Below are 288,358 nucleotides of genomic sequence, written 5' to 3' on the forward strand. Positions count from 1 at the left end.
TGATAAATTAACCACTGGAAAGATAAAACCTACCAAGAAATCATTTATCCTCACTGACCTCATGCTTAGGCACTGCTTGGAATGAAATCAGCTTTGGAAAAAGTTATCCATAATTGAAAACAAATGGTGGCCATGCACAAAAAAGATACACCAATAACTGACTTATAATTTCAAGAGTTTCCTAAGCTGCATGAAAGCCTGAACCTTTCCTAAGCATGCAGCCAGAATCTAGTAACACACTCACCAGCACTTGCCAGATTGCTGTCATGTGCACAGCACACACCAACCAGTGGATTTGTTTGTTAAAAGAAAAAAGTAATGGGAAAAACATGCTCCTCTTGGCTGTGCAAAGCACAGATTAGATCTCACTAGGAGGGGGCAGGACAGCCTAGCAAACACACAAAGGACCCTGAACACACATTGTCATGGCTCAAATCCCCTCACACCAGCTGACCTTTGGCTTTGTGGCACACAGCTGGGACTTGCTTTCTCTGTGTACCCACCTGCAGGTATTTCAGGGATGAATCTGAAACAGCAGCCCAAGTTACAGAACTCAAAACCCAAAGAGTATCAGGTGATGCCACTGCTGTTGGGGCAGGGAGGGGATCCACGAGGTGAGAAATCACCTTGCACTCAGACACAGGTGCTGATTAGACAGCTTGCAGATAAGGAAAAAACAACTTGCACTGTAGAGGACAAACAAGACAATCTGATTTCTTCTGCAACTTCTGATGAGCACCGTGCTAATACCAAAAACCCTCAAAACCACATGGATCACTTGAAAACAACTTATTTTGCACAAATGTGGGGAAAAAATGTATTATTGCAAAAAATTCCCCAGAACATCTCAGCCCAGTTTTCAACTGTGACTCATTTACTCCTATCCCATTATTATCTCTAGGTTCATAATCATCCCTTGCCTTTCCCAATAAATTCTGTATTGCTGCTTTGGCAGTGTTTTGCACCCATTCTGGATGACTGCTGAGTTGAACAACTGAACTTGGCCAACAAATTCTTACACAGCTGAGATGTTTGCCAACATCCCACCCCCCCCAAACACATTCCCCATCAAATGCAGAACTGGACCTGCAGGCAGAGAAAAGAGGCTGTGTAGGAAACCTCCCTCTCATCACCTTTGCCTTGCCACAGCAAGATGTAAGTCTAGATTGAAGGGTTGCCTTGGTATCACAAGAATGCATTTTCAGCCTTCATTGCTGCCTGGAAACTGGAAAGGATCACCCAACTGCACACACTGAGCTCTACCTGACAGTGCCAAGGGCCCAAGCCTAACCAGGAGTGCACCAGGAACCTGGCAATGGCATTACTGGAATCCCAGAGTCACAGAGGCTGGGGAGAAACTGGGCACTTCAGGGAACTGCTGAGTGATGGAATGGCAGCACCCAGCAAAGGGGTGGGATGAGAGAAGGCTCAGGGGCTGCAGCTCACCCACTGCTGAGTCCTTCCTCATGTAGAGAGAGTTGCAAGAGAGTTTTTTGGAGGTGTCAGCTGGAATTTCAGGCTTTAAGCACAGGGAAGGGAGACACGGCACAGGACAGAACCATGGAATAGGCAGGGTTGGAAAAGATCTCTAGGATCCAGCAATGCCTTGTTCATCACCCTCTCCCAGGTAATACATGCACGTTTCTGGAGCAGTTCCAGGGCTGTGACTCACCCCCTCCCTGGGCACATCACAGCTCTGTGCTCACTGCAGTATCCTGCACTATCCTGCAGCCATGCAAACCAACTCCCTTCCTCTCTGGGACAGAACCACGTCCCACCATCTCACTCACTGAAGGATAAAGGGTGTGTAGGTCCCTGCTACAAAACATGAGATGCACAGCAAAGTGCTGGGGCATCAAAAGCCATTGGAGACGTCACACCAGTCCAGAAATACAGCAGACAGCAAACCAAGGAGCACCACTTTTTGGAAAAAGGTTGGGTTTTTTGGTTTGTCTTTGTGTTTTTTCTTCCCCCCCAGAGTTCTACAAGTACTACTACACACTTCCAAGGGCAACTGCAGCTGGGAATTTTGTAAGTTTGCTTTAATCCTGCCTTGTACATGGCTACCAATCTTACAGACAATAAATTCATTTTCCTGTGAAAGGGTTACTCAGATACAGGAGAAACCATGGTTCTGATTCCAGCAGCATTTTTTGTGAAGTGGATAGTAATGTGAAAAGCTTTGCAATTTACAGGAACATAAAAGTTGTTTGGTTTGGGTCTGTTTGCTTTTAGCTCATGCTGAAATTGCCCAATTTTTCATTTCAGGAAGGAAAATGGCCCAAACACCAATAATCTGACTACCTAAACAATTTACATTTGATATGCACCCTACTTGACCAAAAGATAGAGAATTCCTGCCATGCCCTTTAGGAAAATGATCAGGTGGTCAAAAGTGCAATCTTGGGCATCACTAGCAAAGAAAAGGCATCAGAGGGGAAAGTGCCCAAGCACCAAAATTACCCAGACACACTTGACAAATGTGACCATGCTCAATCTTCTCAGCACTTGGGTAATAACATAACTTCAAGACTTTTCAGTCTTAGGGGTCAGTTTTGTTAAAAGGTAAGGCAGTTTCTCTTCCCTGCAACATCTGAGAGACACAGAGCAAGGAGAAAAGCAGAGAGGAGAGCTGGAGTGAATTAATGCACAACTGCATCCTGTATCAACAAACCAAAGTGCACACAGGGAGGCTGGTTCAGAAAAAGAACCAAACACTTCCAGCAGTCTCAGCACCAAGTGATACACTCACTTCTGCAGTTTAGTGTGGTAGGCTGCTGCCACCTCTTGGTTACAGACTCTTGTGAAATCAGATTTGATCCTACAACACACAGAGTGGAAATGTACTGTGATGTGTGGGATCTGAGCACCTGTGAGAACAGTGGGGTGGGACAGGAACATCATTTGTGCTTTCTGTGAACTGCACAGTGTGTGGCTGCATGTCCTGGTATTTACTTGGTATTTACTTTCTTCTAGCTTAAAATACCTTTGAATCTTCTACTGCTGAAATCAGCTCCCACTGGAATGCATGCAATAGCTACTCAATGATGAAATACTTTCTATGGTTAAAATTAACAAATATTTCAGCCAAGAAGAAAAAAAAAAAAGGGGTCCAAAGAGAGAAATACATCAGTAACTACAATGAGCAGTTTGCACAGATTGTAGTAATCACCCAGATGAGCATCAGCCAAGATAAGCTTTTGTTTGCACCTTTCCTCCACAGCAATTCCCTTCTGAACAAGAAATGCAGTTCAGTTTAAGGCAGAGGCCACCTTTTATCCACAAACCAGCTCTCTGAAATTTTTCAAACATACACAACAGTTATGTGCATCTGCCCATTTGAGAAGCTATTTGTAACTAGTCAGTGAGCTGTAAAACACACAAAGAACTACCAGAATCATGGATTTGACCTACAGAGCCTGTTACACCTCCAGCAGCAAATCCATCCAGCTCTGCCCATGAGCTCTGACTGTAACACAAACCTTCAGTCCCAAATCCATGACAAACTCCCAACAACTGCAGAAAGAACAGCTACAACAAAACTAAGAGATGAGCACAGGAGTATTAAAAACCCCTCAGATCTGTGATCCTCCTTTCCTAAGGCATACAACCCACCAAATGTTACCTGAGGCACACAGGTGCCTGGGGACTGGACACAGAATCCACGATGACTGCACAGCACAAGGGAAAGGCAGCAACACCACAGGATGGCTCAGAGGACAGAGCCAGAGGACAGAGCCAGAGGACAATTTCAATAAGTAATTACACCTGAACTTGCTCACTGGCAGCAGAATGTCTCCTGACATCCTCTTCTGCTTTCCTACCTCCTCACTTGTTTAAAAAGAAAGAATCCAGCTGCAGGCAACTGCTAATTAAATACTTGGGCTTTGAGCTATAGTTGTTATATGCTCACATCTGCTCTGCAATAAACAGTTTTAAGTGTAATTGACTTATTTTCCAGGATATACTCTAGGAAAGAATATTTTTGACATGAAAGAAAAAGCAAGCTGGGTCCAAGCCCCTGCCTCATATTTACTAGAAAGTAAAAGCTGCAGTGTTTAAAATTAGAACAGTTTAAAATGGTTTTATTGCTTAGGGGCAGTCTTGAATCTCACATTCCAAGGCTTTGCTCCCAAAACAACACATTTACTAATTTTTTGGCCTTGAAATTATGTAAATGCAAACATATATTTCAGTGCCTAGACACATTTAAGTGGCTCGTGTTGAGCATTTTGACTTAAAGGAATCAGGAGCAACATCATGTTCCATTGCCTGTGATTTCACAATGTGTCTGAGATTCAGATCTGAACAGAGACAAATATCCATAACACCCTCCTAAACCCAGCGAGGCATTGCTCAGAATCCATGTGTCTGCAAATCCCAGAGCCACAGGAGCTCAGACTCCATGTGTCTGCAAATCCCAGAGCCACAGGAGCTCAGACTCCATGTTCATGCACGAAACAAGGCAGAAACACGACTGAGCAATGACACTGAGCAGGGGGAGCTCACAGGCTGCATGGGGCATCCCACTTCTACTCCCAGGTCCTACCTTCAGCTGGGATGGAGCCCATCTTCTTCCCAGTGGCTGGGACAGTGCTGTTGTGGATTTAGGGTGACAAAGGGGCTGGTATCACATTGACCTGTTACTTTTTGCTGAGCAGAGCTTACACTCAGTCAAGGATTTGTCACTTCTCATGCTGCCCTGCCAGGGAGGGGGCTGGGGTGCCCAGACAGAACCAGGGCAGCTGACCCAAGTGACCAAAGGGACATCCTTTTATCATCACAAGGTCTCCAAGTTCATCTTCTCCTCCAAGTCTCACCCTTTGGCTAGTCAGAAGGGCTACTGTCTGTCTCAAATCAGAGGCAGTTCTTCACAGCAAATCTATGAGGGGATCTCTCATCCTCCATGAGGCTACAAACACAGGCAAAACACCAAGACAAAAGGATATTAAAATCTGACCATTCTTTTGAACAGCATCCAACAGACAGGACTCAAATCTCCTGTACACAAGCCAAGCCAAGGGGATGTTATCAGCAATTATCTCTCATTTGGGAAGAAATAAACAGATTTATCATATTACTTAGTATTTGCTGCTTTACTACTGAGGAGGATTTACAAAAGTTCAAAGGGCCAGTTTTAGAATTAGGAAAAACAAATAATGTAGCATTAATCACAGCACATTAATCTTCACAAATAACTGCAGGACTTGAATTTATCTGCAACTGGCTGACAACCAACAGCCCACTTCTTGTATGTAATCAACACAATTTTATTCCCTTTACTTTTTGAACCTACATCTCCTCACTCCACTGTACAGACATGTCCTGATTTTAACTCTTCTCTAGATAAGAGCTGGAGATAAGTGCATGGATTTGTGTGGGAGAGAAAGGGAAACAAGCCTTAGATCTCCAGACCACAGTTCCAGTCTAGAGCTGAGCTCTCAGCCTTGCAAGAGCCACCAAAGCCAGCAGAGCATCTCCTCCTTCCCTTCTGCAGCCCAGTAACACTGAGCCCTGGGCCCCACGAGCACAGCTCAGCACCAGGAGCCCTGGCAGCCACAACTCCAGCTCTGCCACCACCTCTGAAAGGGCAGGAGCTGCTGGAGAGCAAACTGCTCTCTGTAATTTGAGACATTTCAAATTCAACTACTTCGAGGCTGCAGTACAAGTTTTTGTGTTGCTCACAATAGTAGTGGAGGAGATGCTCATCTCCCCTTCTCCCAAAACATAACACAGAATTTTTAATAAAAGTTGACTCAACAAAGTTAATCAATATTCTTTGCCTGGAATAAATAAACACCAATGGCTGAAAGAAGCCATAGATTCAGCTGCTTTTTAAAAAGCCAACTTTCTATTATATGATTTCTTCTGTTGTACTTGTCATGCATTAATATGACAAGAACACTTAGAATACGTTCACTCACAAATTTAAAATGTCAAGGCAAGAAATCATTAAGTGAGACTAAATCATCAATTTCAGACTGAAGTATTAAACAAGACTAGTCTTCTGCACTAATTAATTCATACACAGTACTGAAAAGCTGAAGGGAACAGAAATCAACCACTTGAATTTTGATCATTAAAAACAATGCAGGTTTGAACACAATTCACCTGTTTTTTTCCAAATGATGCTAGTCTAGAATTAATGTGCAATTCAAGTTGAAATGGCTGATATAATTACTTCATGGACTAGAAGAAAAATAATAGTGCAACCTATTCCACATTTTGGCCAAAATCTGAAAGACACACAGTAATTTTAGAATTCATATTCAAAGTAAGAAGAAAATTATATTCAAAATAAGAAAAATACCAATTTGTTTCCGCTCTGTCTTTAATAAACAGATTATTAAGGTGCTTTAGCAGATCTAGTATCAAACAATCAGCTGTGTGCTATGCCCAAATGCCAGCTAGTTTTCCCAGACAATATTTCCACCCACTTAGCAACAGGCAGAGCAGGTCTTTAACCCCAAACACAATCCCTCACTCCAAAATCCTGTTAGTCCATTTTAGCAAACTGCACAGCTCAAGCCAACACATTCCAAAAGAATGGGATTTTGAACAGAGATACTGGTGTGCACTGCAACTCCCAAAAAGTGCAACTTTCAAGGAGCTGACATTTCTCTACAAAGAAAATAAACACTCGAGCTGGGAGGGAATGCAAGCTGTAGATGTCTGGAAAAACTAACATTAAAAAAATGTTCTTGAGAAAGAAAGGGAGAAACCTTGAAATGTTACATCCCAAACATCCCAAAACAAAGCACATGGAATTACTTAAAAGGGGAGAGGCCAATTATTTCAGAAACACTCTTCAAGAGTAAGAATAAGATGATTTTCAGAACAAAGTGACCAGCCCCCCCAGCACACTGTGGCAGTTCCACGTCCCTGGTACTGCAATGAAAGTGAAACCTGCCCAGGGGCATGAACAGGACTGGCATTTGAAACAAACCACCAGGAAATTCCAAAACTTCTAGAATGCAAATAACTTTCAAGCATAAAGTTTCAGCAATTCACTTCAATAACTACAAGGTAAAAACCAGCCAAATGTCCACTTACCTTTTGACTATTATGGAAAGTTTAATTAACTCCAATGTATCCATTTCTTCACAGATGTTTGCTATTTAAACCAGATAATAGTTTTTTCAAAACCAGGACAATTCACATTTTACATGAACACCACATTACTTGAATCCATGATCTCCCCCTTCTGCAAAGGTGTGTGTTACAACATGCAGAGGAAACAGTGTCACTTTTGGTTTGTTGTTGAAAACTCCATTGAAATTGTACAATTTTGAAGCTTAGGAGGTTTGTTTGCTTTGTTTTATTAGAAAAAATACTCAGGCAAGGTCTACAATCATCTGTCAATTATAAATGACTTACAAGAAACTCATGAAGCAATAAAATTAAAAAAATACAAATACAAACTATATCTGAAAACACTTCTATTTGGCAATTTTATAACAAATTCAAAAAAAAGAAAGAAAGATTACGGATTACTTTATAGGTACAGAGAAAGCAGTAGGTGAAGTGCTCAAGCAAAAAAAAATAAAAAACCAAAACACTGCATTTTTTCCAAAAATAAAGTCACGTCACTACAGATTTTATGAATAATACCCTTATTAAACAACCATTCCAGAACATCTTATATTAGTGGTGCTTTTAATCTGCACTTCAGATCATTGATAAGATTATTTTTTTGTGTATATATAACATTTTTAACCCACTGGAGCCAAGCAAGCCACGTGTCAGTACCAATGCAGAATGCATTTGTAGAACATTAGGATATGCTCACTTCTGCAACCAAAGGGTTACTTTAAGTTTTAAACTATTTAATAAAAATTTAGTGTAAAAACTGCTGGTTATTAGTTTCACTGTAGTAAATTCCTCCCCAATAAGGAGGATTAACTCTGCAGTTTGACTGCATATATCCATACAAATTTTACATATTAGTTCCTTCCGACAGCAAGGAAAAAACTAATTCTGTGTTCACTATTAGAAAGGAGTGCCATGAATTAATTATGGGTACTATTCATCCCTCTAAGATTTCTGGGAAGGATGTTCAATGTATTTTTGTTCTTACAACAGATACTAACAGTAGTATATAGTCCCTTAGGTATGTAAAAGAAGGTTTTTTTACTGTTAAGGAAGGTGCTTTTTTAAAACAATTCTTCTGGCAGCACTAGTGAATTACAATATCCTTCAATATTATTTCTACCGTAATATATACACTTTAACTTTCATGCCTCTAGAAAAACATCTACAGTACATTTCATAATATAAAAATATATTACAAATCTGCTGAAATATTTACAAGCAATGTCCTATTATCTATATGCAACATTTTTGTCTCCATACAAAGACTAACAGGTTAGACACATCTCTATTTGTCAGTTAAAAAACATCCACGGCTCCTTGCTTATTAAGCAAGAAAATGATTTTACTTTCCTTTTCAAAGCCAACTTTGGTGCATAAAGGATTGAATTTCTAGATTAATTTTCTTTAAAAAATACCATTTTCTTTACATCTAGAAAACATTAGACCAAATAAAGTATACTTTACAAGTGAATGGGGATCCTAGAGGGTCAAAAAAGCAAAATAAATCACCAGTAACACTGACTGCTCACACCGAGGTTTTCCAAACCTGTCCACTGATAGGAGCACATCAAGCAGATCTGATTAGCACACTACACTAGTCCTGCACAGGGGCAGGCAGACTGCAGCACTCTGAGCATCCTGCCACCAGCACGTGCTCAGAGCTGCCTGCAAAGCACAGTCCATCAACACGTCTCAGCACCACAATCCACCAGCTCTGGGCTGCAGAAGGACACGGGTTACAAATGACCAATGGTTACTCAGAGGGCACAGGGAGTCCCTTGGGAGCTGCTCTATTGTCTGGCATGTTAGATCTGGTGAGCACTGACAGCAGCCCAACAGCTTGTTAACAGTTCTCCTGGGAATCGGGAGGAAATGGTGATGGTTACTTTTTCTTCTCATCAAATACAGACTACTGCATTCACTAAAGAAAAAAGCAGCTTAAAGAAGCAAGCATGCAAAGCCTTTTAGCTGTTCCACTAAGTTGCCAGAAGAGTGTTTGCTCAGTCTCCCACTGTACCATTCCATGAAAATGTGGATATACAGTAATATATTAATATATTCCACAGAAGCATCAACTTCATTCACAGAATGTTTACACTAAGCATAAATATTTCTCTAACCATAAAAAAGAAGAAAAAAAAAAAAAAAGAAAAAAAAAGAAAAAAAAAAGAAAAAAAAAAGAAAAAAAAGAAAAAAAAAAGAAAAAAAAAAAAAGATGGGATTTGACTAATGTGCAACTTTATTTCTAAATCCATTGTCAGTGACTAAGACTGCAGGTGTCCCCACGTGCTTGGTTTTTACCTCTTCAACCTCTTCTGGGGCATTGTTCTGCAAGAGAAGATGGCACAGCTTTAGATTAAGACCCTGTGATGTATACATCAGTCAGCTGAATGCACTATGAAGTCATGACTATACAAAATCTACTTTCACTTGATTAAAACCAAGAGCCAGTTCAGATGATCTCATAAAAGTGAACATTTCAGATAATTATTTCAAACTTTCTATTAAAGCATGACATTTTAGCATGACATTAATAGCTGCCACTGAATTTCATTAACTACCTTTTCCTCCTGCAAAGTTTTGCTTTTTAAATTTGTATCATTAAGCTCCCTCAGCTGGTCCCAAAAGCCCATTTCAATCACAGACTGATCCATACTGCTAAAAATAGAGTACAACATTACATGTGGGGACCTTCATTTTCTTTGGGAGAGATAGAAATTTTTCTCCAAGGGCTTAATTCAGAGATCATTACATTTTTATTTTAAAAGGTTATTTTTTTCTTTTCAAAGCAAACTATTCTATCAAGCTCAGCAAAGGTAATCAATATAAAATTATTAACACCTCAATTAGATTATAAAAGTCACTGTGTTAAGCAGTTTTAAAACAAAAATCCAATTTTGCCATAACATTGTTATGATTTTACCATTAAGAGCAATGATTCATAGACTAAGGGAAGTATTTAAACCACATTTACAAAGATAGCAAATACAGTAGGATTGGTTTTCATATTGTAAAGCAAGTTTTCATTAATTTGATTAGTGAAATACACTGAATGTTAAAGGTGAACTGAAAGGCTTATGGCACTGAAAGGCCTCAGATCAGTGTTTGATTTACTCCTTCAGACTCTTGGTCACTGATGTTAAGGAAGAAACATAGGAACACTGAACTTCTGTTATGATAAACTTTCTTTCCACAACCCATTTTCATGGATTTTTAATATAGTCACATAAATGTCTCTATGGATGCTCAAAATTTCAGAAAGAATTAAGCATTTCAGATTACCTTTAAAAACTGTACACACAGAACTGTGGGTACTGACAATCATGGGAGAGCAGTAATAAAGGGGTGGGGGAGAATCAGGAAATGATTAGAAACCAGATGGATTAGAAGCCAATCTGAGGGCCTAAAATAGAAATGTGAAAGTAGCTTAAAGACAAGTAACATGGATTGTTCCCTTTTGTCCCCCTATAAAGAATCTTGTAATAAAAAAACAACAGTACTTGAATACAAGTACAAGTTTCAAGGTAATACTGCATGTATTACAGCTGAATATAATATGGAAAGATAAATTTGGACTTTAAAAAAATTGGTATACAAACCAGTATGTGATCTTAACAGAAGTGATCTTTCAGGATTCCACTGTATGTACCTCCTTTACTAGAATTTCTGTACACCAAGCACAAAAAAGTAAAATACACTTGGTAAATACACACATTGCCCGTTTCTCAGTCACTAGAGTTTAGTTCAAGAATTAATTCTGAAATAACTTAAGACCTCAGAACTTAACTCCTGGACGTTTCCAGTGCCAAGGCTCCCTGATCTGGTGTATAATTCATTAGCAATCCTGATTTTCCAACGTCAAAAAGTTAAGTGAGGCTTAAGATTACATTCAAGTAAAAGAAGTTTCAAAATTAAGATGTTACCTGTAAATGTTTGGGTCCAGAAGCAAGGCAGTATCTTTTGGTAGTTTTGATAAATGAACTACTTTAGTTTTTAACTGATGTCGCTCACTTTCATTTACCCACACATCAGGCAGACTATGAATAAATAAATAAAATAAAAATATTCAAAAAAGATCAACTGTTTTTCTTACCATAAAATTACGTGGTAAACTAGTACATATGAAGCAATTGTCACATTTCCCTGGTTAAAAAGCATCTTCACAGCAATGGGGAAAGGCAGCCAATCTTTACACCTTATACTCCCAAGGTTTTCAGGCTCTCAGTTTGAAAGGACACTGAACTTAGATTATTCCAGAAGGATATTCCAAGAGCTCAATGACAATGGTATTACATTCTCACTGTAACAATTTAATGTGAAAATGGGCAAGAGAAAAAACAACCAGACTGTTGAAAGTAATTTATTTCACTAGGTAGAGATTCTCTGATTCTGTTCAATTAAAGGACAGAATATATGCAGGCACTGAGCTCTGAGTTACACTAATTCCCTTGCTCCAAGCTCAAGGGTTTCAAAGGCAAAATGCTCCAGCTTGGCTGAAGTTAACTGATTACACTCTTCTTTGGGTTTCTGGTGGGTTTGAAACATTTTCTACATGTCCTAGAAGCCAAAGATGAGCTTCAGGTTGGGGGAGCAGTTTGTAATTAAGGTGTCTAAGTCTTTGAAACAGGTTTCAAAGTGAGAAGTCCAACACTTAAAACTAAATTTGCATGAAAGCCAGCTGCAACTCAAATCCAATTTTTTGGGCATGCTATTCAAAACATGAAATGAAACCCAGAAATCCTAACCCAGCAGGAAAAGGAGTTTCTCCAATTAAAACTTTCAGATGAAAGAGGAAGAAAAAAAGAAAAAAACAACAGGGCAGAGGAGGAGGAAGAAAACCCAGCAGGAAATCCACTTATTCATTAAGTCTTACTGATCATGAAAGGTGGAAAAACATCATAGAAGTTTTTAAAATAAAGCCAAAAATCAGTTTTTAGACAACCAACACTGGGAAGAGATTTTCAGTAGCAAATGTATGCTCAAGATACAAACAGCAAAAAGGAAAACTTGTCACATGCAGAGATTTGAAACACAAAGAAAGACAGTAACTCAATAAGCTGATTTATTGGCACCTAAAATAAATTCCTGCTCTTAACAAAAACCAAAACCAACAGAACAACCCCACCCTCCCAGCCCACTAGAAGTTATTTCCCTCTTGTGCCTGAAATACACACTCCACCTAACCTACCTAAGCCAACCAAAATGCAAACAAAACACATGAAACATGTTATCCCTCTGACCCAAACAACCAAGTCTAAGTTCCACTGGGAATGTCTTAACATTACTGAACAACCTGCCTTCTCCAATGCACAGATTCTAATACTGAATTATCTGCAGGAGCAAAAGACTCATTCAACTCTGAATTAAAACAAAAAAATACTCTTTAATTTATTTTTCACATTCTAGTGCTGCATACTTCTTAGTGCTGATCTTACAATAAAATTAACTGTCTTGATCTGTAACAGTTTTAAATGAATAATTTCAGAATGCTGTATAGTACTGCCATCTATCCTAAAAGGAATCAAAAAACTGCCTATTTTATAAGAATATTTTAGCTTTCTTCACTCAAGGTAAATTGAAACTTGTGACAAAATGCATTAAAAATACAGAAACAAGTTTAACTGAACTGGTATTAGAGCCCAAAGACTTGAAAGTGAAAATCAATAAACTTATTGCTTAATAATTTCTAAACTTCTAAATTACTTTTTGAAAAGCATTTTTAAAATATTAACTTCAACTCCAATATTCAAAGGTACAAAATAATTTAGTGACAGTTTATTGATCCCACAGTAAATCCTTCCCCATTTAAAACATATCAGCAGCAATATACTCACATGTCCTCTGGTGTCCAATGAAGCAAGAGTTTTATTTTGCCAGAGTCTTCTTTTCTTTTAGCTATTACCTATAATAATTACAAAATCATAATTAAAACCAAATTACAGCTTTTATAACTCAAAAATTGTTATTCTTCATGTCCTACTAGACATCCATAGAAAGCAAACTGTAAGTTGTGTGTCTGCAATAAATATGCTCTAAAGACTTACAACTGTTTTGCAAAGAACTTAAGTCCATTTAGGTTTTTAAGTTAAAACCACAGTTCAGCCAGAAGATGCACACTTAATACAGCTTTATTGGGAAATATTCTTACTATACTATCCACATTTCCTGCACTGTCCCAGAAACAAAATGGAAATTCAAAGGAAACTTGACTCAAACCAGACCTGGAGTTCTGCTGACCTCTTCTGGAAAAAGGAAACAATTTCACACTGTAAATTGGTAGGTATCTCACTGTATCAATTACTGTCTTACAAGGTTTCAATACACTGAAACAATGGAACTAGCTAAAATACATGTGGCCACTGAGCTGAAACACCTAAAAAAGCTAAAACCAGAGAACAGCTCAGTGTTCAAATGCTTTAGAGATATAATTCAGGCCACTTCAAAGGCTGGGGGTGGCATGACAGGATAACCTATAAGTTACATTTTTAAATCAGTCTAGTGTCTGCTCCTTAGTTTAACTAGATCTGCTTGGCTTTTTCCATCTAACAGTTCAGAGAACTAAAATACAAAGAATTTGACTCCATAAAAGCAAACAGAGAAAAAAATCACAATCAAGTCAAAGGTGTACTCTGAATGGCAAGCACATTTCTTCAAAAAGGTTTTATTAATGACTGCATTCTACATCTCTCCATATCTACAAAGAAAAGGTTGTGTTTAAAAAAGGATATATAAATGAAAGATGTGCCTTTTCAGAGAACATGCAAGGTATTTACATTGACTGCTTAGAAATTCTTTGTATTAGAATATCTGCCCTGAAATATACTGCATTGTGCTGACATTATTCTCAGGCTGCCTAAAGCAATAAAGCCACATCATCTGTCTGTTTTTAGACAGCTTGGCAATTTCATCTTCCTATTTTCCACCTTTCAAATTAGTGTCTCTGATAACTGCACATTTTTTCTTCATCTGAAGATAGACCACACAAACTTATCTTGCCATTTAGCCAGTCACCATTCCAATGCCATGTCCTAATGCCTTTAAGTAATGTAAAACAGTGTTTGCATCTGAGGTGTCATTATCTCATAACAGTGCACGTGCACACAACAGCTCCTAGCCCACCTTCTCTTTTCAAAGCTGATTTTAGGCTGAATCTCAACAAGCTGATGTCCATCACACCAACTACAGCAGCCAAGTGCAGTGTGGGGCTGCAGCCCTAGAGCAGCTCTGCCACAGCTGGGGTCTCACCAAGCTCCTTCCATGCCCAGTGACACCTGCACAGGGGAGCTAAAAGGATTTCACCACTCCCCTCATGTTCATGTGAAGCAGTTCCAGAGCAGATTCCTGCCTCTAGTTCCACCTCCTTATGAGTTATTCCAGCAGCCAGAGCTGCTCTTGCACTGCCTGGATAACCTTTCAGGTTAAAGCAAGCTGTGAACTGGAACAGAATCTGCTTTTCCCCCAGCACTGTGAAATCCACACTGGCCAGGGAAACTCAAATGAGATTTAAATACAACAGCAGCTGACCCACCTGCAATCCCCACCTGCAGCTGCTGCACAAGGTACAGCAACTACAGCAGAAGCCATTTGGGAAAGATTTCCTGTACAGGCCACAGGTATCTACAACAACCATCAGTCTTGCAGAGCAAGGTGAAATAAGCTTCAAGCATACAAAATCATCTTGGATTTATGGAAAGAGACTGACAGTTCAGGAGTCTGAATCCCATACTAAGATTAAGCTGTAGCTGAAGCCATGGCAGCCTTATGTGGACTATTCTACCAATTCTGCTCTATTCTATTCTACCAATCTGGACTATTCTACCAATTTAAAACCATCTCTCCCCATTTTGTCCCATCTCTTACTTCTTTTTCTTCAGCCAAGTCTCCACTTTTTACATGCCCTTATCTCCCAACATGCTTAAGAAAACCTGAGGTTATTCAACTTTTTAAACTTCTGATCCTTCTACCCCAATTCAGTACTTTATCCCTGAACTCTTCTAAATCAATGTTGATGTCTTTCCTATCCAAACACAAGTTTCCCACTTGGTTCTTGCCTCCTTTCAGCAATTCACCGATATTTTGGTGTTAAGTTTATTAAAAGAAAAAAATGGGGACAGGAATAAAATAAATTTATTCAGGATTATATCTTTTAAACTGGAGGAAAAAAGGAGAAAACGCATATTTCAGATCAGCATCTTTACATATTTAATTACATACCAAAAATATTTCTTGTGATAAATTAGCACTGCCACTCATGACCATGGAAATGCCATCTGAACCACATTCTTATTTACAAGACATAATGAATTTGCTTCTGCAACACAAAGTTGCTGTTAGATGTGCCCCAACTGGATCAGGAAATATTGCAATCCATTCTATCTGTGAGCTAGAACAACTACCACCAATACTTCTTAAAAGTTCATTTTACTAATAGCAGTGGACAAGTCAACCATAGAAAAGATCCACTATTACTTATTTCTGAAGAAGCACCTACAGCAGTAAGAGGAAAACAGAAATCTTGCTGGAAGATTAGATTTTTTAGACACACAGGTAAACAAACAAAATGCATCACATGTATACTTACAGTACTATGAAATACAACACTGTGGCCTTTTCCTAAACTTTCTATATGTGCTGAGAGATTAAAGCAGATGGCTCGATGTCTTATGGCATCCAGTGTTTGTGCATCAAAGAAGTCATGAGGTCTTGCTGGAAAAAAGGAGGAGAGATCCTTAGTGTGCAACACACTGAAGGCATTCAAACACATTCAAGCCTGTAAATAGGTCTGAAGTGGCATTAGTAAATCATTTATCATTATGTCAGCAGCATTACCTTGTCAGAGCTGCAAGCATTCATTTCACTGAGAGGGAGAAATTATTCCTAAAGAAGCACAACTCAAGTTTGGTCTAAACACACTCCCTGTGGCTGAAACAGCTATTTCCAAAAATGCAACCACATCCACTCATTTCAGTTTCAATAATGCTGAACAGCCAGCTGGAAAACTCCACACTATCACACATTTCTTTCTATGCACAAGTTGTCCAATCCATGTTCTTGGACTATCAGTAAACACTTTCTACCCAAGAAGCACCAACTGCATGCATCCCATTTTACCCTTTAATTCAGTAAAGCACAACTAACACCTGAGATTTTACAACCAGTATAAAACCAGCAGGCATTAGAAAGACTTCTCCTTTTAGAAAAGGATTTTTATAGTCAAATGTTTCTTGAACAGCAGAAAGATTATTGAATTTTAATTTAGGGTGTAAAAGAAAGTCCATCAATTCTACACTAAAAGTACTTAAACTGAAAAATAATTGCTGTTAAGAATCTATTTGCATGGTATTAGAAATATTTCACAGAAAAGTTTTTAAATATACCATATAAAACTGTAATAACAATACATTAGCAAAAACAATGAATGAAAACGTTTGCATTTTTAAGCCTTGCTTGAGAAGAGCAATTTATTAAATAATACACTGAAATGAAAATAAATAATAGGAACTCTGCATGAATGAAGGAACATGGAAAAGGCCAGCCAGAGGAGAAAGCAAGCCACAGACTCTAATCCTGAATCACTCTACATCAAAATTTCTAAGGCAAGTAAGATCTCTGTAGCACCATGAATGTAATCAGCTAAAAGGGTGCCACCAGTAAAACAAGCTTTTATCATAAAAGGCTGATCTTCAAACTTAGAAGAACATGCCTCATTTATGGACAGGACAAAAGAAAAGTAAACCTTTTAAAATGGCAAGATGTTACCAATTAAGTAACAGTCCAAATTCTCTTTATAATCCAAGTTAGAAGATGGGTATTCCCATCACACACACCCACAGTAAAGTCCTTGTACATTATGCATTCCCTCAGAGAAGGGTGCTCCCTTCAGATCTAAAACTGAGCAAGCAAATGGATAAATCTGCTGTACTTAAACTATTAGGAATTTATACATGAGGGTGCTTCAGTAGCAGCATATATTGGTTATTAATTGCCAAATATTTAGTAATGCACTTCCACCTTTAAAAAAATCAGGGACTAATAAAACTGTGAGGTAGAAAAACCACGCTGATAACATTTTTTTCCAGAGACAAATTGCTTTGTGCTGAAAAACTGCCAGCTTTTGTCTAATTATTATCTGCAAGAGATTGAAACAGATTTTCCACTATCAAATGGCATTTGGTTTCACATCCATGCCATTAAGTCCTTGCAATCCTACTTGCACAGGACCTGGTACATCTGTTAAACATCTCTCCTTTTGGGCACCTAAAAATATCTAATTATAAATCCAGGTTCTTAGCTTTATATAGTCTAGACTGAAAATGCTTAATGATGCTAACAGTGTTATTTTGGCTTCTTTGATAAGGGTCTGGACTTTCCCCATTCTTCTTGTAAAGACAAACCACACAAACTTGCAGACTTGATTCTTCAACTAAAACTAAGCTAAGAAACAGAAAGACAAGCCAAATTGTATCAGCCCTTTGTCAGGTTCACTCCACCAACAGTAACCTGCACAAAGTTGGAAAGGAGAGCTGCCAATAGTTAGCATTTTCAGAAAATGCCATCAACTTTGGATACATTTCTGGGTCACATACCCTCTGGAGAAATACATTACAGCAGTGAGTTCCCAATTCAGTTAGAGATGATTTCTGCCTTAAGGCAAAAGTCTACAGCCAGCATTGCATTTGTCTCAAGAGGCAAGAAGATAAGAAATTGCTCTAGCAGCTGTCATTTTTCTTCCTGTGCAACACTTGATCAAGACAGCAGACCATTCAAATACTGCAGTCTTCCCACAATATTTATTATTTACATTTTTGTCATAAATTAATTCATAACTTCTGCAGCAAATTCTTATTACAACTAAAGCATATTAACAGGTGATTTTAAGTTTTAATTATGAAACTCTGATTTGAAATTTGTAAGTCAAATAATATTATATGATGTTTATCAATTACTAATAAAATGACAACCTGAAAAACTACTTCTGCATATAGTTGGGATTAAAATTAAGATGCATTAAATCAGCCACCTAACAAACTCGACGTGGAGAAGCAAGCTAACATGCAATTCAAGAAATTCTGAAAACTGAAAATTGTGAAGGGACCAGTCTTAGACATTTATATTTTGAGTAACACAGTCAACAAACCACAATGATCCTTTAGAACCCTGCAATTATCTCAAGGTGTCTCTCTCATTACATCTAAGATGCAAAAGGACACTGCAAAGTGAGCCCACTAACCCTTTACTGATCAGCCTTCACTTCTGTGACCTCACTTACACAGACTTCCAGAGTGAAAGGGAAAACTCTCTGAAAATCCAATTCTGAAAAGAACAGAAACAGGTTTCTAATTCCTTTAAATGCTTGAATCAAAATTAGAGGAAATCCAATTGAAATTAGAAATCTCTACTTTTAAGATGCTGTTTCACAATACCATTTGCTCATGTATATTTTAAGAATACCCAGGCATTCCCAGAGGCCAAGGAAACTGCAGAATTCCAGAGGATAATGTAACTTCCCAGGATATGCTTGTCTGCATGCAAGGCAGAAACACGACCACTGCTTCATAAATTTCCAGAATTATGTTCCTTACAGAACAGGTGAGGCATTAAGAATAAATCATAAAAATGTGATAAGGAGTAATCACCTAAGACCACCACTATGTGAATTCATTGTTGCACTACCATATGAATAACTGGTAACTGTATTTCTTCATAGGAAGAGAAAGATGGATACAGTGAAATGTTCTGCTACAGAAGAGTTTTGGAGAAATAAAACTGCAGACAGCACAAGATTATTTAAAATGTCCGGTGGTTCATAAAAAGCAGTATCTTGTGCTACTTTTCAATACTGTAAGAAAGATTTTGAAGTAAAAATTCATGTCATCTTTTCTTCAGCTGTTGACATAACAGCAGAAAAAAATGGAAATGGATTTTTTCTTGTCTCCTCTAAAATGCACATGTCAGAATAACATTTCAGTACTAGCAAATGATCAGTTTGGCACTGGAGAGGTGCATCCAAAGCAATTATAACCCAAAGTGAAATGTTTTAACAATTGCCTCATCCTTCTAAACTATTCCTGTAGATTAGAATCTCTCTAGAAATTTGATGTTTTCTTAGTCTAATGCTAGGACATGAGAACATCAGGAACTACCAGATCCAAATGGAGGTAAGAAGAGGTAAGAAGAGGTAAGTGGTCATTTCTTGCTAGAGGAAACAGCTCTCACTTTAACTGACAAATCACACCTCTCAGCACACCGGATCATATAAAATGAGTGAACATCAGCTATGTGGAGACAGATTAAAAAAACATAGCAAGTCAATTCTGCCCAGAATTAAATCTTGGTTATGCTCATAAAACTGTCATTAGCATAATGAAATGTTGTGCTCAAAACCAGCTTATATAACATGCATTTATCTCTAATTTATATGAATCTGCAATCTCTGTCTGAACTTCAGACCTCATCAGCACTGAACAGAACACTTTCCAGCAGTAATACAGTCAGTAAACAGAAAATTACTCTGAAATGAAAAGTTTCTTTCAACTGGCAGCTCCATTTCTTGCTCACAGGAAACTGATATTTTTTCCTCTGCGTGTCCTTCTCTGACACACAGATATTTACCCTGAAAAGGAACACAAACAGGATCTGGAATTGCTTTCTTCCCATCACAAGCTATGCCAACTCTATCAGATTCAAATATGCAGAGCAACCAGCAGAGTGAGGAGGAACTTTCCCTCTAGGACAAACTTTCCAGGCATTTCCACTTACGTAGTGATCGCCGTCTCTTGTTCTTCAGTTTTCTTCTTTTATTCATTCCAGCTTTAGATGGAGATTCCTCTTTGGCCTTTGGCTGGCTGGCAACTTTAGAAGAGTTCTGCTGGCTGAAGTGTGTGGGCACATGACGGGCCAGTCCCCCCTGAGACGCAAAGCTGGCGTTGCAGCCACCGACGACACACTGGTGAGAGAGCACAACAGAGTCATGGCACAGCAGCTCCAGAGACCCTGCTCTGCCCTGGCTGCCCAGCTGCAACACACTCCAGCAAAACCATGCACTTCTCAAAGAAAAACATACTCTCAAATACATTTGTTGGAAGTTGTTAACTCTCAGTAATTATTGTTTCATGAAATAATTTTTTTATGCCATACTGTATTTTATAGTGTATAGCATAAAACTAATCTCAAACAATGCACTGGGAAACTTTAGGTTTCTGAAGAACTTCCCTCTCCTGTGCTGTTACTGTTTCTCAGCAGCTCTCCAATGGTCTCCCTTGATAACAGTAACACTCTCTAACATCCCCTTTCTTGTGACAAAGCAGAAGTAACAAACATCCTTACCCACATCAAATTTGTAACAGCTTAATGCTCTTTGTAAATGCTACAAAACGAACTGCTGTCTTCAGTTCCATCTAAAACTAACAGTAAAGTTGTGGTAACAATTATTTAAACATTCATTTTGGGATGCTGCTATTGCTTCAGGAGCATTTAAGGCAGTTCTCATTTAAAGGAAATGTCCTGTCTCAACAGAAAACTAAGATCCAACAATAAACAAGCATGAATACCAAGTGAATGATAGCAGCAACTAAGCTTGTACTGCCTACAATTACTGGCATTTATATGAGTATCTGATCCATATTTACAATTATTTAATTTACAAAATAAGCATTTAATTTATACCACTGGAGAGGGAAGCACAACCCTTTGCTATTGTGCTTTTCTATTGAGCTTGCATGAGTAATAGAAAAGTGATTTTAGAATATGCATTTCATCACTGGCTGCAATTAGCTGTGTATCCATATGATTGATTTTTCTCTGGATTCAGAGAACAGCAGTGGGACAAAGGAGTGGATCAGCCAGTAGCAAGAATCCTATCACCAGTTTAAACCACTGGAAAGTTCTCCAACAGGAGCTAGGGAATTAGTAATGCTGCTGCAACTATGGCCCCAGTGCTGTGTCATTTGGAAGGCTAAGGATGAATTTCCAAGCTCATGCCTGCACATTTAATTGGAAGACAAGAAAACAGCTTTAGAACTCCACATGCCCCACTTTTCACCCCTGAACCCCACCTGTGTTTTCTAATAGTGGTTGCAGAACTGAAAAGCCTATTTCTGCCCCAGACTCAGCATGACCAGTAGTAAAAGACAGTATCCACAAAGAGAAAAAAACTGTGCTGTCCCCTGTGTTATAAACTGTGTTAACAGCTTAATACTTGCCATAGGACTAAAAATACCTACATAGATTTAAAGGCAGTAAAAGGCAAAAAATGGAAAGATGTTTTTCAATTTTTTGGTGTGTTTGCTCTGTTTTTTTTAAAGGGAAGAATTCTTAAAGTTCTACAAGTACTGAACTAACTCAAAAATCCCTGACAAAAAGCTTGAGGAACCTTCACACTGTATCTGTTCCTCCCACTAATAAGCATCAAAGAATTGTGAAGATTTTTACCAAAATCCCCCCTACACATTTTTACCTTGCCCTAAGATTTCCCATATTCAAACAACAGCAATACTGTCTGCTTAGCTGGCAGTAACTTAAAATGCAAGAACTCCCAGCACACCCATGAATCCCAACACACTCTGGATGCTGATCTCATTTACACTATGGTAACTTCAACACAATTTCCATTACTTTCAGTTCTTACTGAACATTAGAATTTACACTTACAGAATCACAGGATGGTTTGGGTTGCAAGGGTCCTTTAAAAGTCACTCAGTGCCAAGCCCCCTGATGTGGGTAAGGCCAGCATCTACTAAATTAGACTGATAAGCCACTCAACCTGACCTTGAACCCAAACCACTTATTTTTATGAAAGATGACTTAACCCACAACCAAGATATGTGTAAAATGCATGTGTGCATTAGTTTAAACATTTTTTGTCCTTGAAATATCTGTCTTGCCCATAAAAGCAGATTCATGAAACTAAGCCACAAAATCTAAATTTAGGATTCACTCTTACTAATGTGCTCCTGACTTCAGATTCCAGCCCTTTCTGATCACACAAACACTGTCAAGAAAAAGCTTAGCTCAAGGAAAGCTCATATCCTGAAATTCAGTTACACTTGAGAAATTAAAACTTTAGTTTTACCAATGCCTGCTGGAGATCAAAAATAACCTAAAGCCTGGTACAGTGCATGCTTTACCATATTCCAAGTTAAGTATAGTATCAAAAAGACAACACCTTTGGGAAAAAAAGCACAAACTATGTGTCAGGTACTTTTCTAGAACTTTTCATACCATAACTGTGCTTCTTGTGAGATGGGAAACACAGTTTTATGACAAACTGCAGGTTGACTCACAATGTCACAGCTTAACTTTTTTGTCATGTACAGAGCAAACAATCACAAATATAATATATGGATTATCTAAACAAGCTACCACTAACTTTTTTTGCTCTACCCAAGTTTTACTTTCAAAATCCTCAAACCAGCATCCTTAGATCCTCAATATCTGCACCTTGCAACTAGAAATTGTCTTTTTCCACCAAGTGTATTAATAGTCTACAGCCACAGCACAAAATAATTGCAGAAATTATTACATTCAGATTTCATGTACTTTGAGACTACCTGATCATGCCTTCAAATAATCAACAGCTGACAGATCAAAGATGACAGAGAATGCCTTTGTAGCAGACAGGAAATAGCAGAAGAGGAGAATGAAAAAATCTTACCTGTTTGTTCTTTTTCTCTAAAATAATATATCCAGCAATCCGTTACTAATGGTAAAGTCTCTTCTCTCCAAAGATAAGGAGCAGTTCAGGCTGTCACTTCAGGATCTCTGGACGGTAAGTCATACCAAATCAGCTTCCCACCAGATCATCATATACCTCTAGAGGGCTTCTAATAAATCAAACTCAACTATTATGCACAACTTGAAACCAAGCTTTCCATTTCCCCCCCAAAACCTCCATCTCAAAATTTTGCATTGACTTTGCAATACAACAGACTGGGTCCGGATTGGTGGATATGTTACTTCAAGAGAAAGTAAGTAAACATGTAAGAAGTTTAATTTCTCCAGTGTACCCATACCCACCATTATTAATGGGCAGTAGTGACCAGTGACTTTTACAAACAGGATATAAAAGTTTCTGGCAATGCAGGTTTCTGTTCTAAATTCAAATTAACCGTATCTCCTACTTGGGTTATTCAACATGTAATTTTTTCTAGTAAATCTGACAGTAATGGTTTAGACATCTGGGTAAACTTTCTTATTGTCTCAACATGTGTTTGGGCAGAGGCCTTTATATTTTACATCTGCACCTGCAATGCTCTAATGGACAGAAAATATTCCCAATGAAGACTGTGTTTTCTATATTTCACCAAGCATTACTCTACTGAGAGTTGTATCAAAGGCAGTCACCCCTTCCTGAATTCTGGAAGTTACAGGGAGCATCAAACTCATTTTTAATCCTACTTTCTTCCCCCATTTTAAGGAGAAGCCTGCAATGAACCTGTGCACTACCATTCACTGTCACTAGAAACATCTACCCCATCTGACCATCAAGAGCATTTCCACTGGGACCCAGAGGTGAAAGCAGCTGCTAGCATTCCCACAGGCATCCTTATAGGATCATCTAGGCTGGAAAAGATCTTGAAGATCATCAACCCCAATCCTAATGCTATATGCAATTATTTGTTATTTTTATTTTATTATTACTTAATGCAATTTTTTTACATAAAATCTTCCACTATTTCCTGTGCATCTACCATTAATCCTTTCATTGTGCTCAACATCTAAGAGTTCATTTGATGTGTCTTCAAGTAACTTTCAGTGCCAAATAATACTTGATCAATTTATTTTTGCCCCTGCACACCAGAAACCATGCTGGAAAATGCAGGTTGTCACAACATTTAACTATTCCAATACTTATTCCTTGTAACAGTCAAGTTTAGGACAAGGAACATGGAATATTTTCTTTCATTTCTTTTCAACTTGCCAAGGACAGTTTGAAACCAGGATGTTTTCTAACTCAGCAGATCCTCCACATCCTGTATCTAAGGTCTGAAAACCAAGTTGCTGAACCCTCAAACAGGAGCACTGGTTTCTAAGAAGCTCCTAAAAAAGGTGAAATAAGAGATGTAAACAAGAATAATGTTGAGGGTTTTCTCTCTCAACTCTCTTTGCAAAATCATTCACAAAGATGAACTAAATGTCTTTGGAGAGAATATCTATATTCAATGACAAAAAAATATGAAAAGGACTGGCTAAATTCAGACTGTAAAGGAACCAACTCAGAGAGGAGCCGGATGTACACTACCAAGACACTGCCCCAAGAAAAAAGGAGCTAGCATAACAGTGGTCTCAAAAGCAGGCACCCATGAGCAAATTTACCTTTTCTGTGACACAGGTACTGCAGTAATCATGATGAGAAGGACACACTAAGCCACACAATCAGGAAAAAACAGGATAAACATGAATTTACTAGAACATGAACCATTTTGCCTTTGCAATTTAGAAGCAGGTTCATTTCTGTGACAAATGAACTGCACAGTCACATGGCTGGTAGGAATGAATGGAAAGGGCAGGTAAAACCCACAAAGACCTTTCAATGGGAAAGCAGAACAGCTCATTTAGAGCTGAATGGAGCCTTCAGTCAAAGGACAACTCCATGTGTATCACAAAAAGAGATAATTAAACCCAAAATGTGCAACTACATAAAATGAGTCCATTTGCAAGCAAACAGGAACTGAATAGGGACATTTCCTTCAATGCAGAAGAGAGTTATGTTTGGGACAGTCCCCAGGGCTTTTCAAAACAAGAAAATACATTTCTCTCCTCTTGCACTAGAAATGTAAGAATATATCAATCTGTGATATACTTATTACTCTCTTCTGGTCTTTGCATTACTGTAGTGTTCTTTTACCTTTACAAAGTAAGATTTCCATGCTCTTAGTTGCCATTTTCCTAGCTAAGATTGTTTTTCTTTACAACATCCAAAATAGCAGTACCTCAGACTACTGCACAGAGCTGTACTATTTCCATTACCACTTCTTACAGCTTTCCTCAAAAATCCCAACATTATTTTTTAACTACAACATTGAATGACTATTTTCTACAAGTTTCCTAAGATGACAGATTCCCTCCTTTGATGTTAGGATTCAAGTATATTCTCATAAGGCAACTGAAGTTTCATTTTCAATTTAGGTTTTGGGAGATATTTTGTCTGCAGTAATTATCAAGAACAGGTCTTTAAACCAACTCTGACTTCAAAAAATCTGGCTTTCCCTGAAAGGTGAGCAATTAAGATTTATGAGAGAAGGTAAATGCACTAAGTGGACACACTGGCTCCATTTTTGACTGACTGCCACAAAACAATTAATAAAAGGCTGCTCTTGGACTGGTCAAGACTAATATCCAACACTTCAAGTGTTTTTTGTCTCCAAGGGCAGATTTCTAAAGTTAGGATAAAAAAAAGCAGCAGCAAATGAAGGAAAGGAGCCAGTTAATTAATAGATTGCCATCCTCAGTCCTGACAGACACTCACATACTTGGCTACCTCATGTGAGCCCTGAAGCCTATTTCAGCAGAAATGACAGGGGAACAAAAGATGTTACAAAATTCTACTCAGACCACAATTATCCTCCATTCAAAGCTCCCAGGAATAGACTGAGAAATACAGGGATAAAAAACAAACAGAGGGACTGGAGACAGCAGTATGAAGAAATGCTGCAGTGACACACATTGAGCCAGGGTGATTAACTACTGCAACCCTCTAATGTTTTTTCTCTCCTCAGTAGGACCAGAAAGCACAGAAAATCAGCTGGTGCAGCAAAACAACAGGTACTGAACACAGGGTGATTATTATCTGAAACAATCACTGACATCTTTAGGGCTCTGGCTTGCCAAAAGAACCAGGGCACCAAGTGAAACTGCCTTGGCCAGGTAAGCCTGACAGACTCTGCTGCTTCTGAGCTAAGCCCATCTCCTCAAGCCAACTCTCTAAAACTGACTTGCTTTGAGCTACACCAAGTAAGAGCACAGATGAAGCTGTTAAAAGACTTTCATCCAAGAACAAAGCTTGCCATTATACTTTGAGGTAGACAAAGTATTTAACTCCACACTAGAGAAAACCTAGGGTACAAGCTTTCCCTGGTAAGTGGTGATCACTTTCTTTCCTACTACTGCTATTATTATTAATAATCAGAGATTAGGATTTCAGTTTAGATCAGTTCCTGAAACAACTGCATCTGCAAACTTACAGGGATCTAGGATCCTTAAGCTATCCCTTCAGGAGCATGCTAAACTCATTCCTTCAATGGCAGGGTATGAAAACCTTAAAACTCATTTTCCTGTGGTTATTTCCTGAGTCAGAAAACTTCAGTCTAAACTACAGATTTCGGAATGGAAAAAAATCTGTTTATTAAAAAAATCTGTTTCATATGCAATGCAGTATTTTTACTCTCTCGGTTCTGAGTTTAATTTAGTCTTGTTTTTTTTTATTATTAAAACCTATATAGAAAATGTAACTATGGAAAGACACCCCTGCAACAGAAAAGTATTTTTAGTAATAAAACTGCCTTAAAATAGAATTCTTTAAAAGTGGAATATATTAACCTGAGGATAAAGAGAAGAGAGGGAAGACAGAGACTTGGTGGGGTTGGGGGAGAAAGAGGCATAAAATGCTACCTAAACTAAAAAAAAGCAAACAAACCAAAACCCAAATCCTATTTCATTTTCATATCCTACATGGAAGAACTCAGTCTGAAGTAGTGTGGGTGGGACTTACCATCAAGTGATCCAGGACTGACAGCTATGAACTGCCCCAACTGTATCCAAAAGAGGATGAAGCAGCTCATTAATAACGGATTGGTGGGTGTGGGAATGATAAACTATACCTAGAACTGCAGCTACAGATTAAGGGGAGAGAGAAAGAGAAAGTTAAAAATACTGGGCAGGAAATACAGTCAGCTCAAGGGTCCTGCACTCCTGACTTCCTTATTCTTTTCAGAGATGTGAACCATAAACAGTCACTGCCAGTGCTTCTACTGAATTTAACAGAAGCAGCTTTTAGTCAAGCACCATTAGCCACAATCCAAAACTCAGTGTGGAAGTGCAAAGTATGACAGAAAAAATCTCACTGCTACAGTGTGAACACTGCACTGCAAGATGCACAAAGCCCCTGAACTCTGGCACTATTTAGTTTTGCACTCCCTGCCATTACAAGTTAAAAGAAACAGGGATAGAGCAGCAGTAACAGTTTCTTCAGCTGCTTTTGTAGAAGAACAGAGCTTTGGGCACTATTACTGCACAGAAGAAGGCTCAGCTCACTTTTTAAGAAATCCTCCAGTGATGGTATTTTTCAACTGACGTGTTAGGAAAAATAAAGAGAATTTTTCTAACAATAGGAGATAATGTATGTTAGAATGAGCCTTACCTTGAAAGGTTTGTCCCCACTGTGTGTCAGCATATGCCTCTGCAACCAGCTTTGACTTGTTGAAGGTGTATTATATACTTTGCAACCTTTCCACAAGCAAACAAACACCTAATAGAGTAAAAACATGGTAAGTTTACACAAGTCATAGAGAACAGTAAATTAAAAAAACACATTAAAAAGAAGGCTGTTTTTACAACATTTCCAACACTTCAAAGAATTCAGAACAAAAACCATTTATTTTGAAACACACTTCTCACATCTCACCAAGGAAAAAATAATTACAGCCCCAAGTATTCAATGAAAACAGGTCACTGGGAGAAAATACCAACAGCAGATGCTCCTGCAGATAACCACAATCCAGAACAACAGCATCTGCTGTATTTGTGTCTGCACTCAGTATCTGTATCCACCAGATATGGAGACAGAACACTTTTTATTGAAAAATCTGCATCTTCTGAGTAGTAGTTATAGAAATAAAATAATTTTATTCCTTGAGCATGAAAAAGTAAAAATTAGTGATTGCAGTGCAGTTTATATACTGGAGTTTTGTATTCTGGAATAGCAGATACCTCTAGTTAGGGCCTTACATCCAATTCCTGATGAAGGAACCTACCACTTCTCATGGGATTCAAAATCTATGGGTGTTTTGTGACTGCAGTGTACAGAACAATCACATGCACAATAGTGCATTAAGGGGAGCAGAACTCACTCATGCTGCTTTTCTCTCCTCTCTCATTGTGTTTATCTGTAACTGAGGGAATAAAAAAGCTCAATGAACTTGCCTTTCATTAGAATTTCCTCAACAGGTCTGTGGGTGAAGGGAGGCAAAGCCCTCATTTGTCACAGCAAAAGAAAGTTCCCAGGAACAGCACTGTTCATAACACAGTTTTTCAGAAATGCAGGAAACTAATTGGATTTCGGTTTCTTGTTCTCTTTTGGAGAGTAAAATGCCTCAACCTTCAAAAGATTGTATTTTCAAAATGAAAAAGCAGCCACAGGAGTTCTACATTCTTGCTGTATAATGGGCAGATCCATAACCCAGCTTTTCTCAGCCAAAGCTGGGAACCCCTCAGTGTCTGTGTGACTGATCCAGGCCCTCACCTTTGGGGTCTGCCACTGCCCAGTTCTGAGATCCCCTCAAAGGCACAGAATTGGCATTTCTGGGATTTCTGGCTCTCCATGAGTGCCCTGGCTTTGCCATCAGCAGCTGCAGGGCACGTGGCAAAGCTGTGTCACTGAGAACTTACAGATGGGGAGACACAAGCACTTGGGTGTGTAACCACATGCCACAAGCCCAGACAAGGCTTCTGGGGAATCCCTGTCAAAAGGCTGAACCCAAAATATTTCTGAAATAACATCTTTTGGAAGCAAAACTGTTTGTCAAAAAGTTTCCCAGGCTCTTCATGGATCTATCTGGTTTAGACTGGAGCCATGACCTCGGTATTAGCTGGAAAAAAACACATTTTACCATGCAAAGATGTTTATCCTATTCCTTGCCATTCTTAATAAGAAATAACTTAACCCTCACTTCTCTTCAAATTTAGAGCCATTCAGTTCAGTAAGACCTGAAACCCCATCAAAAGCAGAAGACAATTTCCAACATGCTGGAACACCTCACCGGCAGGTGGCAGACAAATCCTGAAACAAACCCAGGTCACATCCCCATCCCACAGCACTTCCCAAACAATAAACTCCAGCAGGGGTTCAAAAGTGTGAACTGAATGCAACAGTTATCAGGCACTTGGTGCTTCCAACAACATCCTCTTTTAAATATACAAATACAACATTTTCTAAACAAAAATACCCACAAATCATGTCACATGAAATGTAAGCAACAAGAAATAAAACATAGGAAAAACAAACAAAATCTGCAAAATCTTCCAGCCCCTTTTTAAGAATGTAAAGGAATCATGGATAGGATAATAAAGATCCAAACACACTGATTTTCTTGTTTCATCCAGGTTTCATGTAACACCTGTGGACAGAACTCAGAAATCATCTCATGGGTGGTTAAAAAGCCACTACATTGGATGGATCATTTTGCTTAGATACTGGACTGAAAAAAGCTATCAAATATGAACCTGAGAAGTTTATATTTGACAAAAAATATTATCTAAATACAGGCAGACTCACAGCTGTGTCAGTGACACATTTACATAATAAGTTATTTAAAGTAATGCAAATTAGCATTTTATTGAAGTTTCTTATTCACTGAAGATATAGAGCAACAGCCCAACGTTTTCCTTCAGAAGAAGTTATCTGCTGACTTTTTGTCCTGTCACAACTATTCTGCTTCAAGAACTGCTATTATCTCTCCCAGAAGTTGAAGAGCTGCAACACACAGTGCCAAAGCAGGCAGATTGCCTGTACTGGATGTAAAGATAGTTTACATGATATATTCCAGGCATCAGAGGTAATTTGGGAGCTTGAAGATGGGAGGTAGTTAAGTGCAAAGTTGAAATTACTCTACTAGAAGATGTTTTTAAACATTAAAATTGAGACCAATTATCATTTGACCAGGGATTAGACTGGAATTTACATGCTTATTTATGCAAGTCAATTTAAAAAAGAGAATTAGATGCAATTATAAAGAAGGAAAACTTGCCATCAGTATTACACACAGAGCTGTTTTGTTAAGACTCTGTACTATTGAGTCAGTCTTGCATCTTCCCTATTATACATTCTGGATGGATCTTACCTGTGGTGAGCTCCCTTTGGTAGCAGTAATTAAGATGTGACTTCACACAAGTTCACGTGCAGGAACACGTACACTCAGAGTTTTAAGAAAATGAATTCCAAGGGTAAGCACTTAAAGACACACCAGTAGCTTCAGGAGTTGAGAAGTCAACACAGCTACCGAAACCCTGGAAGTCTCCAATAATTTATTGAAAAGAACTGACTACTCCCTTAAAGGCAGGCTGCTGCCCTCGCAGCCACTAGCGACAGAAGCGGCTGTGACACCGACTCTGCCCCGTCCCCGGAGAACGGCGGCAGCGACACCCACCCCTCCTCGCTGGCCGTCCACGTGGATGGCGCGGATGTGCTCGGCCAGGTCGGGGCTGGAGCCGAAGCAGGCGTGGCACTGGTCCCAGCAGCACGTGTAGGCGATGCCCTTGGCGGCGGCGGCGGCCACGCCCTGCCCGTTCATCATCACCGGCGTGGAGCGCCCGCTCGAGATGGTGCTGTCCACGTCCATGATGGTGCTGCTGATGCTGCAAGGCAAGCACAGCTCTGCTCAGTCAGGCTGGATGGGGAGTTAACACAGCTCTGCTCGGTCAGGCTGGATGGGGAGTTAACACAGCTCTGCTCAGTCAGGCTGGATGGGGAGAGCAACACAGCTCTGCTCAGTCAGGCTGGATGGGGAGATCAACACAGCTCTGCTCGGTCAGGCTGGATGGGGAGTTAACACAGCTCTGCTCAGTCAGGCTGTATGGGGAGAGCAACACAGCTCAGGCTGTAATGGGGGAGATCAACACAGCTCAGTCAGGCTGTACTGGGGGAGTTAACACAGCTCAGTCAGGCTGTACTAGGGGAGATCAACACAGCTCAGTCAGGCTGTATGGGGAGATCAACACAGCTCAGTCAGGCTGTACTGGGGGAGTTCAAACACACCTCAGCTCAGTCAGGCTGTACTGGGGAGTTCAAACACACCTCTGCTCAGTCAGGCTGTACTGGGGGAGCTCAAACACACCTCAGCTCAGTCAGGCTGTACTGGGGGAGTTAACACAGCACATCAAAACTGCACCTTTCTGTTCCACATGTGTTTCAACAGGTTGAAAAGAAAACCTTGCACAAATCTATTATTTACTGTGGCACATCACTTCATTAATAAATGTACAGTTAGGAAACAGTTATAATTACTCAACACCGTAACTTCTTCTGGACACAAGGAACACAAGGCAGGAATGGAAAATCCTCAATAAATGGAGCCCAGCATTCCCTGCCAACACTAGAGCCTTAGAAAGAACACAGCACTGCAGTTCTACATGGGGCTCAGGGTGCACCCCAGCATGGTGTCCATCGTGTGCATGGCCTAAACTGATGCTGCTGGTTTTGGTTTAGCAGAAGGTTTCCAGAGAAGGCAGAACCAGCAGAGAAATCTGTAGCCAGCAGGGGTCACTTTCATCAGCCTTTCTACTCTGTACCTTGGCAAATACAGAGACAAGCACCAAAGGGATCAGAAGAAACGTGCCAAGAGTATGTGCTTTCCACAGATGAGCTACAAGTATGGAGATGGATGCTCTTCCTCCTTGAACAGCTACTCATACACCTTTTTTAACCTTGTCAATCTGCTCTGCTGTCATGAGGGCCTATTAGTTTTTCTCTTCCACAAAGCCACAGCATTACAGAATAGCTCATCTTTGACAGAACCTCAAAGACCAGATGGTCAAATTTGCTTAAACAGGAACGAGTGAGATCAGATTGCCCATGGTCTTGGTCCAGTGGAGTTGTTCATGGGTGTGTTCAAATGCTGGGATTGCTGCTACATTTCTGAACAATTTTCTCAATGGCTGACTAACCTTGTGGTGGAAGGGGGAAGTTTCCCAACATCTCATCAGAATTTCCAGTGCTGCAACTTCTGTCTCTTGTCTCTCATCCTTGGCAGCTGCAGCGTGGAGATGACTCTGCCTCCTCCATTGTTACAGCTCCCCATCAGATCACTGAACACAGGAAAGCCCTGCCTTCCTCCTCCCAAAACTCAAGGAACACTGGCACTCAGCCTCTCCATGCCCTGGATTGCTTCAGCAGCCTAACCACTTCTGAGAGCCTCCACCAGACCCTCTCCACACATGTATAACTGGGATATGCTAAAGCACTCTGCTTTTAAGGTACAGGTGCTGTTCCCTATTTTTACCATCACTGCTTACATGCCCAGTATTGTTCTACTACACACTGAGATGAACGAAAGAAAAAACACCATTAATCAAAATCTGAAGATACATTAGCATGTTTCTTCTGTTCTAAGTCTCTGCTAGTGATTTCTCACATTATCTGTGTCTTTCTGAATCACTACTATGCTAGCAGGTTTTCTCTCTGACAGATTTTGAAATAATCACAGATATTTGCTTTGCTTAGATTTCCCATTCTCACCCACCATGGAGATTCCACTGCATTTATGAATAAAAAGTGACTTGCCTTAGTCTAAATAACAGATTCCCTGTAGGAATGCTCCCAGTTATAAGTTTAGTTTTAACTACCCTGAGTAATTTGGTTTCATGAACAAACCCTTATCTCAAGAGATATCAGCAACATAACATATCCCAACCACAGAACCCTTACCATCTTCCAACTGATTTGCCTCCATTATTAAAAATGACCAACTGTTTTTAGGTTTTTGTCTTCCAAGTTAAAAGGAAAGTTTCCAATACCTTACAACATCTTTTTTCTTCAATGAAAGTATATCAAATACATAGTTCCAAATGCTACACAAAGACCCCATGCCTTTCTTCCACTCCCTCCCAATTTCAAACAAGATCTAACAATTTAGAAGGCACAGCTGCTATCCATGGAAGTCATACAGGATATTTGCTGCTACACAACAAATTTCCATGTGTCCATTATTTTTATTTTCTTCCCTTTTGTACACCCTGAATACACAGAGCTTTCCATGATCCCTGCCCATGTCTCCCTTTCCTCCCCAGTAATCTTGATTCCTTTTATGACATACAACCTCCCAATCTGTCACCAGCAAGTAAAAAAAGTATTCCACTGGCCCTGAGCTGAAGCTCCCAGCCCAACAGCATTAACAGCCACTAACTACATGTACTGTACCAGCATTTTAGGATCCCTGTAGGAAATTGTCAGAACCTTTACCTGCAAAACCTGTTGCAAGTAATCCTAATTTTTCCATGTGCCAGGCTCACAACAGATGCAATATTTTCTCCTTCCTCAACTGATGTCTAGACCAAAAACCATCTCCAAAAATAAAGTCTGCAAAACTGCAGTGTGAAAGCAAAATTTACTCACAATGATAAAAAATGGAGTAATTAATTACAGCTAATTGTGCAAGGCCCATCTCCCCTGAGGTGAAGCTGCCCACAGACACTGTCAGAAGGCCACTGTGCAGCTGGGCACAGGGTGGCACACAGCCCAGCCACTGGTGCCACAGCCACACATCAGTGCTGCTGCACACAGCAGGTGCCACCGAGGCTGGCAAAGCACTGCACACACAGCACCCAGCCAGGGATAACCTGCCTTCCCACTGCTCACAGCACCAAAGCCAACTCTGCCAAAGGCCTCCCAGGAGCAGCTCAAGCTCCAAAGCCATTTCAGTACGAGTTTCTACACCCCCAGGCAGCATGGGGTGCATTCTCTCACACCACAAACAGCTCACTTCTGACTGAGAGGATGGGAGGAGCACAGGGCACAGTGTGATGGGCATTAAACACAGCTCCCTGGGCTTACAGTCTGGTCTGAGGGGCAAAGGATAAGAAAACATCACCTTCAACATGTTCTGTCAAAGCATTTTGAGGCAGGGAAGAAGTGCACCCTCATGCAGGTGTGTGTGGTTTCTCTGCTCCACAGGCATGAAATCTGCTTAATTCCTCTAAGAAGAGAGAAAAAAAATCCCTGAAAATTATCAACCTAAAGCATGAGAGTTTAGTTCACACTGCCAGTGCAGTGCAACACACCTTGACACAAAATCACAGGTCTCTGATTTTACAGCCTAGGGAATGCAAATGCTTAGGTTTTGTGGTTTTTTACAAGCTATCCTCCCTTCTTCTGAAGAAAAGTATGTAAAAGTCAACTGATCCCAGCAAAAGCTATCAGGACAGTAGGGTTATTAATGACATAAGGAACCAGTAACACTTGGCAAGCTAATTTAGCTATTCTTGTTTAAATGTTTGCTGGGTTCTGGTTTAATAGCTTAAGTGTTTGCTAAGGGCTAACAGATTAACATGGTATCAAAATTTTGTATCAGAGGAAGCAGAATAAAAAAAGGCTGCCCACAGCACTTAAAGCAAGTAGTACCATACAGAATTCAGAAATTGAGAATGAACTGCTACCTTGGACTATGATTCTATAAGATATTCAAAATCCTGTCTAAAAATGGGAAAAAATAGAACTCAAATCCAGTTGAGCAATAACAGATTAATATTTAAGGCAAAATGCCCCCCTTCCTTCTAGTTCAAAGAACACTGAGTACAACATTAAAGAGCACAGACAAAGATTGCTGCAACAGAACAAACCACAGAAATAACCCAATGGTCTATAGAACAAAATGAGGAGTCCCACAGTAAGACATCACTATGTTTGGATGGACTTTCTTGATATATTCTTGGTAGACTGTAATGCAAGAAACTCACTGCCCCGGCCCATTCCTTCTCTAGTAACAATCTGTTACATAAAAATGCAATATACATTTTTTGTTCCCTCTTCTGTGCCTCCAGAACCCGTGCATTTCAGGTGATCAGGTACCTCCCAGTACTAAGAAATCTAGAACCAGTTTCTGTCTCACATAGCAAGTTCTGTTCCTCACTAGAGAGGTCAAGGCTGCAAAGAGAATCTGTGAGAGACCAGTGCCCAGTATAACTCAAGTGTGTGTAGTTTTCTCTGTCTTTCACACACTGAGAAAAATAGCAGGAAGCTTTTCAGAGAAGAGTCTGCAGTGTATGTAACATCAAAGACACTGACTTGGGCGGTCTCTGGACCTGCCCATTTCCAGATGAAGCAGGAAGAGAACTTTACAGTCAGAGCTGGGCTCCTACTAAGTCTGGGAAGATTTCACTGCAACACTGTCAGAGCTGCCAATTCAGGCACTTTTTTGTTTCTCAGAATTTCAGAAAGGGCTTGAGGACAGGACACAAGTGAGATGTGTGCACAAACACTCAGCCCGAGATGGGCTGGACTAAAGAAAAGGGGTGTGTATCTTTCAGGCTAGGAATGGGGCTTTCCAACCACACACAACTTCCTATCTGCTTGGGATGTTCTGAGAGAGGGAAAGGTTCCTTAACAAAGGGAAGGTACTAATGGAAATTACATCCTTCTGCTGTCTCACCCCAGATCCATAAAGCTTACAAGTGGGAAGGTAATGATGTGCATAAGAGGAGAAAACCAAGTAACAAAAGCACACATATCCTGCTAATAGAACAGAAACAGATTTTCAGCTGGCCAAGGTAAAGCTTTTCTGCCTCCTGCTAAGCCCTGTCTCCCAGGCAGGAGATGTGCTCAAAGCCTGCCTGCCACTATCAAACAGAATGACACGAGCAGAACCCAAGTGCTCGTGGCACTCCCCTCCTGCCAGCGACAGCCAGGTCTGGGTTTGCTCCCAGGCTGCAGGCAGGCTCCACTCCATTGTCATGGATCTACAGAGCATGGCCTGATGAAGAACATCAGACATTTGAGTTTCAGGGAGTTCAGCTCAGGGGTCATCCCAAACAATGGAGCATCAAAAACAGTCACTGCTGGAGAGAGCCTGCATACACAATAGCAGTTTTTAAGAAGCACCATTCAAAAGACTGACTAATTACTAAAATTTAGAACTGTTACAGCAAGCACAACGTGATCTTCTAGCTTATGTTGTCCCTATTTTCAACCTAATCAAGCACCTGAATCAACTTGATGTAAAAATCACAGGTCTAGAGGCAAGAACTGAACGTTCTTCTGAAATGCTTTACTAAACCCAGACCTCGTTTCACCAAGCCTGCAAACACTGGCAGTGTCTGCCAAATGCAGCAAGGCAGAACTGGAAACACACAATCTTCTCAGAGGGGTCAGACATTTTTCTCTCCTCCTACAAATTTCCCCTCTACCAAGAGATCAATAGCCTTGAAACGATCCTGACATTTAAAATGAGTTCATTAAGCAAAACCATGCAAGCTTAAATAGAGGAACCATTACCTCAAAGGCATTGTTTCAGGTCTTATTTTTACCTGTACTTATTTCACCTGTAGCTAGAAATAGTACAGTCTTCATTACCAAGAACATGAAGGTATTTTTAGCAGCACTTTCATGTTAAAGATTAGTGCTTGCACAATCAAATGCATCTAGCTGGTTAATTTAGTTCGAACTCTATTTAAAAACAATCCTGAAACAAAACATAATACCTAAAAACTTGTAAGAAGCTGTCAGTCATTTTCACTTCATAGAAAGCAAAAAGCATTTTTCAAGCACTTTAAATTCTGGATTATTCTCTTCCTCAAAAGATCTAAGCCAAATTAAGTAATTACTGGAGTTACATAAATATGGATATTTTCTATGGGGGAAAAAAAAAACAAAATCCAAATTATTCACAATTAAAAATGCACAAATTTTAAACTATATATTATACACCTGGGCCCTAACTTTTGTGCACATTTAAATGTGAATAAAACTATGATGAGACTATGATTTAATGCATTAAATAAAATGGTATACTGCACATCACTGCTGACACATACTTGGCTCTCCAAGGAGATTGTTTTCCTCCCTACTGCAAGTAATACCTTCTGTTGAATTTAACGAATGAAATCCACAGAATTTACTCTTTCCCTGATTTTGTTAATCTTTCAGAACAACGGGGAGTAAGAGTCGAGAGGGAATATCACCAAAAAAGCTGAAAGAACAGCAAAATAATTGCATTTTTAGTTTCCACCAAGTCCCATTAGCAACTGTCCACTTGAAGGGAGAGAAGGCAGGCACTGAACACACGCACAAAGGCCCAATCAATTTGCTATTATACCTTTAATGTCTGCTAAACACAGTCCCTGCAGACCTGAAGGAGTGCCCTTCCCCGAGGCACAGGCAGCCGAACAGATGGGCCCTGGGGCGAGCCCCAGGGGCAGAGCAGCCTGCAGCCCCAGCACAGAGCTCAGCTGGGCTCAGAGCCCCTGCCCTCCTGTGCCCAGATGTGCCAGCAGGGCAAGAACAGCACCCAGCCCCAGCACAGAGCTCAGCTGGGCTCAGAGCCCCGGCCCTCCTGTGCCCAGATGTGCCAGCAGGGCAAGAACAGCACCCAGCCCCAGCACAGAGCTCAGCTGGCTCAGAGCCCCTGCCTCCCAGTGCCCAGATGTGCCAGCAGGGCAAGAACAGCACCCAGCCCCAGCACAGAGCTCAGCTGGCTCAGAGCCCCTGCCTCCCAGTGCCCAGATGTGCCAGCAGGGCAAGAACAGCACCCAGCCCCAGCACAGAGCTCAGCTGGCTCAGAGCCCCTGCCCTCCTGTGCCCAGATGTGCCAGCAGGGCAAGAACAGCACCCAGCCCCAGCACAGAGCTCAGCTGGCTCAGAGCCCCTGCCTCCCAGTGCCCAGATGTGCCAGCAGGGCAAGAACAGCACCCAGCCCCAGCACAGAGCTCAGCTGGCTCAGAGCCCCTGCCCTCCTGTGCCCAGATGTGCCAGCAGGGCAAGAACAGCACCCAGCCCCAGCACAGAGCTCAGCTGGCTCAGCCCCTGCCCTCCTGTGCCCAGATGTGCCAGCAGGGCAAGAACAGCACCCAGCCCCAGCACAGAGCTCAGCTGGGCTCAGCCCCTGCCCTCCTGTGCCCAGATGTGCCAGCAGGGCAAGAACAGCACCCAGCCCCAGCACAGAGCTCAGCTGGCTCAGAGCCCCTGCCCTCCTGTGCCCAGATGTGCATCAGCTGGGCTCAGCCCCTGCCCTCCAGGGCAGCCACAGCACCCAGCTCGGTTACACCATCCCATGTGACACATCCCGGAGGAAAACCCCTCCTCCTGGGAAGCACCGAGCACACACTGCGGGGTCGCTGCCACCCACACTGCCGAGCTGCCATCAAGCTGCACTGCTCCAAGTGTTGGGAACAGTTTCTGAAATGCACACTGATAATCCAGCCATAAAACATCAAACCGGCAGACTGCCTCTGAAACCAAAGCTACAAACCTTACTGGAAGGGTTAAGGATTAAAAAACATATCAATACCCTGTGCTAGTTTTGCTTTTCCTAGTCAGTGAAATACTCATTTGGTGCCCCTTACAGCTGCTGCTACATTGGTCTAACCCAGGAGGGAAGCTTAAGGAAGAAAACTGAGCTGTTACAGTCAGAATAACAATAATGTCACAATAATGGGAACACTGTAAATGACAGTCAGTCACACCTCACAGCAACTTCAAGGGTTAATACCTAGAAATCAACAGACATGCTTCTGCCACCTGGAAGACTAAATCACAACTAGGTAGTAATCCCCAAAGAAAACAAACAGCACCAACTGCAATCATTCAATTACAAACACCAAGTCAAAACAGAAACATTCAAAGAAAATAATAATGACATGCTTAGTGACATCCCCCAGCACCTCATTATTTTCATTTCACTAAGAAAACTCGAGTGCAAACAAAAACTTCACTGTTTTCGCCACTACTCCTATTATTTTCCAAGATAAGAGGTGGAAAATTGTGGTGTGCAGCTCTGGCCAGTGGACAAGTTCCACAAAAACAACAGCTTTTCAACACCACCAAATCCAAAGCAATTTGTGCTCGCTATTTCCTAATGCAATCAAAGATCAGGGGAAGATAAATCCTCACAAAACTCCAAAATTATCCAATTACTAACCCTCAGCCCGCATCACTGAGAGGAGGATCTTACACCTGCCCTATTTTAAACTATCTCCATCAATTCCAAACAGAGAACCCATGGATACAGCAGATTAGTAACAGTAATTGTTCTACTGGCTCCTAAACAAAAGCAGAGAAGAATAAATTCCTATGTTTTTGTACTAAAGATCTAATTTGTGCTGACATTCCATGACTATTAAGCCAAATGTCTTTCTGCAGTTACTACCACAACATCTGCATGGGGGTACCAGAACACAACAAGACACAGGACTCAAGACAACTATACACAGGTGGCCAAGGAGATGTCAGTTCATCTTTTTGCTTTATGCTCTCCAAATGATCATGCCAATTTAAAAGCAGGATTAAAACAGGTCCTAAGAAAAACAGAGCTCCCAAAACATGAGCAATCACCATGAGCCAGCAACAGAGCAGAAAAGTTTGAGATTTGCCTGATCAGTTTTTGTTCCTCTGCCCATCTTTGGTAAATTTGGTATTTTATGATGCATCTAACAAACTCCTCCTACTAAATTTCAGTAATTTATCAATTTAATTCCCTAAAACAAACAATTATGTTCCACAAGCAAAACAGTTTGTCTTACTTTAATGCATGTAGTTCGACTGTGGCATGAAAATTCCATTATGCTTTAGAGCTCTTACAGCTCCTTTTCACTGCACCAGCAACCAGCCCAGAGAGAATCTTCAAAGGAGACAGAAAGCAGCTTGAGCTACCTGCATATCTAAGGGGTTTTTTGGCTGATTTTGCTGAGAAAACCATTTAAATTAAACCTTTAAATAGAAAGCATCCAAAATAATTTCACAATTGATAATGACTATTTTCTGAGTTCAGAAAAACCCACCACCACTAAGAAAAAAATAATATACATGGACAAACCACCAAAAAACAAAAAAAGAAACAACAAAAAACCCAAACAACAAAAAACCAGAGCAAAGAGAGAATGCAGAACACTAAACAGCTGCCAAAGAGAAGATTACTCACAGGGCAGCAAGAAATCAGAACACATGGATCAGAAAACAAGCCAGGACTACATGAACTGAAAGTCCACACCACGTTCCAAAGCAGCACCTTCTGCTCACCCCTGGCAGACAGACACACAGAACAACCACCCCACAGCTCTTCAGAGGCAAGGGAGGCAAAGCAGGATAGGCAAAAATAAATCAAAGCAACATTAAGGCAACACAGAGAAAAAAAGACCATCATTTCCAAGACTGAAGACAGCACCCACTCACTTGGAAGCACTTGTGCTTCTGAATCACCCCTAAGCATTTTTCTGGGAATCAAACCTATCAAATCTATGCTTTACAATGATTACATTATTCTAACAAAAACTTCTCTAAATGAGCAGACTCAAAAAGTGTTCATAAATCAATCTTAAAAACAAGACTGCCAAATTCTGTATTAAATATATGTATTGTTATATGACTACTAAGCAAGCAACACAGCAGAAAATAAAAGAGTCAAGAGAGAGAGTTTTATGTGGCATGGCAAGTGGTAACATTAAAAATCTGTTTTAAAATTCTTTTGGAAGCAGCAGCTTATTTTAAAGCTACATCCACATAAGGTATAAACACCTAGAGAAAAGAACAACACTGCAAACACTTCAGCCTGATAATATAAAACCAGGGAAGAGAGGAAAGCTCTTTGAGACAGAGAAATTGAAGGAACTTAAAATAACACACATGCACAGGAAACAAAACAAGACTGAGAAAGTGTGTTATGATTCACCACCTCTAGAGCTGTTTCCACTCTCCTGGATCACTTAATTTGATTATTTAGATTGCTAGCCCTAGAATATTTGGGCTCATAATATTGCATAACACAAACCCAGGTTATCACAGGATGTGTAGCACACAGAGCAACTGGAAACACAATGAAAAAATGTGAAATGCCAAAATATCTGAGGAGCAGTGCAAAAATAGAGCAGGTTAAACATATGTGCCTTGTGATATGACAGCACAAAGACGACATTCTGCAAAAGGATTACACAAATCAAGAAACTGTACTCGATTCTGCCTTAAAGATACAAATACAACTGCCTTCCAGTTCTGGGAACCATGTTATCTTCAACTTGATAATCTCCCTGAAAAGTTAGAGAACAGCAACAAGTGGTTCACAATTTCCAGCCTTTACTGATAAAGGAGTGTGTTTACTAGCACAGGTTAGGAGAAGCAGAGAAGGAGAACAGTCACTAAAAACTCTTTTTTGTAACAGTGCTGCCCACTTTGAGAACCATAATCACAGTGGAGGGTGGTAGTGCCAAGGAAATTTCATCTGCTGAAGGTATTGCCCTCCCATTCCCCCAGCCTCAGGATACCCCTCCTCACCCAGACACAAAACACAGAAAACAAGTGGAATGTAACAGGACCAAAGAAAGATGCCAACACATAGAGTAGATCTAAAAAACCCTTCCAGTCTCTGTTATCATCATGTCAAATGACAGAACAAATACACAGCTAGGATAGCACTGTATGAAGCAGCAGCCTTGCCTCTTCCCACCTCAGTGAGTACTTGCTCCTTCAACTACTAACCAGGCATCAAAAGCAAAGAAAGCAGCAAAGTACAGCTCCACTAACTGGTTTAATTCATAATAACAAGGTTGTAAGTGAAGGTTTGACTCCTGCTCTGTGGGACACTGAATTAACTCCTACTTGTACCAATTGTCTAAGCTGCAACTTAGCATTCAAGTCAACTCCTTAAAGACATGCCAAAAGGAGTTTTATTTCAAAGGAAAAAGAAATATTTACATTTCTCTGTCTGCATACATTGAAAATATTTTCTTTGGACTTGTATGATTTTTTTTCATTTGGAATCTAAGACATTACTACAGCACAATAAACTAAAATGATCAAAATAAGGACTTGACTGCAATTTTACAGGGGAGCTAGTAATTTACACAAAAGGCTACATGGAATAGACATCATAGTAAGTGGAAATTCTTCATGCTACATCCTTACTAAGGCATATTGAATAAATTATAATACCACTGTATGAGCCAACACTAAGTTTTTCACAAGTCTCAACTCAAACCACCAAGGTTTTCTCCCTCTGACATTACACAAGCTGTTTGAATTACAGCACTCCTCTATGGTCACCAGGATGACAACAGGACTTTCAAAATCATTACCAGTCTTTTGCTTTCCCCCATCAAATGTCTTGGCATATACCTTAAGTAACCTTTATCAATGAAAGAAAGTATCCATTAAACATCAGCAACAGAAGCCGAGCAAAATTTATTTAAGAATGTAAATTCTAGTATGGAGAAGAAAATTAGATATGGGAAAAGAAATCCCAGGTCTTTCTTGCTTTGCATTTTACCTTTGTTAAGGGGGGAAAAAGTACTTCAGCATCTCAAAAGGCTTCAGAATTTTTCCCCAGTTCTTTGTTGGTTTCAAATGCTGCAAAACCACAGTTGTAATCACTATCTTTGCCTATCACAAAACCAATGATAAACAGCAAGCACAACATAAAATATTTGTATGTCATTTACTAAAACAAATACTTCTGAACATGGTCATATTTAAATGAACCACCGACAGAAAGCAAGTCATAAAAAAGACTCAGTTACATGGATAGAGAACCAGAAAACTCTCTACCTCAGGGAATCCTACAGAATTACCACTTACAAGTCATGCCACTGTACCTTTTAAGAGCACAAAGAAGTTCCTTACTCTCTTCTGTCCCCTAACTGGAGGTTACACTCCCACCTGTTTCAAGGACTCCCTGCAACTACTTGGCTACTTCACAGCAGAGACCAATTTTCACTTTCTTTGGGTTAAGTTCTCCCTTCCCCCTCAGGCCATTAGACAGATCTCTCCCTGTGTCCCAGAAGTTTTGTGTGTGTCTCTCACACCATCCCCTTGGCAGAACCCTCAGCTCCATCTGCTCCATCTCCCCTTTCCCAGCCAGCAGCACTCTCCACAGCCACCCCAGCAAGGGCTGCAGCTGCATTTGCACACTGCTGAGCTCCACACCAGCTCTCCCTGCTGCCCATTCCCCCACCCATTTCTCCTCATGGACAGGGGCTGTAAAAAAGGATGGAAATACATGAAAGGGACTGGAAAGCTGTGGAGAGATCTGAGCAGCAGTGGTATGGTAGAACATTCCCACTGCATCATCCAAGAGCTGGTTTTATCTGTGAGCAGCTCCAGAAATGCCATGTCACATCTCTGCCAAATGGCTGTTCAGGCTGCATGCAGCACCCTGCTTAACTACACTAGAAAGTGAAACAGGGAAAGAAAGAAAAAAGGGGGAGGGAGGGGGGGAAGAAAAACCAAGGCAGTTTTTTTTTTTCCATTACTGCCTAGGAAATTCCCTGAAAAAACCCGCCCATTAAACCCTGTACTTAGAAGTTACCAGGCTGGATGATGTCACAAACATACACAAAACACACACAGACCAGTGTGGATGTTCAAATCCTACATAAAAGCAAAACTATTTCTGTCTTAGCCTGAATAGGAAAATGTTTTTCTCAAATTCTGTGAAATATATTTACATCTTACTACAATAACTATAACAGCTCATTATACCAAGCTCTTTCATCTAGTTCACAAAAAGACCTCATGTTAACCACTCAATTATACCAACCAACAGCTTTAGTAATAAAGATACTCACCATACAAAATATCTGGGCTGTTTTGTTTTCCCATCAAAAGCTATTTTCTCCCGTGCCAGAAAGGCCTGAACATAACCATTACTGAAACAAGGGGTTTATTTTGCAATTTGAAAGCAAATAACTACAGCAACAAGAAATGCAGTTAGAAATACTGCTAATACAATTTGCAGCAGAATTTCTGAAACTTGGGTAAACTCCCGTACAGCTCACTGTGACATGGCAATATTACACACACTTGAGAAAAATCTAATGACTTAACCACCCTGCCATAAGTGCTAATGAACAATTCTTCACTTCCTGCACAGGAACAAGTGAGACTATGCAGCACAGAGAGGCCTGAAGCACTTTGTAATCTGCTCACATGGATCCATGAAACACACCTATTAGTACCACATGTCCTCCATATTACATTTCAAATTCATTGTTCTGCCTTCATTAATTCTCTCATACAACTTACATGCCACTGCCAAGTCAATCTTGAAAGTCCTTCACTTCAAAGAGTTTAAAAGATAGACAAAATAAAGACTTATTATAATTAAAAGCCTTATTATAATTAAAACTCGTATTTTTAAATCAGCATACGTGTTCAAGGTTGACAAGGCCTTCACTTTACATGAGATTTAAAAAACTCAGACTAGAGCCCAGAATGTTCATGTCTAAACCTATCTTTCAACCCATTAGTTCCACACTGTCATTTCACTCAGTAAAACGAAAAGACTTCACAATGTGAAGCACAAAAAGTTTACTCCTGAAAAACTTATCTGAAATATGTTTTCAAAAGCATTCATCTATTAAATAGGAACAGAATAACAGAAACATTTCTAGAAGTATTTTGCAAGTCTTATGTGGTTAAGAAGACAAATTGTCATTGAGTATTCCTTGAGTCAGGGCCTCTCAATAACTGACTTGTTGGTGAGTAACAAAAAACATGAAAATGTTACCACCCCACCCCCCCCAAAAATACCCAAACGAAAAAACCAGAAAATAAAGTCTTTCAAGTTCTATGAAAGTTGCCTGTGAGTAGGATGGGCATTGTTCAGTGCCTTGCCTAAGGCAAGGATGACTGCATGGCTCCAGAGCCAACCTGTTACACCTGGCCTAGCAGCACATCACCAGCACCACAGGGCACTCAGCACAGTGAAATGCACCTTACATGCTCCCTGCCCAGCCAGCAGGAGGGAGCAAAGCATCAACTGCTAAGAGGGGTAAGGATAATGCAAGAACAGTAAACCAGGGGTAACTTCTAGGTGACAGTACAAAGACACAAGATAAATTCACAAGGATGAACAAAAAAAGCTCTTCATACAGATTTACTGCATGATTTTCTGCTCAACAACTTCTTAGAACTGCAAGACATATCACTGCTTTCTAAATCCAACAAAATATGATGATGGAACTATTTCAGATTTAAATATATTTCCATAATAAGTGTTCCAGTAAACAATATTTAAATTATTTCAGTAAACTAAGTGTTTGTAAGAAAATATCATAATTCAGCAATAACAACACCAGGGAGCTGCAGATGCATTTCCACTGCACTCAGCTCAGCTGGTTTATACCCAAATCCCTGCATTTGCCTAGGTCCAGCTTCAGTGTTTCTAGTTAACTGAAGCATTATTTTCTCTTTTCAAGTCCTGTCAAATGTTTCTCAGCACTGCAGCAAGACCAGCAGCTCCAGAGGACTCTGGAGGAACACATGCATCCCCTGAGCACAGGTCCTGAGTTAGGGAAAGCCACAGAAAATGAGCAGCATTCCTGTGCTGGTAACAGCCTTTGTTCCAACTGTAAATCCAGAGGATCACTAGGCTCCAATGCAGACCATTATTACTCAGCCAGCTGATCTGAGCCTGCTCACACAGTCACAAACTCCTCACAGCAGTGGGAACTTCTGGAACTATACAGATGAACGAGACAGCTGTCAGTCCTAGAGCTGCTGCACCCAACTCTGCTGTGAGCTGAAAATGGTTATTTATCCTAGGTATGGCTCTGGGGTCTGCTTTTTCCTTTCTGGGTTTCTTGGGAGGGAAGATAAGGATGCTGTAACTAAGTACAAAACCTATCAGTGTGCATGGAAATGGAAGGTTAAAATTCACCCTAAATTTCAGGGCACTGAGAGTCACCTCTATTTTTATTTCTCGTGTTATTATAAATACTGACAAATTTCCTCCAAATTTTTGCTGCCAGCAGATACTCTCAAAATACAATAAAAGGTTAAAAATAGAAGTTGCTGAACAGTTGCTCTACTTGGACCATTATGCAAGACTTTGCTCTTCATCTGCTTCATTTGTATTTGATATCACGAAAGGAAAAATCAGAGATAACACAACATGGAGAATGATAAAGAACATGCATAAGGAAATGGGAATTTGATCATTCATGGAATTCAGGCCCTCTTACACACCCTTTTATTAATTCAAATTTTCTAAAGAGGAAGCAAGAAAAAAAATCCCAAGCCCAGGGGCATGATCTGAATGTTACCAAACCTGCTGACAGCAGGAAAGCCTTTACCAGGTACACTCTGCTAGCAGCTTCCTCTGGCTAAACCCAAGCTCTGTAAAGTCAGGCCTGTTAGCTCCATCTCTTCCCTTTCCTCTCCATTCCCTCCCCAGGGAATCTTACTTTACAACACACTGAGAGTCAGACGCTGAGTTCCTCAGGACGTCTGAGACACAGGGAGTCAGCAAAGGTCATGAAGTCCTGTACAATGCACTGTCCATACAAAACAACACTCATAGACAAAATACTGTTCTCTAACAGTCACAGAACTTACATTTTAATTCAGATGTAACCCAATGCATGAATGATGAATTATTTCATGATTCCAATACATTATTATATACCTGTACCTCCACCCTTAAGTCTAAACTGTTTCCAGCTCTTCCTTGGTATGTCACTATTCCAATTTACACACTAACTTTTGCAACACTCTGCTTGTCTGTGAGATCATCTGAAAGGCACAGGACTATGCTGTGGCTGCCTTCCAAGCAGCAGCAATCACTTGGATCCCAATGTCAAGCAAGCAACACGCTGGACTAGGTGTGACAAAAATAACGAAGCACTCTAACACTCTACAGCAAAGAGTGCACACCAAACGAAATTTTCCAGCCCCAGGAATAACAAATGGCACTCTTGGCAGCACTGCTCTTCTCCCACACTCAACAAGCAGGCCTTAGAACTACAGCACAAAATGCACTCTCAACACCCCAAGTTTTCATCCTGGCAGGTCAAGCTAAAACTTTGCAAAGATGAAAACCAAGGCACGGTCCTTATTGAAACCACTGAAGACAGAGTCCCACCCTGCAACAGGGCCCGTGCTGGCGGTGCAGGGAAGGAGCCACACACGCGGATTTAACCTCGAACAGCCAGAGGACCACGAGAACAATGACACAGAAAGAAAGTAGCAACAGCTCCGGAGTGCACAGGGCAAGGCACAATGATGCTACTTCCAGAAAACCCCTGCAAGCTATTTCTGCTATTTCCTCCACCCAGACACGCACTGGGATAAGATCATGATTAGATTTAGACTTTCATTCTATGAAAAACAAGAAGCTGTTATCTTAAAGCTCCTTCATGTACCTGGTGTTTTTCCAGAAGGCTACTACCATACTTAGTCAATTGAACGTAAAATCTCAGCTTCTGAAACAAACAAAAAACAAACGAAACCTACAAACAAACCCCAACATCCACACCCCCTTTCCACTTGCCTAAGTTTAGAAGAAAGAAAATGTGACTTCTATGAGTCTCAAAAGTCTGATGGAAACCAAAGACCTGAATTTTTTTTCTGTTTTCTTAAGACTTTTATGCCAATTACATGGTTTTGGGGAACTACGACTCACGAGCAGTTTGCTGGGCTGGTTTTAATCTTCGAGGTTAGGTCTAGTCATGCCCCATTTTCATTCTGAAATATGGGTATTTGTATAGTTACAAAGATTTTGATCTAGCTTATATCCACAGTACATTTCTGGACCACACCATGTAATTCTCCACACTTAACACTGAAATTATCTTAAGAAAACACAAATAAAATTCTAATTGTTACTTAACTGGAATCACTCTAACAGGGAAGTGTGATGCTTTTTCTGCCAAACATATAGAAAAACTGTGTAAGTTTCTTAAACTATTTGAAATGACTAATTAGTAAGGGGCACACAGCACTTTCACACTGTTTTTACGTCCTTTTTCCATCCCATTTTCAGTTTTTCAAGGAAACTGTCGCATACAACACCCAAGTGAGCCACCAGATAAGCCATGTTCTTTGAAACGCTTGACTCAGGAGGCTGAAACAGACCTGAATGGTAAAATTCAACCATGTGTGAGAATCCGCTTGTGCCGTTTCACCGGAATCCAGCTAGAATCTTGGTAAAACCAAGCTCTAAGATAGAAAAGCTCAAGAATTCATCTTTACAGATTCTGTGATTCACGGTTACAGAACTCACTCAGAGATGACTACGAGCCTCCAAATGCTGAGCCTCACTTCCCGCTGTGCATGCTTATTACTCGCGCACACGTAACGCAGCAAAGGCTGGTCTCCTTTTTATTTCATCAAACTCGCTTTTTCCCCCTCACGTTTGCGGAGGGTTTCGCTCGGTCTCCTCCCTCCAGAGCACAGCCGGTGCTGCGGGGCAGGCTCCGCACGCCGAGCCGCTTTCCCACGGCGAAGGCTCCGCGCCCACCTGCGCACCCCGGGCGCTCCGGGAGAGACAAACCCGAGCACACCGGGAGAGACAAACCCGAGCGCTCCGGGAGAGACAAACCCGAGCACACCCCGAGCGCTCCGGGAGAGACAAACCCGAGCGCTCCGGGAGAGACAAACCCGAGCGCACCGGGAGAGACAAACCCGAGCGCACCGGGAGAGACAAACCCGAGCACAGCCCGGGCGCTCCGGGAGAGACAAACCCGAGCTCCGAGCCGGAGCCGCAGCAGGATCTCTGCGGAGCGCCCCCTCCTCCCTCGGCAGCAGGCCCGGGCCCGGAGCAGGGCGGGGACCGGCACAAGTTGGCCGCACGGACCTGTGGCTGCCGCGCCGGGCCCGGCACTGACCTGTCCTCCGAGTCCATGCGGCTGAGCGGCTCCCCGTCCGAGGACATCTCCAGGCTGCCGCGCCGCCCGCCCGACGTGGCGCTGCCGCAGCTGCTGCCGCCGCCCGTGCCGGGCCCGGTGCCGTAGCCCTCGTCGCCGCCGCTGGACACGCTGCTGGAGCTGCTGCCGCCGCCGCGGCCCGGCCCGGCCGCCTGGCCGCCCCGCGGGCCCTTGGGCTCCTCCTTGGCGTCGGCCTCGCTGCCGCCGCCGGGGCTGGGCGAGCGGGTCTCGTCGCTGCAGCAGCCGCTGCTCGTGCTGCTGCTGCTGCTGCCCACCAGGCTGCTCTCCTCCTCCTCGCCTCCCTCCTCCTCCTCCTCCTCCTCTTCCTCCTCCTCGTCCTCCTCCTCGTCCTCGCCGTCCCCGGCCTGGCTGGCGCTCTCCGGGCTGGGCTCCGACATGCTCTCCGCCTCGCCGTTCAGCAGCAGCAGCGGCTCCGCTTCCGCCGCGGCCGCGGGCGGCGGCGGCGGCGGCGATAACGACGAGGAGGATCCGGCCCCGCCGGCGGCCGCCGCCGCCGCCGCCACCTCCGCCTCCTCCTCCTCCCCGGCGGGCGCCGCCTGCCCGGGAAGGCGCCGCTGGGGCTCCGCCATGTCGCTGCAGCGAGCGGCCGCCATGGCGCCTGCGAGTCGCTGCCGCGCGCGCGGGGCCGGCCGCGGGCGTGCGCGCGGCGGGGGCGTGAGCGCGCAGCCCCGTGCGCGCCCGCGCGGCCCCGGTGCGCGCTCCCGCGGCGCGCGCCCCCCCCCCCGCCCCTCCTTCCCTTCGCCCCGCTCGCGCGCCCGCGGGGAGGGGCGGGGCCCGGCTCGTGCCGCCGCCGCCGCACGCGCTACGGAGCGCGCGCGGGGACAAACACCGCGCGGGACGGGGCGGAGCGCGGGCGGCCGCAGGGGAGCCGGGCTGGAATCCGCCGGGAATCGCCGGGGAGCGGGCGGGAACTGTCCGGGGATCGCACCCTGAATCCCCGGGGAGCCGGGCGGGAACTGTCCGGGGATCGCACCCTGAATCCCTGGGGAGCCGGGCGGGAACTGTCCGGGGATCGCACCCTGAATCCCCGGGGAGCCGGGCTGGAATCCGCCGGGAATCCCCGGGAAGCCGGGCGGGAACTGTCCGGGGATCGCACCCTGAATCCCCGGGGAGCCGGGCGGGAACTGTCCGGGAATCGCACCCGGAATCCCCGGGGAGCCGGGCGGGAACTGTCCGGGGATCGCACCCGGAATCCCCGGGGAGCCGGGCGGGAACTGTCCGGGGATCGCACCCTGAATCCCCGGGGAGCCGGGCGGGAACTGTCCGGGAATCGCACCCGGAATCCCCGGGGAGCCGGGCGGGAACTGTCCGGGGATCGCACCCTGAATCCCCGGGGAGCCGGGCTGGAATCCGCCGGGAATCCCCGGGAAGCCGGGCGGGAACTGTCCGGGGATCGCACCCTGAATACCCGGGGAGCCGGGCGGGAACTGTCCGGGGATCGCACCCGGAATCCCCGGGGAGCCGGGCGGGAACTGTCCGGGGATCGCACCCGGAATCCCCGGGGAGCCGGGCGGGAACTGTCCGGGGATCCCGGCTGGAATCGCACCCTGAATCTCCGGGGATCCCGGCTGGAATCCCGAACTGCATCCCCAGGGAGCCGGGCTAGAATTCTCCGGGGATCCCGGCTGGAATCGCACCCTGAACCCCCGGCCATCCCGGCTGGAATTCTCCGGGGATCCCGGCTGGAATCGCACCCTGAATCCCCGCGGATCCCGGCTGGAATTCTCCGGGGATCCCGGCTGGAATCGCACCCTGAACCCCCCGGCCATCCCGGCCGGAATTCCCGGATCCCAGCCCGCGCTCCGCACCCAGCCCTCCCGGCGCGCTCCCGGTCCCGGGCGCGCTCCCGGACCCCAATGTAACCCCAGGGATTATCAAAGGGGAAAGGTGAAATCTCAACAGGAAGGCTGTCGGTCACACAGCAGCCTTCAGAACAGAGCTGGAAAATGAAGGTCATTTAATGGTCGTGTAAAAGGGATAAGGTTTAAAGTACATAGGATGGAGACTTGCAGTGGAACGGGATGGTAGAATCTGAACACAGTAGTTTGACAAATTATTAGGTCAGATCGAAAGCTATTCAATCTAAGGTAAATAAATCAAAAGTAATAAAACGCTATTCCATGTGAATCTTAAATATCTTACATCTGCCAGTCTTTAGCCAATACTTACAGAGCTTGCCACATTTAAAACAAAAATCATGAAGCCGTGGTACTTAAGTTTAAGAACAAACTGCAAAACACAACTCGGTCCAGAAAAACGTTGTGCCCTCTGCACAAGAGCATCCCCATCCCAAGTTACAGCAGGCACATCTGGCATTCCGCAGGGATCCTGGGCTCCGGGACAACATGGAATTATTAGAATCTGGAGAAGGTGCTCCAAAGACCTGCAGTGCAGAGCTGGAGATGGCTGCCAGCCCATCAACAGGTGCAGTTGTGAGCAGCAAAAAGAACAAGCTGTGGTGTAAGCAGCGTGGAAATAGAGAGCCACAGCACTGAAACAGCAACAGGGGGTCGGGGACTCAACATTGAACTCATCTCTGAAAACAAACCAGTAACTGCAGAGGAGCATCAGCAAATTTTGGAAACCAGCAACAGTGAAAAAGTGATGATAGCTCCTCAGATTTCTTCAAGTCAGCCTCAGCTAAAAAGTGGAAATGCTAAGAATGCTTTAAAAAAAATCCAGAGGGGGAAAGAGAGACAAGCACAGCTGCAGTGCTGTTTCTCATCTGTGCGAGATGTATGGCAGGTCTCCTGACTCAGCCAAACACGCCCAGACCCTGAGTTTGTGTCCCTGCCGTGCCCTCCCTGCTGGCACAGGTGCTGTGCCCCGGTTAAACACGGGGGGACGTTCCGAACTCCCCACCCCGGTTCAGTCCCGGCACGGCAGGAGCTGGAGCAATTCCCGTGTCTCTGGTGCCCTTCTGCAGTTCTGGGACAGAACCAGACCGGCATCGAGTCATGGGAGAGCAAAAATATGTGAAGGGCGTGGGTAAAAGACACCTTAAACAAATAGAGGGGAGAAAAGAGATCCCAAAGAACTCGAATGGAAGTTGTCCTGGCCATGGATGGTTTTTTCCCCCCAGTCTGGGTTTCTGGGGTGCTGTGTGCAGCCTGTGGCGATCCCACCTCCCCTTCCCTCTCTGCTCAGGGCGGTAGAGACGCAGCTCGTTCGGTAATTTGTGGATTCAGGGTCGGGGGAGGAACCCTCGGGACATTTCTGTGATGATCCCTTGGTGTCCTGCTCTCAGGTTTTAAACGCACAAAATTCCTCATCCAGGCTTGAGTGCTGTCATTATTGCTCACTGAGCTTTCCCCGAACAAACCCACACAGCTCACCGAAGCTAGATTTCCTTTTTCTCCAAGGTTTTTTGACTTGTCAAACCTCTTGAAAGGGATGTGTTCGAGAACAGGTGATTCTACAACTTGCAAAAGCATCTAAACCATTTACATTTGAATGCTGTGATAAAAGCTGAAAGGAGGAGACCCCTGTTAGGAAATCCTTAGGATTAAAACCACACCATTCACTTGGGCTCTGGGTGGATGTTGCTCTGTCCTCACACAAAGAGTTTCTGCTATGCTCAGTCTAGATCACCCTACAACGATGCTTTGAAGCTCAGACATCCGTGCTGAGGAATCAACAAATTGCAAAATAATAAAATAAACTTTAAGAAAGCCGGCAGATAAACCAGGAGGAGCCTATTCACAGGCAAAGATTCCAAGCAGGACCATTAGCTCAAGAACAAACAACTTGTAGACTCAGCAGAGCAGGGAGAAGAAATGAATATTTCATTCTCTTACCTCAGGAGCACCAGGGTGCAGGTGACACACTGACAGCAGGATCACAAACAAGCACACTCCACAGAAGTCGTTTCTTCTTTTGTTGATTCACAGCAATTTTGCTGCTTTATGGGGTTTTCTTGAAGGACACTTAGGTGAGATCACCAGATCTGTGTAAAGCAGGTTTATTGGGGTTTTTTCCCTAGCTTAGATCAGCATTATAGTAAGTACTGTGATATACAGAACACAAGCAAAGCATTCAAAGCAGCAAGAAAGGCCTATAAAGAGAGGAGAAAAATTAAACAGGCCTGAGGTACAGGAAAGGTGACATCCAGTCTGACACTAGCTAGGATGCCAGGAGAGACTTGTAAAGCCAAGATTTGGTCCCTGAGCTCCCTTCCCCAGCCCCCTGCATGTCTGAAAGCAGTGCAGGAAATTCCTGCTGCCTGCCATCCTGACTCACCTTGCTCACTGTTCTGCCTGCTCAGCAGGCTGCACCCTTCCCTTCCCTTCCCTCTGCCCCACCCTTCCCATCCAGACCGAAGGTGTGCAGGGACAGGCTGCCCCCTGCTCCCAGAGAGCAGCCTGCTTCCCTTCCCTTCCCTTCCCTTCCCTTCCCTTCCCTTCCCTTCCCTTCCCTTCCCTTCCCTTCCCTTCCCTTCCCTTCCCTTCCCTTCCCTTCCCTTCCCTTCCCTTCCCTTCCCTTCCCTTCCCTTCCCTTCCCTTCCCTTCCCTTCCCTTCCCTTCCCTTCCCTTCCCTTCCCTTCCCTTCCCTTCCCTTCCCTTCCCTTCCCTTCCCTTCCCTTCCCTTCCCTTCCCTTCCCTTCCCTTCCCTTCCCTTCATCCCTGTATCCCTGTGTCCCTTTATCCCTGTATCGCTTTATCCCTGTATCGCTGTGTCCCTGTGTCCCTGTATCCCTGTATCCCATCCCATCCCTGTGTCCCTGTATCCCTGTGTCCCTGTATCCCCGTATCCCATCCCTGTGTCCCTGTATCCCATCCCTGTGTCCCTGTGTCCCTGTGTCCCCGTATCCCTGTATCCCTGTATCCCATCCCATCCCTGTGTCCCTGTATCCCTGTATCCCTGTGTCCCTGTGTCCCATCCCCTCTCCCAGGCAGAGGCTGTTCCCTCTCTCTGCTCCCGGAGTCCAGCCTGGTTCTCACCCTTCCCTCCAGCCCTGAAATTCCCCCTGATGCGATTCTGGCCCCAGCCTCTCCTGCAGCGCCGCTTGACTCTCCCTTTAAACTTCCAGGCTCCTTTCTTTCTCAAGCTGCCTTTCATCTTTTCAGGAGCCGTGGCTGTGGGAGGCTCCAGGCTGGGGGCTGCAGGGAATGCTTGGGAGGGGTCCCTGTTCCCTGCCCGGGTGCTGAGCCCTCGCTGGGGCTGGAACCGGCTTGGAAAAACTCTCTGCAGCCCAAAGGATTCTCGATGCTGCCTGGGGCTCCTTCCCCTCTGCCCTGCCCTGCTTGGTGCCACGCTGCTCCGCTGCCAGCACAGCTGTCCCTGACATTCCTGCAGCATCCCGAGCAGGGAGCTGCTCTGAGTGGTGGCCGGGAGCGAAAAATGAAATGGCATTCTGTTCCTGTTAGGTCATGGGCTCCAGGCAGCTCAGCCAAATGTAACGCTCTGGGGATGGGGAGAGAGGAGCAAAAAAAAAGTTAAAAACTTGCTAGGGTGACACAAAGGACCAGGGGTTATTCAGGAATGGAAAGCCCCATTCTGTCATTCTGGAACTCGTCCAAAAGCACATCCCAACATTCATTCTCTCTGCATTTGTGGTAAACTCGTGCCAGAGCACTGGAGACGAGGACACCTCTGCTTTAAGCCACATATAAACACAAAAAGTGAGAGCAAGGCCACGTTCCAGAGATATTCTGATGCAATTGAAAGGAATCAGGTACCTTACAAGTAGATGAAACCTCTAAAATGCACACTAATTGGTGCTCAATTTGTTGTCAAATTATATTGAAGGAAAACAGGAAATACAAATTAACAAAGCCTGAAAATTTCTTGTAACTGAAAGATGAAAAGCTGTGAGTTCAAGGCATTAGGGGGCCTTGTCATATGGTTTATTGATGTACTCTACAGGTTGCTGCAAAACCTGAAATATAAGCACAGAATTTCAGTTAGGTACTATTCAGGTGTGATATCCTGTTAGTTATTATAGATACTACTGAGAATGAACTCGGAATTTGCTTCAGAAACAAGAGCTACTCACAGCACTTTGCACTGCTGTGGCTGAATATTAACCCTGTCACCCATGTCCCTGTGACTGCCAGGGCTTGCACTGTGTGTGCTGGAAATGCATTCTGCTTTCCTCTGAAACTGCTGGGAAAGTTTTTCCAATGCCACATTGGAAAATCTAAATAACTGCTGCAATATGTCATATGAACAGGTGAAACAGCAATTTATGCAGGACTGTACAAGCAAACCGAGCATCTTTTCTCTGTCATCAGTATTGTCAATATTTTTATTTAGGACTAAAAAGCCTACATAAATTATCAGGAATACTTTCTTTTCCTCCCAAAGTGTCCTAAACCTCCTTGTGTACATTTTCTTTTTGGCACAGTTTGCTCTTTTTCAGCAAAGGCAGCCAAAATTCTTAAGTCTTGGGAGAATCAACATCCTTAAATGCTGTCATTTAGATTCATTTTAGCCAGAGATAATTAAAATATTTGCTTCCAGATTACAGAGTCTTTACATGCTGTTAATTTGGGGGATTGGTTTTCTCAACATTCTTATGCAAAGCAGAGCTGGATTCCAGCTTTAAATGAAGGTGTGTGCCTGAGCACATGTAGAGAGGTGGCAGCAGTATGTTCATTTATTTTCTGCAGGTCACTTGCTGCACAACCTCCCAGTAAAACCAGGGGAGGTCAGCCCAGCTGAGGGGGCAATCATGCACAAGCACACTAGGCAGAAAATCCCCCTTTTTCCCTAAAAATATAGATGGGGAGTCAGGAGCACAGGGGTTTTTTTGACACATGGAAGTTCTTTTCAAAAACCATAAAAGTAATCAAGATCTTGCATGTTGCAGAACCGGTGTGTAACCATTACAACCAAACAAAAATGCATCATTAATTGAATGCTAATTAAATACAAATCACAGCTTGGAAGGAGTGCAAGTTTAGGATTACTTTGAAACTCCCCTCCTTCAGTTTGTGGGTAACTAGAATATGGGTTTTCCATAGAACAGTTTTAGATTTCTTTAAATTTATGTTTCACAAAATTTAAACGAAAATCCCCTGACAGAAATCTAGTTATAACGTTTGTGCACTTTTTTTTTTTCCCCTCTTTACTTGAAACAATCTGTCCTTCCAAGGGCTGGGGCTGGGCTGAGCTGGGCTGAGCTGGGCTGAGCTGGGCTGGGATGGGATGGGCTGAGCTGGGCTGGGCTGAGCTGGGCTGAGCTGGGCTGGGATGGGCTGAGCTGGGCTGGGCTGGGCTGGGCTGGGCTGGGCTGGGCTGGGCTGGGCTGGGCTGGGATGGGATGGGCTGAGCTGGGCTGGGCTGGGCTGGGCTGGGCTGGGCTGGGATGGGATGGGCTGAGCTGGGCTGGGCTGAGCTGGGCTGAGCTGGGCTGGGCTGGGCTGGGCTGGGCTGAGCTGGGCTGGGATGGGCTGAGCTGGGCTGGGCTGGGCTGGGCTGGGCTGGGCTGAGCTGGGCTGAGCTGGGCTGGGCTGAGATGGGCTGGGCTGAGCTGGGCTGGGCTGGGCTGGGCTGAGCTGGGCTGAGCTGGGCTGGGCTGAGCTGGGCTGGGCTGAGCTGGGCTGAGCTGGGCTGGGATGGGCTGAGCTGAGCTGGGCTGGGCTGAGCTGGGCTGGGCTGGGATGGGCTGAGCTGGGCTGGGCTGAGCTGGGCTGGATGGGCTGAGCTGGGCTGGGCTGGGCTGGGCTGGGCTGGGCTGGGCTGGGCTGGGCTGGGCTGGGCTCAGCTGGGCTGGGATGGGCTGAGCTGGGCTGAGCTGGGCTGGGATGGGCTGAGCTGGGCTGGGCTGAGATGGGCTGGGATGGGCTGGGCTGAGCTGGGCTGGGGCTGGGCTGGGGCTGGGATGGGCTGGGCTGGGCTGGGCTGGGCTGGGCTGGGGCTGAGCTGGGCTGGGGCTGGGCTGGGCTGGGATGGGCTGAGCTGAGCTGGGCTCGGCTGAGCTGGGCTGAGCTGGGCTGGGGCTGGGCTGGGCTGGGCTGGGCTGGGCTGGGCTGAGATGGGCTGGGATGGGCTGGGATGGGCTGGGCTGAGCTGGGCTGAGCTGGGCTGGGGCTGGGATGGGCTGGGCTGGGCTGGGCTGGGGCTGAGCTGGGCTGAGCCCCAGCCCTGAGCCCTGCAGCAGGTTTGGAGGCAGCCCCTGATGGCTCCAGTCAGACTCCCAGAGAGCACAGGTGACACATCCAGGTCCTGCTAAATGCCATGAGACAGAAATGACAAACAAAGGAGATTACCTGTTCTCCAGCACTGCCAGGTCTTGGCAGGCAGGGGCTCCAGGAGGGAGGTCGTCCTCGAGAGAGGCATTTGTCACACACTCTGGCCAGCCTTGGGCTGTCTTGGAGAAGGTGTCACAGTCCAGATTTCCCAAAACCTTAACAGCTGGATGATTCATCTTCTCTCCCCACTGCTCTGCTTAGGTAACAAGAAAAATTCAGGTCATGGGAAGTTTATCAAACAGCTAGAGATACACAGAATTAGTTTATTTAAATAGAATTTATTATTTGGTAGCCTTGAGCACAAGCAAACACATGAATTTCAGAGAAGTTCAGAACTGCATCCAAAGGCATGAATTGCCATTATTAGGGCATTCAGTGAACAGAGAAGTCATACTCAAATTAATCAAAACTAATTTAACAATGACAAAGCAGCAGGATGACTTCATTGTCGTTTGCCACTAATGACAAATGTTTATTACAGAGAGTGTATTTGTCTTCTGAGCTATTAAAACATTGTTTGCTATTCATAACTCCTCAAACCTTTCCTGTAAGATGAGGGATCCATCATGTTCATGGAAAATAAGCCAAGCTTGTCCAAGTACAGCACCCCTCCCTATTCTCAGTCAATCAAATCTGAGAGAGAGAGAGGGAGACTGATGAGAACAACCTACTTTTCTGTGTGAGGCATTCACTGAATGTGAAAAGGGTTTCAGCAGGACCCAGAAAGTCGCTGTTGTCATGGCAGCACTGGGAAGCCCAGGGACTGAAAGGATCTCCATCAGCTCAGTGCTGTGCCAGGGGAGCTGGGCTGTGTGCCTGCTGACAGCAGGGCCAGGGGAATGCCTGCCTGTCAAACCCTGCAAGCTTCCCCAGCCTGCCTCTGCAGCTGGGACACAGCTGCACTCTGGCTGAAATGGAAACCCCAAGGAGATCCCAGCCCATCCTGCAGCCCAGCTCCACCCACGGAGCCACTCCTGCACCCTGGGTGCTCTGCTGTTCACCTGGGGCAGGAGGATGAGCATTTCTGTGGCAGGAGCTGCTCCTTGGGCCATGCCCTTGGCAGGGGTGGGATGTTACCTGCTCAGCTCTGGCCACTCCAGCCCAGGGCATTGCTCTTGTCCCTGAGTCTGTGCCAGCTGCCCTCTGCCATCCCCCCAGCACCAGCTCTGGGACACCTGCCAGGCTGCTCCATTCCCGTGGAGCCTTGTTTCACAGAAATGACTAGAAGTGGTGGCTGCACAGGTGAGGTCCTCATAACTTAGGAAGGTAAGGTCTTTTTGGCTGTGCACATATTGGTTGAGTCCTGGTGCTTCTTGTTGGAAGCAGTGGGAAATGAGAACATTTGGAATCTTGTGGTTACCCACTGGTTATCACTGATGGAATGAAAACTGAGATTGAGTGCTTTACACCCAACAACAACAGCCACCTTAATTGCAAAGTAAATGATCAGAGATGTGCTCTCAGAGGGATTTTACAGGCTTTGTCTGAAACTTTGGTGTCTCTGGCAATGACTGCAAAATTCACATTGACCCCAGTGGGGCCAGACTACCAAAGTCAGCCTGAGCTGGGAACTAGGGAGTTTTGGGGAACTCACAGCAAGTCCTGGTCTCCTGCTGTTTTGGCCCCTACCAGGAGAGCCTAAGTTGCACTGTGTTCAGAATTCACCCTCCATCAGTCAGAATTTCAGCAGCTCAGAGCTCCACTCTCTCAGGGGCTGGGATACGTGGCAGAACTGGGAGATGTAGATCCTGAATGATCTCAGTGCCCCAGTGATGTGCCCTATGGCTGCACTGCACATCCTCTGAGAGGCAAAGCAGGGATTCCCCTCTCCTCAATTCTACTCCCAGCAGCAGAGGGGTGGGCAAAGCCCTTCAGCATGAAGTGCAGAAACCTGTGCCTGGTTAGGATATGCTCCAGAGAGTCTTGGCCAGCCTGCTCTGGGGTGCAGTTGTTTGTCTTTGGAGCCTGCCAGTGAAAGCTGCTGTTAAACCCTCCCATGGAGTGTTCTCAGCAGGGAGGGGCCTGGCTTCTCATGGCATAAACCTTTTGAGTCTTGTCAGTCTTTTAAAATTGTTTTTTTCAGTCAAGATGAACATTATGTGCTTGGTGATCTTTGCCTAGTGACACATGCAAACTGTATTTAGGAAACAAATACTACCCAGTACTTTTCTAGGCAGATCAGTGCCCCAAACATATCATAAGATACTGAAGTTAGAGTGGGAAAAGGGGCACTATAAATTCTTGGCAAGCTGCTGCTATAGAGGGATACTGTCAGCAGCAGTTTGGCTTTATATTGCATTTAACTGGACAATTTATCAGAACCATCATCTTTGCAGTTGAATTTCTCTCTGGGTTTGGGAATTCTAAGCATTTGTTTCATCTGGGTGAAAAGTGGATTTGGCTATTTAAAGCCTGGAAAATATGGGAAACTTTTTAGAGCGGGTGGAAAAGAGCTGATTTTAAATGTGGTGAATGTTACAGTCCATGCCTACATGTCTTCACATGAAACTGGGGTTTCTCAAATTGGGGAAGGTATTTGATTTCAGCTGTGCTAGTGCATAAGAGGTACAACAAAGAGGGATGTGTGACAGAAGTGTGACTCAGGCACTGAAAGCATTAAGGTATCAGCTCTGCAGAGAGCAGTGACCTAATTCTGCCTTGTTTCTTCCAAGGAAAATCCTTTGGCTCCACTTCAGGCCATGGTTTCTGTTCTCCCTGCTATCTTGAGGACCTGATCTCACACAAAAGTGCCTCAGACATGTTCACATCCCAGTTTCTCAAGCCCAAGTTTCATGTAGAGAGGAAGCAAAGCAGCCAATTTAAAATGGAACTTTACAGAAAAAAAAGACCCAAACATTCTCTTCACCTTCCTCAATAAAACATAAATTAAGTGCTGGACCAATGTCCATGAACCACTTGTGGTTCAGATTTTTTATAACAGTATGTATTTTGGAGGTCTTTTGTATATTAGTGTGGTCAGATTTTGGGACTTTCTTATATTGCAGTGAATGATCTCAGTCCAGCACCTGCACTGCACTATGGTAGCTCCTTTTGGCATAGTGCATGCACGTTCACCTCCACTACATGCAGCATGTTCTACAGCAAAACCTCACAATTCAGTTTATATCATGCTTTACAGAGAATGACAGAATAAAGGCTGGTTCAAAAGCCATATAAATACTGAAACACATCCCCTCCTCCCTTATCTAATTACACTGCTAACAAGCAACATGCAGAATTTTGTCTGGGGTGTAGGAACCACAAGAGATCAGATTCCCACACAGATTCTCTCCTGTATCAGAATGTTTGAAGTGTGAGTGTGTTTAAACCATGCAACCTGCCCACCTGAAGCCAAAAGGGCTGTTCCCATCTGGGCTCAGATCTGCTGCATCAACACAAATTCTGTTGCCCTGGTTATGTGCAGCTGCAGGTTAGACAAGAACACATTTTGTCAGTTCTGCAGTAATGTGTCTTGCAGTTCCAGTGTAATATGATTGTCCCCTTTTTATCTTTAATTGTTGCTGTGCACCATTAGGCAGCAATAACACCATACTTAAAAGTCACTTTGTTTTTCCATTTGGTGAAGCAACCCCATTTTATGGGCCAGGGAAGGCTCTGGGATGTGGCTGCAACCTTGCAAAAAAAGCTGTTTATGCAAAGTCCTATCAAGAACTTCTTTCATTTAGGTTAAAGGATCAAGTCCTTAACATTTGAAAATACACAATAAACACACAACACTGCATCATTGAGTAGGAAGGTTAATAAAAGTACAGCCTGGCATTAACATTTAAAAGGCTCTAAATTTTTTCTCCACAGGTAATTAGTTCACACAATGAAATAATCTGCTTTCCTATCCTGGAAACACACGCACGAACCAGCTCAGATAACATCATTTACATACGGGCTGCTGCATCCGCATGTTAATGTCTGGCGGTGAAAAGTTGAGACAAGTTTGTAATCCCCGATTTCCTGCGTGCTCAGCTCCCGGATTCCCAGGAGGGGAAGGGACCGGACAGAACATCGCCGGGACGAGGGGCCAGCTGCAGCCGCACATCTGCACCTCACAAACTTTCTCTTTCACAGTGTCTGACAGTCCCGGGCGGCTCTTCTGTTAAACTGCTCTCGGTGTTTGTCCCCTTTGTCACCCTCGTGGCCGTGGCCACCATCCCCAGCCCTTTGTGCTGCTTTGTCCCGCTCCGCGATCCGCATTCCCACCCCAAGGCTGGCGTGTCACCCATCCCACCCCCGCTTTGTCCCCAAAACTGCCACGCCATGGCAACCGTGGACAAAGGAACGGGGAAGGAGGGACTGCAGGGGGACGGAGCAGCGAGAGAAGGGGGAAGGAGCAGCGAGAGCAGAGCAGGGGGAAAGAGCAGCGAGAGCAGAACAGGGGGAAAGAGCAGCGAGAGCAGAACAGGGGGAAAGAGCAGCGAGAGCAGAACAGGGGGAAAGAGCAGCGAGAGCAGAGCAGGGGGAAAGAGCAGCGAGAGAAGGGGGAAGGAGCAGCGAGAGCAGAACAGGGGGAAGGAGCAGCGAGAGCAGAACAGGGGGAAAGAGCAGCGAGAACAGAGAAGGGGGGAAAGGAGCAGCGAGAGAAGGGGGAAAGGAGCAGCGAGAGCAGAACAGGGGGAAAGGAACAACAGCAGCAGTGGGAAATGAGCAGCAGAAGCTCCAGTGAGAAAGGAGCAGCAGAAGCTCCAATGGGAAAGGAGCAGCAATGGGAAAGGAGCAGCAGTGGGAAAGGAGCAGCAATGGGAAAGGAGCAGCAGAAGCTCCAGTGAGAAAGGAGCAGCAGAAGCAGCAGCTGCAGCAGCTGCAGTCAGGCGAACTTTGTTCTGCCGGGCTCCGTCGGGGTGAGCACTTGAACTTGGACTGAAAACACCCGTCCTTCAGCTCCTGCTCCCCTCCTAGCACAGCTCTTGTGCCCGGGGCAGGACTGGGAGCAGCCTGGCTGTCTCTGCACAGAGTTACAGCAGTGCTTTGCAGCCCAAGCCAGCTGCAGAAGGAGGGTTAGGGGTAAATCTCCCCCTGCAGGGATAGTTCCCAAAACACAAATCCAGCTTCCTGGGCATCCCTAACATCTCCAGCTCCTCCAGCAGGAGGCCATCCACTCAAGCGAACAGAAATGCACTTTGCTGCATCCAAAGGTGCAGTGACAGCACCCCAGGGTTTGGGAATTGCCTGGAGAGCCGACAGTGCTCAAACTCCAACCAGGATTCACTCTGAACAGCCTGGATCTCCCAGCTGAGCAGAGATCTCAGACTCCACACACCGCCTAGGATGAATTACCTGAAATGCTGTGCGAGTGGGGATCCTGCTGGCAGGTGGAGCAGCTGCAGGGCACGGATGGAGTGAACGTGGAGCACTCCTGGGAAACAGGCACGGCTCAAGGCAGGGCTGCAGAGCCCCACCTTCTACAAACATGACCCAGCTGTGCTCCTTGGGGTCCACGGGACTTTAATGAGGCGAAAATTATCAGAATGTCATGACCTCTGTTCTCCCTCGTCCTAAAATGAGGATGATGGAAATGAAGTGGAGCTGATCACACAGAATGGAATAGCTTTAAGGTCATGAAATAAAAGTTTTAAAATAAAAAGCTGTAGTTATCCCCCCAAGTCAGCTCATACAAGCAAGTGTGGTTTTCCCAGTGTTGTAGTCCATGAGTATTAACCAATTCCTCTTCACTAATGCAATCTCCTAAATGGCTGAGGCTGCTTGGTCAATTTGTAGCTGCTACCTTGTAAATAGTGGTCAGGATTTCACACATTATCCAGGCACTTTGTCTTCATAAAAATATTTATTATTTGTAGGCACAATATACTAGAAGCAGTAGTTACAAAATACTATGGCTCTGTTGGCACAGGCTAAGAGAACAGCCAGGAATATTATTCAAAGGTGATTCTGGTTTCCAGGCAATTTCCCTGCTCACAAAATGACACTTCAGCTAGACCTGACTCCTGCAAGCTGCCTTCCTTGCAAACAGACATTCTCCAAAAACCCAACACAAACCAGCATCAGGAAACCTTCATCACAAACTTCAGCTGTCTTTTTTCCCCTCTGTCTGGAGATGAGCATTTCAGTGTATAAAATGAGTGAACCCAACAGCCATGAACAGCTGTTCCCCTGTTTCCTAGAATGGTGGATGAGCATACTGAAAAAAAAATCAAATTCCTCTTTAAAGTTCCCCTTTAAAGCTCAAACATCTGAAACAGCCTGACTTGGGAATTTACCAAGAAGAAAGTTGCACAGTATGAAGCACTCAACTACATGTGTAATCAGTGAAAAGACTCACCAGAAATTCGTATTGTGAAGAGGTGATTTATAAGCTGAGTTGCTGAATTTTGCAGTCCTGCCCTCCCCTCAATTGCTTTGTAATGTACTGTCAATTAATGACAATTTTCTCAAAGAATCTTAACTATTTGTTTGTGCCTACTAATTATTTTATTTCTAGTACAGTGACTATTACTTAGAATTTTTTTTCCTAAATAGAATCCACAGAATAGAATTATTTGCTGAAAATAAAGGAGATTCATGTGCATGTTACTTGGAAATGCTGATCTGCTCTGGCTCAATACTTCAGGATGATAAACACCTGCAGATTTTCACCACTCCAAGCAAGAAAGTGATTGCCTGGACTCAGCTGCTCATGGAGGGCCAGAATGCATGTCTGGGTGTGGATAAGGCAGTTTTCCTCCATAAGGAAAGCAGAGTATTTTACACATTGGGCTGTAATGGATTTAAAGATGCAGAAGAGTCCAGAACAGCACCAGTTACTTCACTGTGACACAGACCAGAGGATCAAGTATTTTCATTGACCAATGAAAGTAAGTAAATCTTCCTTGTTCTACATATAAACTTTAACATGCAGAGTCTGTTTTTTTGGTTTTTTTTTTAAACAGTACTCATTTCACCTTCAAAAGAACAAGAGGGTGTTTCCATTTTTAGCCTGAAATACTTTGAAGTGTTCCCGTTCCACAGAACAGGGATCTGGATAGAATTTGACAAAAAGAAAAAAAAAAAAAAAATCAATTCCTTATTTTCATTTTGGTTTCAGTAATAAAGAAGTTAATGATCCCACATCTGGCTTTGTCCAGATATACTCTACAGCAGCCCACTGAGAACAGCACTGTTTGCTTATAGTTTTACTTTTATCCCAAGCAGAACCTAATCCAGCCCAAATGAGTGTTCTTGAACACAGCCCTAGCCAGACTGGCACAGGAGGCAATCAGCACCTCTGCTGATGTCACTTACCCAGAGCTGCAATTAAGAGTTGCTTGCAGTTTCTCCACAGCAGCCACATATTTAGACAGACCTTAAAAACATTTTCTTTGGCATACCACAGAATGAAGAAATACCACAAAAAAAACCCCCCCAAAAACAAACTAACCAAAATCCTCATTCCACAAGTAACATTTGAATGCTGACACATCTGGAACAGCTGGGTAACAAGCTGTGCATGTCAAGTTCAGACAGCAGCTGCTTTTAGCCTTCATTTTGGGTCAGGCATTTGTTTGCAGCCACCAGTATATTCCATTTCATTCTGTAGCAGCTCCTCAGTGTTCCCATATGGACAAACCAAACAGCTCCCAGGATACACCAGCAAGCACATACAATGTTCTTTAGAAGAAATGAAGGCCAGATGTTGCTTTATCTCCACCTGCATCCTTAAAAAAGTTAGATTAAGTTGTTTCAGATAGATTATTAATGCCAGGTACAGGCAATTTGTTTATCAGCCATTTAAATGTCAACCTTTTAAAGGACAGAAAATAACATTTTAACTTAGGATTCAAACTGAAATAAGATTAAACTACCCTAGAATACTTCAGAAAATAATTATAGCACAATGCAGGATCACAGGGACAAAACAGCATTGTGCAGAAGAGACATGATGAGCCATTTCTGAGATCTGAATGGTTTGTTAGACTTTTGGTTTATTAGAAAAGGAAAAATAAACCCCATAATGAAAAGTTGGAGGTAAGACTTATCCAACAGCACCACTGATTGAAGGTCTTCTACTCTGCTGCTTTGCTCACCCGGGGTACAACTTAAGCCACTAGTCTAAGTCCTAGAGAATTTATTCAATCTCTCACTGACAGTGTAATTAATGAATGCTTTTCATGTATGCAGTCCTGGCACATCTAGTGGATCCCTTAGGGTGGATAAGAATTCTGTCACAGGCTGTCCAGTTAATGTGATTTAGATTGAAATGTGCCATTTTTTTTGATTTCCTGAAAATAGAACCTTATTGGATTCGTTTTACTACGCCTATTTCTGAGGACATGTGAACTGCAGACTCCTTTTTCTACCTCAGTGATAACACAAACAAGGTTTGGGTTTCAGCTGCCTGCAGAGGTCTTTCCCTTTGAGCCAGTCCACAACATACAAAAACTGCCAAGACACCAACTATAACTTTTTGAGTAATGTCACTTTATTAAGGGACTTAAAAGAATCACATTCTCTAGTAGCCTTGGAACAATGCAAATGGTGAACAAAAGACAAAAATAGATGTAATTGGTTCTGAAAAGCATGAACATCTGTAGAGAATGTGTTGCATTATTCCTAAGGACTCCTGCTTTTGAAAAAAAAAGCACGTTCTATATATACAAGTGTCAGTGCAATAGCCAATAAAGCAATCAGTCAGAAATATAAAAATATCCTAGATACAAACTTAAAATAGATGTTTGAAGGCTGACCATATCAGTATTCTGATATTTCTGTATCTCAGGAGTACGATCACTGGGATGAGTTATTCTGATGAGGTAAGAAACAGTAGATGCTCTGTGAGAGCACAAAGCCATACATTTATTTTTTTTTTTAATAAGACAAAAAAATAGAGCACCCAATGAAACTCCAAGTCTTTGCAGCAAGTGCCCAGAGGAAGTGAAATTATAGTCTATGATCATTACTGCATTCCTGCATCATTCACCTTTGCTGTCTTTGCCAACAGCTCTATCAGCAAAACTTGCTCTTCTCTCCCCCTTGCTCAGCTCCATCATGAACTGCACGTTCCTTGCAGATACACCAAACCAACAGAGAAAACATCTATAGGTGTCCAAAAATCACTTAGTCATTCTTTCCTTCATTGGCTGCAATTCTTTTCTTGGCAGCAAGGGCAGAAAGAGATTGCAAAGCCTGACAGCAAGCAGCTCTCTGGGTTAGGGAGAGAACAGGGTGTGTCCTGTTTGCTTTGCCTCAGGTGTTCAGTGATGCCACTGCACTTGAGCCTGGGTTGGTTGAGCAATAAAACCACATTCCTCTTCTTTGCTCTGGCTTTGGATGGAAGGATGCACTAATTTGGGGCTGCTGTTCCAAAGAACAGAGGGTGATGTGGTACCTTTTCAGCTCGATGCTGTCTGCCTGCATCACCATTCCTCTTTCCTTCAGCCCCCTCTTCCACTGTGACCCCTCCAGGCTCTGCTGCACAATTCTGACCCCTAGTTTTTCACTTTTCAGAGAAAATGGCAGAACAACAGGTAGCCAGACAACACAGTCTGTATCTCTGTGGCAAAGAGCACCAGGAAAAACTGGCGGCAGAGCAGGGAGTGCCAGAAGAATCCAACAAACACAAACTCCTACTTGGGCAGAGGGGCAATGGCAATGTCATTTCAAACTGTGTGCCAGTATCAGGCACTCCTCTGTGGAAAAGCACAGTGAATTACATTTAGTTTCTAGAACAGCAATATTAACTTGATCAGGATATGATCTGTATGATAAAAAAGCACAGCAGGAGCTGGCAGCTGCCTCCCTGTGAAACTTGCCTTACCACTTATGGCACACACATGCACTGAAGCACACAGCAGCTGCCTGAACCTGCAAAAGATTCCTTAGCTTTCCATCCTTGATTGAAAAGCTTTCCCTGAAATATTTTCGTTTTTCTTACTTCTTTTCTAAACCTCTTTTCTCTCAGGCAGCTGTGCGAGACGGAACAGCGAAGCTGCTAACATCTGTAGCGTGACAACACTTGACAGATTATTTCGGGTTTTCTTCCAGTTTCTGGAAGATGCTGTGCAGATGCCAAAGCCTCCAGGAATCATCACACTTCTCTCCTTAACCCCAATGAACTTGGCAATCAGCGTTTGCAAATATTGAATTAGTGCTCACCACACCCCACTAAGGCTATTACCTCCCGTGTAAACAGGCAGGGAAGGCAGGCACAGAATGACTAAGTGATTATTCCAGAATCACAGCAGCAGTCTGGGAGAGCCAGCAGCTGAACCTGTATTTCCTGCAGCTCAGTCTCAGGCTGGCTGCTTTGCTCTGTGCTGCAGCCTGCGTTCTTTCCCGAAGAGGAAGACTGGGATCTCGTAAGAGTCTGTCACTGCTACTCTGCTTGACAGGAGGTGCTGCCAGTGGGAGAGGAATTGTTGCACTCCCCACATCAAAAGGTGGAACACAGTGTGACATCTGTCTGCTGGAAGAAATACTAACCGTGCCAGTCCTTAAGAACATCCACATTTATTTAATATGATAGAAAAGGAATGGGATATGAACATTCGTATCTGAACAATAGTAAGTGGCTTCTCATACTTACATCATATGTGCTCATTGTATAATATATACACAATGAACATAATTACATTTGTACACAAACTAAGTACTGGATTGAAAACCTGCTTATTGCTGTACACACCCTAACCCCATGAAGGAAAAGCCCAGTACCTCAAAATACCTACACTCCATTTTAGTCAAGAAAAAGTAACCACTAACATTAATGTCTATGTTGACAGAGGTGTGGCAGTAACTGCTGACATTGCAACCTGACCAAGAAATCATTACAGCAGAAACAGGACATCTTTTACTAAGCAATAATAAAAATGGCACATTTTAAATATATCTATATGTATATATATATAAAAATTTTACAAATAAATTGTTAAAACAATAAATTGTAATGTTTAAAAAATGTAAAACAAGGTTTAGTGGTGATATGTAAAATTAACCAAATTATGCATCTAAAAGAAGCAAAAAAAGTAAACTTACATGATCCATCATTAAAAGAACATTAAATTCTGAAGAACAGCAAATAAAGTTCTGACTGTAGGCTGCACACTGAAAAGAGCCTTTATTTATGTGCACAGCAATGGTAGCAGCAAGCTGGTATCAGGAGAACAATCTGAAGGTTGTTGAGTGTACACGTGGGCCATTTAAAGCTCTCTTGGAATAAACATTTTCCAGGAAGTGATAAAACGATGCTCTGTGGCCAAAAGCATCAGAACTATGAATTTCATAGATTTAAAATATACTGTACAATATCTTCTCATATTTTCATAGGTCAGGTCCATACATCTCAGGCATGAATTGTTTCAACAGAAGCTGTCAGTGCTGAAAGACAGATATAGATTAAGTTATGCTATTTTAGCAACACAATGTTGTCTGAAGAACTCAGGGGATTAAACACAGCAAAGAATTCCTAACCTGATCCTAGCAATGCAGGTGTAGAACATAATAAAATATCTTAGGAACCAAAAATCTGTTTTCCTGATGAATAATACTGCTGTCAAGTTATTTTGACAGAAAAATGCAAAACCAAGACTTCTTCCCAAATCTACAGCACTTGGAATAAAAGTGTGTTTACTCTGAGAGTTTTATCCTGTTACACATGGTCACCAACCTAAAACCAGTAATAACAGCAAAGATCCTAACTAGTCCTAGACATGCCAGGCACATTTTGAGGAGGGATGCAGAATTATGGAGTTGCTACACTGTACTGGCAGTTCAAGTGCTCCACCCAGAGCTTGCTGTATTTTGGTAATTGCTGCAAGGACATCTATAAATAGCTTTTAACAGTTCATTGGTAAAAACGTTCCTGAGCTCTGAATCCAGGTGCTGTATACAATTTCATTATCCCCCATTACTCAGTGCAAATGCAATGCTTAAAATCTAGCAGGGTTAGTGGTACACACAGAGATTTGTCTCTGCAAAGTAAGGGCTGGGACAAGAAAGGAGCCTTGTGTTAAGGGGCTTTTCCTTAGTCCTACAATGTGCCACCAATTCCTGTGGCAAATTCCCATGGCATCGTGCCAAGAGTATCATTTTTCTAATTGACTGTAAAAGCCAAATACAGGTATTACCTCTTCATCCCCTGAAATCTACTATACATTTTCCAGATGCTGCCTGAAAAATTTGGTTGCATATGACCAGGGCTGATCCTACAGCTTGGAAGTTCCCTTTGCCATACAAGACTTCTGGAAAATGAGGGATGCTGAACTGCTGTATGTTAAAAGATGTGCCAGAATCTCTCAGCAGAGCACTGGAACACTGGGACCAGGCCCAGAAGGCAAAGGGCAGTAAATGCTGCAGGCAAGCACTGTGCTCCAGCCCTCTCCTCCTATGCTCAGCCCAGCTCGTGGCACCAGTTTGTTTTGGAACTCCAAGGAAACAACCAAGAGAGGCATCCAATGCAGCAATGTGGAATGTACATGCACACAGCTGAGAGCTCTCCCCAGCTCAATGCACTGAGCAGCCACAAGGGATGTGTCTGAAGCTCTGCAACCCTCTCTCCATCAGGCTGAGGCAAGTGCAAGCAGACAATCAGACTGACAAGTGCCCTTCCACATGGACCCTTCTGCAATTAAACAATTAAAGCCTCTTCAGAGGCTTTGGAGGGAGAACTGTCCTGAGCACAGAAATAAATGCCTCACCTGCAGAACTGGCTGTGGGGGTGAAAGTCTATTCCTATTCATTTCTATTTTATTTAGCATAAATCCTGAAGAAAATGAATTTGCTGTCTGATCATCTGAGCTGGAAGCAGCTTAATGCAGTTGGTGATGGATTTCTGGTTGCTCCCCCCATCCTGACAGGTGCCCTGTGCCTACAGACAGAATTCTGCAGCGCAGTTTCACTGTCATCCCTGACCCAAAACTCAGCTGATGGGGGAATGTTTCTCCCATTTAAAAAAGAAGATGCATGATAAACATGTGTATATTTATACAGTGAACCTGAAAAGCATTAACACACATCAGTACTTCCAGAAGGAAAGTCCCACCCATTGTTTTTTAAATAGTTCTGTAATAAAGATTTTGAATAAAAGTTCAAAAATTCAAGCTAAATCTAATCATGGCAGAGCACACCCATCAGGAAGTCAGGAGCAGTGCCAGGACTGAATGTGAAGATGGCATTTTCCACTTCCACAAAAAAAATACATTTTAATAATTCTCCTTTTTTTTAAGGAGTATAAATCGTTTATTGCCCTTAGTTCATGGTAGAAGGTCTCTGTAATGACTAATAAGCCTAATTTTGCTAAAATGAAACCTTGGCAATTGAGACTGGGACAGTAAATTTTAAAAAATGCATTTTCAGATCTCCTCAGGCTAAATGACTGAAAATGTCTCAATGTAAAATCGTTATTGATTTTAAAGCTTTCTTAAGTTACATTTGCTATGGCATTTAACAATTCCATTGAAACAAAGCTCATTCTTTCAGTGGAAAGCTTATTTAAACAGACATTTCCTGACAACAAAGAAATGTGGATTGATTTAAATGCTGGTAAAGTGCTGAAGCATTCACACTGATATCCTGCTAATTTTGTTAAACACTTGCCTAAACAAACACACACTTTATATTTCCATTGCCATTCATTAGGTGGGTAACACCACAGGCAGGAACATGTAAATCTGTGTAAATCTGGCCCAACTAACTTGATTCCTAGAAGCAATCTTTGCCAGCAAAGAGCAGCTGGGGAGGGCTTGCCCCACAGAAAGGATAAAAAGTTCTGTAATTGCTGTTTCTATGAATTCCTCAGGCCATTCCCTCCTGGGCATCACTCAGCCTGAGCTCTGGGTGCCCACTGTGCCCATGAGGGAAGCATCAGGACCCACCTGCAGCTGTGCAGGGATGCTCATGCCTGAACCCCTGCTGGTACCAGCTCAGCCCCCCTGTAATTCCAGGAGCCACTGCCCTGCCAGCTGTGGAGAACACACTTGATAAAGCAATGAGCCCTTTGCAGCTGGACAGGGAATGCACTCCTTGCAAGCAAATCCAGACACAAATTTGTTTTCTGGCTGATTTCTATTCATCACTGCAGGCAACTCTGTCTTGCTGAGTATCAGCTACAGGTGTTTCTCACCCATACAACAGCAGACAAATACCTGGCAGAGTATTAGGAACAGGAGAGGTGGGAAAAAAAGAACGTACTTCTCTGTAACTATACACACATGAAATGGGATCCTTCTGTCAGCTGTGTCTGTGTGGATGGAGCTGGTGACAAGGATGATTCTGGTGAAGAAGGCAAACTTTTCACTGCGAGTCATACAGCAAAACAAACAAGAATACAAGTTACAGAAGCCATAATAAAGACAAGCTTGAAAAATCACCATTTCAAGCCATAGCAAATATAAGCAGAAACAAATGAAAGCCACACAAGTAAGGACTTAAAATCTGATCAGCACAAAAATGCACAGCTTCAAGGGAGAGCACAGCTGATCCTTAATCAGGCTCAGAAATAACTAGTAGAACAGCAAACACATGAATGCTGCTGTTTTATGTTGCCAAGAAAAAGAGGGAAAAAAAGAGTAGAATTTAAGTAGTTGGGATATGCCCAGACCCACCTTCATATCCCATCTCAGATTAACTGAGTTTTTCATTCTGCTGAGCAGTACAAAATGTACATCCAAGTTCTGGCTTTGATTATCAAGTCACAGAAAGGATTGCTGACTGCACTACAAAGGTCCAGATCACCTTTTATATCCTAAGTTGAAACATTTGGCTTCCTTAACCATTCCCATCAGCAAATACTCTAATACTGTCTTGAATTCTATCCTCTCCCTTCCTCCTTCCCTACTCACTCCCCTCTTTTCTGCCTCCTTTGCATACAGCTTGGCTTTATTCCACTCTTCTCTTCTTGAAAAACAGCCCACCACCAGCCATTGTACCAGTCAGATGGTGTTTTCTGTTTTCTTCATCTTTCTTACTCCTAAAAACATGGCCAAACTGGGGTCCTTTACTTGCTAGTTTAAAATATTGGAAACTCTCAATAATTCCACTATTTTGGGCATACCTAAGGTCACTCAGCAGCAGGGAGTAATGGTAAAAAGTCTACACATATCCAGGACTGAGATGAAAAAAGAAGGATTTGCTTCAACCAACAACTTCAGTATGACTCAATTTCTGGCAACAGTTATTTAAATCCCTGAATTAGCAACTATAAAAGCTTCATTAAAACCTCAGAAAAATGGAATTTCTGTAGCTGTCCACTGGGAAACTCTCTTTCTGTACATTATAAAACTGTACACTTCACATGCAGACTACCTCAGCATTTTCAATTCACAACGGTTTCAGAGCATCAAAAGACACAAAATGAAATAAAGTTTTACATATGTACTGGATAAACTGTGCTTCAGTCAAACTCTTTTCCATACCTGCTGCTGCCTGATTTCCTTTTGAAGACTGTGCTGCTAATTCAAATGAAGACACAATCCCTTCTTGTTCTTGAACACTAAGTACTTCACTTTCTTCTGAGCTGGTTTTGGGTTTGTGGTTTGCAACTGTGGTCACATTCTGCAAGCTGCTTAAAAAAAGCACAGCATTTAGAACTTGCTCTAACTTAATTTCAGGTGTTAACCACTAACTATAGCAGCTATAATTTAATTTTCTCCTGTTAATAGAAAAAAGTTGCAACTTGCAAATCCAGGTAGTATAAATTAAGCAGGCACTTTGAAACCCTTCTATACTCTGTGTAGCTACACTTCTGGAAAAGCACCTGGAATTTAATTCCTTTCCTTTAGACACTCCTGCTGGAGGCTCCTGTGACAAAGTTATGGCCTGATGTGAGAACTCACTTGGTGCAACTTAAACTGAAGTTATGAATTGTGAGAGAGGAATATCCAAGATATAATATAATATCCCTCTAACTGTGCAATGCTGCAAAGTGGTGAGGTAAAAACTAAAGCAGGAGATGCAGAGTAAGATGTTTGGTTTGCTCCTAAATATCAGCAATAAAGAGCATGCTAAGGAAGCACTGGCTGAAGTGTTCATAATAAATGGATACAAAGCTTGAACTGACACTATTAAACACATTTTGGAGGCCAAAGCAGATTAGGAATGCATTCTGTTTATAACAGGGACAACACTTGAAAATAAACATTGCTTCTCTCACCAACTCATCAGCTCTGACTGAACCCCTGCAGCAGTTAAACTCCCCCTAGATTTCCCTATATGTAAACCACTCAAAACCATATAAATAAACCTTTCCAGTATTTATGGCAGTTGCTTGGTCCATTCAGCTAATAAATACAACATGCAAGTTTAAAATAGCCTCTGAACATCTTGTTTGATTTTTACCTTATATCACCATCATGTGTTTCTTCCAATTTATTTTTCTTTTCTGCCTTCTCTTCATTATTCACTTCTTTTGAGTCAGATACAACATGTGCATCTGATAAAAGATCATCAGTTTTTGACAGCTATAAAAAAATTGAAATCATGAAACAAAAAGCTGTAACACACACTAAGTGGCAGATAAGAAATACAGTACCAGGAAACAGTTTTATTAACAGACAAATTTTGCCATCATGTATACTTAGTAACTCAGAGTTACATAACTTAAGAAATTTTTATCAGTACCATGCAGGTTAATAGAGTTATCCTAAAACTTATACCAGAGGCCATGGGCAGGGTTTGACTTAATAACTTCCAGAACTTCTCTGAACTCTCTGGATTGCAGCCTGCCTGCTTTTTTGTGCTATCCCTCTCTTCACAATGCCAACAAAAATCCCAGATGCTCCAATATTTTGTTGATAAGACTGAATGCTGCTCTTAAAGTGTGACTGCATATAAACAATTTGAGTGTATTACACGATTTTCCTTTGGAAATATTTGCATATTTAACAAAGCAACAACCTCTCAAAAAGGAAGTGCTTCTAATGGATAACAATATCAATTTATTTGATTTTATACCACTCTCCATCAGGTATATATTTAAAACTAAATACAAAATAGGAAAACAAAAGGATGAATAAACAGAAGAATGATTAACTGAGGAATATGAATGTAGAAGAAGAAAAAGCCTGTACACAATACTTTAAAAAATATTGAACTATAACTAGGAAATGATTTTGTAGAAGCAACTCCAGTAATCCATTCTTCACAGTCAGTCTGGTTTTGCTGAATGTTAAGGGCCCTTTAGTACCAGAAACACCAAGGTAACTCCCTGCCAGTTTCAAACTATTTCAAGGCAGAAACCAAAGCAGTGACAAATCTCTAAAAGCACAGGTACTGCCCACTTCCATGTGTACTTTGTTGTGTCAGCTTTATTCTGCTTTCTGTAAACTATGTGATGCACTACAGCCAAACAAAAATTCAGGGACATTAAAATGGCTGTCAAAAATTACACTGGGGTAGCCTAAACAATGAATGTCAATGATTGTTATTTAAAGAACATATACAAGAAAATTCAATGCCTCAGCTACAGACAGATCTGACAAAATTTAGTGATTCTCTATGGAATATTGTATATGCAAGAAGTCTTTATCTTCCATGCAAAGGGAACTGGCTCACTTTCCCATACTCTGGTGTGTGTGTGTGTCTCAAAATACTTTGTTACTGCAAGACAAGCTGATGACTGGTTTCACCAGGAATAGTTCTGTACCTCTTCAGTAAAACTTGAATTATGCTCCTGATCTCCATTGTTTTTCAGCTGTGCTATTTCTTCTCCAGGACTTCCATTATTCTGTTTCAAATTATTTTCTCTACTGGTGCTCTCTGACTCCTTCATGTTAGCAGACACTGCATCATCCTTTTTCCGATTCTGTGGAACAAAATTGGGACATGGACATATTGTTACAAAAGTTATCACAGTCTCAGCTCTGAGCCTCGGGCTCTCCTCTGACTGGTTAAAAAAAAATACTTGAAAAAACCTTAAGCACAGATTGCAATAAGGAAAATGGAAGTCATTAAGGACGTGGAATTTTCTTATTTTGTACCTCTGGAAACAGTTCAGCCTGTCTTTGTCATTTCTTTGTCTGTAAGATTATTGTACTTTCTGCCCTACCTTTCTCTCCAGCATTTCAATGTCACCCTTAATCTTCTGAAATTTCATTCATATTTAGCTCAGTCACAAATCAGCTTAGCAGATTCTTACTTGCATTCATAAGCACTGCTCTTTTCATAAAATATCTTTTTCTGGTTTAAGGAAAAAAAAAATCGATAAAAATCTGCTTTCAGCACGAAATTCCCAGTGTACCTGCATGCACTTCCTCCAATTATCTTGGGTATCCTCCAAGCCTGTGGTGTGAACTGATTTAATAGAGGACAACACACTATCTGATAATGGCAAAGGATATTAATTATATCTTTAAAAAAAAAATCTGCTGCACAGAGAATAAGTTGATATAAAAATGTAGAGGAAAGATGGTAGAGGTGACTTTAAGACTGTGCACTGTGAACATGGTATTGGCAGACCCGAGGGGAGGCTCATCTGAGAACTGGAGCTGAGAAAAGTAGGAGCCAAGGAAGCAGTAAATCTCACAGCTGAATTCCTGTGATCTAACACATGCACTCTGTTAGAGGAAATTCCACCTAAGTCAGTTCATAAATCAGTGTCTTGGCTCTCCTAAATTAAAGTATGCACCCCTTATCATATGCTTGTCCCAACAACAGTTGTGAAGCAACTTCCTTCTGTATTATGGTAATGACTTCAAAATTACACAGCAGGCCATTTATAAAATCCCTTTCCCCTCTGATTCTTAAATAAGTGAACCACAGTCGGAAAGACTTCCAGCAGTTAATGCCATTGCACCATTTTTCTAGAAATCAATAGACATAAAAGCTATGCTATTAGGAATAAAAGCTATTACTCAGCATAATACCTCATCCTGGGGTTTTAGCCAAATAGCATTCTGGAAGAATTAAAGTTGTGATAGAAAAAGTGACTTTGTGACATGGACTATTAGCTAAATATTCAATTCAGAGATCTTCTCTCTTACTCTATAAATTCCTTATCATCCTCAGAGCCCTGATTTCACAGGGAAGATGGGGAACATGGTGCAATGAACAGAATTTGGGCCATTCCCCCACCCTGTGCTGTCCACCCAGCTTCCCCACCTGGAGGGATGGAGCAGTTCCACAGGGAAGAGGGAAAGCTGGAACACCTCTGAGAGAAACATCTGCAAAGCTCTGCTTCTCCAGAAAGGCAGTGCCCATCACAGAAATAGCTGCAGGAGCTCCCTTCAGCAGCACTCCTGATGCCAGCCCAAATGCAGATGCTCTACTGCAAAGGCTGAGCTGGAATTCAGAGTCTTCTGGGGGTGCAAAGTTCTCAAAGATAAAGTAACTTAAAAAAAGCTCTGTAGCAGCTTATCGTGCTGAGAGGGGAAAACAACAACCTCAAATGCAAAGCTAAAACATCTCTGGAAACACCTGATTTCCTGACACTACAATGTATTTAATCTGCTTTTGGAAAGTCAGATGTTTAAATGCCTACAAAACAACAACAACAACAAAAAAAGAAGGCATTTCCTTTCATACCAGTAGAAAAACATATAATAAAAAAAAATTCAGTATACAGTGTGGTCTGAAGAGAAAAGTATTCCAGAAGATTAAAAACCTGAAGAAACCAAAAACCAACCAAAAATCAACTCCATTAAGCTACTGGAAAACTAACTTTAAATATTTAGAAAGTAGTAGTCTGCCTAATATCTGCTCTCTTGTATCTGGGTTTTGTTTGTTTGGGGGGTTTTTTAGATATATATTCAGAGCATTATTTCCTGGTTAATGACAAGCAGTTATATCTTCCTCTTCTCTCCCCATCCTCTACCTGTGAATAAACTTTTTAGGCAAATAAACAAGTTTAAGAATGAGTGAAAACAAAAGTGTGGGCTCTATTTTAATGTATTTATGGGCTCAAACACCACAGCAGAAGAGCAGGACTTAGGAGCCCTGATCATAAATACACATTCCTACCTAAACATGTTACAGATGTTGGAATACACTACACTGCACAAAAACCAGCACTGACTTTGTTTCAGCATCAAGGGAGTCATTATTCTTGTTTTTAGCCACAAACATTGAGCTTCACATTGTTTGCTACATTTGACCAAACACCCCAATGCTACCCAAACCACAAAGTGCAATCAATGGATGTTTTCCAAAAGACAAAGAAGTGGCTTTTATCTTTAGGTGTAAGCATGAATGCTGTCCTTTTGAGTCTGTCACTCTACATGAACCTCAATAAACTCCTCTGGATTTAACTGGGCCCATCAAAGCTGCTGGTCACCGTGGGACCCACCTGTGCCAGTTTGAATGGATTATCCCTGGCAGAGGAGCAGCTCTGGGAAGGAGCCTGCTCTGAAACACCAATGATGTTGAGTCCTTTCCTCTTCTCTCTCAGACAGGCCTGCTGGTGTCTCTTTATTCTCTCCATCTGCTCCTCCACAGTCATCCGAGGCCGTGAGCCCTCTGCAAGGCACAGCTGCTCCACTGCACTTCTTGGTCTTTCCTTAAAGGGAACAGAAAATACACATGTGCTTCAAAAAAACTAAGATTTCAGACTGGTAACTTAGCAGGAGAGGTCACCCAATGATTTACTAAAGAGTAGAAAAATAGTGGGCAAATAAATATGTATGTGAATGAAAAAAAAAAGTATAAAAACCAATTATCAATAAATGAACACTGAAATTCAAACTAAAAGGAAGGAGTAATTTGCTCTTCTGACCAGTCAGATTACCATCACCAATGATAAACATTAAGAGAATGGGTAGATGCTCTCTCAAAGCCACTCTCTCAAGCTGAAGCAATTTATCAGACATTATAAACTGGCAAACACAAAATATTTGACTAAGACAGAAACATAATTGAAATTTAATGATCTAGGATATTTACACCAGTTGATGTAATAGTTATTTCTGCCTTTTTATTTCAAGAAAAACTACAGCTGGGCATAATTTAACTGTAAGTGCAGGCTGAAACAAAGTGAATTTATTACCACTAAAAAATCTGTAATTCTAACCATTATATTTTCCCCAAAATAACACCCATTTATGTACTCTTTTCTTGAAATTCACTGGTTTTCAGGCAGATTTGTACTTCTTATGACAAATAAAAATCGACTTCAGGCTAATCAGCTGCAGTGAGCACATTTTCAGTAACTGATTTCAGTTATGAGAAGTGGTATTCTTTCCCCAGTCCAACACCCTGGGAGTTCCTCTCTCCTCTCCCAGTCTTCTCACAACTTCTGTAACTATGGCAAAAGTTTTCCTCTCATTTGCATGAACTATATGTAAATGTATGTTTTTAACCCAGACACTACAGACCTGTCTAATCTGAAATTCTGAGCTTATTACCTGCATGCTGCTTACCATATCCTTATTTTGGGGCTGCTTTAGCTATTTACCAAATAATTTTAGTATTGAAATAAATAAAAACCTGTGTTTTTTAAAGGGGTGTTAAATTGCCCAATACAAGTGTTTTAAAGTGCTTTCACACAAGTGCTTTCAACTCAAGCCTGAACTTCAGCAGATCAGTAGATTTATCACTTATTTCTTGCCCAGTTTCTCTCCATGCAGTTTAACACACATGGTATTTACAATTTTATCATTCTTGCTGTCTCCACTAATCTAGCATATAATGCTTTTAATACAGTGATTTTTTTTTTTAATTTTTTTTTTTTTGGAAATAAAATGAAAATAACTTTAACTTTTGGAATGACTACCAAACTTCAAAAGGAACATGTTCAATGCTCAAAGGTTATTTTTATTTGAAGTACCGTTCTGAGATCTATCTTCTTGTTCTTCCTCAGAGTGACATAGGATGCTATTGTTGAGGACTCTGGCGTTGGGGATTTGGTTCTGGGTGGCACAACTCCCACAGGGAAATGTGAGCCTGCAAAACAGCAAAGCAACACACTCAGTGCTGTGCAGAACACTGCCAAAACTGCTGCTTTCTGCTCTGGAAAAGCCACACTGTCAGCCTTGGGAACTCTTCTCTCAAAGGCAGATTCAGAGAGGTACTGGGTGGGTGGGGGAGGACACTGCAGGTCCCAGCACACAGGATCTGTGTGCACACCCATGCTCAGGTCTGTGTGAGTGAAACCACCCTGAGCCTGGGCACTGAAAACAAGGCTGAGGATATTCTGCTATAAACCAGCAGTCTGGGACTCCTTCAGACATGAGAAAGGGTCAAACACAGCAGAATTCCATTGTCTTTTTGTGCCACACAGGTCACAACTATCCCTCTGGTCTCATATTTACCATGGCCCCACTTCTCTTTAATTGCTGGTGTTTGAAAAGAGAGGAAGTGGCTGGCAGGAGAAGGGTTCAGTACAGTAACGTGCACTAGAAAAACCTTCTAAGTTATCTATTTTTAGAACCACCCTCCACAAGGAACTACCATCATTTGATGATGGTTGATGGTATGACTTCTCAAAACAGCACGACAGAAAAAACTCAGAGAGGAGATGCCTTTAAGTTTCTTTCCTTATCAGCTTAAAAACTCCAGACAGAATGGCACAAGAATGTTTCCTGCCCAGCACAGATCTGTGTCTCTTTATTCTGTATTACACACCATAACAGAACTGAAACAATCAGAAATGGTTACTTTTCCTACTGCTTGGGGATTGTCACTATGGGTGAATGCCCAGAACAAGAAATGTCTGTTAGAAAAGTCATATGCTCAAATGAAAATCACAGCTACCATAAACAACAGACTGAAGGAGTTTTAGAATATACAAAGCCCCTCCCAGATTGCTCCCACTGCAGCTAATTCTGTTCCACACCTCTAACATTATTTATCTTAGAGGAATTTGCACTGCTGCTTTCCCTGACTGAGGACTGTTTTTCTACAAATGGACATAATAAAAGAATTTCTGCCTTTGAGATAGAAAGCAGATTGGGGTGCTTAAGAAGTGTTGGGTTGCTTTATATAGTCAGTGTGGATTTTCATATTTTGACTTTATCACTACTTCACCTCTTGACATAAATTACTGTGAATAATCAGAAACATCACAGGTCAATAAAACCCAGGCATGTCGTCAGAAGGACAAGTTTCTCAATTTAGGTCATTGATGATTAGCAAATCTCAGGATAAATATTCCCTTTTTCACCACCAAGTTAACAGATATTTAATTATGTGCCTTAACATTGTATCTCAGTACCATACCCCAGAGAATCTGAATTGACAAACTGTGTGGTAAGGGCAGGCTTAATTATACCACAGGGCCAGTCACATAGCTCATACCCAAACTCTATGCTAACCTTAGTTTTAAAACCTCTATGATCATTCTGATGAAAACAATATCTTTGTACAATCATAATTCTTGGTAAAATTGTGTTATCATTGCATCAGCCTGCTCTGTAAATGCTCAGTCAAAGCACCAGAACAGAGGGCAGTGATCCTGCTGGCACTGACAACATCAATCCTGAGGGTAAAAAACCAGCTAAGTTTAGGCACTTTTTCTCAAAGCTCTTAATATGTTTTTTGGGAGGCACTAAAGCTGAGCATTTTTCTGAAGTCACCTTTAACAAACTATTCTGTGTGTTTTAACAAACAGAATTGAGAAGCACTTCCTGGTAAAAGACTCTACCAAGCAATTAGTAGCTTTTATGGGAGCTAGATGAAGAGAAGAATCTAAAGCATTTAGCAATTGCAAAGACCTTTATTGTCTGTACACTCCAAGGTCATGATCATTATTCCTATTATATCAGAGGACAGAAGGCAATTCAACAATTACAAGATTAAAAAAAAGAAAAAGACATTGTTTCCCTGCCTTATGAGAGCCTGAAAACTCTGTGGTGCTGCCTTTCTGGACGTTCCAGAGACATAACATCGGGAGCTTGATTCAAAAACTGAGTAATTGTTCAAGGGCAAGAACATAAAATGGGTAATTGTTCAAGGGAATGGTGTGTGGGGAATGTGAGTGATGTGATTAGACATGGTGTCAATAAGGATTTCAGGGCTGTTGCTGAGCGTAATGTTTGATTTTTCTGCGGTGTAATTGTCTGAAATTTCTCTCGTCATATAATTAGATCATTATTTTATTGTGGAAGCTGTTCCATCAAACTGAGAAATGGGCAGGCTGCAGAGACACAAACCATGAGGCAGCTCCCACAGCTGAGCTCTGCACTCCTTGTGCAAAAGCTGCAGGGTTGCAAGCGCCGTGCCTGGGGACAAACCTTTGGCAGAAGATTCTGATTCTGAGATTGGCTCTGTTTTCTCTTCACCATTAGACTCATCCACTTCTGCTACTGTGGTCAGCTCGGGCTCGCTCTTATAAAGCCTATAATCAGGACCCTGAGGAACATCAAGGCATCAGGTAAATAAACAGGCACTTTGCAACCAGCACTCATGTCTTAAGACTCAAACCAATTATTTTGTGATGACTCTGCTCTCACTTGAAGACGGTGTTCCATCGTTCAAGTGGTGTGGCAGGAGAATTTTTTGGTAGTTAATTTGAGTAGCAACATTTGCAGACAATCAGAAATTACAAGGAAAAAATTGCCATAAAAAGGCAGAGTTGTGGGTTTTTTTTTAATGATCTTCTGGAAACAAATTGGTATGAGCTTCAAAAACTGAGCCCAGAGTTTTTTAATGCACTAATGAGGAGAAGAATCTAAGTTTATGAAATTTAAGTCTTAAGACAATTTATATATGCACAGAACATATGACAAGAAAATGTGAAGAGCAAATGATGCAGCTCTAAACAAACCGAAATGAAAGTGGAACCACAACACAAAAGTAGCCAGATGGGCAAACAAAAATGGTGACTGTGCAGAGGGGGGAGGATGCTGCAAGAACAGCGTGGCAGCTGCAGCCACTTACACAGTAAGATCCATTTCTCTGATATGCTTGCACTTGGTACATCCTCTTCTCTTCTGTCAGATGTACTGGGCCCCTGCTATAACAGAGCAAGGAGCTGCTATCACTGGGCAGAGGGGGGATTATGGGAGGATGCTCTGTAAAGTCATAGGACCGAGGGAGTGGAGGACGAGGTGGGACTACTTCCTCTTCCTAAAGATTGTAGAATAGTCACCTTATTTAGACGTGTGCACCTGGTACAGTTATTTATAACTCAAAAACAGAAATATATCACCATGCCTACAGCAGCTACAGATTTTGCAGTTAAAGGGACAGTGTCACATTCAACAGAAAAAAAAATAAAATTTTAACACCTGCACTTCCTGTTGGACATGTACAAACTCTCCAAATCGTACTTCCAAAAATTAAATCCATTATCTTTTGAAAGATTTTTACATAAACACGACTTTTAGAAAGTTCTGCAAGTCAGATGCATATTGCACACACTTCAGGTATTCATGACAATGTCCCTTTAAAATGTGACTTCTAGCCAGATTTTCAGAGGAATTGAACATTTGGGAGCTCCCACAGCTTCAGATCCTCTTGTGGGTGCTCTGGCCATCCGAGAACCAGGCTCTATATCTGAATAAACATATAAAGCAATGTGTTTCTTCCCATGAAAACTGTGGTGGGTAAAAAACATATCCATAAATCAGGGCTTATATTTCTATGGTAAGAGCCTAGGGAGAGGAAAAGGTAAGAAATGGAAAAGAGAAACATACCAGTGAGAATACAGAGACACAGTACAAATGAGCATTAGAATTACTAGAGGAGGTATCAGTCTTTAAAACTAGTTCATAATGCCATGTTTTTACAGAAAATAATACTGAATACATCCTGCAGACAGCCTTAAAATAGTCACAATAGTGCTTGTTTTTGTCATAGCCATATTACAACTTCCATGATGCTAAAATAGTAAATATGCTAAAACCATACCTCATTTTTATATTTAATAGAAGAAAATGTCCTTGATACCATGATGCCTGTTTGGGGGAAAGGTATAGGGAAAAAAAAGAGAAAAATGATTTTCAATAAACAGCTTTTACAATATGAACTACAATCTGTTGCTATCAAACAAATACACCAAGCATCAACTTAAAGTAGTATTTGCTTTGCTCTTTTCTTAGTTATTGTGCCATTTTTTCAAACACACAAATGGAGCAACAATGGAGCTTATGCTTTAAAAATTTATATGATCCAATTTCATTTCCTGTGACAAAACCATTGCTCACCTGCCTCAGAAGAGCTTCTTTGCTGTTTATGTTTAAGTAAACCCTCCATGACGTCCTGAATTCTCCACAGTTCCTTCTGAATCTGAGCACGCTGTATCCCTGCTGATTCAGTCTGCCAGCAAACACAGCATATATGGCCAGCACATCAGAATACATTGCAAGGGGGGAAAAAGGGAAAATCTTTCTGTCATGCTGGACTACACTGTATATCCTCTCACAGCGAAGGAAAATAAAATGCAGTCATGACAGACACTCTCCCATAAACACTCAAACACTGTCTGCAACAAGAAGTGTAAGACTGACTGATTCCATAGTGCCTCAGTCAATTTGAGGGCAATCTGCTAATTCCAAGTTCACTTCAAGAACAGAATTTCATCTACAGTCTCCAAAGAAAATCCAAGCAGACTTTGCACAGGAGACCCACACAGAGCCCCAGAAAAGGAAGCATCACTTCCTACCCCAATCAGGTGGGGATGAACACAGTGCTGGATATAAACCTATTAACATTCAGGGACATGCACACTGTGGAACAATCAGTGCAAGTTTTCCACATTTTGGGCTTCCTCGTAATCTCTTGTAGCTGCACAGAAATCAACCCCTGGAGCAAAGACCCTGCAGTGCAAAGCACACCCAGATAACCTATCCCAAATAACCTGTGCACACCTCCACACCTCTGTGAGTGTCACTGGGAGCTCTCCCTGGAATCCAGCACCAGCCCTGGCCAGTCCTGCACTAAAACACACAGCACAACTCTTGGCTTGTAAGGCCTGAAGCAACACCTAGAGCATTTCCTGTAATCCTTTCTCTTGATAAAATGATTTAATTTTAAAACATTCTGTTAAATGGAAGCGTTCGTGCAAAGATGAAACAAAACAAAAAGGAAATCTGAAGACTTCTTCAGAACTTACAAGGTAGAAAAATAAATTAAAAGTTAGTTCACCATTTGTCCCCCCTGTTTTCATTTGTATAGTTTTAAAACTCAGATAAAGTCAAAGTGAATTGAGTGTACTTTAAGATCTTGGCCACACCTGAATTTCTCCCAGCCGATCGAGCTGCTCCTGCATATGGTTCCTTGTTACAGTCACATCATACTCCAATTTATCATATTCTCTCCAAGCTCTTTCCAGTTCCTAAGTACATAACAAATGTAAAGAATTATGGATGCATGTTCAATTTAAAAAAAAATTTTTTTTCTTCTTTTCCCAGTGGCATGAAACTTCAGGAAGTGACACATAAATAGATATCAGCAATAAATAAACAGACACATAATTTAGAGAATGCAATGTTTAAACAGGTTTTTGATTTCCTAATGATAGTGAATGAAATTCAAACAAACAGCACTTTGTCTTTTCACTAACAAAAAAAGATAGGCAAGGGCAAATCCTTCGGAAAACACCTTTATAGTCAGCAGGCATGGGGATCTTAAGCTGTCTTTCCAGCCAGGCAGAAAAGCCACAAAAATGGATGCAAATTTGTCTCTTTTATCACCCAGAATACACATGTGTGAGTGCACAGCATGTGTGTTCCCAGGCAGTGCATTATGCAGGGGAATCCTCTGAAATATATTCTGTATTTATTCTGTGATTCTGTGAAATGAAGCTGTGCAGCCCTGCCTGCCTGGAGTGCCCCAGCACACCCCTGCTTTACACATCTGCAACTGCCAACACCACGAGGAAAAGGTGAAAAGAAATTATAGATTCTTCTCTGAGGTCAGCCCCACCACCTCACTCCTGCAGCCTACCTCAATTTACTCATTTAGAATAAATTAAAAAGTTAACGAGGGAAAGTGTATCTTGAGTATTTCCTCTCCCCTGGTTCCTTTTCTGTGTCCAACCAATTCCTTCGACAAGACAGCCCAACGTTCAGACTGCAACCAGGATTTCAGGGCTGGCAGCACATCAGTTTATACCTCAGCTACCCCCTGGAAGCTGACACTGAAATAAATACATATTTGGATGTATCTGTCAGTAGGCAAAAATTATTCATTGTCATTTCAGCACAGAAACCATCACAAAGGGGAAAAAGGACAGTAAACAGCAATTTCCTTCTTATCTCACCTTTTTTTTAAAGACTTTTGGAAGTGCATAATTTGAAAGATCTTTTAAATGTAATGGCCCACTATTAGAGAGACTATGGCAGTCCTGCAGCTGCTTTTGCTTAAAATAAGTGGAAGAAAGTTTGTGCTTGACACTATTTTGCCATCACATGAAATAGCTTATTTGCATTATTTACTTCTTCTGTTTTCTCATATTTCAGAGGCGATAATTATCGCCCCAATTAAGTCAGTATGCACCCATTCCTGGTTAAAACAAACCAAACCAACAGCACAAAAAGAAGCAAAGCAAAGCACTGAGGAGCATGGAGGAACGGCTCCAGGAGGTGGCACTCACTGCAGTGGCCCGGGACACCTCCCGGCAGGTGCTGAGCAGCCCGTTCTGCAGGTCGTCCCTCTGCAGCACCACGCTCTGGATGGCTGCTGGGTTATCTGCATGCATCTCTATCTCCTGGCTGGCTGACAGCAGGGCTTGCTCAAGCGTGTACTATGGGAACAAAAAGAATTATTTTTAATGTTCTGCATCGCTGGGCTGATTTTCACTTTATTTCAGCTATCAGTGTTCTGGTAATAAGCATGTAAAATAACATCCACTTTAGGTAATAAATACAATTGTCCTACTTTCTCCTTGTGTAGCTGTTGAAGCTTCTCCTCCAGTGCTTGCACAACTTTATCCTGCTCACATAAACGGCTCAGCTTAGCCTAGTACAGAACAGAAAATTACCACAATTAGCATCTTGTTATTTGCATCTCCAGAAATCAAAACCTGACTTGATCAAATCATTATCCCAGTCTGTAGAAAATGTTATTAAAATAAGAATTCTAAAATTATGTAGGCATCAGTCTTGCATTTTCAAATTACTTAAGAAACCCCCTTAAGAAACTATGAAGTGCTATTATAACTTGAAGCAGCATGGCTCAAAACATGTAATTTGTGATTCTACAGCTAAATCTTTACAACTTAATAATAGGTATTAAATTCCATTTTAATTTACATATTGCTTAGTATTACAAAGATGATTTTATACATTCACAGTCTGTCCCATGGTTTTTCAGGTGACTGTCTCAAATGGTCAAAATTTCAGCCCAAAATGTAGTATTTCCTGCAAGTCAGGAGCTTATGACAGAGACATGTCCCTCTATATCATGATTCAATTTCTGTTGGCAATCATCTGTATGAAGTGGGTTTCAAACCCAAAAGGAAAATTATAAATAAAGAGACAATTACCAAGATTTACAAGGAAGAAGGAATACAAATGACTTACATCAATGTCCAGCTCTTCAGTTCTATATTTGTATAGTGTACCCCTACATTCTTCTTGTGTTAACTATAAGGAAGAATAATATTGCCATAAAACAACTTAGTTGGACTATGAAAATGAAAACTACTGTTCAGCTTAAGTTTTAACACAGAAATCAGCTTTTGCTTGAAAGGTAAACCTGCCACATTGAACAATACATATTTAGCCAATATACATGAATGAGGGTAAATAAATGGAATGTCAAGCAGACTGTCAGTAGAGCTGCATTACATTAACAGGCTGTTTCTAATGCAAACTGGAGTTTCAAAGATGTACAACCCAATCAAACATGGATTATGTGGGAAGATGAAATTGGCAGAATACATCCAAATAATGATGCATCATTGTGTCTAAGGTTTGTTATATGAATTCTAACCACAGGGGCTCACTCTACTCTGATTAACCATTCTAGGCCCACTAAGGGCAGGTGTTTCACAAGCAGGATGATCTGATGTGCAGCCAAAACCACAGCAGAATGACCTAAGTTTACAACATACATGTAAATATCCTGTTAGATATATCCAGTAAGGGCCAGCACTTTTCATATAGGTTTTTCATATAGATTTCCTACTTTTCATAGGACTTCCTTCCCTCCAACAGAGCCCCACCAGAAATGCCACAAAGGGAAGCTCTTCTATTTTATCTTTGGACCTAGGCAAACTTGTCTCCTTGTGCTGGTCAGGATGCCAAGTACCTCAAACTACTTTCATACAGCTCCTCACATTAAGTTCCTAATTTTTTCAATCTGCTACTGACCAGTTACAAGATTTCATCATGTATTTCAAGAAAAAAGGCAGCTCCCCATTTTAGAGTGAACTGTCACACACAGCAACTACTTAATACCCTGTACAGCAAGGAAGGACATAACACTACCAACCTTCATACTCTATTTAATTAAATCATTGTGTAGACAGAGTCCCAACAGAGATGCTTTTCTTCCACATGTCTGTCATAATTAGGTTATTGTGACTATACAAGAAAGACTACTGAAACACAAGTCCATGTTAAGGGACACTTATAAATAAAAGAACTAGGGAAGGGTTCATGAGATAAGCATTCCAAACATAAAACAAATCTTCAACACACTCAAGTGTTTCATTTCATGATATTATGTCCACATACCTCATGCAAATGTACCTGGTGACAATTTAGAAGTATGAATAGTGTATTTACACACGCACAATAACTTTCTTTGAAATGGACGTTTTATGAAAGTGAATGTTGGAATATGAAAAAAAGCCACAGCACTTTTGCACCTCATGAATGTCACAAAAATTAAGATATCTATTTAAACTCCCACTACTGTAGAGTTGTGTTGTTTTACTGTTGATTTTATCACAATGAGAGAAAAATGAGGAATGGAAATATTTAAATAAAACTCATAAACATGGCCAAATGTCTTTAGCTTACAGAGGAAACCTAGTTATATTTCACAACAAGATTTTACAGAATGAAGATTATCCCCTATTAAATAAATACACCTTTCCAAGTCACTGCTCAGCATTTTATGTGGCTTGGCTGGAAAAGTATATTGCTTTTTCAAGCCAGTATTTTTTATACTTCTTTAATAAGAGAGACATTTATTTTTTTATCATTTCAACCTTAATTATAGCCAAGTTTAAAACAGTTTGCCAATTCAGCATCCCTACCCCTCTGTACCTCCTGAAAAGAATACTTAATCTTAAGTACTCAGAAATGAAAACAGATTTTCAAAGAACACTATAGCTGTGCTAATTCTTTTTATTAAAATCCTATCACACTTCTCAAACTGCTCCCGACTTCTTGCTTGGGTCAGCAGCAGCAGCTCCACACAACAGCTGGAGTGCCCCTTCATTTTAACATTTCCACTGCAACATTTTCCACAGACTTGGCCCAGAGAGTGCCCAAGTAACGTGAGCAGCTTAATCCAGCAGTGAGAGAAGAGCAGCTCCAGGTCCCAGGGCACATCAGGAATGTGCTGGGGCGAGCAGAGCGGGGTGCGACCACATCCTGCTGGAGTGGCAGGAGCACCTCACAGGCAAACACAGTGACACATCCCAGGCAGGGCAACAGCCCCACAACCTGCAAAGGGCATTAGAAGAGCTCCAGTGACCAAACCATCCATCTGGACTTTGTGTCACGTTCCACAAACCCTCTCTTGGCACACGGCCCCTCCAGAGCCCTAGCAGGCAGCGACTCCAGAGCAAGAGTGCCATCTGCTGAGGCAGCCACAGGAGCTGCTGCTGGCCTCCCTCCCTCCAGCTGCCTGCCTGAACAAAACCCCACTCCTCCTCACCTGGGACAGCACCAAAACCCTCCCAGGCACAGGGAGCAGCACCCCAAGACCCGCGAGCAGAATTCACCACTCGTCAAACTGCACACGCAGAGCTTGGCCAAACTGCACCTTGCAGGTGAAAAAGCTAAAGTGACCTTCACTGATCCTCCCTCTGGGCTCAGAAATCACCTGCCACCAGCTGCACAGCCCCACCCCTGTCCCACAGCAGTACCAGGTGATCCCAGAAAGGCAGAGATCCCTGTGGTGCACACACTAGATGGGACTGACACAAGTGCTTGAAGCTATTCAAGCAGCTGATACTAAGAACACTGCAGTGACAGCTTTATTTCATTACTCTGTAAGCTATCTGCAGATTCCACCAACTGCTTTGATTCAGTCAGTATCTAGGAGGCTGTTTCACACCCCAAGAGCACGCTCTGCACCTCTGCAGGATACTGCACTTAGGAAATTAAAACAGCACAACCTAGGAGATTTTCTTGTTGAGCACAAGATCAAAATCAAGATTTCCAGAAGGTTCTTTTGTTTACTTATTGCTTTTAAAAATATTTCTTGCTATTAGGAAGCAGGGCAAATGACCATTTAGCCCCACTGAGCAAAGTTTTCCTCTAGTTTTGAATTCTGTGACACAAAACACTTCAGATACAAATTGAAAACACAAGATTTTTAGATTGGACCTTGTGTTCGTAACAAAACCTGAAATGTCTCAAAATCTAACATGCATAACAGGTTACATGTATGCAGCTCCTATACCATAAGTAAAACTTCCCTATCCTTACAGGGACAAAAAAACTTAAGGGCTATTTTTCTGTTGCACTCAGATTTAATTTTTCCTCCTTAAGGGAACTCACACACATAAGAGGAATTGAGGAAAATTTTGCTTTTTAAAGTCAGCCTGTACTGCTTTAGAGAAAAAGATTAGAGAACAAGATTAACACTCCTCACCTAGTATTAGAAAGCAGCAAAAAAACCCAAAACAAGGTAGAAATGGGTCATGGCTGTAAAAATCCTTTTTTTTTTCTTGTCTGTAATATGGAATAATTTCCTGGCTTGTACTTGTGAATTTATAGCACAGTCTGCAGAGCAGACTGATCTAAGTCAAGTGATTTGAATAACTCTGAAGATGTAACAAAATCACAAACAAAAGAGCCTTATAAATAACACATTTGAAATAGTAGATGCTTTTTCTGTTTTCCTAGAGAACCATTAATCATTACAAAAAGTAAGCAGACAAATTAAATACAAACTTTTCTTCCTTTCCTTTGCTTAAGTCTAAATGAGCACAGACGTAAAACTGAACTGAATAAACTGAAGCTGAGAAAGATCCTTTTCTTTATTCACAGGAATGGCTGCAGTCATCACAAACTATTTGAGCATCCTGACAACCAAACAAGTTTCAGTCACTTGCACAGAGGCTTCTCCCCATTATTTACATGTCTTTAAAACTGCAGCAGGAAAGACGACTGTTAAACCAATTTATTTTATTTGAATAAAAAATTATATGCTGTTTAGACTTTAAATAAGTTGCCAGAATTTGAAACAGGTTGGTTTTGCATTACAAAAGTTGAGAAGACTATTTAGGCAGTGAAATTTCGAGTGTATTTTTAGCCTACCCTGAAAGTCAGTTAATGCCACATCTCCTACAGGAAACTTTGCCTATGAAAGCAGAAACCATGTCACTGTCTCTAGTGACAACAGGTTATTCAGCCCTCACAACCTGTAAAAGTCACGCTTTCCCTGACAAGAATGTCAGAAAAAGTGTTTATTCAGTGTCAGGTAGGGAGCAGCAGATGCCTGTGAGGTGAAGGCAGATTCTGCAGCTGCCAGCAGAGCTTCCTCACCTGGGAATTCACTGGTACCCCCAAAGGCAGGAGCAGATCAGCCAGGCACAGCTACCCCTCAAATGTGTCTGTTTAATGTTAGAAGCTTGGGCTAGTTCACCCTGACACATCTAAACCACCTCTGCATTACACCTACTGATGTATTTGTCTTACATACTCTATCAATCACACAAAGCTCACTTGATTTAAAAAACTGTAACAGTCAGGCTTCTTAAAAAATTATTATAACAAGCTCCTAAAATTTCACTTAGGGCTCGAGGGCACCTCAGCTCTCTCATTTCCCTCCAAACAGCTCCTCCAGGCTCCATGCCACAGCTCCTGTTTTGCAGGGAGGAGCACAGACTGGATGGTCATGAAGTCAGTCACTCACAACCCAACTTCCTCTGCAAAGCTGAGATTTTTTTGGCAACATTTCTGGATCAGAAGCAAACTTACGGTGTGGAGTTGACTTAAAAAAATGAAATGTGATCAAGCTGCAGCACATTTTAGAAACACAGCAGCAATAAACATCTGTTTTACATGGCAGACCATCTCCTTTTCCTCAAACTGTGCAACCTTTATGCACAGTTTTGGCTCACAAGGTCATTAACTGTAAATGCAGGGGAGCTGGCCAGATACTCCTTGTGGGAGCAACACCTTCATTGCAGTTGAGGCAAGAAACTTCTTGAACACCCCCTGGCACGACAGGGGCTGCTCAGCTCAGCCCCAGCACCCCAAAAACACCATGGTGCCAACGGAGAGGGATTGGCCATGCTCATAAGTTAGTGCAGGTCCCAACTCACAGACAATATTTCCATTCACATTTCCACTTCTTCTTCCATCTTACCATTGCCAACCAGCTCTAGAAACTCTGTAAAGTGTGCACAGTAAAGTCTGCTGTGACTTTATGAACAGACACTGCCTTTTGGATTTACAGGCCCCAGATCAAAGTAATTTTGATCCTTTCTTCCTTCAGTGGCTAAAGGCTTGGTAGGTGCAAACAAAAACTTGTAAATCCACCTCCTAGAACAAAACAAAATTGCCAGAAATGACCAGGTAAACACCACTCACATGCTTTTGTAGTGGTCAAAAGAAAGAAGCACCTTTGAACACTAATTGCAGAGAATCATGCTGAAGACAAATGCTGGAAGCTTACTGGAAGTTTCATGAATTTACTGGACACCTGCATAAAGCACCAAGTAATTAAACTGTCTAGACAGACAGGAGCTACTCCAAGTGGACACTGAATACCGAACGACAGAGAGGCAGCGGAAGCCATGCCAAGCACACCGCAGCTGCAGGAAGCATGGATGACTTGGGGGTGTCCAAAGCAAAGGGACAAACACCAATGTCATGGAGGAATCTGAGGAACAACCAAAACTGTCACTAAGGAAAGTTTTCGCAGATGAGAAAGCAATTTCATTCACTATCCAAGACCTTACTTGATGGTACAGTTGCGGTCTTAGCGCCGAGTTCTCAATCATAGTGTGAACCATGGTGATTAAAGGTTCATTCTCTTTCATCTATTTCAAATCAGGAGGAGCATACAGCAAACATCAGTTTACAGCATGGCTAGATTTGAAAGACGACACTGTAAAATATAGCCTCTACTTTAATTCTTTCTAATAATGCAGCAGATTACATTTTAACCCATGCTTTTTATATATTCCATCATTCAGTAACATCAATATCTGAAAAGTTTAATCATATCAAACAAGTATATAAAAAAACCCCAATGCTCAACACCAATGTAATATTTATTCACCAGCACTCTTCCTTTTTAAAAATACAAAAGCTTAAAATAAGTTTAGCTTTGCATGGTATTGAGATGAAAAGGATTACTGGATTTTACAGCAGGAACACTCAAACTTTTATCAGAAAACCTTTTAAATTATAGATTTAATAACTCAGTGTACATTAAAAAGATATAAGCATTCCCAGCCTGTGAATAAACTTATGTCCACGTATCATATAGTGCACTGATTTATATTCTTTGGGACTCTGAATTATTGCCTGCTGCATTTATCCACCCCCAGACACAGGAGTGAAAATATTTTGGAACTGGCCAGACATTTTCTATAATGATTAGTATTTGTTGTTAAGCATGCAAATGTCAAAATCAGATATTTTATTACACATTGCATACATTTAGGGTTTCAGAAAAGTGTGCAACACAGAAAAAAGTATGGGATTTTGGTTAAAAAAAAGGAGACTTTCCTAACAATAAGGGGAAAACTATGAAAGCAGGTGGTTTTCTTCTCCAAAAGAAAACTGGAAAGTCACTTAATGCACAATTCTCCTCCTATTTTTGCTGGAAACTTTAGGACCTGTTGAAAACTTTAGCATTACCTGTTTCAGGTATGGTTACACCAAGTGTGTGAAGGAGAATTTATGATCTTTCACTCTGCATTTCTGTGTGTATGTATATGAGCTCAATAGTAAAGGGGTTTTCATCCAAAGGAAAGCTTTACTACCAAGATAAAATCCAGAAGTGTACTAAAAGGCTGGTGTGCTGGAATTCTTGATAATATCAGAAAGGTTCAAGTGGGACTTTCTGCCACGGTTTTAATTTGCAAAGGAGAAAAAAGCACGTCCACCTTTTTCTTGGGAAAAAACCCAACCTTATGTTAAGTTTTGGTTACTCCTTTTGTAATTACTGGGTACAAATAAATTAAGGAGACAGCTGGCTTGCATTTACTAGCACATAATAAGTAATTCTTTAAAATCTGGTAATGCAGAAGATTGAGATCCTATGTGTACTCAATGTCCCATACTGGCAAACCAGCCATGGTTTCTTAGGGCTGCTATGTGCAGAACTGCTCCCTAAACTGCACCTGAATTGAGTGGTTTAAAAAGAAAAGGGTGCTGGACAATCATTTATTTGGCCATAAGACATGGAAGAAATCATATGGCTGGCTATCTGTGTGCCAAGCCTTGTCAGTCTTTTTTACCTCTCTTTCTGAAGTCCAACAACAACAAAAATTCTGAAAGCATTAACACAAAACCATCAGAAAGTGCAGCACGAGAATTTCTGAGCATTGCCAAAGGAAACAGCAGCACAAAACCAAAGCATGATTTCAAAAAGGTGATTGAATAATCTTAATCCTTGACAAGAAAACCACCTGATCAGCAGCCAGCTTATTGCAACAGAATATGAGTTACCTCCCCTACACATGAATTTTAGTCTGCCTGGAAAGTCACCTGTGCAACAAACTCAGTGTTCATTGAACTCTTTGTGACCAAGAAGGTGAGAGTTGAAGATACAGGGACTGGAGTCTCACCATATGCTATAAGGAAAGCAAGTTTTGACTCTATTTGCAGAGATTAAATACAAGTGGAAATACCTAATTTAAGTAAACAGGATGCTTAAAATCCAGAGAGGGTAAGTGATTATGTTGGTTACAGATGTTGGTAACAAGGAGGAAAAGCCTCAGCTACACTGAAAGACATTTTGATTTTTTTTGTGCTTTCCAACATAATGGGGAATTGGTATACACTACTATAAAACAAGAGAAGTAAGTATTCCAGCTTGCTCTTCTATGATTTAGTGATTAAGGTAATATATTTCATACTTGATTTCCAAGTTGAACTGAGTCCTTATATCTCTGGTATGGCCCAACTATAAGACTTGCACACTTTCCTAAATTAGTGCTTACCACATCACATTTCTAAATTTTATCTGGTGCAAGCGTAAGGAAAATAATTTTTACTATTTTGCATCTTGTACATAGACAACTCCCCCCATTTAATCCTGTCCATCATACTCACAAGCTTGGCTAACCAAGCAATAAAAACACTTTCACACTTCACATTGAGTTATCCTTTCTTGACAATTACACTGTTGAAGACAGAATCATTTCCTTATTCCAAAACATTATAGACTGGAAATATTTGAGTTGGATGAAATATTTTGGTCTATTTTAACAAGCAGTATGTCTCTACTGTTTTGGACCTCCTGCAGCCCCTTAAATAAAACAATAGAGAGATGTTTTGCCATCAAACTGAATTGGTCACAATTCCCACCTGTTTTCAAGAGGTAATAGGGAAAATAAAGTCACTGTGTGAACCAAGTGTGCATTGTGTGTCTCTGTGCACAGCTGGGGTTTTTAATAACTCACTGAAACCCCAGCAGAGGAACATATAGAATTTAAAAGTTCTAACAGTTGGTTTTAAGTGTAAGGCTCAAAAGTTTCAATAAAAGACAGACTCTCACAAAAACTCATTTTTATACTTTAACCAATGGTCATTCAGCAGCTTATTTTAGTTCTAAGCACTAAAGACTGTCTTTCATAACAGCTAGCAAAAAAACCCAAAACAAACAAACAAAAAAAAATCCACTTTAAAACTTCTCAAACACAACTTGTACAGAAATCCCATTTGGTCATAAAGAGAGGTATATGATATTGCAATTCTTCACTTGGCAATCAATTATGTTAGTGAAGACAGAACTGCACCCTCACTCTGTAAGATACCAAACACTGGAAAGAATTAAAATTTTCTTCTTATATAAATCTGTCAGAACTAACTGAGAAAAATGAGAAAAGGAGCCATGTTGTGATTTGTTTAAAATACTTCTGCATGTTTGACCTCCTCCTCATTTAATGTCCTATAGAAACATCCAACTCTTTACTTGAAAACCCTAAATTCTTAGAAGTACCAGTTTTTATAAATTGCATGTGTGTCGTATGAGTTTGGAAACATATTAGGCCTGGTTAAAGAAAGTAAAATGCTACAGTTAGTGTTATTATGAAAAGGAAATTAGGAACATATTTAGAACAGAAAAATGAATTGGTGATTGGCTACTGTTTTCTGGCAAATTTTAAACTGAGGGATTTTTTTCCTGTAACAGCTCAAATTTGTAATAGATTAAGATATGCTATGTTGTGGGCATCATCCAACTTCATAAAAAACACTGAAAATCCTTCTCCCCAAATATTTCCAGCTTTAATAGGAGCAGGCAAAATGCATTAAGAAATATAGACACAAGTAAATTGCAAATCCCACCTGGTGATCCAAATATATGGCATTCCTTTGAAGGTGATGTGAAAGAATCTCATTCTAGCAGGCAGCAGTCAGAGGGGAAAAGGAAAAGGACAGAAGGTGCAGAATGCATGAAAAGAGCTTTAAAGGATGTAAACTAGACAGTGATAGACAGTTTTTATGGAGAAATATAATGCTGTTTTTAACTGCCTTAACCGTTAACAAGTTTTGAGCCTGAAACAGAAGTGATGGAAGTTTGCTACAAATCAGACAGTGAACTACTACATTCCATTTTGGTTTACAGATAAAATACAGTAAGCTTATGTAAATGTCCACTACACAGGCAACTATGAACCCTTTGATAATTCTGTGTTTTAAACATGTCCTGCTTTTCAGAGACATATCACAAATAAGATGGTATCTGATAAGAGGCTGCATAAACAACAGATTTATCTCAATCTATCACAACTGATTTTGTTGTAGTACTGATAGATTAAACTCACTTCATTTTAAACGTGAGCTGCAGCATACTTTAAATAATTTTGACTTGGCTTATTCCAAACAGTGACACCTCAAAGGGTTGATAGTAGAACACCAAGGATTAAAACCTCAAGGGTTGGTAGCAGAACACCACACACACCAGGGATTAAAATCTCAAGGTTGGTAGCAGAACACCAGACACACCAAGGATTAAAACCTCCAAGGGTTGGTAGCAGAACACCAGACACACCAAGGATTAAAACCTTGAGGGCTGGTAGCAGAACACCAGACACACCAGGGATTAAAACCTCCAAGGGTTGGTAGCAGAACACCACACACACCAGGGATTAAAACCTCCAAGGGTTGGTAGCAGAACACCAGACACACCAAGGATTAAAACCTTGAGGAGCTGGTAGCAGAACACCACACACACCAAGGATTAAAACCTCCAAGGGTTGGTAGCAGAACACCAGACACACCAAGCATTAACGTTACTCCACTCCACGCGCACGGGAGCAGCAGAGCTTTGCAGGCAGCCAGCCTGGGTTAATGAATGACAGGGTTAGTGGGGATGGAGCAGGACACACATTGCTGGATAGCTGACCTTTGGGCTGCTGGCCTCAAGCTTTAGCTGCATGAGCTGTGCTAGTGTGTGCTCCCGGATACTAGTCAGCTCCGCCTGCTGCCGTCGCAGCTTTATGAGCAGCAGCGTCAGCTCCTCCGGCTGCAGCGGCGCAGGGCGAGAAGCCAAAGAGCAGAGAAAAGGTTAATTGGCACCCCCAACAACACTGCAGCAACACAAGGCACGCCTTGCTTCTCAAGTTCACTGCTCAGGGAGAGTAAGGTGCACCCTCTGAGCCTCACAAAAACTCTGGCAGTGGTACAACACAGCAGACACCGTTTGTCCCAATTAACACAATGAAGGGTTAGCTTTTGACTGCTCAAAGCAGCAAATGCCATAAAAGTCAAACATTCTGCATTAAGGACAAAAATAACTGAGGATTTTGCAGGACAAAGCCTGTGCAGTCCTCAAACTTTTCCTGACATGCATATCAAATTGATGGTATCGGCTCAAGTCAGGGAAAAACAATTCCAGCCCTCAGGATGTCATTACCTGTACATGGGCAGCCATCTGAGCTTGGTGAAAGAATCAAAACATGCCCTCAAGAAAATGCAGTTTTTAAAATAATTCTTCAAATGTATGTGTCAAAATTGAAAGGAAAACATGACAAACCCATGTCAACTGAACTACCTCAAAAATAATCACCTTTCACAAAATAAAACTGCACAAGCATGAGAAAAATAATTTCCATCCCACCTTCCAAAGGTCTGAGGCCTCCAGTTATTTTATTGCTTTTCTTTTATGACTAAGCTGTACCATATAGTCTTAAGAAGGGATGAAGAATAGCATTTAAGACCCAAGATTATATGTATTATGGAAATAAAGTCCAACTCAAATGGGTGTTTTTCAGGTAATTCCACACAGCTCAGGTCAGTTTAGGAAACTCTACCTGAACCATTTCTGGGAGCCATTCCTATTAGCAACACTTGAAAGAAAGCAAACCACTGAGCATCACAAGTATTTTTGTTGTGTTCCTGTTTGCTTCTGTTTCTTACACTTCTCCAGAAGTCAGCCTTACAGGAGGTTAAATATTCATCCAGTGTTCTGATTTTCTCACAAGCTGTGGGAGTTAAACAAAGCCCAGCACAAGAACCTGCTAAACCCCTGCTTGCTCTCTGCCACAGCCACAGAACTTCCCCAAAGCAAAGAAGCAAAGAGCTCCAGAGAACCACATGTTAAAAACAATGAAAGTGAATAGAGAGTAAAGTTTCTCACAATAAAGAGGAGAAACCCCTGAGGAGCAGCATGGCATTGGCACTTTTGTGAGTTCAGAACAGAGGAGCCCACAAGAGGGAGCAAGGCATTTCCACAAAGCTTCAGCTGGCAAAACCATTTGCTTTTGAGGGAAAACCAACACCAAACCCAAGTGTCTAATGGTAGTTGTCCTTCTTAGAGGACTCCTTCAATGCCTGGATTTAAAACACTTAATTTCAGAGAGTAAGTGTAAGAATCTAGACTGCTATACAAGGCATTTTCCAGTTCTCTCCAAAAATAGGTAACAGTGCTTTCAGTCTGGAAAGTAACATCCGTTCTCAGCACAAGAAGTCTTATTTTTGGGAATATGAGAACAAGAAGTAGCACCTTATAGCAAAAGGAGCAGTGATCCACTTTTTCAAGACCAAAAGTCCTTTTGGTACATTCTGGAAAAGCCCAATTTTAGTGCATTAGGACTAAACAATAGCACTCCAATCCAAGCTTTTTTCCCCACAGAGGAGCCCCTAGTACAGAACTCCTGCTCCCCTCCAGACACTCCTAATGCTGCTGTGAGTGCTGGGCATTGGATGCAGGTCTTGGGACTCTGGCAACAACTACAACACAAACTCTTCTTACAGCTACCTGCAGGTTTGCTGGCCTGGCCCCTGCACATCCTGCTGTGTGCAGGAATTCTGTTTGGTTTCTTGGACCTGCTTGTCCCTCTGGAGATGAGCCCAGCAGAGCTGAGAGGGCCACGAGCCCCAAGGAATGTCTGGAAGGCTCCAGCTGCCAAAGGCCAACCCACAAAAGTCACAGAAGGTGCCAGAAATCTGTGCTGGGAAGTGCAGGAAACAGGGCTCGAGGCAGTGGAAGGACTGGCTGCCCAAGTATGACCCAAAAAAAAAAATCTATTTTCTTAATTCCTAACTCAGTATTTTTGGATGGATAGAGACATGATAAAAAAGCAGACAAAAACTGGTAAAGAAGTGACAAAATTTTAGGGCAATTTTTTGGCTGAGAGTCATGTTTCAATTAGGCAAGTGGACAGGATTCACCAACATCACTCTGATGAAACATCTTCAATTTCAGCTCTACCACAGTACAGTGTCAGAAAGGACACCATTTTACAAAATGCTATTTTAGTACCTTTTACATTTCCAAAAATTTACTTCTAGGATTTTTCTAAATAATTAGTGGAGAAATAAGTGTTCTGTGATGTAGTTTACCCTCTCCCAGGAATTTCAGCAATGTATCAAAGATGACTAAAAAAATAATAAATCCGTATTTCCCAAAGAAAACTGTGACTCAGTAGCTACATGACATTCTCAGAATTCTGTGAAATCACAGAGTACTTCATTCCCTGATAATTTAAATAAAGGCTACATTTAAAGCAAGCTTTAACTAGAATAAAATTTCAGTGCTGCCTCTTCATATTTAAAGGATTATTCTACAAAACCCCCTGATGTACCAAATAAAAATCCAACTCACTGTTTTGCCCTGGAGGCTCTGAGGAGTAACAGGCTGTAAAGTCAGACCTGCTGGCATCGACCTTCTGTCAGGCACATAGACATGCTGCACAAAAAAAACAACAACAACACAGTGTGATCCACAGTTATTCCCAAAGACTCAAAAATTTAAAATGCTACAACAGAAAGTCAAGCCAACTTTCCCCACATGAACATTTGCTATGATTTGTGCCAGTCATGCTACCTAGGTAACTCAAGTAGTCTACCTCTAAATTTTAGAAAAACCCCAAATTTCATAATTTGCTACCTGCTGTGGAAGTGACGTGTCATGACTGAGCTCTGCAGGCAAAGCTTAAAATATCCTTAACTCAGAACTGACATTCAGGCCTTGCCAAGCACAGTTCTAGCCCACATTTCCCCATGTCTTCAATTCTGGGTCAAACCTGCTTTGCTGGACAGGGCAGTTTCCTGCTCCTATCACATCAGTAGTCCAGGTCTTTGAGAAAGCATGTCCTGAGTCTGCTCTTCCATTGCACTGCAGGGATATATTTTGTATTTTGCCTACACCATGGGGCTGCCTGAACCAGGAGTATGAGCAGGCACAGAAGTGAGCAGGAATAAAAGGGTAAGGACAGGACCATCCCTCCTCTGCCTTCCTATACACACTAAAATATACATTTTCATACTTAAACCAGTGCCAGGGGTGTGGCTAATATACAGTTCTGAAGAGAACTACTACTTTGTGCAAGCAGGGAGGAAGCAGGGGAGGATTTGTGACTCAGCACAGGGCCTGAGTCAGATCACTCCTGGGAATCACTCTGAAGAGGTGGAGCTGATGCACCATCCCCAGCCACAAATCACATTTATTTCTGACAATGCACCAAGAGACTGCCACTACAGCTCTATTTCCAAAGCACAGGCAATATAACCAGCAACATTCCCCACAGTGGATGTTTATCACTTAATAAATGCAGGCATTGGCTAAGAACATTGAAAAACATCAAATATTCATAAATATGAAATATTTTGTAGCAAATTTAAAGGAAGCCTGCAAAACAACAGATTTAGCACAAAAAGGTCCACAGTCATGGCAAGACATCTTAGATAAGTTCATCTATAATGCTTTGTAAGAAAAAAATTGAGGACTTCCTTTACTAGTGTTGCAAAGGGAACTTTGACAGAGTCACTGTGAATGACACAGTTCATTTAAGGACAGCTGAACAATAGCAATTTGGGGAAGTAGTCTTTCTCTGTCTTGCTGGATTCTCAAATTATTAGTGGCAGATTGGTAGATAAAGTAAATTCTGTGGGTGTTGTGCTGCATTCTTGGGGCTGCAGCTGTAATGCTTATTTCAAAAACAATAGGGAATGTCCTGGAATAGTAAGGAAAGACACAGCACAGGACAAAACTAGTTGATGTGAAAAGAAATAGGAAAGAAAATTTGTAAGCTGCAGGGTGACTATTTTGGAGTAGACAGGGCCATTAAAACACATACAAGCACTCAATCAAAACCACATGCTGTAAAAAATACTAAGTTTTGGCATCTGTTCATGATGTTCTCACTCCTGCATTTTCAGGCAAATTCTTCATTGTCCTTCTCCAGGTATTCTTTCTAACTCTGGACTTGTGAACAAGTTTAAAAAATGTAATAGCTTAAAAGGCAACAAATGCTACCTGAATTCTGCAAATGTAAAAGTCCAGCCAGGGATGATAAGATTACAGTCTTGCAGTACATGGAGAAAAATATATTGGTGACAAAAACTGATCTTCTTGTGGGTTAAACACTCCAGCATGTAACAACTGACACATTATGAGGAACACTTACAGAAACACTGGATAAATTCTAGAACTTTCTGTTTGGATGGCTGTCTGTGCTCAAGTGCAGCACTGAATATGAAAAATAAAGGCTACACAGCCCTGGAGAGGAAAATCCATCCCACCTCTTAACTTGGGATAGTGCTTAATGAGCACAGATGGGACAGCTCTGGGGAGAGACAGTGTGGCATTTCCAAATCACTGTCATAGAGGGGTTCCAGGAGGATTTTGAGAACCTAAAAATAGAAAACCAGCCATTGAAAGCCACTGAAGAACCTAAGATCTCTGTGTGGATGGTGTTTAGATATTAAATTTACCCTCCTGGTTTCAAATAATCAATCTTCTAATTACCCACCTCTTAAAGACAGGGGTGTTTTTAGGTTATTGGTTGTGTAACTAATTAAATACAAACCAAAGAGCATGAAAAACTCAAGGGAAACAGGAGGTTTGTGTAGAAGATAGTAAACACTAAATGAAATACCAGCATAAAGTGTTCAACAAGGAACAAAATCATCAGGAAACAAAACATGGCTGACAGGACAAGTCATGCTCTGCAGCACTGACCCAGTGATATTTCTCAGCTATGGGAGAAGCACTAATTACTGAATTTCCAGAGCAGTTGAGACATAAAGGATGTCAAAGCAAAGTGACTCCTTTGCTGTTGGGATCTTAAAACTTTAAAATCAAACACCTGATAATCAACTCTAAGTTGTTTAAATTGCTTAATGTTATAGATTATTTTTTTCCCTGCATAAAAAAAAAAAGATATCCAGGGATAAAGTTTTTAGAAAAATGCTCAGGAGCATTTACATCCAACTGAAGGAGTAGTTTTTATTTAATGATTAGCAATCTATTAAAACCCACAAGCATGCTGGATGCAGCAGAGTGGCACATATGGCACACAGGTTTACAATTCTTCATGTCTCTCTAAGTGGTCAAGCACTAAGGTTGTGTGCATTTACATTGATCTTCAGTGATCTCCCTCACAGCTCAAAGGCATAAAAAGGAACAATACACTTGATTTGCTGCTGGAACCCAAGGCAGTGAACTTGCTGCTGAAGAACAGAAAGCAGCATGTGTAAAGAAACCTGGGATTTTGATTCCTCTTGGTGCTAGAAAGGAGTTAGATTCCTGTATATGAGTAAGGTATCCTGAAAAATTTGCCTATTGACTCCTTATATTTTTAGGGAAACTGATTATCATGGACAGTAATGTTGCCTGGAAAGGCTGATTTGGAACAGACAGAACAAAAGGAATAAAACAGGAATTTATTGGAAGGATCCACCTTGGGCAGTGCAAGAGCCTGGCTGGGGTAACACCCAAATCAAATTCCAGATGGATCCTGGTCATGAGATTTTACACTTCTGTAAGTTTTGGTCCATCTACATATTGGGGTCAATTATCCAACCACATGCCCAGGCTATGGAGTCTCAGCCCCTGGCTTGCCCCCTTTCCCTTGCTGTTGTTTTTGCTTTTTGGGTACCAACTGTCCTTGATTCTCCAGCTAGAAAGGAATTGTTTTGTCACTCCCTTGCAAGGAGACCTTACTAACACCGAACATGAAGTTTCAGAGTCACACACTAAGCAGCAGAGATTCTCAAAAATAGAAAAGCTAAAACCCACAGCATCAGTAATACCATGACACACTTTCATCACCTAGTATTTAAAAAAAACCCACATCTTTACTACCCTTAGATTTTTCAGCACTTTTTAAAATCCAACCTGTTGGGAAGGATGAATCAGGAAAACCTTATATATATGATTGCCTAGCAAAAGATTTTGAGAATATGGAAACCATAAGCGAGATGGAAATGAAATCTTTGAGATACCAAACCTTAGTTACTAAATAACTAGAAGACAATAGGATGGTTGGCCAAAAGGAATCCCCTCTTGACAGAAGAATGCCTTCTGCTGGAGAGCAGCTCCAAAGGTCAGAGAAGACCCTGCTAGCTTGGCAGAAGGGGTTCAAAGAGTAGATTTAGGGTTTCAAGTATAACACATTATGGTAATGTAATGATTATTATAGGCTGTATGTAAATGCTATAGGATTTGTATCTTGTATTAGATTGGTTAGTGGGAATTAGAATATTCAACATAGAAGAAGATTTATTGTATTGCAAACAGGGAAATCACTCTCTTACTTCGCTCTCTTCCCACTCTTACCTCTTAGAACTCTCACTGCCCCCCACTCTCTTTCAGCCCTGCACCAGCTGTGGCTGGCAGCTCCCAGCAGAGCCCTTCTTACCCACAACCTATGCAATAAACCACATGCTCCAAGACCTGGCTTATGGAGATCTCTCTGTCACGACTGTCCTGAACCATCGCATCGAACAGTCTCCTACACACACAGCCTTTCTCCATGGAAGCAGCAATGCAACAACCTCCGTTGGAATGGTGCACCATGAGTTTTACAGTACTCAGAGCCATTCCAGTGCATTCCCTGTGGGTCACAGCCCTGCCTGCTGAGGGGGCAGCCTCACCTTGGCTGCTGAGGGGAACAGTTTTACCTTCCCTGCAGAGGGAGCAGCCTCACCTTGGCGTGGTGCGCCCTGTGCCTGCGCTCCAGGGTGACGTCTCCCCTCTGCACAGGGGACGACAGCTCGGAGCGGTACTGGCGCTGCGGGGAGAAGGCCGCCAGCGCCGCCAGCGAGCCGTGCGAGGGGGACGTGGGGATGGAGGCCAGCGGCTGCTCGCACAGGCCGCCCACGGCCTTGGGGCTGCCCAGGCCGCCGTGCCGGCCCAGCGTGCCCTGCTTGCTGTAGAACTGGCGCTGCTGCCACTCGTAGAGCTGCCACATGGTGTCGTCGCGCATGGAGCGCCGCTTGTCCTCGTGGGGCACGGCGCACAGGCTGTCGGGGCGCGCCTTGCTGTTCCTGGGCAGCGTCCTGTAGCCCTCGGGGAAGCGCGGCTGCGCCGGCCCGCGGTGGCTCGGCATGTTCCGGGGCAGCGTCTGGTACGAGAGCGCGCTGCAACACAAGGGGCCTCTCGTTAGCATCAGCACTGCTGCAGTGAAAAGTTGCTCACTACTGTGAGGGATAAAAAAGGTGCAGAACTCTCAGAAAGCAAACCTCAGTATTGAGAGATGCAAGAGCGCTGAAGGGGCAGTAGGGCCGCGAGCTGTGTAGAGACAGGCCTCAGGAATAGCTGGGTACAGACAGTGCACAGGAAAAGCTGGGTACAGACAGGGCTCAGGAAAAGCTGGGTACAGACAGGCCTCAGGAATAGCTGGGTACAGACAGGCCTCAGGAAAAGCTGGGTACAGACAGGGCACAGGAAAAGCTGGGTACAGATAGGCCTCAGGAAATGCTGGGTACAGACAGTGCTCAGGAAAGGCTGGGTACAGACAGGCCTCAGGAATAGCTGGGTACAGACAGGCCTCAGGAAAAGCTGGGTACAGACAGGGCTCAGGAAAAGCTGGGTACAGACAGGGCACAGGAAAAGCTGGGTACAGACAGTGCTCAGGAAAAGCTGGGTACAGACAGGCCTCAGGAAAAGCTGGGTACAGACAGGGCACAGGAATAGCTGGGTAAAGACAGGGCTCAGGAAAGGCTGGGTACAGACAGGGCTCAGGAAAAGCTGGGTACAGACAGGGCTCAGGAAAAGCTGGGTACAGACAGGGCTCAGGAAAAGCTGGGTACAGACAGGGCTCAGAAAAAGCTGGGTACAGACAGGGCTCAGGAAAAGCTGGGTACAGACAGGCCTCAGGAAAACGTGTCAATATTTTCTACGACAGTAGAAGTATATAAGCTTAATAATGAAGCTTTATCCATTGTTCTAAGCTATTACAAAGCGAGATGTATGTGCAGCTATACTGATTGGCCTGAGCAAACTTCTAATATTCTGCTGTTGGCTAGAAAGTGAAAGGAGTTTGTAACAGAGAACTTGGTGTGTTGTGCCAGCAGCTGAAGCTGGTCCACCTCCATTGCTCGGTTCTGTAAAATGAGGTTGATAACTGTGATGGAATAAAGCTTTGAGACAGTTGCTCCAGCATTCCCACCCTACTGTTAGTGTACATAGATATATGTAAATATAAGATAAGAGAAAAAATATCCCAGGAAAACCCAACACGCTGTGGGTTGGGTTTATCCAGCTCTCACCTACTTCAGATGCTATTTAAAAAATGCTCAAGGAAATCAAGGCAAAAGTTCAAGAATCAATGATACTGACTGAATGCACTGTAGCAGCCAAAAGCGGATCCTTTCTCTCAGATTAGCTCTTGCTGATATTCCATATTTCATCTTTTTACCAGTTTGCCAGTCTAATAGTGTCAAGTTGTGATCAAATCTTACAACTTGTCTATATTCTGGATAGGTGAAAGTTTTTAAAGCTTTGAAGTTCTACAGCATTTCCATATGCTTTCCCTATTTCCATTTGAAATGTTCACTTTTTCAAATGTGAAAAAATACCCTGTTGTTTCCCTAAGAAAACCTTGAGCAATTGCTACAGACATTATAAGAAAAAAGGTTCTTTTAACAGCAGTCCATGGGAAGACTGAAGTAACTGTCTAAAGAAATTATATTTTGCAATTGTCAAGGACAAGTGATTTTGTATCAGCCACTCAAGTGAAACAGAGTAATACATGTCTTTGTTTGATAACAATATTTTATTGCTTTTCAACTCAGATATGAATTCAAAGGCTTATTTCTTTAATTTTTTGCCCCATTAAAATTCTGGAGTTCTATGGTCATCTAGCAACTTTCAGCATTAGTTGAAATAAAGAATTTTCTATACCAAGGATGGATGCATGCTAAGTATGACAAAGCACTTCTTGTTCATTTTTCCCAAAGGACAAAATCTAGGTCATAAACAATGATTTATTCAACCCTTATCTAAAATGCAAATGGGCTCCTCTTAAAGCCTTTTGCTACAGAGCATGCATACGATTGATGCTTACAGACACCAAAACCAGTCTCAAACTGGACCTGATTTAGCCAAGAGAGGGCAGCAGCTGCCAGCTACACCCCACACTAATCCCAGCTAAAACCATCAAACACCAGAACCTGGAGATGGATTTGAATTACTCCAGTGGCACAAAAAAAAAAACCATTAAGGAAATTACACAGAGCAAATGGCAAGGTAAATCAGCATTATTCATGTGAGATCCTTTTGGAATAACGATCAGGGAAATTGATGATGGCAAAATCCACTTTTCACTGAAAATGGTTAAGCTGAGTATTTATGATCATCTGTAACATTCTGAAGATGGAAACTGCTATAAGGAGCTTTATGTATAAAATCTGCTACAGTTTCTGAAGCTTTTCAAGAATTAGTGAAGAATTATCCCCACTTTGTATTGGACAGCTTCCCATTCTAGGAAAAAAATTACAAAAAGGGAAAAGGGATTCTAAGTCCTAGTCTTTTGTGGCAAAATCTGCTGAAATACCTCTAAAATTCTTTGGCAACATGCCATTAATGGTAAGGCTTTTGTCCATTTCCATATTTAAAAACAAAGATACTTTAGAGCTCCATTTCTAACTTTCAAAGTGGAATTGTAGCTATACCCCATAACAGCTCCAGTACAGTCTGACATTTTCATAAATATATTTAGTAGCAAGACACACCTCACTCACTGAAGCTCCTCACACATTTTATTAATTAAATGGGCAGTGTAAGCCTGCTGGCACCTCTCAATATCCTGAACTTGCAAAGAAGCTGTCTGAAGTTCTTACTGTGCAAAGACATCAAATTGAAACTTGCATGCAATTACTCAAATTCTGGAACATTTAGAAAGATAACATAATCCATCTTCAATTGGTAAACCATAACTATGAAAAGCTCAATCCCCTCAATATTAAGCCTTGTTTTAGAAAATTTGGTAAAATCACAGTAGATTCACCATAACACTTGCAAAAATGTAATTCCAGTCAATCCAGATCTCAACTCCAGGCAGAACTGCAGCTTCCAGCTGCCATCATAAATAGCTCCCTATGACTGCTCCCATATGAGAAAGTGTTCCCCATGTGTTTTCAGACCCCTTTAGAGGTTGTCTCCAGGGGTAAATCTGGGCAGCAGTGGTGGTTCTGGAGTCTGAGTTGGATTATTTGGGAAAGGAGCTTTGTCTTTAAGGGCTCAGTTCTGCAATGTTATGAATATCCTTGGATTGGAACCTCAAACCAGCCCTTCATCCTAATGAACACAAATTCCAGCCGGCCCCCAATACAGAACTTCCACTTAGGAATCCAGAAAGGGCGGCAGAGTGAAGATGGAAACCTGGTATTTCATTGCAGGCATTTATTATTTTGGATGTATCTTACATAGGCAAGGCAGAGAGACAGGCTCATATCCTGGGCTAGCAGCTACAAAAAACATCACTTAGTACCAAACAACCCTTCTGTATTTTTTCACATTTCAGAAAGACCATTCAAGCGGTCTTTCACTTTTGTGAAAAATATTTTTTTTTCATAACTGACTTAGGTATCATTTTACTGAATTTTTCACAAGTGGAAATATGTTTATTTTTTTATTTAAACCACATTTATTTTTGGTTTGTTTGCCTTCCTTAAAGCAGCAGTTTATTCATGTGGCTTTTGCCAAACTAGATGTCTAGATCCATGGAAACAACAGATAACACCTTCAAGAATTAAAATCTACACTGCCATCATTCTCATTACTTTTTTGGGCAATCAAACTACTGAGGGGTCATCCTGTTCCTGTAAAAAAAATTAGTAGTTGTGTACTTTTTCATTCTATACTGAGGACAGCTAAGAGCTCCTCTTTTCTTTTATGTATCATCATTTAATTGAAGAACTTTGTTAACATTTTAGAATTCATCCTAATTTATTTTTGCAGTCTGACACACCAGAGTTACTCAGTTGACTCCTTCATGATTCCTCTAATGCAGGCACAATAATACAGATGCATTGCAAAGCAGCTCTGTGGAAAATCAGGAACTTTTCCTCATTAAGACTAATTTTTTCAAAAATTCAATTTAGGAGTTTTACAGGTCTTAAACAGCTTAGTATCCTCTCACCCCAACCTTAACTTTAACACAACAGGAGCTTTTTTCTACTCTCATTCACCAACTTTGATTTTACTTAATTTCCTGTCTCCAGCCAGAAGCTGACAACCTAAAGAAGAATAAAACTTTAAATTTAAATGAAGCCCCATTTAAAAGACATCACTTTATACATTAGAAATCTGGATCATTATTCAAGGTTTCCATGCAAAGCAAAAAAAGATAGCTCAAGGCCAGTTCTCCTTCAGTTTGCTGCTTTAATGTAGAACTGCATTTGAAAGCATTTATGTCATCAGTGCCACCCTTATCTAGGCAAACAAGTGTTCCCTATACTCAGGAATAAAATACTGTTAATTAGTAGCATATGGTTAATAGCACTTCCCTCTATGTGATTCCCACAATTAAATCAGTTTTAGGGGTTTTATACTTGTTCACAACTGAAAAATAGCACAGCTATTCTAATTTCTTCTGTTTGGTTGCAAGTTTAAAAGTCAAATTAAAAAAAAATAATTGCATCAAAGAGCCTTCTGAGTTCTCATTATGCTAGTTTGAATAATAAAATAAATGTCAGGGTGTGCAAGTCCTTGTCTAGTGCAAGTTTGAACTTGATCAAACTACTTATGATGAGCATTTCATGAAACAACATATTAACAATTCCTAATTATATCTAATGAAGGCTAAAAGCAGTGAGGAAATGTTCAACCTTGCAAGCCAAGTTCATGGAAATTTTTCAAGATTTGGCAAAAACTGAGAAGCCACCAGCTACATATCTTTCAATTTGTGGGAGAAACACATTTTCTGAACTTGGTTTACCTTAAGCTCTGCTCTGCCACCCATCTCTACACAAAATCCTTAATTCAAAGTACCTCCTGTGATAGCATCTCCATACTTCCTACCAAATACAACATGAACCAGCTTTCACATTTCCCTGCTAGAGCTGCTTGCCTGTAAGGCAGCCTGGAAGCAACATCCCCAGGCTGGTGTCAGACAGAGAAATTGCAATTGGCATGGCACTCAATAGTGCCAAGCATCCAAAAATCCTCTGAAAGCTCCAGGAACCAGCACCAGAGCTCAGTACTATACTGGGTGATAGTTAACCTCATGGGGAGAGGAGCTTGAAGCACCAAGTGAGACTTCTGTGTCTTACTTTCAGCTACATCTTCTCTCTCTCTTCAATCAAAGCTGGTTTAAAGCTTAAAAGCTCCCAGGAATGTGTTTTTTAAGAATTTCAAATAAAATATAATGACAGGAATTTGGGAACAAAAAACGCAGAAGAGAAGGCAATTTCAGTAACAGATTTTAAGAGAAGAAGAATTTTTATTACTGATGACACATTTTCCCTAAGGCAAGGTGATGACACCTTTTCTAAGACTCAAAAAGGGCTTATGGCCATTTTTAGTTATTGAGTTATTAATATACTTTAATTTATTAATAACTATTCAAATGCTAATAAAAGAAACTTTCACACATTTGTTCTGAGAAGTCATCCAGGAATTTCTTACAGAGAACAATGAAGAATGCAATTATTCATTGGTCCTCCCTAAGACCTTAAATTGTTCCCAAGACCAAACATTTGTGCCTAGGTTCCTTCTCAAGGTTATGGAAAACAAAAAAAGGATCATCTCCTCACTCCCACCTCAAAAGTGCAGCACTCAGTCTTCTACCAGAAACTAAAGGGGACGCGAACGAAAAACGCCACTTCTCACAACTCTCAGGAATTCAAATGTATTATTTAGTGGAAAGCCCAAAAAAAAAATAAAATAAAAAGGGACAGCACCTACCCTCTTGTTTCCTCCTCCTGGCCCCTGCCCCTCTGCACTCTGATCCACTGCTCCAGCTGCAGCATGGAGCTGGTTCTCTGCATGGCGCGCTCCGCCTCGTGCTGCTGCGCGTCCCCAGCCTCTGCCAGGGCCCTGCTCCCCGCTCCATTCACAGGCACTGCCCTCGGGGGTCCCCCGGGGATGCTGCTGATGGGCAGGGTCCTGTACTCGCAGCCCAGCGCGCTCAGCTTCACGCTGTTGATTTTGGTCAGGGGCTTGTCCTGCCCCACTTTCTGGAATCCGTATTTCTCAGCTTCCAGAGCTTTCTTCTCCTCGTTTCTGCTGGCCTCCTTGTTTTTCTGGTTGTTTTGTGCCTCTGGCTTGATCAGCACCCGGTGGTTTGCAATACTGTTTGCCTCTCGAGGGGATGTATTTTCAACAGTGAACTTCTCTATCCTGGAAGGGAAACCATGACAAGCTATAATGCCAAAAAACCTTCCTTACAAATAGCAACAAAAAACTGGAAGTTATTTCAGTGAACCCCTGGCTGTGTATCCTACAATATCTTGACTTTGAGAGAAAAAATCAGGACATTTTCACAATAATCAAGGACAGGTTGGGGAGTTTTGCTGCTGTTGTTTTGGTGTTCTTTTCCATTTGTTTTTAATTTTGTTTGGGGATTGGTGGTAGTGCTTGATTGGTTTGTTTTTTGGTTGGTTGATTTGGGGTATTTCTGGTTGGCAAGTGTGAGTATTGTTTTCTTCTACACTTTTCTCTTTATTTGCTGTTCTGAAAACAATTATAACATGAGGCATTTTTTTTTTTTTCTTTCTAAATTCAGCAGTCAATTTACCACATTAAAAAATGTGTGCAACAGGAAATAAACCCAGAGTCTGAAAAAAGTGGATGTTCAGCTCCTGGAGGGCTGAATATTCAAAGGGTAAAAATATTCAGTGGCTCTCCAAGAGCTACAGCTTCCAAATGTCAACAGCCTGAAACTGAAACGATTTTCAAAGTCAGCTTGTGATTCACAATACTGCTGAATTTAGCATATAATGAGCTCCTTTAAAGAAAGCAAATGACTTTTCATGGTCATTGGTATCAATTAGGTTTCTCTGGTATGTTATCACTTTGGCTGGCACACATTTTGTGTAGAATGACTGTGGCTTTTCTAATTTTAAGGGGGATCATAGCTGCTGACTTTAGGAACTGTACCACAAAAAAAATGTTATTTTTGGAATTGCTACTGCTTTACAGTATTTACACAAGTACTCAATGTGTGCAGTTCTATCAGTGATCTTATTTTTAACATTTCAAAATATCAAGAGGCTCTATCTTTTGCTATACTGTAAGGACCTGAACTTCAATTCCAGCTCAAAAAGTGACTTTTGGGTTTAGTTCACCAGAAAAAAAAACCCACCACCTTAAAATGTTTTGCTCCACATTTTTTGGTATGGGAGGAAAGCAGAGGAAGAGATATAATTCCTTAAGATTACATCTCTTTATAAAACCAAACCAAGAACAATACTTTATTTTAAGATGATGTCAAATTAACTTTTTGTTCTGTTTAAGATTTTTTTTTTTTTCAAATGCATTATTCATCTTTAGAACTGTGTCCAGCTCAAGTGTCTGTAAAAAGGCCATCACACACACAACTCACCAGGAGCACAAGAAGACTGACTACACACACAGCTGTAAGCATTGCTGCTTACCCCATCATGAAAAAAAACATTTTTTTCCTCCCCTTAGACCTTAAATTGTTCCCAAGACCAAACATTTGTGCCTTGGTTCCTTCTCCAGGTTATGGAAAATAAAAAGGATCATCTCTTCACTCCCACCTCAAAACTGTACTACCCAGTCTTCTACCAGAAACCAAAGGAATTTCCCAAGAGGGATGTGAATGAAAAGCTCCATTTCCCACAATTATCAATTAAAAAAAGAGTGTTAAGGTGTCAGTTTTCAGCCAGCACTCCGGAGTTTACAATGAACATAAAACCTACATTGCCAATAATCCTGAGCACAGCATGTCTCAACAGCACCACCCATCCCATTACATAATATAAAACTTTTTATAAATCTTTCTCAGGTGGATTTAGAGCAAAGGAAAAGTGGAAAATCCATGGTGGAGAGGGAGAGTGGCACTCTAGGACACTCATCATACATGTGCCACTGTGTTCAACCCACACTCTCAGAGTACCTTCCACTGGGTTTTAATTAAAAACCAGCAACTCCCAAAATGACAGAATTGTTTCCCAATCACTCATCACTATGGTTATGCAGAGCAGAGCCAACTTTTACATTTTAGTCTCTGGGATGGTGTGGAGGCTGAAGGACTGACACTCAAACACCCTGCTGGGCTCTTAGCTTGGTGAAACCAGATCATCCAGCTCTGTGGGAGTGAGGGATCCACAGAAAAGGATCCATGTGGGAAAAATCTACCAGAAACAAATCAAGGAACATCAATCCATATCTATATTTGGCTCCATATTTATAGCTAGCTCTCAAAGACATGCCCAACAAGGCTTGCAGGCTGTCTGAGGACAGCACAGGGAGAAGGGGAAGAGAATGAGCATTGAAGTCTTTCAGCATATGCTGAATGCAATTTATAGATTTCTGTAACCCAAAAGGATAATATGTGCAATATGCAGCACAGGAGAAGTACTGGTTCATGCTGGTTGATATAAAGAAATAATTCTGAAAGGGCTGGAGAGGGGGGAGCATGTGATTAATGATCAGATGGACAAGAGGACCGTGATGTACCCAAGGCAGAGGCATTTCAAAAGGAAAAGTCATCTTTTCCAGCACACTGACGTCAGCAACCCCCACTGTGCACAGCTCCATGTAACAAGTGCTTTTTTGGCCAAAAAGCAACCTTTTCTTAGTGCTGCTGCATCACTGGGGACAAACAAAGGCTGCAGCACACAGGCTGCCATGAAAGGACAGAGGAACTGCACCCAAACCTGGCAGAGCAGAGAATCAGCACTCAGGGCAAAAATCAGCATTCAGAGCTGTGCTGGGGGACACTGCCATCCACACACACAGGCAAGCACCCAGAGAGGGTGTCTGAGATCCATTCTGACTCACAAGCTTCAGCAGCTCCCCACTGACTGAAGTACCTGCTTTAATTATTTTAATAGGTATCTCAGTGCATTATTAAACTTGAATGTGCTGCCTAGGTAAAATCAAAACTGTTCAGAAAGGAGTAATTACAGTTAAGCCAATGGGGCCAAATACTGTTTGTTCTTCCCTGCAGCTGAACATCAGAAGGGAATATTTCTGCTGCTAACAGAGACCAATTCTAAGAGAAACAGGTACAGTTTTACTTTCTCACTTCAGTATCTCATTTCTGGTTTATGTGGCTAACTATGTGTGGAAAATAAGAAGAGAGGAATAGTTTATAAAAAACTTGGCAACACTCCTTCCCTCCCACCAACTTCATGTTTTAAATATTCCTTTTCTCTTTATCCTCTCCAAGGAACTCACATCTCCAGAAAAACAGACACAAAAAATGTCCTGTGATTATTTAAAAGATTTGGTTAACAGACTATTGGATCTGATTTCCAGAGCACCATAAGTAGTGAAGCATCTTGATTTCTAGGTTTAAAGAATTTTACTTAATTATACTACAGAGTAAAAAACTCTGGATTTATCATTGGGCATTTTACATTAACAGGCAATTAGAAGTGCCCCAACATCAGTTTACATGAGTATTTAAGGAAGTAAATTCTTAATTACTCATTTATTGTATTCCAAGTACCTAGTCTGTTAGAAAACTGTATTCAGTGCAATGTCAGAACCTCTAAAAAACAGAATTCAGAAACAAAAGCACTGCCAAATTTGACTGAACCAAAACCATTTATGCCAAACTTTGGGTTACTCAGAGATGAGGTAATAAGACACTTAATACTTAACAGATTTTTACAGGGAAGGAACAGTATTTCTTCTGCATAAGATCATATCCTGCTATGTTTCATTTTAAGAACTTAAGAACCAGCCAAAAGATGGATTCTCTAGAAAACAGATGTCTTAGGGTTTTCTTCCTTATTACAGCTAACAGATATGGAATTCTTTGAGACTTGGACTTGAAATCTATTTTCTCTGAAGCAATTATTTCAAGGCAACCAATAAAGTTTTCAAAGAGGTCACATCTCCTACTGTTTCATCCTGAGGCTTCTTGCCTCAATCAAAACAACAAGATGCTGTTATATAATTTGCTTTTCTGACAGTTGTTTGGCTGCTGGCAAGCCTGCTCTGCCTGTGATATGCAGGCAGATATTCACAGTATTGCAACCATCAAATGAAGGTCATTTCACTGGATCAGAAGAAGATTGAGAATGATCCCCTTCAGTTTGCTCCTCTACACAGTGTTTATAGAATTGATATGTGATTTTCGTGGGTTTGATTTGGTTTCATAATTTCTCCTTATGTAAATTACCATTGTATCTGCAATACAAACCAAATTTTTCACATGAAGTTTTTACTACTAAACTTCTCTGGTATCTGTGTCCATGGCAATTTTTTTATTACTTTTTTAAACTCAGAGTTTCTCAGTGTTGCTGACATTATTTAGCTCCAGGGTAGCAGGAAGTAACAGAGTGGAAAATAGATCAAGTGACAGCAGCCATCAGCAATAACTTCTGTGCTGTCAATAATGAGGAGCTTTTAAACTTTCAATTGATGAGGTTTCCATTAGAGATGCCATGGAGCTGACCCAAGGGACCACTCTGAGAGAAAATGACTCTCAGTGGAGAGACAGCAGCAGGCAGGGCTCAGCCTCTGAGAACACAAAGCCTCCAGGGATAATTTGCTTTTCATTGTCAACACAGGGGCACAGGAAGACAAGGCTCCAGATCAGGTAAGCATAAATCTGATGACAGCTTAATGATGAACAAGAATGGCTCCCCACAGGTACCACTGGTTAATTTGGCCAGAAAATCCAGCAGTGAATTTGAGGATTATGACAGGTTTGAGCCAAAGGCTGCCACCAGTTGAGCTGCTGCTGCTATTCAGTCAGGAGGGCAGGGAAGTCAAACATGCCTGCACACAATATTTGTCACTGCACTTCCTCTGGTGCCACTGGCTAAGGGATTTTTTCTTCTAGCTCCTGACAATCAGTATTCAGAACAGAAATCAGGTCATTTTTTGCTACTTCAAAATTTTATCCAACACTGTCCAGTTAGTAAAGGGTCTTCAGTATAAGGAGAAACCACTTTAGCCAGTTTACATTCTTTCATTAAAGAAATCAAACTAAACAAGAGAAAGCAATACACTGCCCCATGTTCTGTCAATCCACACTACCTTTTCACAGGCTCTGTTTGCACAAGTGCTGCATCTATCATGGCTTTCATCCACAACTCCATTTCCTTCCCTGTATCTGTGCAGAAATAATAGGTCCTCATGTTTGGATGAGCTGCCTGATTGGAAATGACATGGTCATTGCAATAAAAATGTAAGATTCTGTAAAAGAAGAGAGGCAAATATAGTTACTGCATATCCGCTCTAATGCTTTATCTAACAAGATTTCTGCAAATAATATGATCAGAAAAAAAAATCAAAAGGAACACTACAGTGTTTCTTGGTCACTGAATTCGTATTTTCAAAATAAGTGCCTGTTATTAACTGCCTATAATTTTCAATCATAGCTGCTTCTTCATTAATACATTAAACAAAAAGCCCTTAAATTTCTTCAATCTACTAAAAACTATATTGAGCATTCATTAATGGAGTTCAATATAATTCTTATAAATAAGATTTTAGCATAGATTTTGGCAGTCTAAATGATACAGTAAGCTTTAATTTGTACTTACCATAGTAAATAAATGATGTCTTGGTTAGGAGACCAAACAAAGTGCCAAAAGGAGCTCATAAAACAACAATGAAAAAAGGTCAGAACAAAATGCTTAGTAAAGTAATTTATATAATGATTTAAGATTGCCATGAAACACTCCTAAGAGTGATTAATGTAATATCACCATTTAAGTGATAATAAATTCTCATTTTTATTTATGATACTTTGTATGTAAATTTCTAATGAACTTTCATTAGTGGGATAAGTTCAGCTGCAGATGCTGGCTCATAAATGGTAAAGCACCACACAGGATTTATGATCCACAAACTAAAAAAAGAAAACACTACCAAGAGATATCCATCCATTTCCCCACTCTGGTAATTAAGTCTTTATTTACATCAGGCTGAGTATTGAAACTTGAGCTACTCTATTATGTAAAATCAGCCTCAGAAGCTGTTTGTCAATCCCTTTCACCTACTGACACTAAAATGAGTTTTGTGAGCAGGCTCCTGTGCCCCAGACAGAACAGCAGGGCACAGCTGAGCCCCTCAGAAGCTGTTGGTCAATCCCATTTACCTAACAACACTAAAATAAGTTTTGTGAGCAGGTTCCTGTGCCTCAGACACAGAACATCTGGGCAAAGCTGAGCCCCTCAGAAGCTGTTGGTCAATCCCATTTATCTAACAACACTAAAATGAGTTTTGTGAGCAGGTTCCTGTGCCTCAGACACAGAACACCAGGGCACAGCTGAGCCCCTCAGAAGCTGTTGGTCAATCCCTTTTATCTAACAACACTAAAATGAGTTTTGTGAGCAGGCTCCTGTGCCCCAGACAGAACACCAGGGCAAAGCTGAGCCCCTCAGAAGCTGTTGGTCAATCCCTTTTATCTAACAACACCAAAATGAGTTTGGTGAGCAGGCTCCTGTGCCCCAGACAGAACAGCAGGGCACAGCCATCCCTCACCTTGAAGGCGTATTTGCGGGTGATGTGGTCCTCGGCTGACAGCGGAGATCTGGAAGCTGGGCAGGAGGATGCTCCCCAGGATTCCTTCCTCCTTCTCATCTGGGAATGCACACTGGGGTTAGAGCCACACAGCACTGCCCCTCCCAGCCCAGCAGCCCCTTTCAGCCACACACAGCACTGACAAGCAGCTCAGCTCAGAGCAGAATGCACAAAGAGCCACCAAGCCACTCTGAAGGGCAGGTGGAAGCCAAGCCTCTCATTCAGGGACAACACCACCACAGATCCACTCACTAAAAACACAAGCAGTGCAAAACACTGCTTAAGACTTGGCCTCAGAGAAAATGTGCACATTCTTCTTCTGAGCCCCAGCATATTACACTACATAATCCCCATTATAATATTTAATTATGAATTATATTTTAATTCCCACAAAGAGTTTACACTCAATTACATTCCATTATTAAGAATGCATACGTTTCAGATAATTAGTAAAAAAAAAAACTCTCCTACAAAACAAACACCCTTTTCCCAGAACCTTGTTTTACATAGAATTTTAGATCATCAGATCATAATAAAAAAAAATGACATTTTAATTGAAAGCCACAACCAGCTTTTAAATCCAATTATAATTTAATAAAGGAGTAATTGGATGCAATTCATAAAGTTGGTTTTAATTGCATTTCATGTACAGAACTTCTATTCACAATCAGTATTTCAGACTGTCCTCTATAACACTTCTCTCAGTTGCAGGCAGTGCCCACAATAAGTAACTGCATCTACGAAACGAAGATGAAAACAGGTATTGCAAAATTTCAATGGAAAATTAACACTGGTACCGTTAAAATACACTTAAACAGCAGGACTGCTGTTTATGTGTGAACTCAGAAATCTTTTCCAGGTTCTCATTCACTCCCTAGATTTTGAAAAGCCAGAACCTTCATTTAAGTTATTTATGTGGAGAAAGCTGTGCCCAGGCATTTTAGTATCACATGACAGATCAGATGTAAAAATTCTGTTTTCTGGGATAGCTGTTTAACTGCAGGGCTGAGCATAAATCTATTCTGATAGAAGGCAGAATAGAAAGGGAGTGGATTTACTTCCAGGAACTGAGCAGTGCCTTTAAATATGCCTGAAACCATCCCACCTCCCTTCAAACCTTAACCCCTTGCTAGCCACACACAGAAATGTGCCCTGTCCCCAAAGACATGGCAAACACTGGGGTTTACTTTATCTGGACTTCTGTTTGGGGCAGAAGTTCTCTTTTCCTAGATCTTATTTTGACTAATAACTGAGCAAACCCCCACCAGTGCTTTAAGCATTTTTGTTTCACTGAACAGCTGCATGTCTGGAGGACCTTGGCCTCTGTTGAAGACATACTGCTAAATTCCAGATTTCACAAATCTGTTTCCAATCACATCTGCTTTTATCTGCACATCCCACTGCCCCACAGCCATCTCTGCTTGGCTGCTGTGCATGGAGAGCACACAGGAAAAAGAGCAGAACTCCTGTCCTGTCCCAAAAACCTTTATTTTGAAAGTGGATAGTCCTTCATGCCTGGGGGAGAAAAAAGGAGCAATCTCTCAGCTGGGAGAAAATGATGTGACATGAGCTTTCTTCCCATCTCTGAGTTGTGTTTCACTGTGAGACAGCTCTGGAAGTTTAGCAAGATTTACCAACAAACCAAAGAAAAACCCAACAGCCACAACCATGGTCTGTGAGCAAGGGCATGACCCTCCCTCTCCTATTTTTTCTGTATCTGAGACAGAACTAACAGAGACATAAAAAGCTTTAGAGTAAAAGCTTTATATATTTTAGCAGACACTTCTAATACATTTTGGACTATCAATGCACACATTTAATTCCAGTTTAACAGTTTTAACTACTTTCTACTGAGTGACAGCTTAAAGCTACATTTATCATGCAAACAATTTGGATTATTCTGCCTGTATTTCAGATTATTGGGCAAAATAACATGTAGAAAATAAAAAGTAAGATTACAGAGCTGTTTATTTTATTTGTTGTCAGTTTTGCTTATTGCTTTTTTTATTCTGACAAGCTTCCTGTGCTTTGCTTAAATTCAATTTAATCTCTTCTTAGAGCAGCTATAATGTAGCACTTTCTTTACAACTTTTTGAAGAAGGAGCCTGAAGAAGTGTTTGAAATAAACCTGCAAAAAGCACAGATATATAATGACCACTTATGTAAGAACAGTGTAACTTCATCAGTCTGTTGATGCCTCCACAACTGGAATTTTAGCCTGATATTGGCTCAGCAGGGGTTTACTCAGCTATGTGCACCACTTGGGGTAGAGAAACAAAGCCTAACCATCACATCTGAATAATTCAGAATTTGTTAACTAAACCAGTGGCAAACAGAGATTTTATATTTCAGAGCTTTTGTGTCTTTGACTGGACCCTGCTGCACTTTCAAACACCATTTTCAGTTCATCAGTCTCTGCTTGCAGCTCCAGCACCAGTTCTGCACTCCCAAAGTCTCCCCCTGTGTGCACTCCTCCTCTCTGCCACGCTTCACAGTGCTCCCCTCCCAGCCTGCTTTAACTGCAGGGGTTGTAACTGATTTCAGAATTGCATTCCTGTCCTGTGGGGTTTTCTCCTCAGGAGCACTCCAGCACTGGGGAAGGGATCACTAACCCACCCAACTCCAGACTGGAATAAGAAGCACCTAATTTTTAAGTGTAAAATAAATCTGACCTAGTACACGAGGTACTTTTGTTCCACATACAGCAGAGACTTCTACTCCTAAGGAATTAAGAATGTTTCATTTCACAAGTATTCATGAACACTGATTACAGCTCCCACAGGCACACAGATCCTCTTTATCACTCCAAAGGCAGTTTCAGCTCCCCTGCACTACATCCCTTCCCCATCCCAGCTCTGTAATTCACATAAAATCAGATTTAACCCGACAGACTTTGTTTCTAGCAACAGAAGCTGTGAGAAAACTACAACCCAGAATTCAGTAACAGAGGTGGCTGTGAATGGGAGTGTCCTCTGAGCACAGCCTGGCAGGCAGGAGGCAACTGTGTAGAACTGGAAAGAGAGAGAGAGAAAGGAAGGAAGGGAAGGAGGGAGAGGGGAGAAGAGGAGAGGAGAGGGGAGAAGAGGAGAGGAGAGGAGAGGAGAGGAGAGGAGAGGAGAGGAGAGGAGAGGAGAGGAGAGGAGAGGAGAGGAGAGGAGAGGAGAGGAGAGGAGAGGAGAGGAGAGGAGAGGAGAGGAGAGGAGAGGAGAGGAGAGGAGAGGAGAGGAGAGGAGAGGAGAGGAGAGGAGAGGAGAGGAGAGGAGAGGAGAGGAGAGGAGAGGAGAGGAAAAGGAGAAAGAAGAGTAACAGGCCTGGATATTGAGAGCTACACAAGTATTTTAATCCATTAAATTAAACAGCAGCTGGTTTCTTACATTTGAGTGGTGTGCCAAAATTTATCTGCTCCCAGCAGAATGAGCAAGGGAAGCCCCCAGGAGCTAAACTTACCTCTGTAATAGAAGAGACAGAGATCTGAGAGCACAAACCACCTCTTCTTCCAGAGCTTCATCCCAGTGCTGTCCTGCAAGAAGGCCAGGGTCAGCCAGGAGTGCCAGCTGGGCAGGCTGAGCCCAGGGAGCTGCACAGTACCACAGAGTGGGGCTGGAACAGGGCCTGGCACTGCACCATGTCCCCAGGGACACAGGACACACCTAACTGCACCTCCAGGGCTGCTCACCCAGCCTCCTCCTGGGCAGCCTGCCCCAAGGCCTCACAGAAGAATTTCTTCCCAATATTCAACCTAAAACTTGAGGCTCTTCCCTTCTGTCTTGTCACTTGTCACCTGGGAGAAGAGACCAGCCCCACTGCATGGGCAGCTCTAGAGCAGGGAGGCTTCTCTGAGCCTCCTCTTCTCCAGGCATGCTAGAGATTACAGTCTACAGTTTAATAAATAAAATAAAATAAAATAAAATAAAATAAAATAAAATAAAATAAAATAAAATAAAATAAAATAAAATAAAATAAAATGTGGAGGGGGGGAGGGAACAACCAGGTTTTTTTCTCTTTAAGAGCAAGATAACACTTCAGGTACACTCTCCTCTGTTTTCTGAAGAAACTCTCTGTTGAACTTTGCCTTCTATTACCACTCTTATCCCTAGAGCAAATTTATTTCCCAAATAAAGCTTATTCCTACAAAAAATTAATTTTCTTTTATGCTTATAAGCAATTTACACCACACAATCAGAGTGAAAGACTTCCACCACGACTGCAGTGTAAATAAGGCAGAGCACTGCAGCACACACATCCTGGCAGAATCAGATTTAATAAATAAGCTAATCTGTTCCAAGAAGAAAAGCATGTGTGAATTAGCAATATTCTTGCAGTAAACAGGTTTTGTGACAATGAAGAAGAGGGATTCTGCAATGAAAAGCTGGGGGGGGTTGTTTTTGGGGTAGTTCCCAGCCCAACAAAAGCCCCAGAAACATATGCAGGTCATTCCAGTCAGTCTGGGTAGGCACAGTAAATGACTATGTAGATCAAAATTACACACACTTGTCTCAGCTGAGTTTAACTTATGAGTTCTTAAGTTCTTAACTGGATTTTAAAAACAGATTCTTAATATGGCCTAATGGGTTTGGTTGTTATTTTTTTTTCATCAAGCTACTGCACTCTGAATTCCTGTAAACCAATAAAAGTGCAAGTGTAGCCTGGTATTGCAGAATAGCAAATCTAGAGCAGGCTAGAACACTGTCCCAAAACTAAAGAGCACATACTTCAGGTTAGTTTACACTCCATGGGAATACCTAAAATCATCTCTGGTGATTATCCTTGAATTAAGAAAACAGACCTGTGTGAAGTTTATGAAGAAATTGCTTCATTTACAATTTTTAAATTGAAAATATTACTTCCAAAAAAAAAATAAATATATATATATAGTCTAACAAAAGAAACTTGCAAAACCCCAATGTTCTGGGTGTTCCCATTACCTCAACATCCCTGAAATTAAATCAGCTGTTTAATTAATAAACACTCTCTACTTGTATGGTGTCTTTATTTACTGCCATCCAGTAAGGAATTAATTAACTGAAGACCACAGTTTACAGCTTCATTCTGCTATGGCTATCCCTGTATTTTACAGAAGAGGTTGTCTTTGTAGCACACACTAGAGGGAAGAAGAGGATGAAGAGGGTCAGGGTACCTGTTTGTAGAGCCAGCCCCGCCTGACAACTGGAGCATTGGGATTTCTCTTGATGGAGTTCGACCTCTTCCCAAAATTATGAACCTTCTTTGAAGATCTTGATGTCTAAATTAAACAGAGCAGGTTAAAGAAACCATGATACCAGTACCTGTAGAAAAATCAAAACACTTTTCTCTTCTTTAAGATCTTTTTCTTGTATGTGTTCCTCTGGGGACTGCAGAACAGAAACTCTATTCTTTTTTTAGATAAATGATTATTGCAATGGCTCTGCTGGCTTCAGCACTTCTTTCTTTTCTTCTGCAGAGAATATAAAGATAAATCCCAAGACAAGTACTAAAAGATGTTTTGGGGTTTTATTAAACAAGAAAAAACCCAACCAAATACATACCTGACTTTATCTAAGGTAGGCAGAACGCCTACTGAGCTGTAGGAAGAGAAGTAAATTCACACAACTATCACTAATTATGCAAAACTGCATCACCTGGGCAAGAAATTCCACACTTTTCTGTTTGCAACACTGACCTAACACATGAAAACTTATTCAGATTCCAACAAGATATAATTCTCCCTTTCCTAAAATAAACTCATTATTTAGTATTTGTTCTGTGATCTCTTGGTTGGTTTGAATATTCATTGTTTTATTTGCCTGCACTAAAGTTTACTTAGAAACCTTTCATGGAACTCCAGAGCTTGTATCAGCTGTTGCTTACACTTTTTACAATTTACAATGACTACATATGATTAAGAGAAGTGGGAAAAATAAAGCAATTTAGATTTCATCCTTCTACTTGAATAACCCAAAGGAATTGGAAAAGGCACAATTCACACCTCATTCTTCTCAGCCTACATTTACAGAGTTTGTTCTGCAGCTTCAAGGAGCTGAACATTTACTTGTGTTTTAAATTCTGCAGGAACTGGTGCCCCAGCCACCATGAGATGTGACAAACACACTCCTGTGCAGAAGGTCAAGTCAGTTTTTAAAGCTGCATTCACGTCTCTGCTTCAAACCCACCATTTGAACTGAGACAATGTAATCTGTTTTTTATTATTTATTTATTTATCTATTGTTTCAGCCTCCCTGTCTCTGCTATGAGACTAATCATGAGGCTCTGCAGAATTCCCAAAGGAGGAATGCCAACCAACCACCCAGGTTTTGCTGGAAATCAGGGTGTGGGGCTTCCCTACAGAAATTCTCTCAATGTGCATCACAGAACTAAGCTGGGTTTTATACAGGCTGCAGAGAGAATCCCACAGCAGGTTAAATACCAGCAGCTGAGAACTTAACTTCAATTATGTGCAGCTTTTACCAATGATGCACATAATGATGTTAATGATTTTGTCATTAACTGATGAATACAACACTGCTTGGCAAAAAAAATTGCAAAAATTATGTGTGCTTGCCTAGAGTCTACAAAACAATGAAACAAGAATGTTTTGTATTTTTTTCCTGCAAGAATCATGAGGGAATATAAGAACAATCAAGAGTGCTTATAATTTCCCATGGAGATACAGAAATTTGACTCAGCTCTGAAAAGCAAGACAGGGTAAGCAACTGAAAACCTAATTAACAAGAAAAAGTGAAAAATCTTCCACATTTTATTCTGAAAAATTCCATCGCTGCAAAATGGGTAAAGACTTGTAAGAAGCCAAGAGAATTATGGCATCCAGATGTGAAAAAGGAATGTGTAACAAAGAACATATCAAAATCCAGTTACAAAGTGAACTAGAGCTCTCCCTGCTCTCCTGTATGACTGCTGTATTGGCATATCACACAAAAGCTGTGCTGACACTTTGATCACAAATAATTCATAATACACCTATTCCAACATCAGGTATTAAAGGTTCAAAACCTCTCAAGAGTGCTCCAGAATTTCCTAAACTTGTAAAACAGCTAAGGCATTAAAGATGCTTCTGAAGACAACCAAGCACTTATGCCAAGTCTAACAAATTCAGATAATTTAGCCAGCTCTAAGGCAGGGCTGATAAAACCCATATTGACTCCAATTTCACTGAGCTAACAGCAGAGTTTTAATGGCTCACATCCTCCCAGCAGTGAATACAAACCTCCTTTAATTAAATGCAGCTTCACAAGAGCTTTCTAATTTTAGTTAATACAGAGAACACTTCAGATGACTTGTAATTATTTTGCCACACACCACATAAAGAGAGTAACTTCACAACAGACCCTGAACCTTAAGACAATGAGTATTTTGGGATACTGGAACACTGAAGGTGTGTATATAAACTAATTATGAGTTCTCAGACTTCAGATCACCTCCTCCTCTTGTTATGCTGGGATCCCTGGCCATCCTGTGATCTTTCATATATAAATAATTATCTCAAACTGTGACAGGGGGGGAAAAAAAAAACCAAACTGAAGGGTTCAAGTACTTTTTACCCCACAGCACAAAAAAAAAAAAAATACAGGACATACTGCCCAGCTCCAGCTGGGGTAGTGCCCAAAACTGCAAAAACAAACACCCAGCAGGGTTTTGCAGTCTCAGCCAGCACCTGGGGCTGCACACTGCATCAGTGCCACCCTGCAAGTGGCTTTTCCCCCTGCTTAGCTGGTAGAAAAACACAGGATTTATGTGGGGCTTCTTTCCTAGCTTCACAACTAGCACAGAAGTCAGTAATTAACATTCAATTTATTGCATGTACACTTGAAAAGCATAGGTTGAGAACCTTGCTAATAAGGGAATTTTCTGCATGTAAACTCAGAGAGCACAAATCTGTATCTTTGTTACTTCCAACTTCTGCTTAAAAATATGTTTCCAGCCCTCAAGGCTCACATTATCTTCCAAACCACAAAACAACCTGATGCTACTTTCTGGATTTTCCAGCACTTCCAGTGCTGCAGTTTTCCATGAGCTGGGTTTCTGCCTCAGCATTTCAGCTGGACCAGGGGCAGCTGCTGAAGAAATCTCCCTGTCACTCACTCTCAGTGTGCTTTGGTTTGCCAGCACAGCAAACTGGATTCCATCCAGGCAAGACCAGAATCTGAGCTGCCCCAGGAGCACTGCCCTGGGCTGGTGTGAATGTGAGCCATGAGAACAGAGCAGATGCTCAGCTCTGAGCACAGCAATGCCCTGCACAGCCCCTGCTCCCTGTGCTGGGTGCCAACGAGCTCACCAGGAACCCAGAACTGACAGCACGGCTGCACCTCCACCAGCCACTCACAGCTGGACTCAAACACCTCAAACTAAGGGATTAATCCTCATGAGCACTGGGAACAGCCCAGCTGAGCCAGGAGCTGCCTGAGAGAAAAGTGTTCACCTCACTGTGCTGATACCCAGGACAGCAAAGGAGAGCAGCAGATCTGAACCATGGCTGCCAATGACTTTACACAGCAAAAACCAATTTATGGCACATAATCCTGTTTGTCTAGGCGGTGATTTTAACAGCTGGAAGGAAAATAAGATAATAAAAGACAACTACAGAAACAATTTCTTAATTCTACAGAGAGATGAAAATAAATCCTTCTGCAGCAATCTGAAGCCTGTGGGTTTTCACAGCCAGGGGTCTGTGCTAGTGGCTCCATGTTTGGAGATAAGCAGCACTTGGCAGAGCTGTAATTTGGTATTTGGCCCCCTCATGTGTACAGTGGGAAAGGAGGATTAGAATTAAGACTGGGCAGGGACTGATTTTTGCCTCACCTCGTATCAGCCTCTGGTCAGCAGCAGCATCAGACTCCAGAGAGTCCTTCTGGCACAAAACAGAAACTTCTGCAAGTTCCATATCTACCTGGGATCAATTAACATTAATGCAAGGAAGAACTCTCTCCTACACTCCTAAGCTGTCTGAAACTTTGTCTGAAACTTGGGGTACTGCCTGCACCCCAAACTTCTTCCTTTCCTCAGTACATTCCAATATCAGGTGTGGTGTCATCAGTTATCTCTGAAAACAAAAACACCTAAAAAAATTGCTTTGGCAACCACACAAAGCATCCTTCTCCTCTGTAATTAATTCTCTGTATCTTCCCTCACCAATTTTATTCCTTTTTATTGTGCCACAATACACCAGGCCTCTATGTACTACATGCAGGAGTTTAGAATTTCAGGCTCTGCTGTTTGAAGACATGAGTAAAACCACAGAAGAAAATCAGTTTTGTACCCAGGTACAACCCATGGGCCATTTCTATCCACTCATCTTTGGGAAGAATTCAACCCCTCACCCTTGAACAGCTGCCAGAAAAGGCAGATTGATATCAGCTGTGGTTCTACAGCATTCACCTCCCCAAAATCAATTTAAATGGTGTTGCACTAGTTCAGACAAATTCACATCTGAAAACTGATGCACAGTAATTATACAGCCACAATAATCACATTCATATTTTAAGGGCATTTAAATAAGTGGAATAGGAGGAATGAGAAGTAGAACAACAGTCTGTTTTTTCCAGATATTATTTTCACAGGAAACTAAAGTGTCATTAATCAATGAAAGTAAAGGAAATCACAGTAACTGGGCCATAGAAATTTCAATTTCTTTCTCTAAGACTATGAAACAAACACTAAGCTAAAGGGCATTTTCAACCTCTCTTTTGAAAGAGGAGTGTGAAAAATGGAACACACCTGCTCCTAAATTGTAATGAATTTTGCATATTTAACCTGAGATTGCTTCCCAGAAAATGAATTTTGAGAGAACTAGCTATGCAATTATTGCATTCCACATCACTGTTATGACTCTAACAAGAAATTACCTTGGGCTTTTTCTTGTTGGGTTGTTTTAGGGCTTAGCTGGTTTTGAGTTTATTTTTTACTGTTGTTGTTTGGGGGTTTTCTAGCTTGTTGTATTTTAAACTGGTTTTCCTGCATGGACTTAAATATGATCATATGAAAGTTGAGATGGATTTTGTTACTGTTCAGAATACATCTGTGACTCTCTATTTTTCCCCTCAGCAACATTAATAGATTAAGACACTTTTCTCATTAAATAACATTTTTCTAACGTAGATCAAGGACTCTGCCTGTCTCATGAGATATTTAAAACAACAATAAGTTTCCAAAATGCATTTAAGGGATCCTTGCAATGTTTCTCACCACACAGTAACTCAATTATCTCAATCCAAGTTTCTGACATTAAGGAATTTGCTCAGTTAGAACACATTCCAAAGTTTATTTTTCCCTTGCAGGCTGGATTAATCTGCTGAAGAAGCACATCTCAGGGTTAACATTTTCAATGACTAGCTCAAGTACAGGGTTTCCCCCCTGTTTAACTGTTAACTGCTGGGTAGAAGAGATGACAGCTCTTGTCTGCCATCACTGATCAAAGCTGTTTTCTTGGGCTCCTACAAAAGGTACTTCTTAGTTTTGTAGCAAGTGCACTTCTTTCTCAAGAAAGCTGAAAATTCTTTTAAAAAAATTTAGAATGCACACAATATGCTCATCAGCTTTATCCAATGAAGTTGGTAAGAACATCTGGGCATTTACCTTAAGCTCCTGAGAAACTGGGTGAATGCAGAAGAGAAACATAAATTAAGGTGACCCAAGAATTCCCCTCAACATCTACCAGGACTTTTCCAGGAAGCCAGGACTTCTGGTCCAATGTCACCTGCTGTTTGCACAGGGTCACTCCCACCTCTCTCACACCTTCTTGCACACAATTCCAACTCTCTCATTACCAGGCAATGGTGATGGAGCAATTTCTGCAACAATGCTGGCCCAGGTGTCTCACCAGCACTCCAGGTTTGGCTGTTCCCACAGATCAGAAAGGTCAATTTAAATATGTGCAAGTCATGAGATCTGAGACACCTGAAAAATGTCACAGCTACAGTGACAACTGCTTTGAGACACTTCAGTTTCCAAATTAAACTGGGGAGAGTCATGTGCCCTGAAAAATAAACCAGATTGTTTCTCTGTTTCAGTGGAATTCTAACACACAGCACTGTCTAGTACCTGTGGAACAAGTGAGTTATCTTAGTTCTGATTTATTTGGACATAAAGACTTACTCTGCCCACAGGGCTCATGGGATGAGCAGCATAATCTGATGCCAGATTATAGTTAGTTGCTTCACATATCATGCTTACAGGTCGCTCCTTCTTCTCTTCAGATGACATTGCTGCAGCAGTCCTGCAAACAGAATATGTAATAGCACTGGAACATGCTGTGTGTGCAGGCTGCCAAGGAAAAGCACCCTGGATCAGCTGTGTCCTACTTTTCCAACCTGAAACAATTCTCACTTCACTGCAGAGCTACCTGCACTGCTTAAACTCCAATCTGTTACAGGTGCTGCTTAAAACCAGAATTTCTGTATCAGCACAAGGTGCTGGTGGGAGGGAAAAAGGTTATGAGTGTGAGATGGAAAATGGGAAGAGATGCTCTCCACAGCCCCACTCAGGTGAAATCTGGCCAGCTCTGCTGGTTCTCACTCCAGCCACCATGTCCTGAGCTGCAGCACTGCTGGGGAGCAGGACCAGAACCCCAAAAACCCTGGGGTCAGCATGCAGGCCCTCTACTGCTGTGTGTTCTACAAAACAATGCAAGGACAGCAAATCCCAGCTGCTATCCAGTGATTCAGGAGGTGGCCAAGGAAACAATCAATGGAGGAGAAAGTGGCAGGCAAACATTATAGATAAACAGCCTGTGACTTTCCCTCAGTGATCATAAAATTTATCCCTTTCTGGAAGTTTATATAATATCTAGGTTGTTTACTAAAATTACAGAATAACTAAAGTGACAAGAGGAAGTTCATACAGTGCATCAATGTGATGCATTTCTATCACAGAACTAATCTGAGCTATGGTTGATATCTTAAAAATCAGTATAAAATATTTATCATTACTGTCAAGTAATCTGAACTATCAACACATGCATCTGACTTGGAAAAAATAAATATTGCCACTAGTGATCACTGAATCTTACTTCATTATTAATGGGCTTGAAAGGCTGTGTTTATGGGGTGAAAGAAGGCACTTACTGCTCATTCACAACAAAAATGCAGTTGTCCTGTGATGGCTGTCCTGTCACTGGGTGTTTGCAGGTTACCTTCCGTTCATTGTGACTGTGAGAGAGAGAGAAGAAAAGTATGAGGCAAAAAGTTCTGACTGTGCAGCTTAATTATGTAAATCCAGTGCATCAGGTGCATCAGCTCAGTGAAAACAATTAAGAATTTTTCATTGTGGTATATAAAAATATAAGTGTACACAGCCACAAATACATTATATATAAATGCACACGCACTAAGAAAAAAGAGAGAACTACTCTTGAATCTTCATTAATGCTCTGAAAGAGATGGAAAACATTGGCTCTGGGTTGGTAACCATTTTGGAGTCTGAAAGAAGAAAAAGTCTTTATATATAAGTTTTATATAAAAGTTTTCATATATGAACATAGATAATTCACTTCAGCTATGACTTCATGTATTAATGAACAGGATTTCAGCTGGACAGGGACAGGCTGAACATGAGACACACATCCTGCTCTGCAAAGTTAAAACATTACTGCAAAATCAATTGTCTTCATCCCCAGGACATGAAGATAATAGGTTAAAATTTCCAATATTACAGATAAATACTCAGTGGCTGGAATAAGAGTGAGGGGCTGCAATCCCAGCTCCACTTTTCAAATCCAGGCTGCTGCTCAGAAGTGCCTTCCAGTGCCTGGAGTGAGCTCCACCCTGAGCAGCACAAGAATGCTCCTGTGCATTAATTATCTGAAGTGCAGATGCTGACAGAGCACAGCAGATAACACAGCCTGGAAGAAATTTCCCAAATTCAACAACTGCCACAGCAAAGGCAGGGCTGTGTATTGGAATGCTTTGCCTGGGGAGGCAGTGGAGTCACCATCCCTGGATGTGGCACTTGGTGCCATGGTCTAGCTGAGGTGTCAGGGCATGAATTTAACAAGACTACCTTAATACTCTCCACTTTTAAAATAAAATTATCTGGGTCATAACAATTTGCAATTATAGGGCATTATTGATTAAAAGCAGCCTCCAAACAAAAGCCCCATAAAAAATCCACACTACCTTCATGGTGAATGGATGGGTCAGCCTCCAGAAACCTGGAGTGCAAGATGAGAATTCTCTGCAGCTCCCCACTGGGATTTTAGAAAGCTCATGCCTAAATGGAGGGACTGTGTTCCAGAGCCTGGCTGGTGAGCAGGCAGTGTCAGCCCCTGGTCTCTGCTCTAGGTTCAGCAGGTTTCCAAGTTCAGCCCCTGAAGGAGCTGCAGGAATTGATCAGAGACAATGAGGAGACAGGAAAGGGGACAGTCTGTGCCATCCTAACTGCCATGGCCATACAATGCCTCTCAGCCCAGATTAAAGAGAATTCACATTCAAAACATTCCTGAGCAAGCACACAGGTTTCTTTGTTTTTTTTTCTTTTGTGAGTCCTCTTTTTATCCCCTTCCAAAACCTCTTTTCCCCCTTTGCTATTTCATAAACTCTCACACCAAAGTGAAAAACATAAAAAAAAAAAAAAAAACTTGTGGAGAGATGAGCTGGCCCAAACACTTTGCCAAAATGTTTCCTTCTTGTTGTCATTGAACCTTGGCAGTGACTGCCATCTGACACCCATAAATGTGGGAATAATGGAGCAGGACTTCTGCTCAGGGACCAGAAATACTGCACCTGAGAGGAGGCACACCCCAGGTTTGGGGTGAGTGCACCTCCCTGATGATACCCAAGTGGGGAAGCCACACAAATCCAGGAGGGAAGGAAGGGAGAGTTCAGAACAGAGCAATACTCAAGAATATTTTGCTTCAGGTTTGAGTCATGCATCAAGTCAGAGCTCCAAAACCTCCAGGAAAGCCTCAACAAAACACAGTTCTGCTCACCAGTCACACAGATGTTGAGATGTGCAGGAGGCAGCTGAGATTCCATAAAAAGGCAGAAAACAATCACAGGCATGAACCCTGTGGGTTGCACAGAACCTCCCTCCCTGACCTGTGACAGGGCAAGGCAAAGGGAAATCTGGCTTTTCTTGCCCTTCACTGGGACACCAGTGAAATCTCATGGGTGAACAGTGGAAACCCAGCTAAGAGTGATGACTGCAAACATGTCTAACTGGATGAATAGATTTTAAATACTTCCATTTGAAAACTTTTCTCATTACTCATCTAATGACTGCGTTTTTGGCAGTAATTTAGCTGGTATTTTGACAAGGCTCCTCAAAATACTTGCACAAGGTGTAGTGAAGCTTGATAATTATTGTCATAACCCTCCCACATAACAGCAGGTTAAGGCATTTGTTTTAAACTCCCCCTTGCAGAGTACAGAGAGTTTTAGTCAAGCTACAGTCTGATATTCACAATCAACATCCAATTCAGACAGCTGTTCAGTCATCCATAAATTCCTGAACACACACACACACTCTTAGAATTTCATTTACTATATTACAACAATCTATACATCATAAATAAATCTCAGGGGAAATAAAGCAAAAATCTATTTTTTTTAAACTGAGAACTCTAATTTCAACTTTATACCAAGTCCAGTGTGTAATTCAGAGTTCAGCTCTGCAAATTCATGTGCCTGTATTTTATATGTGGTAAAAGAGTGATTCATTTTGACACAGGCAGCTAGAAGCCAGTGTGTTACTTTTTACTTCTCCTTCTTCTCCTTCCAGCTTTTCCCATGTTTTGAGAAGACAGGATAACCACACACAGTCTTCTGCACCTGTACTGAAGGCCACAGCTGACCCTCACTATTCTGGAATCTGTATTAATGGCATGCTAAACACTAGAAACAAAGCCAGGAAAAATTCCCTGAGTATTTCATTACTGTTCATGAGCATATTCTTCCCCCTTGGTCAGTGGCACAAACTATTCCTTATTAATATCTGCTACTGGGGCGTGCTGGGCTCCAGAAATCTACACTGAGATGGCAAGAGAGCAGCACTGCAATGCAAAATAGAGCACAGTTCTTGCATGCATCAAGATAACATTCTGTGACTGATTCCAGTGGTGGCTTTATACCTGCCAGAAAAGAATCAAAAGCAATAAATATGAAAATATTTATAAATATATTAAATATGTATTTATATATAATTAAATATATTTTATAAATATGAAAATATTTATAAAAATAATAATAAATATGAAAACACACAGCCTAACCCCACCAAAACAGCCTCACATGATTAGATATCTGATTAGATATCTGATTACATATTTGATTAGATATATGACAGACATATAATCAGATATTTCACTGCAAGACAATTGATGCCAACATAACAGCACCAATTCAACCTGACCCCCTTTCTCCAGAATTTCCAAACTTCTCCTTTCCAATCCTTTCCCCTGAAACCTGCAAGCTTTGGCATCATTTATAAGGTGGCTTAGACATGGACAAGCCCTCAGAACAAAAGGATTTATCCTGCTCAGGTTAGAAATAACAGTAACCTTGAATTTGACTCATGTTATTTGCCTTCTCATCTACTCTCTTTCTCCTCTCCATCCTTTGAGACTCCTAATCTCTTTAGAAGACAGGATTTTTTTACTTATTTTCTAGACATGTTCAAAAAAACCTAGTTGTGTAGTTTTAATCTACTCACTAAATGTACAGCCAACAGCAATCTTTGTTTGCTTAATGCAACCCAAGGACTACTGAAAAAGACAAAGAAGCCCTCAAATACAAAATATCACTCAGAGATGTTATTCTATTTGTAAGCAGCACTAAGCCCATCATTCCAGGTGCACAGCATGCCAACAAGCAGATTTCTTTGTTTTATTCTGTCTTGTGCTTACAGGATGCTGACCCAAAATGCTGGGTACCAAAGTTTTGTTCTAACACAGGTTACAGAAGCCAGCCAAACAAACTCTGATCAGTTCTGCTGTTTAGAAATTGCTATGATCATTGTCAATACTGCACAAGAAATGAACTGAGATAACTGCAGCTGGAGTGGGAAAAGAGGGATGTGTCATGCAGTTGTGCAGGATGATGCACACAGCTAAAATGAAGTTAAAATGAAGTTTTTCCTCTGGAGCAGAGCAGCTCATTCAAAAGTGCCAACACAGATCAAAGTGCCAGGGTGGAAACAGCTGGTTTGGGTCCCTCCACTGAGTGATCTGGTTGAGCTCCCTCTCCTCTTAAAAAAAAAACAAAAATAAAAAGAGCTGGGGCCAGAACTCCCAAAGACACATCTGGTTTTCTCCCACTCAAATTAAAACTAGATGCCACTTCAAAGCCTCTCCTGTGCCCTTTCTTTGCAGCCTTTATTTATGTGTTCCTCAGCCTTCTCATTTGCCCATTGTCAGCGTGGCCATCAAAGCAAAGGCTGAACACAGAACATCTCAAAGCAGGACACAACTCCACATCTCTAATTTGGGAACACTGCTCCTTCCGACAAAGGGGCCCTGAAGAACACATCTCAGAGGAATGCTGCACCAAATATCTGCTTCCTAACATTTATTCTGTGTCCTAAGATTTACAGGCTGGCAATTTAATCTCTATTATGCACACACACAACCCCTGTACATCACCAATATACTCAGAGAGATTTCTTATGAGAAGCAGTTTTATGCATTTGTCAGGAAAAAATACTTTAAAAGATGACAAATAAGGCAAGAAGACCAAGATTACCAGAGCAATAAAGTTGCTCTCTCTGCATTAATGCTGAATTTTTGCACTGATATTTCAAGGTAACACAAGACAAATCTAAGCCAGTTTTTTTTTGTTTCTGTGCAGCCCCTCATTCCCCACCTGGGCAGGGGGAGTGGGGTGAATCAAACCAGCCATTCCCACCTTGGCAGCTTGCTTTGTAGTGTAAGAATGTCTCACTTCCAATGGCAATAAGTGCAGTTACCTAACACAGAGCTGTCTGAACTTGGAAAAAACCTCAGTACATGCAGTCCCTGCACAACTGCAAGCAAGGATGTGGTCTGTGGCCATACTTGTATTTTACTAAATCTGTCATGCCACATTTTACAGGGAACAGCACATGCAAGCACTTTCTGGCCAGTGCTGCCATGCCTTAGAATTAGGAGCCTTTTTCCAATTAAGGTTTTTAAACAACATGTTTGGGAATGGGGCTGCACAGCTCCATGGAAAATGAGCACCAGGGAGCCCCAGAAAAAGGGGGAGAAGGGACAAGCCCCAGTGCCAGCAGCTTGGGAATCTGTGCTGCTGCTGCAGGGAAAAACATCTGGGCATTTCTGGACAGCACTCCAGCTCTTCATTGATTTCTATTTCCCAAAAGATTAAGCAGTGCTGCCCCAAAACTCTAACCCTTCCTCTCAGTGGGACACTCATATCCCAGGGCAAATAGCCTTTTCCCACCTGGGCAGGTATGATCAACAAGCCCTCCTGACATATTTCCAGGGTAAAACTAAGTCTGTGTAAGCAAACATTATGTAAAGCAAATTTAAAAAAAAACTAAAAACCTCTTTCAAAATGCTAGGATGAAATACTTGCTAAAATAGCATGTGCCCTATTACAGATGGAGAAGGTTTCAATAAAAGACTCCAAGAAATCCATCACACCCTGTAAATTAGAGAAATTCAGTTCTCTTACAACTGCAAGCATCAAATTCAGTAACAACTTTCAGCAAATGCTTTTACAGCCACATACCAACTTTTCCTGCTTTCAAAGCTCAGTGTACAGAGAATTATTCCACCACACACCACCAAGCCCAGCCATGCAAGCCTTGGCTTTCCTGATTTACTGGGAGCCTGAGGCAGATGTGCTCTTGAGCAAGCATCAGAAAAAGAAGCAGGAATTCAAAAGGCACTTCTGACTTATGCTTCCAGTTCACTGTAGGAAAATTAGAGATGTTTTACAGGAGAAGGCAACTCTAATAGCAATTCTTCTCAGTAATTTTAACATGTTTTTCAGTAATTACATTTTTTAAGAAAAACACTAAAGATACTCCTAAGAAAAGTGAATGCAGAAAATTTAGGTAGTTTAATACCTGTTGATGTGGAAACAGTTGTGAATTGTTTAAAGTAGAAAAGAGTAAAGGTCCTGAATTTATTGAGTCACAAATCCAATAGATACATTAAAAAATATGTATAATTACAGGGAATTACTACCTCAAATTCAACAGCAGAATTTCAACAGACATTTGGTAAAACTACAGTGCTGCTCTGCAAATCTCTTTAAGCACACTGGGATCAAAAAACCAATATTCATTAACAGGAGGAGTTAAATACCTTATTTATCTCAAGTTTTCTACCTTTGGTGGCATTTTTACTTTTCTCTTATCTGGCAGTATTTAGCATTACTCAGCTTTGTTTGTTTTTTGGGATTTTTTTTTCCCTGTATGAATGGTGGGTTTTTTTATATATTCATATCAATATATACATATTCCTATATGAAAGGTTTGGTTTTTTTGCACTTGGTGTTTTCTTAAGGTTGTGCAAATCACAGCAATCCTTCAATCATCTCAGCCAAGGTTATCCAGAAGTGTAGCAGAAAACTTCACAACTTCCATTTCTTGATCACTTCAGATTGATTCAGATTTAGGAACTGCATTGTCACCACACAAATCTGCTAAACAGCCATTTTTGTATTAAATAAAACCACATTTCTATTAGTAACTCAGCAGAATTTTAAAAGAAAACCATGCTTATCAAGCCCTTACCTCAGAATACATCAGGTCACAACTAGACCCTTCCTAGAAATGCTGAGAGAGAAAAAGGGTCTGGCAAACTTCTGCTAAGTCCTTGTCATCTGGGAAATGATTACAAACCTTTATTTTAGCAATCTGGCAGGAGAAAGCAGCTGAAATGCTGGTGCACCCACTTGCCCACCAGCTGTAGTTTTATTCACACACATCCTGCATTTCAAGCTCCCAACAGATCCCATAGTGCAAGAAAGCACTGAGGCTGAAGTTCATAAAAATAATTATTTTCTAAATGAACCGCCACCACTAAGGCTTTAATCACTGGCCTCCTTAAAGGCATTGTGAGGATTTAATTGACAAATCCTGGTGGTCCAGTGACAGAGCAAATGCAAACAAGTGCAGCAGAACCCAGAGATAATTAATGGAGGTTGCAGCATGTGTGGGCCAGCATTCACCCCAGACAAAGGGGCACAAACTCCATTAAAATATTCTGGGAGGTGAAGTCCAACCCAGGACACACAGGGTGGCTCTGAGCTGGGACACTGAACTTGTCCAGGGTGCCAGGGCTCTGCTCACCTGGCTGCAGCTCCAGCAGCTGACCACTGCTGAAAAATAATAATATTATTGCCCTGGAAAAACAGCAGGAAGTTGTTCTACAAGTCTCCAAAGGATTGAAACATCAGCAAGAAATAAAACTGGTTTGGGATTTGTTTGACATCATCACAAGTAGATCAGGAATTACCTAAGGATCTTCTCACATCCTTTAAAACAGACCCTACAATGTTTTCTTGAAACACCTAATGTTCATTTGCTCCTAAATCAACTACCAATCCTGGTGCAGATGCAGTTTATTTTAATTTAGAGGTGTGGATGCCAATCAGCTTGTGGGGAAACTTTGAGAGCTGATCTGTATACAAAATATCCACAATAAAAGTTATTTTGAGAAAATTAATTGGTTTTGAGAACCAGTCTGCCTAACAAATAGCAAAAAAAGCAAGTCAACCTGAATACAGTAAAATATTAAATCCTATATCCTTTAGAAATGCTTTATTTCTTCCTATCTCAATGCCAAGTTTCTTAGAAAATAAAAACCACAATTTAGAGAGATGGTTGAAGGTAAGGAAGCAGAGCAGATAAGAGTAACACTTTCTCTAATTAAAGTCATTTGGCCTTTTTAAATGAAGAGAAAGAATCTGTATAATGGGTAAACACAAATTAATTATTTAAAGTAATAAAACCCCCAGATTTGCTTTTCAGAAGTGCTTCATGTGCACAGCCAGGTGTTTTAAGAGGTGACTTGGCCAGGACAGGTGCCCAGGAAGGGCAGCATGGAGCAGCAGGATTCTCACCATCCCCATTTGGTTTTCACCACCTGCACAGACTGATCTGCATTATTCCTTTTACTCCATGAATGCAGAATAACTGCAGTTTATTTACACAGTGAGCTGTCAGCACTTCTGGCAGCAGGGCAGGAAACACACCCAGAACAAACATCACAATTCAGCAGAGCCCTGCTCTCACACCCTGACTCTCACAAGTGTGTCCTCCTCTCACAACACAAGGGAAATAACAATTAACATTTGTCATTTTGCTGCTTCAGGCTGCTCCTGCAAGAGCTGCAGCAGCAGAGACAAGCACAGCTCCAGTGACCCTGCCTGAGTTCCCTTCCCTTAAACCTCAGTGACAGCCACAATCTGGAGCTGTTTCCCTTCTCAGGTGGTTTTTTCCACGCTCAGGGAACAGTAAAGTGACTGGAGCTGGCTTTTCTGGCAACAGCTGACTATTGTGTAGGAACATGAAACCATGTTTTTAGTGTGAGAGCAATTCATCTGCACCTGACATTTCTATGGCAATGGAAAATATCCTGGTGAAGGCTCAATTCACTCAGAAACACCTCATGTGGAGTGAAAATCAGTTTATTTCATTTGTGCCAGAGCAAGGGGTGAGGGGCAGGAGAACACTGGGATGGCAGACATCACACTCAGCATCAGTCACTTCTTGTGATTTAAAATGGCAAAGAAAACCCAGAGCAAAGCACCCTCTGTACTGGGTGGGACATGATTTTTTATTGACTTCTTCAGGAACTTGTTCAAGGTTTTCTTATGTTGAATCTGGCTTTGGAAACACTTGTAAAGGACTAGTAAAACAGTATCCAAAGAAATCAAATTAACTGCTGTTTACCATATGGAGTATTATTCAATTCTCCCCTTACCAGCAGAAAAGAAGAACATAAGGAAGAGATTTGCAAGGCAGGGAATATTCTCATGAATATTCTCAGAAGTGAAAACTCCTTCCTTCTTTTTTTCTTTTTTTATTTCTGGATTACACATTGTATCAGGAAAGCAGATTTTAGGCTACATTTCAAGACTATAAAACAGAGGATTTGTAAAGAAATATGTTTTTACAGTATCTCTCACCTTACAGACTCTGCAGAATCAGCAGCTTTAGAGATGTTCCAGATCTATAAAGTAACAATGCTATGCAGAATTTTTACAGATCTCCAGCTATCAATACTTGTTATGTACATTCTGCCATTCAGTTGTTCCTGAATGGTTTTCTGGTTCTGCCAAATAAATCTCATGTACTTTTCATGGGGATCCAGCCTCTGTACAGGTGAAGGGACTCCTTTCCCAAAGCCTGGCAAGTTTTGAGATGGATTTATGGCCAGCAGGTTTGGAGTAGCACAACACTTCAGAATTTACAAACAGGAAAAAAAAACCAACCCAAAAACCAACACCCCTGGTCATTCCTGGCTGAAAATACCAGTACTGATTTGTTTCTTTGCTCTAAGCCTGGATTCCTGGCACCACACAGCTCATGGAACAGCAATCACTCCTGTGTTTAACTCCCTGTCAGGAGTTTATCCTGTTTTTGTGCATCCTGCTCTGGTGAGGGTGGCAATGGAATCCCCAGAACTGGCTATGGGCTGGAGCTGCATGGACAGCAGTGTTACTCTCCAAGGGTGGGCATCACCTAAGAGTCACTTGAAGACAGAGCTCTGAAGGTATTTTTGAATATTACCCTCCTCCTATGCCATCTGGATCCCACAAAGCAATGAATTTTAACAGAGGAAGGCTGGGAGGGGAAAAGAAAAAATAAAAGAAGACATCAGTTCATCAGCAATTTCTCACTCCACATGAAGAATGGGGACTAAAGTAAGTTCTGCATGTTGAAAAGCAAGTGTCACTAGAATAACTCCTCCATGGAGCAGGAATTCAGGGGGTTTGAGCATCCTTGGGATGGGAGGTTTCCCCACTAACACTCAGCACACTCTGAGGCAGGACCCTGAGGATGCTCTGCCAAGGCAGCCAAAAACATCTGCCAGGTCTCCTCCCTCCTCATGCCCTCTTCCTGGAGATAACTGAGGCAAAACCACCCAAACCAAACATTTCAGCCTGCTTTTCTTGTTAAAGGAACAGAAAATGCACAAGCCAAAATACACAGTGGTCAAACAACTTCAGATAAAATTTATTTTCACTTTTTCTTGGAGAGTTCCAACCCTGAAATGACTGGCACTGCCCCACAACTCAAGTTAACAGTTTATTGCCAAGCTAAAAGCTTGATGTCATGGTATGTATGTTATAAAATCAAATAAAATGTTAAGGTCAAGCAATAAATTCATCAGCTTCCCCAGCAGCAAGTATGAACAAGCAGCAGTGCCTTGCCATGAATGTTGTTCATATTTTTCCTCATTAGCAGAAGGTATTTTGAGGTAAGGAACTTGTTCTGTGATCATGGCTCTAAAGCACTTCTCTGCTCAGGTGAAATCAGAAGTTTTCCCCTTCATCTCTCCACCTCCCAAAATAAACACCACACCTCAAGCTTTTGAAAATTTTTCTGTCTGCGTGACAGTTTTCACTTGTTTACTGCAAAAAAATCTGTTCCTGTGGCTAGATAAGGGAAACTGCAGATCACACTGAATTTTCACATCTGGAGTTCCAGCAGGGATCACATGGTTTAGGTAAAATAGTTTCAACAGCAGAAAAACCACGTGTAACCCTCTTTTCCCCAGTAAAACAGGCAGACTGATACACCTGGCTCAGCCTAGAAAGTTTCTTTCAATCATGTGGCTCAGTGACACACAGCTTTAAATACATCTATATATTCCTCTTCCAGCTTATGTGAGGTAGCCACACATTTAAATGAAGATAGACTTCAAGGTTTAAAAAAACAAAAAAAACCCAACCAAATGCTGCAAGAAAATGGGAAACTTATGAGCTAGAATAATTCTATGTGTTGGAAAAGTAACTGGAAAATTCCAGTTATCACCACACTAAGTGTGGCTCCATGCAGTCAACCAGCAAACCCAGAAAGTTTCACATCAGCCACCAAGAGCCAGCTGACACATGCAGAAAGCATTTCTAGACCTATACTTAAGAAAGGAACCTCACTCCATTCCCTTTTCTTTTCTGGAAAGAATTTGAGCACATTATTATGTGCTTAAGTGATTAACAGAAGAGTATGGCTGCATGGTTTGTTTTTTTTTTTTTCTTTGCTAAAGAAAAGCAGCAAATCAGAAGTTTATGCACAATCCTAAATTCCTATTTGTGCTGTTCAATTCTACAATTCCAAAGCTAAAATGCCACCAGCACTTCATTCTGCTGCAGAGCCTCTCTATTTATTTCCATCTACAAGTACATTCAATATATCAAAAAGCACAGTGCACCTTAAACATCTTTGAAGGCAGTTTGATATAACTGCCTATAAAAACTTATTATAGCTAAGCCCAAATCACACTAAAAAAACCCAACAAACCAAACCAGTGATAAAACTCCTACTGAAATTTAACTTACCAGTAAAGTTAACTTATTAAGAAAAAAAAAGGCAACAAGTAGGTAAGATGACATCTCACTAAAATGCAACATGAACATTTATCTAAATTCAACAGCAGAATTTATTTGGGCACTATAATGACACAGAGAACAGCTCTTCTAGTGACGACAACAGAATTTAAAAAGCATTTCCCACAGCTCATTGTTTTTAGCTCTGGGTTGGGAGCCAAACCACCTACATGAGAAGAGTCAGAGCTCCAAAGGAACTTCAGGGCTGACAGTCATCCTGCAGGTCACATAAATCATAAATATTCCATCACCCTGCATCTGCAGTGATCCCCAGCACCCCCTGCACCCAGCACTGCCAGCTGTGCATTAATGGCACCACCCCAGGCACTGCACCCACAGCTCTGACTCACAGCAGCCAAACCCAGCCTGCAACTATTTCCTGATCAAAATCAATACCCAGCTTTTACTGAGATGAGCTGCACCATTCCCCAGAACCTCCAAACAGATGAAAAAGACATTTCTGCATGTATTCATCCATCAAGACCTGTCATCCCCAAAGGAACACCAAAGGAAAACAGAACCAAAGTGACACAGCAGAACCCTGGGCTTCCCTTGCTAAATACCACCTAGGTAAGTTGTGCTGTAATTTTCTAGCTGTAAAAAATAAAAACCTTTTCAGAACTGGCATCTGACAAGATTTCCAAATGTCACAGGACTGCAGCACTTTTACAATTAAGACTTTTAACTGCCAGGGTGGAGAAAAGAAGACATGTATTTTCTATTTCTCCTTTGATGAGAAAACAGTTACCTTTAAGTGGAAACTGAATAGTTTTTCAGTCATTTAAATCCTAAGCTACAATCAGATATTGTTTTATGGGCTGGTTGGTGGCTTTTTCCGAAATAGTTTTTATGCTGATTTTGCAGCTGAATATACAACATCCCCACAGAAATGAACACCCAGCTTTGCAGGTGATGGACACACAGAATATACCCTGGCTGGAAACACACCTGGCTTTGCATTCTGTGCCCTCACAAACATCTACAGCCCCCAAAATCCCATCTGAAATCTGCCACGCCAGCTGTGGGTTAACATCAGGCACAAGTGTCCACTTGGAAAGTGCTTCCTAATTAAAAACAGCTCAAATTCCTGCTACATTCAATTTCTGTGACAGGATTTAGCAGACAAGCACGTCTAAATAAAAATCTTGGAAGTCAGACACAGCTACAGTAAGCAAAAAACAAAACTTCTACCTACAATTAGGTTTCTGCTTAAAATCTGAATTTGCTAAAAAAGTTGTATTCTGCTTTGCATATATGGTGAGTTACTAAATGCTGGATTTAAAAAAAATCTAAAAAAAAAAAGTTATGTTTTTCCAAAGTGGGAGGAAATGTCTTAGGAAAAAGCAGTCATTAAAATGTATAAGAATTACTCACCAGTCTGCAGAGACATTAATTCTTTAGCACAGGCTTGACACACAAACAAGGAAACACACAAGGATGTGAGGGGTGATCCTTCTCTCCTGGAAGCTGCTCCCACTGAGCACTGCAGGATCCTGACCCAGAGGAAAAGCAGCTCAGCTGCCAGGACTGCCAGACCCTGAGAGAGCTGATGCTGAGTGATGTCACTTGTTCCTGAAATGCTCCTGCAGCTCCAAACTACTGACTCTGCCCCACCAATGAAACCTCAGCCTCCCCACCACGGAAACAAAATGGGATTTAACACCAGCACTGAGTTTCATTTAAATTGCACAGATTTCAGCTGCATATCACGAGCTTAGACAAACTATTACAGCCAGAAAAAGTGAAAAAAAAAACCAAAAAACCCCTTTTTTAAAAGGATTTTCTTTTTTTAATTAAAAGAAAAAAATAATAATGAGTAAAAACATAATGCTTGTGTGCTAAAATCAGGAACTTGTAATATTGAAATGGATGTATCCAAACTACTAATGCAGCATAAATGGAGCACTGTGAAGAACACCCCAGACAGGAAAGAAATGATCACAACAGGCACTGTAGGGAATTTCTATATGGGAAAGAAAAATTGGGGACTGATATTCAACTTCAAAAATAAAAAGCAAGAAGAGATGAAGAACTTGAATAAATTATTTAGTGCATAAAATAATTGCAGCTGAAGGGATGGCTGGGGTCTGCTACAAAATCCCAAATTTTAGACTAGAGCACAGAGATCTTTCACATTAAAATCCCAAACATCAAAGATGATCATGAATATTTTCTAGTTGGCATCACACACATTTTTAAATAAGACAGCCCACAGATTCCAGCAGTCCTGAGCCAACACCATCCCTGTTTAGAGCAGGTTAGAAACCAACAGGGCACTGTGTGGGCAAGCACCAACTGCACAGAAAATACATGGGGTTTCCAACTTTTATTAGGGGAAATATGGGACCTACAAAGGGACAAGTCTCACAGAAAAAAGATGCAAACTCACCAGATGAATGGCTGCTTTTTAAAAAATTATCTCGATGTGCAAGGTGAGAAATTCTAAGGAATGCATAAAGTAACAAAGTGGAGGGAACACAGAGGTCTTCAAAGAAATGGCAACTCATGTTAAAACAGAAAACATTGTTCTGATAGGAAAGAATAAGGAGTGGGAAAATACCCCAAAGATGGCAAGCAGCCAGAAAAGGCTTATAAAGAGTTACTCCTCAATTCTCAGTGTGAACAGCATCAAAACCAGAAGCTGGGGGCAGAAGGAAATAAATAAAATAAAAATAAAATAAAATAAAATAAAATAAAATAAAATAAAATAAAATAAAATAAAATAAAATAAAATAAAATAAAATAAAATATAAATTTAAAAAAAATAAAGAAATTCTGTGCAAATAAATGCACAGAACAAGCTGCCCTGGGAAGAAGCAGGTCAAGGGAAGCACCAAGCCTGTCCAGAGCTGATGGGGAGATCACCAAACCCTTCTGCCCCCAAAAGCCACCAGTGCAAACCCCCAAGGCAAGTGACCTATTCTGAAAATTCCTCCTGTCACACTCAGAATAGCAAAAATCTGGAGTGCAAAGCCTGTGAAATGCTGTTTTCCAAAAAATATGAGACTTGAGCCAAACATTAACAATGCAGAAATGAGTTGGAAAATATGAGTTTTACCATCAGTCATGTGTTAAGTCAATATCAGAGACTGTGCCTCCTCTTCTTGCTTGGCACATTTCACTTACAATACTGATCCACTGCTTGAAATCAAGTTAGCAACCTTCTCCTTTTTTTTTTTTATAGCATATGGTAAGTTTTATAGAAGTAATTAATCTCCTGCATTAAAGCCTCTCTTTACAGGAGCTGTGCTATTTCCAGAAGAATCTAAATTTCATTGACAGCCTCCAGCCCTGAGTTCAGAGCTCAGATTGGATGAACCATTAGCACATGACATGGGAAGACAAAGAACAAAGCAGCCAGAAGAGCAAAGAGCTGCCAGTTCTGAGACATGGTGGCTCAGCAGAATGGAAGGAGAAAATACTTAATTACACCAACTTTCTGTTTTTGTCAGGTTTTTAATTTCATTTAAAAAACCAGGTATTTCTGAGATTGCAGTCACGCTGAAGCACCGTAACTTCCAACAAAGGGTTTAACTTCCTGCAAATGTAATTAGCTAAGAGTAATCCCAGCAGTCCAAATCAGAGCAGGACAACACCACACACTTTGTCACTGCTGAACTAGAGAGTCATGGACTGCTCCACTTCACATCATTTGCTATTTTCAAGAAGAAAAATTTTGGTTTTTTCAGCCAAACCAATACAAAGACAAAGCAACATAACTGAGCCAAAGAAGCAAGGGAAAATGAAATTGCTCTGGGCACATATGTAGAGATAAGCACAGGGCAATTTCACCTGAGAATTTAGGGGTTGATGTCTGAGTGACTGAGATCTTTGCTAAGTTCTTTTACTAAGGTCTTTAGACATCTGATTTAGGGGACATGCCAGTGTAAATGCTGTAATATCCAAAAACCTCAGGTCCAAAAGATGTCACACAGGAGTGAGGCTCACAAAAATGTCAGATGAACAAGACTCTCTCACATGCCTACAAACAGTTTAAATGAGAACTTGTTATTCAGTATTCTCAGGGAAAGAAGTGAAGCTGTCCAGTTTTTAGTTCCCTGGATTATATATATATATTTTTTATACAGTAATGTTTGTCCTTTTGCAGTCATCAGGGTTATCCATGCTGATAAAAATCACTCTTGTGGTGACATCTGTCAGCTCACTCAGCACCCTCAGCTGTTTATGAGCCTAGAACAAGAATGGCAATAATTTTATAGTGAATATCATATTAAAAAAAATCAACAAAAAGCAAAGGAGGGGTAAGGGTCTTAAGGCAGCTTGTACCTGTCAAAACAAAAGAAGAGGAGGTGGAACAAGAAATGACCCCACAGGAAACACACCACTGGTGCTGCAAACCTGACTGAGAGCACTCAGGTGTGACCCAGACTCTCCTGAGACCTGCTCTGCCCACACACCATGGCAGAAATGAGCTCTGGGGCAGGAACTGGCACTGCCTGCTGCCACAACACACAGAACAGGTTTTCCCAAAGCAGCTGGAATGCCCTGCTCTGTCCCAGCATCAGAGAAGGCAAAGACAAGTGATGGAGCCTGCAAGGACATTTCCAGTCCAGCAACCTCAGCAGGCAAGGCAAGGGCTCCCCAGCCCATGGGTTTTGTGTTTTTATTTCCCAATCACAGTGACACACAAAGACACTGACAGGGCTGGGATAACAGTCAGCATTTAGAGCTGCAGCCCTTCTAGAATAACTTGTTTATAGTTTATACACAGCCTTTGATTCTAGGCACTGAAAATGAAAAGAAACCAAGTGACTGTTTCCTCCTTCCCAACCCTTTCAGAGGAAGGGAGCAGCATCTTCAGATTTACTGCTCAAAGACCAGGAGTAAAGCAAATGTCTTCATTTTACCAAGGCACACACATTTCTCAGCTACAGCATCTTTCACTAAAGCAAGCTGCACTCTGATGCTGCAGGATGAGACAAAAGAGCAACCCCCAAACCTGATCACCCAGAGATTTTATTCAGTGTAAAAGATGCTCCAGCAGTGCCAGCCATGAAGGACCCAGAGTCTCCCATTAAAGCCTGAATTTGGAGGTGGAAGGCAGACACTTAACCCATCCCCTGCAGCCTGTGACAGTCTTCTGCTCCCCCCAGTGGCAAAATCCCAAATAAAATCCACAAGCATCCACTGAAGCAGCACCACATGCTCACACAGCACTGTTCCCACAGTTCTTCAAACCCAAACTGCAAAGGATTTCTGTTCTAGGAAAAAGAAACAACAGCCTAAACCAGCATTCACCTTGATTTATGCAAAAAATGTCTCTGGAATTTATAAATATAAAGTACTTGATAATGGAAACATTTAAAATTCATCTACAATCCCAAAGGTGACAGTAATTTTCTTGGTTTATGATGAAGGAAAAAAAGACACCTTTAAAAATAAAAATGTTTTTGATGTAAGTATTAGTAGCAAACTTCTGTTTAAAATAAAAAGTCACAGAAAGCTGATGCCATGCAGACATCACTTGCCTACTCTTACCAGCCTTCTAATGTTTTCCTTCTCTTAAGCTCCAAAAATCTTTTTAAAAAGTGAGCATAATAAGAATACTATTTCCTGAAAGATGAACACAATTAGTATGTAAAAAATAATTCTGACAGTGTAGTTTGAGGATATGTATCTTACACAGAGTAAACACTCTTCTATATACAAAGACTGACTGCAAAATGACTTTATTTGAAATATTTTTTAGCTTATATTAGTGGCACCTGTGATTGCTTACAACTACCTGCAGTAAGGAATGATAAGAAAAGAACCCCAAAGCTTTTTTTAATTCCATGCACTGAATGAGGTGAGACACTGAACCCACACTTGAAGGTCCAAAATATTAACACAAGACTTTAAACACTTAAACAAAGTAAGTTACTGAATCTCACCAGTCCAAACTGAACCCATTGCACACAAACACAACTTCATTAAGTTACTCTAAAACCTAATTCTGAAATTTACCTGAGGATTTATGCAGCCCAAAAGCTTTCCTGCATGGGCACTGAAAATCACCTACAGGCTGTGCTGCTTTTAAGCACATTTAAATGTGCAATATTTGCACAAAGGCAAAGCTGTCTGACAGGTCAGAGAAGCCCAAATGTTTCTGCAGTTAATATGGTTTAAACTGCATCTAAAGAACTTCTATGCTGGAATTTTAACTCTTGTTTCCAAGAATTGCTTCTGAAACAGAGAAATGACAGCCTGCATTATTGCTGCATGCTTTCTGAATTTCCTTGCCATGCTTGTCTCTCCAATGTATTCTGCAGCCTTTCCATGAGGATTAAGATCACAGTGTGACAAGCAGCTTTCTAAGGATTTTTTTCTCCACTGTCTTTTAATGATTTTGCAAATATTCCTGGCAGTGCACAGCAGCTGCTGAGCTTCTCTGGCATGGTTTCTATAAGGACATTCCAGTCAGGTTAGGTCAGTCATTTTGGCATCTCAAAATAATCAGGATATCAAATATTCACTAGTTGAGCTAGAGAAGGCACATTCCCCCCAATAACTGTAACAAGATTCACGTTACAAACAGTTCAGTCTTTGCAGAATGAATTCTGATGACCCACATCTACTGGATCCTGCCTGTCAGAAAACATTAAATTAATGTTTGACAGAAACAGAATCACTGGCAGCCATCTCCAGTGTCACAAAGGATTGATACACTCTGACAAAACACCTGGTTAGAAGTGATGAGCCTCTCTCCATACTGTTTCTAACACAGATGACATGCCAAAGTTATAACTTTAAACCTTGGAATTCTAACATCCAGAGCAAGGACTGTGATGCCAACAGAACCAGCAAAGGAATCTATTGTTTCAACTCATTTATTTTCTAGATAAAGAGCAGGGTCTCACTGATTATTATTCCTTATTACTGTAATTCTCCAATTAAAAATGTTTCTTCTGTTTTGGTATGTTATGAGAAGGCTGCAAAGAAGTGGAATTGTATTCAGCAGTCACAGAATCTACATTTTTATCAGGAATAATGCTACTGGTGTGTGCATGAGTCCCCCAAGCTGAAGTGTAGACTTTTTGCAGACACAGAAATGCTATTCAGTGAAAAGGGCCCAGTGCTCAGTGTTCCAGCTGTAAACTTTTCCTCAATGCCACAGGGATATCAGGGCTGGAAACATTTTATAACCATTACAAGTGTTTGTCTTTGAATATTTTTCAAGGAAACGGCAGTACCATTTTCATTTAATCTGCTCTATAAAATCATGGAGGGACAACAGACTGAGGCTGGGAAGCCAAAGATCTTTCTGGTCACAAAGTCTGAATTGTTAGAGATCCCCCAGCATGGCTGTGGCCACTGAAGCAGGGTCTGGGTCTGTTCAAGTCCCACACTGATTAATACATTTAATATTCCTGTCTTACCTGAAACTGTCCTTACTTGGCTTCAACACAGACAAGGCAATGAAACACAAAACTGCATCCAGTGGATGAAATGATCAATCTGAACCCATCCTGTGGATGAGAATCATCCAGGACACGAGACAAGAACATCCTGGTGCTCTGTTCTGGTGAATTTAGGACTTTAACCTAACTGAGACCAGACTGGGCTGTGAGCCCACTGGAATTCCTAATGGACAAAGCTGGGAACCCAGAGCAGCTCCAAGGCAGGCTCAGTGTCACTGAGGGTATTGTCCTGTCTTTGCTCACAGGAGAACAAATCTGGGGTTTAAGTCATGCCTTCCCTTCTCTGCCATGACAACCTCGATGGCTTGGGCTATTTTCTCCAGGAGGGGAAAAAATAAAATCATCCTCTTTCTCAGAACAGTAAAAAACAAACAAACAAACAAACAAAACAAAACCAAAAAACCCCCCCAAAAAAACAAAAAAAAAACCCAAAAAACAAAAAAACCCCCAACAAAACAAAACAAAAAAACAAACAAACAAACAAAAAAAAACCACTCGCAACCCAAACAACAACAAAAAAAACAAAAAACCCCACCAAAAACCAAAAACAAACAAACAAACAAAAAAACCCCACAAATAAACCCCCCAAAAACCCACAAATAACCCCAAAAAAACCAACAAAACAAAACAAAACAAACAAAAAAAGAAATAAGTTTAACAGAGATTTCTCAGGCAAGGTGCAATGTCTCATATCAGACAAATTTCTACTGAGTAAAATTAAAACTGATATTGATATAATTTAATGCCAGCTCTGAAATCCTAGATGAATTCCTTGTTTCTCATATGCTGAACACATCTTGTCAGGAAGAACTGTCCATTTAAAACAATGCCATAAAGCCATTTTCCTGGTTTTGTTTTTATCTTAATCCTGGGTCACACTTAAAAGCAAATGCTGCCCATGAAAACTCTGCAGGTCCTTCCACTAAAAATGTTACTCTGTGATGTCAAACACAACATTTTCATTGATCAAAAGGTTTTTTATTCAGTTGCCCATAAGCTAATGTTCATGCAAATGACAGATTTTCTACCAATATGGTTATGTAATGATACCCATATAATTACCTGTAATATAAAATAATATATATTATTACATATATTATGGCAAAAGAGGCAAAGGGACCACCTGAAATATAAAGACAGCCAAATCTGGGAATGAACTTCAATGACTGAAAACACTGAAATGCTGATTAAATTAATAATTTCCATATAAACAGGGAAGTATAAAACATGGAAACCTTTTGATATTTGAGGTTTTTGGGCAGGATATGAATTTCACAGTCCCTGCAAAGCAGCCTGAAGTACATAACAATAAACATTTCCTTTCTTTTTTCCCCAAAGGTCATATTTTGAAAGAGAATCAAGTTTTGATCAGAAAATAACTAAGCCACTGTATGGAACATGCTTCCATTAAATTCAGCTTGGCTTAAGGAAAGCACAAAGCAATTCCAGTTTTTTATTGTTTAAATACCAAACCACTGTCTCCTCACCACAGCACTGAAATGTGCCTAAGACTGAATATCCTGAAAACATTTTAAATATGGAAGCATGCACACACTTAAGGGAAGTGATGGACTGAAAACACATTGAAAAAATTCAAGCTTGTTTATCACTTTGAGAAAAATTTCTGTATTTTTTTTTCTTTTTCTTTTTCCCCTTTTCTCTTCCCTATGTTCTTGGGGGGGAAATTCTGATCTACAAAAAGAAATATTTTACTTACTCTTGGTCACCTTTTAGGAAATTTAAAGTTCCAAATGACCCCTTTATACAGATAAATTTGCTAATTTTTCATTGGCAGATATTCCCAATAAATACCTTTTCACTATTGAATTGAAATGATTTAGTGTCTTCATGGCAAAAATCTGCCAAAATTCACAGGACTGTATTTAACACCCATTTTAAACCTCAGTGCACTGAAAAAACAATTTTCAGCTCATTCCGGAAGGATTAGCCAGCTCATTATTTCCCCTCTCTTGGTACAAAAAAAGCCAAAGATTTTTAAAAACAACACAATCCAAATATTTTAGGTGTTCACTTTAACAAACCCATTTCCCAACTTATACTGGAAATACAGAAAGAATTAATAATGCCTTCTTTACTTTTCCATAAAATCTCAGACTCAATTAGACAGGGCTGACAATTATTTTAAATGAGTACTGGTGTACATTTTCTTTTTCACTTGGAAAAGTAAATTTAGCTCATGCTTGTGAAACATGAGCTCCACTCTTTCCTCCATTTTATAAAAAACTAAACTAATAAATGGCAATATCAGATTGTAGCACACTGTCTAAAATAGGTCAAGATCTGATGCAGAATGCTGACAAGGTTTTCAGACACAAAACTCAGCCTAAAATTGTCCCAGGCTCTCCATCTGGCACAGCAAGTGAGTATGTGCAATTGTCAGCAGCAGTAAAATCTCTTATTTAGAATACAATGTCAATGGAAAAAGGCTGAGCCTTCACTGTCCAAAAGATTTTAGTAATTCAAAAAACAGATGTCAGGCAGCTGAAGTGATGCATAAACAAAAGTTCCCCTTCACCCCACATCCTTCACTGATTTTTTTCCCCTGTACAAGCAATTATATTTATGAAAATTCAAGCAAAAAGTTGATTTAAGCATTGTTTCATCAGTGGTGCTCCCTCAAAAGGACCAAAGCCACAACATGGTCTCAGTGCTCTCCTGGTGCCAAAGTGCCACACAAGTCAGTGACTTTTTATTCATGTGAAAAGCAAAATTAATTTTTTTCATCCTCTTCAAAAAATACCTCAACAGGTTGAATGACATTCTTTACATTTTCAGTCACATGAGTCCCTCCAGTTCCCAAAAACCAGAATATCTCCACATCACAATCCCAGGAACATAAACCTTTCACTCTGCTATTTTAGTGCAAGTTACCAATACTGGTCCACAATAAAAGGTAAGGAACTCCTAATGAGCAGCTGACATGTCTAAAATGACTGAATAATAACATTCCTTAACATGGAAATGCAGTTTTATTCCATTTCAGCCTCAATCCAGTGTAATTTAAATGCATTTTGAATAGTTTTGTTCAGCCAGCAGCTCTTACACACATTCACCTCCCTCTCTGCATGTTCTCTCTGTGGATATATACAAATATAATATTTAGAAATATAAAGAAATCAACAAAACGAGCACAGAGTAAAACTGCAGCAAAACAAAAGGCAATGTATTGTCGTCAAGCTGAGCTCTCAAAGGAAACTCTTTATGCACAAACACCATTAAAATCATAAACACAAGGCAGATTTTTTCCACAAGCTGCCCATGACCCAGAGTGAATAAAAGGGGTAGAGACAAGAGAAGCTCTGCAGAGGAGACAGTACAAAACTCAGTTAACCTGTGCAGCAATAATGTAAGAATTTAGCTTTTTGGGAAAGAGTCAGCACTTACTGCAAAGGAAAGAATAAACAAATAAATAAATATTTTTATGGACAAGGTTATAAAAATAGCTTGAGATGCTGAACACTAGCAAATTTCTGCTTTCCCTTAGACCAGAAGCTGTTCCAAAACCTGTGGCACACAATTTCCTGAGAGGTTTGAAGTTCTCTAGGATTGCTGTACAGAAACTGAGCTGTGGTAAATCTGCACAGGTTGCAATTATTCTGCAGGGACACAGCCCATGGCCCCTGACACAAACCCAGCCCAGCAGCAGCAGCTTTTGAAGGCAGCACAGTGATTATTCTGCAGTCTCCCCTGGCTGCTCCCTCCCATCATGTCACAGCCCCTTGCCACCACAAGGCCTCCATTAAATTAATTTAACAAAAACCTGAGCTCCTGCAGGTAATTCTCCCTGGAAATCCTGTGTCAGGGGTCAGGAGACTCGTGTTCAGGTGAAGATTCACACACAGCACCCTCCATGCCATCCCTCTGCCAGCCAAGAGTGCCAGGCTGGTGATGAAGGGCTGATTGATCCTGCTCCCATTAATCAGGTCAGGCTGTGCTCGGCCACAATGCCCTTGTCAGACTCAGAAAAATCAGCTTTCCCCCTTGCAATTCAAATATTTTATCCCAAAGACTGAAGCACATACCCACAGCCACAACAGAACAAAGGCTGCCCACCTGTAAAAAACAAGCTCCCCTCCCAACCCCAAAATATCTGTGAATTAATTAGCACTGAGACTCCAACCTCAGTGCAGTGATCAACTGTGCCACATGAAAAAACACACATGAAGTTCAGTCATATTATATATTAAAGCATCTTCATTCACCCACAGGTAAGTGAAATCAGGAAGCATCTTGGTTTTTTTTGGGAATGGAAGTGGGTGGTGTCAGTTTATCAATTCACTCCCTGCTTTTTATAACCCCAGTTTAGAGGTTTTAAAAATACATTGCCAACTGATGTTTTTGCTGCAATTTAAATGCCTTGCATTAAAGAATTTAAAAGTTATAAATTTGCAGATGTTCTTGGAGGAAAACAGGATTTTAAATCAAGTGCAAGAACTAAGCCTTGATAATACTTTGAATCATAAATCCTGCTTTCCCCACAGTTAATTAGAAGTTAATTAAATCCTAAGCTGTATCAAGCATTCACCTTAACTACTACAAAGACTATAAATCTGTTCAGAAATTCCTATTGTATCTCACCTAGGTGCCAAATCTCAGTCATAACAAAGAACCAGGAGATAGGTTTTTCTATTCCTCAGCTGGTTAAAGAAGAAAATACAAGCACTGCAGCAAAACTAACATAAAACATTAACTTACCCTCTTCAGCAATTTGTCCTGAAACCAAATGCTGTATCTTTCAGTATTGTCTTCAATAAAATTCTCCTTTGCAGGACTACCCCAGCTCCCTCTAAAATATGAGATGCACGAAATAATCCATGTTTTAAACCAAAATTAGCTTAAAAGAACACAATGAAAAACGACTGAGAAGCACTGGTTGAAGAACTGCTGCTATATTTAGAACAGTTAGCTAATTTGAAGGCAGAAGGAAAAAAAAGAATTGTGCCCATTTTTCTGCCCAGCCCAGCATTCCTGTTAAAAAAGCAATTCTCCAGTGAAGAAATGAATAGAGAGATGCCAGAATTATTTCAGTGAGGAAGGCAGAGCAGTTTCAAACAGGTGCTGTTATCAGAGGAGAGAGGCAGGTGAGAAGCTGGGCTTTACCTGAGCAACCTGCAGGCAGCAGGGAGGGAGGGGGATGAAAATGGACTGACCAGAGATGAAAATGGGCTGACCAGAGATGAATATGGGCTGACCAGAGATGAATATGGATTCACCAGAGATGAAAATGGACTGACCAGAGATGAATATGGACTGATCAGAGATGAAAATGGACTGACCAGAGATGAAAATGGACTGACCAGAGATGAATATGGATTCACCAGAGATGAATATGGACTGACCAGAGATGAAAATGGGCTGACCAGAGATGAGAATGGACTGACCAGAGATGAATATGGATTCACCAGAGATGAAAATGGGCTGATCAGAGATGAATATGGACTGACCAGAGATGAATATGGGCTGACCAGAGATGAATATGGACTCAGCAGAGGCTGGGCTCCCTTCTGCAGTGCCAGAGGGATCAGAGCAGGGACAGAGGATGACACAGGATGACAGAGGATGGCAGAGGAGGACACAGGATGGCAGAGGAGGACAGAGGAGGACACAGGAGGACAGAGGGTGACACAGGATGACACAGGATGGCAGAGGGTGACAGAGGATGGCAGAGGAGGACACAGGATGACAGAGGAGGACAGAGGGTGACCGAGGATGACACAGGATGACAGAGGAGGACAGAGGGTGACCGAGAATGACACAGGAGGACAGAGGGTGACACAGGAGGACACAGGAGGACAGAGGATGGCAGAGGATGACACAGGATGACAGAGGAGGACAGAGGGTGACCGAGGAGGACACAGGAGGACAGAGGGTGACACAGGATGACACAAGGTGACACAGGATGATGCTCTGCCCTCCTCACCCACCTGAGTGGCAGCAGGGAACACACACTCTGCAAACCCCAAACTCAGAGCATGCTCTGTGCCCAGTTTCACATGGCCTGATGCTTGTCTCAGCAGGACATGGCCTACTTCAAACAACTCCACAACTCCAAGGCAAATCCAACCCGTTAATTGGAATATACTGAACTCAGCCACCAAGCAGCATTGATTTTTTTTTCCTCCCTTCTCTTTTTTTTTGTTTTAAATCTGGGCTGATGCACAGATAATTATTTGCACTACTTCCCTGAAGGGCATCCTGAGGCTTAAACACTCTCATCATGTGCTGCACAGTAATTACATGATGCCACTGGAACAGACTGAAAACCTTTCCAGGATGGGGCATGATCTGAACACTCAGCAGCACGGTTCATAAATCAGACAAAGACCACAGATCTGCTGAACACTGTCCATATCAATTTAGGAATTATCCTACCTGCTGATTTCTGGGCAGATATTTTTATTATTTATTAATTTTTATTTTTTTTAGGGTAGGGGAGTCAAGACAGAAGGCTTGAGAACTGTCTAACAAATGATTTATGCTCCAGAACCATTTACCTCCACTTAAAGTCTATTTATACATAAAGAAACCACTTAGCTTCCTAATGAAGCAATTTATTTGGGTATCAAAAGCCAGGTTATTCACATGCAAAAATCCTGTGAGCCAGATACTCACACCTTTTCCCCTCAGGAGAGGAACATCTTTTAATACACCCACAGACAAGTGGTGCAGAAGTGTTCCATGTTTTGGTTTTCTCTCTCTTTCCATATTTATTGTATATTCATTTTTCCCAAATAAATACACAAAGTTTTCCTCCTCTTGTCAGAAGTAAAAAGCAGAGCCCCCAGGCACTTCTGGTTTTTTAAAAAGCTTTCCTGCTCATCATTCAAGCTGAAAGCAGAGCAGGGCAGGTTAATTCATAAATGCTGTTTTAAAGGATAAATAAATGCTGTATGAAAGAGCAGCACAGCCCTCCTCCTGGTCTGCAGCACACATAAAGATTTGGAATAAACTCTAATATCAAACCCTCTACCTCCAGTATGTGGGTTAATGCAATGGTTGGGAGAGAAGCACGACATTATTCAGCTTCACTCATGTCTACAAGAAACTTAAAAACTGGATTTTCCTATCTATCCAAAAATGCTTCTATTTCCTACAAGCATCTGCAACTTCAGACACAGAGTTTTGAAGTCCAAGACTCTGCACTCCTATGCTTTACAAACCCTCTTTATAAGGTAATTATTTTAACATTGCCCTTTTCCTTTGCATTTGCACAAAATGAGAGGAATGTTTTCACCTCAGCAATTCCTTCCAGCCATAACCCAGAAGTCAAGGTGCACAACAGAGCTGTGGCACAGCTGGAGCTGATCTCAAACACACCAAAACATCCCTTTCCATATTCCAGAGACACACTAGAAAATCAGTTTATTTAGGCATGCAACACTAACTGCATTCACTTGAGTTTTAATCACATAATTTTCTTACACAAAACATACAAAAGGAATCCTTGCTACAGTCTGTGTCCACACTGCAAAATTCAGATGAGTTCTGTGGTCTGCCATGAGGTGATAAAAGCCATTTTCTTGGTAAGAATTTCACTATTCTGTGCCAGCTAGTGAGCACTTTAAAGAAACAAGTGCAACAAGTACTAAATCATTTTTCACATTTTTACCTAAGCCTCTATTCTTTCATCATCTAACTTTTCATCATCTGCTTTGTTACTGCTGTCTGGACTTCCACATAAATTCTGACTGGTAAATTAAATTTATTTTCCAAGTGCAAGGTATCATGGAAATAAGAGTTGCCTCCTGAGTGAGAAATGTTTTCATCCAGGCAAGCAAGGCTTGCTCTAGATTAATTCTGAGAACAAAATAAATAAATAAATGCTACTGAAGGAAGATTACTTGGACAAATCCACAGCTACCTCATCAGTAGTTTGGAGTTTCTACATACAGAGGATGAGGAAGGGGAAAAAGAAGCTGCTAATAAAACCCATTAAAATTGAAGTAAACATCATTCTCTTGTTTGAAGGTCATTCCTCTTTGTTTCCCAAAATCCCACCAAGCTGAGCACAAATTATGAGAATTTTCTCTGAGCCAGACAACAGTTTACAAGTGGAAAATATCTGCTCTGAAGTTAAATTTCAGTGGCTGTATTTCCCCCCAAAAGACAGATTTTCATGGAAAAAAACCTCTCTGCACTTCTTGGACAAGTGCCCTACTTTACAGAAGCACAAGGAAATCTTAGGACAGTTTTGTTTTTTCTGTTGATGAATCTGTATTTTATTGTTTTAATGACCTATAAATCATAATCACAATAATGAAATGCAAGGGGGTTATGAATAGCACATAAAGCCAAAATACTTTTGATTCCACAACTAATGCAAAGCAGTCTCTTGCTGACCTTGAAAGGGTTCCTTACAATAAATTTGAGTTCCAAGATCCTGATAAGGAAGTTTTGCAGTAAATGAGTGTAAATTTGATAATTTACCATCTAATAAACTTGTCTTGAAAGAAAAAGAAGAAAAATAATTAATATATAAGTAGGAAAAAATGTACTCAGGGCTTCTACAAAAATAATTCTTCTGAACATGACAAAGCTGGGATTAAAATCCAGCAGCCCTGGAAACTGAACCATTTTTTCCAGAGTTTCTGCACTGACAGCCAAACCAAAGTTTTGCATCCTGTGTAAGAATATTCCATTTCTATATAAAGCCACATTCTGCAGAAATGTGTAGCAGTTTAAAATCTGTTTGCCATTATGCTATTGCATCTTATCCCAGCTGACCTAATCAAGTGGGAAGAAGGTTTTTCAAACAAAATGAAGAAAAAGGATGTATCTGTGTCTGGACAGCCACAAGGGGAAAATTACATAAGCAAAGTTCAAAAGATGGGTAATTTCTTCTTACTTCTATAGTACAATTTACATTTTTCTTTCTATTCACAGTTTTGACTGTGTTAATTTTTTCAGTCTTTCTGTTCTGTAATGTATATTCTCTCTTTTTTGTTATTTTATAATTATTTTGCACCCCACTTGAAAATATTGTCATACTTTACAGCTTTTCATTCCATCCCATCTCATTTTTGCCTTCTTTAATTTTCATTTCTCATATTTTCCCTGTTAACCTATGTCCTAATGTTTTCAAAATTGAGAGAAATTAAATATATGTTGACTTTCTCATGGGGGAAGCAGAACCAAAGGACCCACAAAGTACATTCAATACATCAGCCAACAAGTGCCTTGGATTTTATTCCTTAAATTATTGCAATCTCCTGACAAGTGAGACTCTTTATAAAAGCCTTTCACTCTTCACATGCCCACAACAGATTGAATTGACAACAGAGCCTTCTCATTTCTATTCTAATTTCATTTCTAAGCATAGGTTTGTGGTCAAGATGCAACAGTTTGTGCTCACACTCTTGAATAAGTAAAATGAAAAAAACAAGGTTTATATCTGCTGTTCTCAGCTTGTAAAAGCAGGTTGGTCTTTAATATATGACCATAATGATTCATCTGGAAAATTCTATCAGACAATGTGCCAGAACATACAGAACTGCCCACACTGCCAGTGCTGTTTCCCAAGTTTACATATATATATTTATATCACAGGGTGTCTGAGACTAGACCAGGCCTGAGCCAAGCACATCTCAATAAATACAAGCTGCAGATGTGCCTGTCCCAAAGACAAGCTCTTACTGCACATTCAACCCTCTGCCCATCCTCGGAGTGGAGACAATTCCCCCTCACCCACTATTCCCTTAACACATTTGTTGATTTTAAAAACAGTCAGTAGATTTAGAAATTCAATATGGGCAAGAGAACAACAGCCCCTGACAAAGGAACTGCACTGCTACAAAATATCAACCTGTTAATGACATTCCTTTTTATTTTATGGTTATTCCCAGAATTGCCATTAAAAGAAATCCAGTAAATTATTCCACTTATTAATAAGTTTACTTCTGCTGCAAGACTGGTGACCTCAGGAATCCTATCTGAACACTTCTCAATGCCCAATGCAGTTAATTTTTCTACAAAAGGTAGACTGCAAGGACTGTACAAGGCAAAGAAAATGTTTTAGGGCAGCACCACCTGTCAGCTGAGAACACATCTTTCCACTCTACCTGGCATCAAACAAAGCTACATAAAATATTTTTAGTTTTTGAAGCAACACTGAAGTGAAACCCAGCAAATCCAAGTTTCTGTGTAAGAAACACTGAAGCTCAGCAGCTCCTGTGTGCTCCAAGACCTTTACACACTTCCAAATCCTCATTCAGAACTGTCACAAAGCACAAATCCCTTTTATTAACTGAAAAAGCCAGAGTTGGAACTGCTGTGATCCCATCTGGAGAACATCTCAGCTCTGCTCAGCCAAAGCTCTCAAACCCATTCTGAATTTCAGCTACATTTGTGCTCATTAAGCTGCTTCTTCCCATTAATGGCAGCAACTGCAGTAAAAATACCCTTTTGTAGGGTTATCAGTTTATAAAAACAAATGTAATGAATTTAAAATTAACTCCTTAGAGCAGAATTACAGCCACGAGCACTGGCTGAGCCCATCTCAACAAGCACAAGGTCTCTGCACCACTCCCAAGGCTCTCAGTGTGCAAAAATCAAATTGAAAAAATGCCTGCAGTGAAAGAGTGGAGGAGAAACTCTTCTGCATTGCAGAAAATGCAATGTATTGCAAGGGAAATGTGAATAACACTCAGAATTGATTAAAGGAAAATACAGCTCAGCATCAATAAATAGCAAAGTAAGAGAAGTTTACTGAAACAAAGGAAAATTCTCCAAGTGCTGAAATGGAAGAAGGAATGCAAAGTTCAGTCAAACACAAGTCAAAAAATAAATACATTGCAGGCTCTGAGGAATCAATTGAAAATATGCAGAGAGTGAAAAGGGGAGAGACAGGTCCATATCTCAAACCTAACACAGTTCACCTTTCAAACTTCAGAAGCAGAAAGCTTTTCAACCAGAAAAAAATCCCCAAAATATTAAAAAAAACCAAAAACAAACCTATTTACTTAAATAAATTTAAATAAATAAGCATAAATAAGCATAAATAAATAAATAAATACATACATACATACATACATACATAAATACATAAAAAATACATAAATAAATAAATAAAAGACTTGGTGTGGGGTCAGGGATGAGATGAATACAGAAACCCATCAGGTGCAGTTAAGTTCTTCAAAAAGCCTCCAAAACAAATCCTCCCCTCTGGCAATTCCTGTTTCTGGCAAATGCTGCAAAAAGCAGCAAACACACTGTTCAAAAAGCCTTGAACACAGCACGTGTCAGACTGCTGGAGATAATTTCTCCTACATTTGGCCCCTCTTCTCAGCTGAAGTGAAGCCCAGCAGGAATGATGATAAAGCACCAATTAATCAGAAACTAGACTTTTGTCTTTTCAAACCTGTGTTTTTTCTGTTCCCCTGGCTCCCCCACCTTCTCAGCAAGGCAGAAAAGTTCTTCACCTTCCATGACTCACCCACTTGTGATTTCAGCCCAGGTCACAGCAGCTTCCCAGAACAGAGCATCCCCTGCAGCAGGCAGAGCTCTGCCCCTGCTGCATCCCTGGGAACTGATGGAGCAGGACTGGGGAGCAGAGCAACTCCCAAGGCACAGACACTGAGATTATGAACCCAGTGAGCAGGATAATTAAACTCTGAATGATCCACAGCTAATCTGCAGGGCAACCTCCCTGCCCAGCACAGCTCAGTAATTACAAATTTCCATCAGATTTCCATGAGCCCTTGCTGGGGGTGTTCACAGAGAGAGGCCTGAAACAGGGATTATTAAATATTATATATTATATATTATATATTATATATTATATATTATATATTATATATTATATATTATATATATTATATTTATTATATATTATATATTACTAGTATTACTATCAATAATAATAATAATTATAATAATGATGATTGTTATTACTATTATTACTATTATTAGTATTATCAGTATTATTATTATTATTACTATTATTACTATTATTATAATACCTGGACTACCAAATTCACCAGGCAGGTGTTTGATTTTGCTGTAGCTGGACAGTGGATCCAGCAGAGTGGATCAGCCCCAGCACCACAGGCTTTCCTTGTGCCCACCACTGCCCTCCCCAAAATTCCACATCACTCCCACCCTCCCAAGCTGCTGCAAGCAAACCTAATCACAGTGACAGCTCAAATCAAAAATACAGCACAGATGAAAATCACATTCTGCTAAAAGAGATTTCACTGATATAATGAACTTCATGCTCTCCTCAGTGGGGAAAAAACTACATATATCAGTAAAAACTAGAGGGAGCAACACTTGAAATGATTTTTTAATTGACTTTTGTTTTCAGGACAACAGCCCGGGGACAAAGTTTCATTATCACTCCAATATTTCCTGTCCTTCAAAAAGTACACAGTTTATTCTCAGGATACCACCCAAAGGTGATTCACAGGAAATAAACTCAAACCAAAACCACAAGAAAATCAACAATTCAGTTAAATTTACATGACTAATAAAAGTTTCTTCAGTTGTGAAGCCTCCAGTCCAAATTTTTTTAAGGTAGTATACACCAAGAATATTTTGCAATTTTATTTTCTGAGAATACTCATCTTAAAAATTACTAACACTTACATGCAGTCATGTGGATTTACAGCACCTCTGAGAACAGAAAAGTAAATACTGGGCTTTGACTTCCTGTAAGTAAAAGACTCATTATCATCCAAAAAACTTAAAAAAAAAATCACAGGAAATTTGAGAGGTAAAGTGAATGGTGTATTACATGCTGAAGCCAAACTACAAAAGCCCTAAAAGAAAAGAAAAAAATTAATGAGCAACATAACCATTATTTGTGCCTTCAGTGCAAGCCAGAGGGGATTAATTCACAGCTTTACTTTTTCTTTCAAGCCTGTGATGGGTTTTTCTTAAGGCTAAGGTATTACTTAGAAATATACACACACAAACTGAAATTCAAACAGTCACAAAGCAGTAATGAAAGTGAAAATTTAAAAAAAAAAGATGTTCTGACATCCTACCTGAAAACCAGAAAAATACAAGAAAGATCAAATGCTTTATTCTACAGTGATTATTACATGAGAACATGATTACTTTAATCCTCTGCTGAGGAGATGAGAAGAACAAATCAGAATTTGCCTGTGTTTCAGAACTGCTGCTGATTCTGCACCTTTTAAGCCATTTGTGACACAAGACCTCAAAGCAAACTGCTTGAAACTCACAAAGAGCCCCTAAACAACTGCATGAATTCAAATAAAATCAGGAAAGATGACAAACTGGTTTTGGAATTAAGAGAAAGTGAAGAAAATTATATAAAAATTCTGAATTACTTTTAGTAGTACAGTTTGAAAACCAGCAGCTTGTACAGGGCAGGTTCAGGCACAGCGTGTGCCAACAGCACAAATGGACAAAGCTGTAAATGTGTTTATTGCAGCTGTCTGCCAGTTCCTCTGCCCCACAGCAGCTCTGCCTGTCACAGGGAATTACACACAAAGAAGTTTGGGACTGCAAGGTGCAGTTTTACAGTCAATGATTCTCTAGAAAAAAGTCCAGAGCAAACCCTCCTGCACCATCTTTATGTCATGGGTAGCTGAAAAATTCTCAGGAAACCATCTCCAGACAAACTAAGGTTTAACATTTTTATCACTTTTATTATAATTTAATTATAATTTTAATTATTTATTATTAATTTAATTATAATTTTTATTATTAATTCCTCCTTTAAAAAAAAAAATAAAATCTCTGTTGTCTTGAGTGTTTTTAAACAATTTACACAGAGCTCCAGATCCCCCTGCAATATCCTGTGCTGCACTTCCAGCACACCAAATTACATCTGAAAGCCCTTGAAACAATAATCTAATTTACCCTGTCTATAAACATGCAGCATTGTAGAATAATTCTGAAAGAGCACTAATTATGGATTAATTCTCTTTCTTGGTAAATCCTTAGCTGCTGAGACTATAATGCTGAGATATTACAGCACGACCAGAATGAATCACTGTGCTCTCAGCTGCAGAGCCTTGCCAAGAATTGGTTTTATCTCCCCAGCCAAGGGTGTCCCACAGGTGGTGACAACCCTTATTCAAAACTCCAAACTCAAGGAAACCCAGGGTCTGAACTTCAGACAGACAAAGAAAAATTGCTTTTCCAAAAAGTAAATTTCAATTAATGTGCAAAACCCTGAGCCCTCTCCGTGATACAAGGTGTGTTCAAACTTGTCGTATTTTTTAAGATTAAATTAGCCCAGGTAAGATACCCAGAGTGTTTCTTATTGCACCGAAACAATCTATGAGCAGTATTTAAAAAGTTAATTCTGCTCTAAGTTTTAAATTGAATGTGTTTAAGGTAAAATACTACCATATTCTGAAAGGACCTTTTTGTTCTAGTTAGTATTTATTACTAAAGAATTTTTGTTAAATGAGGAGTTACAGGGTTTGTTTGTGCTGGTTTTTCATTGCTTTGTTTTCTAGGTTGGTTTTGTCTGGTGCTTTTATTTTATTTGGGTTTTTTTGTTGTTTCTGGGGTTTTTTTAAATAGCTTGTAAGAGGTTAATATTCAGAGAAATCCTTGACTCATCTGCTCCCAGATTTTAAAATTGTAATTTCCTTTAGGTTTTATAATGGGAGGTAAAAAAAAAAAAAAAAAAAAAAAAAAAAAATCTCTGCTAGCAATAATCTAGTACTCCACTGCCAACCCATGTAAATAAGAATCACCCAAAGAGCACATTCAGATCAGAAATGCTCCCTAAAGCTTGTTGGGAATAGCAGGATCTGAGTGCACACATTCAGATATCTCAGTGCCATTACTGCATGATCCACCAGAATTACACACCTCATCCAAACCTGAGAAAAAACGTCCTAAATGACCTAAAAAGAACATAAAAACTGACTTGTTTTTCTTTCCCACAGGGGTATTTTGATTCTTTATTGTTACACTGTGGCACATTACTTTTTTCCTTTTCTTTTTAATCTCTGCACACAAACTGTTTCAGATTTTTGTGTGCTTGAGAAGTCACTGACAGGCATTTGAATTTCCTGTTGAGTGTGAAGACAGAAGTTACCTTGGGTGATTATCACACTTATTCCTTCTGGATATGAACTTTAAACCCTACATTTGTATTTTAAAGACAAAATCTAGCATTTCTGCTCTTTTAAACCTTGGCAAGAGATACTCAAACATGAAGTGTCAGCATTTATCCTTGCCTGTAACATGCAATTTTTGATTTTATTAACTCAGAAGTAGCATTAACCCTCAAATATTTCCTCCAAGTTTTAAAGTTTGGAAGCAACTTTAGAAAGATGCACTGACTACACTGACATCCCCTCAGAGCAGCTTTTGAACTGTGTACACAACATTTATGCCAGTTTGTGGATGAACACATCCATCCTAAAAATCACACCCAAATTCCTCTCCACTCTTGAAACCATTGACAAATTCTACTCAGGTGCCAACTTCCTTCCCCAGAATTCTTCCCAGCATCCCAGAACAACCCATATTTAAGTGATTCAGACATGCAGAACCTAAACAGTTGGAAAAACAGGTTTTATTCATGATGGTAAGTACAATGTAATTATTAATTGCATGAAGTACATCTGAGAATAATTACACAAACTAGTTCTCTCTGGCACTGCAGCACTTGGCATGGTTTTTGCAGCCTCAAATCACTTCACCTGGAAAATCTTATTCTTGTGCCAAGGAGTCAAATATACCCTGCATGAACATTTTAATGTGGAACATGCACAGTTTATTCACAGAAACATGTGAAAGAAGTAACTTCATCTGCAGTGCAAGCTGATACACAAATGCAACTTAAAAAAAAATAACAATACCCCACCAAACAAAAACTAAATCCCATCCAAATATTTAGCTTGTCCCAAAAAAAATGAAACTCCTAATGTAAAACAGGCTACATTTGTTAAAATGAGCCTCAAATGTTCCTCCTGGCTGGAACAGCAAGAGCAGGAAAGTTGCCACAGAAATGGGTCTTATCCTAAGCAAAAGCCTTTTAAGTACTAAAAGAGACACAAGGTAGATTTCTTCAGAAAAAAAAAAAACCAAAGAGTCTCACATTTGTTTGGTTTAGACTTCATCTCAAGTTTCAAAGATGCTGGGAAAGGACTGCTGTGGTTTATCCCCCTAAATCCCACACACACATTTTCAAACAAAGAACAGAATTCACCTTCAGAGCGTGGAAAATAAATATAATGAGTTGGAGAAAAATACTTTTCTTTCCTCTGGGCTGTCTACTCAGGGCTGGGGCAGAAAGAATGGAGAAGCAAAAAGGAATTGAACAGTCACAAATTCCTGCTCCTGGAATAACAAAATTACTCTACCTTTGAAATCTTTTATCATGACTGAAGTCACTCTTCCTTCTTCTGAATCAATAATTTGATTTGGCCACACTGATACACTGGAACCCACCAGTGACCTGTGCCTTCAAAACACACAAGGATTGGCCACCTCCAGCAAATTTACAGCCCAGAAATGCAGTGAGTGATTTCATTAGGAAAGTGCCACATTATCCAACATCCACAGCACAGGAATTATCAAATTCTCCCATAAAGGTTCATGTTTTTACCAGTCAGTGAGTTACAGATTCTTTAGGAGATTTTCCATCTATACCCTGATGATTTTAAAGTCTCTGATATCACTGGCAAAAAAAATATCCAAATGTTTTTGTTAACAGGAAGAACATGATAAGCAGATTTTAACTGCATTTTCAATACGCTCCTTGAATTGGTTTGGACACAGAAGTCAACACTTCCATAATGCAATGAACTACTTCCATTCCCTCCCCTACATTCCATCATTTCAAGGACATAAAAGGCAACATTTAAAAATATTTTGACACTTCCCTCCCCTTTAGATATATATATACACTAACTGGCTGAGAGCACAATTACCCAATGAAGCCAAGCAAGCTTTTTTTATTTTTTTCCCCCCACAGGAAGGATGAAAACAGCAAATATTGCAATTCTCCTTACCCTTGACACCCCTGCTTTTCCCACACCATCCTCCTTTGTGTCCCATTGCATTTTATTCCACATCCCACTCCAACACTGATTTTTTGTCCTCTTAGTTCCAAGCTTATGCCAAAGTAAAATATTAGACTGGACATCAAACAAGCAGCAAGTCTGCAACGAGGAAGCAATTCTGTGAGCTTGAAAGAGGCTGAAAATACCACCTGCTTTAAACAGCCTGAATAATCTCTGCTATTAAAGCAAGGGAAAATTAAGGACAGATTTCTCTCTAGAATAATCCCACTCTTCATGTTCAAATTCAGTTTAATTAATCTCTGACACCTGCTATTTATACATGCTGTATTTGCAGTCTGTGAATACTGCACCCAGTATTAGTGTGTATTATTTGTGTTTAGTGTGTATTATTTATGCAGCAGAGCAGCATCAGCAGGGCAGTGCTTGCTCCAAACTCTAGAAGACAGAAATCTGCCTTCCCTCCTGGCTGTGACAGGCTTGTCCAGGTGTGAAGTGACCCCAGCTCCTGCAGGGAGCACTGGGGTGGCAGCAGAACAGGCAGGGAATGCTGCCACCTACCAGAAAATCTGAGTTTTCACTGCAGCTGGCAGGGAGAGAGCAGCTGCAGACAACTCCTATCCAGTCTAACCTTTAAAACATAAATGCCATTAAATAAAATCCATCAGGAAAAAAAAAAAAAAAAAACCCTTCAGAAAGTGGAACCTGGTCCAAGTATGGAAAGCAAAAATGTAAAGCTGCAATTGCAGCAGGCCAAGAAAAACTGCCTCTGGCATATGGCACAGAAATGGAACAGAGGCTTTCCAAACAGATAAAATTCCCTTAGAATCTTAAGAGAGGCAGAAGGAGCACTCAAGACAGGCAACAGCACAGTAAAATAGCCAGCCACACTTTTCTCACTGGATAAACTAAATTCCCCTTCGAAGCACTGAAGCATTTCTTTATAGGCAGGAGTTATAAAGTGTCCCAAAGCAATGGCACTAAGAAGTGTCATTTGAGAGAACTGCTAAGTGAACTGCAATAAAACCATCTGGTTAAATTAATATTTATTTGATTACTTTAAGGAAGTAAGGAAAAAAAGTAATAGTACAACATAATGGCTGCACTTTGCATGTAAGTTAACATTTTTGTCAGAAGAACATGGATACCAAATGGTGATCCTGTCTGCTATTCCCTTCTCCACTTTTTTCCAAGTTCAGCCTCTGTATGGGGTGGTTATCAGGTATTAAGAAGAAGATAATTTATCAGGTATTCAGAGAGGAAGATAATAACAGAAATTGTAATGTATAGAGTATACTGTGAAATAATGACTATCATCTCTGTAGGGGAAAGCCTCACCTTGCACATTTATTGTAATGGAATCATATTAACCAGAGCCACATGGTTATCTGTGAAAATGTGATTTTCTTTTTTTCCAGAAGTCCTTCATCCATATCTCTCAAAGAAGCCCCAGAGTAATGGAACAAAACCTGAGCCCTGTCTGTGTAGGGCAGGAATATGCAGAACACGAGACACATTATACTCAAGATATTCAAAAGCTCAAGTGAAGTGCACAGGAATAACTTGACATGGAATTATTCAGGACAGGGAAGTGTGATTGAGGAGGGCTGCAGAGAAAACCCACACAGCCTGTGCCTGAGACACAAGGCAGCAGTTGAAAGGGGGTGCATTAATTTGGCTGTTTTTATTATATTCTTTCCCAAATGTCCCACCATTCATCACACACAGGTCTCTCTGGTCTGCCTGCCCAGTAAGAGGTTATACTCTGGATGACCACTGATTAAAACAAAAAACAACTCTCCATTTACTAGACAATTAAAACTGAGCTGTAAAATTCAACCACTTGGACAAAACATCCCAAAGGCAGCCTTAATGTTTTTTTAGCATAAGAACATGGGTATCAGTGTAATAATAAAATAGAACACTTAAGATTACAATAAAATCCTCCCTGAATATGCACTGTGGGAATGCACTAGAATTGTTTCAAAACTAGTATATAATCCTTTTTGAGAACAAACTGATGCTTGTGGGGCTTTTCTCCCCTCCACTTATTAAAAAATTATATGGCTAATCAATATTAATGCCAGAGCAGTTAACCAGTTTATTAACAAATAAAAAAATCTATTATTCTCAACAAGAGTATTTTCACACTCCATCACAAATTTAATTACTACTGGCACTTCAGGCATCAAGTTTCAAGCCCAACCCTTTTATCCCTACATTACATCACAGCAAGGTTAACTTTATAGCTCAGGTGAACTGACTCTGCCTTCCATCAAGAATTTCTGTAGCAATCACAGAAAGCAACTCTTGAGTGCTAAAGCACTAAAAGACTCTTTACTTGTTTCCCAGGCAGTCCATTCAGCCACTGATACACTTTTTTTTTTAATAAACACATCATTAACTCCTAAAAAGCAAAACTAATTTCCCTGCAGGAGTGCTTAACTGGTAAAATCTTGGTAACCAGATGAACAAAGGAAAATAAACAAATTTGTCTCCCCAAAGAAAAGACTTGGTTTAGCATGCAAAGCAAGGGAGATTCCCAGAGGTGACAAAGTCACATTTTTCTGGTTCCAGCCTTTAATGAGCACTGGGTGGACAGCACAGCACAGCTGCTCTGACACTGAAACCACCATCAGCTGCCTCACAGTTCTGACTCAAAATCCCTCCCCTGGCCCAGAAACCAAGAGCTGTTTGATTTCTGTGCTGCACATGATACAGAAGACTTGTCAAGGACTGGTACCTTATCATGCATATAAGCACAGAATAAAACCTCTGACTTCAAAGAGATTTACATTCAGAGAGGGGAAAAACACACCAAAAATGCAGATGATACTCAACAGAAGGAACCTGATGAATTACTGCTGGAAAGCAAACAAATCCACCCTGAAAGTAAAATGCTTTTGTAAAGTCTTTCAGAATGCAGCACTGAAAAAAAACAAAACCAAAAAAACCCCAAGGCTGAACAAACACCAACTCAAAAATCAATGTCAAAGTTCAACACATGCCCAAAGTGACATCATAATTTCAGAATAAAAACAAAAATGCTCACTCAGGGCACATCCTTAGCCAAAAAATCTGGGCTATAGCTAGATATTTGAATGTTCTTATCACGTGTCTAATAAACAAAACAACCACCTGAATGTGTGTTCACACCATGACTACAAACACAAACTGCAGCTGTAATCTGTCCCACCAAGGCTTGTGAAACTATCAGGAACATCTTCCCATTGTAGAGCAGCCTCTAGGATCAAGTTCTAGCCAGGATGGCCAAATTCTGGAGAGAGAATACAAGAATGAGATTGTCTGTCCTCCAGCAAGGACATGAGAATCAGCAAATTCTTGTAAATACAACTACTGCATGGCTGCCAGGGAAATCCAGATGTTTTTGTAAGCCAGGTAATTACACATGGGCTTGAAAGTGATCCTGAAACAAGGAAATCTTCCTGGACAGTGTTACAGAGAAATCTCATGTTGATTTCAGAATAACACCAACACTTTGTTCTAAACAAAGCAAACATGTCACTGCAGTGTTTGCAACTTGGGACCAGACTTCCCTTGTGTACAGAAATGCTTCTGCATCCTACAAGCCCCAAAAACCTGCCTCAGTTTCCTTCCAAAGCAACAACCACTGCATGAAGATTCAAAACAGCCTCTTCATCTGCACCACTCATGTCACAGCTCCAATTCCTCCCTTAGTGAGGCACACAGAGTGGTTTTTGAGGCTCCCTGTGCTGAGAAGGAAGAACATGCAGCAGACAAGCCAGCAGGATGCTTGAGGACATGATGGACAGGGAATGGTCCATACCCAAATGGGCTTCCAGCTTCTGTTCAGAAATATTGCTTCATAACTGTGGCATCAAAAACACTGACTGGATTGAATATATTCTATTATTATTAATATATTTATTTCCTTACTCATACTGTGTATCTTTTTAATAGAGAACTCACATTGATTATGCATTTTAATACCAAATAATTTCACCCTATAACAGCTGTCAATCCCAGGCTAAGTAACTGTGATGGGCACTAAACAAATCAAGCTTTTCCAATATTAATTTGTAGGCACAGCATTTTTGGAATGGAGCAATAGGGGTACTGATGCAACTTGTCCATTTTACCAATACATTAGTACTGAAAAAGAAAATAAAATATTTTGGAACAAAAAGGAAGAGAACAGTTTGCCCATGGAGATAGTAATAATAAAGGATTTACACACTAATGAATAAATTATTAATAACATATTATTGCAATTTCCTTAAAATATAAGCTATTTCTACTTTACTACAACATTTTATCTATGTATACTTGCATTTTTATGAGTGCTTCAAAATTTCAGAATTAGACATGGAAATGTTCAGTACCAGCCCCCAGAGCACTCAGAGAGTCCTTGCTGCCCAAAGCACTTCAGACAGGACTGGTTTTATTAATGGCACTTGAGTATCAGCTGAGTGGGTATCAGCTTCTGCACTAACCAAGGGTGACCAGACAAGTCCAATCCAGGATGCTCCCAAAAATCACAGAGGAGCAGATTCTGCAGGAAGAGACTCAAAGTGTTCTACTGGAGTTGAACTAACCCATGTGAAAGCTTTGCTGCCCTCCTCCTGCCCAGCATGCCAGGCAGGGAGAGCAGGAGAAGAATAAAGGGAATACAAAAGGAGAAGAAAGGGTCATGTCACAGATACACCTGTGGCAAACCTGGCCCTGCCATTGACTGCAAGCTGAGGAACCAAATCTAACAGGAACACACAGAGGCTCAGAGGAGGAAATCAAGCATGACAAAAAAAAAAAAAAAAAAAAAAAAAATCCAGTATTTATGAAGAAATAAGCCAGAGGTAACTGGGAAGAATTCCAACAAGCCACAGAGGCAGTTCAAAGCATCACCAGAGACAAGTCACTCAAAGCCAGTCCTTCCTCTCAAATGGAGCAAAGATCAAGCTCATAAACCAGCAATTAGTTCAGACTGACTGGACTGCTGAAACTGGGGCCAAACTAACCAATTACTTCACTCTTCAAAGACCTTCCCCAGACTTAGACACTTCCTGGTCCAGGCTTCCCCTACCAACACTACATTAGGTATTAAATACTTGTTAGATATATCCTGTAAGAGTCACCTTAACAAAAATAACCATCTCCCTTCTGGTTTTCTCCACTCTCCTTTCTTATATGCTGAATTCTCACCTTTCAGTTCACATCCCTACAGCTGCTTTAACTTCTGCAAGTCAGGGCATCCCTTTTTGTGTCAGACAAACTCTGGCATTAATTTGCCTCTTCTTATTTCACTACCCTTTAGAGCAGGTTCAATCCTCTTGATACCACCTTAACATTAAAAATTAAGAATCCAAACAACCTCTACAGGTTTCCTTGCAAAGGAAATGAAGATTAGAATTAAATACTTCATTTTAAAGGTAGCATCCTCCTTGGAGTACAAGTGCCTCTCATTTCACACAGATTAGACTATTACTCCTCATACACTCCTCCAGAGATCATGATTACTACTGGCTTGAGAAATAAAACTCCTTTCACAAACACCACCCCCTGACATACAGAAGGCTCTGGCATCTTTTCTCAGTGGGACCTCAAAACACACAAACAAACACAAAATCAGTTACAAGGTCCTGCTTCACCTGGAATGAATCCAAGGTGACAGCCTAAAGGCACTGGCAGCAGCTTCCTCAAGGCATCATTTTTATTTCAAAAGCCACTTTGGACACCCTTAGGAAATGTGGAAACAGATTTTTGTCCATCCAAAGTTACACAAGAGAGCCACAGGGATGCACAGAGCAGACAAACAGGAGCCTGGGGCTGGTGGTGATTCTGCTGCTGATGGGAAGGGATCCTCAGCCCCTGAACTGAAAAGTTCTGTGTGTTCCTGACCCAGCCACACAAGCACACACTGCACTGAGCACTGAGGATGGTTTTGGTGGAGAACACCCAGTCCTGAGGGTACCACAGGTCAGGACAGAGCCAGCAGCCACAGTGGAACCATTTAACATCCCAGCTGACTTCAGGTAAAATCTCTTTTTAATTCCTTCAGGTAAAATCTGCTGCTTTAGGGTGGTGCCAGTCTGCTGGCCACTCAAAATCTCCCAGTTTCAGGTTATATTTCTCATCACTGATAGCTGCTGGTGAGGAGCAACAAGAGACAAGCTGAGAAGTTCTCACTGTGAGCAGCTCCTGGAGTGACTGCACCTTTTGGCAATGTCTGGTGTTCAGCTACAGAAGCTACATGAATGAGATGATTTAATTTACAGTTCTACTGTGCAGAACACAAAGCAATCTCACTAAAAGCTACAGAAGCATTTAGAAATGAGCAGGGTGGAATAGACAATTTCAGATTGGTAATGAAGGAGCTCTTAGAACTGTGAGCTTCACCACAGCAGCAGCACAGAGCAGCCTTGGATCCCTTTCCTGAAATCTGGCACGACACAGGTAACACACTTAAAACTACAAAAACACAGGAATTACCAGTGAGGAACTGCAGAGAGAATTTTGAGGTGAAAGCAGAGCAGAGATACTGGGAAGAGTTTCAAAACCATGACAAGCTCCATGTTTCCCTCTGGTTTAATAAGCAAAATCTTTAAAAAGTCAACCCAAGAATCACTACACACAGTGCACCAACACTGGCAACCCTTCTGAAACCATTTCTGAAGGTACAAGAATAAATCCCTTAGGAATCCCAACCCAACACACTATCCCATTTCCAGTAACAACCTGATGTGGAGTTCCAGCAGGATTTGCCAAATGACTCAAACTGATCAGTCCCATTAACTGAGCAAAAAGCAGCCTGAGCTGTGCTGGCTGCTGACAGACACCCAGACTCATCTGAAGGCACATGTCCAGCCCTGAGCTGCTGTCTGAAGGGATGGGATTTATTCCTGGCTCTGGGAAGGGGGCAGAGCTGCTGAGCTGGGGCAGCAATTGTTGAAGATGAACATTCTGGCTCTGAGCAGCATCCTGCAGGGGTGTGACAGGTCACAAAGGCGTTTTCCAGAACCAGCTTTCACTGCTGCTTCTCTGATGCCCTCCCAAACCACCTCCCAGCTCAAAACCCCACGTGGAGACACAAAACACACACACTTTTCTGGCCTGGTCTGGGAGGAAACTGGGCAGACCCTTGCTGGAGCACACAGAGCTCTCCAGCAAGAGTCAATCATCACCCACTGCCCTGCAGAGCAGGGATGAAGCGGAAGAAACCTTTGAATAAATCACCTTCTAGCCTTAAGATCACTGTCCTGTTATGCCTCAGCCTGAAATAATGGCATTCAAAACATCTACATGCTATATTTAGTTTGGTCTGTTTATATTTAGTTTGTTCTGTTTTCAGTGGCTAATTAGAAAAGAAAGATGCTGCTTGTTTACAAGCCAAAAAAACCCCAACCAAAAACCAAAATAATCCAAAAAAACACCCAAGGCAACCTTTTTTTCACTCCTAGAAAAACAAGTTATTTTACTTCTCTGCTGATGAAGAATCAGAGTGAACTCTGATTGAAGTTTAAACCTACAAGCTGCAGTTTTTGTTTTTTTTTAATGCAGATACCTTGGGTTTCCAAGCAGTCAAAATACAGAAGCACAAATTAACTCTGAACATGGTCACGTTGAGTTAACTGACATGTTTGGTTCACACAGCAGTGAACATTTGAATAAACATGATGCAAGCTCTTTAAAGAAGCCAGTGCTGCAATCTGAAGTTTATATTATGCAACTTGTATTAATTGGCCTGTTCACTGTACAGGAAGATTCCAACAGCTGCAATCTTTGTGTGACTCCAGCAAAGGAGCAGATTTTAACTCTATTTTTTAAAAAATTAAATGTTATGGCTTTAAAATAGAAAGTGTTTTATGGGAAAAAAAAAAAAGAAAGCCAACAACTTCCTGCAGTTATTTCCTGAGATGCTTTTTACTGATTTTTATATGCAATGAAGCTAAAGAGTGAGAGAAATGCTCAGTATTAGAAGCCTTTACATGAAATTCAATACAAATTCATTTACAGCCAGTTTGGGATTATTACTCTTATGTATCCAAGTCCTGCACCACTTTGGAGGCTTTTGCAAGCCTCTGTTGTTTGCAAGAACAAGATAAAACCATTAGCAGCTGACAGAATTCTTCATTATTTTTATCTTGTTAAGAAGCCAAAGGTCCCGTGCAAGAGGAGCAGCTGGAAGGTGCTCACTGAAGGCAAGAGAGGCAGGAAATAGAAATAAATAAAGGAGGGAGCAGCAGTGCAGCTCAGGCCCACAGGGGGGACCCGAGCCCAACACTTGCACAGCTCTGGAAATCTCAGAAATCCATCCCAGCTCTGGGAGCAGCTCAGGGCCTCCACAGCAGCACACCCTGACTGAACATGCACTTCACAAACTGCATTTACTGTCTGAACTGACTCCTGAGCATTTCACGAACTCCATTTACTGACTCCTGAGCCCCCAGCCCTCAGTGCTGTGCCATAAAAACCCCAAACAGCCAGACCCCAAACCTGCTGGAACACTGAGCAATCCCCTGGCACTCCACTGGCTGCCACCTTAAATATCCCAAAATAACTTCTCATCACTTCTCCCCAGAGCCCTTTCCTTCTTAAGCAGTGACTACTTAAAAGCCAAGGCAATACCCCAAGAGCATTCTGATATTGAAGAAAATTGCTTCCAGTGGAAGCACCATGGCAACTACAAGTTGCTATGAATTTTATCACTTCTTTTGAATTTCCATTTATAACAAAGCAGGGTTGCTGAACACCCAAACACACTGACAGTCCAACCCTCCAAACAATGACATTTTCATGTGTGATTCTCCATTAGCCAACAAACAAAACAAGAAAAAAGTTAACAAAAAGCGTTTCACTGGGAAGAATAAATATTGAAATAACTCCATAAATTGCTTATTGCTGTAACAACTATTAGCATTCCTGCAAGTCTTGTCATGTGGAGATGTGGGGGCTCACAGGGAAGTGAATGTGCTCACATGAGGTAGGAAATGTGAGAAATGCTTAAAAATGTGAATGGGAAACCATGGCAGGATAACTGAGGATATAAAGTAGAGATAAACACCTGGCAGGAATATCCAAGCTTTAAAAGAATAGAAGTATTCTACATGTGGCTGCAGAATGTCTTTACATTTCCACTTACAACTACCTTCCAAGTCTAAAATATGAAAATCTGCATGTGCAATACATCTGAAGATGAAGATCAGAAGTACAAACTAAGGTGCTTGTTTTTTTTTTTAAGAAGGAACCATTTTCCAGGAAAATTCTAGATTTCTAGAAGTTAAGTTATAGAATCCATAGTGATCAACTTTCTGCATGCTTTAGGCAAGAAGAGATCTTTCTTAAACTCTTCACATTTAAGCACTTTCAGACCTAATTCCTGTGCAGAAAAAAAAAAAAAAAACAAAAAAAAAACAAAAAAGAAAAATATCCCCAGACAACAATGCAGTTCTTACGATGATGCACCTTGACTACATCTTTAGCAAAACATTTTTTTTTTTTTAACAGAATTGTTATTTCTAAGCTTCCATATGTTTTGGACTTCTGATGAGATCAAAATCCTGTTCCTATCAGAAGAGTTACTGAACCCAAATGTTTACAGGGAAAACTTAAACACAGAGTAATTGCCAAGCACATAGCCAAGCAAATTTTGGGTGGGAATGCTTTATCTGGGCTATAATGTAGAAGTCTCCCATCTGGATTTATTTCAGTCCAGTTCCTGTATTGACAAAGTTGAAACCAGCACCATTTTCTCATTTACAAAACTGAAGGCTGAAATAAATATTTTCTGCTGTGACACACATTCCACGTGCTCCCTGCAGAACACAACTGTGAACTCACTGCTCCTGAAATCTCTGCCTGGCCAGGAGGGTGTCCAGGGTCCAGATCATATTCCATATTTTTGTTCTGTGTTTTTACAGCTGACTGTGCCACAACAGTCACTTTTGCTATAAAAGTCACAGCTATAACTAATGCTGGCAGTCTTTATGCACTTAAATAAAAGATTGTGGATTATCCATTTCCACATGAAATATTCAAATGAAGCACACAGAAATAAAGCACCTACATTCAGCCAGAGGTTGGGTAAAATTTATAGATTGTGGATATTATGTGTTTAATATAATAATTGTATTATTGCAATGCATCCTTTGTGACCATCTGTGCAGAAAAGACCCCTAGGATCCACCAGAACAGAAAAGGGAAGAAAAGCAAGCCCTCCATGAAAATTTTTTAAATGTTTAAAAAATGAAGAATTTTTACTTTGCTGCCTTAGTCAGATTTCAAAGCTAGGAGATTTCTGAACAGAAAGCAGCAGCAAAGGATTACTTCATGGAAGGCACTCTTACAAGACCAAAACCTACCAGATTTTTGTAAAGGGAAAGAAGTATCAATTAAAGGATTCACTAATTGAAAAGCACATCACAAAATGGTGAAAATCCTGAGCAGCCACAACCCATGAAAACTTCTGAACAGATGGGAAAACAAGCAGGGAAACACACCAGAAAATGATTCCATTATTTTGACTACTGTCCATTTCCTGCTGATAAACAAGCAAGAGCCTGTTTTAAAAGCCTGTGAGCAATTAAAGGATCCCAACAAGCACATCTCACAGTCACTGACTGCAGCAGCAAGCACAAGAAACAGGAGCAGAGCTGTAACTGGTGCCAAGGACAGCACACAGCTCAGCCAGGCTTGGGTATTTCCAGACCCTGCTGAGGATCTCAAGTGACCCCCAGAGGTTCTCACCTGAGCAGGGCTCAGGAAAAGGAGGATTTGAGGTGTCTGTGGCTGCCCCAGATCCCCTGCAGCAAGGGATGCTCACAGGGATGCTCAGCACAGAAACTCCCAACACAGGCAGCTGGCCAAACCTGCACGGTAAGTCTTGCAAAATAAAACCCCACACGGAGTTTTTAAGGCTGGCAAACCAAGCACAGGGAATAACTTATTGTCACTCCTGCAGCAAGCAGAATCTAAACATGCCAGCTGTATAAAAATGGGGAAATGCCACATTGTTTAATAAAAAAAAAAAATCCAAAAAGCAAACAGAAGATTTTAAGTAATCAAGTGGAGAGATGTTTAGTTTTATTTGAGACATTTCAGTTGAATATGTTCACTTAAAAATAAATCTGTGATCTTTCCCAGTCTGCTTACAGGTCATGAACAGAGCATCAGAGGGGACACCCTTGTAGCCCAGTGAACAGAGAAGCTGCAAACCAGCTGACAATTATTCCAATAATCTGAAAACCAGTCTTTATTAAAAGGGATTCTTAAGGTGTAACCATGACTGCAAGACAAAAAAACCCAAAAAACCCAAAAAACCAACAAAAAACCAACAAAACCAAAACAAAAAAACCACAACCCACCAAGAAAAGTTTAGCAAGATTTTTTTTTCTGTGTTTAAAAGCTGCTAAAAACCCACAGCACTGCTGAATCTCACCCTTTTCTGTAATTCCCTAAGAAACCACGGCAGGGAATTATTCACTGTCACAAGTGTGAGTGCCAAGCTGTGACCATCCTGACTCGGGACAATTTGTGAAAGAACCCTTTGATGTGGATTTACATTAAAAGGGCTCTTCCTCTTGCCCCCAAGGTGCAGTAAAATTCAAATGCAGACTTCAGGATTCTGGCTTCATTTATAAATTACTTTCTGACTGACAGAAGGCTTCCAAGAGATTCTCTTTAAAGCAGATGAGAAGATAAGAAGGTGGCTGTTAATCATATCCATAACATGCATACTGCAGCTACCAGGCTTAAATTTACCAGGATTTTGTATTTTTAGCACTTGAAATTCTTGCAGAGGCAAAATTATGCTGCTAACATTTCTCAGAAGAAAAAGTGAGACACTTCAGTATTTTCACATGTCAGAGCTACTTGAATTAAGGGCTGATAAGGATCTGTAACTAATTGATTAAGATGCTGTTGATAACTCCTAAAGATAAAATACAAATGAGCAAAATCCTCTCATATGTTATACACACAATTAATGCCTGTCTACTTTTGGAAAAAAAAAAGGAAATATTAATTCTATCAGGTTACCTGAGGTTATGAGAAGACTTCTAATACACTTCTATGCATCCCCTCCCCCCAGAACATCTAGAAATTGGAAACTTGACAGCTCAGAAATGCACTCTGGCAATTCAAGAACTAAGACATATTAAAATCCATGCTGATTTGTGAAGGGTGAGCTATAGATTTTCTTTATGATGTACTACAAATACCTGGAACTCCTCTTGCTGCATTGTCTTTGCTGAAAGAATGGCACAGAAATACCTTTGGTAGAAGTGGAGAAGTAAAACAGCCTCTTGAATTTAACATCTAGGCAAGGAAACCTCTAAACCACTGCAAGATGCTCAATTCCATCCTACAGCAGACTCATTAAGGGACCAGCTCAGCTTCCACATTTGCCAGTTTCCAATCCTTATTCCCTACACTGCTTTTTTTACATTTATTCATGTAAGATGTGCAGTCCAAGTCCTGCCACTTTCAGGCTGGAGACTCCCCCAGAAAAGCCCTGAGTGTTTCAGGATGAATCTCACACTTGCAACAAATCCAAAATCTCAAAATCCTTAATGCTGAACAACTTTTATTAGCACTGTATTGAGTCATTCCTTCTGCTCTTGCTCTTTCCTTTTCTTAATTTTGTTTTATTTTAATTTATGAGTTGTCATGCAATAAATTCAACTTATTCTTATTTTTTGGTCAGTACCAATGTGATACATCATTTTCCATGTTAAAAATCAAAACACACTCACATTCAAGAAACTACTTCCTGCCTTGAGGGATTTTTGTTTTATCTCAGTGTTGAATCTTTTTCCTAAAAGATTAATTTCCCTAAGCCAAATTTATTTAAATATTTTGGTCTGAAAATTATAAATCCCAGTTCCACAAAGCTGTGTTTATGAAGCCCTACAGTTCTCACTTGTTCCTTGTTTCACACTGGCATAATGCACTATTTCTCAACAGAGCAAAAAAAAAATCAACACCAGAATTAAAGCTTGTGTAATCCCAAATGATGTAAAAAGGGAGAAAAAAATATAAAAATATAGAAAAAAAAAAAACCTCTCAAGAGGTTCTCAGCAGTCATCAGGTACTCACCCTGGGGCCTAAAACAAGTTTTTCTTGTTGACCACACCAGCCATAAAGTTCATGGCTTAGCATGGAGGAACACACTCCCATTAAGCAGTGGTGCACAAAAAAGATGTTTACTTGTTCCTCCTGTGAGTCCCTGCTCATTTATAATCGAGGTAAGATAATGAACTGCCAGAGCTCCTCCACCCCAGCATTACTCATGTCTTTTAAGCAAGAATTGGAACAAAACAGTGAAAAGCTCAGGAGACACTGCTCAAATCAAAGCACCACAAACAGCCCAGCCAGCATTTTGTTCAACTGCACTTGAAAGACAAGGTCTAAACTGGTTGTAAATTGTTGTAAACTCTAAGTTCATCACCTGCCCCACTGCCCAGGGGAGCTCCAATCACATGGACAACGTTGTGCAATACACTTAATAAACTAAATCCAGATCTCACCCAACCCACCTTCTCCTTCCTTGGGCAGTTTCTGATAGCCACAGTATTGTGGGTCTTAAAGCAATAAATTAACTTTGCTGAATGCCCTCCATTGTTCCACCTGGCTCTGGTAAAAGGAGCCACACACAGGAAAATGACAGCTTCTCTTGCTCCCCAGGGTGAGGTTTGGTGTTTGAGCACATACTCAGCAAAAGGGGGGCCCAAGCACCTGTGGAGGAATTTTACAGGAATTTTTACATGGAATTTTGCCATTCCATTATGTCAGATGAGAAAAATACTCAAGTTTTGGATACAGGATTCCTCATTTTGGAGAGGTGTCTAAGAAAAATATTTGTGGATCTTTTCTTGATTTGGAGAAGTTATTAAACATCCAGATGCCATAAAGTAATAGAGAGAGGAAAAAATTACAAGATAGCTCTGTGAAGCTCAAAAAAACGAGGCACTTTCACACATTGCCATGACAGACATAATAACAGGACTCCTTTTCCACAGATGAAAAGTCTTGCTTTATGCTCTGAAGCATATTATTAGTCTAAAACACAAGTGTTTATTCCACTTCATTTTAACCTATGTCAGCCCTATGAGAGAGAAGGTGAGGGCTAAAATTTAATATGTGGGTCACTTAAACAAGGAGCTTGAGCTCTGTTATTCTTCTGCTTCTATGAATCAAAACCCAATAATCCTGGCAATTAGTACTCTCTTAAGCAGCCAGGCTGCAAAGCCAGGAGTAATCTCCAGGTGAGCAAACCCCAACCAATAGTCAGAAGTGGATCGCTCCCTCAGCAGGGACAGAGTGCAATCTCATTTTACAGCTCTGTGTCTAGGAGGAATGTTCATTAAACCTCAACACCCAGCACCATTTACAGCCTTTAAGTGTGGTATTAGTGACTCCTGGCCCTGTGCTGAACCCCTGCAATCCTCTCCCTAAATCACATTTCTAACAGAAGGGCACTATTTGAATACTCAAAAATAAACCACCCCTAAACCTCCCTGTAAATGTACACTGATTTTACCTCAAGCAGCACTGCCAAAGAAATCAGCATGAGCCAGATAAAAGATCAAAGCCTCACACAGGGTGACACAACTGCAGCCATGACTCACATTCCTTCTGCTTCTGGGACAAACAGGTTTGACCAAGTGCAGAAGTTGCAGACTCAACAGACAGGGTGTTCTCAATATCCTGCTGCACAAAGGAGCTGCTTACAGAGCCCTTGTTACCCTGCAGAGAGCTTGTCCTGGCCAGATGAAACCAAAAATAATCCTCCCAGTGTCTTTTTAAATTTATTTCCCCCTGCCCTGTTCAGAGCAGTTACTGCCACGCTGGGGTTGCCTGCACAGAAACACAAAGCTTGACTCCTAAAAGTCAGAATTTCTCCAGTCTAATCCTCACTGTGCCACTTCTTCATCTCTGCTTCCAAATTTCTTCCAGGCACAAGCTAAAATTATCAGCAGGATGATCTCACCAACACAGATCTGCCCAAGGAGGTGCCCAAAGTTCAGGCTTGCTCTATTTTCTGCAGGAAAACAGCAAACTTTGGAAAGGCATCTGGTCAGAGCAGCCTGCTCTCTGCTCCACCAGGGAATGGCAACAAATTCAGGACATGCTAAAGAGGTGGAAATCTCTAATAGAGATCAAACTGGAAATACCTGCACACCACACAGAACTGTGCAGCAATGCTGCTCTGGTCTGCAACTAGCACAGAAGGATGCCACAGACAAAAAAAAAAAAAAAAAAAAAAAAAAAAAAAAAAAAAAAAAAAAAAAATCTGAAAACCTTTTTATGCTCCAGAAAATTCACCCAGGAAAGATTTCTTGATTAAGTAGAGGATTCTCTGGTGCATCACACAGAAATTAATTTGTGAAGTTCTCCATGATATTTTTCCCACACAGAATAAATGCTCCTATCTGTTTACACAAATCCTTGTAGGGATTAACCATGTGTGAGCTCCCTGGTTTTCTCTGAGGTGATCTGCATTTGCCACAGGAAAGTTACACTAATAGATAAAGCCATCAATCCAAGTGACCTCAGCTGAGTGAGAGCCTGTGTGTGACACAGCCACAAGCACAAAGCTCTCCCAGCAATTATTTCTGCAATATGTACCTGTGAAAGAAATGAGGAAATTCATCTGCTGGCAGCAGCTACACTAGACAGTAAAAATGGAAAATTCACCTAAAGTAAGTGCACTTGTTATCAAGCTTCCATAGCAGGTGCTCTAGAACAAACGAAAAAATAAAGATGAGTCCATCAAACACATGTTTTCTACAAAGTCCATGTTCTCCTCTTCCCATTTGGATTCCCACTTAACAGATGGAACTGCTAAATTTTTTAATTAGATTTGAAGCATAAATTAAAGTTACTGGTAACACACACTGCAATAGAGTAAACCACCAAAAAAACCCTCAGCAGTGCAAGTACTAGGTACAGGCTCCCCAAATTTAAGGAAGTTCTGCCACTTTTTACCATATTTACAGGTAACATTCACAGCTACAAGACACCAATCAAAACTAAATGCAAAAAATAAAACTGTACTGGCATTAGCATTGCTTAATTCAATTTATTTTACACACACAGCAGACCAGAAACATCCAGACAAGCATCATGCCCATAAGTAAATTATAAGTAAATATTCAACTGCCACTGAATTCAAAATGAAAAACAACAACCAAACAAGAACAATAACAAAAATCAAACAACTTATTTGATTTATGCTTTATCAAGCCAAACTTATTTTGTGTGATAGCACCCAGAAAAGCTGTCACAGACAATTGTTCTTCAATTTAATTTTAAATGATTTAGCATCAAATGCTTCACGGACAAGCACAGATAAAAGCACAAAAACACATCAAAGTAAAAAAAAAATAAAAAATGCATGAAAGAGCAAACTGTCTATCCACAAAGAAAAAAATAACATGATCTACATGGAGAAACATTATTTCATCATCATCCATGGGACTGAAAATATTTAAAAAGCAAAAGAGATTTTTCTCTCCATTACAAAGTAATATTTTACTGGACCAAACCAGAAATGAGACAACTTACAACAGCAGCTCACTGCCTGTTTGTACTGGTGCACCACAAAATTCTCCCAAGAAGATACACAAGTGTTGGATTGTTTTGTTTGGCTGCTGTTGTTTTTAGACAATTTAAGAGACACCACCAAGCTCCCTCTACTGTTCTGTTTATCCCTGAGATGCCAGTAAAGCACAGCTCAGGAAAAATGCCTTGTCCCAAACAGCTCTGCATCCTGAAAGAAGAGATAATCTGATTACCAAGACTTATTTCAACATTTTTTTAATATAAATTGAAAAGTGCTATATTCCAAATTCAATGTAGTATAGAGAAGAATTTAATTAGTAGTTACTGCAGCACTTAGCACTTCCAAACAAAAAAAACCAAAATTAATAAATCCATAGGCATAACAAAACCCACTAAAAACACTAAGTAAAGGAAAAGCACTGTAAATTTCTCCTTCACATCACATCAGTCAGCTCTGGCTCCAGTTCCCTCCCAGCTACACACAGCCAAGGTTTTAAAGTCTTCACTCAAGCTGTGCCTTGATTTTTCAGTCCAGGGGGACCAAAGTGAAATCACCTCTCAGTGGAACTGGGATGCACAAAGGTGCCCAGTTCTCACCATCCCTGGACAAAGTGCAATTTCAATTTCACAGCCATTCCCAGCTCTCTGTAGCCCACAGCTGGACTGGCACCCCCAAAACCACCCAAAATCCCATCTCCACTCATGCTGCTGCCACTGACTTTTTACCATATTTACAGGTAACATTCACAGCCACAAGAAACCAATCAAAACTAAATGCAAAAATAAAACTGTACTGGCATTAGCATTGCTTAATTTAATTTATTTTACACACACAGCAGACCAGAAACACCCAGACAAGCATCATGCCCATAAGTAAATTATAAGTAAATATTCAACTGCCACTGAATTCAAAATGAAAAACAACAAGCAAACAAGAACAATAACAAAAATCAAACAACTTATTTGATTTATGCTTTATCAAATCAAACTTATTTTGTGTGATAACACCCAGTAAAGCTGTCACAGACAATTATCCTTTAATTTAATTTTAAATTATTTAGCATAGAATGCTTCATGGACAAGCACAGATAAAAGCACAAAAACACATCAAAGTAAAAAAAAAAAAAAAAAATGCACGAAAGAGCAAACTTTAAAATTTGAGATCTGCTGTCTATCCACAAGGAAAAAAACCAAGAACATGAACCAAACTGAGAAACATTATATCATCATCATCCATGGGATTGAAAGTGTTTAAAATTCCATCTCCTCATCATCAGGAGCTGGCAAAAGCCCCAGCCAGTGCTGACACAATGACACTGCCATGTCAAACAGCACTGCCACACTCAGCAGCAGCAGCTGTCAATTCCCTGGAAGGGTTTCTGCACTGAAAACTGTTCCTGACAGTATTTTTCAAAGCACAACCATCTCCTGAAGTCATCTTGCCAAAACTGACAAAACTCTGGGCATTCAGTCAGAATTACTCCCTCCATTTCTGGGCACAGAGGCCCCTATATTTACTATTATGCTGTGGTAACAGGTGGATCAAAACCAGAACATGTTTTCTGCCTTTAAAACCAGCAGACACATCCAATAATCCATGGAGAAAAAGCAGTGCTTACAAACAATGAATGGTCTTTCCCCTTATTTTATCAATGTGATGAATGACTTGCTGAATCACTTCTGAAGTCAACTCCTTTTGTTGTGTGGGGTTTTTGTTTTGTTTAGTTTTAATCAATTACAGTAATGAGTCAAAGACAACCTAAAGATTCAAATTCCCCCAGGAACTTGTAGCCAAGGTAAACACTCCTTGTGCCATTATTTGATATTTGCTGCTTCCCTCCTTGATTGAAAAACAACTCTTTACCTGCTCACAGATTAGCAATAATTTTCTTATCTTAACTTCAATAGTTTAGTCTCCAGCTGTGATCCAGAAGTCCAAGAGAGGGCCTGAATTTTTGATATTGAAACTGGCAGGAAACTAAACTAAATACCAAAGTTTGTTTCATATGCATGCAAACACATCTGCACACACCTGGCAGCCAAGAGGAAACACACAGGGCAAGAAGCCTCCCCCTAGTCCCAAAGTCACTTTTTAAAGTTCCTAAAAGTTTAAACTTGTACCTGCATGTGTAATCTGCAGGTTTTACTCATTTCAGAGTTCTAGTTATTGAAGAGCTCAGCACACACTGCTGAAGCAGAGCAGTTCATTCTACAGCTCTGATTCATTCCTGTCAGTACACTTACTTTTTAACATGACTCATCTTCCATTTCAGCTATACCCAACACTATTTTTCAAACTTCTGTGGACAGGCAAGTAGTTCATCTCAATAAACAGCATTATCAATTCTGCTGGGTTCTAAAGTTTCTGCTGATTTTGGAGGCAGCCATAAAAGCAGACTTCAAAGAATATCTTCACATCTTTATTTCAATATGCCTTCTATGCTAGAAATAGCACCTACATTCTGTTTTAGTTAATCAGAGACAACTGTAAGTATAAATAGAAACACAAGAGAACTGCAGGGAAATACTGAGCTGGCATTACTTAAGCATGCACATAAAAACACTGTATAAAAACTATAAGCCAATCTACATGTCAGATTTTTTCCCCCATACAGCAGCATGATATTTAGTGAGAAACATTTCAGCATTAACAAACCCTCTTAGGGCAGATGGAGCCTGTGCCAGCATAAAAGTCTTTTCCCTGAATAGCTGGAACTGAGGAGCTGCTATCTGCAAAGTGATACAGGTTCACATCACTCACATCTCACTGCAAACCACTCCTAAAACTGGCACATTTTCAGTGTGGTGAGACTCACCCTATGGCTGCAAAATTGTAAATTTGTAAATAATGGTAAAAATTGTAAAAAAAAATTTGTAAATAATTGTAAAAATTATTGAGAGAGAGGGAAGACTTCATGACCATGGGAAAGCACTGATAACTTTGATAGTTTCAAGCCAACCTGAGCCAAGATGGACCAATCCTGGCAAAGTACTCCAAAAGTAAAATGAAAACACAAGCAAATAAAAACCCCTGAACAGCTTTCTCCTTGGAGAGCCATGAACTCTGGGCTTGGCACAGACCCACATGCACTCAGTGCAGCTCTGACCTCAGGCTTAGGTCTGACCTAACTGTGCCCCCATACTCAAAGGGATCCTACAGAAAGAAGGAGAGGGATTAATGGTCTGCAGGGACAGGGCAAGGGGATGGTTTAATGGCAGAGGTGGGGTTAGGTGGGATGCCAGGGAGGAATTCCTCCCTGCAGGTGGTGGGGCTCTGGCACAGGCTGCCCTGCAGCCCTGGGAATGTCCCAGCACAGGCAGGACGGGGCTCTGAGCAGCCTGGGCACTGCAAGGTGTCCCTGCCATGGGGGATCCCCAAAATCCCTCCATCCCAAACCATCTACAACAGATAACTGCAGAGCAGCACCCACTGCCATCCCCTCTCCTGATTACACATTTCACCCTGTCAGCACTTAAAGCAGCCTCAATTCACCAGGCTCCAAACCTGCTCAAAACCCATCAAACAGTGCCTTTGACAAATGCAGCTCTGACACAACTGCTCAGTTATGTCAAATTCCTCAGGATTTTTCCCTGTATTCCAATTTCTTCAGCTATTACAAAGAGTTCTGCAAGAATTAGGTCCCAAGAGTTTTTTTTGGTAGAGAATGAAAATTAGAAAGCTGCACTCCAATAACTTTTGATGTGGACATGCCATCACATCAGATTAGGTGCAAGGGGGCAAAAGCTTGCACAGAAAACAAAAACTATTCTTAAATAAAAATAGTTTCAAGTGTCATTATTGTATGCAGAAGAATTCTAAAGTAACTACACAGAAAGCTGTTGTAGTTTCTCTAGAGTGGACTCCATTTTCCATTTAGCCTTGCTTCTGGAAGACTGGAGATTTTTTAGATTTTTTTTTTCAAAGTTCTGTTCGTGCTTTTGCTGTCAGCAACCTGGCTCAAAAAGCTGAAGGCAGTGCCAAGATACTGGTTACTGACTTTTCTGCCAAACAATTCTTCTATTGTTTCTCAGGATTTAAACTGACTTCTTTTTGGATAAAGGAGTAGTCACAAAGCAGTCCAAATTAATAACCCTGAAAATTGGGAAAGCATGGCAAGATCTTTATCAGCATTTGGAAACTCACTCAACTGTTCTTCAGTTTTGTTATTTTCTTTTTCTCTCTTCAGAAATGTAAAACCATGAAAAAAAAACAGAAACAAAAACAAAAACAAAAACAACAACAACAACAGCAAAAAAAGCCACCAAAGGCCTTTAAAAGCTTCAGTGAACACCTGGTAGGATTTAATCCAGGCAGTGTTGGTAGAAGTTTCACAACCTAATTTCTGGTGATGAACAATTTAAATTAACAAACTTGATTCTAAAAGTGTTAGTTTCCAATATTCTCATTACTTAGTTCTCTCTTCTTTACTAGATTACACAAGAATCCAGGTTTCCAGAGCTGTTTTGTATTTATTCCCAATCTTGCTCCTCCCAGCCCAAATGAGAAATCATTAAAAGCACATAAATCCTACAACAGGAATCCAGCTGGTGTCCACTAAGCAGCTTTCACCAGATAAATTCTCTTTATAGCATTTTCTTCATATTTTCAAGATATTCCAGTGGCACATCCAGCAAATTTAGGAACTGATTCCCATCCTTTGAGAGAGTTTACAAATCTATCCTCACAAATGCAATGTGACAGCAAAACCCATCATGTATGTCAAACCCACAATTTGTATTTCTGTTTGAAAACATGAGGTAATACTGAGCCCAGAGCAGCAAACCTTGCACAGAACCTTCTGACAGGGTCCTTGTCCTCCAAACCCTTCTGGAGCTGTTTGCATGCACTCTACAGAGATTCACTATTAGCAATACTAAGGTAAGTATTGGGCTTTCAGATTTTATGAATATGCAGCTCTATATTCTGACATCATTATTATCTAGGAAAACAAAAATTCATTTCTTAGAGTTGATGAACGTTGAGATCCATATGAAAAAAAAGCTTCCAGATTCATTACTCAAATAAATTCATAGTTTCACTAGTTAAAAGGGAAAAAAACCCCAAATCCATAACTTTAGAGAAAAATGTTGTATAAATTATGATTAAACCTCTACTGCATTTGTCTCCAACTTGTCACATTTTCCAAAGAATTTATTTATTGAGAGAATAACATAGGAAAGGTAGTTACTTCCTAATAATCCAAGTACTGACCTAGAGTTGGAAAGAAATCATTCTTCAAATGCCCATATGCTTAGATAAAACTCCCTTCTCTTTGGGAAGAAAGGACAAAAAAAAAAAAAAAGAGAAGATTTTCTTTTGAATTAAGTAAATATTTTGTCATTCAGGCTGTTGTAAGCATCTTACTCTGCCCTCCCCAAGCTTGTATCAGCTAAATTAATCTCCTACTATCTCTAAAATGATCTCTCAGGATTTCTGAGAGTTCAATGCTTCAAATCCATTTATAATCTGAAAAACAATTCAGCTTTAAAATCTCTTTGCCAGGTTCCAACTCAGTCACCCAAACCCCTTTGTGCAAGAAGTCAATTACAAGTCTGAATCAATACCCAGCCACTACCTCATGATTTCACAACTTTTGTGCTGCTCTCATTAAATCCCTGTGCACAGCCAAGCTTCAGTAGGAAGATCAGTGAGAGTTTCATGTTTACAAAGGTTGTTTTCAAAACAAGTGAAAGCCAAAACATTGCTGTGAGCAAACACTGAAGTCTTGCCATGCAGGCAAGCCTTGTGCACACACAGCCCCCATCAAAGCTCAGGGATAAGACAGAGATACCCTGCAAGGCACTGCTGAGACCTGCAGCACAACTGGAACTGCACTGCTCTCACCTCCTCCTACCCAGTGAATATGTACTGCTGAGAAAAGCTGCTCTGCAGAGCTGCTGAACCAGGTCAGACCAGGCAGCAGGGCTGGGACCAGCAGCACACAGCTGGGACAGCCCCCAGCACACAGGGATGCCTGGTTTTGGGATTATATACCAAATACAAGGAGTGACCACAGGATCCCATGGCTGCAATCCCCAGGACACAGGGATGCCTGGTTTTGGGATTATATACCAAATAAAAGGAGTGACCACAGGATCCCATGGCTGCAATCCCCAGGACACAGGGATGCCTGGTTTTGGGATTATATACCAAATACAAGGAGTGACCACAGGATCCCATGGCTGCAATCCCCAGGACACAGGGATGCCTGGTTTTGGGATTATATACCAAATAAAAGGAGTGACCACAGGATCCCATGGCTGCAGCTCTCCAGGACACAGGGATGCCTGGTTTTGGGATTATATCCCAAGTGAGTGACCACAGGGTCCTATGGCTGCAATCCCCAGGACACAGGGATGTCAGGGATGCCTTGATTTGGAATTACAGCATTCACAAGTGGGACACCAACTGAGTGACCACAGGATCCCATGGCTGCAGCTCTCCAGGACACAGGGATGTCAGGGATGCCTTGTTTTGGATTTACACACCAAATGAAATGAGTGACCACAGGATCCCATGGCTGCAGCTCTCCAGGACACAGGGATGCCTGGTTTTGGGATTATATACCAAATAAAAGGAGTGACCACAGGATCCCATGGCTGCAATCCCCAGGACACAGGGATGTCAGGGATGCCAGGGATGCCTTGCTTTGGGATTACACACCAAATAAAAGCAGTGACCACAGGATGCCAAGGCTGCAGCCCCCAGCCCACACCATCCCATCACACTTCCCACGAGTTCTCAGCCACTTTATGAATGACAGGAGCTCCTTTCAGACCTTTGGGACATCAGCCACAAGGGCCAGCTCTCCATCTGTGAAGCCTGGGACTTCTCTTAGTTGGAATACACAGCACATCCTGCCTTTCCAGCATTGCTGCTCTGCATCCCTGCTCTCTCCCCATCAGCCAGGTGTTCCAGGTATTATCAAACTCTGTGTCTCCAGCTCCATCACACCATTTTCCTGCCAAACCAGTACTACTTCAGCATAAAACTATGCTTGCATTTCTAGACATGCTGAACTGGAACAATATTATTTCAGATGTCAGGCCTTTACAGCAACATGACTTTTCCAGCTCAGTCTGTTTTCTCTGCACTGTGGATCAAGGCCACAGCTTCCCCTTCTTCTGCTAAATGAAAGTGATCAAATAGAATCCAAATATCAATAGATTGCATTTTTTTTCCTACCCTGAGGACATGCAATTCTGTCAATTCATAAGCTTAGCATCATGAAGATATCAAGTGAATTTGAGCCAGCAGTGCTGCCTTTCAAACAGGAAAAGGGAATCTTGCTAAAAAGAGCCAGAAATCCCTGCATGAAAAGGTCAGTGAAAAGCAGTGGCATTGTGACAAAAGAAAGCACACCTAAGAATCTAAAAGAATCATCTCCTTTTTACTTTCCAAATTAAATTATTAAAACCCTCACTCTCCTGAACAGCTTGGGACTCTCTAAGCACTAGAAATACCAATAAGGCAACAAATTGATATAGCTGCATGGAAAGTTGTTTTAAATGCATTCAGAGTGTTCTCACTCAAAGCACAAGAATATCCATTCAAGAAGCAACATTTGCTCCAAGTTTATTTCAGCAAAGTGGAAATAAAAGATTCAATTAAGATACTGGCTCAAAAGGAGACATAAAGAAGGAAAAAAAAAACTCAACCAACTTTTCCAACTTTGCAAAGTCATTACTAAAATTTAGGAGCTGGTGGCTCCATAAGCTGAAGTGACAGAAGAGCATCTATTATCTGCAGATTGCCTTTGTAGAGGCTCAAATCACATCAGGGAACCAAAAAAAAAAAAAAAAAAAAATACAAAGGCAAGCTGTTATTTAACTCAAAGTTAAATTTTAGTTTTAGTGCCCATTTCACAAAAATCTGTACCACAATTCACAACAGTTGGGATATATTTGCAAATCTTTCAAAGTCTGAAAGAACATGGAGTTCCTACTCCTCTGTACTGTGTGAATTCACCTTGACACATTTAGAGTGAGAGGGCAGTTTTCTTCCTAGTCATCTTAAATAAGAAACAGATTGTTATATTTTTTAAATTTATTTTTTAAAGAAACCAGTGGTAAAATCTGCAAAGAGGGGGATTTCACTGTCCAAGTCAGCACCTAAAGAATCAACACTACCTGTCAGCTAAAAAGAGAAAAGCCTTGAAAACAGTATTAACACTACACAGATGTGCTTTTTTTTTGTTATTATTTTAATTGTGAAAAGTCTCTCTCTCTAGGCAAATGAAAAAAAAAAAAAAAATCAATCAAGTAGTCACAATGAGCAAGTATATAAAGAGGAAACACCATTTACCAAAATAAATTCTCTAGAGAATGCCATTACACATCTCATAGTATTTTCTTTTAATGCTGACTACCTACACAGAGTAACCAAGAAAATATTTTAATTGCCCTCTAAGTTCATATTCTTCCACCTATTAATCTTGCACCACAAAGAAAACCTTTAATCTGTTTTAGTGGCAAAACGATCTCCGACAAGCAGATGGTTAATTTTGGTTAGATTAAAAAAAAATCCTTTAAAAGGGAGAGCTGAGCTATGTAAAATATTTAACATCAACCACTTCAGCTGCCTCAAAACAGGTTCCAGAGACACACAAACTTTTGATGAATTCACACTCCTCAGTTCATCTGCTGCCAAGACAGGTCATATCATGAAAACACTGCTCAAAGGAAGCAGCTCCTGTCTGTGAATTCCTGCCCTAATTTCATGTAGGGTGCTCATCACTCTCTCCTCACTGCCAGGACTGCACATCAATCCCATCCTGAGTGTCTGAAGAAATAATCTCTCTTGTAGGTATCTTCTTTGCTCCATTAAAGGTTTTATTTTGAGGAAATGTGTCCATTCAGAGGGATGCTGCCCCTTCCTATTTACCTCTATAAATCACAGAGTATTTACATCTCTACAGTTACACATCAGCCCTTGCTCTGCACCATTCTCTTTTTTTGGGACCTGCACCTCCTCAGCTTTACATGGGTCAGGTTTCCCCAGATTATCACCCTGGCCAGTACCACACCACAGCTGAATCATACCAAAAGTCAGAGCACTGCCAGAGGAGTACAGCAAATCCCTGAAAACACAACCCCAGCTTCACAGATCACTCCACACACAGTGTTTATATACTCTTCTTTACTGTGTCTCAAGCAGGTAAATATATATATATATAAATGTATTAAATATCCAAGTTCAGCTTGCAGGCTAGCAATGGTCTTAGATAATTCTTGGTGGTCCAAAGAACCACCAGAACAACAATCAGAAATAGCTCAGGGCAATGTCAGCAGACAGCTCCAGAACTAACATTTCCATGGTATTTTGTACAGAACAAAACTCTGGCTGCACAGCATGAAAAGCTGAGATGCTTTGAAAAGTGAACAAACATGAGCAGTGGTTTTGTATGCAAATTAAAAAAAAAATAAAAAATCAAGTGCTTAAAAACATAATAAACCCAAGTTGCTAAATTATGAAAATGTATTATGAAATTGCATTTTTTTCCATTCCCACCTCTTTTATTTGAATGCTGAGTGCTAAGAATGTACCATTATGTGGAATTTAGTCAGGCAATATTTTTTGTTTTACCATTTCAATACATAACTTGGAAAGCAACCAGTGAAGTAGCACAATTTATCTCTAAAAATAAGACCAGAGATTTCAGTGGCTCTTGATTATGTTTTCCTTACAAGGATCCTCTGCAGAAAAGCACAAGTTTCAGTTTAGAGCCCTGATAATTAGTGCCTGTGGGAATAAAGCAAATTATTTTTTTCCACAGCAACATAATTTCCTGTAACTTTAATTCCTCCAGGATGATATTGCAGTGGTTGCTCAGACACAAGATTTTACAGTCTATGGTGTGAGAGGGATTTGGAACAATTATCTGTGCTCAGCTTAACTCCCCCATCTAAAAAGAAAAATAAAAAGTTAGGTTTAGAGTTATTAAAAAACTGTATATGAAGAAAGAGCATTTGCCAATAATTTTAGGGATGCTAGTGAATTCCTCTGCTTTAGGGTCAATTATTGAAGGTGACAAAATCTGTCACCTGGAGCAGGAGTGCTGCAGCATGAGAACCTGCTGCCCAAATCTGAGATCTGTTCCACTGAGCAGGAAAAGCCCAAGCTGCAGACAAACTGCTGGAGTGCAGGTGTCAGAGCTGCACCAAGGACAGCACCTTCCCTGCTGAAATTAAAAACAGATATCAGCACTTTTCCTGGTTTTAATGATGCACAGGGATGCTGTGTTTAATCACCACCAGGAAGAATCATTAAACACTTCAATAAAAGCTTCTAAAAGAGACCAGTGTTCTACTTGACTGGAAAAAAAAAAAAACCTAAAACCAACCCAAACAAACCCTACATTCCTAATCTCAGCTGACAATATTGGCTCTGTCCCCAAACAAATGCTGGGGTTACAGAATTGGAGCAGCAGCATCAGTGATGCAGGGAGGAGCTGAATGGAGATGCTGGAGTCACCCAGGCAGCTCAAATCCCAAACCAGAGCCAGCCCAGAGGTGAATGAGGCATTACTGGGGTTTGCAGCACCTCACTGCCAGGAATTCTGCAGCATTGATGCAAAGTGTTGTGCAAAACAACCAAAAAACAAACAAGCCCCACAGACCTCCTGCAATCCTGCTGTGAAATCCACAGAACTTTCAGATGGACTCTGGGAATTACCAGCACAGCTTTACATAAACAACAGCAAAAAAACACACACACACATTTTTTCATAAAGTACCAAAAATAGCTTTTCAATTTTATTTATAAGAAGGAAGAGAACTGATAGATGAGCTGATCCTACTCCTTCACAGCCTGAGTTCTACTTGAGTATTTTAAGCAATGGCCTTCCAGCACAGGTGCTCATGCTTTTCATTTTCAGAGAGAAAAGGTATGAAATGTTCATCTCCCAAGTCAATTATTTCTAGTAAAAAATGCTGTCCAGTGGCACAAAACTAAGTGTTAATAAAGCTGTTCAAGGAATGCATTTCAGTGCTATTCTTGAAAGACAGTTTTACACTCCATAATACATTCATCTTTGCTTCAGAATATTTCTTAATGTGTTCATTTGAACTTAACATTACTTTGCTTACATGACAGCTACTAATGCTTTTCATTTTCAATTCTGTTTTATTCTCTGTTCAGAACTGTAGTTTTTCATCAATACCTCTAACAGTTATTTTCAATATCCACTTTAATCCACTGAGAAAATCAAAGTGTAGCATTCAACAACCAAATATTCCTTCATCTGAGTATCATGAAGCCTCCCAGACTAAACCACAAAACATTACCAGGAACAAAACAGAAACATTGTGAAGCATCAGAGCCTTATCTAATGACCACAACACTATTTATCTCCTCACAAAACTAAAACAGCTTTGATTTACAAAAGAAAGCAAAAATTCCCTGACCACAAGTTTTATTTTTCTGTTGTCATTTCACAGTGACACAATTTCTGTTGTCACTACCACGACATCTCAGAGACCATGGTGTGGCCAACAGAAAAAGCCAAAGAACAACTCAAAACTCAACCCCTGGGATCTCTATTAACATTCAGAGGTTTTTTCTCACAATTCCATCAATAGGATGGTTCTCCCCCAAACCAGCAGCAGCCAGTGTTTCACAGGCAGCAGTGACCTGCAGATTGTCCCTGCACTGCCAGCAGCCCTGCAGAGCAAAACCCCTGCAGCCCTGGCAGCCTCCAGTCCCTGCAGAACCAGAAGTGCTGGTCCCTGGCTGCACACAGATGCAAGCTATTCAAACCATCCCATGGCAAATTAAAGAGCATCACTGATCTGAGGCAATCACAGGGAGCAATCCTCCCTCCAAAGAATGAGCAGCAGGGCCTTTGAAGCACAGCAGAAAGTCATCAAGGCAATTTGCTTTTCCTCTGCCCTGGGAGTTTACCCCTGTCCAGAAAGGGAGGAGGGAAGGAGGTGAGGGGAAACACAGAGAAATTGGTGGGCTGAAGGTTTTATCTGCTATTTACAGCAACAGTTGAATGTTTAAGTGTCACTGTATTGAATGTGTTGCAGGAGAGAATGCACACACATACTCTTCCTCACTTTTAGAAATAAATCAAGTCATCTAATCCATCAGCATACACAGAGGTTTCTAAACACATCTGTTATTTACCACCATTCTATGAGCAGTCCCTAATGCACTCTCTTACTTTAGAGAAAAAAAAGTCATCTTAATAAAAGTAAAAAAAAAAAACAAAAAAAAAAAAATGTAAAGCTTAATATATAATTCACAGTCTTGACTTTTCAACATCTAGCAGTGTATCCTGAGCAGGTTTTAATTCTGGCTGAACAGCAGAAAATCCTGCAGGGTTCATTTCAGGCTGCAGGCATCTGACAGTGCCCTGACCTGGCAGTATTTACATTCCCCTTAGGAAAATCTGGCATGCAGTCCAACTGGGGAAGATCATGTCTAACACTGCTTCAGCTACCAGGGCTACAAGCAAGCAGAGGAACAGTGAAAATAGCAGGGGGAACAATAAGGGCACGTACACAGAAATAAAATTAAAAGAAAGAGAAGGAGAAGGTCAAACAGCAGAAGAAAAGAACTGAAGAGACAAAGACTTGGAGACAGTTGTTTTTCTTACATAAATAAATCCTTTTTTTTTTTTCCCAAACCAGTGGTGCAGAGAGGCTTTCAGACTACTAAAAACCCAAATTACTTCATCTCAAGGAAAATAAACTGATCAGAAGACTTGAAATGTTTGCCTCTGATCAAAACAAATTAACAGCTGCCAACTGCAGCTTTGTCTGCAACTGTGTTTGATTTTTTTGTTGTGGTTGACAAATGTCAAATTCAGACAGAAAAAACCCCAAACCATAAAATCCTTCTGACCATTCCCCCTACACCCCTAATGGAGACACTTGGTGAACCCAGCTGCTAAATCAAATCCAAAACCTATTCACCTCCACTCATTACAATTTAGGTCCCTACTGCTGCAAAGAAATTAGGCAGGAACACAAGAGCCAATTTGCCACAAATTCTACTCCAGTTTTTCTTAGATGTGCTTAACCCATCTTCAAACAAGCAAAAAAAAAATTTGTTTGTTCTTTACAGCAACATAATCTCCTCTATGGCAGGCCTGGTGAAAGTGTGTGAGACACACAGGCTCTGAACCAGTGCCAGATTCATTTCTCCACCTCCTTGAAAAAACAAATAAAAGCCTTAAGTTACCAGAACTTCTTTTAAAACCCTGTTTCCAATTGCACAAGGCAGTTTTTCAAGGAAAACAATAAAAGTGAGAGCTCTTGCCTAAGTTAATGATTGCAATACTTGACAGAAAGGTTGGTACTCCAATCCTCATTAAAAGTTTGAGAAGTCTCTGCCTGCACTAATGACTTAAAAACAGCATCTCTACAAGTCAGAAAGAAAAAAACAAGTTCATTACTGAGCAGAAGATTTCCTCCCCCTGCCATTTAAAACCAGGATGGTGATAATTCCTCAGCCTGGTGCTCTGAAATCACCAAGGGCTGTGACACCCAGCAAACCCCCCAGAGCCTGACAGGACATCAGCACTTCCATCACCAGAACCTTTCCTACTGATGTCTCACCCCTGGCTCTTTCCCAGCAAGCTGCAAGATTTTCAAGGAACCTGCACATCTGAACTCAGGAATGTTTTGAGGCAGCAGACATCCAAACAAAGGACTCTAATGATCAGGATAAAAAGCTGGCATTTGGATTGCTGCATTTGATAGCACTTTCTGTTGTTCTGAGCAGCAAAAATGAGCAATCAGAGCAGAAATCCCGAATTTCTTGTCAGACAGGTTTGGCACTCTCACCTGAAGATGGATCAAAACCACAGAGTGAGCTCAATTCTGGAGCACACTGCAAAGTGTGCAGCTCAGGATGCAAGAACAAAGAACCTTCAGGAAAAGGTTGAGAATAAAGAACCTTCAGGAAAAAGTTAAGATTTGTATTCCGTGTTGAAAGTGAAGCAAAATGCAAATGTCCCAGGTAAGAAATTTGGGGGTGGGTAGGTAGAAGAGGCATAAAGAACAATTTCTGTGTTCTGTTTATCTACATATAAATGTAATATAGAAACACTAGTGTAACAGGAAGACCAGAAGAATGCCCTTTCATTAAATCTGCATTTAAATAGAAGCCACTTTGCCATACTACTAGGCATCACTCATCTAAATAATTCTAAAATGTCACCTTTTATGCTCTTTGCTATGCAATATCTTCAGCTAGAAAAGTAGGCAGATTTAATGGTTTTGTTGTCAGTTTATCTGCTCTTAAGAACAAAAAACTTTCCTTAAGCCCTCCTCTTTGTGGCACTCACTACAGAGAAACTTTAAACCTGGGAAATTTTTTAATTCAGTTTACAGGGAAAAAACCCTTTCATTTAGTTGTTGGATTGTCAGGCAGACAGGAGCTGCAGATAAAGAAACCAAGGCTCAGTACAGAGGAATTAAAGCACCTTTTGCAGCAGGGTTAGCACAATTCCCACCTTCCCTGCCCAGGGCACTGCAGGACAAGGTCAGTCCCACCTGTCTGAGCCAGGGCATCCTCAGTCACCTGCTCCTCCAAATTCTGCTGGAGGGAGAGCTCAGGCTTCAATTAAACCAGTTAAAAAATATCAATGCAAAAGTGAAACAATTTTAACTCTGCTGATACCACAAAGAAGATTGATCAATCAGCAGAAGCTGAAATGTCATTAAATAAATAAAAAAAATAAATTAGTAACATTTGTGTGTGCTTTAACAACTGCAAATATTTCAGTGTGTCAGAGCAGGTAAGCACTGAGCCCCACATCCAGCAGAGGAGAGATGAGTTTGTGCCACAAGAGAGATGCCAGATCAGAACAGATGATATGAATATCTAGTGAGGCTTAGCTTGCATCATTCCTCTGATTAAAATTCATCATTCAAATGAGCACTTGATCTTACAACACTGATTGCTCAAACATGTAGTTTTTGCATGCAAACATGTTTGTAACTTTCTTTTTCAACCTTGGCATCAAACCTTACAAAAGAGTTTTCTATTTATCTAGAGGATTTTCCTTGTACATCAAAATGTACAAAAGTAACTCTATAAAATGGTGTGAACAACATCTAAAATCCACAATAAAACACTCCACTCCAGTTTTAGCCATCAGGAAACCAAGTTACCCTTTTAGGCATTCAAGTAAATCAGACTGAAAGATTTTCTTCTTCACTGGAAGCATTTGAGAGCACCATGTGTTTATTCTTGGTTTTATTTATTATTGTGTTTATTCTTGTTGCTCACAAAATTTTATTTCAAAGAGAGATTTCTGTCCTTTTTATAAACCAAGTTCATTGAAGAATTTCAAAGATTATACACCACATGTTTTTACTCATCTCAAAAACAGATCCTCAAAAATTATAAACATTACAGACATTGGTCAGGAGCTGCATAATCTGCAGGATTTAATAAAAAAATAGGGAATTAAAAAAAAATCTGAAGTGACAGAATTTTGCTAGTAGTACAGCTCAGAACAAAATCCAAAGCTGTATTTTTGCAGATTTGTGCAATCACAGTATCCTGCTTATTCAGTGAGCAGCAAAGATGATAAAAGCTTCCAGGAAATACTGGAAGGGAAAGATGGCAGAGATGGCATTTGAAATTTTTTGCTTTGAAACACCTTTTCCTACCAGGACCTCTCCTGGTCTCACACCAAAACATTTCCAGTTAATAAAGCTCAAAATCTGTTTTTAAAACACTTGTTTCTATTAAACATGACTTGTAATAGATTCTGGGAGAAGAAAAAGCAGGGAGTCAATTTTAAAGGCTGGGTTGCTTGGCAATACAGCTCTCCATACAAATAATTGTTCTTACTAAATCTCAGTGGAGAAATCCATGAAGAATACATTTGTGGAGCCTCCTGAATATGCAGGTGTCTTTTTAATTGTTTATATAAAGCTCCAAGATAATCACAGGCCACACAGACACTGAAAATACTGTCTTAAAAGCCTTTTTTCTTCCCATCCCATAGATTTCAAACAAGCATTCAGTTGAAGTTTCATACTCTGGAGCAGAAATTCAACTCCACAACAACCATTTACCCAGTCCCAGCCAGCACTGGGAGCAGTTTTACTGGGGTGCCTCTGCTGGCAAGACCCCATCCCCAAATTTCCATTCTGATGGTGGCTGCTCTTCCCCTCAGTGCCAGAGAACAGCTTCCCAACCCAATGGGAGAACTGGGAGGCATGGCATCTCCCCATTCCAAAGAGAAGGCAGAGAGTTGAAATTCAGGTATTTACTTACTGACAGCACAGTCAGGGCTCTGGATTCCTGCTGCAGCCCCAGCAGAGCCTCTCCCCTCTCACACAGAACTGAGAATGAACTGCACTGCCAGCCCAGGGCACCCCAGCTCTCATCAGATGGAGTGCATTAGAATAAGAGCTGGGGGAACATAAACATGTGCAGGAAAAACAGGCTTGGTGTAACACCACAACAGACACCAGGTCTGATCAGCACAACACAACTCTGGCAGACCACAGGGATAAAAAAAAAATAAATAAATAAAAAATAAAGTGGGTGCAGCTCCTTTAAAGCAAAAGCAGAACATGAAAGGCACCAGGTAAACTGTGAAGCTGTACAAGTTCTGCAGCTGTACAAGGAGTAGCTCCTCTGCTGCTTCACAAGGGACCTGCCTGCCAGGTGGGGAGTTTTTGGAAATGTCCCTCAGCTCCAGGTGCTGCAGGACATGGGTACAAGACAGGGAAAAGGAAAAGAACCTGTGCAGCACCCAGACACAACAGCAAGATGAAATACTGCTGTGTGCCCCTGAATCATTCTTAAGGAGGCACATCAATTATCTTTTTTTGCAAAGAAGGGAAGGTTTGGGGGGGAAAAAAAAAAGTACCATTGTATTTATTAAACATTGCAGCAACCATGCACAGGAAAGTTTTGATTGATGAGCATTTCCTTTGCTTTTTCCCATCCTTCCCACATGGTGAATACCAAAAATGAAAGAAATGCAAGAATTCACTTCACTTCACTGCATCCACTTTGTACTATTAGTACTTCATCACCAAAGATGACCAAAGCCAGGGAAAAGATTTTCCACTTCAAAAACAAAGACCTAAAGCTAGAGACCAATTTACTAACTTATTAACAAATATCAAAAAGTTTGAGTGTCTTCAATACCTTTCTCATGGACTTCAATATTTCATGTAACTACTTATATATAGGTATTTTTGTATTTTAAAATAATTATTCATTAATCCCTGCAAGTGTTGAAAAACTTGGTAATGATAAAAAAAAAAAAAAACAACCAAAAATCAGTAAGCTGCCTCATGCTTTCAAGTCTTTTTCAGTGAAACTGAAGCATTCAAGGTATTGCCCAATTTAGAAACACACTTGAGGAAAGAGACAGCTCCAAATACCAACCACAGACGTCACAGGCAGAAAGAGCCCTCAGGAGCACAGCAACTCTGACATCCACATTTGGTATTCCACATTTGGTATTCCCCCTGACTCTGGAACACCCTGAGCCAGGGATAATGCCCCTGTTTTACAGGGTGAGCTCTTCCCTCTGGGAGAAATCCCATTAAATGTGCTGGGAGGAAACCAGCTCACTCCTTTTCCTCCTGGGCACTGCTCCTTTCTGCCTGGTTTTCTCTCCACTCCTTCCCTCCTGCTCCCCCCTCCAAACCTCCTCCTGCACATCCAGCCAAAATCACTTTTTGGAAGCAGCCCCACCTCTCCTCTGCCCCACACCCATTTCTTCCTCAGCCCAGAGTCCTTCCACCTCCACACCCAGCTCCTGCTCTGAGTATTTTTGGTTCTTTGAAACACTGCAGTGGGAGAGAGAAGCAAATGTTGTGAAACAGATAATAAATGTGCAGGCAATTCCCAGAAAAGTTCTCCTCATCTCCACAGCTCTGCTCTCCACAAAAGGCACAGCAGAGCTTGTGGCCAAGTTCCAGCTCACCCATGCACCATTATTTGATCTACAGGTAAGAAAAAGAATTAGGTTTATTCTTCATTTTAGTAAAATAAAGGTTAGAGGTAACAAGAAAAGAACTAGGGAGGAACACTGCAATTCTTGGTCTTGGACAAAACCTGTTTGATCTATTTGTATTTTTCTCAAATTCCATTTTTCCTTTCAAGAAAGGGCTTTTTCTGCAAACACAACTGGTTGTTCTTTGATTTTCTGGAGAAGTCTCAGCTGAATGGGAAAGGATCTTTAGAATGCACATAAAAGACAAAGGCTCAAACCAAGGCTGAATTCTCAATGAGCACAGGTTTATTTTGGTAAACAACAGAAACTCAGAGCTGAAGGAGATCTTATCCCTTTTAATCACTTCATAAACTCTTCTTGCCTTCCCAATTTCCAAGCTCCATGTCTGCAATAAACAGAGCTGCACTGACAAGAGTCTCTAAAATCAAACAAAACTTCTATTTGAGCTCACCTCAGCTTTGGCCAGGCTTTGATTCAGCCAGCAACAATGAATGCAGAAAAAGGGAAACTTCAAGAGAAAACCCTAAAAATCAAACTTCAACCCTCTGAATTCTGTCAGCTTTCAAGAACTTTTGCAGTCAGCTTTTGTGCTGCCCAAAAAGTGTCAGTCCTACAGCAAAGTTAAGGGAAACCAAACTAACATCCAAATACTTAATAGTACTTCTGTGGGAGCCAGCCTACGTAGACTGATGAAAAATTCCACAAATAGCATCTCTGGATTAATTTCCAGAACAACCTTTTTTTTGTAAATTAGTAATTTAAATAACATAACCATTGCTTGAAAAGAAAAAAAAAAAAATACAAAAAATTGAACATATATTCAGAACCAGTGCAATGAGAACCAAAATGCAAGAAAAGTAAGCAAATGGCTGAGTTTTAGATCTTTGGGTCAGTCTAAGCAAGGATAAGGGCTTGTTAAGCACATGCATAAATGCATACATATTTATGTAATTTATGTGGTATTTATGAAGTCATCACAAAATACTAAAAACATCAAGCAGGAAATCCTCAATGACCTTGCTAGGTGAGCAGTCTGAGGCTCTGAGTATATTTTCTCTAGTGAGGAGTATCATAATGGGATTGTCCCATGGGGTCCTTCTCCTTAGGCACTTATAAATAAATAACTTGGCTCCCCACCATCCAGTTCAGATGTGTTTTGGGGATAAAGCTCTGAACTTTCCAGAGCTCATGAGTCAACAATACACTCAGCATAAGTACCCAGTCCAGTGAAGGACCCTAAGCAGGACAAAAGAAAAATATCAAGTTGGCTGCACCAATTTCCAAGCCTCAGGAGTTATATTTCATAATACAGAATAATTCAGAATAATTAATTCAGAATGATAATACAGAAGTTTCAATACTTAACTGAAAATAACAAATGTTATAATTGAATGTATCAGTTGTACAGTCAAGGGCCCCACATTCTGATTAAAAGTTTAGCTGTATAAAACCAAACCAAGCATTACTTCAAAGTTTGCAGCTAGAGCTCCCACCAAGTGCCAGGGAAGGGCTGTCTGTGCACAGGTCTAATGCAAAGCAAACCAACCCAGATTTTCTCACTCTGAGAGAGACAAAACCCCTAAACAATGAGATCCCTCTCCCAGAACAACCCAAGGTACCAGGCATTGCACATTTTTAACTCCAAACAGCAAATGACACCTTTTGTCATTCGTGTTTACCAGAGGTGAGGAGAGTGTGGGGAAATGATTCTGCCATTAGCAAATACTCCACTACTCAAAAAACCCCACCACAAATAACGTGTAAAGTCCTGGCTAGCATCAGCTTACTCAGACAACCCTGCACCAAAGGAAAACCACAGTGTGCAAAGGGAACAACTCCTCATCTGAGCCTCTTTTAGTGCATCTTTCCACCTCAAAACTAGAACAAATTCAGTGCCATGGGAGAGGAAAAAAAAGTGTAAAATAGTCACCATTTGGTATTTACTTATTCTGAAACCGAGTGCACACATCCCAAGAAAAATACAGTGTCCTTTAAAAATAATCACATTTCAAGCAGTCTGCATACTGAGTCATTTGTTTGAAATGCCAGTCCAAGGAATGCTAAGATTCAGCTGATTATCTCCTCGACATTATCCCAATTTGATTATACAGTGTTTACTACATCAAAGCCAAAAAAAGCACAGTAATAGATTCAGCAACACACCCACTTGGAACACTGAAGACCTATTATTAAAGAACCAGAAGAATAATTTTCAAAAGGTTTTTATTTTCAAACACAGTCTAGCATAAGATCTTACCATAAAGGAAGGTTGTTAAACATTTCTAGCCAACCCACATATTTGAAGCTGTGCCTCAGAAGTTAGGTCAAATTATTTATGTGATCAGGAGACTTGACTGTCCTTGTCTAACTCTGACTGGACACACTGCAGGAATCCCACAGACAGGTTTCAGTGCTGAAGCACCAGGAGCATGACATTAACATTAATTTCCTTGTGACTTGGTAACTCACATGAAACACTATGGTTCTCTCAGGCCCAACCACAAACAAACTTGCCATATTTTCAGTTTGAACACAGCTCTAATGCTGCAATTGACACAACAAACACTAATATTCAGCAGATCAGTCCACACAAACCAGCAGGTTATGGTTAAAAATCCACATGTGGGGATCAGCAGCCCGTGCCGTCTGCCCCCATGCAGAATCCCCAGAGCAGTTAAAATTCAGACAACCAGAATTATTATAATTAACACATCAGCTGGGGTTACAGTGCCCAGGATCAGTGATTATAACACTGTCACCCTGTCCAAGTCAGCTCTCACATCCTCCAGCAGCAGCAGGGCTGAATGAGACAGCTTTAAAGGAGAAGCTCCCCCTGGGCAGGAATTCAAATTCAGCCCCAGACACTGCACAACAAACCAGTATTAACTCAGGATGCCAGACTGGTCAGACCGTGCTGCCCTCCCACATCTACCAGATCACACAGGGGTTTGTGCAACATCCTTCCAAAGGCAGCACAGCTCCAAAACACAAACAGCACAAAATTTTGTGCTGCCTGTCAGCAGAACAGCTCCAGGCACATCCTCACAGCGAGGGTAACACCTTGAGCACAAGACCTTGGGAGGACCAGGGCACACAAACCACCTCACCAAGAGTGTCCAGAAGAGCATCAGTCTCTCTACAACAGCTGCTCACACACTTGTTTATTCCAGGAAAGCCCAAGTTGCTATTTTCCAGTTGCTACAGCTGGCCAGCACACTGCTCACAGGCTTATTCCACAAGAAAAGGCTCCATCTCAAACTCCAGAAGATTTTTTTTTGTATACACAATGTGCAAACACAGCTTTCTTTAATTCTCACTTGTCTTCATTTAACAATCTGAACACAACTCCAGAGGTGAAATTCTTAATGGATCCTGGTGTATTTCTTGTCAGTTTTACACAGCTCTGCTGCAATGTAAATTGCAAGAAGGCAGAATAGAACAGAAAAACTAACATGTTGCTTACACATATTATGCCCTCCCAGACAGCACAGCACCTATTCTGGTCAGATTTTTTGGAGCATGCTACAGTATATGTTTTTCAACTTTGTTTAGGACCAAATCAAATACACTCATTTAAAATAAACCACAAAACAGACATGTAACATCCACCTCACACTGTCTGCAGAAGCCCTGAGCTCAACACTACAACATAGAAAAAACCTGCCTGCAGCCCATAAACCCTATCTGTAACCTCCACTCATAAAAGTCATCCCACTAATGACATTTTTAATTTAAAGACATCAACCCAAACACACAGTGCAATGAGCAAAAACTCCTGAATGAATTCAGAAAAACCTGTGAATTGTTAAAGAGAAGGAAAAGAAGCATATTAACCAAATATACACAGGTGCCACTGAAAAATTTTCCAGATAAGGATGGTCTGCCTATCTGGAGAGGAAAAGCTTGTAAGAAGTTTGTAGAGATCCAACCAATACACCCTTCTTCTACACAAGAGCCTGATTTTCATGTGTCTTATCCAAAAAGACAATACACCAGCAAGGCTACCACAGTGAATGTGCTCCTCAAAACATAATAAAACTATACCAAAAAAAAAAAAAAAAAAAAAAAAAGAAGGAAATCAATGCTAGAAGCAGAAGGGCTGCAAAGAAAATGGCCAAATTAAACCTTCAGTGTGGCTTTAAACAATATAATTAGAGAACAGAGCTGAAACCAAGACTCTTCTCCCAGTGATGAAGTAAGACCTTGACTTAGTGAAAGCATTTATGGCACAAGAGAGCACACACAAAAATGTCAAGTAGACAGACAAATTTAAGGTATTCTTGGCTTGCAAGGACATTTGTTGCTAGATGGTTACATTCACAGCAGAAACTGCATTTGAATCTGCATCCTCAAACAGCTTAAATTAACACAAAAAGTCAAGGAATTTATTTAGCTGTGAATTCAGTAAACAGAGGATTACACACCCTATGACAAATGGAAATGCTCCTTTTGGATTTACAGCACAACAGTCAAGTCCAGTTTGGAACATGTTCAAAATTACAGCGACACTGAGACAAACTAATTGCAAATTATAGTTTTGTGACAAACATTCACTTACTTGACATAATATCTTGCACCTTCAAAAGTATATGCTTCCTCCCAACCCGTGGGTAAGTCTGGAAAAGAAGCAGCAAAACATTCCAATTAGCTTTGGAGATGATGCTGGCCATACTGGGGTGCTCCCAGCACCAAGGCAGGCAGGACTGGCTCTGGTTCCACCTCTAGTCCCACAAACAAGGCTGACTCACCAGGCTGAGTGTGAATCCTGAGAGCCAAGAGAAGCTACATGCCCACATCTCATTGGGGTTTCTCCTCAAATAATAAGGATGGTTTAAGTGTGCCCTTGTTTAATGTTCCTTCCTCTGCCCAGCAGCAGCATCAGGTTACCTGGCAGCAGGGATCTGAACAAAAACCCACCCAGCTGAGCTACATGCAAGTCACAAGCTCCTGGAGAGGCAATTTCAACCACTCCACCCAGCATCAGCATCATTCCACCACTGCTGGGACCAACAAGTGTTCCTGCAGTGTTTACAACTCTCCTGCGTTCCACATGAAAATCCTTTTCCATGTAAATCTAGTGGAGGGTGTGGGCACATCTCTTCCTTTCATCACTCTTAAGAGTCAGGAGTCCAGATATAAAAACCCCATACCACTAAAGGTCAGAATTTCTCAAGCAAGTTTCCTGGTGTGATGGAAGCTCTGGAGATGTTGGGCACCTCCATGCAGCACTACCCGTGTCAATGGATATGCAGCACTCTCTCATTGAATTATAAAAGCAAGAATGCATTCCTAAAGAAAAAAAAAAAATCATTCTGGGTTATGTGGTGGCTTTTATCCCCCTCATTACTTATTTGCTCTGGCTGCTTTTTTTATTCACCCCCATCTTCTGCAGAACAAGAATCAAGGTGTCTTTTGATAATGGCACAGGGCAAAGTACAGCAAACAGGAAGTGTCTCCACCAGAAGTATTTATGGCTCCTACCAGAACTTTGCAAAAATACCCTTTCAGTGCTGAATAGCTCAAAGAATAAAAAGCACTTTAGTTCATAATGGAGGACAAAGCTTCCCTCACTGTCTAGAACATGCCTCACAGAATTATTCAACAGAGAGCTTTACAATAATATACACCTGCAGAAGAAGTGCCATTCACTCAAAAACTGTTTAAGAGAAGAAAGTATTTGAACATATTTTGGCTAGGTTCCAAAACAGTGGTCAGAGCAAAAGAAGAGAGAAACCCCGGAGTAATTCTGTTTGTTTGTATCTAAGTATGGAGAAATTCACTAACATATCATGTAACATACACATGAATGAGGAAAACGACAGGAAAAGATTTGGGTTTAGACACTTCAGTATCTGAATGATAAATTATGGTCAATGTAACCAAGGTCATGCCTCAGCCTTTTGTCCAGAAACAAGTTTAATTTACTTGACGATAACTCTGCTCTGCTACACACAATACTCCAGATACTCAAAAGCCAACTGCATTTCCTTTAGGAGGCACTTAACAGCAGAAACAAATGAGACACTCGGGAAACTGCTGGGAAATCATCATCAGTCAACACAGACAGTGGGAAGAGTTTAAAAAAAGAATTAATACTCAGCTAATGGCAGTGTAGAACAAGAAAAGCACTTCACACACATCTGCCCCCTTGCATACTGCTGTAGATGAAGGCCACTTTCTCCATCTGAGCACTGAGAGCAGCAGCAAGAGGAGCCTGATAGCAATCAGCAGCTCTATTTCCCAGCATTAAATGACTTCTTACAAACAACAGAACCTCCAAATCAACCTGCAGGGTTCGATCAGCCAGAAACCTGTGGTTTTTAAACTATTCCCAACTCAAAAAAAAAACCAAAACAGAAAAAAACAAAACAAAACAAATAAAAGAAAGGCTGCCCACAGTTTTCTCAAAGGCTGCTTCTGATTCCTTAATGCACATGTATTAACCAAACACAAAACGCAAATAATCTGCTACGGGCCGATTCACTTGCAGATCATTTCCCCGTGATTATCCGAGTGCTAGCACACAGGAAAACAACTGCACGTCTTGCTACACTGCACCACCTCCCAGCGGCACATGCAGCCCGTGTGCAATTCCAGCACAGGAGTTCTGGGGCTCCAGCCTGCTGCAAACCCTCCTCCAGCACCTCCTGCTGCTGCTTCTCCACAGCGGAACAAACAGCAGAAGCAGGGGCTCGATCCCACCCTCCAAGTTATTCCTCATGTTCCCAGTCCCTTTCCCTCCCACCTATTCCACCTCTCCCAGTCACTTGGAAACACACAGGCTGCCAGCCCAGGTGGGAGAGCAGGGAGGAAGAGGGTTTCTAGGTGACTAGTGAAATGGGCTTTACATTTCCAGCACACCTGTGGTGTTACAGACAGAAACGCTGCTGGGAACAGCACGAGCAGTGCTGCTCAGGGAGGATGCTGTGCAGGGGGATAACCGCGGCGGGCACGGAGAGAGAGACAGGTCTGGAATGGAAACAGCCCGGCAGGGTGACACGGGGCGAGGGAGAGCACGGACACACAGACACACTGCACGGACAGACACAGTGCACGGACAGACAGACACACTGCACACACACTGCACACACACTGCACAGACACACTGCACGGACAGACACACTGCACGGACAGACAGACACACTGCACAGACAGACACAGTGCACGGACAGACACACTGCACGGACAGACACACTGCACGGACAGACAGACACACTGCACGGACAGACAGACTGCACACACACTGCACACACACTGCACAGACACACTGCACGGACAGACACACTGCACGGACAGACACACTGCACGGACAGACACAGTGCACGGACAGACAGACACACTGCACGGACAGACACACTGCACGGACAGACACACTGCACACACACTGCACAGACACTGCACAGACACACTGCACAGACAGACACACTGCACAGACACTGCACGGACAGACAGACACACTGCACAGACAGACACACTGCACGGACAGACACAGTGCACGGACAGACAGACACACTGCACGGACAGACACACTGCACGGACAGACACACTGCACACACACTGCACAGACACTGCACAGACACACTGCACAGACAGACACACTGCACAGACACTGCACGGACAGACAGACACACTGCACAGACAGACACACTGCACGGACAGACACAGTGCACGGACAGACAGACACACTGCACGGACAGACACACTGCACGGACAGACACACTGCACACACACTGCACAGACACTGCACAGACACACTGCACAGACAGACACACTGCACAGACACTGCACGGACAGACAGACACACTGCACAGACAGACACACTGCACGGACAGACACAGTGCACGGACAGACAGACACACTGTGCACACACTGCACAGACACTGCACAGACACACTGCACAGACAGACACACTGCACAGACAGACACAGTGCACACACACTGCACACACACTGCACAGACAGACACACTGCACACACACTGCACGGACAGACAGACACACTGCACGGACAGACACACCGACAGGCACAGCTCGGGGGCACAGAGCAGGCGCTCGCAGAAAGGCTGGACACGCAGGGGCTGCAGCGACTGTCCCGGGGGAGCCGGGGGGACCCGGGGATGCGGGCACGGCACGGCACGGCCGGGGATGCGGGCAGGGATGGGGGATCCGACAGGCATAGGGGATCTGGGCAGGGATGGAGGTTCCAGGCAGGGATGGGGGGCTCCGGGCAGGGATGGGGGCTCCAGACAGGGTCGGGGGATCCGGGCAGGGATGGGGGATCCGGGCAGGGATGGGGGATCCCGGCAGGGACGGGTGTTCCAGGCAGGATTGGGGAATCCGGGCAGGATCGGGGGCTCCGGGCAGGATTGGGGGATCCGGGCAGGGATGGGGGCTCCAGACAGGGTCGGGGGATCCGGGCAGGGATGGGGGATCCGGGCAGGGATGGGGGTTCCAGGTAGGATCGAGGGATCCGGGCAGGGTCCTACCTGCGCTGCGGCGGTGCCCGGTGATCACGGCCTCGCCGGTGAGCGGGTGCAGCCAGGTCGTGCTCTTCGCCTCCTCGCTGCGGGGACGGACGGACAGACGGACAGACGGACAGACGGACAGACGGAGCGGGTCAGGCGGGGCAGCCCTGCCGCCCCCCTCGCCCCCTCCCCTCCCGTGGCCGTGCCCGCTCGCCCCTCCCGGCCCGCCCGCTCCCCTCCCGGCCCCGCTCACTTGATGAAGAAGACGCGGCCGCCCTGGCTGATGCCGTAACTCCAGGAGCCGGGCAGCGCCCGCAGCCGCTCCGCGCTCAGCTCCGCCATGGCCGGGCCGGGAGCGCGCCCGCGCGGGCACGAGCAGCCAGCAGCGAGCGCGGCCCCGCCAACGCCAACAGCGGGAGGGGAGAGCGGCGGGGCGGGATCGGGAGCGGGAGCGGGGAGGGATGGAGCGAGGGAGGGAGAGAGCGGCGGGGCGGGATCGGGAGCGGGAGGGACCGAGGGATGGAGCGAGGGAGGGAGAGAGCGGCGGGGCGGGATCGGGAGCGGGAGCGGGAGGGACCCAGGGAGGGAGCGAGGGAGGGAGAGAGCGGCGGGGCGGGATCGGGAGCGGGAGCGGGAGGGACCCAGGGAGGGAGGGAGGGAGGGAGGAAGAGGGATGGAGGGAGGGAGCTCCGGGGGCGGGATCGGGATCGGGGAGGGACCGAGGGATGGAGGGAGGGAGGGAGGGAGGGAGAGGGATGGAAGAACAGCCGGGGCGGGATCGGAGTGCGGGGAGGGACCCAGGGATGGATGGAGGGATGATGGAGGGATGGATGGATGGATGGAGGGATGGATGGATGGATGGATGGATGGATGGATGGATGGATGGATGGATGGATGGATGGATGGAGGAGCAGCCGGGATCCGGCCGGGCCGTCCCGCGGGAACGGGGCGGGATGCGGAGGGCGGAGGCAGCGGCGGGGCCGTGGCACGGACAGACGGACGGACAGACGGACGGAGCGAGCCGGGGCCCCGCTCGCTGCCAGCCCCGGGTGTCCCTGCCTGCACACAGGGAATGCGAACTTTGCTCCTGTCCCTCCCCGGGCTCTGCGCGTTGCTCGCATTTCTTTTGTCAAAGCCGAGCGCTCCGAGCAGAGACACGGCCGGGTTTGCCTGGTGCCGAAGGGAACCCGTCGTTCCTTCAGCCTGCTGTCTGTGCTTTGTGCCCCGGAGCGGCCCGGGCTCGGCAGGGATGCGTGTTTTCCGTGTTCGGCAGTAATCCGGGTAAAACCCAGGGCAGCGCCTCTGAAACCCGCTCCGTGTGCCGGGGTGCGGTTCAATTCACCTGGATGATCCGGCTGCATGTGCATCTATCCACACGCCCCTTCGAGATGAGTTACACATGACAAACGTAAATTGCTAAAGCTGTGCCCTGGCCATGGTATTTCCAAGAGAACCTCGCCTTGCAAAACCACTTCTGGAACAAGCACTAGGGCTGGGAAGTCTCGCAGCACTCCCGTGCCCACTAAACATTTGTCATTCACGGCTGACAGTGTTTTGCACAGGCAGATTTGCCCCTCTCCCATTCTGAACACCTTAGCAAAAATAAAATTGGACAGAGGAGCTGTTCTGTGGTTTGGTCCCCATCACACCATGTGGTCAAAACTTTAAACCCCTGCTGTCCCACACAAGATATTCCAGACACCAAGAGCAGTGAATGTGAGAAGATCTGGAGCTATCTTGAAGTAACTGGATGCAAGACAAGAATTCCTCCCTGTCCAGCAATACCTTTCATTTCCACTCAGCACTGACAGCACCTGAGATTTATAGACTACCAGAGAACAGTACTCTGGGGAAAACACAAGTTATTCTGTAAACAGTTCCATTCTCCCCTAAGAGCAAGAGCCCTTAGATGAGGAGTAAAGTGAGTAATGGATCTCCCTGTGAAGGGCTGTGGAAAGCTGCCTGGCAACAGCCAGGGGGGACTGTCTGCATTTTGGGCTCCTGAGGTGGTAGTGGTCATGTCCTAATATTTCCCCACACAGCCTAACTAAAGCACAGAGCAAGTGCTCTTCATCCCCAGAGCAGTGTTTTGCTTTTTTTTTTTTCCCCTAGCAGAGAAGTGCATGCAGCACAGCCAGGCTTATATTGGCCTAGATGCATAAATTAGGTATTTAGGTAGAATTTAGGTGCATAAATCCTGCCCAATCCCAGCATGTGTTTTGCCAAATGTTTTCCTCAGGCTTCTGCCAGCCCCTTGCTTTGCAGCCTCTTCCTGCTCTGCTTGTGCTTAGAACTGCAGCCGTCCTGGTAAAACTAGGATCATGGTACCTGAGATATGCCCAAACCTGGCTGAATTCTCAGGCAAGGATAAATTAGCCACACCTAAGAAAGACTGACAAGTTTGGTTTGTGAATAGCTCACAGCAAGCAGGCTGGCAGCAGAGTCATCACAGGGAACATGCTCAGCCTCAAGGATGAAGGGCATTCCAAACCAGGCCACTCTATTCCCAGGAAAGTGCTTTTGCTCCAAGCTATGGGCTGTTCTGGAGCTGAGACTATTCCATGAGCATTCTGGAGGTGCTGCTCCTCCCCCTCACTTCATTTTGCAAATATAATTTTTGGGCTCTAGGTGGTGGCATGGCTGGCTGGTCTCAGGAATGGGAAGCTCAGCCAGGGAGTGATGGAAGAGCTTGGGACATTCAGCTCAGGGACTCAAGTATTTTATGTTGAGTAGCCATCACATGAAATGTGTTTGCAGGTGCACCCTGAACTCCCAGTGATTTCTGAGCCCAAAGTTTTACCATTTTGTGAACAAAGGCTATGAGGGAAACCACATCTGCACCATTTGGTGCTGGCAGCTTTTCTTTCTGAACTCTGCTGTAGGTTCCACAGTTAAAACTTTTGCTTCAAAGTTGGTCTAAAAGTTTGATCAAAACAAATCACACATGGGGTTTTTTTGCAGAGTTCAGTAATGGTGCGTATTTTCTACAGTCAGGTAAGTGCTTGGATGCTCTTAAAGGAGGGACTCAGGAACAACATTTTGAAAGAAATAAAAAAGGTTTATCACTAAAAGGAGCAAAACTTCTCTTTGAAAGGAGTTTATATCACCATAAAAACTGCATGCATAATTCAAGACACTACATGTCACACCTTTCACACCATTCTTTTTTTACTATAAAGATGAACTAATGATTCCAAATGTGAAACTGGTCAGTGTGATTTATCAGGCTCAGAGAAATCTGTCAGAATGCTCCCATCTGACCAATGATTTTTAAGTTTCTTTTCCCCAAAAGAGTTGAAGACACTGGGATGCAGTAAAAACCCAGCTCCATGGAGATTTTCCTTTTTCCCACACTGACACAAGCTTCTTCCCTTCCTCTTTCACCTCCACATGACAGAACCTTTCCCAGCAACTCCCCCAGGGCCAGGGAGTACTTAGGGAGAAGGAAGACTATTGATGTTTTAAAAACATAATTTTGTCTCAATAATGTATTCATAATCAAAATACTTAAAATTCCTGGGGCGAAGGAGCCCTGCCCACAAAACAATGAATCCCTTTAAATGAGATTAATTAAAACCAGCGTGGGGAGCACATCCATTGAGTGAGACTCAGAGGGCTCCATCCACACCTCTCCCAGCAGGTCTGAGGTGACAAACATGATGGGGCAGTGCAAAGGGCCAGAGCATGAGCACAGCATCCATCACAGCTCTGGGGCAGGGAGGGGCTGCAGGCAGGGAAACTCAGCATCCTGAGCTGGGAGAGACCACTAGGCTCATCAGAGTCCAGCTCTGGCCCTGCACAGTCTCACCAGAGCCTTTCTTGCACTCTGTCACCCACTTCCCCGGGGATCTGTTCCAGTGCCTCCCAGTCCCTGGTGGAACACCTTTCCTGGTACAGCTGATGCCAGCCTGCCCCTCCCTGGCTCAGCTTCAGCTCATCCCGAGGGTCCTGCACGTCAGAGGGAAGGGCTCAGTGCCTGCCCCTCCTCTTCCCCTCGCCAGGATGTGGCTGCAGGGGGGTGTCCCCTCCTTTTCCCCAGCCTGGGCAGTCCCACTGCCCTCAGCTGCTCCCCTCACCTCCCTCCAGGCCCTTCCCTTCCTTTGGACACTGTCTCTGACCCCAGGACAGGGATGTCCCTTCTGGCTGAGCACCCTGCTGCCCCAGCAGCACCCCCAGCACCCAGAGCCCAGGCTGCCCCACCCAGCTGCAGGCACTGCACCCAGAACCCCTCTGCACATCCTTCCATCACAGCTGAGCCTGTGTGTTCTGTCAGCATTGACCAGACTGCTGGGCTCATCTCATGGAGCCTGGCACTTCTCATTTTTTATGTTCTTTAACTAGGGAGACAATACAACCCTTTAAATGTGAGGCAAGACCTTTGCTGGAGGTGCAGTTTTATATTACACACAGGGGAGCTGCTTCTGGAGGGTGGGTTCCTTTTTACCCACCCCTGAACATCAGTTTTTCTTTTCTTTGTACCATGGTGAATTCCATCACTTCGCTGATCTGATGGAAAATAAATCACCAATCCCCTCAAATAATTAGTTTCCTATCAGATCAATAAGCTGATCTAACACATCCTGAGGTCACTTGATAAAAGATCCACAGTGAGAGGAACCACTCCTTTAGGCTACATTCCTCCATGGTGAGGAGGGGGGAAAAATCAACAAATCCACTAATTGATGTTCTCTGGAGTCAGGGTATCTCTGTGCAGATGAAAGAAGCAATTAGCCTGGGTCAGAGGAAATAAGAAGGAGGAAAGAAGCTGTTGAGCACAGCCTGTGCAGGCAGCTCTGCTGGGGGAATGGAGCCTCTCCCTGGCTCTGAGCAGAGCCTGACACTGCCAGGGCTCCTGCCTGGTGGCTCTGCAGGTTTTTCTGGGAGTCACCAGAGGCACAGGATGCTCTCCTGGGTTAGTGCACAGACCAGTTTGGGTCCTCAGCCTGCCTGCCACCAGCAGCAGGCAGCCTGGCAGAGGCACAGCCAAACAGGCAGCAGGGACAGAGTGCTCTCTCACAGCTTCATAAGTTTTGCAATCTGTGCTGGACAGGAAAAGCAGTTGCTCTCATTTCAAAACTATTTTTTTTTTTATCTGCAATTAATGATTTCCAGGTCTAGCTGTGCTGTGTAGAATTGTTGTTTCCTTTATGGCAGTGAATCCTAATATGAGACCATTTTCTTGGAAACATCCAGCCAGACTAACACACACAAACTCTAAAGCCAGAGTGAGATCTGCCTTTCCTTGGCAGACACCACCACAAAAGCAAAAGGGATTATTATTTTCTGAGCCAGCACCATGTTTCCAGAATCCCCTTGCCCATTCAGTGCAATTTTGGGCAGAGAACACTCTTTTGTTTCCAGAGGCTCATTCACTGCATGGTCCATGCCATGTCTGCCCCACAATGCATCTTCCAGCCTGGAGGGATGGATGCCACACTTGGGACCTTCAGGCTTCTTTTACTGATCCTATGATATCCAGTGTCTCAAAAAGGACTGAAGATGGGTTGGAAAAGGATTGAAGCTTTTCAAGATGAGCTGCTACTTTTCTGGAGCCTTTTTTTCTTTCTTTTCACACCATTTCACAGCCCTCAAACCTTTTGTAACAAAGGTTGCCTGTGACTTTCCCACAACATTAAAAATGACATTTTAGAACCATGTTTATTGCCAGGATTAGTTTAAAATTGTATTTAGAAGCAAAGAATTGGTGAGGGAAACACAGTGATCTCAACATCCTACTTTTCCCCTAGCCAGGCTATTTCATCTTTCAAACAACCCTCTCAATTGAATCTCCTAGAAGGAAATCATATACAAATATGAGTACAACACAAATAAATTCCCTGTCTCTCACCTGGCTTCTCTGTTTCATCAGTACCTGCTAGACTTCAGCATCTGCTTTTCTTCACACACTTATCTTCAGTGCTGCTGCACCAAAACCTGCTCTCTTTCAAACTGGGGGAGATGGAGGAGCTTTTCTGTCCTGGAAGAAGCAGAAGATGACCTGAGCTTCTCCAGAGAATTGCCTTGGTTTATTCAGTAATTGCCTGAACAAATGAGAATGAGCTTCCTGTGGAATGTCTGGAGGAGCTTCACCTGTGGTTTGCATTATGTGAGATATCCAGGGCCTGTGCCTGCAAGGGCTTTATTTATCTTTTATGTGGTCTTTTTTCATACCTTTCCTCATGTGCACTCATTTCCCCCCCACTTTTTTTATTTTATTTTTTTTTTTTCAGTGGGGCTGGTAAGAATTTGCAGTATGTTTATGCTTAATGTATAATGAATTTTAAGCTATTCCAAATAAACTTACAGCTGACAGTCTTTTTCCAGAGCAGGGTGGAATAATCCTGTGTTTCACCCTTGAGGTTTTAGTGGCACCCTTGCTGCAGTCTGGATGACATTTGCCATAAAACCATTCTGTTGTGGGTACCTTGGCCATGAAGTGCTTTAAGTGATACTATTTTTGCAAGCCATTTAGCATCTCCATCAAATCATGGGCCATTTTCTGTAATTACCACAGTTGGTGTAATGTGTGTGTCAATCTTGATGGACTAGACAGAAGATTACCAGGGATGTTCTCTAATAGTGTTACAGCAGGACAACAAGAAAAGTATCTATTTTTAGCCTGTAATTTCCCCAGCATTATAAGCAAATCCAAGCCATATTTTAACTTGTTGATCTAAAATCCTCTTGACTATATTTAGATATGGGCTGGTATCTGTTTTAAGGCTTGTTTTGTTGTTAACAGCACTCACCTTTTATCATCCTAGCAGGTTCTTTCTGGCCTGGTCTAGTTACTAGAAATTCTATGATTGTATTGTTGTGTTTTTGTGTACTTCAGCTTTTCTGTGCACATCTCTTTCATTTTATCTTCATGAACTGCTGTTCTTCCACAGTTTCAGCTCTCCCAATGGGAGGCACGACAGAGTTTTGCTCTTTCACATTTGTTTCCTTTACATCTGATTTACATTTTACTCACAGTAAGAATATTTTGTTCACTGCATGACATGAATTTTACCTACTCCTGCTGAATCGTTATTTAAGTGAAAAAAAAAAAAAAAAAAGTTACTGAAACTTGGCTTGCAAAACTGTGTCCAGCTCAAACTGATTATTTCAGGCACTGGGACTTGATTTTCCTGACAAAGGGAAGGTTTCTTCTTCCAAGGCCTATTTTACAGCAGTGGGCTGGCCAGTGTAGCCAGTAGATTTATTCAGACTGTGGAGAGCTCTGATCTGATGCAGGGACCTGTATCCACCCACTTGGATCACCCTGAGCTGTTCTGGCTGCATGACTCTGCTGCAGGGTGGGATTCCTGATTGTCCCTGCTGCAGTCAGAGGGACAAACCCCACCTGGAACTCAGCTGCCATGTGGGCAGCCCACAAAGAGCCTCCCACACGAGTATTGCTTTTAAAGACAACTGTATCCACTCATGGGAAGCTTTCACAAGATGGTTTATTCCTGTGAATTTCACTGTGCCTCTTCTTCCAGTCAGTTTCTTCATGAAACTTCACACTCTGGTTGATTGCAGTTTTTAGACTTCACCTCTGACTATTCAGACCTGTTCTTGCTTCTTCATTTTGTGCTGAGGTTCTGTAGCTTCAGCTGGTTTCATTTTCAGAACCTGTAATCAGACCTAGCTCTGTTCTGCAGCCAGTTCTCAGAGTCTTTAGCAAGCTGAAGCTGTGCACTCCTAGCCAGCTTTTTCTCAGGGTCTCTTGGTTCTTACAGTATTCTGATCTCAGCTTTGACTTTGACAATTACACTATCAACAGTGCTTTCCAACATTGGAAGTGGCTGGAAAGATTTCCTCTTGGTTTCAGTTACACAGTGGCCGTGTCTCAAATATTTGTCTTTCCAAGAGCACAATATTTTCTCAAATCTCCATAGCACAGGATTTCTCATTTGCAATCTGGTGCTTCAGGCCCTGCAGTACTCAGAGTTACCTTAATTCATCTTTCTTTTCATCAGCCCTGTCTCCTTTTTAAAGAAAAATTGTGTTATTTTATTGAACCTACTTCAACCATATCCTCCATTTCAGGAGAATTTAATGTGCTTTGAACTATTTTAGTTTCTACTCCACAGTGGTCTCCCCTTTCCACTCCTTCTGGTCTTTTTTCCCTCCATGTCATCTTTTGTTTGTAGCCTGCTGCATGTTAAATTAAGTTGCATCAAAGAAAATGCCAGATTAGTGACAGAAAAGGCTTCTCTCATACAAAAAAAGGAGACATTCATATATATATATAGAAGCAATATAAGAGAGGAAGGAATTTGTGAGGAGAAACCCAAAATGTCACCAAGTGTCCCTGGGAGCAGCTATGAGCTGGGGGTGTCCAGGCTGTGAGGTCACTTTGCTGTAGCCACAAACCCACTGCCATTTGTGCAGTCCCAGCCACTCCTCTGGGCTTGGTTCTGCTCCTGCAGCTCTGCCATGCTCCATGTTTTCCCTGTCCTGTTGCCATTCCAATGCTTTCCAACCTTCATTTTTATTTTTGAGGATGTCTCTTCTCCAGGGGAGGCAGGAGCCCTGTGTGGCAGGATTGTATCGCTGAAAACAAGGTTATCTTTCATTAAACACTGAGTGCTTCACACATCACACACAGGCTGTAACTCCTGGTTGAATATTGCTGTTAATGCATCTCTTTTTTTCCCCAGCTATTCCCATTTGTCTCAGCCTGTAGCAAAGGTTAAGCCAGCTTGATTTGTAGTAGTTTCCTTTTATCCCCATGCTTTTAGTTTTCTGAAGTTATATTTTCTGTGTTGAGGAATTTTCATCTCAAATATTTAATACAGATTTCTGCACATGTAGAATACCTTGTCTTTCCCAATCCAAACAATTGATTTTCTGATTCTCTTTCCTTTCTGCCTCGTTGTTCTGCTGCTCCCACCAGCTTTTAATTCCCCATTTTGCCTTCCTTTCCCAGCTTCCTTTTTTACCTTCCTGTGAAAGGGCTGCTCCCCATCCATCCTCCTTGAACTCCTTTCTCCTGGTTATCTCAGCCCTGTTCCCCCATTTCCACTCCTGCAGGGCAGGTGGGGGCTGCACAGGACCTGTCCCTGTCCCTGTCCCTGCTTTTCCCAGGGCTGCATCTCTTCCCTGGCTCATTTCTGCCCTCCCTCCACTTCTCCTTTTCCTCCCTGCCCACTCATTTTCTGTGTTTAATGTCTGTGTCACACCATTCTTCTCTCTCTTGTCCATTTTTGCTCCCCAGAGCTGATGATTCCATTTCCTGCACTGAAATCTGTGCTTCATTTCCCCAGATAAGCCCTGTGAGTTTTTTTCTCTTCATGGCATTTCAGCATGCTCATGTTAATTCCATCAGCCGAGCTACTGGCTACATTAAACGTGTAATTTTTTTAATTTTTCAGGTTTAGAGAGGTGGAAGAGGCATGTGTCAGACTTCAAGTTGCAGAGGTTAACTTCTCCAAGCTTTGCCATTACTCCTAAAACACCATCAAACAAACAAACAAAAAAAGGACACTATTGTCATCCTAGGAAGAGTGTAGGAAAATCTCTGTGAGCTCAGGCTGCTGGGAAAAGCAAACCAGGAGCTCTCTGAAACAGGAAGAAATTGAGTAATCCTGAATCTTTGGAAATGACAGTAAAGGCAAACCAGAATTCCTCGGCAGGAGCAGGGGGAAGGGCTTTTTAACCATGACAAAAACAGCAGCAGAGGGGATTGCAGAGCTCTGAGGATGAGCCCTGCTCAGTGAAAAGCAGCAGTGAGGCTGCTGGTGACAGGACAAGGGGAGCTCTGCACATCCCACCCAGATACAACATGTCCAGGAACTGCAGGAGGTAAAAATAAAAGTGAAAGAAACGAGAAAGTGTGATTTCCAGCGTTAGAATAATTGTGGTGCCATAGGAATGCTCACTGCAGAACACCTTCATGGAAGAGAAGAAACAATGAACTGTGGAGGGGGCTGCACCCTGCACAAGTGACAGGAAGAGAAAAAGTAATAAAGAAAGGAAGGAAAGGAAGGAAAAGAAAGGAAGGAAGAAAGAAAGGAAGGAAGAAAGAAAGGAAGGAAGAAAGAAAGGAAGGAAGGAAAGAAAGAAAGGAAAGAAAAGAAAGAAAGAACACATTGTCTCTTGTAAGCACATCAGAGAGCCATGCTCAGAATAGCTTAAAATAGCTAAAAATCCTGGAAACCACCCAAAGGGGGCTGAGATCAGGAGATGTTCCACGTTCCCACAGGAGAGAACATGATGGGATAGACATCACCCTGTTGCAGTAATGGTGAGTCTAACTGGCTGACAATTCAGTCTGGTGCTGAATGGGTGTGCAGGGGACAAAGGTGCAAATGTGCCAGTCCTATGTCTGAGAAGCTCTATTGATCCAGGAAATGCAAACCCCAGTTCAAGCTAAAAAACCCAAGCCAGCCTGTTCAGTTCAGACCTGAGAGACCTGACTGAGCTTTGGACATGTGCTGTATTACTATTTATTGCATATATCAGTTGTTAGAGCCCAGTTCCTAGGGAAACTAGAGGAAGGAAAGAAAACCTTCCAAGAAAAATATGAGAAATTATCAGCTACTTCTACTGTGATTGCCAGAAATGAGAGAGTTTGATGTTATGCTGGTAATAGAGGGGAATCTATAAAAAAATGGATTTCACAGGTATACCCAGGATTAGGAAAAAAGGAACAAAATAGATTGAGATAATTCACCACTTCCTTTGGTGTCACAGTTCTTCATTGTTTTTCACTGTTGAGGCACTGTAGCCCTTCCAAGGCAGGAAATATTGGATAAATTCACTTCTTAAGTGAAAACCCAGCTCCTTCCACAGACATCACAGAGCACAAGGATGTTTTTGGAATGGCACTTGCTTCATTCAGCCTGTCATATATTTGTCAGGTTGGTTGTTACCCAGAGCCAAAACCCTCTCAGAGCAGAAGTGGCACGAGGAGCTTCTGGCAAATGTTTTCCTGCAAAAGTTTCAGTGCTGCCTGCAGCCCTGCAGCCACATCCCTTGAACATTTTTTCAGGGAGAATGGAGAGGAGAAGGCTCCCTGGCAAAGCTGACAGGCAGCAAAAAGCTGGAAAAAATACATGCCACATGTAGGTCTAACAGGGCAACCTTGCCTTCCTTAGAAAGAAACAAAACTAGAATACCTGAAGAGGAAATGAGAAGTCTGTCAGTCCTTGAGATGTATAATTTATAAGCAGAATCATAAGAATTACTTTAAAAAAAAATTATTTTGTTTATTTGCAACAGATTCTCTATGTGCCAGAAGCTGTGGGGAATCCCAAATGCAGGTAACACATAATTTGTTCACCAAAAAGATGTGTGTGCCTCAGCAGCTGAAGGAAACAAGGCATCCTTGTAACATTTAACAACAAATTTTATAACAGCAAATGAAGAGGAAAACCAGGAGCCTGTCACGTATTTCCAGTGCTGCAAACACACAAACAAGCCCAGCCCAGCATTGTGCCCCAGTGGAAATGAAACTCTGCTAATGACACAAACTTCTGAACAGCTTGCTGGGTCTTTGCTAGGGCTTGCTTCTCTTGTAAAGTAAAGACTCAGTGGCGTGGAGGAGCCCAAAATCATTGAACAAAATTGTTAATAATTCCAAACAAGCCCAGATGAACCAGCATGCTGCTAGTGCAGCTCGGCAGCTTTGGGAGCTGAGCCCTTCCCAGGGAGCTGAGAGCTCCAGCTGTGCCATAACCCAGCAGCAAAGAGCCCAAACCACCAGGAAAAGCCCAGCAAACCAAACCCTGCTGCCCTTAGAGCTGGCACTCAGGCTGGGCAGGGAGCCCTGCAGCACCTCTCCAGTCCCACTGCCTCGGGGGGTTTCCAGAGGGATGCAGGCACAAACCCAGAGCAGCAGCCAGGGGGATGGCCTTGACCACACAGACAGGCTCAGCCTCTTCACACAGCCATAAAATACAAGCTAAAGGGGAAAAAACACCTCTGTTCCCACCCTGCAGAGTCCCTTAATGGATTTCAGCAGTGAGCAGGCCACAAAGCTGTTTTTCTGAAATGGAAATGTTGTAGTTATTTCCTTCTCTAAGTACACAAAGCAGGCAATAATGCTGGAAGAACCTCATCCATAAAGAGATTGAAATCAATATTGCAATACATGATGTTTGTGAAGCCCTGATTTGGCTAAAAGCTCCTAATTTTCAGCCTGGTGTTTGTGCTGCTGGCAGGATGCTGCCAGGAAAACAGGTATCTGAAGCTGGGCTCTGTGTCCATACCTGGTTACCAAAATAAATTACCTGATTTTCAAGCCAGCCAGGAGGTCCCAGGAGCACATGTGTGATGGAGAACAATTACACAGCAGATCAAAGCCAAGCACTCTAACCACAGTCCCCTAAATTACAGGGGAAACTGAGCCTTTAGTGCCACTTGGGATGTATTCCACTTCTTTTTGCTTCTCAGTTCCAGTCTGTGATCCTCTGGGAAAGCTGCTAACTCCAGAATCACCTGTTGGTGACCAAAGTGGAGCCTAAATCAGGGATTTTTCACCTGACACTTTAGGTCAATTTTCTAAAGCTGTGCCAAATCACTTACACATCCAAATATCTTCTAACCCAGGATAATGTAATGAGTTTTAAGTCACTGTCTCTGAATGATTAACACAGGACAGCTGAAGACACCTTAAACCCATTTAGATCAGCTTTCTGTGGAAAAAAGCACAGCATTTTGATATTCATGCATCATGTTTAATATTTCCTGCTTGATGCAAGCATAAAATTAAAGGTCTGTCTTCAGAATTAAAATTAAAGGTCTGTTTGTCTGATATTTCCAGAGCTGCATGTTATATTTTATAGGCCCAAGTGACCAGAAATGAAATCTACCTTGGGCAGATGCTATTGACCCTAATTGGTGCCACTCAGGCAGAAAGAAATGGCCCCAAAACACCACAATAAATCAGGATATTACAAATAATTTATTCACAAGTAAAGCCTCAGGCTCCTGTGGACTGCAAACATTCATGTTTCAAGACATAAATGAGAAAAAAATGTGGCTAATAAATTCACTCCTGTTGAAAAATAAGTTTTTCTGCTTGGCTCAAACAAATGCAGTTGGAAATGGCTTACTGAACATCTAGAAAACAAACCCCAAATGCCTCATCTTTATCACACATCACCAGCTACATAAATGGACCCAAATTCTAACCATGTCAGCAAGTGCCCAGCATCATTAGAGACTATGCATGTTGCTAGAATAAAAATAAATTCAGCAATATTAACCCAGCTAGAACCAAAAACCAATTTAACCTCAGAATAAAAACCCCAGTGTTCTGTGTTTGTGACATAGCAGAAAAAACCCAACTTTTTCCAGTTTCAGCTACATCTGATCCAACATTGCTTTAATGTAGTGTTAGGAGCACATGTGCTAGTTTGGAGCAAACTGTGCTAGTTAAATTGAATCTTGGGAGGTTATCCATAACAAAATTACAGATCTGTTTCAGTAGAAGAGAAAAAAACCCCAGAAAAACCCTTATAATGTCCCATTTTTGGTATATATTGAGCTTAGCTCTCCTCTTGTGCTATAGCTTTTCCTCTTGACACGAGTGTGGCTGATTTTGGGAGGAGCAGAAGTTGAAATGCACCTGCACTAACCTCCAGTGCCACTCACATGGCAGGAAGTGGATTAGACCTGTAAATCCTGTAATACTGACTGCACCTGGCATGGCTCCAGTGCATTTCCAGAGCAATTCAGGGCTGAGAGCACGCAGGACTCCCTCAGTGACAGGTTAGCTCTTGTGGAAGAGCAGCCAGAATTGTCACAGGTAAACCCACCTTGTTGTCACCATCAGGTCATGACTTTATGGCCGTTTCTCTCTGAGTTTCCCTGTCTGTGTAGGGCTCAGGCACAGCCCCATCCATGCTTTGCCATCCCTTGCACTCTGCTGAGGCTCCCAGCTCTTGCAGAAGATGACTCACATGGAAGAAGTTTCCTTTTGGGAAAGCTTTGCTAGGTCTGGTGTTTCCCAGGTTCTTCTGACCATTCCAGCTCAAACATGAGGTCACCTTTGCACAAGGCTCCAGCTCCTCTCCTTCTCTGCCAGCTCCTCCTGAAGGAAGCTCAGAGTTTCTCCAGGGAGCCTCAGCCACAGCCTCTGGCTTCTCTCTGATTCCTAGACTTGCAACTTTTTTATTTTGTTTGGGGACTCTGCTGACATCCCTTTCATTTCCTTTCTCAGAGCAGTGCCCCTTGTCCCCCAGACTGAGTGGGTCCAGCTGTGGTCCCTTCTCCCTGCCCCATCACCTTTGGACAAACTCCACAAATCCCCTTCTCCTCTCATTCAGCCACTACAGAATTCTGTGCTCAGACCCTCCACCACAGGTCTGTATCCACGGGGCTCAGGTTATCACTCAAGAATGTTGGCACTTGCACCTCCCAGACTGGGCTGGTGAAACTTGCAGGCTGCCAGCAGAAGTCCTCAAATCCTCTTGGCACATCTTTTCCCTCCTAGACATCTCTGCTGAGCAATGGGTTTAGAAAAGTACACAGTGAAACAACCACTTCAGGTATAAAAGCTGATCTTGGAATTACCACTTATTGTATTTTAATGAACAACTGGTTTTTTAAAATGGTGAAAAATAGGTTTTCCCAGTTTATTTCATTATATGTGCAGTGTCTGTTGTCCAAGTATCTGTGGGAAAGGGTCAAATATTCTTGAAAATATTCCCTTAGCTTAAGGTTCTTAATTCCCCCCCAGTTTTTGTTCATTAGCATGCTGGATGGAGCTCTGGGGAACCTGCTCTGGTGGAAGTGTCTGCCCATCCCTGCAGGGAATTGGGTCTGGATGATGGATGACCCCCAAAGCCCCTTCCAACCCAGGCCCTTCCTCTGCTCTTGTGCCATCCAGAGATTGTGTAAAAAATAAAAAACCAACCAAACAAAATCCTCCCAGCTGCCTTATGCATAAACCTCCGTGTTTCCAGAAAATCCAAATGGATTAAATTAATTCTTGCTAATGAGCTGAAAAACATTCTTATTGATTTTAATATTAGCTTGAAGAGGCCCAAATAAAAACTCCAGTGCTTACAGAGGAATAATTTAAGAGAGCACAATTTATAAAACCACCATCAAAAACACAGAAACACACAGACAAGGACCCCAGCAGCCTCACATTTTGATAGAAAGAGACAGCAGAGAGAGAGATGGGTCAGATTTTCCATTTCTTGTGCACATAACTCATGATGATATTTGCTTCTTGGCAGTGTAGCTTTGCTGATATAGCCTGTAGCATATCAACAAGTGTACTTAGAGAGAGCAGACCAGTTAAGAAATGATTCATGAGCATGAGGAGGGGCTGCATTTGTAACCAACATTCACCATCCTCCACTCTGCAGGTCTCACCTCCTGCTTACCAAGTAGCTGCTGCTGGGTTTGCAGCATTCCCTGTGGATGGGGAGGTGCTGGCCCACTCCCCAACCACACCTTTTACTTTTAAATACATGTGTTTGTATCAGGTGAATAAGGCTTTTCTTTCCCAGTTAAACCAAGTGATGACTACCCTGTATTTTTGCTTTCCCACTTTAGAGCTTCATGGAGACAGCAAATTCTTATTTTTCTGTGCAGCACAGCACCTGGAGTGATGATGATGTGCTGACCTCCCTTTGCTACCTCTCAGAGCAGAAGGGTTTCCCACCACTGGGATTTTAGACAGATAACCACCATGGCATGATCATCTCCCTGTAAAAGCAGAGGAGAACAAGCTGGAAGTGTGAATTAATTTCTCACTCATCAGCAGGAGCCTCTAACCCTTGCTGAGCAGGTAGCACAGGGGAGCCACAGAAACCCCTGGTGGGGGATTCCTCATCCCCGAGCATCTCCCGGGGCCAGCAGTGCCAGAGCTGAGGGGGAGGTGTCAGAAAAGCAGGTTTGCATTTTTGGGCAGCAGAACCAGTGAGGTTTGGCATGTCACAGGCTGGGGGAAGAAGTGTGGCTGTGACTTGCTGGCAAGATCAGATCCTTGGAGTGCATGAAGGCTGTGACACAGCAGCACTTTATTTCAGCAGCAGGAATCACCCCCAGTTACCATCTAATTAGAGACATTAAGACTCATTTGCATGTTATGGGGGCATATTTTAGGGACAGGCTTCTTTGATCTCTAAAAGGCAGCTGATAAATGGTTGTCCTTTGCTGTATGTGACTCAGGTGAGCTGGAGTTAATACGAGTTTCAGTGTGCCTGGATTTCCAGGGGCTGATCAGCATTTCAAACAGGACAGGGCAAGCACTGAGGGCTGGCATCTTGTGTGTCTGTGGCTGCCAGGGGGGCTGGCTCATGCTGCCCTGGGACAGGAGCCACAGGTGACCTTATCATCTGAGCAGACAATATTCAGCTTTATTCAAGTACCCCAAAAATGGGTTATGAAAGGCATTGCATGCTGCATATAAATGCAGGAGAGAGAGGGAGATGGAGAGAGATTTTGCTCTCTAATGGAGACTATTTTACTGAAATATGATCATGGTTTTTTATTCAACTCTTTCCCTAGGTTAATACAATCAGGTAATTCTTCTAATCTGTATTCAGGACATCTGAGCCAGGAATAATTCAGGAATGAGAAAAAATATTCAGGTCTCACTTCACCTTTGCAGAGTCTGGAAATTGACTGCAGACTGTGGGCCCTAAACCTTCATGTTTTATTGGGGAACAAGCTACAATCCTTCCTCTGCTTTAGTGCACATGTTTATGTGAGTGAGATTATTAAAGATCATATATTGCAGGGCAGCCTGTTTGTGATGTGAATCCCCAGTGAAAAGAAGAGGGCTGTGTGGCACAGAGCTCTCTCCTATTCAGCTGTATTTAGGAGGGGAGAAATTCCCCATTTTCTGTTTACCTTCCTGAACAGTTTTTTCCCAGTAGGTTCTGCTTCTGTGTTGGCCAGTGCACAACACAGATATTTCTTCCCTGTTTCTGTCTCTGTACACCTCTGTTTTCTTCTGTTCACCACCAGCAGTCTGGGGTTCTCACTCTTGGCCTGGTAAGATGTTTTCATATAAGTCATTTATTTTAGGACTGTGCTGTCTGCCTTCTTCTGGGGCATTGGCTGTCACAGGTTTTCCTTTCTGAGCCAGGTGCTGCAGTGACACAGGAGCTGTGCTGGGCTGGAGGTACAGGTGCTTTGGGGCAAACATGGGCTCTGTCTCACCTGAGCACAGTCCTGCTGCCATCCTGTGCTCAGGGAGCTGGTGAGACAGTGCAGAATAATTTTTATCCATTGCCAACAAGTCCTTGGAGCCTCCTTAGCTCTTTTGTATTCCTACTGCTATTAATGATGATGGACAAATTGTATGGGCCATAACAACTGAAAGGCCAAAATGTCTAGATCATGAAGAGGTGAAAACAAGGTCACTGCTGACCTTGTATTTTTTGAGGGAGAATCTGCAGATTTAGATGGTGTTGCACGGCTTTGAAAAAGTTTAGTTATTTATCTCAACTGGTCTCTGTAAACACAATAATAATTAATAATAACACTGTAGAACCATTGCAAATATTAAGTGCTTTGGGAGCCTCAAAGGAACAGCTTTAAGTAAAGGCACAACACTATTATTAACTATATATATGACTGTAGCACTAAATACATATTCACACAACCATTCATTCAATTTGTTTGCACCCAGAAAAAAATACTGGGGCAAAGCCACGGGTCTCCAGCCAGGTTTGAACCTAAATTTTATTCAGGTAAAAAAGCAAGGTAAGCTACATTTTCTAATAGTGCTAACTGAATGATGTTTGTGCTTGGCCTGATCACTACAGGTGGCCAGAAGAGGAAAGCAACCTAAACTATTCCCTGACAGCCTTGACTGTTGCAGACTGTGTGTGAGTGATGCAAGGAGTGTTTCCCCTGGGATGGGCTAGAGCAGGCAGCCCTGGGCTCTGTGTGTCTGCTGTCCCCCTCTGAACCCACCAACCAGCTCCAGGGTGCTCCCTGTGCAGAGCAGCACCTGTGGCACTCTGGGGTGATGCTTTGTAAGAGCTTGGAAAAGGTGTCTGTGCACTCCTGTGGTGTGTTTGCATTATGAGCAGGATAAATATTTCTCTCTGAGAGTCTGTTACTCATTGAGGCAGCAGCAGCAGCAAATTGTCTTTTTGTCTGAATACAAGAGAGGCCTGTGAGATACCAACCAGGCAATCAGCAAAAGGTGCACCAGGGGTGAGCTGCAGTCAGGCTGGTGCCTGGCACAAGTGCTTGGGGCTCCACAGCTTTATTCCAGCTAAAAGAAATAAAGATTTTCCATTATAACAGTGTCTCATTAGCCTGCATCACATTAAGCATCCCCCAGAGCTGGGCTGATTTTTGGGAGCCAGGCAGTGTGGCCCAATTGCAGAGGCAGTCAGGTGGAGCAGGGACAGCAGCACCATACAGAGCATCCTGCAGGGCTGTGTCCTGTGTCCTGTCCCAAGCAGGGATGGGCAGTCAGAGCAAGGCAAGGGCTGGGCAGGGCTCTGGATGGGCTGGGGGAGCAGCACCTGCAGAGGTGCAGGTGTCCCAGCCCCAGGAAAGCAGGAGGAGCAGGGCAGAGCTGCTGTTTCCATGACAATAGGCACAGCATCTGTGAGGAGCTGCAAGATTGGCAGCCACACAGGAAAGATTCCATCAAACCCCCACCTTTCCTGCAGCTTCATGGATGGAAATTTAACTTTTGTTTGAAGGATTCTCAACTCGATGGAGCCTTGCCTTCCTGTCCCACCAGCAACTACAAATTGTGTGCATCACAACCTTTTCCACACCCATCTGGAGGCATATCAGAGTTCAGTGGCAGCTCTAAGAGTGAGGTGAATGTGAAGAAGAACTTTTCCAGGAAGAAGAGCCTCTGTGTGGTTCAAAACCTTGCTTTACCACTCTGGTAAATCCTAAATGAATCTATCTTTGCAGCCTTGGTGCTACACTGTGGCTGGTCCATTAATTCATTATTGCTCTGACATGTGCAGTGCTTGGCCCAGCTGGGAGGTGGTTGTAAAATGCTGTCACCTGAAGAGGTGATATTTTACCTTTGCATTGTTATATTACAATTCCTGGTTCAGGGCCAGGGTTATTTTATTAACCCCAGGGTTAATAAAATTGAACAGCTTTTTCCACAGGAGCTGTTTTTGTGATCCTTCAGCTTCCTCTGCTCTCAAGGGGTGAGGAGAGTGATATATCCAGGACTGGCATGTTCTGAGGCCTCAGACTGTCTGCCAGATGCTTCATGAGAAATGGGAGCTCCAAGTCAAGCAAATGGCAGAAAAACCAAAGTGATGGGTTAAGCTTGGTAAAGGGAGCAGCTAATTAAAAAAATCTGAAGGGAACAAATGACTCTAAAAGTACAATGTTTCAGTAGGTATTAATGGTCTATACTGTAAATTAATTGGTTATTCTGGTGTAGCAAGTAATTTTAATTTGTGCTTGTCCTGCACCTGGGTCTGTATGAACATGATGAAAGAACTAAAAGGATGACAAATCTCTGCCCTGGATGTGCAGACACTCAGAAAGGAGCAGGTTCATCTGAGTCATTCCTCCAAATACCTGGGACAGCCTGTTTGCAATATTCATGGAGAGCCATTAGTCACCTTCCCAAATGTTCATTTAGAGTTTGTTAGGCTCTTAGAGGAGATAGAATCAAATATTAGTGAAGGCTGCGCTCAGCAGTGCTGGAATTGTGTTCTGGATCCTCTAGCAGAGGGCAGAGCTCTGAGGCTGCTGCTGTGCACTCTAACAGGCTCTGCAGAGCTTTCTCTGAAACACAGCTATTATTTCCCCAAAGCCTGACACAGACAGTGCTCACATCCTGATTCTCATTACTTTCATTTTCTGGGACTGGAAGCCCTTGGACTGTGGGCTGCAGAAGTTTCCTTCTAATCAGACCTTTCCTTTTTTTTTTTTTTTTTTTTTTTTTCCTAACTTCACTCAGCTGCTGTTTGCATCAGAAGCAAAAGAAAGGCATAAGGTTTGGACTTTCAGTCAGGTCCCTTTTCCATCCATAGCATGTCCAAGTCTGGTTACTTTCTCTTCATAAATGACATTATTCATAGGAAACATTTTTTCTGAACTGTTTCCTAGTAATTGTAGAAAGACACTTCTTAGCCTCATTTACACTGTTTTTTAAAAATCTATAATAGGTATAGATAGCCTATTTCTTGAAGTTTAGACAAGGTTTAGCTGTGATAAAGGTTGTAAATATATATTATATTTCACAATCCTCAGCTTGAACTGGACACAACAAAATAGATTAGTATATATATTCTGTATAAAAATCCATACAAGTCCATGAATTGTCATAAGAAAGAAGTAATCATTCTGTTTCTCAAACATAAGAACCTTTAAGTACCAGTAGGAGGCCTGTAAACTACAACTAAGGGGCAATTTCCACAGTGCAGAAACTGGCAAATGCAAAATTTGCCTAGAGATGCCAATAATTGATGAGTTCTGATCCATGTAACACTCTGCAGCTGGTTTTTCTACACTGAAGTGAAGGCAGGTCTCTGTGCAATAATGGTAGTTATTGCACAAAGCAGAAGTGAGCATTGCAAGCATTTTCAGACACTGCTGTGTGTCTTGGAAGTTCAAAATGTGTCAGCAGGAAAACCAACATTGGAGGAAATTCAGAATCCTGGCACTGTCAAAACACCAAGTGGATCAATTAATTTTTGTCTTAAGAACTTAAATACTTTAATTATTAATAATTTAAATGCTTTAAACACTGGAGAAGGTGAAGGCCAGTGGTGGAGCAGGAGTGTGGAACATGCCATGAAGCACAATTACCCCACAGTTCATCAAGCCTTGGGGGCTTGACTTCTGGAATCCCTTTTCTGATGTCTAGAGGAAGGAAAGCACAGGTCTCAGGGGGAGGGGTTGTTCTGTTTCTGATGACATTCAGCAATGTCATCTCTGCTGGAGATCTTGAACACTCAGTTTATCTCAGTGCAACAGAGAATAATGAAACCTGCTTGCATAATGAATATTCAGTTTTAAGGTGCCTAAGTCACTTTTATCCACAGCATTCAAATATGTAAAACACTACTGCTTTTTCAGCTGCACAAATGTGCCCCATTGCTTGGGGAATGGCTGCTGCCTGTTGGGTTGCAACCCTGCTTTAATGAGCTGCCCTTACAGTCCAAAATAGAAAATATACAAAGTAGTCAGCTGGGATCCTGACTACCTCTGCCCATGTTGTAATAAGACCTTTGTGATAAAACAAAAAGTTCTGAACAATGCTGTCTGCATCACCATCACAAGCCAAGATTAAAATAGATGTTCTGTTATGTTTGGGAAAGTCTGGTGGCCTGATTTTCCAAAGCACTGTGTGTCTGAAAGCAACCTTGGCATTCAAGGTGCAAATGACAGAGAAAGAAAAAACTATTTACTTGTAAAGAGTAGTCAAATTGGAAAAAGTTAGAAATTGACTTTCACCAAATGAGTCCATGGTCAATAACAACTTTAGCAGAAGGGAGACTAAATTTACTGGCATATATGGAAGGAGTGATTTAATCTATTGCTGAACCACTGCCAGGGCTGGGGTGGAATGCAGCAGATGTTTTTCATGGAAACTTTCAACATAATTTTCCAATAGAAAGTGAGGCATAATATTGTCTCTAATAGAAATACTAGGAAAAACTTCAGTGGGGCCAGTAACTATCCTTCTCTTAGTGAAATCCTCTCCACCCTTTATTCTCATTTCAATTTTAATCCTTCTTCTGCTAAAGAACCAATATACTCAGGAAGAAAATGAAATTATCATAGTGAGCAAAAGGAATTAATTCTGCACAGAAGCAACAGAATTAACTAGTCTGAGGTGAGCAGGCCTGTGTACTAAGCAAAGCCTACATATTTAGACCTTGTTACTTATCTCAGCTGCTACACAGATGGGAGAACAAACTCCTGAAAAAGCTGCTCCACAGGGGCAGCACCAGGTACTGGAGGCCATTTAGATAATTATGAAATGGAAATGGTGACCTCTGATGTGGCTGCTCTCATCCCTTCTCAGAGCATCCCTTTGGTGAGTACACACAAGATGGGCTCTGTCCCTGGAGCTGTGCAATGCCAACTCAAATCCTCCAGAATATTCTGGTTTTAACCTAGAAATGCCTGTGCTAAGATGCACAATAATAGAATACAAAGGATCTTGACCCATAAAGGTCTTGTTTTTACCTAAAGTTTCCTAGGATTTGACAAGGGAAGAAATACTTAGCACCATGCAAAGTTATGGGGAAACTTTTCCACAGATACGTGTGGCCACAGGGAATCCACAGAAATACTTTCAGGAGTAAATTAACAGTTTTAAATTAATATTTTATGATTGCAAGAAACAGAAGAGTGGCAAACAACAGTCCTTTAATCCTGTTAGTAATCTTATCAGTTTATTTGGATAAGTATCTATTCATGTTTTGCAAGTTAAATACATTCATGAGTTGATGTGGATTATCCCATGGTTCATGCTATGGGGATTTAAGGGGAGTGTGCTCCATTAGTCATAAAGAGAGAGAGGAGCCATGGGCCAGCCCACAGCCCCCCAGTGCTCACTGCAGAGCTGCTCCAGCTCATTTCAAATGGCTCAGTGATGAGCTTTTCATGGCTTCCTCTGGGACATTGTTCTGCAGAATTGAGAATCTCAGAAATGGGAAGTGTAAATATTCCCTCAGTTAATTTAATTAAGCTCCTCTCCGTTCTTGCCCTCTCACCACCTTGTAATTTCCCTCTTTTCTCACTTAGCATCTTCTTCTGAAACTCTGTGCTTGAGTGGCTGCTAATCTGGCTGGGGACAGGGAGCAACCCTGCTTGCTCTGGGTGCACTGCTGGGCTGGGGCTGGGGAGGAGGGAGGGATGGAGTCAGGCAGGGTTTGGGGAGGAGGGAGGGATGGAGTCAGGCAGGGTTTGGGGAGGATGGAGGGATGAAGTCAGGCAGGGTTTGGGGAGGATGGAGGGATGGAGTCAGGCAGGGTTTGGGAGGAAGAGGAGGATGAAGTCAGGCAGGTGCTGAGGAGGAAGGAGGGATGAAGTCAGGCAGGGTTTGGGGAGGATGGAGGGGATGAAGTCAGGCAGGGTTTGGGAGGAAGGAGGGATGAAGTCAGGCAGGGTTTGGGGAGGAAGGAGGGATGAAGTCAGGCAGGGTTTGGGAGGAAGAGGAGGATGAAGTCAGGCAGGGTTTGGGGAGGATGGAGGGATGGAGTCAGGCAGGGTTTGGGGAGGAAGGAGGGATGAAGTCAGGCAGGTGCTGAGGAGGAAGGAGGGATGAAGTCAGGCAGGGTTTGGGGAGGAAGGAGGGATGGAGTCAGGCAGGGTTTGGGAGGAAGGGGAACAGCACAGAGGGCTGGCTGAGCCTGCAGCACCCACACAGGGGTGGGGAGCAGTTCTGCAGGGCTCAGCACTGCTGAGCACCCCTGTAGCTTGCCTGACTTTCTGCCTGTAGCATTTACTCTTCCAAGGCAGCAAAAGATCCCCATTTTGAGATAATGGAAGTGGCAGAAGCTGTTAAGCAAGTGATAATGTGTCTCCAGCACAGCGTGCAGTGCCCAGCTGAGATGCTGAGACGCCTCTATCAGGTCAGGTGGGGTGCCCAAAGCAGCATCTGCTGGTGCTCTGCACAGAAGTCTGCCCTGTGAAGAAGCTGACTCGGGGCTGTTTGCCCTGCACTGAGGAGTGTGACGTGCTGCTTGTGACAGATGTTAAATGAGCTCAGCTCTTGCTAGGCAGCTAAGAAAGGAAAGACTGAGGGGGTCTGCTGGAGCCCTGGTGGCAAAGCTGCTGACTGGTGTGAAATCACTCAAGATGAGAGTGATGCAGGACCTTTCTTGTCAAAGCCTGGGATAATGTCACCTCAGCTCTGTAAACTTAGAAAGGAAACCAGAGAGTATTAAAGCTGAAGTTTACATAGCAATGTCTGCTTCTGTTGCTTGGCTACTTATTAGGCTGGTAATTTTCCACTTTTTTATATCTGATAGGCTACAATCTCCTGCTTTGTAATAACCCAAGTCAGATCACCTCCTTGATCCAGTACAGCTATTGAAGTTTTACCCTGCTGACAGTCACTCATCATAATTCAGAGGGAATTAGAGTTTACATGCTCTGTCCACATAGGAACAGGAATGGATATTCTCAGCTATCCCTGCCTCAGTAATGTTGAGAAAACTGCATGAATCTTAGAGGAACACATGATGGGGTTCAACCCTCTCTCCCTCTCTCTCTGTAGTCTGAGCAGTCAAGATAAATAGATGTCCAATACCTTTTGCCCTAAATACTTTTTTCCCCCCAATAAATGCTCTTTTTCACTTCCTGACTTCCTGTTTATGAAGCATTCATGAATTCAGAGTATCAGTAGATCTGATGGTTTGAAATAGGAATGATTTGCTTTATTAAAAAAACCAAAAGCAATCAGTCAAATGATGAAGGTTGCTAAAGTTGTCAGCAGAGTTACATCAATGTTAAGCAATTATAAATGAAAGAACCAAACTCTAAATAGTCTGTAGGGTTTGACCTTTAATGCACAGCTATTAAAACTTCACCTTCTCTCTTTGCACTTCTCAGATCTCCATCATGCCTGTTGTCTCCAGTTCCTTTTCTCCTTGGCACTAACATGATCAAAACTTAATGCCTGCCCAATGATCTTCTCTACCCACAAATGCTTTTTTCCCTTTCTCCCCTCTATTTATTAGCTCTGTTTTAAATTTAGTAGGTGTCAGAATCTTGTCAAACATTCTCCTTTCAGTCCTTTACTGCTCTCAGACCTCTCCCCACATCTCTCAGATCCCTGTGCTCCTCTCTGCCTGTGTCCTGCTGGCACTGGTGCCTGTGCTCAGGAGCTGGGGAGGCACTTCTGCTCCTTCAGCTCAGTAAATGGATCAGCTCAGCATGGAGGAGCAGGAGAATAGCACAAGTGACAGAGAGATGCTTTTAAAATTGCCCAGTAAGAAATGGATGAGTGAACATCTAATGGTGAAGTAAGAGGGTAAAGGCAGGTGGTAAATCTCTCCTGGATTTGCTTTATTATGTTAAGAATACATTCCTGTGGCATGCAATGTACAATATTTTCTGATAAACTACATCTCATCTTCAGCATTTTACCCTTCATGCCTGCAAGGCATGTTTTTTAAATTTGGGCTTGTGACCTTTCTGATTCATGAAATATAAAAATAGAAATTTCTTGGGTTTTTTTTGTTTTGTTTTGTTTTGTTTTGTTTTTTTATCTGATAGTATTGAATTTTGTGAGTGCATTAATAGTATAAAGGCTTTTATTTGGGGTTACAAGTAGTGTTTACTCTGATATTTAGTGAAGGGGTGTTCTGTTCTCATGACTGCATTTGCTCCAAAATGCTAAGTAACCACAGAAATTTTAAAAAAATTTTACAACTGCCAACCCTTTAAGTATGTGTTCATATTTTGGTTTTGCTGTGATGCTCACCCTTTCAGTAAGTGTTTTGATTTTTTTTTTCATGAATAAAGAATGCAGCTTGGCACAGAACAACCTTTACCAAGTTTGTAGGAAATGCCATTTTGCTCTCAAGTGAGGTGAGATTCACGTGGGAAAGGCTGCTCTGCAGTCCTGAAAACAGTCACTCTCTTCTTTCTCCCTCTGCAGGAGGAGCAGATGCTTCCTGCAGGCCTAGGAGAAAGTCAGGCACCCCTTGTAGGGAAAACTCCTCCTGGGGCCAAGTCAGGCATTTCCAGAGACATACTGCTCTCTAAAGTAGTGGCATCAAACAAAGTTTGTTTTCTCTGTGTTCTCACAGAGGTTGCAATATTGACCTCATCAATATTGACCTCATCAACTTCCCTGCACTATGCTTGAAAGGTACAAATCCAAAAGCAAAAATTACAGAATTTCCCCAGAGAGCACAGGTTCATTGCAACCTGATCAAATCTATCTTGTAGAAAAAAGGGTGCAGCCTCAGCAAGCTGTTGTCTACCCCATATTCTAAACCTTTAGTAGCAAATCTCTATCCAAAATGCTGATAAGACTGAATAGAAACTCCAAAGAAGGAATTACCATAAGCCTTCTAAAATGTTTGCCAATAGGATTTCTTTAAAGAAAAAAAAATTAGGTCTTAAAGCTGTTCATCTTAATTTGAACATTCAATGTCAGTGCTGTGACAAAAACCTCAAGTGTTGTTGAAGTATGGATAGAAAATCATGGAACTGGTGTAATATTAATTACACATCTCTCATCAGCATGGGTGTGAATGGATCCTTTGTTTGTCAACAGCATATTTCACTCATTTGTAGATGGAATAGTTATTGATAAGGGGATACAGCACTACAAAAATATACTCTGGTTTCTGTTGCAAAGTTGTTTTTAAATTGCCTGATTACTTGTGCTGCTTTTGTTTTTCCTGTATTGAGTCAGCAGTAACCAGTGCTGATGTAGTTCCTGATCTTTTAGGAGTTTAACATATGCTTAAATTTTGACAATATGAGAATTCCTGCTAGCTTTGATAGGAGCAGTCATTGAGTATGGGCATGTGTAAAAGCCTCAGAGAGAGCTGATGCCAAGTCCTTGCTGTCTAACTCTTGGCAGGAAAATGACCCCAGGCTGGATGGGAATACTAGGAAATAAAAAAAGAGAAGCACACAGATGCTGTTACTATTCTCCTGAGTCATACAGCCTCTAAAAATATTTTAAAAGCTGTACACCTCAAAATTAAAAAGTGCATTTAAGCCTTCAAATGATTTCTTTCAATATATCCTGTGTAAATATACACCTCTAACTTGTTTTCCTATCTTTATTGAAAAGTATTGTTCTTAACTGAAAGACATTTTTGTGGTTAACCTTAGAAGGAGAATATCTGTTTATTAATAACAGCAGAACTGTAGTGTTTGATGGCAGCAGGAGCAGCCTCATATTTCAGTTTGAACAGCTGCTATCTCCATGGCCAGACCTGGCAATCCTTCTTGGATTTCCACACAGAATGGGCCCAGACAAGAAGATGTGATTCAGCAGCTTCCCTGGAAAGGCTTTCATGCCCTCCACTGCAGCCACACCTGTGTGGCCACCTGTGAGTCAGCAGAGCAGAAATTAAATTGTCAAGGAGCCCAGGGAATTCAGCAAGCAAATAGAACTTGTCATTTTCTGGTAATTCAGCTCCCCATCGTGTCACTGACCTTGGGCAAGGTGTTCAGCTTTCCAATGTTTCATCTTCATGTTAAATGGGTTTAACAGGACCCAATCATCACATGGTGTTCTGCAGACCTCAGTGGAACTGCAGCTGTGGAAATGAAGGGAGAATTTAGCACACTGCCCTGCCATGGAATTCTGGGGTTCTCAGATGACTTTTGACCAAAATGAAATATAAATTATGCAGGGACCTGCTAACATTTAATTAAATGAAGCCTTTTGCTATTTTGAGAACAATTTCCTAACAAGCAGAATTAGCAGAAATAGCCAGTAGCTTCTCCAGGCTTCTGCTAGGCTGAAAACTCTTTCTGTGTTTTATGAATCATTTATCTCCTGATTTCTCATATTTTGGGTGAATTTTCCTTTTGCTTAGCTCTGAAGAAGCCGTGCATCTAACAGGGCAAGATGACTGCTGTTATTTTTTGTACACCCATGAGCTGAATTGCTGAGTAGTTTAAGCCACTTTGCAACTGTACAAACACACTGGGAGCAGTAGGAATGCACTTATGTCCCCAAGGACCTAATCTGGCTTGCAAAACTTCCACTAGTGGCACAGATGTGCAAAAAGCAAAAATCCATCATCATTCTCTGTTTGCATTCACAGAATATGGATTTAGCCAGAAAATAATATATTAACATTTATACATCCATTTGTATTCATGTTCTCAAAGCATTTTATTTACATTGAGGGGTAAGAGTCACAGCAGTTAATATTTCATATTTGGAAACTGAGCCAAAAAGTGACAAAGGGTTTCTATCAAAATCGTGCAGCAAGTCAGTCTTGGAGAGAAATGTGCCTGTTCCACTAGACCCTGTTTGTATATATCCTCTTCTTTATGAACAGCTGTGACTATTAGAATCTATTATTTATATTTCCACCAAGCTTATTTTTCCCCCTTGCAGCAGACACTCTACAAAGGAGAATTGTTGTCATTTTTCTGCAGGTACTGAGATTCACTGGGGCATTGTGGATGGTAATGAAGCAGCACTGCAGACACTGTTCAGCAAGGATCTTTGTAAAGCCATTTCAAATGCGTTGCTTAAGAATTAAAAGTGTGTGGGCTGTGGACTTGGAGTGATGAAATAACTGAGGAAAAGTTGGCTCTGCCTGCATCCCTGACCCCAGGAGCATTCCCAGGCAGTGTCAGTGCCTTCCTCCCTGCCAGCAGCTCCATTGCCATGCACTGCACCAACAGCACACCCTGAGAGCTGCTACCAGCCAGCAGGGACAATCTGTCACCTGTCCACTCTAGTGGCCTGAGGTTTACACTGCTTACAAGCAAATTTCAAAGAGCCCAGAGGATTGGCTTCAGGCCCAGAATTTCAATCGTCAGAGCTTGGCAGCTCACTAAAGAAAACAATAATAAAATGCCAGGAATGATCACTGGCAAGCTGCAGAGGTGTCTTGCCCAGCAGAGGTGTGTGTAAGGCACCAGGGCTGCCTGCCCTATGATCAGTGCTGGAGCTCTGCTTCAGGGAGTCTGTGGCTCCGGGGAGATGGGAAAACAGGTTGTGTGAAGAATAAGTGCATAAACTAACTAGCACTGACTGAAGACACAGACATCTGTTTTCAATTTGCATGGAGTTGCTAATTTTTAAAGGACGAATTAGCATATATCTAATTTTAACCAGGGAGTTGTAATTGGTATTTTCAGAAAATGTGGTGGTTGCTGCAGGCAGGGGAGAGCAATATCCAAATTCCACCCTGCACTGGTCACCTGGAGGAGCAAACCCTTTTAGCCACCAAGAGTAGGTGAGACACAAGAACCATCACACATTTTGTTCAGCAGAAAAGAACTTGGAAAGCCAGCCCCCTTTTCTCTGTTTCTCAGAAAACAACTCGGTTTGCTCTCGGAGAATGCAGCAGTCTGGCTTTTCCCCTGAGCAGCAACAGATGGATTTCAGAGAAATCTCCACTATGACAGCAGTACTTCAGTCCCTGAGTTGTTCCTCCCCCTTCAGAAAAGCAGTAGCAGATTTAATCCAAGTCTTTTACAGCTCTGGGGTGGATATCCTGTTTCCTGAGCTCACTTTTCTCAGCCCCAGGGGTCCTGTATCTCAGTGCAGCCACCTTGGAGCATCCCCCACACACCAGGCTGGGGAGCTGCTGCTCTGCTCTGCACTGGCTCCAGGAGCAGCTTTGGGACACAAACATGAAAATCCAGCACTGCACTGCATTTCCCACCCCTGGCAAACACCTGGAGCACCTTGCTCAGGCTCTGGCAATGTGCCTGGAGCTTGTCATGCCAGTAAGATGTTCTTAAAGTGCCTTGGAATTGAAACATTAACTCTGTTCCCAGAGGGGATGCTTTAGTCTTTTAAGCATCACATTTAAAATACCCAAATGCTTCCAGTCTTGTGAGTTCCACTGAGCCTTTCACTATTCTGGAGGACAGACAGTCAATCTCTTACCATTCACTCACCAGGTTCTCTTTTCAGATGAGACCTTGGAAACTGAGAAATGCACCTTGTAGTAATTGTGGGGTAGAGATGTGTCCTGTTTAGCTATATATTACAACATGTCAATCATCATTTTCTCTGGTCACCTCCACATTGTTTAGTGGATCACACATTACCAGCCTAACCTTGGTGACTCCAGGCACAGCTTCAGTTTTCCACCAGCTGCATATCCTCTGACAGCTCTTTATGTTGGTTGAGCTTGTCCCTATCAGCAATTGCTTTAAAATGGTTAGGCAGGCTCTGCACATCATTTGTAAAGTAATTTGCAATTCTTTGGAGTGAAAACTGCAATATAATGTAGTATCATGAACCAGACACTCAGCCTACTTCTATTAAGCCAAGACCTGTTCCAGATAAGGAGGAGGTGGGTGAAATACACTCCTATGACATGCTCTTCAAAATAGACTTTTCCTAAGGTCATAATAATTGAATTCATCCTGGTTTACAGGATTTTTTATGTGTGGAGTTTTGCATTCCAAAGCCTCAGTCAGCTGAGTGGAGCTCCTTCCCCCAGAGATGAGTCTGTATATCCTGTGGGATAAGCCAGGCTGGTACTTCCAAAAGGACACTGGGTTCCCATATCTGCTCCCATCTGACAGATTCCAGGCTCTGTTCCCATGCCACAGTATCTCCATTCATCACACTCTTGTTGGGCTAAACAGGAATAAAGAACAACTTAGAGGTCCTGATGGGAGGAAATGTGTGATTAAGTTTTGATTTAATGGCCAGCTTGTGACTTTTTTGATAAGGAACATGGGAAGGAAGATTTTGAGAGATGCCCTGAAGTCCTTGCAGAGGGAGGCCAAGGCCAGAGCTGTGTCCCAGGCTCTGGAAAGCCAAGACTTGGCTTTTCCTTCTCTGCCTGCTGAGTATCCTGGAGACTTGCTGGAGGGCAGAACACCTCCTGCACCCTCCCACCTTCTGGAAATACTCTTTTTTAGGGCTGTGTGAGTTAGCTGAGGGTGTTTTTCCTCCATGTGCTGCTGACATGGCACCTCTTCCCTGGTGCAGCCCAGGTACCAAGCCTTGCTCTGCTCTTTGCACATTTGTCCCTGGGGGATGGATCAGAGATCACAGGGGCTGATGGGCAGGAGGAGAAGGAGCTGCAGAGATATCTGATATTCTGGCACAAGAGCAACAACAGTTCTCCTGGGGATCTCTGTGTACTGAACTTGGAAAAAATATCTGTATTCCATTTTTAAACAAAAAAACCTCCAAAGCAAACAAAAAGAAAACTCCAGCAACAAAAAATAGTTTTGCAATTTGGTTTTGCTTTCACCTCCTACTTTACCTGTGCTTTCCTCCTTCTCTTCATAACCCTAAATATCATGACCTCCTTTGTTAGATTTCCCTCTTATAATGCACTGGCTGCAATCTGTAGATAGAAATTAATAATGTCAAAATCCAGCCAGACTGGTAATGGGAGATGTAATCCCCTACATAGCACTACTACAGGAATGTCAGCTGTGTTTTTTTAGGAGCAGCCTGGAATTTTCTGTAATTGTTTATTCTCAAAAGAGTAAAATTCATCTTCTGTTGTATTTGCTATGTTTCTTTTCCTCCAGCTTTTTACATTGTGCCTATGTTCAGAGAAAGCATGAATTTTTTTCTTATAAATGTTCCTCCACACATCAGTTTGGTGAACAACCAAATAATAATTTTCAGTATCTTAATTTTAATGCATGTGTTTTTGTTCACAAAGCAACTTAAATGGCTACTTAAGCTTCCATGACATCTGGATTTTGCAATTGGCAATGTTTTTTTTCTTTTTCTGCCTGGCTTCACAGCAGAGTGACAATGAAAATGCATTTAAACAAAAAGAATGAAGAAAAAAAAATCTGATTTAAGCTTGTTGTTGTTGTTGTCAGACAAACAAGCACAGTAGTTATACAACAGCCTCAAAGCACACTGAATGAATCCTCTGAAATCTAAGTTCCAAAGGCAATGGGATTATTTTTAAACTGCTTGCCAAGACCCCATAATATGATAATTAATGAACTTTAGTATATATGACAAAATTCCTAATTGATGTAGAAGGGGTGCAGGGAGCATTAATGAAATGAAACTGAGTTTTTGAAGCATCAGTTCTGAACCCTTCAATTTTGTCATTAATTTTTAATTTTAGGGGAGAGCCTTGAGAAGTTCAGTGACATTCATGGTGAAGTTGGAGGTGTGGAGAGCCATGGAGAGAGAAAATATCCCCTGGAGAGAGTTTTCAGTGAAGTCTCCAATTATGCAAGTTTTATCTGTGGTTTTTGCAGACTCAGGCTCTAGAAAAAAAGTAATTTTGGGACAGTTAGAAGAAGACTAATCCTAGAAAGAAATGATAAAGAGTAGTTCTTGAATGAATTTGGCTGGGATATTTTCCTTTTCCTCTCCCTCTCTCCTTTCCCCTTTCCATTTTCCCTTTCCCTTTCTTCACTTTCCTTTTCCTTTGTGCACCTGGGGCTGCTGTGTTCCTCCTGAGGGAAATTAAATCCCTCACTCAGCATTTCCTGTTAATGGGTGCAGAACTCACTGTGCATTTATGTTTGAGTCAGGAAACTGAAAAATAACTTTGAAAAAACCAATTCACAGTTTCAGCTTCCCTTTTCCCTATTTGCTTAAATAAAACCTGAAGAAAAAAATGACCTTTACTGCTGGTTTTCATTTGCTTTCAATTAGAAAATGCAATCCTTCTGGCCTGTAAAATTTGCTAATATTTAAAAGGATTCTAGACATAGTCCCTTAACTGGAGAAAAAAATGTTACAGTTTTTAAACTAGTCTGGAGGAAAAAAATAATTTTCTAGTGCCTCACAGCATTTTGGAAATTCTTAAGACCAGAAGGATGATTTCTCTCAGAATCATTGTATATATTAAAGATGAGAAAAATGCAAATATTTTGTTGTATGTTCTCCTAACTGTCCCAGGCTGAAAGTTAAAAATGCTACTTCTCTCTGAGAATAAGTACTTTAAATTATACTTGAAATCATAACTTTTTCTTTTCAAGATTGAAGATTTCCATGTTCTTCCAGATTATACTAGAGAATCAGAAAACATGGGAGTGAAAAGAAAACCAGAAATTTTTCTGAAAAACCAGAGCAGGAAAACCAGTGGCACCAACATATTCCTCAGCCAAGAGGCAAACACTGCTGTTCAGAAGGAGTAGAAAAGCAGCAAACAGCCCCAGTTCTTCATCATTCTTTGCCTGCCATCCCATTTCCTCAGCCAGAGGCTCAGATCCCCAACCAGGATGCAATAACCAGTGAAGTTTGTGCTCTGCTGGTGCCTGGGGTTCTCAGCCAGGGTCTCAGCACAGGAATTTGTGTGTGTGCTGTACAAACCCAGAGCAGAGCTCACTGTGTGTGTGTGTGTGTGTGTGTGCTGTACAAACCCAGAGCAGAGCTCACTGTGTGTGTGTGTGAGTGTGTGTGTGTGTGTGTGTGTGTGTGTGCTGTACAAACCCAGAGCAGAGCTCACTGTGTGTGTGTGTGTGTGTGTGTGTGTGTTCTGTACAAACCCAGAGCAGAGCTCACTGTGTGTGTGTGTGTGTGTGTGTGCTGTACAAACCCAGAGCAGAGCTCTGTGTGTGTGTGTGTGTGTGTGTGTGTGTGCTGTACAAACCCAGGGCAGAGCTCACTGTGTGTGTGTGTGTGTGTGCTGTACAAACCCAGAGCAGAGCTCACTGTGTGTGTGTGTGTGTGCGTGCTGTACAAACCCAGAGCAGAGCTCACTGCTCTGTGTGTGTGTGTGTGTGCTGTACAAACCCAGAGCTCACTGTGTGTGTGTGTGTGTGTGCTGTACAAACCCAGAGCAGAGCTCACTGTGTGTGTGTGTGTGTGTGTGTGCTGTACAAACCCAGGGCAGAGCTCACTGTGTGTGTGTGTGTGTGTGTGTGTGTGCTGTACAAACCCAGAGCAGAGCTCACTGTGTGTGTGTGCTGTACAAACCCAGAGCTCACTGTGTGTGTGTGTGTGTGTGTGTGTGTGTGTGTGGTACAAACCCAGAGCAGAGCTCACTGTGTGTGTGTGTGTGTGTGCTGTACAAACCCAGAGCAGAGCTCACTCTGTGTGTGTGTGCGTGCTGTACAAACCCAGAGCAGAGCTCACTGTGTGTGTGTGTGTGCTGTACAAACCCAGAGCTCACTGTGTGTGTGTGTGTGTGTGTGTGTGTGTGTGCTGTACAAACCCAGAGCAGAGCTGTGTGTGTGTGTGTGTGTGTGTGTGTGCTGTACAAACCCAGAGCAGAGCTCACTGTGTGTGTGTGTGTGTGTGCTGTACAAACCCAGAGCAGAGCTCACTGTGTGTGTGTGTGTGTGTGTGCTGTACAAACCCAGAGCAGAGCTGTGTGTGTGTGTGTGTGTGTGCTGTACAAACCCAGAGCAGAGCTCACTGTGTGTGTGTGTGTGTGTGTGTGCTGTACAAACCCAGAGCAGAGCTGTGTGTGTGTGTGTGTGTGTGTGCTGTACAAACCCAGAGCAGAGCTCACTGTGTGTGTGTGTGTGTGCTGTACAAACCCAGAGCAGAGCTCACTGTGTGTGTGTGTGTGTGTGTGTGCTGTACAAACCCAGAGCAGAGCTCACTGTGTGTGTGTGTGTGTGTGTGTGCTGTACAAACCCAGAGCAGATGTCCCTGTGTGTGTGTGTGTGTGTGTGTGTGTGCTGTACAAACCCAGAGCAGAGCTCTGTGTGTGTGTGTGTGTGTGTGTGCTGTACAAACCCAGTGCAGAGCTCACTGTGTGTGTGTGTGTGTGCTGTACAAACCCAGAGCAGAGCTCACTGTGTGTGTGTGTGTGTGTGTGCTGTACAAACCCAGAGCAGAGCTCACTGTGTGTGTGTGTGTGTGTGTGTGTGTGCTGTACAAACCCAGTGCAGAGCTCACTGTGTGTGTGCTGTACAAACCCAGAGCAGAGCTCACTGTGTGTGTGTGTGTGTGTGTGTGTGTGTGTGTGTGTGTGCTGTACAAACCCAGTGCAGAGCTCACTGTGTGTGTGTGTGTGTGTGTGTGTGTGCTGTACAAACCCAGTGCAGAGCTCACTGTGTGTGTGCTGTACAAACCCAGAGCAGAGCTCACTGTGTGTGTGTGTGTGTGCTGTACAAACCCAGAGCAGAGCTCACTGTGTGTGTGTGTGTGTGTGTGCTGTACAAACCCAGAGCAGAGCTGTGTGTGTGTGTGTGTGTGTGTGTGTGCTGTACAAACCCAGAGCAGAGCTCACTGTGTGTGTGTGTGTGTGTGTGTGTGTGCTGTACAAACCCAGAGCAGAGCTCACTGTGTGTGTGTGTGTGTGTGCTGTACAAACCCAGAGCAGAGCTCTGTGTGTGTGTGTGTGTGCTGTACAAACCCAGAGCAGAGCTCAACCCAGAGCAGAGCTCAGGGTGCTGTGGCTGTGTGTGTGTGTGTGTGCTGTACAAACCCAGAGCAGAGCTGTGTGTGTGTGTGTGTGTGTGCTGTACAAACCCAGAGCAGAGCTCACTGTGTGTGTGTGTGTGTGCTGTACAAACCCAGAGCATCACTGTGTGTGTGTGTGTGTGTGTGTGCTGTACAAACCCAGAGCAGAGCTGTGTGTGTGTGTGTGTGTGTGTGTGTGCTGTACAAACCCAGAGCAGAGCTGTGTGTGTGTGTGTGTGTGCTGTACAAACCCAGAGCAGAGCTCACTGTGTGTGTGTGTGTGTGATTTCTGTAAAAACCCAGAGCAGAGCTCACTGTGTGTGTGTGTGTGTGTGTGCTGTACAAACCCAGAGCAGAGCTCACTGTGTGTGTGTGTGTGTGTGTGTGTGCTGTACAAACCCGTGTGTGTGTGTGTGCTGTACAAACCCAGAGCAGAGCTCACTGTGTGTGTGTGTGTGTGTGTGTGTGCTGTACAAACCCAGAGCAGAGCTCACTGTGTGTGTGTGTGTGTGTGTGCTGTACAAACCCAGAGCAGAGCTCACTGTGTGTGTGTGTGTGTGTGTGTGCTGTACAAACCCAGAGCAGAGAGCTCTGTGTGTGTGTGTGTGTGTGTGTGTGTGTGCTGTACAAACCCAGAGCAGAGCTCAACACAGAGCAGAGCTCTCTGTGTGTGTGTGTGCTGTACAAACCCAGAGCAGAGCTCACTGTGTGTGTGTGTGTGTGCTGTACAAACCCAGAGCAGAGCTCACTGTGTGTGTGTGTGTGCTGTACAAACCCAGAGCACTCACTGTGTGTGTGTGTGTGTGTGTGTGTGCTGTACAAACCCAGAGCAGAGCTGTGTGTGTGTGTGTGTGTGTGTGTGCTGTACAAACCCAGAGCAGAGCTCACTGGTGTGTGTGTGCTGTACAAACCCAGAGCAGAGATCACTGCCCAGCTCCTCCAGAGCAATATCAGGGCAGAACCTGGGCAGCAGAGGAGCAGGGTGGAGGGAGGGGATTGTGATCACAGCTGAGCAGCAGCCAGTGCAGCCACACACTGATCATTGCTGAAGGGCTTTTTGGTGTTTATCCATGCAGCCAGAGCTGGCTTTTGTAGCCCCCAGTGCTGCAGTGAGTGAGCATCTTTCAGCAGTTTGTCTTTGCTCTTCTTCACTGGGATGGAGCATCAGCCTCCTTTAATGCCCAGCTCACATCCTCAGTTGAGGCATCTGTCCTTGCAGGGGGACCCTGGGCACATTCCCTTCTTCTTCCCTCTGTCCCAAGGTTCCAGCAGCAAAACTCCAGATCCTGAAGGGTTCCAAGCCCTGATCTCCCAGCACAGCAGCACCTTTCCCCCTGGGTGAGGAGCAAACCCCAGTGGGGTTTGGCCCTGGGCTCTGCACTCACTGGGGCAGCAGGATGAACCCACTGGGGTAAGCTCCTCTCCTTCACATTATCACAGCCAGGAGGTATGCAGAGAGCAGAGGCCATGGTAAAACATTCTGACCTCCTAGATCTCCCCCTTGCTCTATCTCAGATTGCATTTGAGAAAATTGAGTATACATATGCTTATATATATGCTTTCATATCAATGGCTCCAAGTGTTGAGCTTTTTCATTGTTTTTTTTTTCTTTTATTTTTTTTCTTTTTTTTCTTTGGCCTGTATTTTTTTTTTTTTTGTTTTCTTTTTTTTTAGTAACAGGTAAAAACAAGCAAGCCCAATTAGCAAGAACAGGTGAAAAATGAACCCAGCACCCCCTCCAATGATTCCCAGTGCTCGCTGTTTTGAAACACAGCCCTGGGAAAATCTTGTGAATATACACTAGATAGGGACTCAGCTGCTGAAATGCTCTTCAGTTCAATTTTGCCTGCCTCCTTTCAGTTTTAATAACTGATTATCTTCATAAATATACAATGCACATTAACTGACTTTAGGTTTTAACTACAAAAACCAGAGGCGTAATCAATACCCTTGATCCAATTTATTAGGCATGCATGACATTTAGGTAATTAGAAAACAAAACATGAGGATCAAAAGATCAGAATAGTATATTATTAACAGTAAAAGGGACTTTGTTTCCTTTCCCAAGTGAAGTGGCATTAAAGTAGCTTAAAGGAGGTAAAAATAGAAAGCTGGCAGATGCATTTTGCCCTTGGTGCACTGTGGAATCCCTGTGCTTTTGAGGCCCTAAAAAAGTTTACTATTATAGTTTAAGGCTCTTATTCCACACTGAATAGGAAAACAAATACCAAAATAATTTGGAAACCCTTATGCTAATAAGTAAGGCAAAGGATTCTTGCTCCTGCAGTTTGCAGCCAAACTTAAAGTCCTATTGTACACATTTGGGTATTTTTGCCTTTAACTGCTAGAGAAAAAGTTTGTCCACCCACTTCAAACTAATATAACATCCATTTTACACGTGGAACATCTTCTCCTGCCATTGGTTCCTCATGGATAATATTTTTCCCATTATCCACTGCTGGAATTTGCCACAAAGAAGTGCAGCATCCCAGCTGTGGCTGCTGCAGGCGAGCTGATTGTTGCCCTGCTCTGGCAGCTCCTTGTGCCACTCAGCTGCTCATGCCTGATGCTGAGAAGTGAAACACCACTAAGTACAAAACAAAGGCTCTGTGCCCCTTCTCTGGGCCTCCTGTGTCCCCATCCTGTGTTCCCATGGCCCTTTCCCTGCAGCCACTGTACAGTGAGCTATTGTGTGTGAAACAGAGCACTCTGGTGATATAACCAAATATATAAAGCTGTCACCAGCTTTGCCACTGGCTTGTAGCCCCTCCCTTTAATGAGGCTTTTAATTGGGGTTAATATAAACATGGTGAGCTCTTGCTTCCCAGGAAAACTGGAGATTTTACCTGATTTTTTATCTGGGAAGCTGCTGCTGCTGCTCCCTGTGGTTGTGTGAGTTTCACATGGGCTGGATTCCCAGGATGTAACAAAATACACTGAAAATAACAAGTATTTACTGCAGAAGCATCAAACTACAGTTTGGTACCACTTTCTACACTCTGTTTGACAAATTGGGAGTTTTGTTTGGACTTGCTCAAAGCCAGGGCAATAAGAAACACCTCTGCTTGTTGCTCCAGCTTCTGTTTGCCAGACAGGAAATATCCCAAATATCCCTACCCACATTTGTGTGTGCCAGCCCTCACTTTGGCCCTGAGCATTTCAGCAGAGATACTTCCATGTCTGTGATATTTCTGCAAAATATTCTATTCTTATTCTTATATTCTTATTTCTATTCTATTCTATTCTATTCTATTCTATTCTATTCTATTCTATTCTATTCTATTCTATTCTATTCTATTCTATTCTATTCTATTCTATTCTATTCTATTCTATTCTATTCTATTCTATTCTATTCTATTCTATTCCTTCAGAAGTCTCTGATTGTTTGGCTTTATTCAGAACTGTTTCCCCCATGGAGGTGGAGTTTGCCTGTTTCACCTCACTGCACTTTGCTCCCAAAATATGAGGTAAAGGTAGCAGGTCAGAGTGGCTCCTCCCTCCCAACCATGCAAACACACACATTTGCATTTATTGAGCAAGATTTCATGGCAGGATATCAGCCTGCTAAAAGTAGGCAAACAAGCAGAGCAAACAGAAGTGCAGCCCTAGGTTGGCTCCATAACCCCAAACCTCTCCAGCTGCCCTGTGTCTGTTAGCCAGAGTTACTGAGGGGGCTCAGCCTTTAAAGCTGCACTTCAGGGTCTCTGCTGACCCCACCCAGACATTGTCCAGTCTGAAAGACTTTCTTCCTGCTGGAATATCTTTGGAGTTTGATTTTCATATTGTAAATGTAAAATTTTTTTTTAATTTTATTTTGAAATGTTTTGAAATATGGATTATTTCAAACTGAATTTCATAGTGTAAATAAATGTGGCTATTCCTGACAGGAGAAGGCTCAGCTTTCCTCTGGGTCCTCCCTGCCAGAATCACTGGGGCACATGAGGGCTGTTACTGAGGAGTGTGAAAGCTGAAAAACTTCATCACTTTCTTTTTTGGCTGGTACCTGCCCTGGCCCTGGACACAGGACACTGCAAGGACTGGCACTGCAGCTGTGCTGCAAAGCTTTAACAAAGAAAACATGAGACATGGGACATCCTTGTGACAGCCTGGCATCAGCTTTGGGGGTGCACAGCCCTGTGTAATTTAAAACCTCTAACATTTCCAAATGTTTTGAAAGACAATGCTCTGCTTCTCCAAGCAATTTTTTTTTTCTTTTTTTTTTTTCACTTCTGTCACATTGCCACGGGTGGTCAAATGTAATTGTGTAACTACTGGCTCATTTCTGTCAGGGAATGCTTTAATGTCTCCATTTTTCAGTGCTATTCTGAAAGTAAAATGTGATCTACTGCTTCAGAAGAAAAAAATCCCCAAGATTTGCAGGTGAATGACAGAAGAATTGACTTTCAAATTCTTGACTTAGAAGTGCAAATGACTTTTAATTAAGTTTAAATACATTTCCCCTCTTCTGTTTTCCATTCACTCTTTCCAGAATCAAGCAGCTGCCCATGTGATGTCCCCTTTCATTTTTTATTTCTTCTGTTTACAAGGCTACAGCTTTGAGGGCTGGCTGCATTGCAAATATCTTAAGCATTACAGGGAGAAAAAAAAAGTCCTGGTGAGTATGTTTAGTAGAATTCAGAGGAAGTATCCACTCACTGTAGGTAGCATCCAGAAGAAAAGAATGTGATTGAGTCACTATTCACACTGAAATCTCCTCAACACTGATTTTGCAGATGCAAGTTATTTGTTAAAACACAAGATTACAGATCTTTCAGTGCAGGGCCTTCTCTAATCAAGTAATGTACAGTGATCAAATTATAGCAGTGCCAAGGCACTTCATCCAACAAAACATTGATACTAGGTATGGGCAGAAATCTGATGATTCATCGATTAAAAAAAATAAAAATTAATCACAGTAAATATTTCAGCCCATCAATCACAATCAAGTCTTGCTTTTCCCCTCAAATGCAAGAAGGAGATAATGATGTTAACTGGTGTACCAACATGAGGCACTGGTGGCTCTTACATCATGTGGGAAAAGCTCCCTACACTAAAACTTCTTTTGCTTTCAAGTTAAAGATACTGTCATTTTTGTGACCAGAAAACAAGTGCCGTTTCAGGCTGCTGGCACTCTGTGCTAAATCATTTTTGGCCATGTGAAGTAGTGAGTGTCCCCCAGCAGAAAGTGACAGGCTGTGCCAACGTGAGGAGCCCAGGCAGCCTGGGCATCCTGCTTGTTGAGGTAACTTATCCTGCTCCTTGGAGGCTGAACTTGTTTGTGAAGCACTGCAGTTTGCACTGGAGCACTGCTGGACTGCAATTCAGCCACTTATCTGCAGAGAAATTCAGAACTTTTAAATAGCCCAGTTTTATTTTTGTCAAAGGAAAACACTCTTTGCTGCTTAGCCACTGGAACCATGTGCTGCCCTGCTCAGCTTGGCAGCAACAATAAATGGTTTTCTAAGACACAGAAATTCAATTAATTTCATTGGAAGTATTCAAGCAATTTACTCCTTTCTGGATTTTGCAACACTCTGGGTTGTCAGCAAAACAAAATGTTCAGGCGTGTCATAACGAGACTTTTTTGTTATCTAAGGGCAGCACACTCTGAGCTATCTCTTTCTTTCAGGTGTTTTATCAACACTGAATATTTATCAGCTCTCGTATAGCTCAGCAAAAAGTCAAAAGGGACCAGACATTTGGTGTCAATTTAGCCTTAATTACATAATGACCCTTTATAATGGTTATTTCCTAAGACAGGTTGCTGCTCACCATGTGCCAGACACTGGGGATGGAACATTACTGGTATCCATAAAAATGTTTACTCATTTTTCACAGCCACAATGTCTTTTCCACATAGCAGTCATACAGGAATTTTTACTATGTGCAGACATTTTGGAGGATGGTGTTGATAATGGTACTGAGAATTAGATTATGCTGTGGTCTGCTAATGATCTGCCTTCCAGTTTTCAAACCCTCTTTGCACAGCCTCATTTAAATACATGGCTCAAACATTCTTGCACAGGTGGGTGGTAAGATGCTGGATCCCAAATTCAAAAATAGAAATGCTGAACAAGATAAGCCTATTGTACAGCCTAGGTGCTGCCAGTGGCACACTGGGGTTTAAGTTTGAACTGCTTGGAGTTATTATTATTTTTTCCTTTTATTTGCTGTATTTTCTTTGGTTTTAAGAGTGTATTGGTATGTAGATAATAGTGACTTTGAGCTCAGATTTGCTTTTGTTTCTTAACAGTTTGGGAGATACACCCTGAGGCTTCAGGTAGAACTCTTGCTTTCCCTTACTTTTGGTTTTTATTAAACTAAAAGCAAACAGCATTTTCAGCTACTCCAGAGCATCCCTTTGTTTGAAGATGTGCTGCACAGCAACTTTAACTGCTACATCTGATGATGCATGTGGATGGTACTAAAGTTAAAAAACAACAAACCAAACCACCAGCAACAAAACCCCTCCAAAACAAAACAAAACACCACAAAAAACCCCCAAACCAAATTTCAACTCGAAATGAAAAGAATACCATTGTATTCATTTAAGTGTTTGGGCATCCTGGGAGGAATGCTGGATTTGTGAGCACAGTCCAGCCAGGACTCTCAGCAGGTTTTGTGCTGGTGGGTTTCTTTGGGTGCACTTTTCAGTCACTCACAATGTCTGTGGTTCTCAGGGTGTGGGTGGTACTGGGTCAGCTAAGAAGAAAGCTGCTGCTCAAGCTTTGTGGCAGCTTGTTTGCTTTTGCATATGCTTGTAACTTGTTTTTCTAATAACTAAAGTTTATAGGGTTTTTTTTTTTTTGTTTTGCTGAAAGGGGCACAGTTGGAAAATCCACTAATTTTATGGAGCAGGTTCTCAGCTTTATGGGACCCTGTGGGAGCCTCCTGAACAATCTCTGTTTCCTGAGTCAAAGGGAAGATCCAAGAGAACTGGGTACATACCAATAACTCCCACACCCCCTCCACCCCCAGCCTGTATTCTCCTGTCTTGTGCAGAATTCTCTTTTCAGTTCCCAATGATTAGCAAGTCAGTGTCCCCAGATGGTGCCTGTGGATACACGTGCTGAGCAATTTAATTTGCATTTGCAGGCCTTACACTCTAATGAAATGTTCTGCTTCCTTTTAGAACTTTTTTTTTTTTTAGAGTTTCTGCCTACTTTTCTTCCCATCCTATAATTTTATTTCCTTCTAATTACAAAAACACATTTTCTTCTAGGTGGGAGAGATCCTTAGCAGGTCAGGTCTGTAAGGCAAGTGTGTAATCAGGGGAATCGTGGTGAGGGTTGCATAGAGCACAGCAAAGTCTTGTGCAGGGTGAAGGATTTCTCCCTAATATGAAATGATTGAAATTAATTTAGTCATCTTTGCCTTCTCTTGAAATAACAATTCCTGCATGCTATTCACTGAGGGGAAAAAAAAAGAAAAGAAAAGAAAAAGCAGCTCTTGGTGACTAATGTTGATTGTACTGTGAGGTTTTTCAGCAGATAATTATATTTAAATATGTGGGTTTAAGACTAAATAATTGAAACAAATTAATGCAAACTAGCAGAGTTATTTCTAGACAGAAGTAATTTCTGGAGGGAAGTACTGTGGCAGTTGTTTCTTTGATTGTTTTTACTGTTTGCTTGAGAGTCTATTTTAAACTGTGACACTATGTAAAACGAATTGGTAGAAAAAAAAAAAAGTGAAATTAAGAGTAAGTTTATTTTTTTGAATTCCAACACAGTCTTCAACAGACTTACTTTTGTCCAAAAGAAGAATCAGGGCTTTTGTCTTCACATCAAAGGCACTTTTGAACCTGATATTTCACTTTGCAAAGGAGGTTTTGATATACCATGTGGGATTACAAATAGCAAAGATGAAAAGCTGTGCATCTAAGCCTCTCTAATTGCCACCTATGAGCTGATACATACTCTGGAGCTGCAATGGTTTGGACAGTGACCTTATTAAACTTCTGCCCTTGGATTAGTTCATAGAAAAATACATGAAACACAAGTTGTTGTGGAGTGATTAGGGCCATGCAGGGCAGGGTCTAAGATGTGTTCAGAGCCACCTCAAGACAGCAGCTCTGCTGTTTGATGCAGAGTGAATTTAATGAAGAGCAAAAGCAATGGGCTCTCCTTCTTGTACTAAAGCATAGCAGCAAGTGGTAGAAATCACTCCTACCAAAGCTTTATCTTCCAGCAAAAACAGAATTCTTCAAGAAACTGAGAGAACCTTCCATGTACAATTAATTTTATTTTTAATATTTGGTAATTTTTTTGTCATTCATTTATATTTAAAGATACCCTAGCCAAAACCTAAGAAATTAACAAGTTCTCATGCTGTTTAAGTTTGGAAAATGAGTACAATAGATGTAAGATTTTGATTTAACCCCTAGAAGCTCACACATTTTAAGTTGCTCATGCTAATGACCTTTCCAGAATCTCTCTGCTTGAGTTCAAGCTGTAGGTGCAAAGAGTTTGGTGAACCAAATTCCAAAATTTATGATAATGAAACAGCAAAGCTGAAAAGGAAAAAGCCATCAAGGAGCCACTGGAAGTGTGAGATGAGACAGATCTTTTTGTCATCCAATGAACTTGTAAATACAACACTCTATGGACACGCTGGAAGAACAGATAGAAAATCATTAATAACTGTTAAAAGCAAAACAAAAGCTTGCAGAATTAATGGAATTATGCCTGGAGTTAGGTGAAATCAAAGTTTAGGCAATCCAGGCTAACTAACACCAAAGAGCCAAGGGTTTAATGTCAGTCAGTCACTGTGTGTTAGTTCCAGTCCATCTGCTTCCAGAGATGTATCCATCCCCACACCCTTCAAAAAGGGACTGAAAACTTCAAGTTCCTTCTGCCAAGAGAAGACAAAGTTCACTTCCCTCCTCACCCCCCTTCCCAAAAGCTTTTAAAGTTTCTGAAGCTCCAAAAACTCTTGCAATCATTGATCTCCCAAGACTCAATGGAGGCTGCCAGTATTATACAAAGAATTAAAAAATATTGGAAAATTGTGCCATGAACTTCCAGGCTCAGTTGTGGAATGGTTTGAACTTGTGACAGTGCCTGGGTCTGTACTCATCCCAAGTGACTGTGGGAGGCTTGCCTTGACATTTGCCTTTCCCAGGACTCAGGAATCTGATCTTTGTGGCAGGTGCCAGTAGGGCTGTTCTACAAAGAGAAACCAGAATTCAGAGGGTGGGTGGGACAGCCTGGGGTCCCAACCCCCTTCACACTGCCTGTGGCTGCTTTTTGTTTTGGGTATTCCTGGAGAGTTCTCCATGTGCCAAGGCTTCCCTGATGATGGTAGGGAATCCTCTCCAGAGCTGGCCCTGGGAGCAGTTCAGAGCTCATCTCCTGTAGGCAGGAGCCAATTTTGGTTTTGATGCATTTTTGGAGCATTAACCACAGCCAGGCAGATGTGTCCATCAGGTTGGATTTTCAGAGGGAGAGAGCAAGAAATGTGTCAGAAACACCCAAAAAATAGAGAAAATAGGTGCTCCTGTCTGAATTGCCAGAAGACAGCAAAGATGAAAAAATACAAAGTTCTGGTTTGGCACAGTTCTCACAAATTCTGCTAATAAGAAATACACCTGATAATCCTGCATGAATGGAAGGCCAAGAGCTTTTTAAAATTTTGGTTGCACTGAAGAGGATTTCTGTTTTGCTGCCCTGAGCAAATGTGAAACAGTGACAGGTATTTAAATGAAGAAACAAAAACTTTAATAAAAAGAAAGGAAAGCATTCTGTTCTACTTGGAGTAAAGACTCACAGTATTTTGTATTCCTCACATTTTTTTACTTATGTTCCTTATGGATATATAATTAACATTACAGGGTTTTTTATATACTTCTTTAATAATAAGTCTTCTCAAATGTGAGCCATGAGACTGGGATTGGTATCCCCTGCAGAAAAGCAGAAACCTGATAGCTTTACTGTTGTATTGTAAAATATTACAGGATTAACCAGGTTTATTATTCTCTAAGTAAAACTTGGGGAGTAAGAGGTATGGCAATTCCTGGAAAATCTTCAAGCAGGAAAGCTTGCTCCTATCTCACTTTTGTGATTGGTCAAAAGGAGAGGAGAGTTTTACTGTGGATGAAATTGAATATTTAAAGCCTAAAGAATTTTCTAAATTGGCTGAGTCTGGCATAGGAAATTGTTTTTTCAACTGTCTGATACAGGCAGTGCCTGGAAATGTGGCAGTGCAATGAAGTCATTGTGCATGAGAAGATTTTGGGTGATGCTCAGACTACTCCCTGCTTAGAAAAAAAACACCAATGGAGAAAGTTTTAAGATGAAAAGCTAAAACCTCCATGTGTAGGATAAGTCTCAGATAAATCCAGCTCCCTCCCAAGTAAAAGGATGGAGGAGTGGATGCTGTGGGCAAGGCTGGGGTGGATGAGCACAGCTTGTCCCCTTGTGACAGGTCAATAGGTGTGTGTAGCCCTTTCCCTGCAGCAGAGAACGTGACCCACAGCTGAAGGAAGAAGGGCTGAGCTGCACCAGACACCTGTGATGACAGCAGTGAGCACAGCTCTGGTATCTGTGCTCTCCCTGTGCCTGAGCCCCTGGCACAGGAAGGAACGAGCTGACAGAGAAAGCTGCCCCTGTCCTCTCTCCTGTCTCTTCCTCTGTGAGCTGCAGGTGAGCAGCTGTGGGGTGAAGCTTCCCCTCAACACCCACAGTATGACAGAAAAGTGGGCTGGAATTACCCCTTCCCTTCAGTCAATACTTCAAAAAAACACTAAATAAACAAAGATGGTTCTTAAAACAAGAGTCTGCTTCCCAGCATCTCCCAGGGGCAAGACTAGTGTGCTACTTTCCTGCTGCCTGGAACTACCTTGTGGCTTTTTAAACGTGCTGGTTTTCAAGATGCTGCTGATTTTTTGCATGCTTCTTATTCTAAATGTTCTTATGAAAGAGCTCATGTTTTCCATGCAGCACTGGCAACCAGCATGTGCAACACAGTTTGGGAAGGAGAGGTGCTTAAGAGCTACAGAGCTTTACTTCTGCATAACCCAAGTCCTTTATTTGATATGATTCTTCATCTCACTGGGCCTCAGCTCCCAGCTCTGGGAAGGATAAAACCAGCATGTTAATTAATGCTCCCTTCATTCATGCAAAAATAGCTTTTGCATCCTCCCCAAGACAATGCTCCCCTAGGAAAATCACCACTGGGTTTGGAAAGTTAAATTACAGCCCTCACCATAAGCTTTTATTACTGAAGCAATGGTTATGCCAGTAGAAGTCATAACCACTTAGGTATGAAGGCCTGTAGCCAAAATGTTGATGCTACTCTTATTGTTGTGTGACCTTTCCTGTGCTTCCAAGAAAGCTCTGCTGTGCTGAGAAGAATCTCCTGACCTAAGCTTTTAGAAAGATTGGCAGACTCTTCTGAGTGGGAGGCTGCATGAGAGCAAAGGATAAATATTTGCAATACAATGGAGATAAAGAGGAGGCTGGAAATGTTACTGCAGCATCAAGGCTTTATTTTACTTTGAATTTGGGTAAGTGCCAAAAGGACTAAATCAGCACACTGGAAAATGCAAGAATGAACCCTCTTGAAAGAAAAAGATAAGATGCTAGAATCCGGAGTAGAAATTTTCTTCTGGATATGACTCTTGGAATATTTTCACATCTGAACCTGAAGTAATACTAATGGAAAAAAGCATTGTGTTTTTATTTCCAGCTGATATATATCTGCCTTTATCATTTACATAAGTCTCGTAGTAGAGTATTAACTTCCATTATTTATGAATCTATTGAACTTTGCAAGGATGTACTGACAGCTGAAGGATTATAATTTTAAAGGCAGTTCAGTTCACATCATAAATATCCTAAAAGGTCACCTACTACCTTACAGTATCATCTGAAGGACAAGGAGCTTAAAGTCAGAGTGGTTTCTGCCAGTTCAGAAAGAGTTCCGTCAACATTATCATTTTAGAAATCAACATGCACCAATTCATCCCTGTGGGAATATTTTTCCACTCTCCAGACATTTTTGGGAAATGCTGAGTTCCCATGGAGTCCCCTCTTGGCTCTTGCCAGACTCCTCACTCAGGGGTTAAGAACAAAGAGAAATCCCAGTGCTGAGGCTCCCCTCATGCAATGTGACACTGCAATACCAAAATCAGCTGCATTCCCAGCAGCTTTGGTTCTTATGGCTACTCACCCTGCAAGTGCCAGAAATAAAAAAAAACACTCAATATTTTCTGGCAGCTAGGTCAGCTTAAAGGCCCACTGGCTAGAGCAGCACGATTTCATTTGCAGTGTCACAGAAACACAGAAGATGCTCCCTTGGAATGGATGCACAGGATCACTGGATCCAACTCCAGGGCATCCAAGCCCAAACACATCCAAGTCCAAGCACTTGCTGAGCTCTGCCAGGCTCGTGCTGTGACCCTTCCCTGTGGAGCCTGTGCAGTGCCCAGCCATCCTCTGGATGAAGAAACTTGTCCCAACATCCAACCTACAGCACCCCTGCCACAGCTCCATGCCATGAGTAACTGCTCATTTCCTGCTTCTTCATGATCCAAAGGCAAAGAGTGACATCATTTCCAATTACTTCTTTTCAACAGAGAGGGGAAAAAATAACACATTTATTAACTGGCTGTAGTAAAACCAATGAATAGATCACACTGAAAAAAATGGAGTATTTCATTGCATTAAAAAGTGTGCCTGTAAAATTTCCTGTTAACTCTGCTTTATACTCTTGAGTAATCTGTCATCATAAAAAGTACTAGGACAGATTTATAACAACTTTTCATTATAAAGATGCAAAGGAGACTGATAAAAATAAACTGATGCTCTCTGGCTGGAATACCAAGTTTTTCTGAGTTTTAAACAGTGTGTTACAGTCACATTCATTGGCAGCATTCATATAGCAGGGCCCAATGCTCTATGAGTCATATACAGGCTTAATTTTGCTCATCACTGAGTGAAAGACAGCAAACACCCTATTTTTTTATTTAGGCAGTTCCTAAGTGTGAGTCTCTCACCCTGTATATCTGTTTCATGCAGCTGAAAGGACTGGGGAGAACAAAGCAGTGGCTGCTGACTGTCATTGTGCTGCTGGCATCAAGGGGAGAGCCTGCTTTGTACTGCCCACCTCAAAACAAACTCACCTACTCAAATATGGGGAGTGAAGTATCCCTACTCCTGGAAAAAGTCAGCAAAATTCTTGCTTAGATAAGAACCATGATTATTTTAATGTTTTAGTTCTTATGTCAAAGACAAACTGTTTTTGTTTTTTTTGGAGCAAAACACACACATGCAGAGTTGCAAGATTTCTGGTTTGGGGTTAATTAAAATGCTATAAATGTTCTGGGGAATGAAAAAAAAAAAAACAACCAGAAAAAACAAATGGAAAATAAGCCCCAGCAATCAGCGGGTTCTCAGAGGTGACAGCATAAACTCCTTGGGCTGCAGAACAAAGAGAGAGACAGGACTGTCCAAGTGACACTCCCAAGGAATTTGGTAAATAAACTGCAGAAATCAGGATGGAGCTGCAGGATCAGGTTACTGCCCTCCAACACTTTCCTCGGGAAGCAGTGACAGAAGTGATTGTGATACAAGCCCACAGCTCCTGCTGGAAACCCCTGGGGCTTCCTGCCTGCTTTAACTCTTTCAGAACCAGGGTCACACCCCCAGCTTCAGGCAGACTGCTTGTTGCACAAAGGATGGCAAATGTGGTCCTGGAGGGGAAGGCTCTCCCGATGAATGTGCACCCTAATTCCTAATGACATTTAAGTGAGTGAAACATATGCACAGAGAGAAGAAAATGCCAAAATGTGCTGCTTCGCCAAGTTGCCACAGTTGGAAGCGTTCAGTAAATTTCCAGCGTGTTTGTTGATAAATCCTTCATTTTGAATAAAATATTATTTCATTTTTAGAGTAGATTTAGAGTGACAAGTCCTTAAAGGCTAAGCAATACCTTGGCTGGTTTGCAACACCTGCAAAGGAAAGCAATTTCTTCACTTTTTCCCCTTGATATCTGCAAGAAGTGTGAATTGTCTAGTAGCTAACTTACTTGTTATACAGATGTAAATTTTTAAAAGCTCAGAGGCAAATATCTGTTCAAAGGTCCTAAATGTTTATGGCTAGAAGTGGAAATGAGCTTGGTTAATTGTTAAACAAAGGACAATTTCCTGGGTGATTCAATACATCACAGGAGATGGGCAGCCCTGATTAGGGCCTCAGAAATTATTGAGCAGGATAGATTACAAAAGCAAGCTTAAAATGCAAAGAACACAGGAGATGAAATCTTTAGCATAAATACTATTATCTTCAAATTTTGTTAAAGGGGTGAGGGGTTTTTTGTATCATTCTGCAGCATGTTTCAAAGCTGGCTGGAGTTACTGAAAATACAGTGAGAAGGCAGAGAATATCTGGAATTAAACCAGGATATTAATTAATTATTTAATTTTGCACTAGTCAAGAGAGAGATCTATGTACTCCAATTAAAATTTAATACTGTAGAGCAGCGACAAACAATTTTAATTAGCATTAGACTGCTCCATAATGCTAGTTAACATAGCAGCAGCTAATTCCCATCCATAAGTGATTCTGTGATGCAGTTCACATAGCACAGCAAGCCCTGAACTAACAATGCTGTAGCTGTTCCCACTGTCAGAAACCTCGCAAAAACCTGGAATGGCTGCACAAGGAAGTCACAATATTTGGAAGCCAGTACTTTACTTTCCTCAGTTAAAGAGTTCAGTTCCATGTGCAGCTATTCACCTCTCCCCTGTGTCAGCCCAACCTGCAGAGTCCATCTGACAGGCACCTGGCATGGGAGGGACAGAGCCAAAAAGCCAAGGGCTGTGCTCCCTCTGGCCAGATGTCCAGACCAGCTGCACAGACACAGCAGATACACAGTTTATACTCCCAGAACATTCCCAGTATCCACCACTGCAACTCAAGAACTCCTTAAAGGAAGCAGGACCCAGATTCATGGCTGGATGTTGGCTGAATCACCTGGCAGTTTTTGGAGTCATCCTTAATACATTTCTGCTTTCCAACAGTGAGCAGAGGAGCTCCTGGTGCTCTGGGGCAAACTCCCAGTCCTGTCACCTTTCCCCCTGTCACCACCCTCCTCAGGTCACTCCCTGCCTTGCTCTCATTCACCAGTACCAATTGTTGGTGGCTTCAAGGAGCAGCTTCCTTCTCCTTCGCACTGCAGTATTTCTAACAAGAAGCAGCTCTTGTATTTGCTGTCCAGCAGGTATTTCTGTAATGCCCCAGTTTAGACATGGCCTCTGCCCCTTGATGAAAAACCTTGGAAGTTGCAAGGAAAATTACTGTAAGGGACTGGGAGCTTTGGGGGGGGGGGGTTGCTTAGCAGTTGTTTTTTAAATCTGTAGCATCTCAGACCAAGTGAAGGTTGAATAAGGCTGAATATCTTTTCTGCAGAAGCTTATACAGGAATTAATTGTAGGTAACACAGTTACAGAAAGGAAATCAAAGTCTTTGAAATGTCACATTGGCAAAACATTTTTTTAATGCAATGTGGCTACTATAGGTTATTTCCAAATGTCTTGTAAACCAGAAAGATCCTAAAACATAAATAGATTAATCACAGTTTTCAATTTATCCAAGTATCCCATTAATGATTTATTTGAAACAGATGTAATCACTTCTGAGCTCCATATATATTTTCTTTTTGGTATCCTTGCCAATATCCATCTTATTAGCATTTAATTCACCAATGTGGCTGAAAAAAGCTGGATGTTTGCATTGCTGAAGGAGATGTTAGTAAATGTAGATGCAGAAGCTCCTTGTAAAATCCATGCAGTCAATGAGCAGATGAAAGCCAGTTTTACTAAATACACATTGAATCATTAATCAAAATAAAGCTAAAGTCCAAGGCAAATTTTAATGTACATAACAAGTGAAGAGTGATGGTGATATTCTTAAATATTTAAGAATGTTTTCTGGTTTGTTCCTAGCCAGAGATGAAATTACTCTGGAGTAGTTTCATGGACTACTCTGAAATAAACTCCATAACACTAAGTATTCTGGTTTTCTCCACAAGCCTATGTAAAATCATGCTAGCTTTTAATTAATTTAGGGCTCAATTTGTAAAACATGAACACATAAAGGAGCATTTATATTTTTTAAATAATCCCAATTGGCAAAAAAAGTTTTGATTTCAAAGACTTTGACAAAGTTCAGTGTTGTCAGAAGCAACAATGGTTCAAACCATTCCAATAATGACTATTTACAGAAGAGATGGAGTGACTCACAAAAAGAGCTTTCAAGGCAAACTGTAGCAATATATTTCCAGAGAGCAGCCAGTTTCTTTTCAATTGTCAGCTGCTCACTATGATCTAAAAGGCTTCAACTGCAGTGATTTGTACCACTCTCCATTTTCATCCAAGCTTCTCAATTCATCAGTTCCAAAGCTAAATAATACTGTACCCCACTGCAAATGTTCCTCTAATCTTTTCCTCCTCCAATGGCCTGATCTGCACAACTGCAGGGGCAAAACCCCCACTGTTCAGCACTAAATATGAATCCTGCATGGAACAGATGTCTTCCCTTTATCCCTCCCAATGCTTTGGGATTGCATTTAATGATCTATGATTCCCCTTATTTCCTGTCTTTTAATAACCAAAGAAGAGCAGGCAAATCCACTGCAATACACTCATCTCTTTGAAGTCTCCTTTCTGATAATGATAGATAAAATGATGTTAAAGGATATAAAACCCCACAAGTTTAAGAGAGCAAACATGCAATGTATCTATAATATTATACTGTTGTACCTTGCTGTTTATTATAACCTTCCTTCTTTGAATGTCATACAAAAGCCCTGAGACACCAATTGCTGTCAAATTGTATTATTATAATTTTGTGGTGTAATTCCTGAATATTGCTGGGGTTGTTTTAATAATGAATATTTTTGGGTTTAAAATGTTACATAAAGGAAGAGAGATACATCCAGAATGCATATCTCCTTTCCCAGTGCTCCCCTCTATAACACTTGATTGATATACTCTCCAGGTTGGATTTTCAGAAGAATTGAAAAAGCAAGGCAGGAATCTGAGTGTCCCACTTTCCCTGAAATCCCTGTTATTTCCTCAGTTTCATTGAAATTCTCAGCATATCCTACAGAGAATTTCAAGGTGTTGGCTTCCTTATCAATGCCAGAATTCACCACATATCTGAGAATTATCTCCTGCCTCTTGTTCTGTACCACGGTGAGTTCCACAATAGCAAATCCTCCTTTCAACCCTCAGGAAATGCTCTGCATGTGTTAAAACTGGGCTTGAGAAGTTGCATTTCCTGGGCAGAGCCATGGCAGAGCAGAGCTCGTCCCTCGTGTTCCATAGCAGTGGGTGGGCTGCAAGGGTTCAGAGATGGTTCAGAGATGCAGAGTCTGCCTGGAATGGGAATCAATTCCTGCAGAAATTGCAGAGCACCTCACACCCTCCCTAATCTCTGCTCTTGTTCACAGAGCAAGGTCTCTGCAGCAACTCATTTCTAGCTCCTTGGACTTGTGCAGCTTGGTATAATTTAGACACCAATTCTCTGTCTATATATATATGTCTAAGTCTATATAAGTATGTAAGTATTTAAGGAAGTTACTCTGCTTCCCATCTTCCTCGTGGAGTAAAAGACTTTGCTCTTGGCCAGTCTGATACTTTCATGTTTCAGTTTAATCCTGTTGTCTCTTTTACTCACACCTCTGTGATTTCATTTTCTTGTTACCTTCTTCCCCTGCGGAAGCCCTGGATCCATCTCTTCTCCAAGTTCTGATTCTCTTCCTGCAAGGCAGGGTCTCCAGCCCTGATCCATCGTGGCTGTGTCTCCACTGAGCCTCTGTCACTTGGTTAATGACTTTCTTGTCCTGGGGCTCTGAGAAAGGACATGGCATTCCAGCTTTGTCACCTGTGATCCTGTGTCTCCTGCCATCTCTGAGAGTGAAAATGATTTTCTGTGGTATCAAAATGTTGTCAGAGCTATTTATTACAACACGAGGGGGGATTTCTTGGCATGATTAATTAGTTCTTTAGATAAGAGGTAAAAGAAAAGCTTTTAAACCTGGGGAAAACCAGCCAACTTGCAAAGGAAAAATTAGAATGAGTGGATTTGGTCCTTCTGTCCAACCTGAACATGCTTTTGCCATGGTGCAAGCCCTTCTGTGCTCCTGGGATCTGCAAGAAGCTCCATCTTTCAGACTGGGTAAGCTGGGCTGGCACTTTAGGAATGCACAACATACAGAAGAAGAGCTTGATGTATTTGCTGACATTTCATCTTTGTTCCTGTATTTGTTGGACTGACAAATAACTGGAATGCAGATGCACGAGGAAACCTTTTTAAAGGGAGCAATGAATCAGTGGTTGAGGCTGATGTTGCATGTGATGACAACTCCCTGGCTCTCTACAGCTTTCCTCCTGTCTCAGACACTGCTCTTGATGTCATGTCCCATAGCTTGTTTTCCCTTACCTCAAGTCCCCTCTTCCCCAATTATCCTTCACTCTGAAATATCCCACTTATCTGCTCTGTTTTTCCTTCCCTGTCACCAGAGCCCTCCCCCTCACACAGATGCATCTTTCACACACAGAATTTAGGAAGTGGGAGCAGCAGCTTGGAGGTCAACATCAAACCACTCAATGTGCTTCCCTGAGGAGAGCCATTGTGAGCTGCACAAATAGAGATGCATGTGAATAAAGGCTCTAATGCTTCATTACCACTGCAAGGGAATAATTGGGGCTCTAATTTACATCTTCCCAACACTATCTATCTATCAGGATGTAATGAGATATTTAACATGTTGTTGCTCTATGTATGCACATGTTTTATATATAACAACCTGTTATCTGTCAGCTTAAACCAGCTCTGTACAGTACAATTAGATTCTTTCCTCTATAATTATCCTAACATATGTCTGGGCAACCCCAGCAAAGTCAAATAATATGCACTGGATATAAATCATGACAGAATAAGGCCGTGAACTCTTTTAGTTTGGTATTTTATATTATTTCGCTTTCTTGAAACTTCAGATATTTAAAGAGAAATGGATTTTTAAAATGAAAAATCTATTCATTTTTCTAAGAAGATGGCACAATACTTAGAAATTCCTTCTCTACATTCTTATTAAAAAAGGAATAAAATGAGCTATCCAGTAGGGTAGAATAGGGATCAATATGTGTTTTCAATGGTTTGTGGTTTTATTTCCACTGAAGTCAGAGGGTTTTTTGCTACTCATTTCCAAGAGTGCAAGAATAGGTTGAAGCTGGAATTTGTATCAATCCTGTCTAACTCTTTTTTAGGTTCATAAGTACTCTAGAAATCTTTAAATTCCACTACATATGAGTAAAACTTACTCAGAAAGGTGGAGTTCCCCCATAACCTGAGAGTTCTGCCATCACACAAAGTCCTTCCATTCAAATCACTGTTCTTGCAAATAATCTCAGTAGAATTAAAGCAGTAACTTTTTCCTTGTTCCTATTAAAACCTGGTTTTTCACCATCATGTACAGTAAGAGTTTTCTGCCTTCTGTGTCTCCTTTGTACAAAGAACTGCAGTGAAAGAATACCTGTATTCTTACTAAAGAGGATGCCTGGTAATTTCAGGGATAACTTAAATCAGGATATTCTCTCTACCTTCCCTGGAACCTTCTACATGAGCAGGAGGTATCCTTGTCTGGCATAGGTAAGCACACCAATTTTCCAAAACATTCTGTTACTCCACATTCAAGAAAGAGAAAAATTAAATCATTCAAAGAGAGATTCATTAAGAACATAGTGAAGAATGTGCACAATTTTGAAAAACATCAGGTGGAAACAATTTCAATTACACTAAGGCTGATGGGACTGTTCTGTTGCATGAATACATTAACTAAGAGGTTTCAAACCTCAGTTTAAATTTATTTTTCTTTTTTCTCCCTGCAGAAAATTTATTATATATATATTTAAATTACACCAACTGTAGTTTAACCAGCATAAAGGGAATCTAGTGCATCCCATTCTTTTGGATTTCTCATAAAATTCTTGTCTGTTAGTTGCTTAGACACCAGCAAGTAGCAAATTGTTAAACTATTTTATTTCCTTAAAAATAAACACCTTTGTTTAATAAAAATATAAGCTTCACAGAGGCATTACTTTTGAATTTTTAGGGAATTCAGAGATTAAGTAATTTCAAAAATGAGAGTGTACACAGTTTTAAACTACTTTTGCTTTGCAGAGAATAGCAGTGGATAAAACATTGGGTGCATTCAGCATGGAGCAGCATTGAGATAGGATTAGGGAAATGCTCTAGAAATTAACACCCACTCCTTTGGTATTTCAGATTTACATCTTAATTTCCCTTTCCTTCAGAAAATATTCCATGTATTTCTGTGTGGTTTTGTCCAGCTAACATGAGGGCCTAGGGTTTATTCCATGTGCACAGACATTTTTCTGAAATGCAGCAATCTGCAGCTATTTGATAAATAGGTCTAGAGGCTTCCTTGTGAAAACATTTAATTTCCATTTCTAATTTCAGATCACCTTACTGGCACTCAGTTTATTCTCCTACACTCAAGCATGCTAGAGAGATCAGTTGTTTTGTCTAGACAGTAAATAATTTGGAACAGGGACTATAATTTATTCACTATTTGTATCACTTTCAAAATAAAGTATTCTCAAATTGATTGACTTATAGTCAGTACCATAATATGAATGTTAAAACAGGGCTGCATTTCATACCAAGGCAAATGTTAGCCAGCATTCATGGAACCCAAATTTAATTCTGTCTTGGGTGAGTATCTGCACTACAGAGTTCAAAGCTACAGTCATCAAATGTCTGAAAGAAAGCAGATCCAATACCTAACTGGGCAGTCAAAACAGCTCAAATTGCAACTATCAGACACTTATGATGAATTGCTCATGAATAAGCAGCAGGCTAAGAATTACTGACAGAAGCTATTCTGAGAGGAGTTATGAAGAAATCCTGGGAAAAAAATCGTGCTTTTTCAATGGCAGTTCACAAACAGAGAGCTGACATTTGGCAAACACATAATTCAACATGAATTACTCAGTCAAGACTAGTAATAACACCTAGCAATTATACAGTCCTTTACACATTCAGTGGATTGTACAAACTCTGACATTAATTAAGTTGAACTGCCTCTTCTCCTCTGCTCTTTGCCTTAAAATTCTCTTCAGCAAAAATCTTGGTTTGGCACACAGATTTTCACTCATACTGGCTGTGTGACCAGCACCATCTCCATCTTTATGGGCCAAGAAAACAAAGTTAAAGTCTGAGGTGAAAACACAAGGCTGGCTTTGAAATTTGCAGTCCAGCATAAATTAGGAATGCTGCAGAGTTGTGACAGGCCAAAGATGGAATTGAGATTTCTGAAAGCCCAGCAGCCAAGTCAGTGATGCACAGTCCATCCTTGAACAGCAAATATTTACTGTAATAATTTACCTTTAGTGCAGGAAATCTTTACAGCTATTTACAGGTATGTGAGCTGTCAAAACCCTTCAAAGGGTCAGGAGACAAAGCCTGCACATGGACTTTTTTTACTTTTTTCTTCCTTCCCTTCTCCCAGCCTCCTTTCCCCCTGTTCATATAGAAATTACTCAGGAGTGTATCTAAAAAAGCAGAATTGTGCAACACCTGAGTAAAATCTATTGGAAGAAAACAGGAAGGCTAACAGGCTTGGATCCCTCTCATAGCTCAAGACAGCATTTTCTGTCATTTCTTTTAAAATTTATATGAGATTAATTTCAAAATGATCTGCCCTTTCTGTTCACATAGATGACATATGTGTGAAGTTGATTAGTCTGTAACAAATATGTCCTGCAATAATATCAAGCTGCTGATAGCAGTATAATCCAAATTTTGGAGGATGCCTTGAATAGATCAGAAATGGCTCTTAATACACTCAGGAGACTGCATATCAATTTATTATTATGATACATATTCTAAAGAGACAAAGAAAAATAAATTAGCCCCAGCATTTTTAGCTGATGGGGTTAGGAGGCAAACTCATTAGCACATTCATAGGACATTTGCTTATCTAAACAGCAGCCTTGTGTTGCTGAACAAACCTCCAGAGGATCCCCTGGTTCATTTCTCTGCCTTTGTCACTGGTGCCACATGCACGGGTCCAATATTGCCCCAGTTATTCAGCACTGGTGAGTAATCTCTGTGCCCAGGAGCCATTCACTCGTGCAAGAAAATCAAATGGCTCAGAGTCTTTGATCTCATTGCATTTCACTGCTCCTGTAATTTATAGGGCTGATAATTGAAAGTGGTATAGGTTCCCTGAATTAAATTCTCTGCTCATTTTCTAATGTGCTTTGATAAATGAAGTAGGTTGGTAAGCATAATTACAGTCCTGGATTTTGGTATTTTTCTCTCTCTCTCTTTAGGATTATATTTAGATATAGTGGCAGTACAATTTTGAAAAGAGCCTTTCCTTAACTACCATATGCTGAGTATCTCCCAAAGCTCAAGTCTTTTAGGTACAAACTCTTAGAGAGCATACACATTTCTGACAGAAAACCATCTGTCATGTATTAGAATGTATTCTTTATAAATTGCATGCCCCTTCTATGATTATAGAAATGAAACTTTAATAATCAATAGTTCCAACCTTTGCTGAAATTTCCTGCACCTACATGACCAAATGTGCCAGGTAGCAATTCCTGGCTCTGTGGGCCTGAGACATAACTAGAACATTTTGTGTTTTATAGTGAGATAATCAGAGAGAAGGGTGAGAGCTGTGCTGCAGCCTCCTGGAGCAGTGCCCCAGAGCAGGATGCCAAAGCACCAGTGCTAGCCCTGCAGCCTGTCCCCAGGGCATGTGCTGTCTGTGTGGCTCAGAGCCTGCTGGCATCCTCTCAGGGTCTGCCCAGGGCTGGAGGAGCCTGTCCTGGCACCACCCAGCCTGGAGTGAGCCCTGCAGCAGAGGAGTGTGCCAGCTGTCCCCTGGCTTCCTTCAGAGCACCAGGAGCAATTCCACCAGCCTGGCAAGCCCTGGGATAGCTGCAGCAGGAATAGCCAGCACCAGCTGGGCAGCTGGGGCTCCAGGACAGGTGCCAGGGGGATCAAAGTCTTTCCATGGTGGAACAGATAACAAAATCTCACCCACATCACAGTTTCCATGACTATACGAGCTTGCAGAGCTGCTTATCCTCACGTGAGAGTTGTAAAGAACAAGATTTTTGTCACCCTCTGTGTAAGACCCTGGTTTAATACAACAGTTCTTATGGAAAGACATTTTAATCTCTTCCTGTAGTGTGATTCTCCATTGCACATTAGTTAAGTTCAGGGGGAAAGGGAGAGAATTGCTGGAGTGCTGGGGCTCTGAAAAGATGTTGTAAGCATCAGAGATCTGCCTTCCAAGCACTAGCCAGGCATCACACCCTTTTTATTTTGGACAGCTCTTTCATCCTGCCACTTTCACAAATATTAAGAGTAATTAAAATCACAAAAATAAAAACACTGACTCCTACACACCTGTGTTTTAAACTGCTGCTTAATATTTACTTAATTTTCATAACAGTATTTAGTGCATTCACTTCTTTAAATGGATCTGTAACCATAGCAACAACATCATCATCTCATAACTTGTTCTTTAAAGTCACACTCTGGAAACAGCACATTGTTCCAACTTGTATTGTTTACTCTGATGCTTTGGCTAGCAACAGGACTGCACCTACTTGGCTGTTGGAGTTAAATAGCCCCTTCCAAACAAAGCACTTTTCATATGCCACTAAATGTCCCCATAACTTCTGTTGAGGCCACTCTGCATCATTCCCAAGGGGAGGAAACTAAGGCACAAATAAATGAGCTGGTTTGTCTGCTATCAGACAGAATTTCTGGGCAAAAAGAGACAGCAGAACACATTTATCTACACTTGCAGGCAAAACACTCACTGGTCATCAACTAAGCAATGAGGCACCCTCTAGATCTTAAGTGGAAGAAAAAAAAAAAAAAAAAAACAACAAAAAAAAAAAAAACAAGAGGGGAAAAAAAGAAAGGAAAATATAAAAAAATAAGGTCTTCTCCACTCAAAATCAGGCTGAAGCACAGTAATTCCAGAGGTCTGAGTGCAATGCAGTTTGGGTAAAAACTCATTCCAGCATCTAGGTCATTGGCCATAAAACACACTCAGAAAGCCAATGTGGGATTTCTTTGCTTACACTGCTATTTGTTTACTGTAACTGTTAAATCTCAAATTTATGCTGATTCCAGAGCAGAACTTGACCTCTTGCTTTCATACAAACATCCACCACATGAAAAAAAAAAAAAGAAAGAAGCAGTAAAAACATCCAAAGGAAGCCAGATAGTTTCTCAACAGCATGAATTTCATGGTTTGTTGTAGGGCATCTCTGAAGGGTGCAGTTGTGCTGCTTTCTGTGTAATATGACATATTTTTGCCCTTCCCTTTTTATTGCTATTCCCATTAGAACAGAGCAGTAAATATTTTTTAATGATGATATGTTTTCACCAATTATTCAACAAATAGAGAGAATGTCAAGTTAGGGGAAACGAGGCCCAAGGTTCTGCAGGCAGAGTTCATACAAAGCACCACAGAGGCTTGAGAGCAGCTGCTGAAAGCCATTGTGTAAAACTTCACTTTGAAAAAGGTACAATTCTGTTCAATGGGCTAAAATGTTTCTAAAGGGACCACTCAGAGGCTATTCTGTAAATCCTTTACATTCCCATTGTGAAAATAACTTCATTTCAAAATATCTGGGTGACTGAAATGCCACAACTACTCACATGACTGGGTGTGGGCCTGAGAACACAGCTGAGAAATCCATTGCAAGGGCTGCAGGCTGTCCTTGGGTCCCTCTGCTTTGGGAGCAGAGACAATGTGTGATGAGCTGGCCACAGCCCCTGTTCCTGCCCCATGCACACTGGGGACAGCAGCAGAGAAATGGGGAGGGAGATGAAGAAAGGAACGGTGGGGTGAAGGTGTTTGAAGATTTCTTGTTTCTCGTTATCCTAATGTGATTTGGTTGGTAATAAATTAAGCTAATTACCCCAAGCTGAGCCTGCCCATGACCCCAGCATGGTGAGTGGTCTCTGCCTGCCCTCATGGACCTTTCATTACATTTTCTCTCCCCTGCCCAGCTGAGCAGGGCAGTGACTCAGTGGTTTTGGTGGGTACCCAGCCAGAACCAACCCACCTTAGTAAATCTCTTAATTTCATACAATTCATCCTCCTTTATTACCACTGCTTTCAATGAGACACGAGGAGCTGTTTATATTTTCTTGTTACCAGATTTAGAAAGCAGCACAATGATGTCATTTTTATACTAACACACCTTCTGGCCATGCTGGCCATGGGCTGTCAAATGCCATTTCTGATGACTCATGCACAGAACTGCTTATTCTCTTGCCTGCCTTTTTCTTTGATGCTCTGCCCTTTCAACTTTGTGATTTCTCTGCTCTCCTGAGCCACTCTGTGTCCTTGTCTGACCTTCCCTGTCTCCAACCTCTCTGACTCTCATATTAGGCAACCTGCTTTCCATCATTTTTATTTTTCATTTCTTTATTTCTGCATCTATTCATGTATGGAGTTTGTCAGACTCCTTTGGAGGGAAGTTGGTTTACTGACAAGAAGCACAGTTTTAGAGCTGGGATGCCATGGTATTTGTGAGTGCTGAATAAAAAAAATAAGAATACAAACGACCATACCATGTGATTGAGAAACACTATGTGAGTGTCATGGAATGGAAAGAAACTTTATGAAATTTGCCCTCTCCCCTCTCCTTGTTTTTTTTTTCAATTTAAATAAACTGTGAAAAGGAATCCCATTTAACTGAGGACTGGTAACACATTGGACAAGGAGTAATGCACTCCAGCAGTTTCACAGAGCTGCTCTGCAGAAGAATGGGTCATTTGTTTTCAGTTTTCATCTGCTGGGGGCAGGGAAATGGGAGTTCTCACAAACAGCCCCAGCTCTCCCCAGCCCTTCTCCGTGCTCCTTGTCCCCCAAGCTCAGACCATTGCCCCCAGCTTTGTGTCCAGCTTGTTTCTGCCTTGTCTCTGTGCCCTCCACACTTCCACATCTCAGGGCTTGCTGGGGACTCTCCTTCCTTATTCTCTGCCCTATTCCTTGCCCCCTGCTCCTGCCTAAAGTTCTCTGGGATGCTGTGCTGCAGCAGGTCAAGGTAACTCACTGCAGCTCCTTTCCTGGCACCACTTTTCAGCCTCCTCACCCAACTCTTCCCTCGTGGCAGAGCCACCTTCACAAGCATTCACACTCTGCATTTCAACTTCCCAATCAGCATAACTGGGAAACAGTATTTGTCATTATCCTTCTTCACTGGCAGAGTTGGGTCATGCAGCTCAGGCTGTACTTCCCATCCAGACCCAGGGAGATATCTATCTAGAATGGCAAATTCTGGCACTTTCAGTACAAGCTTGTCAGATAGTGCCTGGCAATCTTAATAATAACGGTAATAACTTTAATAATAACAATACCTCCAGCAGTCACTCGTAATATATGTGTTTTCCTTGATTGTTATGGAAGATTTCCCTGTAACATTCTTTTGAAATTATGTTATCTTTTCTCTCTATGAGTAAATTACAAATGACACTACAATTTATCATTTGAGAAAAACACCATAACCTTACATTTTTTAAGAGCTCCTTTTATTCAGATCACACAATGGGACAGACTCTACCCAATAGAAAAGATTACAAGTGTATTTTGTCTTTCAAGGTCAGCAAGGCTATGGTGACACAACAAGATTTGCCCTATCACTGAGAGACTCATGCCATACTTCTGGTAAAAGATGCTAAATTTCATTCTTGTATGTTCTCCTGTTTCAACCATCTCCTCTCTCTGTACACCTACTTTCCAAACCAAACAGATAATTGTAGAAGGAAACAGTTCCCAACTGTTGTTCACTATCTCAGAGGAAAAAAAATGAGGACTGAATGCAAAATTAAAAACCCCAAATGTATACAGCAGTCATTAAATATAGGTGGCTTGTGGCTCTAGGTTTTTGGGGGACTGAGCAGAAAACTGTCAGTGTGCAATGCATGGTAGTAGTGGAGGCAATAATTTTTAATATTTCATGCAACTTAGGAGAGAGTTTCCCAGAAGTGTGCAGGAATCCAGAGGCTGTGTTTACATTATCATTACCCCATTGCCTAGATTACTGGAAGGGAAATAACAACAACTTCAATACCAGTACTGTAATATAGGATTTGTTTTATCTTTAGTTTACCCAGAAGATTGGCAAAAGTATCTTCATAATGGTGGTATTATCCAGCTTTACTAATGTGCAACCAAAGCCCCAGAGAATATATACCAAATGCCATAATGGCTTCTCTTTCTTTTCTTCAGACATTCTGAGCCATAAAATCTCTTATATAGTTTCCCAAACCAAATTAATATTGCACTGTAATACTGAGCATGACATAGATGTTTTCCCAGAGTAAGTCTAATTTAGCAGGCAATGTGTAGAAAAGTTTTGAGCTCTTCCTATAGGACATTTTGCAGAAATTACTCCACATAAATCAAAGAGAAGATACCAAAATAACTTGAATGAGTCTCCTGCTTTCTCAATGTTTGCATGTTGGGCATAACTGATTCACTGCCTAGTGTGCCCTGGAGAGTAATGAAATCCAAAAAAGGAAGCCTTCCCTGTTGAAACAGCAGAGTGTTATTCATTAAAATAAAACTGCATTGAGAAAAAAAGCCTTCTAATTAACATGGGGCTGCTGCAAACAGGTCTATTATTTCCCAATATTAAATAATTAGCGTTTTTATTACTGTACCATTGAATACATACCATTTGCTTATTTATTGAAGAGATATAAGGGTTTTTAAACTTTCATTAATATGGTTTGATGTAGCAGAGAATTGCTTTACTGGAACAAACTACTCCAAACCTCTTATTTTTCTCACCCACTCTTAAAAGAATGAAAGGTGAAGAGCCCAATGAAGCTGAACGTGCTGTGTCTTCTCATATGCACATTTATCATTAATGTGACATTACTGTGTTGCTTCTGCCATTGTTTCATATTTCTAGTGCAAAAATAAATTAATTCCTGAGCTCTATTTCCCTGTATAGCTCTCTGGGGTTGGAAGTTTCATTTGGAAAGCTGGCTTCAAAAGATGCTCACCAGGAATCACAGGTTCTGTGGTACCCACATCCACTGACACAAGTCTGTGCCCTGTGAAAATGTTCTAGAAAATGGCACAACAAAGAAAACACGTATTTCAGCACAGTCTGAGAGAGGCACAGAGTTCTTTAGGACTGTGTTGGATTATCCTCTGGTGCCAAAAGGGAATGATGCCCTTTTTCTGCTTGTGTGGAAAATGCTTGATTGTTTTTAATAACTGTGTGTCAGTTCTCATTGAACAAAAAATGTCAGAACAATTCCATGGACTATGATCAGTGTCCAAACAGCATTTGGCACTCTGGATTAGGATATTTTGCCACAATGGGGTTTGCTGATCAACTTAGCAGGTACCTGAAATTCTATTTACAAGTTATGATATTTGGACTTGTTGAACTGTGCAGCCACAATAGCAGCATCAACTAATCTACATTTGATTTTCATTGTTTTTCTTGGCTGGAGCCCTCTAATAACTGCCTGCCAGAAGTTCCCTTTGCAAGGGGACTCAGTTGGCAAAGATTGTCACAGCTATAGCCTAATTTAGACAAAATTAGATATAAATAGACATAAATATTCTTGAGAAAGAGCACTATCTTGCAAAACAGAGGTATAACAAGAATCTCACAGATAGAGAATATCATTGTAGACTCCAGTCACATGGGACAGCCTCCCCTCCCATATTTATATATTGACCCAATTTCCAAGTCCTTATAAAGGACTAGAGATCATCATTCTTAGTGATCTCAAATGCAGTTGACCCTTAACTGGCTGTAGGTACATATTCAGGTAACTCTATATCCTTACCTAGAATAAAATTGATATAGTAGTTTGCAATTAAAGAATTACAACTGAACTCTGAAATACTGAGCTGTTCATGGTTTTGTCTTTGATATGTACTTAAAACTAATTATTATAGACATATCTGATAGGGAAGAATTTGACCTGCATAGAATAGAATACATGAGTAATTTTTTATGAGGGTTTTTGAATTTTTGTCCAAAAGGTATTTTTGAAAACCTTACTGAAGTTAAAAAATAACTGTATAAAAATAACAAAGCCAACTAACCTAATACAGCCGTTAGGTTCCTTTGAATGGAGTGCCACGAGCTGGGAAAGATTTTAAAGGGATTATGGGCTGAAGATAAGAATTCCTATCTGACAGATCCCTCTGGGGGTCATGTGAGGGAAACAGAGAAGCCATGTGGCCAAAAGATGATCCCTAACAAACAAGTAGAGGGTATGTGGGTCAGAGGAGGGGGAGAGAAGGAAGGTAAAATTGAAGAAGCTCAGTTCTGCCATAGGACTGAGATGCTGATGCAAATATTGTATCCCTGCCTGCAGCCATGTCCCAGTGCTTCAGCTTTCTGATTTTCTCCTGTCTGAGCTCCATTTCCAGATGCTTTGGTGCTGTGTCTGCTTGTATGGCCAGCAAATGCTGGGAATTAAACTGGAAATGATCCCTCTGGTACCCATGATGTGTCACACAGGGCTCAGCTGGGAGAGGAGGGACACAGTGGCTTCACTCCCTATCAGATGAAAAGTCACACGTGAAGTATGGATCCCTCTGGGGCAATTATCCCAGAAAACATGAGATATTTTCATCAGGAAGTCCCAAGCTGATGTTGGTGCTCTGACCACTCTCATGAAGAAGGAGCTGCCCCAGGAGGAAAATGTCATTGAGGGAGAACTATCAGCATTGTAGCTCTGGGGAGAGGCTGCAGATATGGCACAGACAGACTGAGGATTGTTCAAACTGCACAGATTTGGACAGTACAGGAAGAAACAGCTTTTACCAATAAAGCTTTGAGCTTATAGGAAAAGAAAAAAATATTACAGTCCCCAGCTCCTGAGATTGTAACACATGTGAATTCTGTCTGAAGACCTCAAATGCACTTAAATAATTCCTAAGTTAATTCTGTGAACAAGGCCAGCTGAAGTTAGGAGGCTTGAGAGAATGAAAATGTCCATGTTTTTTGATTTTCTTCTCACTTCCTGTGAATTTATACTGGCTGAAGTAGAACAATTGAAGCGAGACAGATTCCACAGAATAACTGGACTGAAGGTTGGAGTGTTTTCTGGCTGAAAGGACTCAGAAAATAACAATGTCCATTTACAGAACAGTTTCCAAACAGAAAAAGAAAACACTGAAGAAAAAATACAACAGGTTTGAAGTGGTATATCAAAGATATATTTACTATTTAGGCAATCTATGTGCTTTTATAATATTTTCTGTACCTCTGATTTTTTTCTTTGTCACAACTGTGCCTGTTTGTTTTGATGTATGATTTTTTCCCCAGCCTGTAACACCCTGGATCAGCTGTCCTGTAAATGCAGAAGTGTTTCCTTGCTACACTTTCCAACCAAGCCTACACTAGTCTGTAAGAAAAATATATACACCAAAAAGTGAGTCAGGAGTGAAGGCAGAAAAGACAGAGAAAGAAGGACCTAAATTGCTGAGGGAATCTTGGTTTTCCTGGTAATTGCACAGGATTTTTGTCTAGACCAAAAGGATCACCAGCTAACAACTCGTGAACCCCAAATGATATTGATGAACATGATCAGAAACACAGAATGTTAGATGTTCCTTTTTATTTTCTCATTCAGAATGATGCTCAAAACCCCTGGACTACTTTCTAATTTTCCCTTTTACCCCCACACTTCATTTCATTTCATTTGCTGTCATGCTGAGATCCATTTAGGGTGTCTAATATAAAGTTAAAACATGATCCAACAAAAAGTAAATTTTCGGTGCAAATAAATAATACAGAAAGCCCCAAACCTTATTATTGTTGCTAGTATAAAATATATGTTTTTCTCTTACACTCAAAATGCTATTCCTATTGGGAAATCAGACTTCTGTAACCATAATCCCCAAATCAACTGCACAAGTTCCACTGAACTGATTACACTAAATTTAGATTATTTCATAAGGTGCTGCAGGTTTTCAGAACTATTATCATTGTTACATGCTGGTTATATGTAATATATCAACAGTTTTGCAAAACTGAGTTGGTCCCTGAGTTGTTTCCCTTTTCCACAGCCTCTGCTTGTGCAAGTATTGCTAATTCCCATCTCTAACTCGTCCTGTGAGAGTGGTTACAGCAGCTCAGTGAGAGATGGAGAGAGGGGGCTGTGTGAGAGGAGGTGGGTGTATGACCTGGGATGTTGTACCTGCCCAGCACTTAGAACTCTTTTCTCATTGCTGTCCTGACTATCAGTGCTGGGAAGGAAAGTGCTGTGTTGACACTGCTGGCTGCAAACACCCCGTGCAGTGCGAACAGCAAGGGGGAAATCAGCCTAAATGGAACTCCAGCCTGCCACAGCCAGGCTCTGCCCACTGCTGACACTCTCAGAGCTGGCCTGGGCACAGCCCCCGAGGTAGAACATAATCAAAGGAAAAGCTGGGATGTCTGAAAGCATCCCCGGGTGCTAATGAAGCACCTCGACAGGGAGTTCCGTGCCTGAGCTCTTGTGCAGGGGAGGAGGTGACAGTGACTCCACCCTGGGAGGTTTCACTGCACCAGCTCCTCTCTGCCCACACAGACACATCTCACAAAACTTTCTTAATTAGTCCAGGCTTCACAGCTCGGCTCCTAGTGAGCCATAATTAGAGGGACTGCAGGACAAGAGGTGTGTGATGTGAATCACTGAGTCAGGTCCCAGGAAAACTCTGAAATATGGAAATATGACACGAAAAGTGGTAGCAGGAAAATGCATTTGTATTCTAAAGGCACAGCCAGGAAGGCAGAGTGGATCAGAAAATGACCATGCAGAAGAAAAGCATCACTCAAGGAAAAAGGAAGTGAAGAAGTTGTGGTGATGGAACTGGAAGAGACAGCTCTCTCTATGTTTGTGAGCAAGCAGGAAGCATAAAAACGCAGTGCCATGGACAAGAACTCAGATGACAAGTGAAGAGACAGTGACAGGACAGATATGAGACTGAAAGTAGCTGTAGACTGCAAGAGAAGGAATTATAAAGAAAAAAAACCATATTGAAAGAGAGTAGAACTTGTGACTATGACTTGGCTGTTGCACAAACACTTTGCCTAAACTCACAGATGCTGGACATATGAAGAAACCATTTTAGGGCAGTATGGATCTGAAAACCAGTGTTTGAATGTGAAAACCAGTGTTTGAATGTGAAAACCAGTGTTTGAATCTGAAAACCAGGGTTTGAATGTGAAAACCAGTGTTTGTCTCATGGAAAAGGCAGCAGCTGAAGTACTCCAGGGCTGATCCTTGGCTGCTGGAATGTCCTGCTCAAGCAGAGGCAGCTACACATCCTTAGGGGTAACTAAGGCTGCTCTAATCTGGGACAAGAAATGCTCAGAGTTTATTGCTACCTCTCCACAATCTTTTGACCTGGTCTACATACAGCTCTGTTTTTTGGGCATAGTTATACTCCTCAGTAAGGATATGATGCTCTCTAGAAGAGAGAAAAAAATGGAACTACCTTTTAAGGAAATTAGGTTAAGACAGAAAACACAAAAATCCTTTTCATCTTATTGTTCAGATACCAGAAAAATCTTCATGGCTGAGCAGGTAGAACCAATTTGCAAAATGCTTCTGAAATCTCTTGCTGTATGGTAGAGTGTTACTGGTGCCAGAACACTTCAGTAGAAATTTGAAGATCAGACTTGTTAAAATAATTTCACTCACATGTTATATATACACACATACACACACACTCATATGACAATGACAAACAGTATTTTATGTGGAACAGTAAAAGGAGGGAAAAAGTAAATCCAGAAAGATCAGGACTCTCTATGAGGCCTAAAGCTCCAGAATTTTGTGCTTGCTGATTGCAAGGCACTGAGGGGAGGGTGTGATACAGAGCACTGCTAAAACTCCTCATACTCTGGAAGTTTCAGTAGCTAGTGTGTGGAAAAGATTGGTTGGGTTATGCTGCTACTAAAGCAGCATCAATGACATATCTCCTGTATTGAGGTTCATTCCCTGCAGATTATCCCAGTACACCCATATAAATTGTGTCATGGATGGCACCAAATAGAGCAGGAACTGTGCTCCCAGAAATGGTGCAGCTGGAGACAATAAGGCACACTAAATGGAGGAGTTTCATTCCTGCCTGACAGTCACTCATCCAGCAGGAAAATGGGAGGGGTGAGGGAAGGCCTGGAAAGGATGCAATTTCTCAGTTCCCCTGTAATAAGAAAGGGCTCTCATCAGTTTCTGCAGGCATTCCTGAACTTAATGACTGTAATTTCCACCATCTATCTGTGAAGAAGACAGAAAATTGGACTTTTCAGTGAAGGAGGACAGACCCTTCCACTGTCTTTTTAGGGTATCTGCACAACAGAGGTGTCCTTTACCATCACACATTAAAAAATTATTGCAGAAATTCCTATTGAATAGAGCTGTACAAGCTCAGTGACAGCTTTCCCAGTCAGGATAGCACGTTGGAACAGGATGAGAGGTGACCAGGAATAACCAACCCAGCTTCCAATGGTACAGGTCAACAGAAAGTGTCTTCACCCTAAGGCAAGGTGAGGGAATGGTAGTTTCTAAGGCAGGAATGTCTTATTTGAGTTTTCACATCATCCCTGCAAACACAAGCAGTGTGGCCTTATGGAACTGTAAACCTACAGCTGAATTTCAGACACTAAAGAAAGTGCTGCAGATAGAAAATAAAGAAATCAGCTCCCAGATTAGAATTGTGTGGATTGCTTTGTTCTGTTTTTTCTTTAGTACTTTAAATCACTGTACTTAGTATTAAAACATATCAGTTCACGCAGCTATTAATATCCTCTGAGATTTTAAAGCAATTACATTTTAAAAAGGAATTGCAGAAGATGTATAAACAGGAGTGATGTTTTAAAGAAATTAAACAAAGACCTTAATTGCAAATGCAGTCATATGGCTGAGAGCAGGAATAAACCTTTGTTGAATAAAGTCTTAGTGACACGAAGAAGCAGCAACCTGACATTTTATTGCATGAATTACATTTTTATTCCTAGCTACTAAATACTTGTCTGATGTTCATTTGCTGCCACATTTAGAGCTGTAAGTTTCCCCAGATAAATGGAGTGTGTTCAATGAGATGCATTACTTACTATGGATTTGGGACAGCAGCAGCAGGGACTAACATGGACTGTGCTCCTAATACATCTCATGTTAGGTTCCACTCAGTAATTTGTAATAAATAATGACAATAAACATTTGTAATTCTAAAGCAGGCTGACAACAGTCTTGGTCTCTTTTCTAGTCAGATATTTTTCCATAGCAGTCCATGATAAGAAAGTATTTCCCTGTAAATGAAACTGCCCAAGTTTTTTACTTTCATACTCTAGATAAAAATTGAATCCTGTTCAGCTCTGTTCCACTCTTATAAATGGCTAAACAATATGTATCACTTACTTGGGTTCACACCCTGCTATGACCCCAAATTTAAGATAATTTTCATTTTTATGCTCTCAGCCAGAACCTCCAAGGAGGTTTGAGTGAAGTGTGCAGCCTGCATTACATTCAGAGGGAAGTTTGGCTGATTGCTTGGCTTGGCATCGCAAAATGCAGATTTTTCAGCACAATGACAGCTTGGCAGATGCCCCAATACTTCTTCCCTCAATATTTATCTAGCTTTTCATGAGACTTCTTCTCAGTTGTATTTTCCCAATGATTATTTCTCTATTTGAGGATCCCACAGGCCTGATTTAATTTGACATTCTAGTCTGCACCAAAACACAAGTGCAAAGATCTGCTGAAGCAAATGAGGCAAATGACACTAAGAATGTAAACATTTATATCACTAGCACATATACTTTCCTGACCTTAATCCTTACAGAATGGCTTCACTTTTTGACATGTTACAGCAATTCTTTAGTTTGCAGTTCAGGAAGCTCATGCAAAATTGAGGATGAAAAGATGGAGGATCATTCTAGCTAACCTTTGTGTTCAGTAAAGAAGACAATATTAAATCCAAATATTAAATCAAATATTAAAACCTACTCAGAATAAATAGTAGAACACACTGCTGTGAAATGAGTGACTTTCAAGGAAAAAGAGGTAGCCAGCCACATGCAATTTGCATTGCAAAAAGCATGGAATTAGACAGAGAAGGTAATCTGATTTGTTTTCTCAGCCCAAACTGTAATACAATATCAAAGAACAGTATGGCAATACTTTGTGGATGAGTAACATACCTTGAATTCTACATAGTTAAATCTGATTAAAAAACATGTTCCTGAATTTCCTGAACAAAAAACAGGAATTATAAAAACAAATTCTTTGGGTTTATCAAAGAATACCTTGAATGAAAGAAAGTCTCTTCAAAATCATTAAGACTATTTCTTGCTCTTGTTGCTATATTACATTATTACACCTATTACTTCCAACATTTTTGAGGCTACTAAATAAATGTTTTCTCAGCCAGAAATATGAATTACCATAATGCTTACTTTTGACTAGAGAGGAATAGAAATAAGAACCTCAGAGTTGTCTGCCCAAGAGGTCTGATTCTTTTTCAGTTGCTGGTGGGTATCTGCTGAATTTTCCAATCCAGAACCTCACGTTGCCTAACTGAATTCAATGAGAGATTTATTGTTAATTCCTAAGAGTTGTGTTGATGTCTTTAATGAAAAGAAAAACCACAAATTGTTCTTTTTCTGAGCTGGGCTAGGCAGGACAGGAAGCTGAAATTACAGCCTCAGTGGAGTCCTATTTCCAGTCCTGTAAGGAGAGAAAAAGGTGACCAGGAAAATGAGAGCAGCTGTAGTCACCAATATCTGTATTTATCATATAATTAATAATAAATCCAAAAGTTTATCCTCTAGTCCAGTCTCAACACAACTAATTCCTGACTCTACAGATCTTAATTCTGCAGAAACCAGGCTAAGGTGTAGCAATGTTGTAAGGCAATCCCCTCACATCTCTGTGTTTGCAACAGACGTCCTTCCTGGTGAACTAGAAATAATTCATGACTGCACACAGTGCTAGAAATTTCAAAGTTCAGGCATATACTTAGGAGGGATTCAGAATTTTATTTTTTTTTTTTTGGCTGAATGACTGTGAAGTTTTCTTTACTTTAAAGATCAAGCAAAGCCAAACTTGAAGAATAACATATGGGCAATCACATTCTTTGTTGTAGATTTCACATTAACATTTAATAAAGGGAAAAAATCAGCTAGTAGTCCTGCACTTTTCTCCTTTATACCATATATCACATAGAGAAAAGCTAAAGTGAAAGAAAATAAAATTAACTACAGGGGAAAAAAAAATGGAATTACAATTACCTGTATTTGAAGTTATCCTTCCCTTGTGTATATTAATTATTCTACAGTCTAATTACACGATCACATATTAATTTCTTCTCTAGACTCCAGATCAGTCATGCACAGAATGGATGGTTGCCTAAGGATTTTTCAGCATTTGGTTCAGTGCACAGCCCCAGGCCTCACATAGATTCAAACCATGCTCTGAAAACAAAATTTTTTCACTCCCACATGGACTTTTTTACCTACATTGCAATATCAAAGTGCCTAACCAGTATTAATTAAACTAGTTCCTGCCACTTTTGTGAGTTAAATGGCCTTTATGGCTTCCTATTTACAAAGGGAAATTGAGCCACAGCAACTTCTGCCTGTGGCAAGGAGTGCAGAAAATGTCAGCCAAAATGGTTTAAGTCAGGTGATGTCATAAGTTGCTAATTAGAGGATCTAAGCATAGAAAACACCAGCAATTTGTGAGTGAAATTGTGCTCTGCACTCTCTAATGTATTTCCATCATTTTTTATATCTCCTTCCAGCATTCCAGGATATATCAATAGTAAGGACACTTTGGACCAGAATTCCAGGAGCAATTATATAGTGCCTGCTTATGAAGTATTGGAGTAATAGGATCAATGCCTAAAGCTGCTACAGCTTGTTTATTTGTGAGCTGTGATCTCACAAACTGAACAGGGTCATTCTAGGCAAATCTTCAGAGTAACTTCAGGAGACGTTTCCAAGGAAATGTGAGATGCCACGGGGGATTGTAGAGCATGCTCATTCTTCAGGGAGTGATGCACAAAGCTTCACCACGCTGAGCATCTCCACCTCCCCGAGAATTTTCCAGGGGAAAATGTTCAGAACATGGCTTTCATCTTGGGCTTGTGGTGGTGACATCTCTGCACAGATCACAAGGACCCCAGATTATTGTGCCACAAAGCTACAACCACCAGAATAAACGAGTGTACTGATTTATCTAATTTATAATTTGCCAGGCAGGAAGCCATTTCCCTGAATATTTAAAGCTGTGATAATGTAGGTGTGAGGAGACACACTGCTGCCCACTGGAGTTGACAGCAGTGATCACAGCTTTCTTTCAGAAGCAGAATAGATTTAAAACAGTTCAGAACACAGTTCCCAAACCCCCAAGGTTGAGCAGACCCTTCCAGAAGTGAGTATGTGTACAGGAGCTGATTGCATTTTGAGTGTGACACTCACTTTTCAGGGCTCAATTACTGCATTCCCGTCACCTAGATCAGGGGAATAGGATTGCACAAGGCTCTGTGAAGCTTAGTATGAAGAAAATGCTTTGAAAACGCAGAGAGAAAAGTATCATAAAAAATATGAAAACTATAAGATGTTGATGATGGTTGCATTCTTATCCCTGGGTAAGAATGATGAGTTTGTTCATTTTCCTTGTATTGTTTCTATTTCTCACAATATGTATGAAACACACATTTTACCCATGGAGGATCTTGGATTTTTATTTACTATAAGGCATTTTATTTCTGTGTTTTAAAGGAATGGTGTATTTATTTACCTGCATGGAAATCTACTATTTTACTCAGGTGCCTAAAGCCTTTGGTAATTAAAGTTGTAGGGTAAAAATTATGGTGTTACATGTAAAGTAGCTTACTGATAAGTAAACTAAAGAATTCTAGCATTCTCTGCCTTGAATCTAGAGCAAACAAAATTTAGTTTTCCTGGGTTTTACTTAAATCTGTCTCCGTGGTCTTAATGTAAATCTCACTTACCTTATTAATAACACTGGCCTGAATTAGTAGGATAAAAGCAGTTGTACAGCTTATCTCCTGCTCCACTGTTGTTAAGTTGTAAAATCAGGACACTTAGGTTAAGATTAATGCTGCTAAATTCCTGCTCCATTTAATTCTGGGACATACCAGGCCAGTAGGATATATCAGACCAAAGACTGTAAATATGATTTACAAAATATATAGCAAAATATGATTTTAAGGTAAGATATATGTGTTGCTCAGTTTATGGCTGGCTTTATTTTTGCCAGGCTGGAAGAACGAGAAGTTCATGTCCAGGATCTCTCTCCCCAGTGCCTGGGTGTTGCACTTGTGTAATACAGAGCTGATATAAACTAACAACCTGCAGGAGTCATGATAACTCCCCACACCTGGAAAAAGTTACAATTCCTACAATATCCAAATAACACAGGTAGTCTTCTGATGATGGGTTAAAAGAAAAGTACTTTAATTTTAAGATGAAAATTAAAGATGTCTCAACCATCCCTGCAAACATTCTCTCTCAATAGAGACTATCCTCCACCTCTGATTTTTTTGACTAAAAGTTCTTCTCAGGAAAATTCTTTGTATCAGTGATAACTCGAGGAGATTCTGGCCTCCTGCACTTTTGTTTCCTCTTTGGAAAGATATATTTAACTCCAAAAAATTAAAAGAATAACTTTGAACTGCCCATTTTAAGAAACAAAATTATTCCAAGATGAGAGGTAATCCTGTCAACAGAGGTTGGAGCCTGCAATCAGGGAAGCTGTAATACAGCTCCTGTGCATGATTTAGCTCCTTAAAGAGCATTATGGCTGAGCAACACCAGCTCTACCTGCACTTAAATCTCTGGATCAGTCTGAACGTGAGTCAGGGCTTTGTGATTAGAACATTAAAGCAATCCTCCATGGGGCATATTCCAAACTACAAGGAGCTGTGTGCAGTTTCCATTTTATCAGTATTATTTATTTTATTTTATGTTATTAGATCTGTGTTAACTCAGGACCTCTTGGGGGTGTGTGTGTTTTTGCTGATTATTTCCTTGCCATGCCATGGGCTGGTAGCCTGCTCTGAGTGCTGGATATCTAATCCCATTGGGGGATTTGATCATGCACATGTCAATGACCTGGCAGGGTATTTATGCTAATGGTTTCCAATAATGGATCAGGGCTCATGTTCTCTGTGTGAGCCAAAGGTTCTTTGTGTTTTATGGCACAGCAAATTGTCTGCCTCTCCCTTGATCTGTGTATGTCTGATCCCAAGTGCTCAGCTCTTCTGTGGAAACAGAACTGTTCTTGTTGCTGTGACAATGGAACTCCACAAATAAAACATTTCAAGCAAAGCTTTTATATATATATGTATAAAACAATAATGCAAAAAAAGCCATAACTTCTCTATTGATCAGAAAACAAGATGTCCCCATGTAGGAAAACCCAGATGACATTTTAAGTGACCAACAGTTCAGCACTTTTGTTTCATGTGCTATTTTATATGCTGTAATAAATGTCTGTAATATAGGATTTGAATCAGTTATATCATCTAAAACAACCCAAGGATATCAAAATCATACCTGTTTCAAAATGTACCCTTCTGGGATTGCTCCTGCATTTCATTTAAGGATTATACAATATATATATAAATGCAGCTGGGTTTTTGGTCTTCCACGTGTTATATTTTGCATGACTTGTTCTACCTGAACTGATTTATCACAGGTTTATTAATCTACAGCTTTAGGAAGAACATTTTGGATTACTGAATCCTATTTTTCTAGTACACCAGGGGACCTGACTTTTGTAGGTGTTCTTAAATTTAATTTTCCTGTCACGATACAAAAGTGTTGCAGAAGAAAAATCAGTATATAGCAGAAAAATCTAGAAACCATGACCTTTCCCTTGTTATGAAAGCTGAAGTGTGTGACTGAACACATCCCTTTAATCAGCTGAACAGAAAAAGATGAGATATGAACAAGTGGAAAATAGGAAAGACCAGACTGGATTTCCAAAAGCTGGGATATGCACCCAGAAAGAATTGCTGTGAGCACGACTGAATGCAGAACTAATGCAGGCTCTTAGCAGATTTGCAGAACGTGTGTGCAAATCCTATTTTTGGATTAAATGAGTCATGTTAACTACACACAAGCCAAGTAACTCTCTGAGTACAATAGAAATAAGTTAAATGCAAACATGTCCTTCAAAGACTGTTTGGTATAGGCATTATTAATTTTAATTATTATTTTTTAAACAGGCAAATGACCTGCTGGTAGAACTGACACAAAACTTGGTCAGGCTTCTACCAGCCAGCTCAGTGAGGGCCACAGCAGTTCAGAATTTAAGCTACCATCATCTTCCTCCAGAAGAAAGGACAGAATGAGGTGACATTGCCCAAATAATATTAGTCAGGAGGGAAAACCTCTCTCCCACCTGGAAGGTTCAGTGGCCTCTGCCAGGAACCAGCTCCAGTCCTTCACAGAAGAATCTGCTCCCTGGGTCAGCCCTTTGCCCTTCCTATACCTTTCTGTATTGAACTTGAAGCTGCAAAAGAGGTGAAAGACAATTCAACTGGAGGTTACATGTCTTCCTCAAGATCCCTGTCCAGTAGACTCAAAAACTTAAATAACTGCCTGGAGATTAGTAGTTAAGGTGCCTACCACAGCTCCATAATTATTTTTGATTCAAATACTTCCACTTGTCTCTTCGACCTAATAATAATTCATCATGTTTCAGTTGCTTTGATATCCTACATTTACAAATGTGCCTCCCTCAGTCATTATCCTGCTACAGAGAACAAGACAAGCAGGTGCATTGGGATGGTCAGTGTGTGATTCTGGGGCTAAACTGATGGAGCACAAGGCATCAGAAAGAGAGATCTGTGGGATCTGGCTCGATTTTCTTTAGCATGCAACTGGCCCAGTTTTAAACTCTATTTCAGATACAGCAGACTAACAGGATTGACTCAGCTTTGCGCTAAAATTCCAACATAAACCAACCCCATCAAAGTTAACTTTAAGACTTCCTGGCAACAAGAAATTGCAGTTTCCTTACTGCAAGAGATATTTGGCTTAGTTACATTCAGAAGTGATCACAAATCCTCAGTCTATCCATTTCCTAAACTTATCCCTGCTTCCAGTTTTATTCATACCACTGTGAGTAATTTTCACTCCCCAACAAACAGAGCCCTGCAGAGTTACAGAGAAGGGGTTAAACAAGGCAAGGCAAGCCTGAGAACTGGTGCCAGTAAAAGCAAATTGTTTTTCCTCTCAGCTGTAGTGGGGAATGGAAGGCTGTAGGGACCTAATCACATATTGGAGTGCTCCTGGAGCTTTTGGGGAGCCCTGGCATGGAGCTGTGGCTGGGCTTAGGATTTCTAAGGGTACCTTTGGAGAACATAGAGCAGAGAAGGTGTTTGGAGGGTTAAAACAAGGGTTAAAATCAGTGTTAGGATTAGGGCTGCAGCTGAACCCAGAAGCTATGTTTGGTGTTAAACATCAGAAAAACAGTGAGATTAGGGAGGAAGCCACTGCTGGCAGAGATTGTTTTATATTTTGCTGTAGGAGAGGATCATGTTCTCTGATATGGTATTAGGAATGAAGATAAGGGTAAGGTACAGGCTAAAGAAACTAGGATTTACAAAACCTGCTCCAAAGCAGCTGTGAGCCAGACTCCTCCTGCTCCCAGCTGTCCTTACTGTGTGTGCTTTATGGCAGCTCACCTTTCTGTCTCCAGGAATAATCCCTGAATCCTGCTCTTTTCATTATAGCTCTGTCCTTCTGAGGGCTGTATTGGATCACCACACACAGAACCCTCTACACCTCCAGAAGACACAGAAATACAGCATTTTTATTCTGTGAACTAGTGCTGAAGCATTAACTAGCATCTTTAGTCAACCAGGATATTTTGGAAGTTTCCACCCAAAATAAATGTTGCCTCTTGCCAATGGTACCAGCTCCACATCCCCAGCCATGTTTTCAGGATGAAGAGGAAGCAGTTTGTTCCTCCAAGAGGAGTCACAGGCTACTTTAATAAAAGTACAGGTGATGTGTTGTAGGCAAAACTTTAGCAATTACAGTCTGTCTGTCTGAAATCCCCTGCTGAAGCTGCTCACTCTCCAGCACAGCACTGCACTCTCATTCAGAGACCACAAGGCTGTTTTATTTTGCAGAGAATGATGCAATTCCAAATGATGACTGTGATTTATGATAAAATACACAGTGTGTATGGGATATTTATGTAAGTGAACTGCACCATTCCAATTAACTGTTGGCTTTGTGGATTTAGGCAATAGTTTAAAGTTCCATCAGCTTCACCAGAAAGAACCTTTATCCTCTCACTGCTTCTTTGTGATTGAATCTCTGCTGTATAATCAATCAAGTCTCTCATTTGTTAAAGCATTTTCTAGCCTGTGATGGAATGTGAGAGTAAAACCAAGAAATACATAGATGCTGTTATTATATTTTCAGGCTAAAGCTACTAGAAAGTGGAAACATGAATTTTTGGGAAATACTTTTTTTATGTTCATAAAACAGGCATAAATCAGGCAAGGAAAAAGAAAATAGGATTAAACAGATTTCTATAAATTTGATATACAAAAGTTATAATTTTCAGTTAGAGTTTTCTGTGCCTAAGCCCTGGTTGGTGATTCTGTGCTTTGTGAAATATTTCAAGCAGCAGAATTCTTGAGCAGATCTTAGCACTGGTATTCAAGACCTTACCCTGTTTCAGAAAATCACCCATACACATCTGAAGTTCCCTGAGCAACACCCAGACACCACATTACACATCATTAAAAAGCATTTTTACTTTTCCAAAATGCAGGCAATCAAGTCTGCAAAACCCAAACATGGGAACAATCAGAGCACTTGGAAATATTTGAACACTCGTGAGAAAACACCCACAAAAGTCGTGTACAGTTATTATTCCTGATGTGGTCTGCAATCAGAACATCAGTCAAGGATTCATTCTGTCACAACATTTAGTGTCAAAAAGATAATGATTACCTATAGCTAACAGCTAGAGAGACAGCACTGGTGGATTTAAATGACTTCTATGAGAATTCAGTGCAGTAGCTTAATTTTTTTTTAAACTTTGCCCACAGCAATGGAGTGCACCAGATCAGCAGCTGAAATGAGGTACAAAATGTATGTTAAAAATACCAACCAGGTGCTGCAAAACCAACCAGCAATTTTGTTCATTGCCTTGCCCCTGCTAGTCCTTGGCTCAGCTGTGTGATTCACACCAGTTTATCCCATAGCAACAAATTCCTTGCATTTAGTTCCCCAGTTTCAGAATCTTCTGAAAAGAAAGGAAAAAAAGCCCTCCTCTAAATGTCTTTTTAATTCTTTGTAGGGGACACCTGATCAATTCCCAGCAGGAACTGATAGCAGAACATGCAGCTATCCAGCTCCTTGCTTCCTTGCCTTTGGAGGATTCCTGTAACAAATATAGAACAGCCTCCTTTAAAGTGATAAGATCCTTAATTTTTGCCATAAAAAGTTATTACTAAAGCATATGCTGAACCATATCATTCCAACAGGAGTCACAATGGCACCACTCCATGCATTTACACACCCACAACCTGAGAATTTTGGAAAGAAAAAGGGAAAAAATCAGTGTTTTCTAAGTAGTTTGTCTCACCCTGGCCTGAGGTTTGTAAAACCACTGCTTGTTCTCCCCTGACATGATCTCTCACTTTTACACCTATAACATCACAACCACCAAAAATTCAGCGTGGTGGCAGTGATGGGCAGAGGAAAATTACAAATTACTTGTTATTGACAGCTAGCAGAGAACAAGAGACCAGACTGAATAAAATTGGTGTGGTGAGGGAAAAGATGCCTTGTAACATTCCTGGGCAGATAAATAATGGCCTGAGGGCAACAGCCACATGGTACATTTGGAGCCACTGATTTCTCAATATTAATCTACATTTTGCAATTAGACTATCAAAATGAATATGGTCTACATTTTCCTATGACCAACAGCAGTTATAAGAGAAGCATCAGGGCTGTAGGTGGTGTGTGGTTTCTGACAGATCTGAACCAGTCCTTCCCTCCTGCTCCTGAAGAATTTATCAATCTGCCCTCAGCAATCCAGAGCACAGCCCCTCCATCCTGTAGGACACAGGGGGACATTGGGACATTAAAGTGCTGCCACAGAGACACTGCAGTCCCTGTGCTAAGCTTCCTTCAGCACTGAGGCTGCCAGCAGTGGAACTGAGCACAAACACTAAAAAGGATGCACAAGATCCCTTTAAAGGGCTGACACCTGGATGGAGTCACCTGAAATAACCTCACTGCTGTGACTGACATCCAGGCAGAGGAGCTGCCAAAAGTCACTGTGAGGAGCCAGACTTGGATTCTGCTGCTCAGCTGGACATCAGGGCATGTCAAATAATCACCTGGCCCCATTTGTCAGCTGGGGGAACAGCAGGGCTGTCTGAAGGTCTTGGTGCCAGGGCAGAGAACACCCAGCCTGAATTCTGCTGGGGAGAGCTGGGGGAGCAGAGCTGGGCAGGCCTGGAGGTGTCCCCTGGAGGCAGCACCAGGCTTCCCTTTAGAAAATAGTGTTTTCTATATGAATATAGAAATATATATAAGTATATGAATATATTTTATATTATCTTTCTGTACTACTGATATTTGTAAGAAGAAGCAGTACTAATTCTTTGGAGCCAATGTGATATTTTTGCCTGTGCACTAGAAGCAGGATGACAGGCACAGACATCTTCAGAGAAGAAATAAGCATGTATGTCTCAGGACTCTATATTAAATTGAATAATATTGCAGATTTTCACAAGAAAAAAGTAGGTTTAGTATACTCTGGTTAACAAACAAAGCAAGAACTTTCTGCTATGACATGAAATTGCATCCACAACCCAAAATTTTATTTTGAATGGTGAATGGAACAGAGGAGTTGATTCTATGATAGTCATTATATGGGTTTGGAGAGAGCAGCTTGATCCATGTCCTGATGGGTGCACAAGTGGCTAAAATTTATGTTTGGAGAAAGCTGTATAACTGTGGGGAAGGGTAATACCCATAACCACACAGGGCAGATTTATTATATTCCCTTGTATTCCCTAAGTTTGAAAGTTAAAAGTCTAGCAATGACTTTATGAACATAGCACTAAATGATCCATAAAGAAACTGCACTTAAATCAGGATGTATGGTGCTCCACATGGAGAGCTGAAAGTCAAAGCTGTGCATCAAACTGGAGGTTTGCTACCTGCTGGCATTATTCCTCTGCTCTGGAGCCCCATCCATCCTAGGAGGCTCTTTGCCATCCTCAGTGTCTGCATGGCAAACATGCCAGCAAGAAACAAGGGGACAAAGAAACAGCACAAAGTTTTAACACTGAGTTTGCCCAAAACAAGAGGCAGGGAACAGAGGGGTGTGACAGGCTTTTCACTGAATATTAGTTCTGAATTTGTAAGGCTTTTAAGAAAAGAGTCTTAAAGTACTTCAAGGCCTAGAACAGCCCTGCAGATACCCTGCTTGTCTTCTGCTAAAAGCAATTAAAACAATGCTCTCATCTGGCATAATTAATTTTTACTTACATAAATCAATTTCCTTGCATTCATAACCCTTCTTGGGACTGATCTCCTGTTCCTCTCTCTTTCTAATGCTTTTTGTGGCCTTGGACTTCCTTCCTTTCCCACCCTCTGTAGACTGCAAGTTCCCAATTCCCTGAAAAGTCATTTTCTCTACAGCTGTGCTTTCCAGCCTGTCTTCCACAGCTTGATGGCTCCTGGCATTCACTTTCTTAATTTTCTACTCTTGGCTTTGAAAGCTCTAAAAATCCCAGCTCTGAGCAGGGCTTGAAAATTGACTGTACAATATTTGCCCAACTGTTTGATTCCTTCTCCAAGGCTATTTTGGTAGCTCTAAGATGAGAAATGGCCATGAGTTTATTCAATTTTCTTGTCCCACAATCATTCTTTCTGTGATTTCATTCTCCTCCAAACAACCCTTCTCCCCCATTTCCAGGATTTGTGACTTTGTTTCCCCAAAATGTCTCTTCACCACCCTCACTATTTCCTAGCCTTAAATGCTTGGGATTCACTGCAAGGGTCTTGACCAACTTTCCTTGAAGCCAGCAGGAATTTCTGTCGCCTCAAACAGAAGCCAAATCTTGCAATGACCCCTGTATATTCTAGTATATTCTTCAGAGAAATATGACAATTAGATCACCTTGCTTTCCCCCATAAGGACAAGGAA

General features: G+C 41.6%; 2 protein-coding genes across 4 annotated transcripts; both read right to left on the reverse strand.

The window, feature by feature from the left end:
* Positions 1-9,313: 9,313 nt before the first annotated feature.
* On the reverse strand, positions 9,314-49,305 carry AEBP2 (AE binding protein 2). Of its 3 annotated transcripts, XM_056516319.1 has the most exons (9): positions 48,604-49,304; positions 30,453-30,660; positions 27,449-27,556; positions 19,852-20,038; positions 15,674-15,798; positions 12,927-12,994; positions 11,016-11,129; positions 10,692-10,758; positions 9,314-9,420 (listed from the first exon to the last, which is right to left on the reverse strand). In XM_056516319.1, the coding sequence occupies exons 1-8, from the start codon at positions 49,254-49,256 to the stop codon at positions 10,704-10,706; spliced, it is 1,518 nt and encodes a 505-aa protein (XP_056372294.1). In that variant the 5' UTR covers positions 49,257-49,304; the 3' UTR covers positions 9,314-9,420; positions 10,692-10,703. The 3 variants fall into 3 exon arrangements, with proteins under 3 accessions (XP_056372294.1, XP_056372295.1, XP_056372296.1); XM_056516320.1 differs by lacking the exon at positions 10,692-10,758; XM_056516321.1 differs by lacking the exons at positions 10,692-10,758; positions 11,016-11,129 and having other exon boundaries at positions 48,604-49,305.
* A 15,959-nt stretch (positions 49,306-65,264) lies between these two features.
* PLEKHA5 (pleckstrin homology domain containing A5) lies at positions 65,265-207,627 on the reverse strand. The gene is given in 30 exon segments (XM_056511691.1): positions 65,265-68,180; positions 71,012-71,096; positions 72,215-72,360; positions 73,137-73,258; positions 74,443-74,601; positions 77,080-77,289; positions 78,556-78,671; positions 80,960-81,077; positions 82,578-82,624; positions 82,874-82,985; positions 83,902-84,003; positions 85,264-85,413; positions 85,548-85,628; positions 86,192-86,254; positions 91,762-91,842; positions 95,324-95,377; positions 96,384-96,503; positions 99,084-99,167; positions 103,411-103,843; positions 109,614-110,048; positions 114,891-115,006; positions 116,343-116,385; positions 116,387-116,441; positions 119,829-119,901; positions 121,519-121,623; positions 127,467-127,587; positions 128,435-128,518; positions 203,307-203,364; positions 207,233-207,309; positions 207,465-207,627. Coding segments are annotated over 30 exon segments (3,558 nt in total). The 5' UTR covers positions 207,554-207,627; the 3' UTR covers positions 65,265-68,161.
* Between the last annotated feature and the right edge of the window lie 80,731 nt (positions 207,628-288,358).

Source organism: Oenanthe melanoleuca, chromosome 1A (assembly GCF_029582105.1).
Source record: "Oenanthe melanoleuca isolate GR-GAL-2019-014 chromosome 1A, OMel1.0, whole genome shotgun sequence".
Taxonomy (NCBI): domain Eukaryota; kingdom Metazoa; phylum Chordata; class Aves; order Passeriformes; family Muscicapidae; genus Oenanthe; species Oenanthe melanoleuca.

Coding starts and splice junctions, on each gene's coding strand:
- AEBP2 (XM_056516319.1), bottom strand. CDS start 49,256: ATGGCGGCCGCTCGCTGCAGCGACATGGCGGAGCCCCAGCGGCGCCTT. Junction 12,995..15,673: donor GTGTTGTATTTCATAGTACT/GTAAGTATACAT, acceptor TAATTATTATAG/GTAATAGCTAAAAGAAAAGA. Junction 10,759..11,015: donor CTGGACCCAAACATTTACAG/GTAACATCTTAA, acceptor CTTGGTGTACAG/AAATTCTAGTAAAGGAGGTA.